At 41.9% G+C, this 276,475-nt stretch overlaps 2 protein-coding genes and 1 non-coding gene across 19 annotated transcripts; 1 reads left to right on the top strand and 2 right to left on the bottom strand.

Moving 5' to 3' along the window:
• Positions 1-44,698: 44,698 nt before the first annotated feature.
• Positions 44,699-176,805, top strand: ELF2 (E74 like ETS transcription factor 2). Of its 17 annotated transcripts, XM_030917143.1 has the most exons (12): positions 44,704-44,957; positions 95,303-95,387; positions 96,965-97,202; positions 109,934-110,099; positions 117,372-117,493; positions 118,508-118,666; positions 160,242-160,355; positions 162,076-162,249; positions 166,363-166,449; positions 172,282-172,474; positions 173,666-174,016; positions 175,057-176,805. In XM_030917143.1, exons 7-12 carry the CDS (start codon positions 160,316-160,318, stop codon positions 175,679-175,681), a joined length of 1,470 nt encoding a protein of 489 aa, XP_030773003.1. In that variant the 5' UTR covers positions 44,704-44,957; positions 95,303-95,387; positions 96,965-97,202; positions 109,934-110,099; positions 117,372-117,493; positions 118,508-118,666; positions 160,242-160,315; the 3' UTR covers positions 175,682-176,805. The 17 variants fall into 17 exon arrangements, with proteins under 17 accessions (XP_030773001.1, XP_010351790.1, XP_010351789.1 ...); XM_030917145.1 differs by lacking the exon at positions 117,372-117,493 and having other exon boundaries at positions 44,703-44,957; positions 162,112-162,249; XM_010353487.2 differs by lacking the exons at positions 117,372-117,493; positions 118,508-118,666 and having other exon boundaries at positions 44,701-44,957; positions 162,112-162,249.
• Positions 176,806-179,134: 2,329 nt separating this feature from the next.
• LOC115896123 lies at positions 179,135-179,239 on the bottom strand. Its single transcript, XR_004056083.1, has one exon. It is a non-coding gene; the product is annotated as a U6 spliceosomal RNA (small nuclear RNA).
• A 9,510-nt stretch (positions 179,240-188,749) lies between these two features.
• Positions 188,750-220,841, bottom strand: NOCT (nocturnin). Its single transcript, XM_010353497.2, has 3 exons — positions 220,374-220,841; positions 192,226-192,495; positions 188,750-190,424 (listed from the first exon to the last, which is right to left on the bottom strand). Exons 1-3 carry the CDS (start codon positions 220,561-220,563, stop codon positions 189,589-189,591), a joined length of 1,296 nt encoding a protein of 431 aa, XP_010351799.1. The 5' UTR covers positions 220,564-220,841; the 3' UTR covers positions 188,750-189,588.
• Between the last annotated feature and the right edge of the window lie 55,634 nt (positions 220,842-276,475).

The following is a 276,475-nucleotide window of genomic DNA, read 5'->3' as shown; positions in this document are numbered from 1 at the left end:
ATTGGAGGCCTTTTATAAAGCAGATTTCTTGGGAGCCACAATTACTCATTCGCTGTGATTCTTCCCACTGCTGAATCTACCACCCTCTCCATATAGAGGGATTTAGAATAGTGGTTAAGAGCTCAAGGTACGTACCAAATTGCCCACATTCAAATCTTAATTATATTACTTGCTAGTTATGGGACCTTACTCAGCAGGTAAGTGTCTTTTTCTTCTTGCTCTTTTTTTTTCTTTTTCTTTTTTCTTTTTTTTTTTCCGAGACAGAGTCTTGCTCTGTTGCCAGGGCTGGAGTACAGTGGACGATCTCGGCTCACTGCAAGCTCTGCCTCCCGGGTTCAAGCAATTCCCCTGCCTCAGCCTCCCAAGTAATTGGGACTACAGGCACCCGCCACCACGTCCAGCTAATTTTTGTATTTTTAGTAGAGATGGCGTTTCACCATACTGGCCAGGCTGGTCTCGAACTCCTAACCTTGTGATTCTCCCACCTCAGCATCCCAAAGTGCTGGGATTATAGGCATGAACCACCGCGCCCGGCCTTAAGTGTCTTCTTCTTTTGTAAGATGAGGATGATAATAATATCTGTTTTATGGGGTTGTTGTGAGCCTTAAATACTTTAAGATACATAGAACTCCTAGAACAGTACCACTGCTACCCCTATAGCATACTGTCCATTCAGCAACCTGAGTATTTAAAAAAAAAAAAAAAAAGTATTTAAAAAACACAAACCAGAATTTGTTTCTGCTTAAAACTAATGTTTTGGTCAGGTGTGGTGACTGACGCCTGTAATCCCAGCACTTTGGGTAGCTGAGGTAGGAGAATCTCTTGAACTCAGGAATTCAAGACCAGCCTGGACATGTAGTGAGATCACCACAATACAAAAAATAAAAAAATTAACCTGACATGGTGGCACACACCTTTAGTCTCAGCTACATGGGAGGCTAAGGTGGAAGGATTTCTTCAGCCTGGGAGGTTGAGGCTACAATGAGCCATGATGGCACCACTGCACTCTAGCCTGGGCAACAGAGCAAGATCCTGTCTCCAAAAACAAAAACAGGCCGGGCGCGGTGGCTCAAGCCTGTAATCCCAGCACTTTGGGAGGCCGAGACGGGCGGATCACGAGGTCAGGAGATCGAGACCACCCTGGCTAACATGGTGAAACCCCGTCTCTACTAAAAAATACAAAAAATGAGACGGGCGAGGTGGCGGGCACCTGTAGTCCCAGCTACTCGGGAGGCTGAGGCAGGAGAATGGCGTGAACCCGGGAGGCGGAGCTTGCAGTGAGTTGAGATCTGGCCACTGCACTCCAGCCTGGGTGACAGAGCAAGACTCCGTCTCAAAAAAAAAAAAACAAAAACAAAAACTAATGTTTTGCCTGAGTGGGTTATTCAGACGCTGTGTGTGATGGGTGCTGAAAGACTTTCTACTGAAAAATAGCTCCTTCCTAGGCAACTATTGAAGCTTGACAGTCTGCTTTTCCAGAGCCAACCCTGTAACCACTGCCTCCCCAATTTTGGAGACAGCCCTCAGCAAGAACCTATTTTTACCCACAGGTAGTGTCTGAGATTAATTCGACTAGGAGCCGTGTACTTCCACTACTTCCACATTCCTGTGCTAGCTTTGGGACCCTAGTACCCACCCTCTAAGTTTCATCCTTCTCATAACGTTCTGTGCTTGCACAGGTTGTATGTCCCTAGACTTTCACTGCTTTGGGCACCAGGATCCTCTACAGGAAGTAGAATCTTTCCTGACTACAAACTTATTGCATGTGGATATTCACTATGTGCTTAAGCTTTGCCACTTTTCTTTCCCTGGGGTTGGACGGAGTCTTCATCCCGTATAATTGATCTGGGTCCTGTTGGAGCTAGACAGACCATCCAATACTACCATTTTCCTAACTCTGAATAACATCTTCCTGCCAGGAGACACCTGCTGATATACCCTGCCTGCCAGACTAAAATTCCTTGGGTATTGTCGGGGCTCATGCCCCCTCACTTTAGACATACGCAATTGGGCAAATTTCATAGTGCAGATTTTATTTTGCCACAAAAACAGGCAATAGGTCTATTTCCTCTCCTAGCCCTGCCCCTCCATAAGTGTTCATACATGGTAAACTGACCAGGAAAAACTCTAATCCTCCATCCCTTACCCCAAGTCAGGTAAGCAGCTCAAGAATTCAAACATGCCAGGTGTGGTGGCTCATGCCTATAATTACAGCACTTTGGGAGGCTGAGGCAGGTGGATAATGAGGTCGGGAGTTCGAGACCAGCCTGACCAACATGGTGAAACCTCGTCTCTACTAAAAATACAAAAAAATTAGCCAGACATGGTGGAGGAGGCCTGTAGTCTCAGTTACTTGGGAGGGTGAGACAGGAGAATCGCTGGAACCCAGGAGCTGGAGGTTGCAGTGAGCCGAGATCACGCCACTGCACTCCAGCCTGGGTGAGAGAACGAGACTCTGTCTCAAAGAAAAAAAAAAAAAAAAGAATTCAAACATACGCCCACATACTATTTATCTACCTATGTGTAAATTATAAACCAAGCTAACAGACTGTTTAATAAAATCTATTCTATCCTCTTTCCATGAAAAATATACCTTCAGAGCAATAAAATTGAAATGTATGTAAAGCTGTGGTTTTTTATGTGAGCACAAATTGGCAATTTTTTTTTTGAGACAGAGTTTTGCTCTTGTTGCCCAGGCTGGAGTGCAATGGCACGATCTCATTTCACTGCAACCTCTGCCTACAGGGTTCAAGCAATGCCCCTGCCTCAGCCTCCTGAGTAGCTGGGATTATAGGCATATGCCACCATGTCAGGCTAATTTTGCAGTTTTAGTAGAGGTGGGGTTTCTCCATGTTTAGTAGAGGTGGGGTCCATGTTTAGTAGAGGTGGGGTTTCTCCAGGCTGGTGTTGAACCCCTGACCTCAGGTGATCTGCCCACCTCAGCCTCCCAAAGTGCTGGGATTATAGGTGTGAGCCACTGCGCCTGGCCAAATTGGCAAATTACTAAAGATGACTGAATTTAGTTACTATTGCACATTTGCCATTTAATTGTTATTGCCTGGGTGTTCTATTGATGAGTGATATAATAAAACAATAATAATTCATACATTTTTATATATTTATTTCATGAGGTTTATTTCAGCAAATCCCCAATTATTTTTTATTATTTTATTTAGAGACAGGGATTACAGGCGTGAGCCACAGCGTTCAGCATGATTACACTTGTGAATAACCACTGCATTCCAGGCTGGGCAATATAGCAAGACCTCATCTCTAAAGAGATTTTTTTTTTTTTTTTTTTTTTTTGAGACGGAGTCTCGCTCTGTAGCCCGGGCTGGAGTGCAGTGGCCGGATCTCAGCTCACTGCAAGCTCCGCCTCCCGGGTTTATGCCATTCTCCTGCCTCAGCCTCCAGAGTAGCTGGGACTACAGGCACCTGCCACCTCGCCCGGCTAGATTTTTGTGTTTTTTAGTAGACGGGGTTTCACCGTGTTAGCCAGGATGGTCTCGATCTCCTGACCTCGTGATCCGCCCGTCTCGGCCTCCCAAAGTGCTGGGATTACAGGCTTGAGCCACCGCGCCCGGCCTTCTAAAGAGATTTTTAAAAAAATTGTATCTAAACCTATGCAGTAGCCAGCTATGATGGTTAATACTGAGTGTCAACTTGATTGGATGGAAGGATGCAGAATATTGTTTCTGGGTGTGTCTGTAAGGGTGTTGCCAAAGGAGATTAACATTGAGTCAGTGGACTGGGAGAGGCGGACCCCCCCTCAATCTGGGTGGGCACCATCTAATCAGCTGCCAGCGCAGCTAGGATAAAGCAGGCAAAAGTTGGAAGGACTTGACTTGCTGAGTCTTCCGGCCTTTATCTTTCTCCCACGCTGGATGCTTCCTGCCCTTGAACATCAGACTCCAAGTTCTTCAGCTTTTGGACTCTTGGACTTACACCAGTGGTTTTCCAGGGTCTCTTGGGCCTTTAGCCGCAGACTGAAGGTTGCATTGTTGGCTTCCTTACTTTTGAGGTTTCGGGACTCTGACTGACTTCCTTGCTGCTCAGCTTGCAGGCAGCTTATTGTGAGACTTCATCTTGTGATAGTGAGTCAATAGTAACTCCTTAAACTCCCCTTCATATATACATCTATCCTATTAGTTCTGTGCCTCTAGAGAACCCTGACTAATACACCAGCTTCTAAGATGGCTTCCAATTGTCCTTGCCTCCTGGTATTCATACCATTGTGTGGTCTACTGCCACATTGAATCAGGGCTGTTCTGTATGACCAATAGAATGTGGTGGAAAAGATGCTGCATTACTTCCAAATCAAGATAATAGAATTCATTGACGCTTCTCTCTTAATATGGGATTGTCTACTTTGGGGAAGCTGGCAAGCATGAAATGAGAACATTCAAGCAGCTCAGGAAGAGAGGCACACATGGAGAAGACTAAGGCTTCCTGCCAACAGCCAGCACCAACTTGCCAGATATGTCAGTGAGTCATTTTGGAAGTAGATTTTCCAGCCTCAGTCAAACTTTCGGATAACTATAGACTTAGTTGACATCTGAATACAACCTCATGAGACATCTAAAACCAGAATAGTGCAGCCAAACCGCTCCTGAATTTCTGATGGTCAGAAATGGTGAGAGATGATAAATGATTATTGATGTTTTAAGACACTAGGTTACAGGATGATTTTGTCATGCAGCATTAGATAATGAACATAACTCACACATATTCATATATAAGAGTAAAATGAATTTTTTTCATTGCAAAATGTTTCTCAGCTGTCATTGCGACTACTGCAAATAAAACACCAATTCATGAATAGCTCCAGAGGCACACATTGAAACATTTTACTCTTTGAAACATGAGTAAAAAAGAGTAAAAGCTCCTGCCCAGGCTGGAGGGCAGGAGCACAATCTTGGCTCACTGCAACCTCCGCCTTTCAGGTTCAAGTGATTCTCCTGTCTCAGCTTTCCAAGCAGCTGGGATTACAGGCACCCACCACCACACCTGGCTAGTTTTTGTATTTTTAGTAGAGGCAGGGTTTCACCATGTTGGCCAGGCTGGTCTTGAACTCCTGGCCTCAAGTGATCTACCTGTCTCAGCCTCCCAAAGTATCGAGATTACAGGCATGAGCCACTGCACCCAGCCCTATGGTTCAGCTTAAAATGCAGTGCGAAAGTACATTTTTCAAAAGTCTGGGCTATGTAATGTTAAATAACATCATGTATGAAAAACCAATTGATAAACAATCCACAGGGAACTATATCAAGCCTCGTCCAGTTCCTTTCTTTTCCTTTCTTTCTGCTTGAAGACTTTAGGCCTAAGTGTGTGTGTATGTGTGTGTGTGTGTGTGTGTTTTTCTGAAACGGAGTCTCACTCTGTCACTCAGGCTGGAGTGCAGTAGCATGATCTCGGCTCACTGCAACCTCCACCACCTGGGTTCAAGCGATTCTCCTGCCTCAGCCTCCCTAGCAGCTGGGATTACAGGTGCCCGCCACCACACCCAGATAATTTTTGTATTTTTAGTAGAGGCAGGGTTTCACCATGTTGGTCAGGCTGGTCTTGAACTCCTGACCTCAGGTGATCTTCCCGCCTCGGCCTCCCAAGGCCTCCTAAGTGGCACGAGCTACTGCACCGAACCCAGCATCGCTCTTAAAATACACACCTAGGCCAAGTGCAGTGGCTCACATCTGTAATCCCAGCACTTTGGGAGGCCAAGGCAGGCAGATCACCTGAGCTCAGGAGTTTGAGACCAGCCTGGCCAACATGGAGAAACCCTGTCTCTACTAAAAACACAAAAATTAGCCGGGCATGGTAGTGGGTTCCTATAGACCCAGCTACTCAGGAGGTTGAGGCACAAAAATCACTTGAACGCAGAAAGCAGAGATGGCAGTGAGTCCAGATACAGCCTGGGCAACAGAATGAAACTCCGACTCAGAACGAAAAAAAGATACACATCTAAGCTGTTGACATCATCTTCAAGGTCCTGAGGATCACTCCCATCTCCCTCTTCAGCCTAAGTTCATTCCCTTCACTCAACTGTGATCAAACACAGTGGTCTTCCTTCTATTCCTAGGAAACGTTACTTGTTTCTCCCGTTCACAGGGTTTTGTACATGCATTTGCTTCGGCCTGGGGGCTTTCTCAAATCCATTCTATGTCTGAGAAGTTCTGCATGACCCAAGTTGGTGTGTGTTTGCTTGTTTTTGCTTATTTAACATAGTCTAAATTTCCATCAATTAATGCAATTCTTCTTTTTAAAAATTAAGCAAAATAGCCAAGTGCAGGGGCTGGGCACGGTGGCTCAAGCCTGTAATCCCAGCACTTTGGGAGGCCGAGACGGGCGGATCACGAGGTCAGGAGATCGAGACCATCCTGGCTAATACGGTGAAATCCTGTCTCTACTTAAAAATACAAAAAACTAGCCGGGCGGCGAGGCAGGCGCCTGTAGTCCCAGCTACTTGGGAGGCTGAGGCAGGAGAATGGCGTAAACCCAGGGGGTGGAGCTTGCACTGAGCTGAGATCCGGCCACTGCACTCCAGCCTGGGTGGCAGAGCAAGACTCCGTCTCAAAAAAAAAAAAAAAAAAAAATAGCCAAGTGCAGTGGTTCATGCCTGTAATTCCAGCACTTTGGGAGACCAAGGCAGGCAGATCACAAGGTCAGGAGTTCGAGACCAGCCTGGCCAACATAGTGAAACCCCATCTTTACTAAAAATACAAAACAATTAGCAAGGTGTGGTGGCAGGCACCTGTAATCCCAGCTATTTGGGAGGTGGAGGCAAGGAGAATCGCTTGAACCTGGGAGGCAGAGGTTAAAGTGAGCTGAGATTGCACCACTGCACTCCAGCCCAGGTGACAGTGTGAGACTCCGTCTCAAAAAAAAAAAAATTAAGCAAAATATAGGTCAGAGAGCAGACCTTTCATTAAAATAAAATTTTAGGCTGGGTGCAGTGGCTCACGCCTGTAATCCCACCACTTTGGGAGGCTGAGGCGGGCAGATCATGAGGTCAGGAGATCTAGACCATCCTGGCCAACATCGTGAAACCCTGTCTCTACTAAAATACAAAAAATTAGCCAGGTGTCTTGGCATGCACCTGTAATCCCAGCTACTCGGGTGGCTGAGTCAGGAGAATCGCTTGAAGCTGGGAGGTGGAGGTGGCAGTAAGCCGAGATCACGCCACTGCACTCCAGCCTGGCGACAGAGAGAGACTCTGTCTCAAAAAAAATAAAAAATAAAAAATAAAATTTAAAAACATATACAAAGTATAAATAGGTATCTAAAATACTGAAGGAAGATATTATCACACAAGTCACATGTAGAAAAATTTGGAGGCTGGGTGCGGTGGCTCACTCCTGTAATACCAATACTTTGGGAGGCCGAGGTGGGTGGATCACTTGAGATCAGGGGTTCAAGACCAGCCTGGCCAATATGGTGAAACTCCGTCTCTACTAAAAATACAAAAATTAGCTGGATGTGGTGGCAGGCGCCTGTAATCCCAGCTGCTCGGGAGGCTGAGGCAGGAGAATTGCTTGAACCTGGGAGGCGGAAGTTTCAGTGAGCCAAGATCGTGCCACTGCACTCCAGCCTGGTTGACAGCAAGATTCTGTCTCGAAAAAAAATTAAAAATAAAAATAGAAATTTGCCTTCTGAGCTTGTTTCATGAAAAAGTTAAAAAAAATCTTTCCTCACAGTTCTAGAGCCTGGAAGTCTGAGACCAGGATGCCAGCATGATGGTCAGGCTCTGGCAAGCACTTCTTCCTGGCTTCCAGTTGGTTGCCTTTTCACTATGTCTTCACATGGCACAGAGCGAGAGAGAGAGAGAGAGAGAGAGAGAGAGAGAGAGAGAGATCTCTTCCTCTTAGAAGGCCATTCTTTTCAGATTAGGAACCTACTGTTATGACCTCATTTACCCTTAATTATCTCCCAAAAACCCTATTTCCAGATACAGTTTCATGAGGATTAAGGCTTCTACATATGAATTTGGGAGGAGACACAAGTCGTTTCATAGCAGGAACCATGAAAAAAACATTAATACATAATATTCTGTGAAAAAAAGCAGAACACAAATTGATAAAGTTGGACTCTCATCTGGCAGTACAACTAACTGGATATCCTGAAAAACTTTTTACTATAAAACATCTAGAAAATATAATAAATGTGGTGGAGTTTTTTGGGTTTGTTTGTTTGCTTGTTTGTTTTTTGAGAAAAGGTCTTGCTCTGTCATCTAGGCTGGAGTGCAGTGGCATGAACATGGCTGACTGCAACCTCAATCTAGTAGGCTCAACTGATCCTCTTTCCTCAGCCTCCTGAGTAGCTGGGACCAGACATGTGCCACCACACCTGACTAACGTTTTTAAATTTTTTGTAGAGATGGGGTTTTGCCATGTTGCCCAGGTTGGTCCTGAACTCCTGGGATCAAGCAATCCTCCCTCCTTGGCCTCCCAAAGTGTTGGGATTACAGAAGCTTGCACCACTGCATTCAGCCAAATGTTCTTTTAAATATATAGCTGAACTTTTGCAAAAGAAAGAAATATCTGTAAGGGAAAGGAGGTGGCAAGAGAAAGAAGAGTGAGAATATTAACAATTGAAAATTGTTATTATTGGCCAGGTGCGGTGGCTCATGCCTGTAATCCCAACATTTTGGGAGGCTGAGGCAGGTGGATCGCCTGAGGTCGTGAGTTCCACTAGCCTGACCAACATGAAGAAACTGTCTCTACTTAGACATACAAAATTAGGCCAGGCGCGGTGGCTCATGCCTGTAATCCTAGCACTTTGGGAGGCCAAGGCAGGCAGATCACCTGAGGTCAGGAGTTCAAGACCAGCCTGACCAACATGGTGAAACCCTGCCTCTACTAAAAAAATACAAAAAATTAGCTGGGTGTGGTGGCGCATGCCTGTAATCCCAGCTACTTGGGAGGCTGAGGCAGGGGAATCCCTTGAACCCAGGAGATGGAGGTTGCAGTGAGCTGAGATCGCGCCACTGCACTCCAGCCTGGTGACACAGCAAGACTCCATCTCAAAAAAAAAAAAAAAAAAAGAAATACAAAGTTAGCCGGGTGTGGTGGTGCATGCCTGTAATCCTAGCTATTTGGGAGGCTGAGGCAGGAGAACCGCTTGAACCTGGGAGGTGGAGGTTGTGGTGAGCCGAGATGGCGCCATTGCACTCCACCCTGGGCCACAAGAGCGAAACTCCGTCTCAAAAAAAGAAAAAGAGAAAGAAAATTGTTATTATTAACAAATTGAGTTGTTAATAATAATTGAAAAATTGCTGGTGCAGTGGCTCACGCCTGTAATACCAGCACTTTGGGAGGCTGAGGTGGGTGGATCACGAGGTCAGGAGATCGAAACCATCATGGCTAACATGGTGAAACCCCATCTCTACTAAAAATACAAAAAACTTAGCCGGGCATGGTGGCGGGCGCCTGAGGTTCCGGCTACTCGGGAGGCTGAGGCAGAGAATGGTGTGAACCCGGGAGGTGGAGCTTGCAGTGAGTTGAGATTGTGCCACTGCACTCCAGCCTGGGCAACAGAGAGAGACTCTGTCTCAAAATAATAATAATAACAATAATAATAGAAAAATTAAATGGCATGTATACAGGTGTTCTTTAAACTATTCTTTCACTTTGCTTGAAAATTTTCAAATAAAAAAATCAAAGTAAAACAGCAACAAAAATGACAATATAAATCTCAAATTCTGAAAACAATATCACGTAAGAGAGGAGAGAGGATGAAGGCGTGGTCAAGTTAATGAATTTCAAGGCCTTATATTCTGCAAAAGGGGTAGTGATAACTATTTTTTGTAGACAGAAATAGAGAAGCTATACATATTTTCTTTTGAAATTTCATGCTTTCGTCTGAGATATTTTCAATTTCTAAGTGCGACTTCATAATTTTTACTTTACCTTTTTTTTTTTTTTTGAGACAGAGTCTCACTCTGTGGCCAGGCTGAAGTGCAGTGGTGCGATCTCGGCTCACTGCAAGCTCCCCCTCCCGGGTTCAAGCAATTCTCCTGCCTCAAGCTCCCGAGTAGTTGGGCCTACAGGCGCGCGCAACCACGCCCCACTAATTTTTGTATTTTTAGTAGAGACGGGGTTTCACCATGTTGGCCAGAATGGTCTCGATCTCCTGACCTTTTGATCCGCCCTCCTCGGCCTCCCAAAGTGCTGGGATTACAGGCATGAGCCACCGTGCCCGGCCGGACTTCATAATTTTTAATATCTTGTTAGTCCCAAAGACGTGAGACATGCTTATATAAATATTTCTAAAAGTGGTAAAAGATATATTCAGAATGATGTTTATCTCAGCATTGCTTATAGTAGCTTCACAAATTGTAAATGACCTAATTGAGAACTAAGTGAATTATGATACATATTTTAGAGTTATTCTATGAAATCATGAATGATGATATTCCTTCATATTTACTGACTTAGAAAAATTTCATGCTTGTGATTGAGTGAAATAGTTATAGAATGCATATATGAGCTCTTTATATACAATCATTTTACTATATCTGTGATTATGACTGTGGTTGTCTCCGGGTAATAATATTCCAGGTGATTTTTACTTTGTACTTTATACTTTTCTGTATTTAGATTGGTTTAAATGGGCATGTTTCATTTAAAAAAAAAAAAAAGTAAAGCTATGCTTAAATATAAATGCTAAAAAAAAGTTCAAGTTTCGTTTGTTCTTTCTGTTTCCCCCGGGCTCTATCCATTAGCAAAGAAGTCTGTGAAATCATTGCACCTGGAAGCAAAGGGCAAGCAAGGAAAGAGCAGAGAGCATGGTTGTACTTTTTCCTCTTTTGTAAGCAGTTGAGCTTCTGCAGTCTGTAGTAGGACTTTAGTATACATGCAAAAAATTCAATTGTTTTCTTCTTGTCTGGTAGTTTGGAAGATGTGGTCTATTCCTACCTGACAAGGAGATACACAGAGAAAGGGGTCATCATTTCCCTGGTTGATTTGAGTAAAAAAAAGGTTCCCTAGGGCTCAGCTACCACTAAGGATTAGAAAAGCAGCTGTGATCAAATAAGTACCCAAAGGCTATGGAACTCAATATCAAAGAATTCTTCTCAATCCCAGTACTCAAGATGACTTCTCCCTTCACATTTTTTCAACATTCCACCCAATTCATCTACCAGAATACTTTTTAGTTTCTTTCTCAGCAACTCATTTTCATTTTCTCTAAACCTTGCACTAGGGCACTGCTTCCATTAGGTTTCAGCAAAGTATGTACGTGCACAGGTAAGCTTTTTCTGAGTTATGAAGCATGGTTACCTCCCAGGCTCAAAGACGAACCAAGGTTCTTAATGTTATGTAACCCACAGGGAGGGAAATGAATCTGAGAGTCTCTGAGGTATTTAATATTGAAATGTTTATCCCGACCCAAGTCACTTAGCTAAGTCTCCTATTTGTACAGTTATGAACATTTGTCCTTGGAGGTCCTCAAAATCCATTTTCAAAATAATCTAGATTTTTAAAATGTTAAAATCTTGAAAGTGCAGGATAGCCACTCTCAAACACTGTTAAAGGCAGTATAAATTTGTCTAATCTTTCTGAAAGACAGTTTGATAAAAGGTATTGCTGTGAACTGAATTGTGTCCCCCTACCACCTCTCACAAATTTGTATGTTGAAGCCCTAATCCCCAGTGTGACTATATTTGGAGACACGGCCTTTAAAGAGGTAAATAAGGCTAGATGAGGTCAGAAGGTGGGGCCCTAATCTGATGGGACTGGTGTCCTTGTGAGAAGAGGAAGAGAAACCTGAGCTCTGCTTCTTCCCGTGCACCCAGAGGCAAGGCCATATGAGGACACACCAAGCAGGCACACATCTAAAAGCCAGCAAGAGAGCCTTCACCAGAACCCGGCTTTTTGGTTAGAGCGTGCTCTGAATGCAGGACCTTGGTCTGTGTTCACAGTAATGAAGCGGATCTCAGAGTGGCCAACAGCAGCCTTTGAGGCAGCCTGACACCCACAGATCCAGGCTCTCTCTAACTCGTAACTGTGAGGACTATTTCTAATGCATTTGTTTCTTCATTTTTTCCACCCCCAAAATAGAAATATCTTGTCAAAAATGATTTTTAAAGTAGTATATATGCACCCTATAAACGATTAAAATAATGCAAAAGTATGTGAACTAAAGAGATTGTCTGCTCCTGTCTACTCTCTGTTTTAGTATTCTTACATAAAAATGATACATCCTGGCTGGGTGCAGTGGCTCACGCCTGTAATCCCAGCACTTTTGGAGGCCGAGGCAGGTGGATCACTTAAGGTCAGGAGTTCGAGATCAGTTCAGCCAACATGGTGAAACCCCGTCTCTACTAAAAACGCAAAAATTAGCCAGGCATGGTGGTGGGTGCCTGTAATCCCAGCTACTCAGGAGGCTGTGGCAGGAGAATTGCTTGAACCCGGGGCATGGTGGTTGCAGTGAGCCGAGATCGCACCACTGCACTCCAGCCTGGGCAACAGAGTGAAACTCCGTCTCAAAAAAAAAAGAACATATAACATATATTGGATGTCTTTCAATGTCAAACGTGTACTGGGTGTCTAAAAAGTTGGGAAATCTGGGATAAATTTATTTTATTTTAAAAATTGTGGTAAAATATTCATAATCTAAAGTTTGCCATTTTAGTCATTTTTGGGTCAAACGTTCATTAAGTACATTCATAATGTTGTGCAACCATCACCACTAAGATAAACTTATTTTTAGACAGCAGGTAATTTACATTTTCAAATAATATTCTCAACGTATTTTTTCAACCTCCATACCATTTCAGGTAAAGAACCTCTACATTTAAAGCAATGGGTCCAAATGTTAATCTGAACAAACCAAAATAAATGTACTATTTTCCTTGTATTTCCAAGCCTTGTGGACACTGTAGTGCTCGAGGCAGTCAGGAGGTGGAGAGAAGTAAACAGGGTTTCTGTAGTCTTAGCTCAAATACATACTGAATATGTAAATTTGGGCAAGTTAACCCTCTGTGTTCTATTATTGCTTGATTCTTCCTTCATCCTACATTACAGTGATCTCCAGAGAGCTTTACTCTTTTCTTTACCCTGGTAAACACAGTTTTATAAGTTGTTTAAACAGAGACTTGCCTATGTGATACAATTTAACAGAGGGCGAAAGAACTACCCATGCAAATCAGCTTTTGTAATGAGCTGCTCTGTTGCATGGCATTCCAACTTGACATCACTCCTCTGCAGAACTGGCCTCTTGGGTGTGCAACCTGTGTGGTTGTACACGTCCCCCTGCTTAGAAGGACCCTGTACTTGGTTTAGTGTTCTGCTATTGCCATCTTAAAGTTCTTTTTTTTTTTTTTTTTTTGAGACAGAGTCTTGCTCCGTCGCCCAGGCTGGAGTACAGTGGCATGATCTCGGCTCACTGCAACCTCCGCCTCCCGGGTTCAAGCCATTCTCCTGCCTCTGCCTCCCAAGTATTTGGGACTACAGGTGCGTGCCACGACGCCCGGGGAATTTTTTTTTTTTTTTTTTGTATTTTTAGTAGAGATGGAGTTTCACTGTGTTATCCAGGATGGTCTCGGTCTCCTGACCTTGTGATCCGCCCGCCTCAGCCTCCCAAAGTGCTGGGATTACAGGCGTGAGCCACTGCGCCCGGCCACCATCTTAAAATTCTTAATAACTTTTGAGTTAGTACACAAGGGGCCCTGTATTTCATTTTGCCTTAGGCACCATAAATTATGTAGCCAGTCTTTTGGGTGAAAGCCTTGTCTTCAGAAGGGACTTTATTTATTTTTTTTGAGAAAGAGTCTCGACTTGTCACCCAGGCTGGAGTGTAATGGTGTGATCTTGGCTCACCACAACCTCCGCCTCCCGGGTTCAAGCGATTCTCCTGCCTCAGCCTCCCAAGTAGCTGGGATTACAGGCGTGAGCCACCACATCAGGCCAATGTTTTTGTATTTTTAGTCGCAACCGAGTTTCACCATGTTGGCCGGGCTGGTCTGAAACTCCTGACCTCAGGTGATCCACCTGCCTTGGCCTCCCAAAGTGCCGAGATGATAGGCCTGAGCCACCGCGCCCGGCCCAGAAGGGTCTTACTTTAAGAGCAAATAATTTACCTGGGAACCATACCGTATTAATAATATACCAATTAACACATTCACATTTTATCACATTAATTAATGTGTTAATTAGTTAATCAAGAAATCAGCACTCTGAAGGACTGAAGCATAGAACCTCTGATTTTTATTTTATTTATTTATTTATTTTCTTTTTTGAGATGGAGTCTTATGCCTCCCAGGCTGGAGTGCATTTCTGGCTCACTGTAACCTCCGCCCCTGGGATTTAAGCAATTCTCCTGCCTCAGCCTCCCGAGCAGTTGGGATTACAGGCACGTGCCACCACGCCCGGCTACTTTTTGTATTTTTGGTAGAGACTGGGTTTCGCCATGTTGGCCAGGCTGGTCTGGAACTCCTGACCTCAGGTGATCCGTCCACCTTGGCCTCCCAAACTGCTGGGATTACAGGCGTGAGCCACAGCGCCCAGCCAAACCTCTGATTTTTGATGTGGAGAAACATCCTGACTAGGTTCACAACAATACTACCTGCCTCCCAGGGTCTCTGAGAGCATGGGTGGGAGCAGGTAAAAGAAGTGCACTGAACACCACAGGACTTGACATATTTTTGTCCAATGTCAGTACAAATAAAATGGGTGAATAAATGAATAAATAAATAAATGTTAGATGCGAAGGAGAAGAATGGAGGAGACACAAGACTCAAATGTATACGTGTGTATGTGTGTATATGTATATATATTCTATAAGGTATAGGCATACAAATTTAGTGCTCCATCCTAAAATAGAGACTAAATGGTTGCTTCCTATCTGAGCTACTTTGGCTTATGGTACGCACTTTAAGAAAAGCCATGGCCTAGGCTAGGCGCGATGGCTCATGCTTGTAATCCCAGCACTTTGGGAGGCTGAGGCAGGCGGATCATGAGGTCAGGAGATCGAGACCATTCTGGCTAACACGGTGAAACCCTGTCTCTACTAAAAATATTAAAAATTAGCCGGGCGTAGTGGCCGACGTCTGCAGTCCCAGCTACTGGGGAGGCTGAGGCAGGAGAATGGCTTGAACCCAGGAGGCGGAGCTTGCAGTGAGCCAAGATCCCGCCACTGCACTCCAGCCTGGGCGAGAGTGAGATCCCTCTCAAAAAAAAAAAAAAAAACTTAGCTGGGCGTGGTGGCACATGCCTATAATTCTAGCTACTTGGGAGGCTGAGGCAGGAGAATTGCTTGAACCCGGGAGGCAGAGGTTGTGGTGAGTGAGATCACACCATTGCACTCCAGCCTGGGCAACAGAGTGAAAGTCTGTCTCAAAAAAAAGAAAAAGAAAAAGAAAAAAAGAAAAACCATCCCCACTCTGCTAGTCATAGCAAATGGGATTAAGGACTGAAGCACAGGCTGAAGGCAGTAGCATAGAGCATGATGAGGGCGAGCTGACTTTGCAGCACTCTGGCTAGCACTCTTGTCCAAGGATGATACTCTGCAATAAATGATGAGGAGTCCACTCAAATGAAACATCTCTTTTGGGAAATATAAATACTAGATATACCAAAAAGAAGATGAATAGTTTTAGATAAGATTGCTGTTATGACTAAAGATCCTGGTTCCTGTAGTAACTTTTGCACAATCTCATGAAATATAATGCAGCTGAATGAGGCAATTTCCAGAGCTGCCTACTTTTCTTGAAACCCCAAATCCTTCTATATCCTTGCAATACACTCTGTCATTGATAATAACTCATATGTGTGTTCCTTCAATCTTAAGCTAGCTAATTCAGAGCATACTAATAATATTGCTATAACAAAAAATTTTACAGCCAGGCAGGCGTGGTACCTCATGCCTGTAATCCCAGCACTTTGGAAAGCCAGAGGTGGGCAGATCGCTTGAGCTCATGAGTTCGAGACAAGTCTGGGCAACATGGTAAAACCCCATCTTTGCAAAAAATACAAAAACTAGCTGGGTGTGGTGGCGCAAGCCTATAGTCCCAGCTACTTGGGGGGCTGAGGCAGAGGGATCACTTGAGCCTGGGAGGTTGAGGCTGCAGTGAACCATGATCATGCCACTGCACTTGAGCCTGGGTGACAGAGCAAGACACTGTCTCAAAAACCAACAACAACAAAAAACAAATCTTACATAGACCAGGTGAAAGCAATGCAAATGTGCATAAATGGATGAATGGATAAATAAAATGTAGTATATACATACAATGGAATATTATTCAGCCTTAGAAAGGAAGAAAATTATGTCATATGTTACAACATGGATAAGTCTTGAGGACACTGTGCTAGGTAAAATAAGCCAGTCATAAAAAGACAATTGCTGTATGATTCCACTTACATGAGGTACCTAGAGTAGTAAAATTCATAGAGGTAGAAAGTAGAGGGTGGCTGTCAGAGGCTAGGGGGAGGAGGGAATGGGGAGTTACTGTTTAATGGGTACAGAGTTTCAGTTTTGTAAGTTAAATAAGTTCTGAATATCTGTTGTACGACAATGTGAATCTACTTAGCCCTACTGAACTGATTAACACTTAAAAGTGGTTAGGATGGTAAATTTTATATTATCTATTTTTTACCACAATTTAAAACATTTAAATTATTTATTTATTTTTTTAAATTATTTTTATTTTTTGAGACTGGGTCTTGCTCTGTTCCCCAGGCTGGAGTGCAGTGGTATGATCATGGCTCACTGCAACCTTGATCTCTTGAGCTCAAGCAATCCTTCCACCTCAGCCTCCCAAGTAGCTGGCACCACAAGTTTAAGCCACTGTGCCAGGCTAATTTTATTTTTTTCAAGACGGAGTTTTGCTCTTGTTGCCCAGGCTGGAGTGCAATGGCGCGATCTCCAGCTCACCGCAACCTCTGCCTCCTGGGTTCAAGCAATTCTCCTGCCTCAGCCTCCCGAGCAGCTAGGATTACAGGCGTGTGCCACCACACCTGGCTAATTTTGTATTTTTAGTAGAGATAGGGTTTCTCCATGTTGGTCAGGGTGGTCTCGAACTCCCGACCTCAGGTGATCTGCCTGCCTCGGCCTCCCGAAGTGCTGGGATTACAGGCATAAGCCACCAAGCCTGGCTTGCCCGGATAATTAAAAAAATTTTTTTTGTAGAGACAGAGTCTCACTGTGTTGCCCAGGCTGGTCTTGAATTACTGGGCTCAAGTGATTTTCCTGCCTCAGCCTCCCCAAAGTGCTGGATTTACAGGTGTGAGCCTCTATGCCTAACTGCTTTCTTATGAAATTGTGGCTTTTACCAAAATATGCACTTTAAGATTGCTAAAATGATGTTAACCAGGATGTACTATATTTATTACTTTCACAGTGGTAAAGCTCTTGACACTTTGGGAGGATGAAGCAAGAAGATTGCTTGAAGACAGGAATTCAAGACAAGCCTGGGCAACATAGTGGGACCTCGTCTCTACCAAAAAAAAAAAAAAAAAAAAAAAAAATTAGCCAAGTATGGTGGTGCACCCCTGTAGTCCCAGCTACTTGGGAGGCTGAGGATGGAGAATTGCCTGAGCCCCGAAGGTGGAAGCCAAGCTGCAGTGAGCCCTGATCATGCTACTGGGTGACAAGGTGAGACTCTGTTTCAAAAAAAAAAAAAAGAAAGCAAACATCTCTTAACCATGAGAATCCTATTGTGAAAACTGTCAGAATCAAAATGGAGTCAGCATCACTTTTGTTAGGAAAAAAAGAAAGAAAGAAAACAACAACCACCAAAAAAAAAAAAAAAAAAAAACCCAAAAACCAAACCCTGACAAATAGGGCTGGGAAGGGCCATGAAGGAAAAATATCATAGTTTATGCTTTTTTTCTACATTGGAAAATTACTTTTCAAATATTGTAGATAAATTATGAATTCATGAATTCATGAAAAAATTCATTATTTTCTCATGAATAAATGCTGGATGACAGAAACTATTACAAAAGACTCTGCAAAAACCACAATCTTGCACAAAGGCCATCATGCAGATGTTCTGTGAGGACATCTGCTCAGCAACTGCCTGTCCAACCTTGGATTGACATCACCCTTGTTATTGATCTTTGTAGCCAAGGATAATTATCTCAAAACAATTATGTAATCCTTCTCATGTTTTCTTTAAAAACCTTTGTCTTTCTTTATGTGATGGTTGATATTAGGTGTCAACTTGACTGGATTGAGAGATGCCTAGATGGCTGGTGAAGCATTATTTCTGTAAGGGTGTTTTCAGAGGAGATTGACATGTGAGTCAGTGGACTGGGAGAGGGTGGTGTACACCCACCCACCCACCCTCAATGTGGGTGGGCACTATCCAATCCGCTGCCAGCGCGGCTAGAGCAAAGCAGGCAGGAGAAGGGATATTCAGCTTGCTCAGGGCTTTCTCTCTCTCTTTGTCTCTCTCTGTCTCTCTGTCTCTCTGTCTCTCTCTCTCTCTCTCTCTCTCGTTCTCCTTTTGCATGCCAGATACTTGCTTCCTTTCCTCCTGCCCTTGGACATCAGACTCCAGGTTCTTTGCCTTTAGACTCTGGGACTTGTACCAGTGGCGTTGCAGGGGCTCTTGGGCCTTTGGCCTCAGACTAAGAGCTGCACTCTTGGCTTCCCTGGTTTTGAGGCTTTCAGACTTGGACTGAGCCACACTACCAGCTTTTCTCTTTCCCCAGCTTACAGAGGGCCTATTGTGGCCTATTGTGGGACTTTGCCTTTTAATTGTGTAAGCCAATTCTCCCTAATAAACTCCTGATTTACATACATATATCCTATTGGTTCTGCCCCTCTGGAGAACCCTAATACACTTTACTTCCATGAATATGCATATTGTTTACTATGGCATGCATATTCCCACTGCAATGTCCTATTCCTGAATAAACATCATTTCCTTTCAGAGAGCCTCTCTCTGTTTATTTAGGTTGACATTATCTATCAGAATTACCACTTTTTGAGTATAAGACATAACCAAGACACCTTGGTTTCACTGTTGACAGCATAGTTAAATTTGGTCAAGTGTCAAGGACACTTTACAAACTGAAACCTGTGAAGTGATGGCTAATTTACCTTCACTTCTCACAGTGCAGATTATCAGTTCTAGGAGTCTGCTTTGTCCATTTGAGTTTGGGTCATGGAGGACAGAAGTGAAGTCAAGGGCACGCTGAGGAAGGAACTCTGAGTGGCCATTCACAGTGTGTCCTTGACAGCAGTTCCGTTCTCTATTTTATGAGTGTCTCTGCCCCACATGTTTCTGAACTACCGTTTTTACCCCTTCCCATCCAGTTATAGTCCGATTAGAAGGAAATATGTTTTCCTCTGTTCCCCTCCACCACTGCAGCACATAAAGAGAGGAGGCAGTGGGATTGTCATCAAAAAGACATGGTACAAATTTAAACAAGCACTCTCTTGTCAGAACAATTTTAAAAAATTTCAACATTGGTGTAACAAGATAGGTAGTATATGCTGTCTCATAAGAAAGCAAGCAAACTTGGTTTTGTTGACCTATAAAAGAGTATTGACAGTCACTAAATCAGAAATATTAGGGATTTAAAAGGTATTGGAAAGGGAAAGGAAAATGAGACAAATCTTTTTTTTTTTTTTGAAATGGAGTCTCATTCTGTCACTTAGGCTGGAGTGCAGTGGCGTGATCTTAGCTCACTGCAACCTCCGCCTCCTGGGTTCAAGCAATTCTCCTGCCTCAGCCTCCCGTGTAGCTGAGACTACAGGTGCACACTGCCATGCCCAGTTAATTATTTGTATTTTAGTAGAGAAAGGGTTTCACTTTGTTGCCCAGGGTGGTCTTGAATTCCTGAGCTCAGGTAATCCTCCCGTCTTGGCCTTCCAAAGTGCTAGGATTACAGGCGTGAGCCACCACGCCTGGCTGAGACAAATCTAATTTTCAGACATGCTGTTGTCAGGGTAATAAAAATGAAGTCCTTTTGAATTCTACTAGGTTTGTTCCCAACAGTTTAAAGCTCTTTCAGGCTGCTTGAGAATAACTTGCCTAGGTGTGTGCTGAAAGATTTAAACAGAAGAGGGCACCAAGTCAGACAGCTTCAAACACCATGCTCACCAGAGGGAGGGAAAAGGGAGAGAGAAGATGGCATGAAGAGGAGGGAGAGGGAGAAAACTGAAGCAGAAGGATAGAAGGACGATTGGTAGATGGGGATTTATAATTAAACCCAATTGCAATTTGTAAAGGAAAACTCCAAGTCAGGAAGGAAGTTAACATTTGCGTGATTTCTCTTTCCATGCTGGAAAGCAACTGGGATTTGCTATATAAGGTAGACTTTGAGAATGATGCTGCAAAGGAGATGTCGACTTGAGAGGACTGAAAGAGGTAGACTGCAGTAAATATACATGCCAAGTGTCAACAAAGGAAACAAGTAATTGAAAAGGTTCTTTTGGTGTTCCTTTTCTTTTATTCATTTTCTTTTTCTTTTTTTTTTTTTTTTTTTTGAGGCTGAGTCTCGCTCTGTCTCCCAGACTGGAGTGCAGTGGCGCAATCTCGGCTCACTGCAAGCTCCGCCTCCCGGGTTCACGCCATTCTCCTGCCTCAGCCTCCCGAGTAGCTGGGACTACAGGCACCCGCCACCTCGCCCAGCTAGTTTTTTGTATTTTTAGTAGAGACGGGGTTTCACCATGTTAGCCAGGATGGTCTCGATCTCATGACCTCGTGATCCGCGCGTCTCGGCCTCCCAAAGTGCTGGGATTACAGGCTTGAGCCACCGCGCCCGGCCTCTTTTTTTTTTTTTTAGATGGAGTCTTGCTCTGTCGCCCAGGCTGGAATGTAGTGGTGCGATCTCCGCTCAATACAACTTCCGCCTCCCAGGTTCAAGCGATTCTCCTGCCTCAGCCTCCTCAGTAGCTGGGATTATAGGCGTGCACTACCACCTCCGGCTAATTTTTGTGTTTTCAGTAGAGACAGGATTTCACCATGTTGGCCAGGCTGGTCTGGAACTCCTGATCTCAAGTGATCCACCTGCCTCGGCCTCCCAAAGTGCTGGGATTACAGGCATGAGCCACTGCACCTAGCTCTGTGTGTCATTTTCTAAATAAATGGACAGAAAGGCTGGACTATGAGGAAGCAAATAATTTTGGTCTTACTGACATTTCCTTCCACTTTAATTTTTTTAACATGAAAGTCTTTTTTTTTTTTTTTTTTTTGAGACGGAGTCTCGCTCTGTCGCCCAGGCTGGAGTGCAGTGGCCGGATCTCAGCTCACTGCAAGCTCCGCCTCCCGGGTTCACGCCATTCTCCTGCCTCAGCCCCCCGAGTAGCTGGGACTACAGGCGCCCGCCAGGTCGCCCGGCTAGTTTTTTTTTTTGTATTTTTAGTAGAGACGGGGTTTCACCATGTTAGCCAGGATGGTCTTGATCTCCTGACCTCGTGATCCGCCCGTCTCGGCCTCCCAAAGTGCTGGGATTACAGGCTTGAGCCACCGCGCCCGGCCGAAAGTCTTTCAATAAATTTTATAAAATTCTATTCTAGAAGGAAAAATATCATAGTTTATGTTTTTTTCTACATTGGAAAATCGCTTTTCAAATATTGTAGGTAAATTATTGGGAGGAGGGTCAGGGAATTTAGTTTTTCCGGTTAAATCCATAAAATAAAACTTCATAACATGATGGAACAAATTTTAGGGTCATACAGTTCAAAACAAATATTTCAATATCCCATTGTAAGAATTTCTTGATTTTTACATCTGAGATTTTCCTTCTCTGAGAGAACTGCCCACACCATTCCCCACTGCAGGACATTTGAACAAGGGCTAAGCTCTTCCTGCTGTAAGAAAGCCTGTTCAAAGCAGCACTGTCCAGCAGAAACGTAGTGCCAACTCTGTGGGTAATTTTTAATGTTTTAGTAGTCACGTTTTTAATAACTATTTTTTAAAATTATTATTATTATTTTTTGAGATAGAGTCTTGCATAGTCACCCAGGCTGGAGTGCAATGGCATGATCTCGGCTCACTGCAACCTCCGCTTCCTGGGTTCAAGCGATTCTCCTGCCTCAGCCTCCCAAGTAGCTGCGATTACAGGTGTGTGCCACCATGCCCAGCTAATTTTTTTCTATTTTTAGTAGAGATGGGGTTTCAATATGTTGGCCAGGCTGGTCTCAATCTCCTGACCTTGTGATCTGCCCACCTTGGCCTCCCAAAGTGCTGGGATTACAAGTGTGAGTCACCGCACCCGGCCTACATTTTTTAAAAAGTAGAAAGAAAGAGATGAAATTAATTTTTAAAATATATTTTACTGGCCGGGCGCGGTGGCTCAAGCCTGTAATCCCAGCACTTTGGGAGGCCGAGACGGGCGGATCACGAGGTCAGGAGATCAAGACCATCCTGGCTAACACGGTGAAACCCCGTCTCTACTAAAAATACAAAAACTAGCCGGGCGAAGTGGCGGGCGCCTGTAGTCCCAGCTACTTGGGAGGCTGAGGCAGGAGAATGGCGTAAACTCGGGAGGCGGAGCTTGCAGTGAGCTGAGATCTGGCCACTGCACTCCAGTCCGGGCGACAGAGCGAGACTCTGCCTCAAAAAAAAAAAAAAAAAAAATATATATATATATATATATGTATATGTATATATATATGTATATATATATATTTTACTTTACTCAGTAATTCAAAATATTACCGGATATCAAGTCATCAATGAATAGTTATTAATAAGCTATTTTACCTTTTTTTTTTTAGTACTAATTCTTTGAAATATGGAGTATTTTACTCTTATAGCACATCTCAGTTTGGACATGCTACATTAAAAGTGCTCAAAAACCACATATGGCTAAGTTGCTAGTGGACATCACAGGTCAAGAACAAATTTTTTGGTCATGGAAAAATATGCAACCAATCAGTTAAGCGACAAATTTAACAATGTGTCTAAGATGCACAGTCATCTAATCTAAATAGCCCCAGTTTTGTGTTAACTTTTAAAATAATGTATTAAGTTACTAAAATTTAAAAATTTTAAATAATCAAAAAAAAAAGTTGCTAAAATTACTGAGTATCCTTTTCACTCCAAATGTTTACAGATTCCTTCCCCCGCCACCCACCTTTGGATATAAGAATAAGAAAGGAAAGCTTCAATGTGAAAGTAATTTTATTTTCATTTTCAACAAAATCATTAAACTACTTTTGATACATGTATTTGGGGATCAGGGAAGTCATTTGCACACTGTCTTTAATAATTGCAAAGACAATATTCAAAAGCAGTAAGGGTAAAACTCTGAGAGGCTGGTGTCTGAGGAATAGCAGTTGTTTTATAGCCTAAAAACAGAAATATAGGAAAAAATTTTAAGTGATTTACATTACTTTAGTAAATATTGAAATTATATTTTATAGTGACAATGTTATTATGCACATTTCTCCATAAGATCAACATAATGTTGCAACTTTTCTTTTAATTGCTACAGTTTCTCTATTCTAGTAACCCAGTAGCATAGCTTCAAAATGCATTTAAAATTGCTTTTTCCTTTCTCTCTAGTCTCAAGATGTAACCTTGAAGCAAACTATGGAAATTTTTTACCTTAGTCTTAAAATATAGCCATGAAGGCTGGGCACAGTGGCTCATGCCTGCAATCCCAGCACTTTGGGAGGCCGAGGTGGGGGGATCACTTGAGGCCAGGACTTGGAGACCAGCCTGGCCAACACGATGAAACCCCGTCTCTGCTAAAAATACAAAAATTAGCCAGGCGTGGTGGTGCACACCTGTAATCCCAGCTACTCCGGAGGCTGAGGCATGAGAATTGCTTGAGCCTAGGAGGCCGAGGTTGCAGTAAGCTGAGATCGCGCCACTGCACTCCAGCCTGGGTGACAGAGCAAGACACTATATCAGAAAAGACGAAAGAAAAAAGCCAGGCGCAGTGGCTCATGCCTGTAATCCCAGCATTTTGGGAGGTCAAGGCAGTAGCATCATTTGAGGTCAGGAGTTCGAGACCAGCCTCGCCAACATGAAACCCCGTCTCTACTAAAAATACAAAAATTAGTCAGGCATGGTGTCACACTCATGGTGTCACCGTCCCAGCCACTCAGAAAGCCGAGACAAGGGAATCATTTGAACACGGGAGGGAGAGGTTGTATTGAGTGGAGATCACAACACTGCATTCCAGCCTGGGTGACAGAACAAGACTCTGTCTCAAAAAATAACTAAATAAAATATATATAGACTTTAAGTGTACTTTGAAGTTCCATGTCTCTCCCTTTGCCAGCATACCCTCCCTTGCACTGTATACACTTCTCTAACTGTATGCTTGTTAAGAAATTCCAGGGGCTACTTTTAAAATGAACCCAGCATGGAGGCCCAGCTGCAGAATTTGCTCCCACTTAAAGACTGCCTCAAGATGGGTAATCTACATCCTGGCCATGTGGAGATGGCACCAGCCCATGCTCCAGGTAGACCACAACTCAGGATAGCCATTAGAACAAGATATGCAGACCTGTATCCCGTGTTACTCTCGAATGTTTCCCATATAAAGGCTTGCCTTTTTAATCCCTTCCTTCAGTCTAACACTTGAAATGGTCATTTGGAGGCATTAGCCCGACCATTTCTCATCTGCTAGCATTTGGATAATAAAGCTGCTTTCCTTTCACTACATCTTACTTCTCATGTATTGACTTACAAGTGGTGAGCAACCAACTTGCATTTGGTTACATTCTTCTCTTCTTAAATAAATAAATACAAATGAGGCTACAATAGTCAGAGTTTTAAAATTTGGCACCAATAATACGGTTAAACTTTTTTTTATAAATCCAATTCTGTTTTTAATTTTAACTACAATTTTATGCTTAGAATTGAATGAATTATTATTATTATTATTATTTTGAGACAGAGTCTTGCTCTGTCACCCAGGCTGGAGTGCAGTGGCACAATCTTGGCTCACCACAAGCTCTGCCTCCTGGGTTCATGCCATTCTCCTGCCTCAGCCTTCCAAGTAGCTGGGACTACAGGTGCCCACCACCACATCCAGCTAATATTTGTGTTTTTAGTAGAGATGGGGTTTTGCCATGTTGGCCAGGCTGGTCTCGAACCCCTGACCTCAGGTGATCTGCCTGCCTCAGCCTCTCACAGCAGTAGGATTACAGGTGTGAGCCAACATGCCTGGCCAAATTGAATGAATTATATGTGAATAATGTAGTATTCAACTTTACTTGAAAAACAACATATTTTCTGAGTTGCATAAAGTTAACTTTCATAAAATTTTAATATTTTTGCATTGTATGTAATAAGTTTTGCCATCTCATGATGCTCTGTGCAGGTTACTATGATTTATGAATCCATTGACCCTAGATGACCTGGGACAGGCCCTAGCAACATGCTCACATGGTCAAGTGTTGCTGTAAAATTGTAAAAGTGGCCGGGCGCGGTGGCTCACTCCTATAATCCCAGCACTTTGGGAGGCCGAGACGGGCGGATCACAAGGTCAGGAGATCGAGACCATGGTGAAACCCCGTCTCTACTAAAAATACAAAAAATTAGCCGGGCGCAGTGGCGGGCGCCTGTAGTCCCAGCTACTCAGGAGGCTGAGGCAGGAGAATGGCGTGAACCCGGGAGGCGGAGCTTGCAGTGAGCCGAGATTGCGCCACTGCACTCCAGCCTGGGCGACAGAGCGAGACTCCGTCTCAAAAAAAAAAAAAAAAAAAATTGTAAAAGTAAGACATTTAACTACAGTTGGTTAAGATGTCTGTTTAGTCACTCATTCCTAGAATTTGTACTAGCCACCCCTGGCTCTTTTTTCTTTTGGCAGAGGGTTGGAGGTTAGGAAAACTGCCTCTACAACACTTGAGGTTGGGAGTAATTTTGCAACAACTACAAATTTTCTTTTCTTTTTTTTTTTTTTTTTTGAGATGGAGTCTTGCTCTGTTGCCCAGCCTGGAGTGCAGTGGCACGATCTCGGCTCACTGCATGCTCCACCTTCCCGATTCACACCGTTCTCCTGCCTCAGCCTCCCGAGTAGCTGGGACTACAGGCGCCCACCACCACACCCAGCTAATTTTGGGATTTTTTAGTACAGATGGGGTTTCACTGTGTTAGCCAGGATGGTCTCGATCTCCTGACCTCGTGATCTGCCCACCTCGGCTTCCCAAAGTGTTGGGATTACAGGCTTGAGCCACCACGTCTAGCCACATATTTTCTTTTCTGACGTTTTAGATGAACAATTTCTAATCCTTAGGTGGAGCATTTAAACATGCATGTCAACTTGGATTTTTCTTTGGGGTTACACATACAAGATGGTCTGTCCATTGTAAAACTGTTCAAGCCTTGCATCAATGGTGCAATAACAATTTGAGGATTCTAAGATACATATTTTTGAAGATTCAGAAGAGAAATTTATATACAAAAGAGATGTGAAACATTTATTCAAAAAGTTGATAAAGCTTGAATGTGCATTTTTTGTGGGTATGTACATGATATAGTTTGAATGGTTGTCCCCACCCAAATTTCATGTTGAATTGTAATCCCCAGTGTTGAAGGTGGGGACTGGTGGGAGCTGGATCATGGGGGCGGATCCCTCATGAATGGCATGGGCCATCGAGATCTCACTCTGAGTTCACACAAGATCTGGTCATTTAAAAGTATGTGGCACTGCACGCCTCCCCCCAACTCTCTCTCTCTCGATCCTGCTCCCACTATATGAGATGGCAGCTCCCCGTTTGCCTTCTGCCATGATTGTAAACTTCCTGAGATCTTCCCAGAAGCAGATGCCTGCATTATGCTTCCTATACAGCCTGCAGAACTGTGAGCCAATTAAGTCCCTTTGTCTTATAAATTACTGAGTCTCAGGTCTTTCTTTCTCTTTCTTGTCGTCCTTCTGGTCTTTTTCTAGTTCTTGTTCTTTCTTTATTCGTTCTTTCTTTTTTCTTTCTTTCTTTCTTCGTGCTTTCTTTCTTTGCATCTCTCTTCTCTCTTTCTTCTCTTCTTCTCCTTTCTTTTTCGTCTCTTTCTCCTTCCTGGCCTTCTCTTCCTTCCTTCTCTTCCTTCCTTCATCTCCATTACTTCCTTCCTTCTTTCCTTCCTTCTCCTTCCTTCCTTCCTTCCTTCCCTCCCTCCCTCCCTGCTTTCGTTCTCTTTCTTTCTTCTCTCTCTCTCTTTCTTTCTTCCTTTCGAGTTGTGCTCTTATTGCCCAGGCTGGAGTGCAAAGGCACAATCTCTTTTTACTGCAACCTCTGCCTCCCAGGTTCAAATGATTCTCCTGCCTCAGCCTCCTGAGTAGCTGGAATTACAGGCATGCACCACCATGCCCAGCTAATTTTTTGTATTTTTACTAGAGATAGGGTTTCTCCATGTTGGTCAGGCTGATCTTGAACTCCCGACCTCAGGTGATCCACCCGCCTCAGCCTCCCAAAGTGCTGGGATTACAGGCGTGAGCCACTGTGCCTCGTCTCAGGTATTTCTTTATAGCAATGCAAAACAGCTTAATACAGTACACATTTAGTTTTATTGTAATAAAGCAACTAGTGCATTTTTAAAGTTTAAAACTGAGCATTATCTTTCCTTTGCAGTGAAACAAAAATAAAATTTAAAATAAACAGGAACAAAATTACAATAGAGAATGACAATTCCAAATAAGATCTGATAGGTTCTGGTGATTCTCACATTGAGTGGCAGGGCTCAAGTCATCATTAGGAGAGAATTAATTTAATTTATTTAGTTATTTGTTTTGAGACGGAGTTTCGCTCTTGTTTCCCAGGCTGGAGTGCAATGGCACAATCTCAGCTCACTGCAACCTCTGCCTCCTGGGTTCAAGAGATTCTCCTGCCTCAGCCTCCTGAGTAGCTGGGATTACAGGCATGTGCCACCATGCCTGGATAATTTTGTATTTTTAGTAGAGACGGGGTTTCTCCATGTTGGTCAGGCTGGTCTCAAACTCCTGACCTCAGGCAATCTGCCTGCCTCGGCCTCCCAAAGTACTGGGATTACAGGCGTGATCCCACACCTGGCCTGAGAATTTATTTTAAAAATGTCATCTTAAACCTCAAACATGTCCGTTAAACATCACAATTAAACTTGAATGTGCATTAAAAAAAAAAAACTGTACAGAAACAGAGATGAGGTCTCGCTTTGTTGCCCAGACTGGTCTCGAACTCCTGACCTCAAACAGTCCTCCCACATTGGCATCCCAAAGTGCTGAGATTACAGGCGTGAGCCACTGTGCTCGGCCTGAATGTGCATTTTAACTGCAAATTGAAAAGATAGCTGGGGACATTTCAAGAAAACAAATAAGAACTAAAGACTCTTGATTTGGCCGGGCGCGGTGGCTCAAGCCTGTAATCCCAGCACTTTGGGAGGCCGAGACGGGCGGATCACGAGGTCAGGAGATCGAGACCATCCTGGCTAACACGGTGAAACCCCGTCTCTACTAAAAATACAAAAATTACTAGCCGGGCGAGGTGGCGGGCGCCTGTAGTCCCAGCTACTAGGAAGGCTGAGGCAGGAGAATGGCGTGAACCCGGGAGGCGGAGCTTGCAGTGAGCTGAGATCTGGCCACTGCACTCGAGCCTGGGCGGCACAGCAAGACTCTGTCTCAAAAAAAAAAAAGAAAAAAAAAAAAAAAAATGGATGGATGTGAAAGGTACCTTTTTGTAATTTTAAAATTTATTTACTAAATTTATTCATTGTTTTGAATATATTTTATTATATATAAATTTTTTATTTATATATGTATTTAGAGATAGGATCTCGCTCTGTTGCCCAGGCTTCAGTGCAGTGGCGAGATTACAGGTACGCACCTGTAGTCCCAGCTTCTTGGGAGGCTGAGGCAGGAGAATCTCTTGAACCCAGGAGGCAGAGGTTGCAGCGAGCTGAGATCACACCACTGCACTCCAGTCTGGGCAACAGAGTGAGACCCCATCTCAAAAAAACAAAAAGAAAAAGAAATGATGGGCTGGATACAGTGGCTCATGCCTGTAATCTGTACTTTGGAAGGCAAAGGCAGGAGGACTGCTTGAGTTAATGAGTTCGAGACCACTCTGGGCAATATGGCGAAACCCTATCTCTGCAAAAAATATGAAACTTAGCTGGGTGTGGTGGTGCGTGCTTGTAGTCCTAGCTTCTTGGGAGGCTGAGGTGGGAGGATCACTTGAGCCCAGCAAGTTGAGGCTGAAGTGAACCATGGCACCACTGCACTCCAGTCTGGGTAACAGAGCGTGACTCTATCTCAAAAAAAAAAAAAAACCAAAAAACCAAAAAACTGTTATTTTTGGTGATTTATTTCCCATTCTAAATAAATATTCTACTTGTACCTAATTTTGTATTCATAATTTTCTATTTATTTAAAAAAGAGGGCCTCCCTCAAATTATATTAAGTTTCAGGCCTTATAAGAGGTGAACTCCCCTAGTCATTAGAATGATCTGGATTCAGAAAGCTGCCAGGAACCTACACACTTCTCTCTGCTCTCTAATGTCTGAGTCTCCTTGGGGCAAAGCCACAGCAGAAGGGCTTTTCCTGCTTCTCAGTTTCCATATGGCAGACTGTGATTCTCTCACGACTACCAGCATACAAAATTCCAGACACATTAAGAGATTGTAGATGGCCTGTTAGCCCCAGTTCTAAATTCTGGAAAGAAGAAGTATGACAGGCCCAGCTTAGATGAGGTACACCTTGCTGATTCAATCATTCAGCTATAGCCAAAGAGAGCAATGTCACATGGCAGAAGTATGGCTGCTGCAGCAGAACCAGGGCCTGGTGGTCAGAGAATGAGGCTGGAATGACAGCGTGTGAGAACCAAAGGAAATGGTAGGGAGCCTCACAACTCATAAGATTAGACTGGGGAGTAAAGCAAGAATGTTACACAGGAGGAGAACCCTTTTATGGCCCAGTATGGGGGTAGAAGTGATAATCAAAGTGAGGGTCACAGTGGTAGTAGGTATATCAGTTACTTGAAATTTGCTTTCTTGGGTTAATCTTGGAGGCTTTGAGTTATATTTATTAAGTGAGGCTATATTCCCTTATAGCATTTCAAGCTCATTTGTTGTCTTTTAAGATGTTTTTAAAGAGATGTTTTACCTCTTTATAGCTGGTTAAGAAGATTTTTCAGACCTGGCATGGTGGCTTATGTCTGTAATCCCAACACTTTGGGAGGCTGAGAAGGGAGAATGGCTTGAGCTCACAAGTTTGAGACCACCATGGGTAACTTAGTGAGATCCCAACATCTCTATAAAAAAAAAATAAATACAATTTTATAAAGGAGATTTTTCATATGTTACCCTTATAATGCTATCATTTCAGACTGATGTTAACTTTGTAATTTCTAAAGCTTAAAATAAATAAAATGTTTGTTTCAGACTGATGTTAACTTTGTAAATTCTAAAGCTTAAAAAAAAATGTTTGTTACCTGGTAGACCAAATGGCCTTAAGCCCTGGTAAACATATGTATGTTTATTGTAATCTGTCTTCTCTTTTTTTCCTCTAATCACATCTTTGCAATGTTTATCCTACAAAAATAAAAACAGGTAGACTACCTGGAATATATAAAAAATCTTGCTTTTTTGTCTTACTTTTTCATCCTTTCACTCCATTTATTTCATCCCAAAAATCTGATTCTGGAAAACAGGATCCCTGTAAAGATGTTGCAGTGGGAAGAGAATTCCACAAAGTCAGTCACTTATATCACAGTCTGTGATACTACTTCTTAATCTCATTTCAAGGTATCTAGACCATTTAGACCAAAACCTTCTGTGTCGTCTGAAAACTCTACACTCAAAAAGCTCAGTGCTGGCTGGGCGTGGTGGCTCATGCCTGTAACCCCAGCACTTTGGGAGGCCGACGCGGGCAGAGCATGAGGTCAAGAGATCGAGACCATCCTGGCCAACATGGTGAAACCTGTCTCTACTACATACAAAAATTAGCTGGGCATGGTGCCACATGCCTGTAGTCCCAACTACTCGGGAGGCTGAGGCACGAGAATCCCTTGAACCTGGGAGGCGGAGGTTGCAGTGAGCAGAGATTATGCTGTAGCAGGAGGAGCCGCAGACAAAACTCCTCAGACACCGAGTTAAAGAAGGAAGGGGTTTATTCGGCCGGGGACATTGGCAAGACTTCTGTCTCAAGAGCCGAGATGCCCGAGTGAGCAATTCCTGTCCTTTTAAGGGCTCACCACTCTAAGGGGGTGAGCGCGAGAGGGTTGTGATCGATTGAGCAAGCAGGGGGTATGTGACTGGGGGCTGCATGCACCGGTAATTAGATCGGAACAAAACAGGATAGGGATTTTCACAGTGCTTTTCTATACAATGGCTGTAATCTATAGATAACATAACCAATTATGTCAGGTGTCCATCTTTAACTACCAGGCCCAGGGTGTGGCGCCGGGCTGTCTGCTTGTGGATTTCATTTCTGCCTTTGAGTTTTTACTTTTTCTTTCTTTGGAGGCAGAAATTGGGCATAAGACAATAATAAGACAATATGAGGGGTGGTCTCCTCCCTTAGTGCCACTGCACTCCAGCCTGGGGATAGAGCGAGACTCCGTCTCAAAAAAAAAAAAAAAAAAGCTCAGTGCTATTCACTTGGTGCTGATAACCACATGTGCATCTTCTGTAAAACTTTTTCCGTTGCTGTTCTCAGCATACTGGCATTTGGGAGTTCAGTATATTAGGGCCTGAGAGGCACTAAATAGTTTATCTAATCTGGGTATTTGGGACTGATGTTATAGGCACACCCTAATATTTAGTTCTTGCCTAATTCAACAAGTATTACATTAATGATTTAAGGGCTCTTTGGGCTAATGATAAAAAATATTAAAGACTGAAATTTTTAATAAACAATATAAAAATAATTAAATTATCTATCACATAAATATTGGAAAAATATCAAAATTGGTTAATAGTGTCAACTACCATATAAAAATACACAAGACATCCTGAGGAAAACCTGAAAAGCAAAATAATTTTGAACATACAAACACAGCTAACCATAGTAAAAATTATAAAGTAGGCTGGGCATGGTGTCTCATGCCTGTAATCCCAGCACTTTGGGAATCCGAGGCAGGAGGATCGTTTGAGTCCAGGAGTTCAAGACCAGTCTGGGCAACATAGTGAGACCCCTATCTCTACAAAAATTAAAAAATTAGCCAGGGATGGTGGCATGCACCTGCAGTTCCAGCTACTTGGAAGGCTGAGGTGGGAGGATTGCTTGAGCACAGGAGATCCAGGCTGCAGTGAGCCATGATTGTACCACTGAACTCCAGCCGGGGTGGCAAAGTGAGACTCTATCAACAAAACCACACCACACCAAACCAAAAAACCCCCAAGTTATAAAGTAGATAACTGTCCACATTCAAGTCCACTGTTGGCTAATGAATTTTAGCTCTTTCCTATTTTCCTTAGCTTCCTAATTTCCCTAATATCTCCCTGCCTCTCTAGATCCAAGCCTGCCTCTGTCAATCTATACTTGACTTCCTCCCTTCCCCTCAGCTTCACTAGTTTGCTTGCCTCCTGCCCTGACTCAGCGAGTTAATTAAAGAGAGCCTGTTATTGCTAAATCCCTTCCTCTAAGCTCAAGGGCATCACCTAAGACCTTCCTCTTTCCCACTTCTCACTTCAGTGACCTCAAAAAGGGAGCCTGTGAAAATAAGAACAACTAGATTCAAATTCCATTTCTGCTCAGTTGTATTAGACAGAGGTATTATCTATCCATAGGAGAGCACACTATAGGGAGAGACTGGCCTGACACCCTGGGGATGATGATGAGGAAGAGGACAAGGAGGCTGAGCAGAGTGTTAAGAACTTGGAGCCTGGAGTCAGCTAGTTTCCCCTGCTCACTTACTGGTGGTTCTGGGAAACGTCAGTTTCTTTTTTCTTTTTTCTTTTCTTTTTTTTTTTTTGAGATGGAGTCTCGCTCTTTTGCCCAGGCTGGAGTACAGTGGTGCAATCTCGGCTCACTACAACCTCCTCCTCACAGGTTGAAGCGATCCTCCTGCCTCAGCATCATGAACAGCTAGGATTACAGGCCTGTGCCATCACACCTGGCAAATTTTTGTATTTTTAGTTAAGACAAGGTTTCACCATGCTGGCCAGGCTGGTCTTGAACCCCTGACCTCAAGTGATCTGCCTACCTCAGCCTCCCAAAGTGCTAGGATTACAGGCAAGAGCCACCGTGCCCAGCCAGGTCAGTTTCATAATCTAAAATATGATAATACTATAATATCTTCCTGATTGGGTGATTGTGAAGATTAAAACAAAGTGCACCGCTGGGCTCAGTGGCTCACACCTGTAATCCCAACACTTTGGGAGGCCAAAGCAGGAGGATCACCTGAGGTTGGCAGTTCAAGACCAGCCTGACCAACGTGGAGAAACCCCGTCTCTACTAAAAATACAAAATTAGCCGGGCGTGGTGCCACATGCCTGTAATCCCAGCGACTTGGGAGGCTGAGACAGGAGCATCGCTTGAACCCGGGAGGCGGAAGTTGCAGTGAGCCGAGATCACACCACTGCACTCCAGCCTGGGCAACAAGAGCAAAACTCTGTCTCAAAAAAAAAAAAAAAAAAAGGAAGTGCACCTATTAAGAAGATGTTACATTTCAAAAGTATTTCATTGATATTTAGGTCTCTGACCACATGTAAGTACAGATATTATCAATTACATTTTATTTTACTTTACTATTTTATTTCATTTCATTTCATTTCATTTCATTTCATTTCATTTCATTTCATCTTTCTGAGACGGAGTTTTTGCTCTGTCGCCCAGGCTGGAGTGCAGTGGCGCGATCTTGGCTCACCACAAACTCCACTTCCCACGTTCACGCCATTCTCCTGCCTCAGCCTCCCGAGTGGCTGGGGCTACAGGCGCCCGCCACCACACCTGGCTAATTTTTTTGTATTTTTAGTAGAGACAGGGTTTCACCATGTTAGCCAGGATGGTCTTGATCTCCTGACCTCATGATCCACCCACCTCAGCCTCCCAAAGTGCTGGGATTACAGGCATGAGCCACCGCGCCCGGCCCATTTTTTATTTTTATTTTATTTATTTTTTTGAGACAGAGTTTTGTTATTTGTTGCCCAGGCTGTAGTGCTATAGCTTGATCTCTGGTCTCACTGCAACCTCCACCTCCCGGGTTCAAGCGATTCTCCTGCCTCGCCCTCCTGAGTAGTTGGGATTACGGGCATGAGATATCATGCCCAGCTAATTTTTGTACTTTTAGTAAAGATGGGATTTCACCATGTTAGTCAGGCTGGTCTCAAACTCCTGACCTCAGGTGATCCACCTGACTCGGCCTCCCAAAGTGCTGGGATTTCAGGTGTGAGCCACCGTGCCCTACCTATACCTATTCATGAGCTCTTAGATATTAAATTTAACCATAAACCTATTTTCATTTCCCATGTTCCCTTCTATTATGGGAGTTTCCAGTCTTTTATGTGGATTCATAGCATTTTTAAACTCTCATCTCCTCTCCTCTTCCCATTTATGCCATCCTTTTCTTTCTTTTTTTGAGATGGAGTTTTGCTCTTGTCACCCAGGCTGGAGTGCATGGTGCAATCTTTGCTCACTGCAGCCTCCACCTCCCAGTTCAAGCAATTCCCCTTCCTCAGCCTCCTGAGTAGCTAGGATTACAGGCGTCCGCCACCATGCCTGGCTAATTTTTTATTTTTATTTTTATTTTTTATTTATTTATTTATTTATTTATTTATTTATTTATTTTTTTTTTTTTGAGACGGAGTCTTGCTCTGCTGCCCAGGCTGGAGTGCAGTGGCCGGCTCTCAGCTCACTGCAAGCTCCGCCTCCCGGGTTCACGCCATTCTCCTGTCTCAGCCTCCCGAGTAGCTGGGACTACAGGCGCCCGCCTCGTCGCCCGGCTAGTTTTTTGTATTTTTTAGTAGAGACGGGGTTTCACCGTATTAGCCAGGATGGTCTCGATCTCCTGACCTCATGATCCGCCCGTCTCGGCCTCCCAAAGTGCTGGGATTACAGGCTTGAGCCACCGCGCCCGGCCTAATTTTTTATTTTTAGTAGAGACGAGGTTTCACCATGTTGGCCAGGCCGATCTCGAACTCCTGACCTCAGGTGATCCACCTTTCTCGGCCTCCCAAAGTGCTGGATTTACAGGCGTGAACCACTGCGCCCAGCCCCTTTCCTTTCTTTCTTTTTTTTCTTTTTGAGACAGGGTCTCACTCTGTCACCTAGACTGAAGTGCAGTGGCGTGATCTTGGCTCACGGCAACTTCCACCTCCCAGGCTCAAACAATTCTCCTGCCTCAGCCTCCCGAGTAGCTGGGATTACAGGTGTGTGCCACTACTGCCTGGCTAATTTTTGTATATATACTATATATATACATATATATATATATTTTTTTTTTGAGATGGAGTCTCACTCTGTCTCCAGGCTGGAGTGCAGTGGTGCAATCTTGGCTCACTGGAACCTCTGCCTCCTGGGTTCAAGTGATTCTGCTGCCTCAGCCTCCCAAGTAGCTGGGATTACAGGCGCCTGCACCACACTCAGCTAATTTTTGTATTTTTAGTAGAGATGGGGTTTCACCATGTTGGCCAGGATGATTTCCATCTCCTGACCTCATGATCCGTCTGCCTTGGCCTCCCAAAGTGCTGGGATTATAGGCGTGAGCCACTGTGCCTGGCCTAATTTTTGTATTTTTAGTAGAGACAGGGTTTCACCATGTTGACCAGGCTGGTCTTGAACTCCTGACATCAAATGATTCATCCACCTCGGCCTCCCAACGTGTTGAGATTACAGGTGTGAGCCACTGCGCCCGGCCTCCTTTTCTATTTTAATTAGAAATTTTTTTTTTGATACAGGGTCTTGCTCTGTTGCCCACACTGGAATGCAGTGGCACGATCACGGCTCACTGCAGCCTCTACTTCTTGGCTCAGGTGATTCTCTCTTCTCAGCCTTCCGAGTAGCTGTGACTACAGGTGCATGCCACCACACTGGCTAATTTTTGCATTTTTCGTAGAGAGGGGTTTCGCCATGTTGCCCAGGCTGGTCTCAAACTTTTGAGCCAAGCGATCTGCCCACCTCAACCTCCCAAAGTACTGGGATTATAGGTGTGAACCACCATGCCCAGCCTTCCATCCTCTACTTTCTGGTGTTCACATTTTAAAATATTTGTTTATGGGAGGCCAGGTGATGTGGCTTACTTCTGTAATTCCAGCACTTTGGGAGGCAGAGGTGGGCAGATCACTTGAGGTCAGGAGTTCGAGACCAACCTGGCCAACATAGCAAAACCCCGCTTCTACTTAAAAAAAAAAAAAAAAAGTTGGGTGTGGTGGCATGAGCCTGTAATCCCAGCTACTCAAGAGGTAGCCTGGGTGACAAAGCGAGACTCTGTCTGAAACAAACAAACAAAAAAATTATTTATGGGGGGTTGTCTCACTATGTTGCCCAGACTGCAGAGCACTTTAACACTGGTCATTCACGGGTGTGATCTCACCACTGATCAGCATGGGAGTTTTGACCTGCTCTGTTTCTGACCTAGATTGGTTCACTCCTCCTTAAGTAACCTGGTGGTCCCCTGCTCCTGGGAGGTCACCATATTGATGCTGAATTTAGTGCAGACACCTGATGGGCATAGCACACTATAGCCCAGAACTCCTGGGCATAAGAGATCCCACTGCCTCAGTCTCCTGAGTAGCTAAGACTACAGGTGGGCCTCCACCGCCTGGCTGGTATTCACATTTTAATCATGGTCCTTCTATGACGCTTTTACCTTCCATATTGATAGGCTTCTTGTCCTGGCTTTAAATTTCTCTCTCTCTCTCTCTTCTGCTTAGTAGTCAGTGTCACCAGCAGATATGGAAAGTCTGCCCAAACTTAATGTGGCAGACAAGAAGGGAAGCAGGGAGAGCAGGATACAGAAGCCACAGGCTGGAGTAGAGAGAATTAGTTGGCATCTAATTCTGAGGGGAATGTCTGGAGAGTAGGATATAAGGAACATGGTCAGAAGCACCCAAGCACTTTGGCAGTGCCTGGCATGTTAGACAGAACATAAAGGCCAAACACACCTGGCATGGTGGCTCATGCCTGTACTTTGGGAGGCCAAAGTGGGAAGATCACTGGGCCCAGGAGTTCAGGACCAGTCTGGGCAACATGACAAAACCCTGTCTTTACAAAAAATACAAAAATTAGCTGGGCATGGTGGCAGGCACCTGTGGTCCCAGCTACTTGGGAGGTTGAAATGAGAGGATCACCTGAAGCCGGGAAGCCGAGGGTGCAGTGAGCTGTGATTGCACCACTGCACTGTAGCCTGGGTGACAGACAGACCCTGTCTCAAGAAAAAACAAACAAACAAAAAGTCGAACAGGTGAGTCAGAATACAAGGCAACAGCAGCCCCCTGTGAATTTGGAGGAATAGGACAAGAGGTGAAATAGAAAGCAATGCTTTTCATTCTCTACGTTTGGACATGAACAGTTGGAGCAGGACTGCCCCACATGTCAAAAAAACATTTTAGTCTGGGTGCCATGCTTCATACCTGTAATCCCAGCACTTTGGGAGGATGAGGCAGGAAGATGTTTTGAAGCCATGAGTTTGACTACAAGCCTGGGCAATGTGGCAAGATCCTGTCTCTAAAACAAATAAATAAATAAATAAAAATTAGCTGGGCATGATGACCTGTAGTCTCAGCCACTCTGGAGAGTGAAGCCAGTGCACTCCAGCATGGGCAACAGAGAGAGGCCCTATCTCAAAAAACAAAAACAAAAACAAAAACAAAATAAAAAAGAAAATAAAATGAAAACAACATTTTAATAATATGCTGTACTAGTGGTTAAGAGTACAGGCTCTGGAGATGGATTCAATATCCAACCCTGCCACCTACCGTATAACTCTGAACAAGTGACTTAACCTCTCTTAGTTTCAGCATCAACTATGAAATGGTGATAATACTCATAAGATGAATAAACACAGAAAACCTAGCAGTATATGAATAGAGGTCAATATTGTTGTTGTTGTCATTATTATTTACTATTATTAAAATTATGCTACCTACAGTAGTTAGCTGACAAACAGGAAAAACCGCCAGAAAAGAAAGCAAATAAATAATGGGAAAGCCTTTCAGTTTTTCTTTTTTTTAGGGTGATCTGAGAGTGAATGGAAAGACACATTTCCAGTAACTCATTTTAACTTAGAAGCATGGGAGAGTCAGGGTTAAATGCCTCTATTTGTTTATTAAAAAAATTTTTTTTTTTTTTTTTTTTTTTTAAGACCAAGTTTCTCTCTGTCGCCCAGGCTGGAGTACAATGGCATGATCTTGGCTCACTACAACCTCTGCCTCCTGGGTTCAAGCGATTCTCTTGCCTCAGCTGCCTGAGTGACTGGGATTACAGGCACTGGCCACCATGCCTGGCTAATTTTTGTATTTTCAGTAGAGACGGGGTTTCATCGCATTGGCCAGGCTGGTCTCAAACTCTTGACCTCAGGTGATCCGCCCGCCTCTGCCTCCCAAAGTGCTGGGATTACAGGTGTGAGTTACTGCACCCGGCCAGTTAAATGCCTTTAAAAATTATGCGGCACAAATACAAAAGTTTGTTTCAAGTAGTTTCCCATGGAAGATATTTATATTTGTACTTTAATTAGCTAATATAGCATTTATACTGAATTTTATTAAGTAAATGATTTTATTCAGAAACTGTAATGATTAATCTGATCAGTCAGGCACGGTGGCTCACACCTGTAATCCCAGCACTTTGGGAGGCCGAGGCAGGTAGATCACGAGGTCAGGAGTTCAAGACTGGCTTGGCCAACATAGTGAAACCCCGTCTCTACTAAAAATACAAAGATTCTCTGGGCATGGAGGCAGGCACCTTAATCCCAGCTAGTTGGGAGGCTGAGGCAGAAGAACTGCTTGAACCCAGGAGGCAGAGGTTGCAGTGAGCCGAGATTGTGCCACTGCACTCCAGCCTGGGTGACAAGAGCGAAACTCCATCTTAAAAAAAAAAAAAAAAAAGAAAGATTAATATGATTTTACATGACTAATAAAATGGCTTGATGTTCATTTAATTTTGACTTTTAAACTTATGATAAAGATATGGAAGTGAAATCTGCTAACAAAAGTTGGTTTCAACATCAAAAACATTAAAAATTCTAACTCGAATAAAGTGTAATTCATCTTAAACATTTCAAATATTTTAATAAAGCAATAAAATATTCTTTAAAATTAATTTGTAGACAGAATTAAGAGAATTCTTCCAACTACAGCACTATTTTAAAGAGAAGGTTGCTTTTAAAATATATCAATAACTGAAATTATGAAATGGTTTTAAGTACTTATTTTACTAGAAAACATTACAGGATGAAGTTATAGATGCAACTCATGAGGATTTAACTTCCTTCTATATTGAAAAGTTTATACTTTCTGCTTATTTATCTGATTGCATTCGATGGTACAAATTTCTATTTATTTTTTGGATGCTTCAAATTTCATCCTCAAAATTACTTCATTGGATTCTGGAAACTTAACCCATGCCCTCCAAATTATTTTGGGTTTGGTTATTCTAAGGCAGCCCTCTTGTAACTTATTTAATATACAATATTTAAAAGATTCTGATTTCTAAAAGGTAAAACAATACCTAAAACAAAAAGTGAGTTTGGGGGACTGGATTACTTTGCAGACCCATAGCGTGGGAGAGGTATGAATAATCTTTGTATGGAGTGTTGGATATAATGCTTCACAAATAAGATAGGTTAACAATAGAATATTGCTGTTCGATAGTTGTCCAGAACTACTCGTTCTTTAAAGAATGGCAAAGAAGAGATTGTTCTGGCTGTTCCTGTAAAGTCTACCTAGTAGTTGGCAACCAAGGAATCTGCTGACCTGTGATGAGGGAATCTGTTTAAAAATAGTGTCAATCACTCAAAATTCACTACTGAGTAAATGCCCTTGTGGCAACCAGCTTCCAACATGGCCCTCAGTGATCCTCATCTCTTGGTACGAATGTCCTTATGTAGCAGGTAGTACTCTTCCACAACGAATTAGGATCAATCTGTGTGACCAAGAGAATACAACAGAAGTGATGGTATGTGACTCCAGAGGTTAGGTCAGAAAAGGCAGCATAGCTTCCACTACATTCTCTTGGACTTGGAATGTCATAAGGGAAAATTACCTCACTTAATCAAATATAACTCAGTACTTCCAAGGATTTGCCTGAGAACGTGAAGTTGAAAGGTTGAGAGAGGGAAACGACTTACTGGCCACTACTCAGAATTTTGTTTTCTCTTCTGTTCCTCATGCTGATTGTCACTGCCACTGCACCCCCATACTGAGCCCTAAAGGGTCCTCCTACCATTTAACATTCTGATATAAAAGCAGGAAAATCTCTTCCTTTGGTTGGTCTATTATACTGAAGGCAGAATGAAATTTTATTTGTTTTATTTTATTTATTTATTTATTTTTGAGACAGGATCTCACTCTGTCACCCAGGCTGCAGTGGGGTGGTGCGAGCACAGCACACTGCAACCTCAAACTCCTGGGCTCAGGTGATCCTTCTGCCTCAGCCTCCCTAGTAGCTGGGACTACAGATGCACACCGCCACACCTGGCTGACTTTATTTTATTTTCTTTGTAGAGATGGGGTCTCGAACCAAGTGATCTTCCTGCCCATGCTGGTCTCCAACTTCTGGGCTCAAGTGATTCTCCCACCTTGGCCTCCCAAAGTGCTGGGATTACAGATGCAGCCACAGCACCCAGCCAAGGATGAAATAATTAAAAAAAAACCCACTTTTCGGCCGGGCGCGGTGGCTCAAGCCTGCAATCCCAGCACTTTGGGAGGCCGAGACGGGCGGATCATGAGGTCAGGAGATCGAGACCATCCTGGCTAATACGGTGAAACCCCGTCTCTACTAAAAAATACAAAAAACTAGCCGGGCGACCAGGCGGGCGCCTGTAGTCCCAGCTACTCGGGAGGCTGAGACAGGAGAATGGCGTGAACCCGGGAGGCGGAGCTTGCAGTGAGCTGAGATCCGGCCACTGCACTCCAGCCTGGGCAGCAGAGCAAGACTCCGTCTCCAAAAAAAAAAAAAAAAAAAAAAAAAAAACCCACTTTTCTATATATTGAAGAAAACAAAGGGAGAAATAACACAGATAAAAGAAGTATAAAAGCATTATACCTAATACGCATATTATATCATCATATTTATATTTAGTATATAAATACATGTATATACACGCACAGAAAAAGGTCTAGAAGCTTAAAGGCTAAGTTTTCATTTATGGTTATCTGTGGAAAACTAGAGGTAGGGGATGGCTGGGTAAGTGTGAAGGGTAAGTGAGGAATGGGAATGGAAATGGAGAGGGAAGGGGAACTTGGGTTTTAAAATGTTTATTTTGAATTATTTGAAAATTGATGATGAAAATGTATTAATGAATCACTTGTATAATTAAAAAATAAACTATATAACATAAAAAACAAAAGCAAATGCAATCCAGTTACAACACAGAGATCTCTTATTCCGTGATCATTAGCTTGTTACTAGGACTACTGGCCACACTAGACTTTTCCTTCTGATACCTGTTCTTTAGAATGCTTTACTGTAAACCAGGGGTGTCCAATCTTTTGGCTTTCCAGGGCCACACTGGAAGAATTATTATCTTGGGCCACACATTAAATATACTAACACTAATGATAGCTGATGAGCTAAAAAAAAAAAAAAAAAAAAAATTGCAAAAAAGTATTTTAAGAAAGTGTTGGGCTGCATTCAAAGCTGTCCAGGGCCACATGCAGCCTGCAGGCACTGAGTTGGACAAGCTTGCTGTAAAATTTCTGGGTTCCTTACTTCGCTGGCTTCTATAAAGGATGTGTCTAAGAACCATAGCCAAAGAGCTGCCTGAAAGACATCAAGTTAGGCACCTTCCAGGCCAATACCAAGGAATCTGATTGCTCTCTCTGCTGTTGTTTCAGTCAGCTATCACAACACTAATTCTGGGAACCAACTACTCCAAAACACTATTACTCCAAAACACGACTTGAAACAACCATCCTTTATTTTTTGGGTTGCTGACCCCAACCTGAGACTGGCTTCAGACCTGCTTCATACTTCTTGGACCAGCAAACTAGGCAGGTATGTTCTTCACATTGTGAAAAACAAGAGTGCCAGACAGGGAAGGCGAAACATGAAATACCTCTTGAGGCCAGGCTCAGAACTGTCACACTGTCACTTCTGCCTATCTTCTTTGGCCAAAAGCAAATGGACTGATCTAAGCCCAACATGAACAGGGTGGAGAAACATCCTATCTCTACTGAGAGGAACTACAAAGCTGTATTTCAAAGGGCATGCATGCATGGAGTAGTGAAAAATTGGGAACAATAATGTTATCTACCACTGTTATCCACCTGGGACTTTCCGGCTTATTGCCAATTGGCAGTGGGAGAGACTTTCTTCTCAACGTGGCTGACAACAGAAATTACATGACTCGGCAGGTGATATCTGTCCCTAACAACAGGAATCAGGCTTTGTCTTTGCCAGCTCCTTAGTATGCTATGTTATGTTATGTTATGAAGATGCAATATTATTATTAATTAATTCCCTACAAATATCATGGTGGGCAATGGTTCCCATAAGTGATAAGTTATTTTACAAGAAGTGAGATAAAGACTCCCTTAGAAAGGGTGCTATGTTTGCAGAATCCTGTTTATTATGTATTAAAGATTTTAATGTTACCAAAGCTTTACAAATTCTTTAGTTCAAAAGGGTGTCGATAGTCCTATGGTTTAGAACTCAGGAATCCAGAAAACTTGAAGAGTTAAGAGGATCTTTGATTAACAATCATGGTCTCCAGGTTTCCACTGTGTTCAAGAGTAAAAAATTCTTAAATAAGAATAGGAGCCCTCAGAGTTGCTGGGACTACAGGCGTGTGCCACCATGCCGGGCTAATTTTTGTATTTTTAGTAGAGACGGGGGTTTCACCATGTTTGCCAGGCTAGTCTCGAACTCGTGACCTCGGGCAATCCACCCTCCGGGGCCTCCCTAAGTGCTGGGATTACTGGCGTGAGCCACTGCGCCCGGCCCAGAGTTGCTTTTTAAGACAGGAAGGGAACACTCACCCCCAAAAAAATAGAGGCAACGACAATATTAACAAAAGAAAGAGATCATTACATTGTTAAGCTCTTCAGGGATTTAAATCTGGAGCCTCCTGCAGCTTTCTGACATTTGAGCCTTACTCTAGGGTGATTTCCAGGGTTCCAACGTCCCTTTCAAGAGAACAGCTATCACTTATATTCCTCGGGGTTCCTTCTTTGCTCCAGACTGGTTGTGAAGCCGTAGAAAGGGTAACGCTGGAGCCCAGAAATGAGCTGGTGAATACCGCGCCAGGTGCCAGGTTCATCGCGGCGAGGTTGCAGAAGCCCGGGAGGGGAGCAAAATCAGCCCCGCGCGCACCGGGACAGGCAGTGCTTTGTTAAAGAAACAAATACAGAAAACGCTGGGGCGGAGAACGGTGGTGGTGAAGGAATAGACTGGGGCGTTTGTATGCATTAACTGTGGCTAAGAAAGCCCATTAAAGAGACGCTCCTACGCAAGGCAACCCAGGGCACCGTGTCATTGGCTTTTGTGCACTTGAAGGCGCGTGAGTGTGCCCCGCTCGAAGGCTCCCCTTTGTGTGAAAGTGTGGAAACCAAAAGCTTGCAGCTACTGCTGGGTTTTCGTTTTCGAATTCGCAGGCACTTGGGCCAAAATACTCCCTCACCAAAACACTCTCTCATTCTCGCACCAACAACACTCAGACTTGAGTTACTTCTCCGTTGCTGACCGAGCAAGGAGTGACAATGGCTCGGTGCGGGTGCCCGCAGCCCCCTGGGTAGCGCCAAGGGGCCGCCCGCCGCGCTCCGCAGCTGCGCGCTGGGCCCCGCCACCCGACCGCCAGCAAACGCCGGCACCAACCGCCTCGCGGCCGGGCTGTTGGGCGGGTGGTAATTTCTGGGAATGGGGCGGGGTCGGGGGTGTACTACGCCGGGCTTTTGCTAGCGGGGAGGAGGAGCTGGCGGCGCCGAGAGGCGCGAGGCTAGCGGGGCGGTGCGCCACGTGCGTCACCGGCCGGGGCGGGGCCGGCGTCGCGCTCCTGGCCGGCGTCGCGCTCTTGCCCGAACCCCCACCTTTCACTTAGCCAAGGCTGAGGAGTGGGGACTGGAAGGACCGGGCTATGAGTTTTTGCAAAACCTCGCCCCCCGTAACTGTCAGACTGCCCGACTCTTGGGCCATCTCCAGAGGAGAAGGGCGGGAGTCCTGAGTTGGGCATGCGGTTACGGCGGGGCCTGCGGGGCCCCTAAGTGGCTAGAGTGTGCGCGTGCGGTCCCGGCCGGCTGGGGGAAGCTGGGGGAAGCCGGCGGGCGCTGCAGGTGCACGCGCGGCCCCGTCGTCCTCACACGCCTGCCCCGTGCGGCAGAGCCCCCTGCACCAATCCGGGGCTGGAGTGGAGAGCGAGATCGGGGAGCCCTGGGCAGGGAGCTGGACAAGTGACGAGCGTCTTTACCTGGGAAGGCGGGTTTGGGAGAAGTTGGGCGAGGAGAGGAGGGCGGGATTCAAGAGAGCAAAGAGGCAGGTTCGGCGTGCTGGTGGGGGCCTGAGGGCGGCGGGGCCCCGCGGGGTATAAATAGCCGGCCCGCGTTTGACAGGCGCTGCGGTGACTGGCGGTGCCGCCCCCGCCCCCCGCCGCGTGGGGAGGGGAGGAGCGCTCTGAGCTGGCTGGGAGGGGGAGGCGGACTCCAGTGTCCTGGTGGCGGCGGCAGGAGGCCGAGGGGGAGGAGCCGAGGCGGGGGTTGGAGGGAGGGGGCCGGGAGCGGGGCGGGGGCCACCATTGCTCCCGGCGCCGAGCTCTGTGTCGCCGCCGTCGCCTAGGCGGTTTGGGGTCGGTGGGGCGGCGCGGGCGGGGGTCGCTGCGCGGGGCGGCGAGCCTCTGTTTTGTCTCCTCCTCTCCCTGTGGAGCGGCTTGGGCTGCTGGGGAGGCCCCGGCTCCCTCCGGACGCTCGGCCAACGGCGGCGGCTGCTAGTCCGCGGCCCTGCTGAGAGGGAAAAGGACGCCGCGGTCTTCCCAGGCGTCGCGGAGAGCAGGTAAGAGCGCGGGCAGCCGAGGCTGGTGAGAGGGAGCGCTAAGGGCGCGGCGATAAAGCCTGGCTGTCCCGAGTGCCGCCGCCTCCCTCCGCGCCCCCGCCCCGCGCTTGTGTTGTTTGCTTCGGGGTATGCGGAGGGGTTTTCCGGCGGCTGTGGCGGTGACACCGGCCGGGGCCTGGGGGAAGGGGGCTGAGTGTCCCCGGGCAACGGTCGCGGAGCGGGACTTGGAGAAAGGAGAAGGCGCGCTGAGCGCCTGCCCGCGGGGAGTGCGGGGCGCGGGGCAGGGCTGAGGCAAGAGGTTACAGACCCCGGCGCGGGGGATGGGCCGAGCGCAGCTGGTCTCGCTGTGTTTACATCTTTGCGCGAGTCACCTCTGCCGAGAAGCGGACTGAAATGACCCGCCTCATCCCGCCAGGAGGCCAGGGCGGGGGTCCGGCTCCGGAGGAAGCGCGTCCTGGGAGGGTTTGTGTAGGGCGGGAGTCTGCGGCCGGCGCCGGGGCTGGGCGCGAGCTCGGGGCGGGACCTGGGAGGCTCTGGCCGCTATGGGTGGCTGGGTTCAGGGGGGGTGCTGGACACCAGTTTCCTTCCCTGTCGTGCCTTATCGCCGCCGCTTACCTTTCCTTCCTGGCGCTGCTAGCTTACACGACAGGTTGTACTCGGCCGTTCTTTTATTCTCGCTCTCCACGCCGGCACCCTGCTGCCATCTCCCCCTGTTCCCCGGGAGGCAGGGAGGCTTGGCTCAGATCGGAATCTGTTTCTTAAACAAAACAAAAACGGGCTCGTAACATGCACGTCCAGCGACCGCCTTCTGGATCCTCGCGAAGCTGGCCCTTAGAGACTGCGCGACGGAATGGTCTAGGGGCGCGGAAGGAGGACGGGGAGGGCTCTGCCAGGGCTGGATGCTGACTCTGCCCCAGGAGCTTTGTGATCAGGGCAGCTGAGCCCTCTCTCTTGCTCCTTTTGGGCATTTTTATTCCATGTCCGTAAAGGACCGAAAAAATACTCCGTAACACCAAGAATAATCCAGATCACACAGTTTCTAATCTTTTCCCTGTGTCAGCATCCTGGATGGACTCTTTCTAGGAGCCAGATTCGCTGTAGACCAGCCTTTAAGTTCTTAGTACTTCATTAAATGAGGAAGAGGGGGACGCGTCATTGTAAAACTGTTAAAAATTCCCCCCTTTCTTATGTTCATGAACGTTTACTTCAGCTTAATGGTTTAAATTTTAATCCGGTGATGAGAGAACAGTAATCGTGTGTTTGATAATCAGATTTGCTTTCCTTTTTATCTGTGACTCTCTATCCAGAAGTAAATTATGCACTTTCTTTCGTGCCAGAATCAGAGAAGGATGTATGCTTTACTAAGAAAGGATTGGATATTTGTGTTTCAGAGTTTCTTCAAAAGATAGAATGACTTATATAGGACTGGAAACCATTAAATTACATTTAAGGGAATTTAGGAATAATAAAACTTTTTATAGAACATTACAGTTTACACAGTACATTCATGTAAATATTATTGAGACGATATCTAGTAGTTAAACACATGAAATGGAAAATTGGAATATCAGGCAGGGCGTGGTGGCTCACGCCTGTAATCCCAGCACTTTGGGAGGCAGAGGTGGGCAGATCACCGGAGGTCAGGAGTTCAAGACCAGCCTGACCAATATGGTGAAACCCCATCTCTACTAAAAATACAAAAATCAGCCGGGCGCGATGGCGGGCGCCTCTAATCCCAGCTACTCAGGAGGCTGAGGCAGGACAGTTGCTTGAACCCAGGAGGTAGAGGTTGCAGTGAGCCCAGATCGGGCCATTGCACTCCAGCCTGGGCGACAAGAGCAAAATCCTGTCTCAAAAAAAAAAAAAAAAAAAGAATATCCTGGGCATTTTAAATTTGAATATTTATGTGAAACCTGTTTTTAAGTTTAGTGATGTAACTCATTGGATTAATCATTGTCTCTTATTTCAGACATAAATACTCATTTACAAAATAGCTTGAGTATGGTTGGAAAGAATTTGTAACTTTGGGATTTTTCTTTTTTTTTTTTTTGTGAGACGGAGTCTGGCTCTGTCGCCCAGGCTGGAGTGCAGTGGCCGGCTCTCAGCTCACTGCAAGCTCCGCCTCCCAGGTTCACGCCATTCTCCTGCCTCCGCCTCCCAAGTAGCTGAGACTACAGGCGCCCGCCTCGTCGCCCGGCTAGTTTTTTGTATTCTTTAGTAGAGACGGGGTTTCACCGTATTAGCCAGGGTGGTCTCGATCTCCTGACCTTGTGATCCGCCCGTCTCGGCCTCCCAAAGTGCTAGGATTACAGGCTTGAGCCACCGCGCCCGGCCAGGGATTTTTCTATTTTAAGTAAACAGATTGGTACCTGTGGGCTGTAGGGTCTTGCTAATGTTAATGGCTTTACCTGCTCATGTTGTATACCAGTTTTGGAGAGGGTAACAACTTCATTGTGATATAATTCACATACTAGTCAGTTCAGTTTAAAGTGTACAGTTTGGTGGGCTTATTAATTTTTTTTTTTTTAAAAATTACTCCATTTTGCAGGTGAACAATTCAGTGGTTTTTAAGTACGGTTGTCCATCGGTATCTGTTGGGGATTGGTTCTAGGGCCTTTCTCAGATACTAGAATCTATGGATGCTCAGGTCCCTAAAATAAAATGGCATAGTTGCTGGATGCGGTGGCCTGTGCCTGTAATCCCAGTTTTTCAGGAGGTTGAGGTGGGAGGATCTCGTGAGACCAGAGTTTGGACACCAGCCTGGGTGACAGAGCAAAATTCTGTCTCAGGAAAAATGAAGAAATAAAAACGACATATTATTTGCATATAAACTATGCATATTCTCTTGTATGCTTTAAATCATCTCCAGATTACTTATACTACCTAATACAATGTGGATGCTATGTAAATAGTTGTTATACTGTGTGTTTTTTAGGGAATAATGAACAGGAAAAAAGTCTCTACATGTTCATTTACAGACAATTGTTTTTGAGTAGTTTCTGTACCTCATTGATTGAATCCATGGATTCAGAACTCATGGATATGGAGGGCCGACTGTATACTCAAAAGTTGTGCAACCATCACTATAATCAATTTTAGAGCATTTTAATCATCCCCCAAAAGATCACCATATCCATTAGCAGTCGCTTTTCATTTTCCCTCAGCACTCCAGTCCTATGCAACCACTGATCGACTTTCTATCTTTATAGATTAGACTATTCCGGACATTTTATATAAATGAAACCATATATGTGGTCTTTTGTGACTGGCTTCTTTCGCTTAGCATAATGCTTTCAAAGTATATCCATGTTGTAATATGTGTCGGTACTTCATTTTTTTTTCTTTTTTAATTTCATCTGTTTTCTTCTTCTTTTTTTTTTTTTTTTTTTTTTTTGAGACGGAGGCTCGCTCTGTCACCCAGGCTGGAGTGCTGTGGCCGGATCTCAGCTCACTGCAAGCTCCGCCTCCCAGGTTCACGCCATTCTCCTGTCTCAGCCTCCCGAGTAGCTGGGACTACAGGCGCCCGCCACCTCGCCCGGCTGATTTTTTGTAGTTTTTAGTAGAGACGGGGTTTCACCGTATTAGCCAGGATGGTCTCGATCTCCTGACCTCGTGATCCGCCCGTCTCGGCCTCCCAAAGTGCTGGGATTACAGGCTTGAGCCACCGCGCCCGGCCCCCTTTTTTTTTTCTTTTTTTGAGACGGAGTCTCGCTCTGTCACCTAGGCTGGAGTGCAGTGGTACGATCTGGCTCACTGTAACCTCTGCTCGTTCAAGTTATTCTCCTGCCTCAGTCTCTTGAGTAACTGGGACCACAGGTGTATGCTACAACACCGGCTAATTTTTTTTTTTTTTTTTTTTTTGTATTTTTAGTAGAGACGGGGTTTCACCGTGTTAGCCAGCATGGTCTTGATCTCCGGACCTCGTGATCCGCCCGCTTTGGCCTCTCAAAGTGCTGGGATTACAGGGTGAGTCACCGTGCCCAGCCAATCCATTTTCTTTTTTATAGAGATGGGGTTTCACTATATTGCCTAGGGTAGTCTTGAACTTCTGGGCTCAAGCAATGCTCCCGCTTTGGCCTCTCAAAGTGCTGGGATTTCAGGCGTGAACCATTGCACCTGGTCCTTTTTAATTAAAAAAATTTTTTATAGTCACTTTTTTTTTTTTTTTTTTTTGAGACGGAGTCTCGCTCTGTTGCCCAGACTGGAGTGCAGTGGCACGATCTCGCCTCACTGCAACCTCCACCTCCTGGGTTCAAGTGATTCTCTTGCTTCAGCCTGCCAGGTAGCTGGGACTACAGGCATGTGCCACTATGCCCAGCTAATTTTTTGTATTTTTAGTAGAGATGGGATTTCACTGTGTTAGCCAGGATGGTCTCCATCTCCTGACCTCGTGATCCACCCGCCTCGGCCTCCCAAAGTGCTGGGATTCCAGGTATGAGCCACTGCACCCAGCCTATAGTCACTTTTTTTTTTATTGCTGAGTAATATTCTATTTAGGATGTATTACATTTTATTTATCTCTGCATCAGTTGACATTTAAGATTCTATTTTTTTGGGCTGTTATGCTGCTATGAATATTCATGTTTTTGTGTAGACGTCATTTCTTTGGGTATGTACACTTTTTAATAAATTAGCATCCCAGCACTTTGGGAGGCCGAGACGGGCGGATCACGAGGTCAGGAGATCGAGACCATCCTGGCTAACACGGTGAAACCCCGTCTCTACTAAAAAATACAAAAAACTAGCCGGGCGAGGTGGCGGGCGCCTGTAGTCCCAGCTACTCGGGAGGCTGAGGCAGGAGAATGGCGTGAACCCGGGAGGCGGAGCTTGCAGCGAGCTGAGATCCGGCCACTGCACTCCAGCCCGGGTGACAGAGCAAGACTCCGTCTCAAAAAAAAAAAAAAAAAATTAGCTTTTGACTTACCTGATACCAAAAAAATTATCCATTTTGAGTATATAATTCAATACTTTTAAGTAGATATATAGAATTGTGAAACTATCACCTTGAGCTAGTTTTCGAACATTTCCATTGCCTCCAAAATTCCCTCCAGCCTGTTTGCAGTTAACCCTTATTCCCAGCCCCAGCCTCAGGCAATCACTGATTGGTTTTGTCTTAATCCATCTGCTTTTTCTGGATATTTTGGAATTTTATAAATGGAATTGTACAATATGTAGTCTTTTGTATCTGGCTTCTTTCACTTAACATAATGTTTTTGGGATTCATTCATATTGTAGCGTTTATCAGTTTTTTGTTCCTTTTTATTTTGGAATAGTATTTCTCTGTATGAGTATATGATAGTCCCCCCCCTTATCTATGTGGGATACATTCCAAGACCCCCAGTGGATGCCTGAAATCTCAGGTAGTATTGAGTCTTATATATTTTTTTCTATATCTGTATAACTAGTTTAATTTGTTAATCAGGCATAATAAGAGATTAAAAACAATGTGATAGAATAGTTACAACAATATGCTATTCACAATTTCATAGATGGAAGATTTCTTACTGTAGATGTTAGCAAACTCAGCATAAAGTTTTCTTTCTTATTGGGAACTTTCACTTTTTCACTTAAAAGAAGTATTTTACAGCTTCTCTTTGGCATATCCAAATTGTCATCCTCATTACTCTTGAGCATTTGAGCCATTATTAAGTAAAATAAGGGTTACTTGAACACTAGCACTACGATACTAGTTGATCTGATAGCTGAGATGGCCACTAAGCAGGTAGTGTAGACAGCGTGAATATGGTGGATAAAGGGATGATTCATGTCCGAGGCAGAGCGGCATGGTATGAGTTTTCATCATGCTACTCAGAATGGCACACAATTTAAAACATAGAGTGTTTATTTCTGAAATTTTCCATTTATCATTTTCAGAACATGTTTGACTGTGGGTCACTGAAACTGGAAAGTAAAGCTGTAGGTTAGGGGAGATTACTGTAACACACTTTAACTGTTGACCAGTATATAGGTGTTTCGATTATTTCCAGTTTTTGACTCTTTTGAATAATACTCAAACATTTGAGTACAAGTCTTTATGTGAACATATGACTTTGTTTCTCTTGGTTAGCTATCTAGGAGCAGAATTACAGCATCATACGTTTAGCTTTTTAGGACACTGCCAAACTGTTTCCCAAAGTGGCCGTAACATCTTATATTGCTAACAGCAATGTTTGAGAGTTCCAGTTTTCTTCATGTCTTTGCCAACACTTATTATTGTCTTTTTAAAAAATTATAGCTGTTCTAATGGATATGAATTTGTTTGCTTGTCTTTGAGTCACTCTATCGCCCAGGCTGGAGTGCAGTGGTGCATTCTCAGCTCACTGCAACCTCTCCCTCCTGGGTTCAAGCAATTCTCATGCCTCAGCCTCCCAAGCTGCTGGAATTACAGCTGAGCAAAACTATGCTTAGCTGATTTTTTGTATTTTTAGTGGAGATGGGGTTTCACCATGTTGCCCAGGCTGGTCTCGAATCCTGAGCTCAGGCAATCCTCTGGCCTTGGCCTCCCAAAGTGCTAGGATTACGGGCGTGAGCCACCGTGCCCAGCATGATTTTGGTGATTCGTTGTGTTTTGTTTTTGTTTTTTCTTTTTTTCTCTGTATACTGTTTTTTTTTTTTTTTTTTTTTTTTTTGAGATGGAGTCGCGCTCTGTCGCCCAGGCTGGAGTGCAGTGGCCGGATCTCAGCTCACTGCAAGCTCCGCCTCCCGGGTTCACGCCATTCTCCTGTCTCAGCCTCCCGAGTAGCTGGGACTACAGGCGCCCGCCTCGTTGCCCGGCTAGTTTTTTGTATTCTTTAGTAGAGACGGGGTTTCACCGTATTAGCCAGGGTGGTCTCGATCTCCTGACCTTGTGATCCGCCCGTCTCGGCCTCCCAAAGTGCTGGGATTACAGGCTTGAGCCACCGCGCCCGGCCTTTCTCTGTATACTGTTTAGTGGAGTCATTGTGATTTTAATTTTAATTTTCCTTATGACTCATAGTATTGAGCATCTTTTCCTGTGTCTTTTTTTCTTGACCCATTTATGTCTAAAGTTGCAATTTTTTTTTTTTTTTTGGTGAAAAATCAGACCTTGGCGATTACCTTGAGCGGTAGGATATTAATAATTCCCACAAGTGTAGCATTCCAGTAATGGAATGCTTGGCATAAATGGGCAAAAGACAGGGTCTCACTCTGTTGCCCAGGCTGGAGTGCAGTGGTTTGACCAGAGCTCCCTGTAGCCTTGACCTCCCGGGCTCAAGCAGTCCCCCTACCTCAGCCTCTTGAGTAGTTGGGAATGGGGAATGCAGGTGCGTACCACTATGCCAGGTTAATTTTTTATTTTTATTTTTTGTAGAGATGGGGGTCTCACTGCATTGCCCAGGCTACTCTTGAACCCCTGGGCTCAAGCGATCCTCCTCCGTTGACCTACCAAAGTGGTGGGATTATAAGCATGAGCCACTGTGTCTGACCCATTTTTTTTTTTATGACATCGCTATTCAGGTCTTTTGCTCCTTTTAAAATTGGGTTGTTTGGGCTGGGTGTGGTGGCTCATGCCTATAACTCCAGCACTTTGGGAGGCCGAGGTGGGTGGATCACCTGAGGTCAGGAGTTCAAGACCAGCCTGGCCAACATGGCAAAACCCTGTTTCTACTAAAAATACAAAAATTAGCTGGAGGTGGTGGCGCATGCCTATAATCTCAGCTACTCAGAAGGCTGAGGTAGGATAATTGCATAAACCTGGGAGGCAGAGGTTGCAGCGAGCTGAGATTGCAACACTGCACTCCAGCCTAGGTGACAGAGCAAGGCTCTGTCTCAAAAAAATAAAATAAAATATAATATAATAAAATTGGGTTGTTTGACTTATTGAGTTGTAAGAAGGTTTTTTTTTTTTTTTTTTTTTAAATATATTCTGGATGTAAGTTCTTTAATAGATATATGATCTGCAAATATTTCTTCACAGTCTGTTGCTGGTCTTTTCATTGCTTAAAAAATTGGTGGCTGGGCGTGGTGGCTCACACCTGTAATCCCAGCACTTTAGGAGGCCGAGATGGGCAGATCACTAGGTCAGGCATTCGAGACCAGCCTGGCCAACATGGTGAAACCCCATCTCTACTGAAAATACAAAAATTAGCTGGTGTGGTAGTGTGCACCTGTAGTCCCAACTACTTAGGAGGATGAGGCAGGAGAATCGCTTGAACCCAGGAGGCGGAGGTTGCAGTGAGCTGAGATCGCTCCACTGCACTCCAGTCTAGGCAACAGAGCGAGACTCCGTCTCAAAAAAAAAAAAAAAAAAAAAAAAAATTGGTGATTGACATCTTTTAAAGCGTAATTAGTTTAAATTTTAATGAAGTGTGGTTTCTGAATTTTTTCTTTTATAGATCATGCTTTTGTTGTCTTATGTAAGAACTCTCTGCCTAATCCCAGATCTTGAGATTTTTCTGTTTTCTAGAAGTTTTATAGTTTTAACTCTTAACAGTTAGATTTTATCATCTATTTTGAATTAACTTCTGTGTATGGTGAGAAATCAAGTTCTAAATTCATCTTTTACATACAGATTGTTCTGTCAACCTAAATAAAAGACAGTCCCTCTGAAAGAAAACAGTATTTATTCAGGAATGGGCATTATAATGGAAATATGCATACCATAGTAAACTATGTGCATATTCAGGGAGGTAAAGGAAGACATAGATTTTTAAAGGAAAAATGAGGAGGATTATATCATCGTTTTAAATCAGTTTTCTTTGGCTATAAAGATCAATGACAAGAGTGGTGCCAGTCTGAGGTTGGACATGAAGTTACTGGGCGGATGTCCTTGCAGAAGTATTATTTGTGTGTGTAAGGTTGCGATTGCCTTTGTGCAAGGTTGTGGCCTTTATGGGTTTTTTTGTGACAGTTTTTTTTTTTGAGATGTAATCTCGCTCTGTTGCCCAGGTTGGAGTGCAGAGGTGCAATCTCGGCTTGCTGCAACATCTGCCTCCCGGGTTCAAGCGATTCTCCTGCCTCAGCTTTCCACTTAGCTGGGACTACAGGCCTGCGCCACCACGCCTGGCTAATTTTTGTATTTTTAGTAGGAATGGGGTTTCACCATGTTGGCCAGGCTGGTCTCAAACTCCTGAACTCAAGTGATCCACCCAGCTCTGCCTCCCAAAGTGCTGGGATTACAAGTGTGGTCTGCCCGTCTCTGCCTCCCAAAGTGCTGGGATTACAGGCGTGAGCCACTATGCCCAGGCAATAGTTATTTTTTTTTAATCAGGTATTTGTGCATGCGAACCCTCCTTTCATGGCCTTCTCTGGCTCCATTTGTCAGGGCTTTTATCACAAATGACTCAATTTTAATTCTAACAACTTTCACTTTTCTCTCTTTTGATCAAAATCTTTCTTTGGACCCAGGCACAGTAGCTCATGCCTGTAATCCTAGCACTTTGGGAGGCAGAGGCAGGAGGATTGCTTGAGCCCAGGAGTTTGAGACCCACCTGGGCAACATGGTGAGACCCTGTCTCTAAAAAAACAAACAAAACAAAACAAAAAGGATCTTTCTTTGGAAGCATCACTGATTAGTCATCTTGTAGTTAGGTTTTAATTATCTTTAGGTGCCAGGATGGACCTGTCCTGGGTTGTTGGTATGGTCCCATGTTGGAGGGAGTGCTTGGCAAACTAGGAGTCAGTGTCAGGACCCCTTCAGTCACATTTGAGCAACAAGGGAAGTTTGGAGGGAATGATTCTCAGGCTAAGTCTGCCAGAAATCTATTATTAAGATCAGTTTTTGTCTGTTCCTTAAATGTAGGCTATCATCTCAGGGTGTAGGGCCAGCCCGGTATAATTCTGTTGGGAGTAGTACTTCCGCAGAAATGTAACAAATAACATGTACAAAGTTTAAAAAGGAAAATACAAAGTAAACTTAATAGTAATATGATAATACCAGTTTACATAATGGTTTTGAGCCATGAAGCTAGACCTAAGGGCAGTCAGCTGAATAAACCAAGTGACCATGGAGAACTAGATCAGACCTGTTATAACCATGTGGTCTGTTTTCTTATTTTGCGTATGAGTGTCAACTTCCTCAAAGGAATTTATCCAGGTAAATTGTGTAGTATTAGTAATAGCACAGGCATTTCTTTACTTAACCAATAGCTAATGCAGAGCAGTGTTATCATTTGGTATTCCATAACTGGGTTGAATTAAAGCAGAGTATGAACAATTTTTTTAGGGATGTTGCCAGAGTCACCCACTAGTTGGACTGAAGGATCTCTTAGGTCAAGTTCTGTCAAGTTACCAGTAGAAGCTGCTGATTGTGAAATTTCAATTACAACATTATCTTGCCAAGTGAAAAAGCTGCGCCTTAAGAAGGGTAAGAGTCTCCCCTTGTTCAGTTATCTTGGGAAAAGCTGTCTATAGTGCGGAACATCGACTTCTTGTCCTGGCTTGCAGTTTGAATATCTCTGGTTAAAGCATTGGGCAGTTTGGTGAATTTTTCTGTGTGGCTCAGACTTCGAGTACCAGACTTGTCCCTTAAAATTCATCGAGTTTCAGCTTATAGGGCTTCCGGAACAGAGCAATTTCTGTTTTAATAATTCTGTGGAAGAAAGTTGGATTGGAGGAAGCTAGAAGAATTTAGGATCTAGGCCAGTTTGCAGGTAGATAATAAAAACTCAAATACAGTGTACAGGGCTACAATCTAATAACAGATACAGTATAGCTTTTCTTTAGAAACGTTAACTTTTCTCTTTATAGCCATCCCAGTTTCTACCAGAGATAATCAGAATAAGACAAATTTGTTTATAAAATAGTTTTAACAGTTTTTTTGTCTGATTATTTACTTAAGGGCAGCAAGAATAGCTGTTGGCCACAAAGAAATCTCAGATTTATGAACCTTTCAAGACTAGGAAGCCAAACCAAGGCAGGCATTAGATTTCACCTACAGCCGTAAGGTTCCTGGGCCAGCCAAGAAGTGACAGATTGTATTCTCTCACTGTAAGGATGGGAACACCTGAACCCAGACATTTTGTGCACATTCTTAAATATGATATTCCAGTCAAAGCCTTGGCAATATAACTAATGTTTCCAACTGTATCCTGTTATAAAGAGAGCAGATTTTTGTGAACTTAGAGTAACAACCCTATATTATCAGAAAAATAAGAAGACTCATGAATAGTTTCTGAATTTTACTTAACCAATACCTAATGCAGAGGGATCAAGTAGGGAGAAAAAGTAAATGCTTTCACTTTTGTTGAGAGAAGTATTATCTTACCAAATTACTGTAAATGATTGATACTTTAAGAGAAAAAGTTTTCTTAAATCTGGAAAACGGAACATTTAAGTAAAGAACCAACAATATTTCAAATAAAAGTCATAAAAATATCGTTGATTATTTAATCTCATATTTTGTGTTGCTTAATCTTAATTAGCAGTTTTTCTTTTTCTTTTTTTTTTTTTGAGACGGAGTCTGGCTCTGTCTCCCAGGCTGGATGGAGTGCAGTGGCCAGATCTCAGCTCACTGCAAGCTCCGCCTCCCGGGTTTACGCCATTCTCCTGCCTCAGCCTCCAGAGTAGCTGGGACTACAGGCGTCCGCCACCTCGCCTGGCTAGTTTTTTGTATTTTTAGTAGAGACGGGGTTTCACCGTGTTAGCCAGGATGGTCTTGATCTCCTGACCTCGTGATCCACCCGTCTCGGCCTCCCAAAGTGCTGGGATTACAGGCTTGAGCCACCGCGCCCCAATTAGCAGTTTTTCTAACTAATCAGTTTCTTCATTAGAATTCTGGAAAATTTTTAGTTCATTGAGCTTAAAGTTATTAGAAATGTATATTTAATAGTACAAGTCTTTTCCATGAATCTGATTGCAGATATTTTTATTTTTATTTTTAAATTTTATTTATTTTTTGAGATGGAGTTTCACTCTGTTGCCCAGGCTGGAGTGCAGTGGCCTGATGTCGGCTCACTGCAACCTCTGCCTCCCGGGTTCAAGCGACTCTTGTGTCTCAGCTTCCCAAGCAGCTGGGATTACAGGTGCACACCACTACCTTGGCTAATTTTTGTATTTTTAGTAGACACTAAAGACTAAAATTAGTAGAGACCAAAGACTACAATTAGTAGAGACCAGAGATTAAAGACGAAAATTTTGTATTTTTAGTAGCCATGTTGACCAGGCTGGTCTCGAACTCCTGACCTCAGGTGATCCGCCCGACTCGGCCTCCCACAGTGCTGGGATTACAGATGTGAGCCACCATGCCCAGCCTGTTTTTAGAGAAGAATCAAAACTGTGAATGATGAAGATTTAGAATAGCCATGGTTAAAAATCTGATGAAGTTCATTATAATCAGCAGTTGACAAATTCAGTTATTTTTGTGGCATGTAACATATACTAGAATTATGACTGATGACATATTAGATTTCTAAGAGTTTTATGTACTTTTGGAATATTCATATTAATATATCAATAAATGTAACGAAAAGAAGATCTAGAATCACTTATTTGTCAATGCTTTCCATATAATTCATCATATCAAATAATCCTGATTTAGTTCAGTGTCTCTGTTTCAGAAATCTTTGAGAAGGTCCAGTGCCCTGTGGAACATCCTAAAGTTAGTTGGAGGCCAAGAAAGACTTACTTATTTTTTATTCTTTTGAGACTGGAGTGCAGTAGTGCGATCTCAACTCTCTGCAACCTCTGCCTCCGGGGTTCAAGCAGTTCTCCTGCCTCAGCCTCCCGAGTAGCTGGGATTACAGGCATGAGCCACTGCGCCTGGCCTAATTTTGTATTTTTAGTAGAAACGGGGTTTCTCCATGTTGGTTCGGCTGGTCTTGAACTCTGACCTCAGGTGATCCACCCACCTCGGCCTCCCAAAGTGCTGGGATTACAGGTATGAGCCACCGCGCCAAACTGAAAGACTTAATTTAGAACTTGATCCTGGGGAAGTCTACCAAAGATATCAAAAGGTTTAAAACACCTGATCAAAACATAATCATAGGTCACTGTGAAATAATAGTCATTAATTTAACCACAGTAGTAATAAAAAGATTTCAAAAGCAATACAGAAAGTTACATGGATGGGAAAAAAACAACAAAAACAACAACAACAAAAAACAAATCCAAAACCCTTAACCCTTCCAAAGCCAAGTTTTCCTAAGTAACCAAAAACCCCAATAAAGACAGCATGAAATACAGGGATTATCTTCATAAGATGCAAAATCTTTGTTTCTTGGGCCAATTAACAAAAAGGCAAAGAAAACTTCCTGCAATGGGATTGCTTCTCCTAATGGGAATCCCATTTAGATAACTTGGAAGTTGGACCTGATGAAAAATTACTTGAATTTAGGCTGACACAGGAAGAATGTGTGTCCAAGGTTATGAGTGTACACCATATTATAGAGAAATGTAAACAAGAAAACTAGTACCTTGAGCAGGAAATACATGGCTCTTTGTAAAATCATGGGAAATTCTGGGTTAAATGGAGCAATTCAGACACATCAGGAAAAGCCAAGAATACAGAATTGCTCTAAACTGTAAAGCTGCAGTTCAGAAGATGTGTGAAAATTTAAAGAAACATTTCTGAAGTAAACATAAAAACTTCTGCAATTTTTACTAAGAACAGATCAAGACTTCAAGAAAAGCTTGTTCTAACACAGGGGACCAAAATTTTAGGTATTTGTTGTTGTTTTTGAAACAGGGTCTCATTCTGTCACCTAGGCTGGAGTGCAGTGGCACAGTCTTGGCTCACTGCAATCTCCACTTTCCAGATTCGAGTGATTCTCCTGACTCAGCCTCCAGAGTAGCTGGGACTACAGGCACATGCCACCATGTCTAGCTAATTTTTGTATTTTTTTAGTAGAGATGGTGTTTCTCCACGTTGTCCAGGCTGGTCTTGAACTCCTGACCTCAGGTGATCCACCTCTGCCTCCCAAAGTGCTGGGACTACAGGCGTGAGCCACTGTGCCTGACCACAGTTAAACTTTTAGAAAGCTTGTAACTAATTTTCTTTTATTTGTAGCCAACTTAATCGTATGAAAAATCCCTTCCTTCCTTCCTTCCTTCCTTCCTTCCTTCCTTCCTTCCTTCCTTCCTTCCTTCCTCCCTTCCTCCTTCCCTCCCTCCCTCGCCTTCCTGCCTGCCTTCCTTCTCTCCCTCCCCCGCTTGCTTGCTTGCTTTCTTTCTTTCTTTCCTTCCTTCCTTCCTTCCTTCCTTCCTTCCTTCCTTCCTTCCTTTTCTTTCTTTCTTTCTTTCTTTCTTTTCTTTCTCCTTCCTTCCTTCCTTCCTTCCTTCCTTCCTTCCTTCCTTCCTTCCTTCCTTCCTTCCTTCCTTCCTTCCTTCCTCTCTTTCTCTCTATTTCTTTCTTTCGCTTTCTCTCTCTCGTTCTCTCTCTTTCCCTCCCTCCCTCCCTCCCTCCCTCCCTCCCTCCCTCCCTCCCTCCCTCCCTTCCTTCCTTCCTTCCTTCCTTCCTTCCTTCCTTCCTTCCTTCCTTCCTCTTTCCTTTCCCTTTTCCCTTCCCCTTCCCCTTTCCTCTTCTCTTTTCTTCTTTCTCTTTTTCTTTCTCTTTCTCAACTCCCCTCCTCTCTCCTTCCCTCCTTCTTTCCTACTTCCTTTTTTTTTTTTTTTTTTTTTTTGAGACGGAGTCTCGCTCTGTCGCCCAGGTTGGAGTGCAGTGGCCGGATCTCAGCTCACTGCAAGCTCCGCCTCCCGGGTTTACGCCATTCTCCTGCCTCAGCCTCCCGAGTAGCGGGACTACAGGCGCCCGCCACCACACCTGGCTAATTTTTTGTATTTTTAGTAGAGACAGGGTTTCACCTGTTAGCCAGGATGGCCTACTTCCTTTTTTTGATAGAGGGACTCTGTCTCCACTGCGATCACGCCTCACTTTGCGGGCTCAAGTGATCCTCCCACCTCAGACTCCTGAGTAGCTGAGACTACAGGCACATGCCAGTATGTCTGACTAATTTTTGTATTTTTTGGAGAGGCGGGGTTTCACCATGTTGTACAGGCTGGTCTTGAACTCCTGGGCTGAAGTGATCTGGCTGCTTCGGCCTCCCAAAGTGCTGGGATTACAGTCATGAGCCACTGTGTCTGGCCCACACACAAAATTTCTTTAATAAATTCATCCTTCACAAACCTTCCACAGCTTAATCAGATCTTCCACAACATTCTTGGGCCTTTAGCTTTGTCCTATACCTTCTTTTTCTTAAATAATCAGTCATTTTACTTTTCTTTTTTCCTTATCATTTTAAAAAGTTATTCTCCTTTCAACCCTCCTTGCCAAAATTACATCCTTATAACTTTTTTTATATTTCTCTATCCTGCTTACTGAGTCTTTTTTATCTTTCTTTCCTAAATGTTACTTTTTGAAATAACCTCAACCTCTGAATTTACAGTTATTCTTTTTTCTCAATGAATAATACATTCTTATGCTTTTCTCATAATTTCTCTCATCAAAGCCACATGTTTTTTGTTACACTTCATATACAGAATTATATACACTAGTTAGAATTTCTAACTTAGTAATCTTGATTTTTAGTGAAACCTAGGAAGCAAGAAATTTTGAACTGTCATATATCAGTATTTTATAGATGAGAATCATCTTTTTTTTTATTTTATTTTTTGAGTTAGGGTCTCTCACTATTGCCCAGCCTAGAGTGCAGTGGCATGATGATAGTGTACACGAGGTCAGGAGTTTGAGACCAGCCTGACCAACATGGTGAAACCCCGTCTCTCCTAAAAATACAAACATAAGCTGGACATGGTGGCGTGCACCTGTAATCCCAGCTACTCGGGAGGCTGAGGCAGGAGAATTACTTGAACCCAGGAGGTGGAGGTTGCAGTGAGCTACCGCACTCTAGCCTGGTGACAGAACGAGAGTCAGTCTCAAAAAAAAAAAATTAAGCCTTGTTTTTCTTTTTTTTTTTGAGAGGAGTCTCGCTCTTATCCCCCAGGTTTGAGTGCAATGGCTTGATCTCGGCTCACTGCAACCTCTGCCTCCTGGGTTCAAACGATTCTCCTGCCTCTGCCTCCCAAGTAACTGGGATTAAGTCGCCTGCCACCATGCCTGGCTAATTTTTGTATATTTTAGTAAAGACGGGGTTTCACCATGTTGGTCAGGCTGGTTTTGAACTCCTGACTGCAAGTGATCCACCCGCTTTGGCCTCCCAAAGTGCTGGGATTATAGGCGCGAGCCACTGCGCCTGGCCTACAGGCTATGCTATAGTATCTTCCACATCTATCATTGAGGCTACCGCTTTGCCCCCCTCCACTACCTCTCAGTAAGCCAAACTCATTGCCTTAACTTGGGCCCTCACTCTTGCAAAGGGACTATGCGTCAATATTTATACTGACTCTAAATATGCCTTCCATATCCTGCACCACCATGCTGTTATATGGGCAGAAAGAGGTTTCCTCACTACACAAGGTTCCTCTATCATTAATGTTTAATAAAAACGCTTCTCAAGGCTGCTTTATTTCCAAAGGAAGCTGGAGTCATTCACTGCAAGGGCCATCAAAAGGCATCAGATCCCATTGCTCAGGACAACGCTTATGCTGATAAGGTAGCTAAAAAAGCAGCCATCAAAAGGCATCAGATCCCAACTCTCAGGACAATGCTTAATGCTGGTAAGGTAGCTAAAAAAGCAGCTAGTGTTCCAACTTCTATCCCTCAGGGCAGTTTTTCTCCTTCTCATCTGGCCACTCCCGCTTACTCCCCCACTGAAACTTCCACCTATTAATCTTTTCCCAAACAAGGCAAATGGTTCTTGGACCAAGGATCTCCTTCCAGCCTCGCAGGCCCTTTCTATTCTGTTGTCATTTCATAACCTCTTCCATGTAGGTTACAAGTTGCTAGCCCATCTCTTAAAACCTCTCATTTCCTTTTTGTCGTGGAAATCTATCTTCAAGGAAATGACTTCTCAGTGTTCCATCTGCTATTCTACTACTACTCCTCAGGAAATTTCTCAGGCCCCCTCCCTTCACTACACATCAAGGTCAGGGATTTGCCCTCACCCAGGACTGGCAAATTGACTTTACTCACATGCCTTGAGTTGAGAAACTAAAATACCTCTTGATCTAGGTAGACACTTTGACTGGATGGATAGAAGCCTTTCCCACAGGGTCTGAGAAGGCCACCGCGGTCATTTCTTCCCTTCTGTCAGACGTAATTCCTTGGTTTGGCCTTCCTGCCTCTATACAGTCCGATAATGGACCAGCCTTTATTAGTCAAATCACCCAAGCAGTTTCTCAGGCTCTTGGTATTCAGTGAAACCTTCATACCCCTTACGGTCTTCAATCTTCAGGAAAGGTAAAACGGACTAATGGTCTTTTAAAAACACACCTCACCAAACTCTGCCTCCAACTTAAAAAAAAGGACTCTGTCAAGAATAGAGCCTAAAAACTTGCCAGCCAAGCAAGTAATTATGCTAGACCCCGTTGGACCCCCTTGGAAATGCTCTAATTAGATGTTCTGAGTCCTCCCAATTCTTAGTCCTTTAATACCTGTTTTTCTCCTTCTCTTACTCCGTTTAGTTTTTCAATTCATACAAAACCGTATCCAGGCCATCACAATTCTATACGACAAATGTTTCCATCACCAATCATTCTGTATGACAAATGCTCCTTTAAACAACCCCACAATATCACCCCTTACCACAAAATCTTCCTTCAGCTTAATTTCTCCCACTCTAGGTTCCCACGTCGCCCCTAATCCTGCTTGAAGCAGCCCTGAGAAACATCGCCCATTATCTCTCCATACCACCTCCAAAAATTTTCGTCGCCCCAACACTTTACCACTATTTTGTTTTATGTTATTTTTCTTATTAATATAAGAAGACAGAAATGTCAGGCCTCTGAGCCCAAGCTAAGCCATCATATCCCCTGTGATCTACACGTATACATCCAGATGGCCTGAAGTAACTGAAGAATCACAAAATAAGTGAAAATGGCCTGTTCCAACCTTAACTGATGATATCACCTTGTGAAATTCCTTCTCCTGGCTCATCCTGGCTCAAAAGCTCCCCCAGTGAGCACCTTGTGACCCCCCCCACCCCTGCCCGCCAGAGAACTACCCCCTTTGACTGTAATTTTCCATTACCTACCCAAATCCTATAAAACGGCCCCACCCCATCTCCCTTAGCTGACTCTCTTTTCGGACTCAGCCCGACTGCACCCAGGTGAAATAAACAGCCTTGTTGCTCACACAAAGCCTGTTTGGTGGTCTCTTCACATGGACGCGAGTTAAAGTTTTAACTTGTATTCAGAGTATACTTAGATGATACTTTGCTGTTCAGTTTTCACCATCATAAAACAGGTTGAACAATCGTCGTTGATTAGGTTATGCCTGGGAACTTGACTAGTCTAGTTCTTTGGTTGAAGATTTCTAGAAATGTCAAAACGTGCCTGATAAGGAAAGCATCAAAATATCTTCAAAGGGCTGGGCACTGGCTCATGCCTGTTGGGAGGCTGAGATGGGAGGATTGCTTGAAGCTAGGAGTTTCAGACCAGCCTGGGCAACATAATGAGATTCCATCTCTGCAAAAAATGAAAAAACTTTAACGGGGTATGGTGGCATGTGCCTATAGTCCTAGCTACTCAGGAGCCTGAGGCAGGAGGATTGCTTGAGTGCAGGAGGTTGAGGCTGCAGCGAGCTGTAATATGTTGTCATTGCACTCCAGCCTGGTTGACAGAGTGAGACCTAGTATCAAAAAATTATGCAGAATTTTGATGATGTTACAAATTATCTAACTTCATTTCTTACCTCTGTGTGTGTGTATGAGAGAAAGAGAGATTGATATTTTAGTCAATGATGGATCAGATAAACAACAGTAGTCCTGTAAGATTATAATACCTTAGTTTTACTGTACCTTTTCTATGTTTAGATATGTTTAGATACACAAATACTTTCCATTGTGTTAGAGTTGTCTGTAGTATTCAGTATAGTAACATGCCGTATAAGTTTGGAGACTGGGAGCAATAAGCCATATCGTGTAACCTAGGGGTGTAGGCAGGCTACACCATCTGTGTCTGTGTAAGTACACTCATAAGGTTTGCACAGTGACAAAATCCTTAGGTCCGAAATTGCCTAGGGACCTAAGGATGCATTTCTCGGGATATATTTCTGTCATTAAGCAATGCATCACTGTATGTGTATAGCACATAAGAATATATGTATAAGATTAAGGCTGGGTGCGGTGGCTGACGCCTGAAATCCCAGCACTTTGGGAGGCTGAAGAGAGTGGATCATTTGAGGTCAGGAGTTCGAAACCAGTCTGGCCAACGTGGTGAAACCCCGTCTCTACTAAAAATATAAAAATTAGCTGGGCATGGTATGTGCCTGTAATCCCAGCTACTTGGGAAGCTGAGGCAGGAGAGTTGCTTGAACCCATGAGGCAGAGGTTGCAGTGAGCTGAGATCACACCACTGCACTCTAGCCTGGGTGGTGAAGTGAGACTGTGTCTTTAAAAAAAAAAAAAAAAAATATATATATATATATATATATATGAATGAACATATATGTTAATTGGATTACTCAGTGTCAAGGCTGTGAATATTTAAGATATTATTAGTCATGGTATGAGACCATGTGTATACCACACAAGAATATATGTATAAGATTGGCCAGGCACGGTGGCTCATGCCTGTAATCCCAGCACTTTGGGAGGCTGAGGCGGGTGGATCACGAGGTCAGGAGATTGAGACCACCCTGGCTAACACAGTGAAACCCCGTCTCTACTAAAAATACAAAAACAAAATTAGCCGGGCGTGGTGGCGGGCACCTGTAGTACCAGCTACTTGGGAGGTGGAGGCAGGAGAATGGCGTGAACCTGGGAGGCGGAGCTGGCAGTGAGCTGAGATGGCACCACTGCACTCCAGCCTGGGCGACAGAGTGAGACTCTCAAAAAAAAGAAGAAAACAACACGAATATATGTATAAGATTAATAACATGTTGACTGGATAACTTGGTGTCAAGGCCATGAGTAAATAAGGATTTGAGATATTGTTAGTTATGGTATGAGACTCTTGAAATGAAAGGTTATTTTTACGATTGGCAAGTTATATCACTTTCCAATTAGCCTTTTCAATCAATTTTTTCTTGTAAAATGAGCTGTAAGTTCTCTTCCAGATTAAAGAGCTTTCCTGCAACTTTTCTTATCCTGTTAATTTCTAGCATCATTTTTAAATATCTGGATTAATTATTGATTCCTAAAGTAAGTCTCATGGTATGAGTGCTTGTTGCCAAAATTAACCTCAGTTCTGGCTTATGAGCCTAAATCGTTAAAAGCTATATAGTCCTTACACTTGGTTTTCCTCAAAAATGACCTCATTCTCAATTTCAAAAGGGAATTCTTTCTTTAAACAATTCATTAGTTTACTTTCTATCCTTGTAAAATGCTGTGTTAATGTTTGTCTTAACAAATAAGAATGACATCTAAATTTTTCATGAGTTGTAATTAGATTATATTGCTTTTATCTTTTTCATTTTTTTTTAAAATTATTTGTAGAGATGCAGTCTCACTATGTTGTCCAGGTTAGTCTTGAACTCCTGGACTCAAGCGATCCTCTTGGTTTGGCCTCCCCAAAGTCTTGACCCTACAGGTGTGATACACCATGCTGGCCTTTTTAATTATTGTTTTCCGAGATGGGGTCTTGCTGAATTGCTCAGGCTGGAGTGCAATGGCTGTTCTGAGGCATGGTCCCACTACTGATCAGCATAAGAGTTTTGACCTGCTCAGTTTCTGAACTGAGCTGGTTTACCTCTTCTTAGCCAACCTGGTGATCCCCCTCTCCTGGGAGTTCACCATACTGATGGTGAACTTTGTGTTGATACATGATTGGCATAGTGGACTACAGCCTAGAACTCCTGGCCTCAAGCAATCCTCCTGCTTCAGTATCTGTAGTAGCTGAGACTGCATGGGTGTGCCACCACGTCTGGTACTATATTCTCATCTGAAGCTTTAGCAATGTAATACAGCTCTGATGCTGCCCCTATGCCATGTGAACCAAGACTGAGACAGGTCTCAGTCAATTTAGAAAGTGTATTTTGCCAAGATGAAGGATGCACACATCTTTGTGCCTTTCTCCAAAGATGATTTTGAGGGCTTCAATATTTAAAGGGGAAAGAGGAAGACATTTTTAAAAGGTGTGGGTAGATAAGAGACAAGCAGTTGCATTCTTTGAGTCTTTGATCAGCCTTTCACTGAATAAACAATTTACCTGTGAGAGGGGAGTAGAGGAATAGCCACTTATGCCTCGTCTAGCTCAGCGAATCTGCATTTTTACAGCAGAGGAAGAGTCACATATACATTGGTGTCAGGTTAGCAGAGGAATGACTTAGAGCTCTTTTGTCCTGCACTCATGAAGATAAGCTATCAAAATATATTATCAGGGTAAAATTCAACATAACCATTTTAGGGTAAAGATTTTGAGGCCTACAAGGAATTTTCTAGTTGGCAAATTGTGAGGGAAGTATGTAGCTTTTTTTTTTTTTTTTTTTTTTTTTAAATGGTTGTAGCTATCTTATTTAGGAATAAAATGGGAGGCAAGTTTGCCTGACACAGTTCCCAGCTTAATTTTTCCTTTTGTCTTAGTGATTTGGGGGTCCTGAGATTTATTTTCCCTTTCACAACTAATATCTTAGACTCTTGTATTAAAAAGATAATAACAGATTAAATGGCATTCATTTAATGCTTATAGTGTGCCAGGTAGTTTTTGTAAAGAATGAAAAGAACTAGATACATCATCTTCTCAGAGTTGTTTTATACTATCTTATGGATGAGAAAATTTAAGTTAAAGGAGATTAAGTAACTGCCCAACATGAGGAATTACTCAGCATTAAAGCCAAAACATAAAAAGTATTTATTGAGCACCTATTGTGTTCTGAAGATACATTGGCCAATAGGCTTTTAACTATTAAATCATACTAGCTCTTCAGTATTGTAACACAAAGAAAATGACTGAGGCAAGTTTGAATTTAGAGGTTTATTTTGCCAAGGTTGAGGATGTGCCCAGGCAAAAGGAACACAAAATCACAGAACAGCTGGGACCTGTGCTTTTTCCAAAGAGGATTTTGAGGGCTTCAACCTTTAAAGGGGAAAAGGGGGAAAAGGGGGCAGTAGGAAAAGGGGAAAGAAAAAAATAAAGACGGGGAGAGTATGGTCACATTCTTGTGAGCTCACTAAATCCACTTGTTGCATGTGAAAAGGAACGGGTAGAGGTAAAGTCAACTATGCATTCTTCTGGCACTCAGTGAATTGACATTTTACATAAGATAAAGTAAACAGAGGAAGCAGTCAAATATGCCTTTGTCTCAGGTGAGTGGAGGGATGACTTCTAGTCCTGTATTTGTCCTGTACCTATGAAGATAAGCTTTTAATTTATATTGTCAGGGTGAAATTAAATAGAATTCTGTTTTAGGGTAAGGATCTTGGGCCAAGAAGGAATTTGTTTGTGAGTAAATTGTGAAAGAGGCTCCCTGGGGAGGTATGTGGCCTTTTATCTTTGCAGCTATCTATTTAGGAACAAAGTGGGAGGCAGTTTTGCGTGACACAGTTCCCAAGCTTAACTTTTCCCTTTGGGATAGTGAGTTTGGAGGTCCCAAGATTTTTTTTTCCCTTTCTTTATTTTTCTTTTTTCTTTTTTTTCTTTTTTTTTTTGAGACAGGGTCTCCTTCTGTTACTCAGGCTGGAGTGCAGTGGCACAATCTCAGCTCACAGCAACCTCTGCCTTCCAGGCTCAAGCGATCCTCCCACCTCAGCCTCCTTAGTAGCTGGGACTACAGACGTATGCCACCGTATCTGACTAATTTTTGTATTTTTAGTAGAGATGGGGTCTCCCCATGTTGCCCAGACTGGCCTCGAATTCTTGGGATCAAGCATTCCGCCTTCCTTGGCCTCCCAAAGTGCTGGGATTATAGGCATGAGCCACTGTGCCTGGCCTTTTCTTTTCATTTTATTATCCTTTCGTGGTATATAGAATACTGTCAAAATAGTCTTTATGTAATAAAGGGGACAATTATGGCTATTTTACAGGGCTGTTGTAAGGATGGAAAGAATGCATAAAACTGTTTCAATAACTACAAAAATGTATGAGATTGTTTTTGATGTATTTATATTAATATTACAACTATATATATAAAAAATTCCTGTCAGAGTTGATAATTTCAAAAGGGAATCAAACAGGACAATTAAAATGTGAATTAGAAGTATTTAAAGCATTGATTTCATTATTAAAAATATGTAGTTTCATCAGTTAAATGACTAAGGGTAATGAAGCTTTTTCACTGATCCTGTAGGCAGGAACCAGCTGTAAATTAAACTATACATAAGTGTAAATTACAAGGCTCTGCCTGGTAACTCACACCTGTAATCCCAGCATTTTGACTGGCTGAGGTAGGAGAATTGCTTGGGCCCAGGAGTTCAAGACCAACCTGGGCAAAATAGGGAGACCCCGTCTCTATAAAATAAAAAAAAATAGCTTGGCATGGTAGTGCATGCCTGTGGTCCCAGCTACTTGGGCTGAGGTGGGAGGATCACTTGAGCCTGGGAGGTTAAGGCTGCAGTGAGCCATGATTGAGCCATTGCATTCCAGCCTGGGCAACAGAGTGAGATCCCGTTTAAAAAAAAAAAGATGGTGTAGACTACAAATTACAATTCTTCTCATCCAGTGTCACGATAATACTGTTAATATTTGAATACAATGTCTCCTTAATTCTAATTTTGTACATTGTCCTTTTTAAAGTCGAGTTTACTGAAGTTTAATTTACATGTAGTAAAATTCACTCTTATATTTTCATGACTGGCAAATTTATACCATTTTGCAGTCACCACCACAGTGAAGATAACACAATATTTCTTTCACCCCAGAGAGTTTCCTTGTACCCTTTTGAGATTAAATCCTTCCAACTGATCTATTTTCTATTTCTATAATTTTATCTTTTCTTGAATGTCATATAAAATAGAGTCACCCTTTTTCTTTCTGATCTGTTAGGTGTTTCAGATATGACTGGTGCAATAGCAAGTAAGATAATTGACCCTCATGCTGATACAGCTTGCTCACAAATTAGGACTTGTATTAAGAAGCAGTTAAATCAGAAAAAAGTACAACCTGTTGGAAAATTATAAAAAGAATTTGTCAAAGGGTTAGTAAATAGTATTCAGTTTTCATGACAAATTTTCAAGAACCAATTCACATGATCAGTTTTCACATATTGGGTGGGAAATTAATAAAATCAGTACCCTTTTTAACCTCCTCTTTGGACCCTAGTTATATAAAATTAGGTAATTTGTAATCCTTGATTCATGACACACTTAAATAATAGCTCAAGCATGGCAGTTGCCTATTTTTAATAATATTACAAGCACACAGGAATCCATCATTCCCCATGAGAACTAGAAGCTTAACAAGAACTCAACATCAACATCAGATTTACCCATGTGGTCCTTTAATATAAAATGGAATTTGCGTTGCCTATGTTTCTTTCTTTTTTTCTTTCTTTTTTTTTTTTTTGAGACGGAGCCTTGCTCTGTCGCCCGGGTTAGAGTGCAGTGGCCAGATCTCAGCTCACTGCAAGCTCCTCCTCCGGGTTTACGCCATTCTCCTGCCTCAGCCTCCGGAGTAGCTGGGACTACAGGCGCCCGCCACCTCGCCCGGCTAGTTTTTTTTGTGTTTTTAGTAGAGACGGGGTTTCACCATGTTAGGCAGGATGGTCTCGATCTCCTGACCTCGTGATCCGCCCGTCTCGGCCTCCCAAAGTGCTGGGATTACAGGTTTGAGCCACCACGCCCGGCCGCCTATGTTTCTTATTAATTAGTAGGAATCCCCCACTCCCCACCTTTTTGGGGGTGGGAGAAGCGAGTAACTTTTGCCAGTCTCTTGCTTTTCAGCCTTGTTTTGGTTTATACTGTTACAAACCAAACAATAAAATTTAAACAATTTTCGTATAGTCAAAACTAATTCTTTGCTTTTTGCATTCAGTGTCTCATCTAATACTTTTTTCTTAACTGTGAGTTCATGAAGATATTCTATATTTTCTTCTAACTTTTAGGAACATTTCATATATTTAGGTCTTTACTATATCTGTAATTTATTTTGTGATTGATGAGAGGTAGTAATTTAAAATTTTAAATCTTGTATGACTGATGATTTGTACCAGCACAATTTATTAAATAGCTCTCTTCTCTTCTCTTCTCTTCTCTTCTCTTCTCTTCTCTTCTCTTCTCTTCTCTTCTCTTCTCTTCTCTTCTCTTCTCTTCTCTTCTCTTCTCTTCTCTTCTCTTCTCTTCTCTCTCTTCTCTTCTCTTCCTTTTCTTTCTTGATGGAGTCTCGCTGTGTTGCCTAGGCTGGAGTGCAGTGGCGCTATCTCGGCTCACTGTAAGCTCGCCTCCCGGGTTCACGCCATTCTCCTGCCTCAGTCTCCTGAGTAGCTGGGACTACAGGCGCCCGCCGCCACGCCTGGCTAATTTTTTTGTATTTTATTTAGTAAAGACGGGGTTTCACCGTGTTAGCCAGAATGGTCTTGATCTCCTGACCTTGTGATCCACCCACCTCAGTCTTCCAAAGTGCTGCGATTATAGGCATGAGCCACCGCGCCCAGCCAGCTCACTTTTTTATTGATTTTAATTTACCTCTTTCCTGTATTAAGGTTTCAATATGCATGGGTCTTTTTCTGGCCTCTATATTGTGTTCCATTGGTGTATTTGAGTATATTTACACCATTACCTTATTGCCTAGTTAGTATAGAGTAGAGCAGTTCTTGAGGAGGGTTTTGGCTGACTTTTGCCCTTTGCTCATTCACATACTTTTTTTTTTTTTTTGAGACAGTCTCGCTCTGTCGCCCAGGGAGGAGTGCACTGGTGTGATCACGGCTTACTGCAACCTCAGTCTCCTGGGCTCACGTGATTCTCCCACCTCAGCCTCCACAGTAACTGGGACTACAGGTGTGCACCACCACGCCTAGCTAATTTTTTTTTTTTTGAGGTGCAGTTTGGCTGTTGTTGCCCAGGCTGGAATTCAATGGTGTGATCTCGACTCACAGCAACTTCCGCCTCCTGGATTCAAGCAATTCTCCTGCCTCAGCCTTCTGGGTAGCTGGGATTACAGGAACCTGCCACCATGCTGGGCTAATTTTTTGTATTTTTAGGAGAGACATTTTGTATTTTTATTAGTATTTTTAGGGGTTTCACCATGTTGGCCAGGCTGGTCTCAAATGCCTGACCTCAGGTGATCCACCTGCTTCGGCCTCCCAAAGTATTGGGATTACAGGCGTTAGCCACTGTGTCTGGCCACGCCCAGCTAATTTTTATATTTTTTATAGAGATGGGGTTTCACCATGTTGTCCAGGCTGGTCTCAAGCTCCTGGCCTGAAATGATCCATCCACCTCGGCCTTCCTAAGGGCTGTGACGAGAGGTGTGAGCTACTGTGCCTGACCCACATACATTTTTTACTATCTTTGTCAAGATTTCTGTAGAACCTTCTTGGGATTTTTAACTGGAAATACATCGAATTTTTTAGTAGATTAATATGGTGAGAATTGACTTCCTTAAGATACTGAGTATACCTACCTATGAACATGGTATTTGCCCATGTAGAATTATTTTCAAGGAATTTTATGATTTTCTTTATAATAATCATATACACCCTTTTGCTTAGATTTATTCTTACGTTTGTAGTTTTTATGGTTATGTTAAATGATACTGTTTGGTTTTTTATTTTTATTTGTATTTTTTTGAGGTGGAGTCTCGCTCTGTCGCCCAGGCTGGAGTGCAGTGGCACGATCTTGGCTCACTGCAACCTCTGCCTCCTGGATTCAAGTGATTCACCTGCCTTAGCCTCACAAGTAGTTGGGACCACAGGTGCGTGCCACCACGCCTAGCTAATTTTTGTATTTTTAGTGGAGGTGGGTTTTCACCATGTTGGCCAGGCTGGTCTCCAATTCCTGACCTCGCAATCCGCCTGCCTCGGCATCCCAAAGTGCTGGGATTACAGGCATGAGCCACTATGCCCAGCAGTAAATGATGTTCTTTTAAAAAATTATACTTTGTTGCTGGCCTATAGAAAAACACCTGATTTTCACATATTGATTTATGTCCAGAGACTTAGCAAACCTTTTTATTTCCTCTAATATCTGAAGACTATTTTAAATTTCCTATGTAGATAGTCTTATTTACGTGATATATGATTTCTTCCTTTCCAATTCATATGCCATTTATTTGCTTTTCTTACTGAATTGGTTAGGCTTGTCAATACAAGTGTTGAATTAAAGTGGTAATTGTAGGTAAATGTGTTTATTCTCAATACTGGGAGAAAGTTTAAAATATCTTGTCTTTGAGTCTTTGTTGAATTTTTTTCTTAAATTTTAAAAGGATGTTGAATTTTATGAAGACATTTGTACCGCATCTACCAAAATGATGTATTAGCTATCTATTGCTGCATAACAAATTACCTAAAACATTTTGCTGGTGAGGATATGGAGAACAGGGTATCTTCAAATGCTGCCGGTGGGAATGTGAAATGGTGTAGCCACTTTGGAAAAGCTTGTCATTTCCTCAAAATGTTAAACATACAGTTACTATGTTCTAACACTTCTCCTGGCTATATATGCAAAAGAAATGAAAACATTCACACAGAACATATGTCTTGTACATGAATTTTCAGAATAGTATTCACAATGGTAAAAAAAGTAGAAACATCTCAAATGTGCATCGGTGGATGAATAGAGAAATGTGATTTATTTATACAATGGGATATTTCTCAGCAATAAAAAGAAATTAAATACAGATGTTACATGTAAATGAACCTTGAAAACTTTATTGTAAGTGAAAGAAGCCAGTCACAAAAGACCACATATTAGGCTGGGTATGGTGGCTCAGGCCTGCAATCCCAGCACTTCGGGAGGCCAAGGCAGGAGAAGCCCAGGTGTTCAGTTGAGCCCAGGAGTTTGAGATCAGCCTGGGCAACATGATGAAACCCTGTCTCTACAAAAAAAAAAAAAAAAAAAAAAAATTAGCCAGGTATGACTACATGTGTCTGTAGTCCCAGCTACTGTAGAGCCCAGGAGGTCAAGGCTGCAATGAGCAGCCTTGTCTCCCCCCACACAAAAAAACCACATATTATATAATTCTATTCATAAGAAATGGCCAGAACAGACAACTCTCAGGAGATAGAAAGTATGTTAAATTTTTTTTTTTTTTAAAGGGACAGGGTCTTGGCTGGGCACGGTGGCTTATGCCTGTAATCCCTGTACTTTGGGAGACTGAGGCGGGTGGATCACCTGAAGTCAAGAGTTTGCGACCAGCCTGATCAACATGGAGAAACCCCCCGTCTCCACTAAAAATACAAAATTAGCTGGGCCTGGTGGCGCATGCCTGTAATCCCAGCTTCTCGGGAGGCTGAAGGCAGGAGAATCACTTGAACCTGGGAGGCGGAGGTTGCAGTGAGCTGAGATTGCACCGTTGTACTCCAGCCTGGGCAACAAGAATGAAACTCTGTCTCAGAAAAAAAAAAAAAAGAGAGAGACAGGGTCTTGCTCTGTCATCCAGGCTGGAGTCCAGTGGTACAATCATAGTTAACTTGCAGCCTCAAACTCTTGGACTCAAGTAACCTCCTACCTTAGCCTCCTGAGAGCTAAGACCACAGTTGTTTGCCACCATGCCCAATTAATTAAAAAACAATTTTTTTTTTTTTGTAGAGATGGGAGTCTTGCTATGTTTCCCAGGCTGGTCTCAAACTCCTGGGCTCTAGGGATCCTCCCACCTCAGATTCCCAAAGCACTGGGATTACGGGTGTGAACACCATGCCTGACCAGAAAGAAGATTAACGGTGGCCAGGGATTGGGGTTTGGGGAATGATGGGGAGTGACTGCCAGTGGACATGTGATTTTTTTTTTTGTGGGGGGGGAAGGTGCTGCAGATGTCCTAAAAGTAGACTGTGGTGAAGATTGCCCAACTTTGTCAATATAGTAAAAACCATTCAATTTTATACTTGAAGTGGGTGAACTGTATGGTATAGGTTATATTGCAATAAAGCTGTGAAAAGAAAAAAGGTATTTGTGTATGTAGTTTGGTTAGTGTCACATTTTCCTCTTAAAGGGTGTAACAGTTTGCATTCCCACCAACAATGTATAAACATTTCCGTTTATTCACAATTTTACCAACAGAGTATGTTGTCCTATGTTTAAATTTGCACCAGTCTGATGATAAATGGTATCCTATTTTTTTTTATTTTTTTTATTTTTTTGAGACAAAATCTTGCTCTGTTGGTTGCTCAGGATGTAGTGCAGTGGCACAATCTCCTCTCACTGCAACCTCTGCCTCCTGGGTTCAAAGGATTCTCCTGCCTCAGCCTCCCGAGTAGCTGGAACCACAGGCATGCACCACTGCGCCTGGCTAATTTTTGTATTTTTAGTAGAGATGGGGTTTCACTGTGTTGCCCAGGCTGGTCTCAAAACTCCTGACTTCAGGGGATCCACCCGCCTCAGTCTCCCAAAGTGGTGGGAGTTACAGGCGTGAGCCTCGGTGCCGGCCTCCTATTTTGTTTTAATTTGTATTTCTGTGAGTGCATTTGAACATTTTAAAAAAATGTTTAAATCACCATTTTTATATCTTTTTTAAATTGTGTATTTTATCAGTTCTTCTTTTGGTTTTTTTTGGTCTTTATTCCTCTATTTTATACTTTCTTTTTTTTTTTTAAATATTATTTGAATTTTATTTTCATCTAGTAAGCTGAAAAGTTTTCATTATACCAGATAATTGTCAAGTAACATTAAGTTTAAAAGTGTTCCTAAGAAAAGGCAACACATTTATCACTTCCCAGTATCTCAAAGAAACAGCAGCAAAATATTTCGTAGAGTGTAATATAAGTTAGAACTGGAGGGGCAGGTGGAGGACAAAGCTTTCAGAGCCTTAAGTAATGTTAACAGCTTTTATCTCCAAGATCTATAAGGTCATGTAGTTTTCTCCTGTGATGTCTTAATAGATACATTTATATTAATATACTTTCTTTATATAATAGTGATGTTAGCCATTTGTGATATAGTACCTATTTCTAACATTATAGATTGAATTTTCCTTTGCTTTATATAAATAAAATTATATACATATACTGTTTTGATGAGAGTATGATCTGTGCTCTAAGTAATTAAATTATAGTCTGAGCAGAATTTACTTCTGGGTGATACTCAGGTTTGCTATCATTTGGTTCAAGAGTTTTCCTTTGCTCTGATAATTCACTTAGTGTTCATTATTCAAAGTCCTTTCACTTCTTATTGCCATGTCAATTTCCACCCTTTCTCATCTGAGACCAAATGGTAGTTCCTTTCTGAAATCTCTGTAGACTCCTAGAGGTCAACTTGGGTATTCAATTTTTCCCTTTTCCTTTTTTCTTTTTTGAGACGGAGTCTTGCTCTGTTGCTCATACTGGAGTGCAATGGTGTGATCTGGCTCACTACAACCTCTGCCTCCCGAGTTCAAGCTGTTCTTCTGCCTCAGCTTCCCAAGTAGGTGGGACTACAGCTGTGCGCCACCATGCCCGGCTAATTTTTGTATTTTTAGTAGAGATAGGGTTTTGCCATGTTGGTCAGGCTGGAACTCCTGATCTCAGGTGATCTTCCTGCCTTGGCCTCCCAAAGTACTGGGATTGCAGGTGTGAGTCGCTGCACCTGGCAGTATTCATTTTTTAATGTTCCCTTTATACTTTGTAATTTCCTCGATAGCATTTATGTTTTTGTCATTATTTCTGTTTCCTGTTTACTGGATTCTAAGCTGTTCAAGTGCTGTTCCTGACTTATTTTTGTGTTCTGGCATATTCCTATGTTTGGCATAAAGGGAAATGCTCAATAAATATTATTCAAAGACTAATTAATAAGAACTAGGAAAATAGTAATGTATTTTTTTTTTTTGAGACAGGGTCTCACTCTTATTGCCCAGGCTGGAGTGCAGTGGTGTGATCATTGCTAACTGCAGCCCCAACCTCCTGGGCTCAGGTAATCCTCCCACCTCAGCTTCCTGAGTAGCTGGGACCACAGGCGGATGCCACTACTCCTGGTTAATTTTTGTATTTTTTGTAGAGAGGGGGTTTCACTGTGTTGCGCAGGCTGGTCTCAAACTTCTGAGTTCAAGCAATCATCTCGCCTTGGCCTCCAAAAGTGCTGGGATTACAGGAGTGACCCACAGTGCCTGGCCACAGGTAATGTCATTGTAGGGGAAAAGTTGTACTTGAGGGACAGGTAAAATTTGATTAACTAAAGAAGAGGGTATTCCTGGTGAGAGAAGAGGACCAGCAAAGGGATAGGGATGGGAATAAGTGTGGTATGTGTAGTGAACAGTGAAGATACTTGTCTTATTAGAGCATGTATTTTTTTGCATTCATCCCATTCTCTGTATCTACTGTATGAAAGGAACTGGTTTAGGTTGTATTAGCCACAGATTTTGAAAACCTAGATACACAGATTTTAAAAATCAAGTGCTTTGGGAGAGTAGTAGGAAAGATTAAGAAGGTAATGAGAAGCAGGATTTTAGAGTATTTAAAGAAAGGCATAGGTGTTGGGCTTGATATGGTTGATAGGAGGTGGCAAATGAATGATCGGCTGGAAGGTGTTACTTTCCTAATGTTTTGAGGGAGGTACATAATGTGGATTGGGGGAAGAGAATTATAGAAAGTATTGAGTCCTGCGTGTATGAGGTTGTATAGGGACTGACCCATATAGGACAGCTGGGAATTGCCCAAATGGGCAAGCAGGGGAAGGATGTTCAAGACGACAGAGATAAGAGAATAGAGAACTACAAATAACTAGAATAATGTTATGTGTAGGGACTAAAAGAAGATGTGGCTAGACAAATGAACATGGGTTAAATTGGTGATTTCTAGACCTGAATATGTCCAAATGAACATTTCATGCTGAAAAATAGACCCAGACCCCTAGCTGGTGACTAGTAAATCAGAATGCATGCGATTTCATTTTGCAGATAATGAGGAACTATTAAAGAATTTTGAAAGTGTCCTTTTTTTTTTTTTTTTTTTTTTGGAGACAAGAGTTTTGCTCTTGTTGCCCAGGCTGGAGTGCAATGGCTCGATCTTAGCTCACCGCAACCTCTGCCTCCCGGGTTCAAGCGATTCTCCTACTTCATCCTCCTGAGTAGCTGGAATTAGAGGCATGTGCCACCACACCTGGGTTATTTTGTATTTTTAGTAGAGATGGGGTTTCTCCATGTTGGTCAGGCTGGTCTCGAACTCCACCTCAGGTGATCTTGCCCGCGTCAGCCTCCCAAAGTGCTGGGATTACAGATGTTAGCCACCGTGCCCGGCAGGGGCCGATGCTATTATACCATCTTGGATCACCTTGGTATTGCAGTAGATGGACTGAAAGAGAAGGGAAAATTAAAGGTGAAGAGGCAAATTCTTAGGCTAGTACAATTACCATGTAGAGAAATGATAATAAGGATCTAAATAAGGGCAGAGGAAATACGATTATAGAGGAGTCAGAAGTGAGAGAGTGTGATGTATTGATGGATCAAGGAGTCTTTTTATCTCCTTACTTTGGGGAGGTCACAGAGAAAATGAAGACTTTAGGACATATTGGGCTTTTCCCACAGTTTTCTTCAACTCATTTAATGTCTATTCCAGATGCCTAGACCAATATCTTTGGATTCATTCATTTTTTTTGCTATTTTTATTGTGGCATAATAGACATAAAATTTATAATCTTAGTCATTTTCAGGTATGCAGTCCAGAGGTATTAAGTATATTCATAATGTTATCAAATCATCGCACCATCCATCTCCAGAAGGGTTTTCATTGTGTAAAACTGAAACTCTATACTCATTAAATAACTCCCCAATCTTCCCTGCCCCTAGCCCTGGCAACCACCATTATACTTTATGTCTCTCATATTGACCATTCTAAATACCTCTTATAAATGGACCCATAACAGTAATTATCTTTTTGTGACTGACTTATTTAATTTAGCATAATATCATTAAGGTTTATCCATGTTAGAGCATATTGTAGAATTTCCTTCCTTTTATTGACTGAATAATATTCCCCTGTATAGATATACCACAATTTGGTTATCCATTCATCTGTCAATGAAGAGTTGGGTTGCTTTCATGTTTTAGCTATTGTAAGTGATGCTACTATGAACAAATAGCTCCTAGAGACACTTCTTTTAATTCTTTTGAGTATTTACCCAGAAGTAGAATTGCTGGATCATATGGTAATTCTAGTTTTTTTTTTTTTTTTTTGAGATGGAGTTTGCTCTTGCTGCCCAGGCTGGAGTGCAATGGCACAATCTCGGCTCACCAGAACCTCTGCCTCCCCGGTTCAAGCGATTCTCCTGCCTCAGCCTCCCAAGTAGCTGGGATTACAGGCATGCACCACCATGCCTGACTAATTTTGTATTTTTAGTAGAAACAGGGTTTTTCCATGTTGGTCAGGCTGGTCTCGAACTCCCAACCTCAGGTGATCCACCTGCCTCAGCCTCCTAAAGTGCTGGGATTACAAGTGTGAGCCACCGTGCCCAGCTGGTAATTCTATTTTTAACTTATTGAGAAACTGTCATACTGTTTTCCCTAGTGGATGTACAATTTTACATTCTCACTATCAATGCACAAAGGATTCAGTTTCTCCTTATACTTGTCATCACTTATTATTGTCTGTGTTTTTTTGATAGCAGCCATCCTAATGGGTATGAGGTGATATTGTAGTTTTGATTTGCCTTTCCTTAATGATGCTTGGTGATGTTGAGCACCTTTTTTTCTGTGAGTTTTCTTTTTACTATTGTGATAGTGTCTTTTGATGCACAAAATTTGTTAATTGGAATGAAATCCAATTTGTCTATTTTTTTTTGTTGTTTTTGCCCGTGCCTTTAGTTTCACATCCAAGAAATTATTGCCAAATCTAGTGTTGTGAAGCTTTCCCTGTGTTTTCTTTTAGGAGTTTTATTGTTTTAGGTCTTTTTTTTTTTTTTTTTTTGAGACGGAGTCTCGCTCTGTTGCCCAGGCTGGAGTACAGTGGCCGGATCTCAGCTCACTGCAAGCTCTGCCTCCCGGGTTTACGCCATTCTCCCGCCTCAGCCTCCCGAGTAGCTGGGACTACAGGCGCCCGCCACCTCGCCCGGCTAGTTTTTTGTATTTTTTAGTAGAAACGGGGTTTCACCATGTTAGCCAGGATGGTCTCGATCTCCTGACCTTGTGATCCGCCCGTCTCGGCCTCCCAAAGTGCTGGGATTACAGGCTTGAGCCACCACGCCCGGCCTGTTTTAGGTCTTAAATATAGGTCCTTGATCTATTTTGAGTTAATTTTTGTATAATGGGGTTAGGTAAAGGCCCAACTTCATTTTTCTGTGTGTGTATATATCCAGTTTTCCCAGCACCATTTATTGAAAAGACTGTCCTTTGCACATTGAATACTTTTGGCATCCTTGTCAAAAATCATTTTTTGATTTTTTTTGAAGGTTTATTTCTGAGCACTCTCTTCTATCACATTGGTCTTTATGCCTGTCTTTATGCCAGTGTCATACTGTTTTAATTACTATAGCTTTGTAAGAAGGTTTGAATCAAGAATTGTGAGTCCTTCAGCTTTATTCCTTTTTTTTTCTTTTTTTCTTTTTTCTTTTGACATGGAGTCTTGCTCTGTTGCCCAGGCTGGAGTGCAGTGGCATGATCTTGGCTCACTGCAACTGCTACCTCCTGGGTTCAATCAAATTCTCCTGCCTCAGCCTCCTGAGTAGCCGGGATTACAGGCATCCACCACCACAGCTAATTTTTTTTGTATTTTTAATAGAGACAGGATTTCACAATATTGGTCAGGCTGGTCTTGAACTCCTGACGTCAGGTGATCTGCAACATCAGGTGATCTGCGACCTCAGGTGATCTGCCCACCTTGGACTCCCAAAGTAGTGGGATTACAGGCATGAGCCACCACGCCCAGCCTGTTCTGTTTTTCTCCCCCTCAGACTAATCTGGCTGTTTGGGATCCCTTGAGAGTCCATATGAATTATAGTATGGGTTTTGCATTTCTACAAAAAAAAGTCATTGGGATTTTGATAGGGATTGTATTGAATTGTGGATTATATAGGGAAATATTGATATTTTAATAATCTTAAGTGTTTTACCCATGAATATGGGATGTGTCTCTACTTGCTTGTGTCTTCCTTAATTTTTTTAAGCAGTATTTTATAGTTTTCATTGTACAAGTCTTTCACATTTTTGGTTAATTCCTAAGTATATTATTCTTTTTGTTGCTATTGTAAGTGGAATTGTCTTGTAATTTCCTTTCAAATTGTTCCTTGCTCATGTATAGAAATGCAACTGATTTTTTGTATGTTGACTTTGTAGCTTGCTACTTTGTTGAATTTATTTACTGGTTTTAATAGTTTTTTTGTGGAATCTTTAGGATTTTCTGCCTATAAAATCATATCACTTGCAAACATAATTTTATTTCTTTATTTCGTTTGGGTGACTTTTATTTCTTTCTCTTTTTTCTTTTATTTATTTATGTTTTTGAGATGGAGTCTCACTCCGTTGCCCAGGCTGGAGTGCAGTGGTGTGATTTTGGCTCACTGCAACCTCCGCCTCCCAGGTTCAAGTGATTCTCCTGCCTCAGCCTTCTGAGTAGCTGGGATTACAGGTGCCTGCCACCACACCCAGCTAATTTTTGTATTTTGGTAGAGAGGGTTTCACTATGTTGGTCAGGCTGATCTCAAACTCCTGACCTTGTGATCCACCCGCCTCAGTCTCCCAAAGTGCTGGGATTACAGGTGTGAGCCACTGCACCTGGCCTATATCTTTTTCTTACCTAATTCCTTTGGCTAGAGCTCCTAGTACTATGTTGAATGAAAGTGGTGAAAGTGAGGCCAGGTGCAGTGGTGAAAGTGAGGCCGTGAGGCCAGGCGCGGTGGCTCACGCCTGTAATCCCAGCACTTCGGGAGGCCAAGGCAGGCAGACCATCTGAGGTCAGGAGTTTGAGACCAGGCTGAGCAACATGGTGAAACCCCGTCTCTACTAAACATACAAAACTTAGGCCGGGCGCGGTGGCTCAGGCCTGTAATCCCAGTACTTTTGGCAGGCCGAGGCGGGCGAATCACGAGGTCAGGAGATGGAGACCATCCTGGCTAACATGGTGAAACCTCGTCTCTACTAAAAAATACAAAAAATTAGCCGGACGTGGATGTGGTGGCGGGCGCCTGTAGTCCCAGCTACCCGGGAGGCTGAGACGGAAGAATGGCGTGAACCCGGGAGGTGGAGGTTGCAGTGAACCGAGATCGCGTCACTGCACTCCAGCCTGGGCGAGAAGAGCGAAACTCCGTCTCTGGAAACAAACAGAAAGAAAGTGGTGAAAGTGGTCATCCTTGCTTATTCCTGATTTTAGATGAAAAGCTTTCAGTTTTTCAAGATTGAATGTGGTTTTTGCTGTGGGTTTTTCACATATGGCTTTTATTTTGTTGAGGTAGATTCCTTTTGTTCTTTGTTGAGTGTTTTTACCATGAAAGGGGTTGAATTTTGTCTAGTGCTTTTTCTACATGGATTGAGATGATCACGTGGTTTTTTTCTCTCATTCTGTTGATGTGGTGTATTACATTGATACTTTTTTTTTTTTTGAAATGGAGTCTCACTGTGTCACCCAGGCTGGAATGTAGTGGTGTGATCTCGGCTCATTGCAACATCTGCCTCCCGGGTTCAAAGGATTCTCCTGCCTCAGCCTCCTGAGTAGCTGGGACTACAGGCATGTGTCACCATGCCTGGCTAAATTTTGTATTTTTAGTAGAGAATGGGGGTTTCACCATGTTGGCCAGGCTGGTCTCGAACTCTTGAACTCAGGTGATCCACCCACCTCTGCCTCCTGAAGTGCTGGGATTACAGGTGTGAGCCACCACGCCCAGCCATTGATCCATTTTTATATGTCAAACCATCCTTACATTTCAGGAATAAATCCTGCTTGGTCATTGGTTATAATCTTTTGGTTGTTTAAGAATGCATTGTTGGCCGGGCGCGGTGGCTCAAGCCTGTAATCCCAGCACTTTGGGAGGCCGAGACGGGCGGATCACGAGGTCAGGAGATTGAGACCATCCTGGCTAACACGGTGAAACCCCGTCTCTACTAAAAATACAAAAACTAGCCGGGCGAGGTGGCGGGCGCCTGTAGTCCCAGCTACTCTGGAGGCTGAGGCAGGAGAATGGCGTAAACCCGGGAGGCGGAGCTTGCAGTGAGCTGAGATCCGGCCACTGCACTCCAGCCTGGGCGACAGAGCCAGACTCCGTCTCAAAAAAAAAAAAAAAAAAAAAGAATGTATTGTTTTGTGAATTTTTCAGTTTTCTAACTTCATCCCGTGATGATCAGAGAAGATAGTTAATATGATATCTGTCTTTTAAAATTTATCGAGACTTAATCTGTGACCTAACATATGGTCTGTCATAGAAGATGTCCCTCGTACCCTGAGAAGAATGTGTATTCTGTTGTTGTTGGAGTATATGAGTTCTGTATATGTCTGTTAGGTCTGGTTGGTGTTGTTTAAGACCTCTCTTTTCTTAGCTTTTTTCTCTCTGGTGTTGTGTTCATTATTGAAAGGAGGAGTATTGAAGTCTCCAACTATTGTTGTAGAACTATTTCTCTTTTCAGTTCTTAGTTTTTGTTTCATATTTTGATTGTCATTAGGCATATAAATGTTTATAGTCATTATATTTTGTTGCTTTATTGTACCTTTTATTAATATATAATGTCTTTTGTTTCTTTAAACTTTTTTCATTTTAAGTCTATTTTGTTTAATATTGGTATAGCTGCTCCTTCTGTCTTTTGCTTATTATTTGTGTGGAATGTCTTTTTCCATTCTTTCATTTCCAATCTGTTTGTTTCTTCTTCTTCTTCTTCTTTTTTTTTTTAACTTTTAAGTTCAGGATACAAGTGCAAGTTTGTTACATAGGTAAACTTGTGTCATGGGGGTTTGTTTTACAGATTGTTTCATCACCCAGGTACTAAGCCTAGTGCCCATTAGTTGTTTTTCCTGGTTCTCTGTCTCCTCCTACCTTCCAACCACAAAACATCCCCAATGTTTGTTATTCCCCTCTATGTGTCCGTATGTTCTCATCATTTAGCTCCCACTTATAAGTGAGAACATGTGGTATTTGGTTTTCTCTAACTGTTAGTTTTCTAAGTATAATGGCCTTCAGATCCATCCATGTTCCTGCAGAGGCCCTGATCTCATTCTTTTCTACGGCTGGATAGTATTCCATGGTGTATATGTACCACGTTTTCTTTGTCTAGCCTATCACTGATGGACATTTAGGTTGATTCCATGTCTCTGCTGTTGTGAATAGTGGTGCAGTGAACATACATATGCATGTGTCTTTATAATAGAATGATTTCTATTCCTTTGGGTATATACCCAGTAATGGGATTGCTTGGTTGAATGGTCTTTCTGTCATTAGGTCTTTGAGGAATCACACTGTCTTCCACAATGGCTGAAGTAATTTACACTCCTACCAACAGTGTATAAGCATTCCTTTTTTCTCCACAACCTCACCATTATCTGTTATTTTGTGAGTTTTTAACAGTAGCCATTCTGACTGGTGTTAGATCATATCTTATTGTGGTTTTGATTTGCATTTCTTTAATGATCCGCGATGTTGAACTTTTTTTCATATGATTGCTGGCAGCATGTATGTCTTCTTTTCAGAAGTGTCTGTTCATGTCCTTTGCCCACTTTTTTTTTTCTTTGAGACAGTCTCACTCTGTTGCCCAGGCTGGAGTGCAGTGGCATGATCTGGACCGCAACCTCCACCTCCTGGGTTAAAGTGATTCCCATGCCTCAGGTACCCAAGTAGCTGGAACTACAGGTGTGTGCCACCACAGCTGGCTAATTTTTATATTATATTTTTAGTAGGGATGAGATTTCTCCATATTGACCAGGCTAATCTTGAATTCCTGGTCTTAAGTAATCCACCTGCCTTGGCCTCCCAATCCTGCTGCTTTGGGAGTGCCTGGCCTGCCCACTTTTTTATCAGGTTGTTTTTTTCTTGTATATTTAAGTTCCTTGTAAATGCTGGATATTAGATCTTTGTTGGATGCATAGTTTGCAGAATTTTTCTCCATTCTGTAGGTTACCTGTTTGTTGACCGTTTGTTTTGCCATGCAGAAGCTCTTTAGTTTAATTAGATCCTATTTGTCAATTTTTGCTTTTGTTGCAGTTGCTTTTGGTGTCTTTGTCATGAAATCCTTGCCCTTACATATGTCCTGAATGGTACTGTCTGGGTTGTCTTTCAGGTTTTTTAGTTTTGGGTTTTACATTTAAGTCTTTTTTCTCACTTTGAAAGGATGGTTTTGTTGGATATAGGATCCTTTGTGGGCAGATTTTTTCTTTTTTCTTTCTTTCTTTTTTTATTCCCCCCCCCCCTTTTTTTTTTGAGATGGAGTCTCATTCTGTCACCCAGGCTGGAGTGCAGTGGCACAGTCTTGGCTCTCTGCAACCTCCGCCTCCTGGGTTCAAGAGATTCTCCTGCCTCAGCCGCCCAAGTAGTTGGGACTACAGGCACACGCCACCAAGCCCAGCTAATTTTTTTGTATTTGTGGTAGAGATGGGGTTTCATCATGTTGGCCAGGCTGGTCTTGAACTCCTAACCTCAGGTGATCTTGCCCACCTTGGCCTCCCAAAGTGTTGGGATTACAGGCATGAGCCACTGCACTCGGCCATATTTTTTATTCATTTTTTGAAGACAGGGTTTCGCTATGTTGCACAGGCTGGGCTTGAATTCCTGGGCTTGAGTAATCCTCTCAATTCAGCCTTCTGAGTAACTGGGACAGCAGGTGCCCACTGTCTCTATTGGCTGCAGTTCTTTTCTTTTAGCAATTTGAATATATTGGCCTACTGCCTTATGGCCTCTAAAGTTTCTGATGAGATATCTGCTGATAATCTTATTGTGTAATCCTTGCATGTGATAAATCTTTTCTCTCTTGCTACTTTCAAGCATCTCTGTGTTCAGTTTTTGAAAATTTGATTATATCATGTGTTGGTGTGGGTCTCTTCGAATTTATCTTACTTGGAGTTCGTTGAGCTTCTTGGATGTTTTTATTAGGGTCTTTCATCAAATTTTGGAGGTTTTCAGCTAATATTTCTTCAGATATTTTCTCTACCTCTGTTTTTTTTCTCCCTCTGAGACCCTCAAAATTCATATGTTGGTCAGCTTGATGGCATCGCACAGATCCTCTAGGTCTTTTCAGTTTTTTTTAGTCTTTCTTTGTTTCTGTTCCTTACACTCAGTAACTTTTAGTATCTGTCTTCAAGTTTACTGATTCTCTTCTGCTTGCTCAAATCTGCCTTTGAATTTCTGTAGTAAATTTTTCGTTTCAATTATACTTTTCAGCTCCAGAATTTCCTTTTGGTTTCTTTTCAGATTTTGTTTCTTTATTGGTGTTTTAATTTTGTTCATATATTGTTTTGTTGACTTTCTCCACATCTTCCTTTAGTTCTTGGAGCATATTTAAGATAGTTGTTTTAAAGTCTTTGTGTAGTAGATTAGCCATCAGATGTTTTTCAGGAACAGTTTATTTATTTATTTTTTCCTTTGACTGGCCCATCCTTTCCTGGTTTTTTGTTTGCCTTACGAGTTTTTGGAGAAAACCGGACATTTGAATCTCATGTGTTACTCTGGAAATAGAGTCTTCTTCTTCCCCAGGATTTGCTGTTGTTTGTGTTTTTTTTTTATTGTCTTTGGTTCTTTAAAAAAATTTCAATCACTTTTGGGGTACAAGTGATTATTGGTTACATGAATGAATGGTATAGTGGTGAAATCTGAGATTTTAGTGCACCTGTCACCCAAGTAGTGTACATTGTGCCCCATGTGTAGTCTTTTTATCTCTCACCCTCACTCCTACCCTCCCCCTTCTGAGTCTCCATAGTCCATTATATCACTCTGTATGCCTTTGTGTACTCATAGCTTAGCTCCCACTTACAAGTGAGAGCATACGGTATTTGGTTTTTCTTTCCTGAGTTACTTCACTTAGAATCATGGCCTCCAACTCCATCCAAGTTGCTGCAAAATACATGATTTTGTTCTTTTTTTATGGCTGAATAGTATTCCATGGTGCATATATACCACATGTTCTTTACTCATTGATCGACAGGCACATGGTTAGTTATAAATCTTTGCAACTGTGAATTGTGCTATAATAAACATACATGTACAGATGTCTTTTTGATATGATGACTTTTTTTCCTTTGGGTAGATACCCAGTAGTAGAATTGCTGGATCAAATGGTAGATCTACTTTTAGTTCTTTAAGAAATCTCTGGCTGGGCGTGGTGGCTCACGCCTGTAGTCCCAGCACTTTGGGAGGCCGAGGCAGGTGAATCATGAGGTCAGGAGTTCAAGACCAGCCTGGCCAAGATGGTGAAACCCCGTCTCTACTAAAAATACAAAAAAAAATTAGCCGGGTGCAGTGGCAGATGCCTGTAATCCCAGCTACTTGGGAGGCTGAGGCAAGAGAATCACTTGAACCCGGGAGAAGGATGTTGCAGTGAGCCAAGATCGCGCCACTGCACTCCAGCCTGGGCAACAGAGTGAGACTCTGTCTCAACAAAAAACAATCTCCATACTGTTTTTCATAGAGGTTGTACTAATTTACATTTCCATTAGCAGTGTATCAGTGTTCCCTTTTCACCAAATCCATGCCAATATCTATTGGCTTTTGACTTTTTTTTTTTTTTGAGACGGAGTCTCACTCTGTCCCCCTGGCTGGAGTGCAGTGGCGCGATCTCGGCTCACTGCAAGCCCCGCCTCCCGGGTTCCTGCCATTCTCCTGCCTCAGCCTCCCAAGTAGCTGGGACTACAGGCACCCGCCACCGTACTCGGCTAATTTTTTTTGTATTTTTAGTAGAGACGGGGTTTCACCGTGGTCTCGATCTCCTGACCTTGTGATCCGCCCGCCTCAGCCTCCCAAAGTGCTGGGATTACAGGCGTGAGCCACCGCACCCGGCCTGGCTTTTGACTTTTTAATAATGGCCATTCTTGCCAGGAGTAAGATGGTGTGTCATTTTGGGTTTAATTTGCATTTCCCTGAATGACTAGTGATGTTGAGCACTTTATCATTTGTGTGTTGGCCAGTTGTATATCTTCTTTTGAGAAATATTTGTTCATGTCATTTTCCCACTTTTTCATGGGATTATTTTTTTTTTCTTGCTGATTTGTTTGAGTTCCCTGTGGATTCTGGACATTGGTCCTTTGTTGGATGCAGAGTTTGCAAATATTTTCTCCCATTCTGTGGGTTGTCTGTTTACTCTGATGATGATGCTGATTATTATTTTTTGCTGTACAGAAGCCTTTTAAGTTTAATTAGGTCCCATTTATTTATTTTTGTTTTAGTTGCATTTGCTTTTGGGGTCTTAGTCATGAATTCTTTGCCTAGGCCAGTGTCCAGAAGAGTTTTTTCTAGGTTATCTTCTAGGATTTTTATGGTTTTAGGTCTTAGATTTAAATCTTTGATCCATCTTGAGTTGATGTTTGTATGAGGTGAGAGATAGGGATCCAATTTCATTTTTCTACTTGTGGCTAGCCAGTTTTCTCAGCAGCATTTATTAAATAGGGTGTCCTTTCTCCAATTTATGTTTTTCTTGCTTTGTTGAAGAGAGTTGGTTGTGGATATTTGGTTTTATTTCTGGATTCTTTAATCTGTTCCATTGGTCCACATGCCTGCTTTTATACCAGTACCATGCTATTTTGTTAACTATAGCCTGGTATAATTTGAAGTCCGATAATGTGATGCCTTCAGATTTGTTCTTTTTGCTTAGGATTGCTTTGGCTATTCAGCCTCTTTTTTGGTTTCATATGAGTTTTATGATTTTCTTTCTCTAAATCTGTGAAAAATAATGTTGCTGTTTTGATTGGATTTGTATTGAATCTGTAGATTGCTTTAGACAGTATGGTCATTTTCATGATAGAAGCATGGGATGTGTTTCTATTTGTTTGTGTTATCTATGATTTCTTTCATCAGTGTTTGTAGTTCTTCTTGTAGAGATCTTTCACCTCCTTGGTTAAGTACATTCCTAGGTATTTTATATAGTTTTTGCAGCTGTTATAAAACGGACTGAGTTCGTAATTTGATTCTCAGCTTGGTCATTGTTGTTGTCTAGCAGTGCTACTGATTTGTGTTCACTGACTTTGTAACCTAAGATTTTACTAAATTCACTTATCAAATCTAGTAGTCTTTGGAGGAATATTCAGCGTTTTTTAGGTATACGATCATATCATCAGTAAACAGCGATAGTTTGACTTCCTCTTTTCCAATTTGGATGCCCTTTATTTCTTTCTCACGCCTGGCTGCTCTGGCCAGGACTTAAAGTACTATGTTGAAAAGAAGTGATTAAAGTGAGCATCCTTGTCTTATTCTAGTTCTCGGGGGGAATGCTTGCAACTTTTTCCCATTCAGTATGATGTTGGCTATGGCTTTGTCATATATGACTTTTATTATTTTGAGATAATTCCCTTCTGTGGCTTGTTTGTTAGGTGTTTTTATCATAAAGCGATGCTTGATTTTATTGAATGTTTTTTCTGCATCTATTGGAACAATCATGTGGTTTTTGTTTTTAATTGTTTATGTGATATATCACATTGATTGACTTGCATATGTTAAACCATCCCTGCATTCTTGGGATTAAACCCACTTGATGACGGTGTGTTATCTTTTTGATGTGCCATTTGATTTGGTTAGCTAGTATTTTGTTTAGGATTTTTGCATCTGTGTTCATCAGGTTTATTGGTCTGTAGTTTTCTTTTCTTTTTGTTATATCTTTTCCTGGTTTTGGTATCAGGGTGATACTGACTTCATAGAATGAAGAACAGGTTGATTCCTTGATATGGTGCTGTCCCCCTTCCGCTAGGAGTAGAAGTCCCTGAGAGCCAGACGACTGTGAGTACTGCTGCTCCTCTGGGTCTAGCTGCCCAGTGGGGCTGCCACATTCCAGGCTGATTCTGGGGAATGTCTGCAAGGGATCCAGTGATATTATCTGTCCTCAGGTCTCCCAGCAATGTGTGCCAGCATGAGCTCTCATAGAGGTAACAGGGGAATGACATACATTGTGAGATTCCTTGGTTGTAAATAGCCATAGTATGTTGTCTTTCTTAAATGCTGGTTGTAGTATTAATAAACTGGTCATGTGGACAGACTCCGGACATCCTGGTTAGCCAGGGTACTGCTGACAGTGCTGATAGCTGAGGTTGTTCATAAGTTTTCTTCTTCCTGGGTGCAATGTTATTTTACCTGTAGATGCTGTAATAAACTGTGTCTGTTGGCCTCCAGCCAGGAGGTGGTGCGTGCAAAAGAGTGCCAGCTGTGGTTGAAGTGGTGGGATTTGTGCTTGTCCTTTGTTACCCATGGGAAGTATTTTGGTTTATCAGATGATGGGTGAGGCCATAGGGCTCCCAAAAGTTTCTGTCTTTTGTGTTAACCTACCAGGGCAGGTGGAGGGGCAAAGCCAGGTGGGGGCTTGGTCAGGCAGGCCTGCTCTTTGGCTCTGCATGTGTGGTGTAAGCACAGACCCATGTTGGGCTTTTGGAGCCATACCCTAGCCACTGGGGTAATGTTTCAGGAAAGAGCTTAGCTACCTCGACTTCACAGAAGAGTTCATGCAGGGAGTGGGGAGTAGCAGGTGGGAGTAAGTCTCATTCAGCTCCTACACACTTGTCAGGGCAGGTCTCTCACTCACAGTGTTCACTAGCAGCAGCTAACTAAATTCCAAGCTGTTTATATACAGGAACCTCAGCTTTCAGGCCATGCCCCTTTTCATCCACTGGCAATGCCAGAGCACCCAGCTCCTGTGCCTGTGGTTACAGCACACTTCCCATTCGTCCACCCAGTTCAGGCCAAGGCAGTTCATCCCCACTGGAGATTATATTTTGAATTTCAAATTGGGAGCTTCTTTCAACCTGCAGCCACTGCCTGAGTTAGTTGGCAGAACTTTGAACTCCCCTGTGACAGAATCAGGAATAGCTTCCCTTGGTTTGGAGACTGGGAATACACAAAAGGCTCTTCCTGCTCCTGGTCCTACTTGTATATTCTCCACCGCTCCCTATATCAGTTTGAGCACTGGGTGGGGTTAAGGCCTTCCCCTGTGGGCTGGTTTTCCAGTTTTCATAATGGGGGTGTATACTCTGGAGGTAATCTCTCTCTCTCTCATACTCTGGGGACTTACAGTTTTTTACCTGGCTCATGGTGTAGACTGCAGCCCGCCCCTTCTTTCAAAGGATCTGTGATTTCTTTCCATTTTTCTGTTAAGTTCCTGTATTGCTTCTTTGAAAAAAGTTCACAGTTCGAGTCTCTGCCCACTATTTTTTCTTTCCAAGTGGGAGAGGCATGCCAACACTACCTCCAATCTGCCATTTTCGGGAGGGCGGGATTTTTTTTTTTTTAATTAAAATTTAAATTTTTGTAGGCTGACTCTGTGGCAAGGATCAGCCTAAGGTGTATTTAAGGTCTTCTCAGGTCTTTTCTGAGCCTGGGCTTGTGTGGCCACTTTCTACATTTTTCCATATATATAGTTTTTGAATGTCCTAGTCTTTATTTTATTTTATTTTTTATTTTGAGACAGAGTCTTGCTCTGTTGCCCGGGCTGGAATGCAGTGGCTCAATCTTGGCTCACTGCAACCTCTGCCTCCTGGGCTCAAGCTCCCGCCTCAGCCTCCCGAGTAACTGGGATTGCAGGCGCCCACCACCACGCCCGGCTAATTTTTGTATTTTTAGTAGAGATGAGGTTTCACTATGTTGGCCAGGCTAGCCTTGAACTCCTGACCTCAAGTGATCTGTCCACCTTGGCCTCCCAAGGTGCAGGGATTACAGATGTGAGCCACCGCGCCAAGCCAAATGTCTTAGTCTTTAATGTGTGGCTCTCAAAAGGGAAAAAAGAGTAAAATGGGGTTTGCTGGCCTTTTAAGTCCCCTAGAAGTGACTTCAGCCAGAGGGGGAAGAGGCTTAACAATAATATCTACTCATTTCTTTGTGTGCTCCTCTGTGATCAGAAGCAATAATCAGTGATCAGAGCACAGATCCCTGATATTTGGAAAATAGTCCTTTTTGCTTACCATGGCCCTCACAAGTTGCATGCACACTATTCCAGGAACACATGCACAGCTGTCTACCCTCGAGTTGGGGGATGGGTAGCTGATTCTGTGCTGAGAGCTAGAATGACCGAAATTAACCACAATTTATTGTCCAAGCCTTCCCTTGGAGGTTGCAAGCCTTTAGTATTTTCCAGAGTTCCAAAATAATTACATTAGGTAGAGTCTGCCAGTGCAATTGTTGTCTAGATAGGGATACAGATTCCTGGTATATCCTATTCCATCATCTTCTGAGAATCCTCCAGCCTGGATTCGTTCTTGGTTTCTTTCTTTCTCTCAGACTAATCAATCCACATCAATTTTGCTTGTAAATGTCATCCTTTTATCTGCAAAATATATCTAAAGATTGACTACTTTTTTTTTTTTTTTTTTTTTGAGACAGGGTCTCACTCTGTCGCCCAAGCTGGAGTGCAGTGGTGAGATTTTGGATCACTGCAGCTTCAACCTGCCCAGCATCCCGAGTAGCTGGGACAAAGGGGTGTGCCATCATGCTTGGCTATGATCACTTTTCACTACCTCCAGAATTACCACTCTGGTCCCAGCCAGTATCACTTCTCATCTTAATTATAGGTTGGTGCAAAAGTAGTTTGCATTACATTAAAAGTAATGGCAAAACTGCAATTACTTTTGCACAACATATATTATTGTAGCCTGCTAACTGACACCTGTTTCTGCTCTTGTCCCCTTGTCTGTTCTCAACCCAGCATCTGAATGATCCTTATAATAATCAGATCATCTTTTTGTGTAAAACCTTCCTTCCCTCTGAAGTCAAAGTCCTCACAGGGCACCTACTTGGCTCCCTTCCCTTTCTGTCCTCTTCAACTATTCTTTCTTCCTTTTGCTCACTTCACTTCAGCTGTATTGGGTTCCCTTGCTGATCCTTTAACTAGTCAGGCATACATCCTCTTGAGGGTGTTGAATTTCTTTTGACTAGAAGGCTCTTCCCCCAGGCATTGCCACAACTCACTTCTACTTTTGGGTTTTTACTCTTATGTCACTTTTTTAGTGAGTCCTTATCTGACCACTCAATCTGAATTGGCAACTCTCCTGCCGTATAATCCCTGTCTCTGGTTAATTTAACTCCTTAGCCTTCAGCATCATCTACACGTATGGTATACTATTTTATTTTTTTCTCTCTTCTCTGCAGTATAAGATCCATAAAAACAGGGACTTTGTCTTTATTCACTACTGGACCCAGGCACCTAAAATTGTGCTGTCGTATAATAGTGCTCATTTAGTATTTGTTGTGTGATTGAATTAATGAGTGGAGTGCTTGGGTTATCCTGGCATCAATGCTTAGTATTTATGTATACCTTATCTAATTTCAGTGAAGTAGAGTAGCAAATCTGGAAGAGAGATTTGAGTGAAGCTGTAGGAGTTTTCATACCTTAGAAAGAGTGTAAACAATCTGAAGAGAAAAGGACTAGGGATGGGATCTTGGAAACAACCACCTGTAAGGGTTGACCAGAGAGCAGCACTGTCCTAAGACTTCGCCAACTGGGAACAAAAGACCTATGCTTTAAAGGTCCTCATATGGTCTTCCTCCAGAAGCTACACCCGTGCCCATAGAGTGAAGACTTTGTGGGGGCCAAGGTGACTAGTCTACCTGGTCTCTTTCTAGATTAATCCTTGAATATTTGATCCTAGAATTTCCTGCCTATGTGTCCCTTCACAACTCTCTCCTCTGATTCTCTCCTCTCTTGACTGTACAACACATATGGGATCCCCTGTGTTTAAGGGATGGCCAAGGAGCAGCTATTTGCAGTCATGTGACCAGAGCTTGGACCTGTAGGCTTTATATATGTGTGCATATGAAGTCCTTCGTAGTATAAAGTAGAGCTAAAGGTGGGAAGAGAAAAGGAGTTGACTGCAGACAAGGGGAAGGGGTATGGACTTTCCTTCCTATGTCCCTACATAACATTAAGGGAGCCTGAGAACTCAAAAATAGAACTTGGCCTTTCAGGTTGTTATTAGTCAAGGTAGGAGGAGGGAATAATAATTTAACAGCTTGATTTAGAACTTTTAAAAATATTTAGACACATGGTATGTAGGCTTCCATTTGTACTCTTGTTCCAGTCTCCTTGAAAATGAGGGTTGAGCCTGCAAGGGGGAATTGAAAGGGAGTAGCCAGAGAGGGAAAAGATAAATTCAAGGTAGAGTTTCAAGAAGGGAGTGATTAACAGTGTCAGATGCTTCAGAGGCATCAAGTCCTATGAAGAGAGAAATGTATCCATTGGATTCTGCAAGCGGAATTTAGTAAAAGTTTCAGTTGAGTGGGGATGGATGCCAAACTTTGATAGAAGGAGGAGTACTTGAGAAATTAGAAAGGGGAGACAGAGTATAAAAGATTTCTTATCTAGAAACTTACCTGAGAAAGAAAGGAGCTGGAGCAGTAGCTGGAAGGGTATGCAGGATTATGGAAGAGGACTTTTCCTTTGTTTTGTTTTTGTTTTTGAGACAGGATCTTGCCCTGTCACCCAGGCTTGAGTGCAGTGGCAGGATCATGGCTCACTGTAACCTCAACCTCCTGGGCTCAAGCGGTCCTCCCACCTCAGCCTCCCAAATAGCTGGGACTACAGGTTTGCACTACCAGGCCCGGCTAAGTTTTTTATTTTTTGTATTTTTACTTTTATTTTTTTTTGAGGCAGAGTCTCGCTCTGTCGCCCAGGCTGGAGTGCAGTGATGCAATCTCGGCTCACTGCAAGCTCCACCTCCCGGGTTCACGGCCATTCTCCTGCCTCAGCCTCCTGAGTAGCTGGGACTACAGGCGCCCGCCACCACGCCCGGCTACTTTTTTGTATTTTTAATAGAGACGGGGTTTCACTGTGGTCTCGATCTCCTGACCTTGTGATTCGCCCGCCTCGACCTCCCAAAGTGCTGGGATTACAGGCGTGAGCCACCGCGCTTTTGTAGAGACAGGGATTTCCCTATGTTGGCCAGGCTGGTGTGGAGCTCCTGGGCTCAAGTGATCCTTCTGCTTCCCTCTCCCAAAGTGTTGGGATTACAGGCCTGAGCCACCTTGCCCAGTCAACTTTTCTACTTTTAAGATGAGAGGATCTTGCAAATGCTTGTATGTTGAGGGAAAGGAGCCCAATGGTAGTAAGAGAAGGTTAAGGAAAAAGGGAATAATTGATGGAACAAGACCTACGATCAAGTGCTTAAGTCAAGTGCTTAAGTCTTTAAGCCTTTGAAAGAAGGAGGACTATTTGAGGAGGCTTGGGAGTTAGAAGTAGGGCTTGGGATGTTTGGATGGGTGCTGATGCTAAGTCGGTGGGGTGAGATAGCAGGAACATGTCTAATAGTGACTCAGGAGGCTGAGGTGGGAGAATCACCTGAGGCCAGGAGTTCAAGATCAGACTGGGTAACACAGCAATATCTTATCTTTAAAAATAAAAGTTAAAAATAAATACTGACTTGAGCGTGGTGGCATATGCCTGTAGTCCCAGCTCCTCAGGAGGCTGAGGCAGAAGGATAGCTTGAGCCCAGGAATTTGAGGCTGCAGTGAGCTGTGATCTCACCTCTGTGATCCAGCCTTGGTGACAAGAGTGAGACCCCAACTCTAAAAATTTTTATAGTAGTTTTTTGGGCTAGTCTTACTTTTCAAACTTGATTTTATATTCCTGGGGAGCAGAGGTTATACCTGTAACCACTTAGTAAGAACCTGTTATTAGAACTTGCCTAATGGAGGAAAAAAAAAACAAGAACCTGTTTGAAATGCAGCCCATAATATGGAGCATAGGCTTCATACGTTGGTTCTGTCCTCACTCAATAGTTGTTTTGTAGTGGTGAGTTAAAATTTAAAGTTTGAGGCCGGGCGCGGTGGCTCAAGCCTGTAATCCCAGCACTTTGGGAGGCCGAGACGGGCGGATCACAAGGTCAGGAGATCGAGACCATCCTGGCTAACACAGTGAAGCCCCGTCTCTACTAAAAATACAAAAACTAGCCGGGCGAGGTGGCGGGCTCCTGTAGTCCCAGGTACTCGGGAGGCTGAGGCAGGAGAATGGCGTAAACCCGAGAGGCGGAGCTTGCAGTGAGCTGAGATCCGGCCACTGCACTCCAGTCCGGGTGACAGAGCGAGACTCCGCCTCAAAAAAAAAAAAAAAAAAAAAAAAATTTAAAGTTTGAGAAAAGCTCTGATTTCTCAAAAACCTGGAAATAATTTATTGTATTCCTTATATGAATGTGTGATATATGGCTTTGGAAGTGATTTGTTTTATTAAGTATTTTCTATCTCAGACACATCTATTTGAGCATAGTGCTTTTTAATATAATTATATTAATACTGTCTTTTTTCCCCTCCCGCTGGTAGTTCCAAAGAACTACTGGTTCAGATTTTACCTCTTCCGAAGTTGTGAAAACAGTGAAGGATGCTTAGACTACTTAACATACAAACTGTAAGTAACATTTATTTCTGCTATTATTATATATATTGGGAATAGTTATTTATATTACCTTATATGGTGATAGTATGATGGGACTGTGGAATTTTATCAATTTTTCTTCTTAAGATACAAAGACTTTCTATTCCATTTTATGTTTGTAAGATCAAAAAGGAGGCTAATAGTACTGATCAGTAGGATGAAATTTCTGCTTTTTTTTAGGTATTTCATTTTTCTAGAAGTTTCTGGAAATTCTTTATTGTTTTATTTCCATATCTGTATGATGCCAGCAGGCAAACATAATACAAGGGCATAATATTAATGGAATGATTTATGGGAACTGTATACTTTCTCTTCAAATATGCTCGATTTTTCTGCATTCTTTTTGACATGAAAAATTCTGTTAGTAATAAATCTCCATACTTCCTCTGTATGAAAATTTTCGCATAAATGAAAACAAATAAAAAGTAACTTTTTAGGAATAATTTAATGCATAAATCCAGATGATTTAGGAAGGGGAAAAAATGTAAGAGGTTAAGAAATTACTTGAAACCATTTGCTAAATTGCATCTTGAACTAATATCAAAATAATTGAGGAAAAGTATGACAGAACTAATATCAAAACAATTGAGGAAAGTATGATAAAATAATATCAAAGGCATTCCAAGTGGTAACTACTTTAATTTTAAACTACTTTATTTGAAAATATAAGCAATTCAAATTAATGTCTTACATACAGTTCCTGTATTCATAGTGTATTCAAAGTGTGAATACAAAATGAGATTGCTGCCATAAGCAAAAAGACAGTTCTGATTGTTCAAACAAACAAACCAGATGCGGCAAAGAAGAAGAATGAAATATTTAAGAATCAGTAATCTTTTAATTTGTTAAATAGGCAAATCGGTTTCAACGTTTTCTCAGTCTGGCACATTTTATATATTAAATGAATAAGAGATCTTTAACATTTCTAGAAACTAACATATTTCAGGAATAAAACAACATCTTTATAAAGGGAGAAAGTTATAACTTTTTTTTTTTTTTGAGATGGAATCTCGCTCTGTCGCCAGGCTGGAGTGCAGTGATGCGATCTTGGCTCACTGCAACCTCCGCCTCCTGGGTTCAAGCGATTCTCCTGCCTCAGTCTCCTGAGTAGCTGGGACTACAGGCACACTCCACCACGCCCAGCTAATTTTTGTATTTTTAGTAGAGATGGGGTTTCACCATGTTGGCCAGGATGGTCTCGATCTCTTGACCTCATGATCTGCCTGCCTCGGCCTCCCAAAGTGCTGGAATTACAGGTGTGAGCCACCGTGCCTGGCACAGTTATAACATTTTATTTCCTAGAATATGAATATCGTAATACTACCTATGTACAATTGCTTGTTAAGAACTTACTCAGTATGTTCATGAACTTGATTACTAACTCTTAAGAGGCAGAATGTTCATTACTGCCCTCTTTTGGCACAGGGATATAGAAGCCTATCTTCTTTTTCTTAGTTCAGGGTTAAAATTAGATTGCAAAATAAGTTACACTTTATTTATGTCCTTCCTGTAATTTTTAAAATAACCTTTCAAATTCTTCCTCTTTTTAGGGTCTCTGGTTAATCATCTTTAGAAGACTGGATTTCTGGATATCTACTGCACTCCATCTCTATTGACTTTTAAAACATGATAATGCAAACCTGTAACACTGGCAACCATCAATGAACCTTTAATTTCATTGATTAATAGCGTTTGAAGCTTCCTCAGGGAATAACAATGACATCAGCAGTGGTTGACAGTGGAGGTACTATTTTGGAGCTTTCCAGCAATGGAGTAGAAAATCAAGAGGTTAGGCATTCAATGAATTACGTTTCTATTTTCTTCATAGAAATTTGTGCATGAACTAATTTTGAAATTAATAGGAAACAGATATTTGAGAGTAGAAATGTACAAAGCATGAAATTATACATGTACATGTCATGTATCCTTATAATTTAGGTAATAGAAGGTTAAGGAAGGTACTGCAGAGCTCACGTGAATTGTTGGAACATACATATATTAGAATGAACTTGGAGGGAGAAAACAAATGGAAAGAACACTATAGTATTAGTTGAGAGTTAAATTTAAATCCCTGATAAAACCCATTGTCTTGGATTATGATGTTGGTATATACTATGCCCAAATACCTAAATTAGATTCATTCTAAGTTAGAATTTTGTATGTGCTTTACTTATTATCTTTGTTTCTTGATTATTGTGTATCTTAATCAGTGTGAAGATCCATTGTATTTTAATCTCATATCAACACTTACAAATTTAGATAATTAGAAAATGAATTCACGTTTTGAAATTTTATGCATGTAGAATTTTGAATCATTAGCATATTTGGTTATTTTGTTATTGATAACATTGAAGAATTAGATGAGAATAAAAAATAACAGTACTAGAAATATAGGGGCTTCCAGGTCCTGGCTTCTATTCTCAGCATTCAGTAAAGAGTGAATATTGGGGCCGGAGGTGGTGGCTCACGCCTGTAATCCCAGCACTTTGGGAGGCCGAGGTGGGCGGATCACCAGGTCAAGCATTTGAGACCATCCTGGCTAACACTGCGAAATCCTGTCTCTACTTAAAATATAAAAACTTAGCCGGGCGTGGTGGTGGCCACCTATAGTCCCAGCTACTCGGGAGGCTGAGGTAGGAGAATGGCATGAACCCGGGGGGCAGAGCTTGCAGTGAGCTGAGATCGCGCCACTGCATTCCAGCCTGGGTGACAGAGCGAGACTTTGTCTCAAAAAAAAAAAGGGAATATTGGAAGGGATCTAAATTATAATTCAACAGTGTTGTCATAATAACCGATAATATTTGTTCAGAGCTGAGGTGGGGAAATGGAGAGTTTTCTATATTTAAAAAAAAAAAATCTGTTTTCTCTATTTTCTGTGAAAGATGCTGCGTTACTCGTGCTTGCTAACAGTATAACGGTATAATGGCATGCTTGAGAAACAAGTTAGGACATCAGTCTGTGTGTTCTGTAGTCTGGAATCTTTTTTTTTTTTTTTTTTTTTTGCCTCCTTGATGTCTGCTCATTTTTCTAAGATCTAGATCAGCTGTGGGCAAATTCGTTGGGAATAGGATAGTGAAGGTCTTCCTTTTCTTTTCTCAGTGGACTCAAAAACTCTTGTGTTTCTTTTGTATTCAGATCCAAAACTGGTGCAAAGTCCATTAAGAGAAGCCACAGCTACAGAACATACTTTCTTCCCATAGTCAATGTCTTATTTCTTCCCTCGAGATTCACTTTCTGTATGATCACCTCCAGGAATGACTCACCGAAGACATTATGGATTGGGGAACTGCCATCTCCTCCTAGATTACCCAGACTAAATATTGCTTTTTCCTCAAATGCTTTCTCCTGCCATATAGTTTTGCTCTGTTTTAACCCTATGAGGGGAGCCACCAAAAACAATAGGCAGAATATCTTTACCTTGTGTTGATTAAAAGGTATCATTAATATGGGGGAAATGAGGACAAACAGTTTGTTTCTGGAATACTTCTTGTATTTTTCTTCTTTACGTGGAACTTCAGTGTTCACAGCCAGGAGAACTTATTATTGTGGAAGAAAGAATCTCATAAATTAAATGACTATCAAGTTATTATTGACTAGTGATTTATGTGGTAGTTTTATAGGGTGATCACATTTTATAAAGTAAGTCAGAAGAAGACTATATCCTTAATGAGCATGTCAGGTAGTATGGCCCCAGAATAGGGCAAACTATTCTGGGGAGTTTTTTGTTTATGCTACGTAAGTGGCCACTTATTTTCATTCGTGTTTTCCTTTGACAAATATTAATTCACCACTTAACTGTCTTATCAAGTGCTTTTCTAGGCACTGGGGATAAATATTTCATAAATGTTATGAAAAATAATTCAGGACTAGAGTTGGATAGAGAAGTTGGTAGGGAGTACTTTAATTAGGGCAGCCAAGGAAGGCTTCACCAAAATGGTGACGTGACGTTTAGAGCTAAATGAAGTGAGGGGTGGGGCAATAGAAATATCTAGGGGAAGAGAATTGCAGGAAGAGAGAAAAGCCACTAATACTGGAAACATGGTTTGATTTTACAAAGGGAGATTTGAGGATGGTGGTATTCGAAAGATAGATTTTTGTCTTAGGAGAAGCTTTTCAGGAATGTTTCATTCATATATATATATAATAGTATATGTATAATAGTATATATATTCTAAGATGTAGAATGGGATGAAAACTGACCTGTCAAAATTTTGTAATCATAGTCCCAGAACCTGAAGAAAAAATAAATATTTAAAAAGTGGTAGGTATCTGGAGTTTTATTATCACTATTTTTAGGCTTTCTTTGTAACTTTTCCCCTTATTGTAAAAGTAATACATTTAATACAATTAGGATTATTCTATTTCTGAAAATGTCACAAAATAGTAAACCATAATGAGTATAGTTGCAAAAATTATTTTTCAGAATAATATATAAAATGTAGTCATGTATTTAAAAATGCAAACTACCAAATATGACTTAAATATATTCTGATAATTTAATAATTTAATATTAAGAGAAGTATTGGGCCTGGTGTGGTAGCTCATACCTGTAACCCCTACACTTTGAGAGGCCAAGGCGGGATGATCACTTGAGGACAGGAGTTCAAGACCAGCCTCAGACACACAGGGCACCCCCATTTCTATACTGGGGAGACTAAGGCAGGTGGATTTCTTGAGCTCAGGGCTTCAAGACCAGCCTGGGCACTGTGGCAAAACCCTGTCTCTACAAAAAAAAATACAAAAAACTAGCCAGGCATGGTGGCATGTACCTGTAGTCCCAGGTACTTGGGAGGCTGAAGTGGGAGGATTGCTTGAGCCTGGGAGGTAGAGGTTGCAGTGAGCCGTAATGGTGCCACTGCACTCCAGCCTGGGTGACAAACCAACAAACAAAAACAATGAAAAAGCAAAAAAGCAAAACCAAAAAACTAGCAGTCAAATCTAGCAGTGTATAAACGGTAGAATGCCATAACCAATTTTTTTTTAATCCCATGAAGGTAAGTTTAATGAATCAAGTAATTCACCATATCAACAGAGTGAAAGAGAAAAATTAGGTGATTATATCAGCAGTTAAAGAAAACCCATTTGCCAAAATTTAACACCTATTAATTATACAAACTCTCTAAACAAGGAATAAAAGGCAATTTTCTTAGCCTGGTGAAGTCAATCGGTGAAAAACCCACAGCCAACATCATACTTAATGGTTGAGAGCAAGGCAAGGATGTCTGTCCTAACCATCTTTATTCAACATTGCACTGGCAACATTACTACAAGGCAGTAAGAAAAATAAAAGACTCACAGCTTTGAGAAGTAGTAGTAAAACTGTCTTTATTTCTAGATGATATAACTGTGTACCTAGAAATTCCTAAGAAATCGACACAACTATTAGAACTAATAAATTTAGAATAGCCAGAGGATATGAGGTGAGTGTATAAGAATCAATTATTTATATATACTAGCAATATACAATCGGAAACTGAAGCAGTGCTATTTAATGGAGCATCAAAAAGCAGCCGGGTTCCCTGGCATGTGCATATAGTCCCAGCTACTCTAAAGGCCGAGGTGGGAGGCTTACTTGAGCCCAGGAGTTCAGGTGCAGCTCAAGCAAGATAGTGAACCCCCTGTCTTAAAAAAAAAATAGGGAAAAGTTTAATGAAATATATAAAAGACCTCTGTACAGTGAACTATAAATACTGTTGAGACATATTAAAGACCTGAATAGACAGATGTACCAAGTTTATGGATTGGAAGACATACTGTGGTTAAGAACAAAGTTGAAGGGCTTACACATCTGATTTAAAGACTTTCTATAAAGCAGCAGTAATTGAGGCAGTGTGGTATTGGTGTGCCAACAGACGTGTAGATCAATGGAACATTAAATACATGTAAAAATGCTCAATGTTATTAACCATCAGGGAAATGTAAATTAAAACCACAAGACGATCCTACTAAACACACAGAACGAGGAAAATTGATGAGAATAATACCACATGTTGGAAAGGATAAGGAGCAGCTAGACCTCTCATACATTGCTTATAAGAATGTAGGCCGGGCACGGTGGCTCACGCCTGTAACCCCAGCACTTTGGGAAGCCAAGGCGATCACGAGGTATCACGAGGGATCACGAGGTCAGGAGATTGAGACCATCCTGGCTAACGCAGAGAAACCTTCTGCCTCTACTACAAATAAAAAAATTAGCCGGGCGTGGTGGTGGGCACCTGTAGTCCCAGCTACTCGGAAGGCTGAGGCAGGAGAATGGCGTGAACAGGGAAGACGGAGCTTGCAGTGAGCCGAGATTGCGCCACTGTACTCCAGCCTGGGCGACAGAGCAAGACTTCATCCCCCCCCCCGAAAAAAAAGTAAAGTAATATAATCACTTTGGAAAATTATTTGAGTACTTTCAAAATTAAATGTACAATTGCCATATGATCTGGTAATTTGACTCTTAGGTAAATATGGAATGGAATGGAAAGGAAGGGAAGCCAAGACCAGGGATGTTCATAGGAGCATTATAGCCATATGAAGACAGGCAAATGGATAAGCAATTGATATATCTACAATAGAATTTTCAACAATAAAGGGAAATGAACTATTGATACATGCAGCAATGTGTATAAATATCAGCAGTAAAGAAGTTGGACACAAAAGAGAACTGTTGATTTCAATATAAAATTTGAGAAAAGGCAGATCTATAGGGATAGAAATCTATAGGGATAGATCAGTGGTTGCCTAGGTCTGGGTGTATGTGTGTGTGTGCACGCACATGTGGTGGGGATTGACGGGTAAAGTAGGTATGAGGGAACTTTCTGGAGTGATGGAAATGTTCTATTTCTTGACTGTGATGGTAGTTACAGGGATGTTTACATTTGTGAAAATTCATTAGAAAAATAAAAAGATTTTCATCTGGTGAGGCAGATTCTCCAACAAGTTTTATATTTTGCGAATGGATTCCTTTTTAAAGTTGTCAAATTACCGGTTATTGGCTTTATGTTTTTTTTGTTTTGTTTTGGTTTGGTTTTTGTACCAATTGTTATTTTTAAATGAAAAAAAGTATTTTGATGTTTCTTAGTTATCAGGATCATTGTAAAAAACAATAAACTCAGACATACTGAGAAAATGAAAGTCCATCTTTTGTCTGCTCACCTCTCTCACCAGGTTAATAATTTGAGGTGTATTTTTTCCAGACTTTTAAATGTATATGTAAAATAAATATATAAGTGGAATCAGACAACAGTACTATTCTATGGCTGATTTTCCTCTTCCTTCCACCCCCACTTGTTTGTATCATGGATATTTTTCCAAGCTAGTATATAGCTCTAACTGCCTTAATTGTTTAATTGATGCTGAATAGTTTCTCATTGTATGGATGTTTGTTAGTATGGGTGTATGTTTTCTATCTATCTCTTTTTTTTCTTGGCATTATGAACATCTAGCTTAGGGGACTTGTCTTAAAACTGGGTTTGCATAGCAAGTGCATCATTATTTATTCTAGTGATGTGTTTATTTGGAGTGGTTTCTGGGGTTAAACCATGGAGAGGTAGGGGAGATGAGTCCTTTCTAAAGCCTGCCAAGTGGTATTTTTCAGTTTTGATAAGATTTTTGAAGGTGATCTTACTCTACCGCAAAAGAGAAAATGTGGAACAAATTTATGTACTTTTAACATACTCCTGAATTTTATTATCTTTCTGTATATTCCTAAAGTACATTGAGAAAAGGATTACAATACCACTGCTTTCAGTCATTTCATTGTACTTGTCTTTGGAAACTTCTGATACCTGGAGAGCAATGACTGAGTGCATATAAAAGCACTTTCTAGGTAAACACTGCAGCATTGCACTTGTCTTGCCTCTTTAAACTAAGAATCTCTCTCCTTAAATGGAAGTTTTTGAGATCACTGTTAGTACTTAGAGTAGGGTTGCCAGATAAAATACAGGATGTCCAGTTAAATTTGAATTTCAGATAAACAACAAATGACTTTTTACTTTAAATATGTCCCAAATATTGCATGGGACATTCTTACAGTTATTATTCAGTGTTTCTCTGAAATTCAAATTTAACTGTGTTTCCTGTATTTTTTTTTATTTGTACCCTAGCTTGTAGGGAATTAGACGGCTTGTGCCAAGATCCATGGTGACTTGAGCAAAGTAATGCTAAGTAAAATAACCTTTTACATGTGTTATTTTTACTATTTTATTTTTAAGCAAAGACTCCTGGTTTCTTCTCTTCTATCGCCTTTTCTCCCATAAAAATAGCTACTCTTCTACATAGTACAAGGCAATAATTATCTGAATAGCTGCATGCAGTGTCCTCTGGTCTCTATCATTTGGCAGAAAAAAGGCTCATGAGGTTACTTGCCTCCATAGATGAGCAAATGTTGAACTTATATATACCTGTTAATATTAAGATTTGTTGACTTTATTATTCTTTGAGTCAAGCTACAAATATCGGTATTTAAATGCCACTTTAGTTTATATGAAGCATGTGTTATTGAGGAGGATATAAAAATTGACTACGATATAACTCTTGCTCTCAAATATCCTAATAGCCAGTCTAGGAGTTGTATATGTAAATACATAATTATAATGTAGGACAATAAACAGTGGTAATATTATGCAAACAACTTGTTCTATAAATATGTAGGATAGAAAAATTAATTCAGATTGGAGGATTATAGAAGATTCCCTGGCACTTGATGAAAAGCCTTTAGTAGATGAAAAGGATTTGGACAGATGTGAAGGCTACAAAGTAACATGAACAAAAGTCTTGGAAATGTTCACATTTAGGAATTAGAAGCAATGCCACTAATCAATTTATGTTAAGTAATGTAGGGAAATAAGGTAGGAAGGTGGTATATTAGTTTTCTGGGGTTGCTGTAACAAAGTACTGTAAACTAGGTTGCTTAAACAACAGAAATTTATTGTGTTACAGTTCTGGAGGCCAGAATTTAGGAATCAAGGTGTTGATAGAGTTTTTTTTTGTTGTTGTTGTTGCTTTTTTTTTTTTAGGGCTACGAGGGAGAATCTCTTTAATGCCTCTCTCCTAGCTTCTGGTAGCCTCAGGCATTCCTTGCCTTGTAGATGGTGTTCTCCCTGGGTCTTTCCATCCTTTTCCTTCCCATTTGTGTCTCTCAGAGTCCAAATTTCCCTTTTTTGTAAGGACATAGTCAAATTGGGTTAGGGCTCACCTTAATTATCTTGTCTTAACTGGATCATCTGCAAAGACCTTATTTCCAGTAAGGTCACATTCACAGAAACTAGGGGTTAAAACTTCATCTTTTTGGGGGACACAATTTAGCGCATGACAGGTGTTGGGGTTATATTTCAAAGAGTGTTAAAGCATATGTCAAAGTTTCCTTTTAGACAAATGGGGAGTCATTAAAACTTTTTTTTTTTTTTTTTTTTTTTTTGAGGCGGAGTCTCGCTCTGTCGCCCGGACTGGAGTGCAGTGGCCAGATCTCAGCTCACTGCAAGCTCCGCCTCCTGGGTTTACGCCATTCTCCTGCCTCAGCCTCCTGAGTAGCTGGGACTACAGGCGCCTGCCACCTCGCCCGGCTAGTTTTTGTATTTTTAGTAGAGACGGGGTTTCACCGTGTTAGCCAGGATGGTCTCGATCTCCTGACCTCGTGATCTGCCCGTCTCGGCCTCCCAAAGTGCTGGGATTACAGGCTTGAGCCACCGCACCCGGCCTCATTAAAGCTTTTTATGCAAGGAAGTAACACAAACAGTTCTGATTGTGATGTGAAAAGGTGCCCTCTAAAGTTGAGGGCAAATAGTAGATTTGAAAACGATTTCTATTGTTAAAATATAATATCAGCTATCACTAATTGAATAACTTACTCGGTGCTGTGTACTTATACTATGCTAAGAACTTTGTGCATGTAAAGTCATGGGACTTTAAAGGATAGAAATATTATAATCTCTTTTCTAAATATGAAGAAACCAAGATTTAAAGAGCACAGAGTGGGGAAACAGAGAGATGTAGATAATTTGTGCCATTTAGATATGTTAAGCTTGAAGTGTTGGCTGAGTATTCCTGTAGTGATGTTAAAGTTGGTAGTTTAAAATTTGGTTTTGGAATTCAGAAGATGAGTCAGAGTAGAGGACAAATACTTAGTCATTATCAGCATAGAGGTGCTATTTGAAACCATAAGAATGGGTGGGCTTACTTGAGAAGGTAGTATAGAGACACTGAAGATAGAACCTCACTAAGTTGGCTAGACTTGAGTCTATGGAGATGAAAGAAGAGTCAGAGGACACTCTTGAAAATACAGTGGTGGGCCAGGTGCGGTGGCTTACGCCTGTTATCCCAGCACTTTGGGAGGCTGAGGAGGGTGGATCACCTGAGGTCGGGAGTTTGAGACTAGCCTGACCAACATGGAGAAACCCTGTCTCTACTGAAAATACAAAATTAGCTGGGCATGGTGACACATGCCTGTAATCCCAGCTACTCGGGAGGCTGAAGCAGGAGAATCACTTGAAACCGGGAGATGGAGGTTGCAGTGAGTCGAGATCGTGCCATTGCACTCCAGCCTGGGCAACAAGAGTGAAACTCCATCTCAAAAAAAAAAAAGAAAGTAGAGTGATAGAGAACGTTGGAAGAATGAATTTTTTAAATGCGGGTGATAATAAATGTATGAGTCTGCGGCGAGGCAACAGAGATTGAAAACTGAAATGGAATTTGGTTGTTATTAACATTTTGAGGCTGGGTGTGGTAGCCCATGCTTGTAATACCAGCGCTTTGGGAGGCTGAGGTGGGCAGATTGCTCGAGTCCAGGAGTTTGAGACCAGCCTGGGCAACATGGTGAAACCCTGTCTCTGGCAAAAATAAAAAAATTAGCCGGGCGTGGTGGCACACGCCTGTAGTCCCAGCTACTCAGGAGGCTGAGGTGGGAGGATGGTTTGAGCCTGGGAGGCAGACGTTGCAGTGAGCCATGATTGTGCCACTGTGCTCCAGCCTGGGCGACAGAGCTAGACCCTGTCTCAAAAAGAAAAAGCAAAAAAAAATATTTTTAGAGAATAGCTTCAGTGAGGTGGTGGAACATAGATTACAAGGTATATATAGATGAGTCAAGGAGTTAGACTTTTTGAGAAATGTATACAAGTATGTGTCTCAATCGATCAGTTAAAGTTCAGTTAAAGAATTTCTTTAATTGGACTTGTTGCCTTTTAACTTCAATTAAAGATCAGTTAAAAGTTCAGTTAAAATAAATGAGAGTTTAATTTTTTTCTTCTTTTTAAAATTATTGAGACTTGTTCTCAGTTGCTGGGCTGGAGTGCAAAGGCATGATCATGGCTTACTGCAGTCTCGACCTCCTGGGTTCAAGCAATCCTCTTGCCTCAGCCTCCCAAGTAGCTAGGACTATGAGCAAGAGCCACAACGCCCGGCTATTAATTTATTTTTTATTTTTTGTAGAGACAGTCTCCCTATGTTGCCCAGGCTGCTCTTGAACTCCTGGGCTCAAGCAGCTTTCCAAAGTTTTGGGATTACAGGTGTGAGCCACTGAACCCGGCCTGATTTTTTTTTTTTTTTTTTTGAGACTGAGTCTCATTCTGTCAGCCAGGCTGGAATGCAGGGGCGTGATCCTGTCTCACTGCAACCCCTGTCTCCCGGGTTCAAGCAATTCTCATGCCTCAGCCTCCTCAGTAGCTGGGATTACAGGCGCATGCAACTATGCCTGGCTGATTTTTGTATTTTTAGTAGAGACAGGGTTTTACCGTGTTGGCCAGGCTGGTCTCGAACACCTGATCTCAGGTGACCTGCCCACCTCGGCCTCCCAAAGTGCTGGGATTACAGGCGTGAGCCCTGAATTTTTTAATGCAAAATGATTTTAGCTTTTTTATGGTCAAAGAGAAGGAACCATTGAAATATTAAAACCCGGCTGGGCGCTGTTTCCAGAGGTGCTATTGTTTGGACTTATGTATTATAATTTCTTTACTTCTCTTTATAGTTTTGCCACCTATGAAAATAGTCCTAGGCCGGGCGCGGTGGTTCAAGCCTGTAATCCCAGCACTTTGGGAGGCCGAGGCGGGCGGATCACGAGGTCAGGAGATCGAGACCATCCTGGCTAACACTGTGAAACCCCGTCTCTACTAAAAAATACAAAAAACTAGCCGGGCGAGGTGGCGGGCGCCTGTAGTCCCAGCTACTGGGAGGCTGAGGCAGGAGAATGGCGGTAACCCCGGGAGGCGGAGCTTGCAGTGAGCTGAGATCCGGCCACTGCACTCCAGCCCGGGCGACAGAGCGAGACTCCGTCTCAAAAAAAAAAAAAAAAAAAGAAAATAGTCCTAAACAATATTTTATTTTGAAAAAATAGTTTACCAAGCTAATTGAGTTAGGAAAGGACAATATTATCATGAATAGATGAAGGCTTCCAGGAGAAGATAGCTGAATAGTCTAGTGTCAGGTTCACTGAGTGTCATGAGCTTGTCTTCAGGTAATCAGTGAGCAATGCCATGAGTTTTTAGAAATGTAAGGCACATCCTGCTCTGGTGTCTGGCAGTGCTACAGTATGGTATGGACTGGGTATTGCATATTTGTTAAGCAGGTGTATGGTTACATGAAGGGTGCTGTTTTGTATCTTTTATTTCTAAGCCCATGGTAATCTTCCTCCAGCACATTGTAGATCAAAGCAGAACACATCTGCGGGGTGAAATGTGTTCTTAGCTGATCCAGGCAGCAGGGCGGGTGGAGTGAGTGGGTACATCAGGGCAAGCCAAATATCAACAAAAATCTAGAACGGACATCTGGGCATTCTGTCCTTAAGAACAATGTCAATGGTTATCTTAGTGATGACAGTTCATCATGCTGTCTCAGGAGTCACGCTGCTACATTCTGGACTGGTTGCCCTTTAAATCTGGTGCATAGCTAGCATCATGGAATCTCTCTTCACAGTCTTCCTGAAGGTTCCAATTGTTTATCTCCTATGTTGATCTCTTGTGTCCTGTATTTGCAATAGTTATCTTTTTTAAAAAATTCACGCTCTTATTGATGGGATACATTTTCCAGTATCTTCTTGAGAAAGGATGCATGAAAGGTAAATGTTTGAGATCTTCCATGTCTGAGAAGATATCTTTATTCTACTTCTATAAGATGATTTGACTGGGTGAAGAATCCTAGATTGGAAATAATTTTTCTTCATAATTTTGAAGAAATTGCTCAACTGTCATCTTCCTTCTAGTATGACTGTTGAGAAAACTGAAGTCGTCCTGATTCTTTATAGTAATCTGTGTTTTTTTTTTTTCTAGAAGCTTGTAGAATCTTTTCTGTTCCCAATATGAAGGTGTTTCACAGTGATATGCCTCAGTGTATGTGTTCCTTAATTTTTTTGCATAGACACTTTGGTGGGTCCTTTCAGATGGGTAGCTTATATCCTTCAGTCTTAGAAAATTTTATTGATTTACTTCTTTCTTGTTGATTTCTTTCCAAACCTTTTTTTCCCCCTTTTTATTTCTTGTTTTTTCCTTATGATTTATTTTTTTGGAACTCTGTTATTCAGATAGTGGACCTTCTGGAATGGTTGGTCATCTAATATTGCTATCTTTTCTCTCGTGTTTTCTATTGCTTTATCTTTTTTTCTCTGGTTCCTGGAGATTGCCTTAATTTTATCTTCCAATCCTTTATTCATTTTAGCTATTATATCTTTAATTTCCAAGAATTATTTTATCTGTATTTTAAAATGTTCTTTACTGAATTGTGATCTGTTCTTACTTTATAGTATCTTCTCTCTGTGGAATATGAATATGTATATGTACATTCTGTGTTAGAGGCTTTTCCTTGGATGCTCAGTAATATTTGGCTGTTTGCTCATGATTAAAAGTGATGGATTAAAAAGCTAGTTGGAAACTCCATTTTGGGTAGAGTATGATGCTAGCAGCTGTACCTATTATGCCTCAAAGATGCTGTTGTTGTTCCCTCTCTGGAAAGTAGCCCGTCTTCTGCCGAGGTGGAGGAGGTCTGGTTGCTTAGCATCATGAAGGAGAGAGAAGGTTGAGGAATCAAAGTGCGTGTAATTGGTGTTGCTTTCTGTAGATTCTCCACTGTACAGTGTGTTGTTTCTCAGATTTTTTTTTTTTTTTCTGCCAGACTGATTTGGCTTTGCTGGGTCTGCTAACCTGCTCAATACTCATCCAGACACTTTGTCTTACAACATTTTGTTGTTCTTATCTCTTCTTGTTTGTTGCTCTCACCTCTTGTCCTTGTGGGTTTAGGTATAAAATAGTCTTTTACTGTTGTTTTAGTCGGCTTTCATGATTAAGTGAAATTATATGCATGTTTTTAATCTGTCAACTTAATCCTAAAGCACAGATTATTTAAAATGTTTAATCTATGTCTTACCTCTTGAAACTTGAAAGGATTATTAAAGTTAGCCCTTTCCATCTCTTGTTTTGGTTTTTACATTCATATTTATAATATTTGAAACTCATTATGTGGACTGCTTGAGACTGTATTAGTTCAAGGATTTATAAGTGAATCCAGAATCTGTAAATACAAAGGTTGATTGTTTTTTAAATTTGCTCTTATAGGAAAGTGAAAAGGTTTCTGAATATCCAGCAGTGATTGTGGAGCCAGTTCCAAGTGCCAGATTAGAGCAGGGCTATGCAGCCCAGGTTCTGGTTTATGATGATGAGACTTATATGATGCAAGATGTGGCAGAAGAACAAGAAGTTGAGACCGAGAATGTGGAAACAGGTAGACATCTCATAAAATGTTCATTATTTATAACTTTCTCATTTTGTAAGCTTCAACAATAATATTGCCAGATGAAAAATATACTGAAAAACCTTTTTAATGCTATTTAGTATAGCTTGGAAACCAATGAAACATCTATGTTTGAGGGAATGTGTATAGATATAAAAGTTGTACAGTATAATTCTGTGAGGTGTAACAGTCTTATATCATGGACCCTATGCACAAAATTACAGCTTCACATAATGATAAAGTTATTTTATTATTTTTTTCCTGAGAGTGTAAATACTAGCTGTTATTTATACAAGTCAATAGGCTAGTATTATGAGGACTTTTTAAATTAAAAAAATAAATATGGTATTTTATCATTCTCTAATTGATAAGTTTCTTTGAGTTAATATTGATGGAGCAATATGATTTCTTTTCATTAATATCAGAAGCATTTTGTAGTGTTCTGTCAGTTTCCTCTTTGCTTTTTGTCTTCTTAGAGATCTTAGTATTTCAGTCTATTTCTGGTGAGATAGCTTATGTTTAATTGGAGATTAGTATCTATAATTCTTGGAGGAATCTTTTAGTTTTTGCCATTGATTATGAAGAAAAGAGAGTATTTTATCAGAAGGACTGTAGTCACTCTTATATAATAATAAACATGCAAATGTATCCTTAGCTGTTAATGGAGAAAAAGAATCATTATACTTGTTGTTTAATCCTAGTAAAAATTCTTTACTATTTAGATACATTTTTATAAATGTAGGAAACTTTCATGATGAAAATTTTGAGTATGTGATGTATTTCTGCTTATGAGGTCCAGTGGTACCCCTTAGGGCTGCTAGCCTCTTCCAGCTTAAAACTGTTCTGCCTCTAATTGTAGTTTTTGTGGAGCTAAGGGATTGAAAGTTACCTTGCTTTTCAGAGCACTGATGATTGCAGTGCCAGCAAACAAACCCCAGGTGTAGTGGAAACTTCATTTATCAAAATAGGTAGCCAAGCTGGGTGTGGTGGTGTGCACCTGTACTCTCAGCTACTTGGGAGACGGAGGCAGGTGGCTCACTCCAGGTCAGGAGCTCAAGTTCATCCTGCAACATAGCAAGACCCCATTTCTAAACAAATAAACAAAGGACCAGGCATCCAAGCACTTCATATGGGCTTCGTGACTGTAGTCTGGAGTGGTATCTGATTTACAGTACATAATACCTATCTTTTTATGAGAATTTGGAGAATTTTCCAGTCTGAAGCTAGACGTATAGTGGCAGAGATGAATTTTTTTCTTGAGGAAAAGGATAGGTAGAACAGTTAAAAGTATTTTGTAGGATGATGTTTTGGATTATATATTGTAACTGATTTTATTACAAGAGCATAACTAAACAGAACACTAATAGCAGAAGAAAAAAAGTATGGTAGCTTAAGTTAAATGGGAAAAAAGTAGAACCTGTTAGAAATTTCTGGATGATGTTTTGGTCAAAAAATAAGGAAAACTATGATTTTGGTAGCAAATTGGAAACTTTAAAAAAGATCAAAACTATAGCACCAAATTTGCATAAGTTATAAATTAAGATGTTAATCATATTAAAATACCAAAGCAGATTGGCTGAATCTTATTATTGGTATAATTGACTGTAAATGTTTTATTAATTTAGATTAATTCAGGTAAAACCAATTCAGAATAGGAAGCGAATGTAATCTACTTAAGGGATTTTATTTTCTCAGTCTTCTTGAGCTCTCAGGGTAATGATGTCATTGGCTGGGTAGAGATAATAGTGATTATGAAAAGGAGGATATGGGAAGTATAGATAAAATAACAGTTACTTTTGTGATTTTTTTTTTGTAAGTGGTTTTTGAATATTTGATAATAATTTTAAAATTTACTTCAACACAAAAAGAAAATGTAAGCAGATTACTGATATCATTCTAAAATGGTATAAAAGCACCTCAAAAGTTCATTGTGCAAGTTCCATCCTGGCTCATGGATTTTTTTATTTTTTAAATTTTTTTTTGAGACGTAGTCTTGCTGTGTCACCAGGCTGGAGTGCAGTGGCGCAATCTCGGCTCACTTTAACCCCCGCCTGCCGGGTTCAAATGATTCTCCTGCCTCAGCCTCCCCAGTAGTTGGGACTACAGGCACACGCCACCATGCCCAGCTAATTTTTGTTTTTTTAGTAGAGATGGGGTTTCACCATGTTGGCCAGGATGGTCTCGATCTCTTGACTTCGTGATCTGCCCACCTCGGCCTCCCAAAGTGCTGGGATTATAGGCACAAGCCACTGTGCCCAGCCTGGCTCATGAATTTTAATGTAACTTTATAAAGATTGTTAATATTCATAGATTAGTTTTCAAATCAACTAATCTAAGCTTAACACTCTTTCTAATAAGAATCAGGCTAAGCGTGGTGGCTCACGCCTGTAATCCCACCACTTTGGGAGGCTGAGGCGGGTGGATCACAAAGTCAGGAGATCGAGACCATCCTGCTAACATGGCGAAACCCCATCTCCACTAAAAATACAAAAAATTAGCTGGGCGTGGTGGCATGCACCTGTAGTCCCAGATACTTGGGAGGCTAAGGCAGGAGACTCGCTTGAACCCAGGAGGTGGAGGTTGTGGTGAACCAAGATAGTGCCACTGCACTCCAGCCTGGGCGACACAGCGAGACTTTGTCTCAAAAAACAAACAAACAAGAAAACTAAAAAAAGAATCAAATGCATTTTTAAATGAGTTAAAATCTGATAAAGTTTTCATTCTTCTGACATCTAGGGCGTATACAAATGAATAAAGGTTGGTATGCATATTTCCTTTTAGGTAGTGAATTAGGATTAGGTTCATTTCTTATAATATAAAATTGAAACTCAGATTACAGATACATGTAGGTTTTAAAGAAGAAGCTGACTGGGAAGAAAAGGAATACTTATAAGATGGCAGATTTTATTTGGTGAATTGGGGGAATTGAGATCTGTATAGAATACTTCCCTGTGTACGTCTAGGAAAACGTCATGGAATGCTCCTACATTATAATTTAGATTATGTCAGTGTAAAAAATGTTATAATTATATTTATTGGCTTGTTCTGACAGTTCTCTGCATGTTCTCATTGAAGTGTTTTTTCCCTTTTATTCCTAAATACCCATATGTATGTGTCCATATCATAAACAGTGTTCTATTGTCATTTGGGTTGGCGTATAAAATCATATTATGATTTTCATGTAGCCATCTTTATTATTTTGTATATAAAAGAATTTCTCATTTTGTTAGTAGTGATTATGGGCTGTTTGTTTCTCCTTTTTGTAGACTAACAGTCTACGTTTCCCTCACAGAGCTTATGTGTAATACTAATGTTCTCTTAAATTGTATAGGAGAGGCTGGGCGCTGTGGCTCACGCCTGTAATCCCAGCACTTTGGGAGGCCGAGGCGGGCAGATCATGAGGTCAGGAGATCGAGACCATCCTAGCTAACATGGTGAAACCCCGTCTCTACTAAAAATACAAAAAATTAGCCAGGCGTGGTGGTAGTCCCCGCCACTCAGGAGGCTGAGGCAGGAGAATTGCTTGAACCTGGGAGACAGAGGTTGCAGTGAGACGAGATCACACCACTGCACTACAGCTTGGGTGACACAGCGAGACTCCATCTCAAAAAAAAAAAAAAAATAAAAGACTGGACTAAGGTGACTGAGCTGTTTAGGATTTACTCCTTCATTTTTCACCTTAACAAATACTTGTTACTCTATTTATCCCCTTAACTTTCCAGTTTAATTTGTGAGAGCAGGTTATGTCTGCATTTGTTATGTGCAAGGTACTGTTTTCAACATGTTTCTTTTCAGGGGTGATTTAGTTGTGGAGATAAAAATCTATGTTATATTTAAAATACAAAACAGTTAAGAGTCAAATGAGCGTTGTTTACAAATTCAAAGGAATTTTCAGAAGAGGAAAGTTCAATTTACAGGATTAGGTAATTTTTTTAGAGAAAGTAAAGGATACATGATAGGATTTAAGTGGACAAATAGGAGGTAGGTGAAATGCACTGTAAACTGAGGGAAATATAATTAATAAATGAGTAGACTATTGAAATTAAGTGCTTGTTCAGAAGATCTTGAGTAATTAAGACATTGGCACGAGATTTCATTAAGAGCTATGACTAGATTGTGAATTAAATCTCAAGAGTTCGTAATTAGGTATATAAGGAAGCAGAAAGACTTGGAAGGTTTTAAGTAGGAAATACTAGGGGGCCAGTACTTTGGGAGGCAGAGGTAGAGGTGGGAGGATCTTTTGAGGCCAGGAATTCAAGACGAGCCTGGACAACACAGTGAGACTCCATCTCTTAAAAAACATTTAAAAAGCGGCCAGGTATGGTGGCGTGCACCTGTAGTCCTGGCTACTTGAGAGACTGAGGCCAGAGAATCCTTTGAGGTTAGGTGTTTGAGGTTACAGTGAGCTATGATCGTAGTACCACTGTGCTCCAGCCTGAGTGGCAGAGTGAGCCATGTCTCTAAAAAGAAAGTACCATGCAATTTTAGTATTTCAGTTGGATATAGGATTAATTGTAGGGGGAAAGATGAGACAGGAAGACTAGCTGTTGTAGTATGAGTTGAAGGATGACCTGAGAAATATTAAAACGAGGTAGTAGCAACAGGAACAGAAAGGGCTTGTATAAACTATACTACTATATATGATCTTACATGACATATAAGGGGGAGAGACACAGTTAGGTAAAATATTCTGCTTTTTGACCCTTGGTGATGGTGATAGTAGCACATATGATTTGAGGAAGGTAAGATTGTTTGGTGAAGCAGATAAGTTTGGTAATAGTTATGATGATTTTGAGTTGAAGCAGAACATTTAAGGATGAATATTTAGGTATTTAAAGATGCACAAATGTGGCCGAGTGCAGTGGCTCATGCCTGTAATCCCAGCACTTTGGGAGGCCAAGGCAGGCAGATCACTTAAAGTCAGAAGTTCAAGAGCAGCCTGGCCAACATGGTGAAACCCCATCTCTACTAAAAATACAAAAATTAGCTGGGTGTGGTGGTGCACACCTGTAATCCCAGCTACTTAGGAGGCTGAGGCAAGAGAATTGCCTGAACTGGGAGGCGGAGGTTGCAATGAGCTGAGATCATGTCACTGCACTCGAGCCTGGGCGATAGAAACTCCATCTCAAAAACAATCAAACAAAAACGCACAAATGTGTAGTCAAAGTCCCATCACAAAAGAGATGGCATGCTCAAATTAGGATAATTTAAGGAATGTTTTAATAAAGGACTAGTTACAAACAGGCAAATATAAGGTAACCATAAGAGACAGTGCAGTACTGCAGACCAAGCAATAACTGCTGTTTCTGTCCTTTGGCTCATGGGCCAAGGGGAAGGAAGGGTTACCAGAATCCTGAAGAATAGAGCCCTGAACAGGGAGTCACCTTGGGAGATTCTGGAACCTTTGATCAAAGGACACAGCTAGCTGGAGGGCAATGCCTCTTCCAAATAATATCCTGCTAAGGTGCTCCATTGACCAAACCCAGTCTGAAGCCATGAGAGTCCCACTGATGAAGTCAGTCTCCAGGGACAGAGAGCAAGGTGAAGAAGGGTGGAGAATAAATCTAGAGGAGCAAATGGAAGATATCTAGTACAACTAAAGCTTAGTAAAGAAAGGTCAGGGAGAAACTGATTTGGGAATCATCTTCATTTAAAGCCGCGGAAATAAATTAAATTTCCAAGAGGAAACGTATTTCAGAGATTTTTCCCAAGGAAGAAGATATGTAAATTCTATGTTTGTCTCTCTGTGATAGAGAACAAAGGACGTAGAATTAATGAATTAACCTTAGAGAATGTTTGCATTTTAAAGAGTGCAGAAGAATCAGAGTAGTCAAATATGATAGAAAATCCTGGCCGGGCGCGGTGGCTCAAGCCTGTAATCCCAGCACTTTGGGAGGCCGAGACGGGCGGATCACGAGGTCAGGAGATCGAGACCATCCTGGCTAACACGGTGAAACCCCGTCTCTACTAAAAAATACAAAAAACTAGCCAGGCGAGGTGGCGGGCGTCTGTGGTCCCAGCTACTCGGGAGGCTGAGGCAGGAGAATGGCGTGAACCCGGGAGGCGGAGCTTGCAGTGAGCTGAGATCCGGCCACTGCACCCCAGCCTGGGCAACAGAGTGAGACTCCATCTCAAAAAAAGAGAAAATCCTGGGTGGACTATTTCTGAGTTAGTTTGTTTTTTCCCTGTAAGTAACTTTCTTTAGTAGGAAAGGGAAGAGTATTGACTTGGGTTAGTTAGTTCTGATTTCAAATTTCCCCTTTATCACTTACTTGGCAGTATTTAACCTTTTCAGAGTGTTTCACTGTCAGAAAATAGGAATTCAGGGTTGTGAAGATTACATAAAATAAATACATAAAGCACAGTGCTTGTGACAGAGTTTCTTTAATTTCATTAGCACCTTCCTTGTGACTTCAAGTATGGACAGGACTTTTATACATTAGAATGGAATATTTGTTTAACTTTGTTTATGTCTCTTGTGTTTTTCTCCTTCCTTTTGCTTCCACTTTAAAAAAAACAAAAACAAATGCTTTATACTTTCAATTTATACTTTTTCCTTGTCATTCCTTCCTTGATTATTGTGCTCTGGCATCTCCATTTATCATTCTACTGAAGCTCTTTATCAGATTTCAGTGACCACTCTTCTGTCAAATTCAGTGACCCATAGAATCATCCAGAAGTAATCCTTCATAATCTTGCCTTCTTATCTGCTGAAACACTGTATTCTCCTAGTTATTTTTCTTACTGACCTTTGCATGGATTGTACTATTTATGCTTCTGAGCGTTTGCTCAAAGACAGTTTCCTCCTATCTATAATGTGCTCAGGTAGGTATTAGCCGTCCTTTAAGGCCCAACGACATGAAGATTTCCACAATGATTGTGGTCTACATTAAACATTCCCTTACCTGATCTGTTATACCATCTGGATTTAGGTACTTTCTTGTATTCTTTTATTATTTTTATCTATTATTGCTTATATTATTTTTGTTGTATATACTATACTCCTGTTGTTTTCCCAGTGAGTGTGTAAGCACCTTGAAGACGGAGACCATACTTTTTCCTTTTGTTGAATATACTGTTGAACATATAATAACTAGCTGGAAAATACAAATGGAAACAGATTGAGTTCTGAGTTAGTATTGTAGTATAATCAAGAACCATCTATGTAAAGTCAGACTTAAATTTCATTTTAAAAATCACAGTTGGTGTTCATCATTCTTGCTTATATCTAATAATTTGGATTTTTTTTTTTTTTTTTTTGAGGTGGAGTCTCACTGTGTCACCCAGGCTGGAGTGCAGTGGTGTGATCTCGGCTCACTGTAACCTCTGCTTCCTGGGTTCAAGCGATTCTCCTGCCTCAGCCTCCCAAGTGGCTGGGACTACAGGTGTGTGCCACTATGCCCAGATAATGTTTTTATTTTTAGTAGAGACGGGGTTTTACCATGTTGGTTGGCCAGGATGGTCTTGATCTCTTGACCTTGTGATCCGCCCGCCTCGGCCTCCCAAAGTGCTGGGATTACAGCCACTGTGCCCGGCCTTTGATTTTTTTTTTTTTTTTTTTTTTTTTTTTTGAGACAGTCTCACTCTCTCGCCCAAGCTGGAGTGCAGTGGCGCGATCTCTGCTCACTGCAACCTCTGCCTCTTGGGTTCAAGCAATTCTCGTGCCTCAGTCTCCTCAGTTGCTAGAATTACAGGCACTCACCACCATGTCTGGCTAATTTTTGTATTTTTGGTAGAGACGGGGTTTCTCCTTGTTGTACAGGCTGATCTCGAACTCCTGACCTCATGCGATCTGCCCGCCTCAGCCTCCCAAAGTGCTGGGATTACAGACCTGATTTTTTTCTTAAAAGCAATACATGCTTAATGGAAAAAATTGGAAAGTATTGCAAAGAATAAACAAACTGAAAATCATCACCCCTAATCTTACCAACAAGGAGATGATGATTGTTGCTTTTTTTAAAAACATTTTCTTTTAGTCTTTTTTAAAAATATGCATTTTAATCATAATTAATATTATATAATACAAGCTTCCTGCTTCTGTCTTCTGACCACTTGGTGCAGGACTTTGCTCCTTAACCATGTATCAAGACATTAACATTTAGTCTTATTAGTTAATTATCAAGAAAACTTAAACCATTTTTAGTGATCAACAAAATTGTGTTTACACATTAGTTGAAAAGATAGATCATGATGAGAATTTTTACATAATTCAACAGGAAAGCAGTGCTTTTTAAAAGTAAAAATGAAAGTTTAGGTTTTTAAAATGCAGTTTAAAAAATAAAACCAGATTTCCTTCATGAAAAATAAGATAAGGAGCCAAATTTCTTTCTTGAAGAATCTCAGGACTAATTTGACTTCATGATGAGCTGTCATAACTTTTGTATTTGTTATACCATCAGAAATCCTCCCTGTGGCACAAAAGGACTCCTTTAATTAGAAAATATTGTTGCCACAGGGAGGTAGAAGATCGACATGAAAAACTGGGGATCTGAAAAGGAGCCCCTATCCTAGGATTACCTGAAGGTGAAACAGATTGAGCCAGAAGGAAGACAATGCTGGTAGGTTGGTTTTTAATTTATTAAAAATGTTTATACTTTTATATTTCATTAAAATTATTTCATCTACCTTTACCATATTTTTGTTTAAAGGGTGACAATGATTCCTCCTTAAGGAAGGAGAAGTAATACGATAATATTTTTCCTCCAAGATAGTTTGCTGAGTTATCCCTTGCCATGTTCTTAATATTTGTTTCTTTTTATAGATGAAGCTCTGGGGCTATTTCATGCCTCTACTTCCTTGGAAGCTACTATTCACTGAATGTCTTTAAGTCATTTTTTTTGGTCATTTCTGTTATTTTTGCTTCTAATCTACATCTTTTCCTAAATTTTTAAAAAGTGTTTTTTCCCGCAATTATTTATTTTCTTGAGGTTAGCCTAGCCCTAAGTTTTCTAAAATGGTAAAATGTGAGTCTTAAGTTCATTTAGTTTTTACTCTAGAATTGTTTGAATTGTAATTGTACTGTGATTTAGATCAGGCAGTATTATTAGATAAATTTTTTAAATACTTTAATAATAACTATCAGCCAGGTATAGTGGCTCAAGCCTGTTATCCCATCACTTTGGAAGGCCTAGGTCAGGAGTTCAAGATCAGCCTGGCCAACTTGGTGAAACCCCATCTCTACTAAAAAATACAAGAGATTAGCCGGGTGTGGTGGTTGGACGCCTGTAATCCCAGCAACTGGGGAGGCTGAGGCAAGAGAATTGCTTGAACCCAGGAGGCGGAGGTTGCAGTGAACTGAGATGGCACCACTGCACTCCAGCCTGGACAACAGAGACAGACTCCGTCTCAAAAAACAAAACAAAACAAAAACAACAACAAAACTATTTCATTTAGCCTGAGATGCTATCAATTGTAATAAACATTTTTATACCACTAAAGGAAAAAATGCCGCCAAATATAAACTTTCTAAGGGACTATCAACTTTAAGATAGGTACTGATTTCAGAGATGTCAAATGTGAAAAATGTGTATCTTAGGATTAATGAAATACGATTTGCAATTATGAATCTTTCCTGAAACTCTCATTTACTGGGAATTAAACATTAAAATATGAGGCCTATGAAAAATGGGGGTGAGTTGTGGTATGGAAATCCATATGAGTGCTGACTTTGCTCTCTAAACTTTTTTTTTTTTTTGAGACCGAAGTCTCGCTCTGTTGCCAGACTGGAGTGCAGTGGCGTGATCTCAGCTCACTGCAGCCTCCTGGGTTCAAGCAATTCTCCTGCCTCAACCTCCTGAGTAGCAGAGATTGCAGGCGTGCACCAACATACCCAGCTAATTTTTGTATTTTTAGTAGAGACAGGGTTTCACCATGTTGGCCAGGATGGTCTCGATCTCCTTATCGCATGATCTGCCTGCGTTGGCCTCCCAAAATGCTGGGATTACAGGCGTGAGCAACCATGCCCAGCCTCTAAATTCTTTAATGTCTTTTAAGAGAGGATATTTAAATAAAAAAATCATATAACCATATTGTTTAAAATTATACAAAATAACCATAATTGTCAGATTATGGAGTATATAGAAAAAGAAAATCTTTTTTTTTTTTTTTTTTTTTTTTTTTTTTGAGACGGAGTCTCGCTCTGTCGCCCAGGCTGGAGTGCAGTGGCCGGATCTCAGCTCACTGCAAGCTCCGCCTCCCAGGTTTACGCCATTCTCCTGCCTCAGCCTCCCGAGTAGCTGGGACTACAGGCGCCCGCCACCTCGCCCGGCTAGTTTTTTGTATTTTTTAGTAGAGACGGGGTTTCACCGTGTTAGCCAGGATGGTCTCGATCTCCTGACCTCGTGATCCGCCCGTCTCGGCCTCCCAAAGTGCTGGGATTACAGGCTTGAGCCACCGCGCCCGGCCAGAAAATCTTTTTTTAATATGACATATTTACTTCAATAGATTGTTATCCTAATTGAATATCACTTAATTAGTAGAACTTTGAGATCTAAAAAGAAAATGAAATGAAGCTTCTGCTTTTTATTTATTTATTTATTTATTTATTTATTTATTTATTTATTTATTTATTTTTTTGAGGTGGAGTCTGGCTCTGTCGCCCAGGCTGGAGTGCAGTGGCGCAATCTCGGCTCACTGCAAGCTCCGCCTCCCGGGTTCACGCCATTCTCCTGCCTCAGCCTCCCGAGTAGCTGGGACTACAGGCGCCCACCACCTCGCCCGGCTAGTTTTTTGTATTTTTAGTAGAGACGGGGTTTCACCGTGCTAGCCAGGATGGTCTCGATCTCCTGACCTCGTGATCCGCCCATCTCGGCCTCCCAAAGTGCTGGGATTACAGGCTTGAGCCACCGCGCCCGGCCGCTTCTGCTTTTTAAACTGTCATTTAAAAACAGGATCCTTTAAGGGCTCGTTAAAATAGCACAATTTTTAGTACACTTGAATGTATGTTTTACAGATTATTAATTATGTGAAGGAGAAAATAGTGGCCAAAAGCAAAGACCTACTTGTCAATTAATAAAGCAGAAATGAAAAGGAATTATTTTATTTACTTTTACTTTTTTTTTTTTTTTTTTGGTTTTGAGACATGGTCTTTCTCTGTTACCCAGGCTGGAGTGTAGTGGGGCAATCTTGGCTCACTGCAACCTCTGCCTCCCGGGTTCAAGTGATTCTCCTGCCTCAGCCTCCTAAGTAGCTGGGATTACAGGTGTCCACCACCACGCCCGTCTGATTTTGGTATTTTTAGTAGAGACGGGGTTTCACCATGTTGGCCAGGCTGGTCTCAAACTCCTGACGTCAAGTGATCCGATCTGTCCTCCTTGGTCTCCCAAGGTACTGGGATTATAGGCATGAGCCATTGCGCTCCTCCATTTTTTTTTTTTTTTTTTTTTTGAGACAGGGTCTCTGTCACCAAGACTGGAGTGCAGTGGCACGATCTTGGTTCATTGCAAACTCTGCTTCCCAGGTTCAAGTGATTCTCCTGCCTCAGCCTCCTGAGTAGCTGGGATTACAGGCACCCACCACCATGCCCTCCTAGAGTGCTGGGATTATAGGCGTGAGCCACTGCACCCAGCCAATTTTTTTTTTTTTTTTTTTTTTTTTTTTTTTTTTTTTTTTTGAGACAGGGTCTCTCTTTGTCACCCATGGAGTGCAATGGTATGATCATGGCTCACTGGAGCCTTGACTGTCCCAGCTCTAGTGCTTCTCCCACCTTAGCCTCCCTAGTAGCTGGGACTACAGGCAAACGCCACGACACTCAGCTAACTTTTTTATTATTTGCAGAGACAAGATCTCAGTATGTTGCCCAGGCTGGTCTCATACTACTGGGCTCAAGCAATTCTCCCCTCTTGACCTCCCACAATGCTGGGATTATAGGCATGAGCCACCCTGCCTGGATGAAAAGAAATGATTTTAAATGATGTTTGTATACCAAAAAACATCTGTTTTATATAAAAGGAAAGAAAAGTATATCTAGACGATAGATCATTCAAAGATATTTGTTTGATTTTTGGAAACTAGTAGCCATTCATTCCTTTGTATTCAGAGAGACTTTAAAATTTTTTTTAATTTATCTGTTTTGAGACGGAGTCTTGTTGTGTCACTCAGGCTGGAGTGCAGTGGTGCGATTCCGACTCCCTGAAACCTCCACCTCCTGGTTCAAGCAATTCAGAGAGACTTTTTAAAGAAACACTAGTTAACTTTTAACTTTGCTATACAATAGTGTATCTAAATAATACAATTTTATTAATTCAGACTGAGGAGAAGGCTAAATCTGGATTACATAGAATTTTAAATGAGTAGCAAACAAGGTTACAAGTGTTGCCAAGCAGAGATAGTTTTTAAGATTTTCTTAGATGTACAAATAGGAATGCTTTAACACATATCTCTAGGCAAATCCATACATCCATTCAGCCATCTGTCAGTGCTTACTGAGGACCTGCAGTGTCCCAGCCTCAGAGCTGAATATCTTGTGGTAAACAAGACCCTCTCTTTGCCCTCACCAGGCTTTCAGCTATGTGTAGAAGATGAACAATTTATTAAACATGTTATTATGCTAAAATGTGATGAGAATTATGATAGGATTAATTCAAAGTTTATGGGAGTAAACAGCAGGAGAATGCCTTCCTGAGGATGTGACATCTGAAGTAATTATCCAGGCGGAGAATAGTGAGGTTGAAAGTCTGGAGGAAGAAAAACAAGGCTTATTTGAGTTGCTGAAAGAGATTCAATAGGGTTAGTGTATGAATTATGAGAAGGAAAGGGGATTAAAATAAAGTATAAGAGGCAAAAAAGAAAAAATCTTATTGCTGAGGGCTTTTAAAGCTTTTTATCTGTTTCTTGGATCATATAAATCTAAAGGGCAGTGAGGAGCCTTTTAAAAGTTTTGAGCAGTTTTGAAAAATACAAATTTAGTTTTTTTCAAAATAGTAAGTGCTGTAAATGGAAAAAGGAATAGGACAGTCAGAGAATTACTTGAAGTCTGAACTCGTTGATTTCTCATTCATAGCTCCCTGATATCTAGCTAACTGTTCTTATTCATCTTCTACTAAGTTGGCTACCTCTCCAGATTTGGGGTATAAGTATGTTCATTGCCTACACTAAGCTAAAAGTAGTGGAGATTAAGATAGTTGCTCAGCCAGCCTTTCTTTTTGGAGTTAACAAGGTAGATGCTTTGTACGGTGCTGTTTCAGGAGGAGGAATCATTGTCCCTTATCCATTGTCCATGCCCATTTGTGTAAACTTGTGGGTTTTTCCAGGACCTGGGCGAGACTCAAAACAGCAAGTCCTGATTGAATGCCATGCCTATTTGTTGAATTTGTTAGGTATTTATCTAGGTGGTCTTTAAGTCAATTGTGTAATAGGAATATTATTTTATATTGAGACCTCGTCTGTACGGGGGGAAAAAAAAAAAAAGGCTGGTATGGTGGCATGGACCTGTAGTCCCAGCTACTCCTTGCAGTCCCAGGAGTTCAAGGCTGCATTGAGCTGTGATGGCTCCACTGCTCCAGCCTGGGCAAACAAGCAAGACCCTGTCTCAAAAAAAAAAAAAAAACTGTATCATTTTGATCATTTGTACTAAACAGCATAAGTTAATATATTTCTTTTGGTCTTGATGTCTTTGAGGACTAACTTATAAGTAAAAGTTATCTTGAAACTCTTTGTGTATTTTCAGCACCACATACAAACTGCTGGTTTTTATTTCGACTGGCATCATTGACAGTGTTCTAGGCTTCAGGTGTCGTAATAGATACCATAAAGAGAATTATATATAGAAGAGCTACGATTTGAGCCTTTACAACTAAATATATATAAAAGGGCTTTATAATGGATTTTTTCTTTTTAAAAAATGTAATACACAATATTTAGAATATTAAACTGAAAAATTCAACTAATATGTATGTACTACTAAAATTAATAAAATATTGGCAGCAGTGTTAATTTAAATGCATCTTATTTTCCCCAATTTAATTTTCCCCTTTCCTTCTTCCTTAAGATATTTACTATCCTGTTAATTAATGATATAATGGAATATTTACAATAGAAGTATGGAATATTCCAGATATGTGTGCTTTTTAATTGCCAAAAAGAAGTGACCTTTTAGTTTACCAACAATTTATTTTGGAGTAGGTTGGCCTATTAATGACAAGTTCTCATTTTTATGGGGATTTAGATAAAGATTCAAATCATAGCTCCTAAGCAGTGCAGTTATTTAAGATGGAATGAGAGGTTGTGAGTATCTTTACAACTGGAGATTTTAAAGCATGAACTAGAATGCCACTTAGGGATGTTGTAAAGGGAATTCAAGTGTCAGGTAGGTATTCAAACTAGGTTTCTTTTATAATTTTCAATTGTGAGATGCTGTTTATAACTTCATTCTGTAAAAGCATGAAAAAACATGATTGTCTATGATATGGTTATCAGTTCAGTCTCCTGATTAGAAAGGTGTCCCATGAAACAAAGATGAGTTTTTTTTAGTACTCAGGTTTTATCTTTAGTTAGTTTTATTCCATAGCCATTCTCAAACATTTTGTCCCTGGATAGCTGCCTTATAGATGTCTGTCTTTGGTCACAACAGGAATTGGGCAAGAAAATGTAACATAAGCCCATCATGTTGTTTTGGGGGAAGGACAAGGACCCCAGAGCATGTACTCTGCTTATGGTCAGCAGCTTTATCTTATTTTGCCACTTAAAGAGCCTTAATCTTATTATTGTGATTAGGTAGTTTTTTCTTTTTTTATACCAATAGCACAGACATAGCTTTGAGTGTAAATTGCTTAGAAGTTTTTCTGATTAGTTGATATGGCTAGTACTTAGAAGATGCTTACATCAAAAAATAGCATTCTTTTTCAAAGCGATTTCTAATATACAATATTAATTATTAGACAAAAATATTTTTTAATGTTTCTTTTATTTTAGATTCGGGGGTACGTGTGCAGGTTTGTTACGAGAGTATACTGCATGATGCTGAGGTTTGGGCTTCTATTGATCCCATCACCTAGATAGTGAACACAGTACACGTGGGAAGTTTGAAAAACATCCTTGCTTGTTTCTCCCTCTCTCCCTTCCTCCCTCCCTTCTTTTGGAATCCCCAGTGACTGTTATTCCCATCTTTATGTCTTATATGAACCCAAAATTTAGCTCCCACTTATAAGTGTGATATGTGGGTTTTTGTCTGTGCGTTAGCCTCTGGCTGCATCCATGTTGCTACAAAGGACACAATTTCATTTTTTATGACTACGAAAAATGGGGTTTTGATTAAATTTAGAAAATGCTGGGTGAAGGAAAATTAAACAGATTTATTTACAGGAAGGCTTCTCAGATATTTTAATATGCAAATGTGAATTATGATTCTAAAGAAGAGGTATCTCTTTTAAGAGATTGTCTCTTAAGACTAAATGTCTTATAGAACAGCCTTATACCTTTACAGTAGGACCACCTGGCTTGTTAGTACTACTTTGGCACAGTCATAAATAGCCAAGGGACTAAAATTCTCATTTAATAAACTGTATTATATTTCGCTGTTTACCTCATTAAGTCTGCTACTTCATAATGCTGCTTGTCTCATGCCATGGTAGTGCATTTTTCCCAACTAGGTTTTAATTTTTAAATTTTGTAAATCAGACAGTTAAATACTGTGGATTAGGAGTACTGGCCAGACCGCAAGTTGTCTTACATTAGTGACCAGAAATAATTGTTGGACCAAGAAACTAAAATGTTGTTAGCTTTACTTTTTGAAGTTATTGAAGCATCTTCCTGCAAAAAAAAAATAAAGTTAGATTTATACCAGCAGGTTATTTTTGGCAATGATGCTTGTTTACTATGCTCTCCTTAAGGTATATGAGGGCTTTTTCAGGGAGATAACATAGTATCTTTGGCAGAAGGTATTTTCCATGATGTTTTTCTTTAAATAAAGAAGAGTTACTATGATGCCTCCTCATTCAATCATTGCATCAGAGTTACTCTAACAGTTCTGGACACAGGGCAGCAAGCATACTTACTTATTTGGGCCCACCATCTTAAAATGTTCAGATGTGTGAGTTTGAAGGTTGTTCTCTTCCCCTCATTTGAGAGTTTTCTGTGACCTTCCTTAACAACCAGTTCCTCAATTATTTGATCTTTTCTTATTTTCTACCCACGGACATTTACCTGTTTAATAAAGACAAGTCTGTTCTCAGAGCAGGGTATATTTTGTTGCCTTTCTATCCATTAACCACCTCCCCACAACCCTACTCTGCTATTTTGAGTGTGCTTTTTAGTCATTCTATGGCATTTTTAGAAAGCACAGATTTTTTTTTTTTTAAAGAATATGAATGGATTTTAGGGTAATCTAGTCCACCTCTTCAAAAGAGCTAGTTAGCAATGGAGCAGGTCCAGAAACCCTGGTCTCCTGATTCCTAGGACAGGATTGTTTCTGTCCTAGAGTGCTGCTTTGGGGCCTGAGAGATTCTGTAGTTTTTGTTTTTTAATAAGCTTCCATAACATAATTATTAATAAAATGTTCTGAATTTCTATTTCACTACCAGAAATCAAAAGAGAATTGTGTCTCCCTTCTATCGTTAATTTAATTTGTATAACCTTGAGGAAGCCATTTACTTTCTGTTAGTACGAGTTTCCTCATCTACAAAATGAAGAATACAGTAATTGTCTCTCACTGTTCTGAAAACTAATAATAAGGTATTCACAGTGTTAAGCGTGGTGCCTGGCATGAAGAAAGCTCAATACATTCTTCATACTGCTGCTAGTATAAGTTTCCTAAAATGTACTTTGATTGTCATTTTCTTTTTAAAAAAATTTAATGACAGCCTATCATCGACAAATTGATTGTCATTTTCTTTCATAAAGCCCTTGTACTATCATGACAGTCTGGATAAAATCAAATGCCTTAAAAGATACACAAGACCTTTATATATTATCATTCTCACCTTTTCAGTTATAGTTCTTACCATGCCTTTTTTTTTTTTCTTCTCTTCTCCTGGCTCTTTGGCTTCCACAACTTGGTAAGGTTTACACTTTGCCTAAAAAGCCAGCCCCTCTGTTTTTATCTGTGATCAGACGTTTCTTTAGGAAGGATTTCTTGATCTTTCCAGTATTTATCAGTTTTTTTTTTTTTGAGACGGAGTCTTGCTCTGTCGCCCAGGCTGGAGTGCAGTGGCGCGATCTCGGCTCACTGCAAGCTCCGCCTCCCGGGTTCACGCCATTCTCCTGCCTCAGCCTCCTGAGTAGCTGGGATTACAGGCGCCCGCCACCTCGCCCGGCTAGTTTTTTGTATTTTTTAGTAGAGACGGGGGTTTCACCATGTTAGCCAGGATGGTCTCGATCTCCTGACCTCGTGATCCGCCCGTCTCAGCCTCCCAAAGTGCTGGGATTACAGGCTTGAGCCACCGCGCCCGGCTAGTATTTATAAGTTTTATCATGTGGTGCTGTCCCGTACTTGTGAGAGTTGTTATGTTGTATTTGGTATGTGTATCATATTACCTTTCCACCATTCACACATTTCTAAATCTAGAATACCCAAATTTTACTACAAGAAGATTAAGGGACTTACTAATAGAAGTCTGTTTAGCTATTGAGAGGCGCTTTTATTTAATTCCCCTAAAATGTGAAAATTCCCTGTGTGGTAAAGATGCCTCTCTGTCTCTTTTAACTATAGTTATTAACTGTTGATTGTTATTACCCTTAGTGTTGTTTTATTTTGATTTTTTTTTTTGTATTTTAAAAATTGGTTTATAATCGTTGTACATATTTTGGGGGTAGGTATGATATTTTGATACATACATATATATATATAATGTGTAATGATAAAGTCGGAGTAATTGGGATATCCATCACCTCACACATTTGTTGTTTTGTTTTAACAAGAGGTTTTTAACACAAATAATGTTTCAAGGAGGTGGTGGTGGTGGTGGTGAAGAGGGTAGTTGTCTGTGAATGTCTTTATTTATAAAGAGGCCTGTCACTCAGAGGGGGTAAATAGAACTTTTAATAGCTCTTACCTGTTAAATTTTGTAAGGTTTTCCTTTTTTTTTTTTTTTTTAATTCAGTGGTCAGTTCTTAGATTGTAAGGTTTTTCAGCCTTTTTGTGTCATGAACCTTTTTGGCCACAGGGTGAATCCCATGAACTTTCTCTCAGAGCATTGTTTTAAAATATAAAGTAAAATATCTAGGATTAAAAAGAAACCATATATATTGAAATGTAGTTATCAAGACTGGGCATGGTGGCACACGCCTGTAATCCCAGCACTTTGGGGGGCCGAGGCAGGTGGAACACCTGAGGTCAGGAATTCGCAACCAGCCTGAGTAACATGGTAAAACCCTTTCTCTACTAAAAAAAAAAAAAAAAAAAAAAAAAAAAAGCCAGTTATTGTGGCGCATGTCTGAGCTGCTTGGGAGGCTGAGACAGGAGAATCACTTGCACCTGGGAAGCGGAGGTTGCAGTGAACCGAGATTGTGCCATTGCACCCCAGCCTGGGCAACAAGAGCAAAACTCTGTCTCAAAAAAAAAGAAACATAGTTATCAAACTATTTTAAATTGTGATATATATCAATGCATGTGCTTCTGTATTAATATATTAAATAATGAAATCTAGTGGCAGATACAATTTACTGCTATAATTTCAAAGTAGTGACAACCATAAATTATATAGAGTGAGACCCTGTCTCAAAAAAAAAAAACCAAACTGTAATAAGATATGAAAATATATATGATTTATATTGGTCATGAAATCACAGATACTACTAAAACAACTGTGGTTTGTGCTTTTATTTAAAATTAATGAGCTAAATTTCAGTTGGAAGCTAAAAATCTATTGTTCCCAAGTCTCATCCATGTATTATTTTAACTGTCATCTACCTTTTTCATCATCCTTTCTTCCTCTATGTTCTGCCCTACTTCCATTCTCTTTTCCCTAATAGTCCATAGTAGGGATCTGAAAGTCAGTTTAAATATGTCACATTTTAAGTATAGTTTTATGATCCCTGCTCTATTCTTTTTTTAAAAGGAAGAAAAGCCTCTCAAATATGTAGTGGTAGTTTTTCATATTCATTAATGGAGTGACAATTTAATTTCTTTGGCTGAGCATTTAATATATCTCTTCAAATGTTTATTAAATATTTTAATGACTTCTTTGTTTGTTTGAGATCCCTTCTATCTCCATGACAAAAATTTCCATGGCCAGTGGTTCTTAAACTTAAGCATGCATAAGAATCATCAGAAGGGCTTGTTAAAATACAGAGTGTTGGACCTATCCCTAGGATTTCTGATTCAGTGGATCTGTGGTAGAACTGGAGAATTTGCATTTCTAACAAGTCCCCAGGTGATAGGGCTGCTGCTGGCAAGGGATCGTTATTATTAAAAGATATTGTTAGTGAGTAGAAAAACAAACTGTTTGTCTCACTATACTCTCAACAGTTAACACACAAGACCTCTGGAACTTCTGATTACCATGAAGTGTGTGGGATTTCTCCCAACCAATAAACTGGTCAGTCAGTTCTGTAGTAGACACCAGCTGGGTGTCCTCTAATTCCGTTCAGTTCTGACACTGTCTGCCTGGAGTTAGCATCAGATCCTCTGAGAAACACATTTACCAGTTTATCATAAAGGATATTTAAAGGATACAAATGAAGGAATGCATAGGGCGTGAAGTATGGGGGAAGGGTCATGGAGGTCCCATGCCCTCGCTGGGCATGCCACGCTTCAGGAACCTCCACATGTTCAGCTATCTGGAAAGTCTCTGAACTTATTCCTTTTGGGTTTTTATGGAAGCTTCATGAAGTAGGCATGATAGATTAAGTCATTGGCTGTTGGTGGTTGACTTAAACCTTCAGCCCTGTTTCCTGAGGCCCAGAGGCTGGGAGTGGGGCTGAAAGTCCCAACCCTATAATCCTGCCTTGGTCTTTCTAGTGATCAGCCCCCATCCTGAAGATACCTAGGGGCTGGCAGCCATTAGTCAATCTTTGGCACACAAAAGGACACTTACTACTTTGGAGATTCCAAGGATTTTAGGACTTGTATGCTAGGAAATGGGGAGCAAGACTAAATAAATATATTTCACACATATTTCACAATATCACAGCTAGAACTTGGGAGATTTTCTTATCAATAGATGAGCTTGCAAAAGATCACGAGAAAGTTTTATATCAGAAAGAAAAGATTAGCCTGGGCAATATGACAAAACCCCATCTCTACAAAAAAATACAAAAATTAGTCTGTCATAGTGGCAGATGCCTGCAGTCCCAGCTACTTGGAGGCTGAGGTGGGCAGATTGCTTGCACTTGGCAGGTCAAGACTTCAGTGAGCTGTGATTGTGACACTGCATTGTGACAGAGCAAGACCCTGTCTCGGGAGGAAAAAAACAAAACAAAACAAAACAAAACAAAAAACATTTATGTCTCTGATCTAGTTAGCAAAAAGATACTTCTTTTTTTTTTGGAGAAGGAGTCTCGCTCTGTCACCTAGGCTGGAGTGTAGTGGCACGATCTCAGCTCACTGCAACCTCTGCCTCCTGGGTTCAAGCAGTTCTGCCTCAGCCTCCTGAGTAGCTGGGATTACAGGTGCCCGCCACCATGCCCAGCTAATTTTTGTGTTTTTTGTAGAGATGGGGTTTCACCATCTCGGCCAGGCTGGTCTCAAACTCCTGACCTCAGGTGATCCGCCCACCTCGGCCTCCCAAAGTGCTGGGAATACTGACGTGAGCCACTATGCCCGGCTGATACTTCTTATATATGGTGTTTGACAAGTCTTACAGGAAAATCTGAATTTTTTTCCCCATATCACCTTTATTCTGATATGTAATAGTTGGAAAATAAAGGCAGGATTTAGAATAATTACTGAGAATGAAAAAATTCTTTTGAAGAGGAAACCAAGAACTTGGTTCAAGAGGTGAAAGAAATTAAAAGGTGGTAATTTCTTTTTGAGACATTTACTTTCTTGAATAAACTTGGCATCCTTTTTTTTTTTTTTTTAAATTTTTTTTCTAGGGACATTGGTCTACAGTTAGTATCTCGGTTTACAACATTAAGCTTCTTTCATTTTGTTTGGAAAAATAAGGCTGGCAGAATTACATTTGTTTTTAATTCCATTGCTAATATTACAGACTTAGGAGGCTATCAGATGCAAGTTATTTACTTGAGACGAGAAGCACTGATTATTTTGGCTAGGCTTCATCTGAAGGCCTATGTTCTGGGAAGAGAGGCCTCCATAAAAAAGGAAGAACTTTTAGTGACCTTTATCCTGGGGAATAAAAGTAAAGATCAGAAGCCAGTGCATTCAGTTTACCATCTTACAAAAGGAGTCAAGTATTGTATAGGTCAGAGACCACTATTGTAAGATCATATAAGTCCTATGTCTAATTTTGTTATCCTCTGTTTCTCCATAATAATTAGTACCAAGTGCTTTACAGAAAGAATCCCTATATACTTGTTTTTGGAGGCCACAAGAAATGAGGAGGCTCATGAGAGACTCCAGTTAATTCTGCAACTAGTCTTAGGGGAAACAGAACTCCAAAAAATAGAATAGCTGAAAGGAGAAGAAAGCAGACTGAATTCTTGTGCTTATCAGAGGAAGAACAAAAGAATGAGTTGTCCTGGATCTGAGACCATTAGTGGGGTTACCTGAGATGACCTGTGATGTGTGTGGCACTGTGTTCTTTTTATGTGAACTAGAACAAGAAATTAGATATGGCCCCTCCTGTAAAGAATCTCACTCGTTTATGGGGAAAATATATAAGGAAACAATTCTTTATAACCTAAGGTTTAATAATATTAGTGTTATAAGAGTGAAGGAGAGAGATCTTAGCTATTCTGATGGGAAGTTTACTTTTTTTTTTTTTTTTTTGAGACGGAGTCTCGCTCTGTCGCCCGGGCTGGAGTGCAGTGGCCGGATCTCAGCTCACTGCAAGCTCCGCCTCCCGGGTTTACCGCCATTCTCCTACCTCAGCCTCCCAGTAGCTGGGACTACAGGCGCCCGCCACCTCTCCCGGCTAGTTTTTTGTATTTTTTAGTAGAGACGGGGTTTCACAGTGTTAGCCAGGATGGTCTCGATCTCCTGACCTCGTGATCCGCCCGCCTCGGCCTCCCAAAGTGCTGGGATTACAGGCTTGAGCCACCGCGCCCGGCCATGGAAGTTTACATTTTAGTTGAGTTTGGGAGGATAAATAAAATTTCATTTCGAAGAAAAGAATTTTCTAGTTGAGAAGTCATTCATTTATACCTTTTCCTACCTTCTCCCAGTCCATTACCAAATCATGTTAATTTTGCCTCCAAAGTATACCTTGAGTCTTCCCATCTTCGTTGCTACTAGGCTAGTTCACTCTGTAGTTTTTTTTACATGAGCTATATTGATGTCCTTTGGCCTTCTAATCAGCCTTTCTGTTTTCATTATTGCCTCTTCTTCCTACCTCCAGCAATCTATGCCTCACCATAGTAGCCAAAGTGATTTAAAATATAAATTTGTAAGTGGAATAGTGATACTCCCTCCCTAAAATCTTTCAGTGGATTCTGATTGCACTTAAGATAAAATTCAGGAGTATTTTAAAGTTGTTTTCACTTAATTTTTATTTTTTTCTGTATTTCAATGGATGCAGTTAAAAAAATTTTTTTTAAAAGAGATATGGTCTTGTTATGATGCCCAAGCTGGAACATAGTGGTTATGCACAGGTGCAGTCCTACTACTCATCAGGACAGGAGTTTTGACTTGCTCTGTTTCTATCCTGGTCTGGTTCACCTCTCCATAGGCAACCTTGTGGTCCCTCACATTTATGCCAAACTTAGTGCAGATACCCAATTGACTTAGTGAACTATATCCCAGAATTTCTGGACTCAGGCAATCCTCTTGTCTCAGCCTCCCAACTAGCTGGGACCACAGGCATGTGCTGCTGCACCTGGCAGGAGTTTTTAACATGGTCTTTAAGACACTGAATAATTTGGTTTCATCTAGAAACAATAATAAAAGCAACCCCCCCCCCCAAAAAAAAAAGACAGCTCTAACATTTAAAGTTTCTTTACTATATTGCCAGGAATTGTTTTTAGGGTTTTACATATTAACATACATATTTCACACTCTCAACAACCCTAGGCCGAATAACTTTTCCAAGGCTAGATAGCGATTTAAGTGGTAGAAGCAAGGATTTAACCCAGAGCCCAAGCTCAAGCATTGTACTGTGATGAATTATATAATATCCCTTCCCCTCACAATACAAATTATTGTAATCAGTGCTCCTTTCATCCTTCCATTAATCCAAACTCTTGATCTCCACAGGGTGTTCATGCATGCCATTTTCTGTCTGGAGTAGATTACTTTCTAGTTTTCAATTTCTAACTCCTGGTTGTCCTTTAGATTATAGTTTAAATGTCACTTTCTCACAGAAAAAGAGGCCTTGGCTGATATTCTTAAATCTCAATTAGGACTGTTCTGTTATTTTTTATCATAGCCCTCCATTCTTTAATGTGTTTTGTTGTTAGCACTACAACTTGTGATGCATTCAATTCCCACCATTAGGTAGTAAATACCTTCCAAGAAATTCAAATCACATAAAACCTGGCATTAATGTGAGGTTAATGAAATGGCCCGGGTCAGTCTGGGTATAGGAGGAAGAGGTGTGTGTATGAAATGGGTTCCAGAATTCAGACTAAAGTATCCAAAATCAGTCTAAGGTCCAGCTGTGGTTTGGTGCCACCTGGTGGTAGTTGTATACTCCTGTGACTGCTTTTTGAGGATAGGATGGAAGATGGGAGCCAATCATCAGTTGCGTTACCTGAATTCATGTATTCAGGAAGTTTTACTCGACTATATTTATATTTGTGCTCGTTTGCTTAATGTTTCCACACTGTGCTCCATAAAGTCAGAGACTATATCCATTGTGTTTACTGGAATTGCTTAGGGCCAGGAACCCAGTAGGTTTTCAATAAAATATTTGTTTATTGAATAAGAACACATCATGAACCAAAATGGATTGCCAAGAACTTTGTATTTTATTTAGAGCCTGCCCGTCAGTGTAGTTTAACTAGAGTGTAGGCTACATAGACAGGTATGGTTGAGAGATAATGCTAGACAGGTAAAGGTGCAGTAGGACCGGATTGTGATGGCCCTTGAATAAAATAGGAACTGTATGAAACATTATTTGGAAAAGATGAGAAGTGAAAAGAGGGACATTTATTTTAAGCATCCAGAACATAGAAGATGTAGCTTTCAAAATAATAACTTTGGGATAGGTTAGGGAATAAACTAAACTTTACCAATTTAACAAAAGGCAACAAAGGAGAATAAAATGATGGAATAGAAATAATAGATCAAGATAGTAGAAGTAAGTACAAAATGTATCAGAAATTATATTAAAATTATTGCAATCACAAGACAATAACCTGTGTTATTTATAATAGATGCATAGAGCAAAATTAAATGAGTGGAAACAGCTGATATATAACAGATAAACCAAAATTAAGTTTTTTTTTTTGGAGATGGAGTCTCGCTATGTTGCCCAGGCTAGAGTGCAGTGGCGCGATCTTGGCTCACTACAAGCTCCGCCTCCCGGGTTCACGCCATTCTCCTGCCTCAGCCTCCCGAGTAGCTGGGACTACAGGCGCCCGCCACCACGCCCGGCTAATTTTTTGTATTTTTTTTTTTCAGTAGAGACGAGGTTTCACTGTGTTAGCCAGGATGGTCTCGATCTCCTGACCTCCTGATCCGCCCGCCTCAGCCTCCCAAAGTGCTGGGATTACAGGCATGAGCCACTGCGCCCAGCCCAAAATTAAGTTTTAAAGATAGAAAAATATGTTTACCAGAAAAATACTAATCAAAGGGAGCAGGTATAATAAAATACAATTTAGGTTGAACATTTTTAATTGGGACACAGAGATACTCTTTATATTGCTAAAAGGAACAATCTAGAAAACAAAATCATCATAAACTTATATACATCTAGCAACACAGCCTTGAAATACCACTTAAAACAAAAATTTTTAGGAAAACTAGGCATGTCTACAAAATAGTGGGACGTCTTTGTCAAAGTGGAAAAAATCAAGCATATACAAAATTAAAAATGGTATCAAAGAATTTAACTACAAAGGGCTTAACAAACTTTGTAAATTGGAGATATATAGGACATTGTACGTAACCTAATAGAAACTTAAACATTTTTTAGTTATATGTAAGTCAGTTTTTAAACATGTACTATTCTATAGAGGAATATTAACAATGTCTAGAAAATCAGTGTCATACAAAATATGTTATTTCAGCCAGGCATGGTGGCTCATGCCCATAATCCTAGTGCTTTGGGAGGCTGAAGTGGGAGGATCACTTGAGGCCAGGAGTTTGAGGCCAGACAAGACAATATAATGAGACTCTGTCTGTGTAAAAAATAAATTAGCTGGGCATGGTGGCACTCACCTATAGGCCACATTACACTCCAGCCTGAGTGACAGCTAGACCTTCTCTCTAAAAAGAAAATCAAACAAAATATTTGGTCATGATGCAAGAATATTAGAAAACAATGAAAAGACAATCAAAGTACTTAATAATATTGGAAACTAAAAATTAGTGGACCAAAGAAGAAATGAAAATGTTAAAATACTCATGGCTAAATAACATTGAAAGCATTGCATATTGTTTTTCTTTTCTTTTTCTGTTTTTTTTTTTTTGTTTGTTTTTTGTTTTTGGAGACAGAGTCTTGCTGTGTCGACCAGGCTGGAGTGCAGTGGCGTGATCTTGGCTCATTGCAACTTCTGCATCCTGGGTTCAAGCGATTCTCCTGCTTCAGCCTCCCGAGTAGCTGGGATTATGGGCACACATGCCACCACACCTGGCTAATTTTTGTATTTTTAGTAGAGATGGGGTTTCACCCATATTGGCCAGGCTGGTCTTGAACTCCTGACCTCAAGTGATCTGCCTGCCTCAGCCTCCCAAAGTGCCACTGCATCTGGCCGAAAATATTGCATATTAAAACTTGGAATGTAGCTAGGTGTGGGTGCACACCTGTAATACCAGTTGGGAGGCCGAGATGGGAGAACCACCTGAGCCTGGGAGTTCAAGGCTGCAGTGAGCCATGATTGTGCCACTGTACTGTCTCTCACTGTACTCTCCTCCACGACAGAGTGAGACCCTGTCTCAAACAAACAAGAAAACTTGGAATTTCGTTTAAGCAGAACTCACTACGAAATATAATAGCTTTGAATGTATTTACTGGAGAATAAGAACGATTGATATAATGAGCATATATCCAAATCTACATGTCAATATAGGACCAACAGAATAAATCCACGTAAAGTAGAAGTAAGTTAAAAATAAAGATGAAAGTCAATATTAATAAATAGAAAATAAAACAGTACTAGATTATTAATAAAACCAGAAACTAATAAAATGGAAGAACCTCTGTAAAGACAGATTAAAGAAAAACGAGCACTCTGAAGAACAAATATAGGGCCAAAAGAATAAAAAGTTGAAAAACCATGAAAGAACACTGTGAAAAAACTGCTGCCAAGGAATTTAAAAACCTGTGAAATGGATAATGTTAAAATTTTATAGTTTAGGCCAAGCACTGTGGCTTACGCTTGTAATCCTAGCACTTTGGGAGGCCGAGGTGGGCAGATTGCTTGAGTCCAGGAGTTCGAGACCAGCCTGCAGTATGGTGAGACCTCCTAACTACAAAGAATAATAATAATAATAAAAATTAGCTAGGTAGGGTGGTGCACACCTGTAGTCCCAGCTACTCAGGAAGCTGAGGCAGGAGAATCACTTGAACCTGGGAGGTGGAGGTTGTAGTGAGTTGAGATCACACCACTACACTAGAGCCTAGGCAGAGTGAGACACTGTCTCAAAAAAAACAAAACAAAACTGTAATTTACAAGTGACTCAAGAAGAAATAGCTCAAATTAACAACCATTCAATTTCTTTATTCTTACATATGCATCTTCCTTATATACACATTTAAATAAAGTCCATTATAACGTGGAAAAAGTAAAAAAAAAAAAAGTCCATCAGACCCAGGTTTATTACTAAAATTTCAGAGGATACATAATACTTGTCATATATAAACTATCCCAGAAGAATAGTAAAAGAGGGAAAGCTTTCCAACTCATTGTATGAAGTTAGTATAACCTTAACCTTAAAACTTATCCAATAAAAAACAGATTTTTTTTTTTGGGTCAAACTCATATATGCTCATAGCTATAAATGTTCTTTTTTTGTGTGTATGACAGTTTTGTTCTGTCGCCCAGGCTGGAGTGCAGTGGCGTGATCTCGGCTCACTGCAGCCTCCTCCTCCCGGGTTCAAGCGATTCTCCTGCCTCAGCCTCCTGAGAAGCTGGGATTACAGGCATGTGCTACCATGCCCAGCTAATTTTTGCACTTTAGTAGAGGTGGGGTTTCACTGTTTTGGCCAGGCTGATCTTGAACTCCTGACCTCAAGTGATCCGCCAGCCTTGGCCTCCCAAAATGCTGGGATTGCAGGCGTGAGCCACCGTGCCCGGCCAATCATAGCTGCAAATATTCTAAATAAAGAATAGCAAATGAAATCCATCATTGATTTAAAAATACATAATGACTAAATTCATAATAGGAAGGCAAAGGTGGCTGTATATTAAAAAGTTAATTATTGTAGTAGCCATATGACTAGATTAAAGGAGAAAACTGTAATTATCTCTATAGATTCAAAAAAAATTTGTTAAAATTTAAAATCCGGGCCAGGTGTGGTGGCTCAAGCTTGTAATCCCAGCACTTTGGGAGGCCGAGGAGGGCAGATCACAAGATCAGAAGATCGAGACCATCCTGGCTAACATGGTGAAACTCCTTCTCTACTAAAAATGCAAAAAGTTAGCCAGGCGTGGTGGTGGGCACCTGTAGTCCTAGCTACTCGGGAGGCTGAGGCCGGAGAATGGCGTGAACCCGGGAGGTGGAGCTTGCAGTGAGCCGAGATCGTGCCATTGCGCTCCAGCCTGGGTGGCAGAGCGAGACTCCGTCTAAAAAAAAAAAAATTAAAATCTGCTGAGGATAAAAGACTCTTAATCTGTATAGGCACCTGATAAAGAGTACATACTAAAAATCTATACCAGGCTGGCATAGTGGCTCACGCCTGTAATTCCAGCACTTTGGGAGGCCGAGGTGAGCAGATCACTTGAGGTCAGGAGTTTGAGACCAACCTGGCCAACATGGTGAAACTCTGTCTCTGCTGAAAATACAAAAATTAGCTGGGGGTGGTGTTGCATACCTGTAATCCCAGCTACTTGGGAGGCTGAGGTGCGAGAATTGCTTGAATCTGGGAGGTGGAGGTTGCAGTGAGCTGAGACCGTGCCACTGCACTCCAGCCTGGGCAACAGAACAAGACTCTGTCTCCAAAAAAAAAAAAAAAAAAAATCTATAGCAAAATCATGCTTAATGGAGAAAGAAGATGCCAGCTATCAACTTTACTAACTAGAATTATTAGTGGATGTCCTAGCCAATGCAATGAGACAGGGGGAAAAAAAGACATAAAAATCAGAATAGGAGAAACAAAATTGTTATTATTTACAGATGACTTAATTAACACATAAAATTTAAGAGATGATCCAGATAAACTGTTAACATTGCTAAGAAGTTTTATCGGGTTTGCCATAGGCAGGAGCAATAATCAATAAGAAATGAAACAAAAATCCCATTGATAATAGTAAAAAAAAAAAAAAAAACAAAAAACCCTTTACTAGGGAGCTAAGAATAACTCTAAGATATATAAAGATAAATAAAGAAATCTAAAATTAGATCCCTATTTCACATCCCCTCATTTTATTCATTTTTAAAAATGGCATTACTTTAATCTTTTTTTTACACAACAGTCTCATCTTCCTCCCTCCCAAATAAGCATCAAATTTAGATTGATTAATGTATATTTTCTTAGTGTGTTGAGGTTGTATGTCCTTTGTATATAATTAAAATTTATATAAATAGTGTTATGTATCTTATTTTGTTTCCTACTTTTTAAAGTAAGCACTGTTCCTAATATCCTTGCGTGTTGCTTTGCGTTTATCTTATTTGTTGCTCAAACTGCTGCAGAGTATTCCCTGTTAAACATCCACCACATTTTACCTTTCTACTTACCTTTCTACTTACTCGATAGTAAATAACCTTCAGTCCCTACTTTTATCCTCATGCTGCATAACAAGCCACTCCAAAATTTATTGACTTGAAACAAGAACCAGTTATTGTTTTCGTCAGACTTATGGGCTAGTTATGTGGCTCTGCTGTGATGGCTTTGGTCCTGTATCTAGGATCATCTGTGGATCAGCTGGGAACTAACTGGTCTAGGAGGGCCTTAGCTAGGACAACTCAGCCCTCCTTTTGTCTTTCCTGTTATCTTATTTCTTTTTCGTTTCTTAAGATGTTAGTTGCCAGGCGTGGTGGCTCACGCCTGTAATCCCAGCACTTTGGGAGGTTGAGGCGGTGGATCACCTGAGGTCGGGAGGTGGAGACCAGCCTGACCAACCTGGGGAAACCCCGTCTACTAAAAATACAAAAAATTAGCTGGGCATGGTGGCACATGCCTGTAATCCCAGCTACTCAGGAGGCTGAGGCAGAAGAATCCCTTGAACCTGAGAGGTAGAGGTTGCAGTGAGCCTGGGCAATGAGTGAAACTCCGTCCCCCCCCCCCCAAAAAAAAAAAAGAAAAAAGTCAAGAACTCCAGTATTATGTTAAAGTGATATTTTAAAAGATTAATAATATTAATGGCCATCCCTGTTTTGTTCCTAATCTCGAAGGGAATGTATCTGAAGTTTAAACTTGAAATTGTTATAGTCTTTAGTATGTAATGTATATACCAACTTAAGGAATTCTCTTCTATTCCTTTTGTTTTGTAACTATGAGTCCTATCGCGTGCTTTTTTGGTATTTGATAAGTCATTTTTCTCTTTTACTCTATTAATATGGTCAGTTGATGGATTCCCAGATGTTGAACTCTTGTAGTTTGAGGATAAATGTTACTCATCATTTTGCTTTGCGTTGCTTTAAGTTAAGGAGTCTTGGAATCTATTCATAAGTGAAGTGGAACCATAATTTTCTTTTCTTGTCTTTATCTGCTTTTGAAATCAAGATTACACTGGCTCTTAAATAATCCAGGTAGCTTTCACTTATTTTTATATTTTCTGCAAACAGCTTGTGTAAGTTAAGAATTAATTTAAAATTTGCTAAAATTTGCATTAAAAATATTCAAGCCTGGGTTTTTTTTTTTTTTTTTTTTTTTTTTCCGTGGAGGGAAGGTTTTGTATTGTGTTTTAATTTCTTTACTATTTACTATTCTATTCAATTTTGTGTGTGTGTGCCTACTGGGAATTTTATATACTTCTAGTAGTTTATATGTTTCATCCAGATGTCAACTTTAGTAGCATATAATTGTTCATAATACTATTTTATTATTATTATTATTTATAATTTTTTTTTTGAGACCGAGTCTCTGTTGCCCAGGCTGGAGTGCAGTGGTGCGATCTGGGCTCACTGCAAGCTCCGCCTCCCGGGTTCACGCCATTCTCCGGCCTCAGCCTCCTGAGTAGCTGGGACTACAGGCACCCGCTGCCCGGTCTGGCTAAGATTTTGTATTTTTTAGTAGAGACGGGGTTTCACCGTGTTAGCCAGGATGGTCTTGATCTCCTGACCTCTTGATCTGCTCGCCTCGGCCTCGTAAAGTGCTGGGATTACAGGCGTGAGCCAGTGCGCCCAGCCTATCATTATTATTATTATTATTATTATTATTATTATTAAGACGGAGTCTGGCTCTATCGCCCAGGCTGGAGTGCAGTGTCACAATCTCGGCTCACTGCAAGCTCTGCCTCCCGGGTTCACGCCATTCTCCTGCCTCAGCCTCCCGAGTAGCTGGGACTTCAGACGCCCGCCACCACCCCCACCTTGTTTTTGTATTGTTCTTAGTAGAGACGGGGTTTCACCACGTTGCTCAGGCAGGCTGGTCTCAAACTCCTGACCTCAGGTGATCCACCCACCTCGGCCTCCCAAAGTGCTGGGATTAGAGGTGTGAGCCACCACGCCCGGCTCTATTTTTTTTTTTTTCTTTTTTTAGCATTTTACTTTATTTTATTTCTGAGATGGAATGTCGCTCTGTTGCCCAGGCTGGAGTGCAGTGGCACGATCTCAGCTCACTGCAACCTCTGCCTCCCAGGTTCAAGCAATTCTTCTGCCCCAGCCTCTGGAGTAGCTGGGATTACAGGCGTGCACCACCACGCCCAGCTAATTTTTTTATTTTTAGTAGAGACGGGGTTTCACCATGTTTGCCAGGCTGGTCTTGAGCTCTTGACCTCAGGTGATCCAATCGCCTCACTCTCCCAAAGTGCTGGGATTACAGGAGTGAGCCACCACATCCGGTCTATTTTATTATTTTTAGATATCAATTGTATCTGTGGTTATTTCCCCCTTTTTTTCCATATTATATATATACATATATATATATATTCTCTCTATTCTATTTTCTTGACAATCTTTGCCAAAATCTGTTTATTTTATTAATCTTTTCAAAGTAATCTTCTGGTTTTGTGAATCTTCTTTATTTTTGAAAAGTATTATTTTCTGGCTAGGTACAATGGCTCATGCCTGTAATCCCAACACTGTGGGAAGCCAAGATGGGAGGATTGCTTGCATCCAGCAATTCGAGACCAGTCTGGGCAAGTGATCCTCCCATCTCTACAAAAAATAAAAAATTAGCCAGGTGCGATGGTACACATTTGGAGTCCCAGCTACTTGGGAGGTTGAAGTGAGAGGTTCACTTGAACCCAGGAGGTTGAGGCTGCACTGAGTTGTGATAGCAGCACTGCACTCAGCCTGGGCAACAGAGGGAGACACTGTCTCAAAAACAAATTACTATATTCTATTTCATGCCTTTATAGAAAAATGGCCAAGGACATGAATAGTCAATTCACAGGGGAAATGTTAATGGTCAGTAAGTATATGAAAAATATTTATCCTTAATACTTAAATACATGCATATTAATACGACAATGAAAAATTTCTTGTTACTCAACACATGGCAGAAATTTAAAAATTCAGCTTATATCTTGGATTGACAAGCATGTGAGAAAAATGGTAACTCTACCAAACCACTGGACTTGCATAGCCACTTTGGACAGAATTACGTCAAATTAAAATTGTACTTACAAGCTGAGTGTGGTGGTGTGTGTCTTAGCTACTCAGGAGACCAGTGGGAGGCTATCTTGAGACCAGGAGTTCAAGACTATTGTGGGCAACATGGCCAGACCCTCTAAAATTATTTTAAAAAATTAGCCAGGCATGGAATATGACTGTAGTCCTAGCTAAGTTAAGAGGCTGAGGTGGAGGGTCACTTGAGCCCAGAAGTTCAAGGCTGCAGTGAATTATGGTCATGCCACTATTCTCTAGCCTCAGTGACAGAGTGAGACCCATACCAAAAAAGAAAAAAAGAAAATGCTTATTTTATGACCTAGAAACTTTGTTTGTTGGTATATGATGTGGAGAGACTCTAGCATACATGTTTAAGAAAACATAATTTTTTTTTGCAGAATTATTTATAAAAGTGAGAAATGGAAACTCTTTGCTAATGTGATGAATAACTTTATTAGATAATGTGATGAATAACTTAGATAAGTGATGAATAAAATGGGGTAAATGCATACATTGGAATACTTTGTAGCATTTAAAAAGCATAGCTATATTTACTTATACTGACATGGATAGAATGTAAATATTGAATGTTAAAAAATACATTTTAGAATGGCATATGTAGTTTAATGTCATTTATATACCCAGAGCATGTAAAATAATACTATATGTCATTCAGGGATACATACACAAACACATATGTACATATGTAAATATACATGCATGTAAAAGTATAAAATAGAATGGAAGAATATACACTAAACTCATGATAGCAATTTCTCTGGAGAGATGGAAGGGGGTCTGGGGGTCGTATTCAAAAATGCCATCTTCATCTTTTATATGTTATTTCTTAGGGGGAAAACAATCTTACAGCATAAATGAGTAGTTGTAGGTTCTGGTTGCGAAGGGGATATGACTATGTTACATTATTTTTGGTAATTTCCTATATGGTTTAAATCCCCCTAAAAATGTATAAGAGATGAGTTCTTAAACTAGGAACATAGATGACTAAGTTTTCTAACCTGGTAAGATGATGGTTACTGATAGAGTAAATGAAATCTGTAGATAAAGGATCTTTAGTTATCTGTTGGTTATTCAAGTAGAGATGTTTATTATACAATTGGAAATTAGTACCTATATTTTTTTTAAAAAGTAAATCAAGACTTGATATGCTGATTTTTGAATCAGTATAGTAATAGTATTGAAAGTCCTTGGCCAGGCGCGGTGGCTCACGCCTGTAATACCAGCACTTTGGGAGGCCGAGGTGGGCGGATCACCGGAGGTCAGGAGTTAGAGACCAGCCGACTAACATGGAGAAACCCCGTCTCTACTAAAACTACAAAATTAGCTGGGTGTGGTGGTGCATTCCTGTAATCCCAGCTACTCTGGAGGCTGAGGTAGGAGAATTGCTTGAACCTGGGAGGCGGAGGTTGCGGTGAGCAAAGATCGCGTCATTGCACTCCAACCTGGGCAACGAGCGAAACTCCGTCTCAGAAAAAAAAAAAAAAAAGAGAGAGAGAAAAAAAGTCCTCGGTGGGGGTGGATAATACCACTCTAGAGGGAGAGAGTGGAGAATGAGGAGACAAGGTGGCTAAGGATCACACTTTGGGCGAAACAGTCATGTTTAACGGTGGTGTAGAGGTGGGTGAAGACAACTGAAAAGAAATAGGAAGAAACAAAGTTTACTATCATGAAAATCAAACGAAGGGAAGGATTTCAATAAAGGGGTAGTCAACAATATTTGGAGAAGCAGTAAGATGGAGACTGAGAAGAGGTCACTGGATTTGGCAATTAAAAACTCAGTATTGACATTTGAAGAATTTTTCAGTGGGTAGAGCAGAAAGTATTGTAAGAGAAGAAAAAATTAGTTAATCTAAATATTCCTTTTGGAATTAAATGAGATTTGACTAGTATATTTTCAGTTAAAATTTTTATTGTAAAAAAAAATTTTTTTTTTTTAAAGAGAGTCTTGCTCTGTCTCCCAGGCTGGAGTGCAGTGGCATGATCTCGGCTCACTGCAACCTTCCTCTCCTGGGTTCAAATGATTCTCCTGCCCGAGTAGCTGAGACTACAGGCATGTGCCACCACATCCAGCTAATTATTTTATTTTTAGTAGAGACGGGGTGTCACCACATTGGCCAGGCTGGTCTCAAATTCCCACCCTCAGGTGATCCACCTGCCTCGGCCCCCCAAAGTGCTGGGATTACAGGCGTGAGCCACCGTGCCCAGCCTGTAATTTTTCATAAACATGCTAAACAAGAATTATATATGGGCCCTTGTAAAGTTTCACAAGAATTGCAAATTTTTTTCCAGTGGATTCAAGATACTACGTATTCTTCGATGATAATAAAGAACTCAAACCCTTGAAATCAGTTGTCATAAATGTTGTTTATAGAGATAATTATTTTAACTCATGTACATTTGGTGCTTAATAGATGCTATTTTAAAAAGTTGCTTGTGCCCAGGCGCGGTGGCTCACGCCTGTAATTCCAGCACTTTGGGAGGCCAAGGCGGGCAGATCACGAGGTCAGGAGATAGAGACCATCCTGGCTAACACGGTGAAACCCTGTCTCTACTAAAAATACAAAAAATTAGCTGGGCGTGGTGGGGGGTGCCTGTAGTCCCAGCACTTGGGAGGCTGAGGCAGGAGAATGGCGTGAACCCGGGAGGCGGAGCTTGCAGTGAGCTGAGATCACGCCACTGCACTCCAGCCTGGGCGGCAGAGCGAGACTCCGTCTCAAAAAGAAAAGAAAAAACGTTGTCTGTCTACCACCCATAGAGGAGACTAGCTGCAGGGCTGGGCACAAATCCTGCCTGTAATCCCAACACTTTGGGAGGTCAAGGCAGGAGGATTGCTTGAGGCAAGGAGTTGCCGACCAGCCTTGATAGACCCTGTTTCTATAAATAAATGAATGAATTAATGACTAGCTGCAATACTTAGCTGACAGTCTTCTAAGAGTGGCTGCTAAGAATTGAACGGAATGGTTTGTCTAGTATAAATCATAAAGCGAAGAATCAACAAGTCTCAAGGAGAGCCTGGCCCAGGGATAAGTTAAAATGCAAAAAACATGAACCTAAGTCAGATCACACCTAAGCTAAGTACGTATCAAAAACAGTACATACTGGACTCTTACTCATCAGAGGATTTTCATGGTTGTACATATGACAGACTTACAATAAAATTACTTTTAGGAGTTATGATCCTCTGAGAATCTAAAATTAGCCATAGTCCTTTTCCTCAGAAAAAATACACATTTCATTAACAAAAATTTGCCTCTTTAAACCCCTATATAAAATGTATGCCTTATGAAGGCTTTTATAATTATAAACAATTTAACATCCTTGGGTGGTAATTATACCCACTGTATATACACCCTATTATTTAATTTCATATATAAGCAGTCTTGTGTATCATACTGTCTCTAAGACTTTCACCCTTGGTGGGTGGGGAATTTTGTATGAATTGAGAAGGCTTAATTTCTTCCTTTTGTTACATAATTTAGTGCTACCAGCTTAATAAACACCTACAACAGAAACTTGCTTAAAGTAAGTACTGGATAATAATTTGTTGAATAAATGAATTAGTTTATGACTATGGGTTCGAACATCTTCATTTTAATAATACTTTATAAAACCTGACTATTAAATAAATCAGTATCATAAAAAGCTCAAATAGACATTTAAACAGTAGTATAAAATATATGAAATAATTCATCTTTTTTCTTTGTACATCTGTAGACTGCACTTCTGTAACTATTGTCTATTTTCTTTTTTTTTTTTTTTTTTTTTTTGAGACGGAGTCTCGCTCTGCCGCCCAGGCTGGAGTGCTGTCGTCGGATCTCAGCTCACTGCAAGCTCCGCCTCCCAGGTTCACGCCATTCTCCTGCCTCAGCCTCCCGAGTAGCTAGGACTACAGGCGCCCACCACCTCGCCCGGCTAATTTTTTTGTATGTTTTAGTAGAGACGGGGTTTCACCGTGTTAGCCAGGATGGTCTCGATCTCCTGACCTCATGATCCGCCCGTCTTGGCCTCCCAAAGTACTGGGATTACAGGCTTGAGCCACCGCGCCCGGCCTATTGTCTATTTTCTGATGTTGACAGACCAGACTTTACTTGGTGCTCTTAAATTACGTGATTCCAACTTGTCCTTCACAGACATATTTTTCTTATGGTTTTCTTGACCCTGTTTTTTCCCTAAACATGCTCAAGATACCAACTTTGAATTTCATTGTTGTATGAGAAAAAGTTAAGATAGCTTGGCCTCTTCCTATTCTCGCATTATTCACTTCTCAAAACTTTTTTCTTCCATTTTTCTCTCTTAACTTCCCATTGCTTTACCTTTGGCATTAAAAAAAAATCAACCATTTTGCAGTTTATAATACTATAAATATAATAGTAGTAACATGGATTTAACTTTTATCTTTTTATAACTTCTAAATTTTATAGAAGACTTCAAGAGTTTTGACCTTGAAGTAATAAGATACTTTGTAAACTTTGTTAAGTAACTTCTTGGGCCTCAGTTTCCCAATGTGTAAAGTGAAGAAGTGGACTAACTCTGTGGTTCTCAAATAACTAGCTGTAGTGCAGTGGTGCGATCATAGCTCACTGCAACCCGAAACTCCTGGGCTCAAGAAAACGGCTGGCTTCAGACTTGAGTCCCTAGGTGCACAGGCCCATCACAATGCCCAGCTAAGGATGATGCTTACTTTAAACTGATTGGCAATAAAATACAAAAGCTACCATGTAGTTCATTTTGTCCCATACATGGCAGGTTTACCTAATTCAAGAAAGAGATCCTTATTTAAAGAGGAGTTGTTTTTTGGAAATAGCATGTAGGTTCTTTTTTGGGAGAGTGAGGATCATGGTGATGGGGTAGGGTAAAAGGACCAAGAGAATAAATGAATATTAGGATAAATGAGAAAAAAGTCATGGGTTATGTAAATCCATTCTGATGCTGCACTCAGGTTGGGCAAGATTTTATGAAATGATACCGCTTTAATGTTACCACTGAAAACTTTTTTTCTCTACACAGTTAATTCGGATCATAAAAATTGTCACCTTGGTATTTTAAATTTGTAACTGCCAGATCTTTTTGTTTATTCAGCAAATACTGAGCACTTACTCTGTAGGAGGCACTGTTCCTTTATGTAAGTTTTGTGTGCCAGCAACTTTAGGATAACCCTTTGTTTCAAACAATTTATGTATTATGAAATTCTGAAACCAGGGAAGCATTTTAATGAAGCGTCATTCGTCATTATATTGGTTTGATTTCTTGTGTTCAGTAAATTTAGTCATTAAATTGGCGATTTATCTCCCTCGTCCATTGTATTTTAATATGTATTTGTAATAAGGTTTTCAGCAAGAATTTTTTTTTTTTGAAGTAAATGACAACATAAATTTGTTTCCAAATGAACCAAACAGAAATGAAAGGGTACATGAATTTCATGATTAGCATATTGGGGGAGTCTAATCTCCAGAGGTTGGTGTGTTCTACTAAGTACCCGTTTAATGTGCTCTTTGACACTTCTGTTAAGGGAAAAGGACGAAGTTGGTCTTGGAAAGTTGGGAACTCCTTACTTTCCAAGTAAAGGTTTCAGAATATGTTCTAGGTATGACTTTTTTGTTGGTGTTCCTGTGTTAAAGTGCCGATGTTTCAAGTGAACTGGTTACATGTTGCATAAGGTTTGAAAAAGCCAAAAGAAGTTAAATAGCCACCTTTATTTACAGCTGCAGGACTAGGTATTAGATTGCTTCCAGGAAGAAAATATGATTAATGGCTCTTTTCCAGAGGGGGGACAATTGCAGACTTTTCTTCCGCAGAGCGTGAAATGTGCCTCTTCCTGCCGAGGGGCTGTGTCCTCGCGCGGCTCCCGGAGCCGTTTCCCAGCCTCAGGTGTCTCTCGCCGCAGGCTGCTGCCGCTCTCCGGAGCGAGCGTCCGGGACTTCCTGTCTGGGCGCGGGGCGGAAGGATCGCGTTGCCAGCTGGGGCGGCCGCCACAGCCGCCGCCGCCGCCACCGCCCCTGCCCCTGCCGTTAGGTGGTGGGGTTTCTCAGCCCGGCGGCGGGAGGCGGGCCGGCCTCGGCTTCCTGTCGGAGGACGCGCAAGGATCCGGGCGTCGGAGTGTGTGCGAGTGCGTGAGTGTGTGTCGGTCGCACGGCGTGTGTCTCCGGCCGCGGGTTCCGCCTCCTCCCCTGCCGCCGCTGCTCACGGTGTAAGTCAATGTGAAGCAGCAGCTCCAGCCCCGGGATAAACATGGCGACGTCTCTGCATGAGGGACCCACGAACCAGCTGGATCTGCTCATCCGGGCCGGTAAGGACAGGGGAACTTTTCTCCCGTGCATCGGTGCAGCAGGAGAGGGGGTGCACAGAAGGCGGGTGACTCCCCTGTAGCAGTCTGTGCTGGGGGTACAGTGTCCACCTCACAGTCACTGGGGCGGCTGGGGGAAAGGGGGGAGTGAATGAAGTAATGGAGGCGACGAATCAGGAAGTGATCACCTTGGAGAGTAACCTGCCTCGAATCCGGCGCTGTCGCTTCAGGGTGGGTTCGGCGAGCAGCAGCAGCAGCTGCCGGGCGGAGCGCTGGCAGCGGGTGCTGGAGAACGGAGCCGCGGTTAAGTTGGGGACTCGGGGGCGGACGAGTTGTGCGCTTCACCCCAGTTGCTGAGGAACCAGGAAGTGAGTGAGGCTGTTGTCTCTCGGCTGCGCCTGCCACGCTGTCTGGCCGGAGAGGCCGCTACTGGCCGCGGTCGGGGGCGGCGGGCTTCTCCAGGGAACGCTCGCCACCCCCTTTCGGTTCTCCCTTCAGACTTCGTCCACAATTCTATGACTTCCGCATGGACCAGGCAGCCAGGGGCGATGTCCGGTGGACCGATACCCGCCAAAAAAAAAATGCTCTGACCCTCCCTCCTCCGCACATTCCCACCTTATGCAGTCTCGGGAGTAACGGTCCTGGACAGGGTCACTTAATAATGTTGAGTAACCGGGATGATGTTTCAGGGGCCCGCCTCCCTTTGCTCATTTAATGGGTGGCTGTAAAGAAACTAGGTTTATGCCCCTTCCCTCGTGGGTTTTTTTTTAGGGGGAGAATGGGGAGAACACAGAATATATTTGTACCCCTGACCTGCAGGGTTCGACGTCAGAGAAGAACGTTTATTTTTGTAAACAGTGGGTGAATGTTAAGGAGCGAGGCGGGAGGGAGGGAGTCTTGGCCCTAGGGAAGTCTCAGCACGGAATTGCCCCCTTCCCCCCTCCCCCCCAAACCTCCCACCACAGCGGAAGCGCCTCAGAAAGGACAGAACGGACGGGATTGACAGGCCTCTGGTTCCAATCTGCTCTCTGAGGTGTTCCAAATTAGAACGTTGATTTCTGGGGGCGGGACTACGGGCCCGCGCTGGGCCAATGAAGATTGGGCGGGAGTGAAGCTGACAATGTACGCATGGAATTGGAGGGAAGAGGAGTGTAAACACGGAAGTGGCCGCAGGAGTGGGGGATGTGCGGCGCCACTGCTGCAGCGGAAGGGCACGGACTTAAGTTACATAGAAAAAGAAGCTTTGCTTAATAGCAGACAGCGCAGTGAGGGTTCTGAATCGATGTAGCACTGCTTGAATACTGTTTACTTACTGTAATAGTAAGCATACATGTTCCTTTTCCCGGTTCCTATTTCATATTGCCATGGATGGGAAGTGGACGATGAGAAATATTCAGGGAACACAGTAATTCTGTAAAAGATCTTGACAGTTTTCCATCCATTGTTTTTAGGTAAGGGACTTGAAATTAGTAGTTTGCCTGGCAAAACTCTGTGACTCAGTTCTTTTGGGGGAAATCATGAACACACGTGTATCCCAAGTTAACGGAAGCGTTCTAGGTTCAAAGTCTGAAATAATATATAGGTATTGAATACCACGCAGTGGTGACCAGTCTTTTATTCTATAAAATGTAATAATATGTATTTCAGAGGTTCCAAAGGAAAATACAGTTTACTGGGTAGTGATTAAAACATCTGTTTGACAGTTGCTTTCTGGTCAGAACAAGAACTTAAGTTTTAGTAAGAGAGCACAATGAGAACTTGATTCCTTTGTATATATTGTCCATTACTACAATATGAATTAAGGGATGGAATTTTTGGCTTTATATTATTGGTACTAATGATACATGAAGTTGTGGGGTCAATGATATTTCTGTGATTATTGAATATGTACAGTTCAAGACATGTTGTTTCCAGTAGCTGCGAACGCTCAGAAAGAACCTTAGAATGCCCTTGCATCAAAACTTTGAAAGATACTATAAAGGTAGGAGGGCTTAACTTTGTCATTGGAAAGTCTTTTTTCATAAGCTTTTGGAATTACCAGCGAAACTGAATATGGCCTGTAGATATTTTCCTTGGAGTGTGTATGTGTGTGTATAAAAGACTGTCTTTGGTTTGAAAAGACAAAAGTTTTGTCTTCCTTTGATAAAGGGGTTTCAAAAAGTTAAGTGCTGTTTTCCAGCTCTACTGCATTTCTGTACTATATGGGAATCTTAAAGTTTAAGATAATAATGTTTTGTAAATAATATGTTTTACATACAATTATTTTCAAGTTATCTCCCCAATTAAGTTCATGTAATCTGAAGCTCCCTTACAAGCCTTATTTTAGAAGGAAACTTGAGAGAGGTTTGCTCATTTACCCAAGGTTTATTCAGTGTGTTAAAAGTTTGGGAGGAATAGCACATATAATAAACATAATAAGTGAAAAAAAAAAAAAAAGAAAAGAAAAAAAGAGTTTGGGAGGAAAGATGGCCCAGAAGATTAGGAATCATGATTCTAAATTTTTATTGCTGCCAATTTTCAGTAGCATTGGTAGGATAATGTTTCTAAAGTTTGTGTTTGTGTAATGGACAGAATACCTTTTTATCTCCTTGATAAAACCTTGATAAAAACCTATTATTAAAGTTGATTATGAAATTGAAATCATTTCTGATTTACTGTAAATTGGAATATGTAGTCTCAATCTTGAAAAGATCAAATTGAAAAAAATTTAGCAGTATGAAAAAAAGTTAAAAGCAGTATGTGAATAGATGCAAGTGTGAGAGAGAATTCGTCCTCACAAAGATTTTACAGTCTGGGGAGACAGGTGAAAATCTATATAATGTATAAATGTAAAAAATAGCTCCAGTGATTGCTGTAATGGGTTGATGATTAGTGTAGAATGATATTTATACAACTTCTAGAGGAGATAAGCTTTAGGTTAATAATTTCAGCGTAACTTGTTCCTTTTTTTTTTTTGAGACGGAGTCTCGCTCTGTCGCCCAGGCTGGAGTGCAGTGGCGTGATCTCAGCTCACTGCAAGCTCCGCCTCCCGGGTTTACGCCATTCTCCTGCCTCAGTCTCCCGAGTAGCTGGGACCATAGGCGCCCGCCACCTCGCCCGGCTAGTTTTTTGTATTTTTTTAGTAGAGACAGGGTTTCACCATGTTAGCCAGGATGGTCTCGATCTCCTGACCTCGTGATCCGCCCGTCTCGGCCTCCCAAAGTGCTGGGATTACAGGCTTGAGCCACCGCGCCCGGCCAAGCATAACTTATTTCTAAGCAAGTATATAACACTTAATATTATCACTGTTGCTACACATGTTAAGGTAGCTGTTAAGCTCTAATATACTTTTGATTTTATTTTCTTCCTTTAGAGGCATTATCATGTATGCATTCCTTTAGCTATAAACATGCTGCCAGAGGAGTCTGAGTAAAGGATGAAATAAATAAGGTTATTTATTAAAACTCACTGTCATTTTACAAAGTATGTTTGTAGTAAAGTCTCGAAATACTTTAGAAAACTTTCATGGACAATATGATATATGAGAATGAGCCTTGACCCTGAAGAGTTGAGGATCTATATCTAGCTGTCACTAAACTAGCTAGTGACTTAACCTCTTTAGGGCTTCATTTTCTCTTGGAGGACAGGGTTGACTAGATGATTCCTAATGACTTTTAAAGCTCTAAAATAAGTGGCTTGGAAGTACTTAATGGAAAGGTAAGGCTTCTCCTTGGGGGTTTTTAATATTACACCATGTGAGTGAATATGTCTATATGTTCGTTATGTAATTGGGAGGTTAACTTTTTTTATCCAGTCTTTGAAAATAAAAATGTGTGCCAAATTGTAACTTGAGGCTCTTCATATGTTTAAGTCTGTAATATAGTTTATTTAATAATTTAGGCTTATTTCTAGTGTATATAGCTTAATATAGGAAAAAACAAATGTCTAGCATTGTTACTTTCCTAGTATTTATGTGAAAGTATTGTATATGTACAGTCTGGATTTTCTGGAAGATTTCTGCCTTTTTCTCTAGTATACCTTCCTTGACTTTTTTCTTTATTTGTCTTTTCTTATTTTATTTTTTTTTCACATTTGCGAAAAAAGGTAACCAGAAGTTTTGGTGAACAATGCAGTTATTAAATGAAGGTGAAATTTTTCTGGAAAGTTAGCCTAAATATTTTCACTGACAAAACCTATTATTAAAGTTGATTATGAAATTGAAATCATTTCTGATTTACTGTAAATTGGAATATGTAGTCTCAATCTTGAAAAGATCAAATTGAAAAAAATTTAGCAGTATGAAAAAAAGTTAAAAGCAGTATGTGAATAGATGCATTAAAATGAAACTCAAGGAATGACACTGGTTTTCTTTTGAAAAAGCTCATTTGGGCCAGGTGCAGTGGCTCACGCCTGTAATCCCAGCACTTTGGGAGGCTGAGGCTGGCGGATCACAAGGTCAGCAGATCGAGACCATCTTGACTAACACGGTGAAACCCCGTCTCTACTAAAAATACAAAAAATTAGCTGGGCGTGGTGGCAGGCGCCTGTAGTCCCAGCTACTCGGGAGGCTGAGGCAGGAGAATGGTGTGAACCCGGGAGGCGGAGCTTGCGGTGAGCAGCGATCGTGTCACTGCATTCCAGCCCCGGGACAGAGCGAGCCTCCGTCTCAAAAAAAAAAAAAATAAGCTCATTTGCAAAGGAATTTAAGAAATTATCCTTCACAAATCATTGCAGCATTGGTACTAAAATTCATGTAAAAACTGAGTTACATGGTCACATCAGTCCATGTGTAAATAGCCAGTCAGAATCATTCAACATAAAACTATTTTAGAAACAAATTTGGTTGGTGGAGAAGGGCAGGCAGCAGAATGTTTTTGGTAACTATTTAAAATGATTCCTCGTGTTTGGTAATTGTGTAAAATGATTGATTCCTTGTGACATCTATAGCAAAATGTTCAAAAAAATGCAAAGAAATGCTTAAGAAAAGCTTTTTAAAAACTATATGTGAGTAGACAAATACTGTTTAACTTATAGAATCGTAATTTTTCTTTCTTATTATTATTTATTTTATTTTTCGAGATGGAGCCTTGCTCTGTCGCCCAGCCTGGAGTGCAGTGGCACAATCTTGGCTCACCTCTGCCTTCCAGGTTCAAGTGATTCTCCCACTTCAGCCTCCCAAGTAGCTGGGATTACAGGCGTGAGCCACTACGCCCGGCTAATTTTTGTATTTTTAGTAGAAACGGGGTTTTACCGTGTTGGCCAGGCTGATCTTGAAATCCTGACCTCAGGTGATCCACCCACCTTGGCCTCCCAAAGTGCTGGGATTACAGGCGTGAGCCACAGCTCCCAGCCTCGAATCATAATTTGTCATCTACACACTGATGTTTATGTTTAGAAGCTAAAACTTATATAAGCTTGGGGATAGAATTTGGTTGTTATTAATTACAGTCGATGATGAAGTACAGCTGCGCTTCTCAAAAACCAAACGCTCTGACCTGGATTCCGGGAGTCCCAAGAGCCTTTCACAGGATCTGTAAAGACAAAATTGTTTTGAAAATAATACTAAGACATTATTTACCTTTTCACTTTCAAAAGTGTACAGAGGAGTTAGGAGCTATGTATAGATGGGTTATTCCAATAGATTGAAAGAGGAAGGAGAATCCACCTGCCTTCTATTAAATCAAGTATAGTAGGATTTGCAAAAATATATAAAACAAAGTTACTCACTTTTTGTTTTTTTAAAGTTATTTTTGGCCAGGCATGGTGATTCATGCCTGTAATCCCAGCACTTTGGGAAGCCAAGGCAAGAGGATCTCTTGAGCCTGGGAGTTTGAGACCAGCCTGACGACATACTGAGACCTCCGTTACTTAAAAAAAATAAAAATAGCTGGTTGTGCTGGTGCATGCCTGTGGTCCCAGCTACCTGAGAGGCTGAAGTGGGAGGATCACAGCCAGGAAGTCTAAGCTACAGTGAACCATGATCATGCCACTGCATTCCAGCCTAAGCAACAGAGCGAGACCTTGTCTCAAGTTATTTTTCATAAAAAATATTACTTGTGTTTGCAGTAATGGATGAATTATTTTAAATGAATTAATAATTTTGAAGTTTTCTTTGTAATTTCAAATATGATAAATACAGATAAAATCTCTTTGAGGTCTTCAGTATTTTGAGTGTAAAAGTGTCCTCTGATAAAAAAGGTTGGAGGATAGCTGAATTACAGTGTTCTTTAGGTCTGTACTATAAGGAAGCCACTAGCCACATGTATCTGAGTACTTAAAATGTAGCTAAGAAACTCACTTTTAGGCCGGGCGCGGTGGCTCAAGCCTGTAATCCCAGCACTTTGGGAGGCCAAGACGGGCGGATCACGAGGTCAGGAGATCGAGACCATCCTGGCGAACACGGTGAAACCCCTTCTCTACTAAAAAATACAAAAAACTAGCCGGGCGAGGTGGCGGGCGCCTGTAGTCCAAGCTACTTGGGAGGCTGAGGCAGGAGAATGGTGGGAACCCGGGAGGTGGAGCTTGCAGTGAGCTGAGATCGCGCCACTGCACTCCAGCCTGGGCGACAAAGCGAGACTCCGTCTCAAAAAAAAAAAGAAACTCACTTTTAAATTTTAATTAATTTAAACTCAAAAACAAGCAGTGGGAAACTTCCTTATATTGATTACACATTGAAATAAAATATTCAATGTCCTGGGTTAAATGAAGGTATTAATTTCTCCTTTGCTTTTACAAATGTAGCTACTGGAAAATTTAAAATTATATGTGGCTTTTATTTTTATCAGACAGCTCTGGTTTAGAAAATAATTTCTGGTTGATTTCATCTTGCAGAGGGCAGTTTGCTCTCCCCCTCCGAGAGTGTTGAAAAAAAGAAAAGCCATTCTTTTTTTCTTTTTATACTTTATAATGCAAGTATATTGATTAAAAAGTCAAGGGGGAAAAGGTAAAGATGGAGTGTTCCAGACCTTTAATTACCTTTTCCATCTTTTCATTGCATTCTTCATTTACCTATTACTGGTATTGCTTTGGGGCTTTAGAGGATAAGTAGTGGTAAATCAGTACTGTAGTTGAGTGAAGACCTTGTACTGTTAGTTTATAGTGTTGCTTATAGGGGAATACCACTATCACCTAATGAAGTGTTTTCTAGTTTTTTTTCACTGCTCTCAAACTAAATTGCTACTAAATTTTATTTTTGACTTGAGAACATTTTTATGAACTAGATCCATTGCCAGCATTCTGTTATGCAAAGCTGAGAGGTATGCCTCTTGTCAGACTTAATTACCAAGTTTGGTATTTTGTAACAGCTGTTGAGTGAGTCTGGAATAGTCTGCAGTACCATACAAACACCAGTTGATTAGAAAGATAGAAATGGAACAAGAAGATATTTACCAATATTAAATGAAGGTATGAGCAAATATTATTTTTGGTACTGTAATAAAAAGTAAAACAATTCTTGAAATTTATTTCAAGGGGGATTGACCAACAATATCCACTACCAGTGGTAACTAGAAAATGATACCTGTCAGACTACTTTTAGCTCCATTGTTTCTATTTTTAAAATGAGTTATTTATTTTTTCCTTCCATAAATTTCGTAGATATAGAAAGATACCAGTAAGTCAAGTTTTAAGTAAGATAAGGAATTCTACTTTTCAGCTCTTGCTTGTAGCTTTCTTACTTTGATTGCACAACACTGTTAAATTCATGCTTATTCTTAAGAAATGTGCAAAATTATAGCTGAAATTTTATTTGAATTATTGATCTGAACAAAAGAGCATTTTTTTGAATTATAGAAACAAGTAGAAATATTTCTTAAATTTCTGTTGTAAAAAGTTACTTATGTAAACAAAAATAAAAAGATAGTGCTCACTTTTACAAAATGTGTTAAGTTTTGGAAACTGGCATTAGTACATTATTATAAATTGATCTGAGAATAGGCTCTTAGATTTTTGTGTTTCACATTATTTTAGTTAGTAAATAAAAATGATGAGATAAAATTAGTAAGCAGCAAAAAAGTAATCAGTGTTCCTCTTAACATGCTTTTAACTTACAAAGTAAGTTTATTTGACATTTTTATTTAGTTTTGAAGTATCTTCCATTTATGTTTTTGGTGCTCTCTGAACTATAGATGGAGCGTTCTAAAATCCAAAACTTTGAGCACTGATGTGACACTCAAAGGAAATGCTCATTAAAGCATTTTGGATTTTTAGATTTGGAATATTCAACTGGAAATATATAGTGCAGATACATTGTTTTTAAATTCAAAATCTGAAACACTTCTGGTCCTAAGGGCATGCCCAACCTATAGTAATATAAGCTTCATGAGGCCGGAGATCTGTTCACACTTGTGTCAGGTTTATAGCACAGGGTCTGGGCACATGGTAAATGTCAGCAACCATTTGTCAGTTGTACATAGAGTATTAGATCTTCTGGCTGATAACTTCATAGGTAATTTATGTTTATTTTATGTTCTCATCCTAAATTTAAAGTATGAATGAGTAAATTTTCTAAGTAAGTGTATGTATTTTACTCTAAATATAAAATATTTCTGAGATATATTATGTTGAATTTTAGGGGGGAAGGGGAAATCGAGGTCAGAAATATGTGCAAAAATTACACCTTGAAGAAGAAACTTCCATTGACATAACAATTTTAATAACACAAAGTCATGGTTTTGAAAATGTGCCTCAAACTACCTAAGAATTCAGGGCACGTAGTATGTAAGTAACTGTTAGGCAAATTTCATTTTGTTTATAAGCTGAAACATTAAAAAATCTGGTAAAATTCTCTTGCTGTATTATTATTGAATACTTGAAGCTCTGATTTTAATATGGTAAAGTTTTAGGGTGTGTCTTAATATAATTACATAAGGAATTAGTTTACCCAGGATAGTTTATTAATAGCACCTAAGACAAGAGCTAAACTGCAACATAAGCAGACTTTAAAGAGAATGCTTGCTAGAATAAATTTTAAAAACTGGAGAATTTGCTTTTCAAGGTTTTTTTTTTCTTAGTGTATGTGAGTATTGTAGGGAGGCATTTTGAAAAAAATAATTGAGAATAATAATGTATCTTATACTTAATAATGCTAAGTTTTCTTAAAGTTGAACTACACAGGCTGATTGAATCCTTCGCTTCAGTGAAGCTGCAGATAAGAGTAAGCAGGGTCACCTAAAGATAGATTTACTTAGAGGTTTGGCTGCCTCTCTGGAACCATTTAGCTTTGAACAGATTTCCATAAATGGAAAGAGCAACTGGAGAGACCCAGTACCTTGTGGATGATGTGCAACAGGTGGTAAAACAGTCATTGGGTTTTTGAAATAAATGCTTTCCAAATGACTGTTGTTTAAGACTGAGGCTTTAGCATTTAGGGAACTTTGAGACTAACTGGATTTTTTTCCCCCAATTAAAAGTTTCCTGGAAACAGTTTTAAAAGATTCATATCGTTAGTGTGTATTGCTTATGAATTTGTAATATGACTTTATGAAATTTGTATAAACATTTACTTTTAGTTCCTTTAGGGGACAGCTTAGAAAAATCTGTCAAGTTAGAAACTCTTAAATATTCATGTTTCAGAACCTCTTACAAAAATAACTATTCAATATTTTAAATCAGGGTGTGAAATTAATATATTATTAAGATAATAACATTTGTTCTTGAATTGCTGATTTTCCTGTAAGGTCAGTGGGTTGTCCTTAATTCAGTACATAAAAGAAATATCTGCCTGGCATGATGGCTCATGCCTGTAATCCCAGCACTTTGAGAGGCCGAGGCTGTTGTATCACCTGAGGCCAGGAGTTCGAAACCAGCCTGGCCAACATGGTGAAGCCCCGTCTCTACTAAAAATACAAAAATTAGCCGGGCGTGGTGGCATGTGCCTGTAATCTCAGCTACTCAGGAGGCTGAGGCAGGAGAATCCCTTGAACCTGAGAGGTGGAGGTTGCAGTGAGCCGAGATCATGCCACTGCACTCCAGCCTGGGCAACAGAGCGAGGCTCTGTCTAAAAAAAAAAAAAAAATCTGCATGTCTGCTCCATGAAAAGTCTATGTTGGGAACCATGGCATATGTAAGGATTGGTTAAGCTAGCCCCCCAGACCTCAAGAAGTTTACAGTCTTATAGGAATGATAAGAAATTATCATATTCTTGCCCTATGAAAGAGGAAATTGAAGTTTGGTAGAGATTAAGTTGCTTACCTCAGGTAACAGAAATAAGTGGCAGAGACTGGAACCCAAGCTGTTGGACCTGAAAGCCCAAACCACTGCTGTACACATTGTTTACAAGTAACATAATCAGCAAAGCATAAAGGAAGTGCTAGAAGAAGAGAAATACAAAGGGTGGTAGAATTTGAAGGCTTCGTGGGAAGAGTAAACTCTAAGGAAAAAGTCTTAGGTTAAAACCCACTGAGGCTCTGAAGAGAGCAAGGTTAATTTTAAAGAAAGTTCCCAAGTACTCTGGCGGTAAATCTAATGCATGTTGTTATCCATCTTTAGGCAGCCGTGCCTGGAGAGTACAGTCGTCCCTCAGTATACCTGGGGTATTGGTTCCAGGATGCCTCCTCCACCTGGCAGATACTGAAATCCTAGAATGCTCAATCAAGTCCCTTATACAAAATGCTGTAGTGTTTACATTGTATTTTTAATTGTTGTATTTTTTTATTGCCTCTCCCTCCCCCGCAATATATATATATATATTTTTTTTTTTTTTTTTTTTTTTTTTTGAGGCGGAGTCTCGCTCTGTCGCCCGGACTGGAGTGCAGTGGCCAGATCTCAGCTCACTGCAAGCTCCGCCTCCCGGGTTTACGCCATTCTCCTGCCTCAGGAGATCCAGACCATCCTGGCTAACACGGTGAAACCCCGTCTCTACTAAAAATATTTTCAATCTGAGGTTGGTTGAATCTGCTGATGCAGAACCCTTGGATATGGAGGGCTTACTCAGTCATTCAAGAGAGTCTGTAAGAATTGAATTAATTGATTAAATTAATTTATTAATTGATTAAATTAAATTAACTTGGCATGATACATCAAAATACGTAATTGCCCTCACAGAGTTGTTAATCTACAACCAGCCTCTCCCTGCCCCTTCTTCCCTTCCTACAAGTTAGTATTGGCCTAAAATTGATGCAGGGTTCAAATTTCAAGGATCTTTCTTTGTTTTCCTTTGAGTAAGATTCAGAAATTTCTCAGTAATTTCTTGTGTTGTTGTTTTGAGAGTCTCACTCCGTCGCCCAGGCTGGAGTGCAGTGGTGCGATCTCGACTCACTGCAACCTCTACCTCCTGGGTTCAAGCAATTCTCCAGCCTCAGCCTCTCGAGTAGCTGGGAATTAACAGGTGTGTGCCACCACACTTAGCTAATTTTTGTATTTTTTAGTAGAGACGGGGTTTCACCATGTCGGTCAGGCTGGTCTTCAACTCCTGACCTCAGGTGATCTACCCTCTTTGGCCTCCCAGAGTGCTGGGATTACAGGCGTGAGCCACCGTACCTGGCCAACTTCTCAGTAATTTCTAATCAATGTCATTGGTTACTTTATAATCAACATTCATTTTATATCAGTATTCATTTTATAAAATGTAGATACTAGCTTTTTAAAAATTATTTCTGTAATTTATATAGACAAATATCAATGGCTTAGAGTTACTCGTGTTATTTTATATTTATTTAGTTTTCATTTCTCTTTCAGGAGTGAATATGTTTTTTTCTTAGTAATATGTTTTAGTCTTGTGTTTAGTGTATTTTTAATTGAGTAGAACTTATTTTTCCTCCAGTGGAAGCATCAGTTCATAGCAGTAATGCACACTGTACAGATAAGACAATTGAAGCTGCTGAAGCCCTGCTTCATATGGAATCTCCTACCTGCTTGAGGGATTCAAGAAGTCCTGGTATGTGAACTGTTCATTCTTACGTTAAACGTGTCATATTACTTCATATGTCTAAAATAAAGTTTTGTTTTTTTAATCCAAGGGGATTGTTGGGAATTCTCAAAGATACCTTACACATGAATATATGACAGCAGTAATTGAACTTTATTTGTCAAGGCCTCCAAGTCTTAAATACTTAATTTTCATAACAAAGGATACAGAAAATACCCACTATAGGTAGACAAATATTTATTTATTTATTTATTTATTTATTTATTTATTTATTTATTTGAGACGGAGTCTCGCTCTGTCACCCAGGCTGGAGTGCAGTGGCCAGATCTCAGCTCACTGCAAGCTCCGCCTCCCAGGTTTATGCCATTCTCCTGCCTCAGTCTCCCGAGTAGCTGGAACTACAGGCGCCCGCCACCTCGCCCGGCTAGTTTTTTGTATTTTTTAGTAGAGACGGGGCTTCACCGTGTTAGCCAGGATGGTCTCGATCTCCTGACCTCGTGATCCGCCCGTCTCGGCCTCCCAAAGTGCTGGGATTACAGGCTTGAGCCACCGCGCCCGGCCGACAAATATTTATTAAATAGCTATTTATACTGTAATGTCTATTTCCTTAACTCTAGGCGAGTTATAAGCCTTCATAGTCTTTCATAGTATAATAGATGGGAGCAGTTGCCTGTTAGGACCACTTTCAATCCTTTATTCAATGATAAACAGGCAGTAACTCCAGAGAACCACACATGGTAGAGAGAGAAGGGAACTTTTGCCATATTTTTCACACATCCTTCAGATTGTGAGTTTTTATTTTTTTGTGGTCCCTCTTAATCTTTAAGAACAACTTTGATAGTCATTTTGTACAATTCTGATTTGTCCTAAATTTAATGCCTAAATGTTAATTTGACTTGATACAAAAAGACTGGCTCACCTTCTCGTTGGGATTTACCATAAGAGCAACCATACTTCTTAATTTGAATAGAATCCTGTGTATTACTCAGAGATATGAGAATAAATTTGCAGCATTTTTGGTCAATCTATTAATCTAAGATAGTATGTATTAAGTGTATCTCTTAATTGAAATAGAAATGTCTTGTCTTGGTTATTTGTGCATATTCGAAGGAAGCCAGAGCAACATTATTGTATGTGCTAGAATACAAGATAACAATCTGTACCTACTGTTTTGGTGACTAAAACATCAGGACGCTTACATTAAATAAAACTTTAAATACTGAAAGGTAATATTTCTTGTCTGTAATGAGCAAGTTTTCCTTTTCATATTCTAAAATGAACTATAGGTGCTTATGTTTTACTGAGTACATATTTACAAATCTTTGAAATTTTGAGCCACATATTACCTGTTAAAAAATAATGATGGCTAAGTGGATAGAAAGTAATTATTAACTAACTCACTATTATACTATTATTTTCAAATGCTTTCACAACTGTTAGAATAATTTAGAATTTTTCTACATTGAGTTTGAAAGTATAAGTGTGAAAGAGCGGGGTGACTACTCATGGTCCTTGCTTTACCCAGAGAATTAACATTTTTCCTTTAAGTTGATTTTCCTTGCATTTATTTTCCTTGTATAGTTTAAATCATATTGACTGTTCAGCAAATTAGCTCTTATCCTGCTTTGATTAATTCTTAATAAATCTCATCTCTTCTAAATATTGAACTATCCACATAAGAAACATTGATGGGGGTGGGAAATTTTAATTTTTCAACTTTTTTTTATAGTGGAAGTGTTTGTTCCTCCTTGTGTATCAACTCCAGAATTTATCCATGCTGCTATGAGGCCAGATGTCATTACAGAAACTGTAGTGGAGGTGTCAACTGAAGAGTCTGAACCAATGGATACCTCTCCTATTCCAACATCACCAGATAGCCATGAACCAATGAAAAAGAAAAAAGGTAGAGTATATTTATACATTTCTGAAAAGGCAGGTGAAAATTTTTTTCTTACCTTTTTCCTCATCAAGGGACATAGAAAATAGTATATGCTGTAGATTTAAGATTGATGTTATCTTAACTAGATATTCTCAAATAATCAACATTGAGATTTTAATTTAGTGTTTTAACATACTCATACTGTTTAAAGGAGTTAGTATGTAAGGCTTGAGGATAATTGTCTGACAATGATATCTAACAGGTGTTCGACACACAGAAGGCAGATCAGAGATTCCCTGCACCTTGTCTTACTCCATCTTCTCCTTATTGATCCTTTTATGGGTACTTGGTTACTTAAAAAGAAAACCACACACACACCATTTTATTCTTTATTTTACAAAGTCTTGTCTTCTCTTGCTTTCATGGATATTTTTTAAAAAGACAGACACACCTTTAGTCCCAACTGCTCAGGAGGTGAGAGGATTGCGTGAACCCAGGAGTTGGAGGCCAACCTGGGCAACATAGCAAGACCCTATCTCAAAAAACTAAATAAACTGAGAGAGAGAGAGAGAGAGAGAGATCATACTGTATATATTATATATGTCATTTATATACTATATACAATATGATACATAGTATGATATATAATATACTATATATATCATTTATTATATATCATGCTATTTTTACCTTAATACCTTCTGCTTTGAAACACTAAGATTGCTGATAGAGACTTCTGATTAGCATAAACTCACAAGTGGGTAAAGAGCATTTCCACTTACTATTTGACTCCTGCTGAAATTTCTGCTCCCCTCATCCCAATAGCACATTTTCAACATCTTGAGGACATGGGCAGTAAGTGAGTCTTTTTCTGTTGAAATCAAGGGTAAAATTGGAAAGAAATGACATTCTAAGTAATTGAGTACTCATCTAATTCTCCTTTCTTCTCTAACTCTTCACATTTTAGAGTAAAATAAAGGTAAAAATAAAGGTGCATTTGAAATAATGGTATTTCCTTTTATTCATTAAATACAGTGTTTCAGATTGCCACAGTGTGTACCATTCTGTGGTCATTGTTGTAAGGGAGATGAGAATAAGACAGTGTCTTCCCACTTGCAATACATATAGATTATATGCATCTCAAGAGAGGTATACATGAGAGAATTTAGGAGGAAGAATTACTTCCTGATGTAATCATTTAAAAACAAAAGGCATACATAGAAATAGCCTTATTTACCCACTGCCTGCTATAGCACTTGGCTGGTTGCATCCAATGAGAGCTGTCACAAAATACTTAAGAAATGTTTGTTTAGATTTAATGCTGGGCACGATGGCTCATGCCTGTAATCCCAGCACTTTGGGGGTCTCAGGTGGGCAGATCACTTGAGGTCAGGAGTTTAAGACCAGCCTGGTCAACATGATGAAACCCTGTCTCTACTAAAAATGCAAAAATTAGCCGACCGTGGTGTTGCATGCCTATAGTCCTAGCTATTCAGGAGGCTGAGGCAGAAGAATCGCTTGAACCTGAGAGGTGGAGGTTGTAGTGAGCTGAGATTACACCAGTGTACTGCAGCCTGGGTGACAGAGTAAGACTCTGTTTCAAAAAAAAAACACAAAAACCCCACACACATTTAAAGGAAGATGGAAAAGACCATGAAAAACGGGCCATGTAGGGAGCCAGGATGTGATATTCTATAAACTAGGAATGCCAATTGAATACAATTTTATTTATTTCTGTGAAAGCTCTTAATGACCATTTAAAAATTACAAGCCTGGGTGTGGTGGCTCACGCCTGTAATTCCAGCACTTTGGGAGGCTGAGGCAGGAGAATTGTTTGAGCTCAGGAGTTTAAGACCAGCCTGAGCAACATAGTGAGACTTCATCTCGAGGAATTAAAAAAAATCAGTGAGGTATGGTGGCACATGCTTATAGTCCTAGCTACTCGGGAGGCTGAGGCAGGAGGATCGCTTAAGCCTGGGAGGCTACAGTGAGCCATAATTGTGCCACTGCATTCCAGCCTGGGTGACAGAGTGAGACCCTGTCTCAAAGAAAAAAAAAAATACATGTAACCATTCTGTCTGTACTTATTACCGTAAGGGAGACAATGAAGAGTAAGAGCATCATTATCTATATTTTTGTGGTTAAGTACATTTGGGATATGCAAACTTAGATAGGTTATTTTTTAATAGCAGTCCCTCTTTTTTTTTGAGATCCTTTAATATACTAATGTACATTGTGTCTTGCTGTCTTCCAAGAGAAGATAGCATATGGTGTTCTAAAAGTTAATATGAATATAGAACCCATTTTCCTACGGAGGAAATTTATCAAGGAACATGACTTTGGACATGCCACTTTATGAGAAAATAAATTAAACCTTTTTGCACTAACTTGTCTACTAAATTGGGCTTTTGTGCTAGAATTTAGGAGATGCTGAAGATGTTAGTTTTATTACTGTCGGATTCATATGTATAAATATTATTTAAATTGAGTGATTAAGCTATATTCTAACAGAGACCAGTGAACTTTATTTTTTGTTACAAACAGACTTCTTGATTAGAATTACCAGAATTCTAAAGTATATCTGTGCATTTTGAAATACAGATGTTCAAATGCTTTAATTAGCTCTTTATATAATTAATTATATAGATTAATATAATTAATCTAATGTTTCCTAATGAAGAATAGAGTGACATCAGAAATCTCAGATGTAGAACAATCACCAAATCAGTAATAATATATTTGATCGGGTCTGTAATCCCAGCACTTTGGGAGGCTGAGGCGGGCAGATTGCCTGAGCTCAGGAGTTCAAGACCAGCCTGGGCAACATGGTAAAACCCGTCTCTACAAAAAATATAAAAATTAGCTGGGCATGGTGGTGCATGCCTTAGTCCCAGCTACTTAGGGGGCTGAGGCGGGAGGATTGCTTGAACCCAGGCTGTAGTGAGCCATGTTCGCACCACTGCACTCCAGTCTGGGTGACAGAGTGAGACTCCATCTCTTAAAAAGAAAAGTATATGTATGTGTGTGTGTGTGTGTATATTTGATTTTAAAATACAGCATACTTAAGTATTTCCAGTTTATTTCTTGAGTCTGCCTCTCACTTGCCAGTGTTCATCCATCTGTGCTCAGGATTGAATGTAGCTCATTCAGGCTTAATCCTCTTTCATGTAGAAAAGTACATAGCCCTTACTTTTTCTATTCATTGTGGATGCTAGTCTATCTGAGAGAGCCTTATGGCAAAAATGAGGAGGAACAAAAGGGAAGGACACAAACCTTTATTAGACATAAAAAATCACTTGGAAGTTTTTTTACCCTTGTAATGTATCTGCATGTGGAAGTGGGGAAATTGAAACACTTAGGCTTACATTCTGGTGAATTAACTGATCCAGAGCAGTAGAGAGTGATATTTTTTACTTTTCCTCATTTGAGTTCAAAGGGCTTTGCAAATTATCAGATCTTCTGCAATAAGTTGCTAAAGCTGTTTCTCCCAATCCTATAGAACAGAAAACAAATTAAGTTTTTACTAGGATTTGTTTCTATTGCTATACTAATATAAAAGGTTGGCAAGGCCATGTACGGTGGCTCATGCCTGTAATCCCAGCACTTTGGGAGGCCAAGGCGGACGGATCACGACGTCAGGAGATCGAGACCATCTGGCTAATATGGTGAAACCCCGTCTCTACTAAAAATACAAAAAATTGGCTGGGCGTGGTAGCGGGCGCCTGTAGTCCCAGCTACTTGGGAGACTGAGGCAGGAGAATTGCTTGAACCTGGGAGGCAGAGGTTGCAGTGAGCCGAGATCGTGCCACTGCACTCCAGCCTGGGCGACAGAGCAAGACTCCATCTCAAAAAAAAAAAAAAGAGAAAAAAAAAGATTGGCAAATCAAGGCTCTGACCAATGTATATGGCAATCGAGGTTCTGCCGATGTGTATGACAGAGATTACTACTTACTGCTATAATCTAAAATACAGAAGTGTTTTTAATACTCCTTTTAGAAGCAGCTTTTCATACAGAGTATATTTATCTACAAATTAGTGTCCATTTAAATGAATAATGTGTAATCAGAAAGTCTGCTAATCGTGCCTCTCATATTTTTCTTGTTTTCAATGTATGGTTTCAATATCTTATTTTTTCAGTTGGCCGTAAACCAAAAACCCAGCAATCACCAATTTCCAATGGGTCTCCTGAGTTAGGTATAAAGAAGAAACCAAGAGAAGGAAAAGGTAATGTGGGGAGGGTTGCTTTGGAAGTGAGATGATTTTTTTTCAGTTAGGTGACATTTTTGCATTTGTAAGAAAATTATTTCTAGTACATGCACATATGAGAATACTGTCGTTGGTAATAGTTCTTAATAAGGGATGTATCAGCATCATGGGGGGAGCTTTTTCAAAATACCTTTACCTAGTTCCTACACCACAGAGATTCTGTAGCCATAGTTGTATCATGGGGGATATAGGGACTTTTGGAAAAAGTCCTAAGGATGTCTGATACATATTCTCCTTAAGAACCCTTGACTTAGGGGATATGTGTATGTATAATAGCACCCATCCTCATATATAGCTACCCATAGTTCAAAGGGGTTTACAACTAAGCCTTGTTTCTAATAGATAATTTCTTTCTTTTATTATTTTTGTGAGACAGTGTCTTGCTCAGTTGCCCAGGCTGGTGTGTGGTGGTGTGATCATGGCTTACTGCAGCCTTGACCTCCTGGGCTTAAGCAATCTTCCTGCCTCGCCTTCTGAGTTGCTGGGACCACAGGCGCATGCCACCATCCCTGGCTAATTTTTTTTTCTTTTTTTTTTAAGTTTTTTGTAGAGATGAGGTCTTACTATGTCACCCAGGCAGGTCTTAAACTCCTAGGCTCAAGTGATCCTTCCGCCTCAGCCTCTGAAAGTGCTGGGACTACAGGCATGAGCCACTGCACCTAGCCTGATACATAACTTCTTAACTGTTTAGAAGCAATGCAAGAATTCAAGGCAAGCTAAATTTTAATTTTCCAGTCAACAAATTTCAGTCACATCAGTCACAATTCAGAACAAAACCATGTTTTTGCTTATTTATTGACTGACTTTTATAGACAGGGCTGGAATGCAGTGGCGTGACCATAGCTCACTGCAGCCTTGTACTACTCTGCTGATAGCCTCCCAAGTAGCTGGGACTACATGCACACACCACCGCACCCAGCTAATTTTTTTTGTTTTTTTTTTAAGAGATGGGGTCTCATGCTGTGTTGCCCAGGCAGGTCTCGAACTCCTGGCTTCAAGAGATCCTCCGGCCTCACACTCCCAGAGTGGTGAGATTATAAGCATGAGCCACTGCCCCTTGCCTATTTTTGCTTTAGAATTCGTGTATCCTGATTAAAGATAAAAACAGCACCGGCCGGGCGCGGTGGCTCAAGCCTGTATTCCCAGCACTTTGGGAGGCCGAGACGGGCGGATCACGAGGTCAGGAGATCGAGACCATCCCGGCTAATATGGTGAAACCCCGTCTCTACTAAAAAATACAAAAAACTAGCCGGGCGAGGTGGCGGGTACCTGTAGTCCCAGCTACTCGGGAGGCTGAGGCAGGAGAATGGCGTAAACCCGGGGGGCGGAGCTTGCAGTGAGCTGAGATCTGGCCACTGCACTCCAGCCTGGGCGACAGAGCAAGACTCCGTCTCAAAAAAAAAAAAAAAAAAACAGCACCAAACCTCCCCCATTCTGTGCTTTCTTAATTTGTCGAGTAAGATGATTTCAAGTAACACTTCTTTTTAATATTATTTTTATTACTTTTTTAAAATTTTATTTTAAAATCTTCTGTAGAAACAGGATGTCCCTATTTTGCCCTGGCCTCAAGTGATCCTCCCATATTGGCCTCCCAGAATGTGGGGATTATAGGCATGAGCCACCATACCTGGCCTTTAATTTTCTTGTCACTCAGATTCTGACAGATAAAGTATCATTTCAGTAGTGGTTTTAGATGTGTTCTGTCTGCCAGTCTGATAACCAAAAATTTATCACTTTCATGAATAAGTGTTTTCAGACCAATATGCAATAGTTGGATAAATTTTACATTAATATATTTAAATTTATTCTGTCCTTATTAGGTGGTTTGAGTTAATAATTTTAAATAATTAAAACAGAAATTAAGTCTAGTTAAAAAGAAAATTGTCTCCAGTAAGCCTTCCAAGAAATTTGGTATTTTGATAGGCCAAAAAAAAAAAAAAAGTGACATTGAACACTTATTCAGGAACTGGTGACCCAATTTGGGAGAGGCTTAGGATACTTTTCTTATTTCCTTGTTTGTTTTTGGTTGTTGTACACTTCTAACATCTTAGGTTTCCTCTTCTAATTTATATTGAAAACTTTAAAAGTTAACATAGCAGTAAGTATTAGAAAACTAAACTATAAATATACAGTTACTACTGTTGTCTTTTAAATAATTCTTATCCTCAGTGGTGTCACTTATACTTGAACATCTTTTACTTAACACTGGAGAAAAACTCTGACCAGTTTTTACCAATTTAAATCATATCTCATTACAATTTCAGTCTTGTATTAAATTTGAGGCCATGTGTTATAATGTAATTAATTAAAGCTATTACAGTCAAACCTATATTCAAAATCCAGCCAGTGTTTTTTCTTCTGTAAAATTGTGATGATAATATTTGTCATAGGCAAATTCCTTGTTACCTGGTAAAGAAAGCGTCTCTTTCTGAATCCTGTTTTCCCTAAAATCAGAAATAGAATTTTTAATAATTTTTTTCTTTAGAGACAGGGTCTCACTCTTGTCACCCAGGCTGGAATACAGTGACATGATCATGACTCAACCTCCCAGGCTAAAGTATTCTTCTGCCTCAGCCTCCCAAGTAGCTAGGGAGGACCACAGGCACATACCACCTTGTCTGGCTAATTTTAAAATTTTTTGTAGAGACGAGTCCCCCTATGTTGCCTAGGCTATTCTCATACTCCTAGGCTCAAGTGATCCTTCAGCCTTGGCCTCCTTAGAATTGTTCATTTTAACTTGGGGATGGCAACATGGGTGCAGTGAGTATTTAAAGATAATCTGAGGGCTTTTGATGAGTTTAATTCAAAACATGGAAACATTCAGATATCTTATGTGCAAGGCATTGTCTATGTTATACAAAACTTTCTTCCAGAATAAAAGCTTTACTCACACTTACTACTATGTGAACAAAATAAAAATGCCCCAGCTACACATTTTTATGTAACTGAAGTTTATACATGGTTTGTTTTAATAGTTTTTAGGTAGTGATGCTGATGTAATAGAGTCCTAGAGATACAACTATAACATTGTGAAGTTGAAAGTCAGCTTTTTTTTTTTTTTTTTGAGATGGATTTTAGCTCTTGTTGCCCAGTCTGGAGTGCAATGGCGCGATCTCAGTTCACCGCAACCTCTGCCTCCTGGGGTCAAGCGATTCTCCTGCCTCAGCCTCCCGAGTAGCTAGGATTACAGGCATGTGGCACCACGCCAGCTAATTTTTATATTTTTAGTAGAGATGGGGTTTCTCCATGTTGGTCAGGCTGGTCTCAAACTCCTGACCTCAGGTGATCCGCCCACCTTGGCCTCCCAAAGTGCTGAATTACAGGTGTGAGCCACCACGCCCAGCCAAAGGTCAGCTTTTTTAGGTCAACAGATGTATAATGGGCTCAATTCTGCGTTATTAATGAATTTACTGGATTTTCAGGGAAAGCCACAGTGAAAGTGAAATGCTAGAGAAAAAACATCAGTATTTTGATTGAAGGTGTTGGGGTAGTGGTGGCCGTTTCAGGACTCTTTTCTCTTCTTTTTTTCTTGAGACAGAGTCTCGTTCTGTTGCTCAGGCTGGAGTGCAGTGGTGTGATCTCTGCTCACTGCAACATCCGCCTCCCGTGTTCAAGTGATTTTCCTGCCTTTGCCTCACAAGTAGCTGGGATTACAGGCACCTGCCATCATGTCTGGCTAATTTTTATATTTTTGTAGAGATAGGGTTTCACCATGTTGGCAAGGCTGGTCATGAACTCCTGACCTCAGGTGATCTGCCCACCTTGGCCTCCCAAAGTGCTGGGATTACAGGCGTGAGCCACCATGCCCAGCCTTCTGTTCTTCTATTAATAAGAACTTGGCATCTAGAGGTTATGGAGGGAATAAAATACAAACAACCTGAAAAGCCTCTTCTCATGACCGCTGCCCACTACTCTCCACTCCTTAATAAGGGAAAAAAGAGTGTGATACTTTCTTCCTTTTGGGATTAATTTTTAAATTTTACTTACCCAGATTGCTTTTTGTTCTTTTATGCACATCCTAGCCATCTTCCCAGACTTCATGATGGCCTCTCAGTCCACTTTATTTTCACTCCTGGAATCCCACAGACATTATTTTCTATGATTATTTGGGATATAGTTAATTATGCATTGCTTTGTGATAGACCTTATATTGTTTCAAATTGTTATTTATTTCTTGCATTGTTGTTTAACTTGTCATCTGCTTTCTTTTCCCTTCTCAACTAAATTATAAATTCCTTGAGGCAGGGACCAAGTTTTAAATTCATCTCCTTAAGCATGATATGTGATGAATAAGCATTTTGTTCTGCAGAAATATTCTAATATTTCCTCATTTTAAAATTTTTCTAGCAGTGTGATCCAGAGCTAATGTTATAGTTAACATTTGATGAATACTTGACTAGTTTTAAGGAATTACCATATTTTTCCATTTTAGGACCTCAGATTTTAAGATATAAGTATAGACAATGAAATCCTTTAAATATTATCTTCCGTCTACTGGGTGTAATCAGTAGAAAGCGATTAGAAATTTTTTTTTCAATCTGTTTTTAGAGGCAATAATGTTCTTTTTTTTTTTTTTCTTTTTCCTGAGACAGGATTTCACTCTGTCACCCAGGCTGGAGTACAGTGGTGCGATCTCGGCTCACTGTAACCTCTGCTTCCTGGGTTCAAGCAAATCTCGTGCCTCAGCCTCCCAAGTAACTGGGATTACAGGTGCACGCCACCATGCTCAGCTAATTTTTATACTTTTAATAGAGATGGGGTTTCACCATGTTGGCCAGGCTGGTCTCGAACTCCTGACCTCAGGTGATACGCCCGCCTCCCAGCCTCCCAAAGTGCTGGGATTACAGGCGTGAGCCACCACACCCAGCCAACAGTAATGTTCTTTGCTATCAAGTCTTAATTGACTGGTAGTACAGAGGAAAATGATAAGAAAATGCTTAAAGGGTTGAGGGTAGTTTGCACTTATAATATATATACCTCAGAGTTCATGCCTGTAGGTGAATCAAAGAAAAGTTTCTTACAAAAAGATCCTAGGTCTGATGCCTAAAAGTTTTACACATTTCATTGCATTTTGCTTGCCTGTCCAACAAAATTACTAAGTACCTTTTGATGAATTTTGATCATGGAATTTAGGGTTATCATATGATAAACAAAGGTATAAACAAATTTATTTTATTCAGAGTTTAAATCTGTATAAACTAATAAATTTGATTCTGTTTAATTCAGGTTAACTTTGCCTAAGCAATTATGCCTTTGCCTTTACTGAACTCAGAATCGAGGATAGGGTGATATGTAATAGTACAAATGCCAGAATCTGTATTTTAGCATCGTAACTGTAAGCATACGTAGGGGATACCATTTTTTAAAAGTAGAAACAGGCTGGACACAGTGGCTCACACCTGTAATCCCAGAATTTGGGGAGCCTAGGCGGGCGGATCACCTGAGGTCAGGAGTTCAAGACCAGCCTGGCAAACATGGTGAAACCCTGTCTCTACTAAAAATACAAAAATTAGCCCGGTGTGGTGGAATGTGTCTGTAATCCCAGCCACTCGGGAGGCTGAAGCAGGAGAATTGCTTGAACCTGGGAGGTGGAGGTTGCAGCGAGCCAATATTGTGCCACTGCACTCCAGCCTAGATGACAGAGCAAGTCTCCATCTCCAAAAAAAAAAAAAAAATGTAGAAACAAGTATATTCAGGATTTTTAAGTTACGATGAAGGACACTTTATTTGCTTTTAATTATGTATTTATGTTAATGAATTTGTAATCAATGTCTGTCATTGTTTTTAAAGGAAACACAACCTATTTGTGGGAGTTTCTTTTAGATCTACTTCAAGATAAAAATACTTGTCCCAGGTATATTAAATGGACTCAGAGAGAAAAAGGCATATTCAAGCTGGTGGATTCAAAGGCTGTGTCTAAGCTTTGGGGAAAGCATAAGAACAAACCAGACATGAACTATGAAACCATGGGACGAGCTTTGAGGTAAAAACGCAAATGAGCTAGTATTCACACAAAATTTATGTATTTCTTTATATTGTCTATTAGCTGTTTAAAGAGAAGCTGAAAATCCTTTACAACTTTTAACTTTGGGGGATATTCTAGAGGAGCATCTTAGATTTGGAAGTAGATGGGGAGATAGGAGTTTGGTCTACATGCTTATAATTTTAACATAATTGGAAAATTCATTTTTGCAGAAAATATGCTTTTGTACTTAGGACTATTTCTTAATAGAAATTGTGAAGTTGTAGGCTTAAAAAAAGTTAAGCCTAAACAAATTATGGTTTCTAAAGTTAATTTGTATTTTAGTTTTTAGGAGTTTGTTATAAATGGATTTATGTTGACAGGAAAATTTAAGTTTTATCAGTTTGGCCGGGCATGGTGGCTCATGCCTATAATCCCAGCACTTTGGGAGGCTGAGGCGGGCTGATCACTTGAGGTCAGGAATTCAAGACCAGCCTGGCCAACGTGGGGAAACCCCATCTCTACTAAAAATACAAAAATTAGCCGGGTGTGGTGGTGCTCACCTGTAATCCCAGCTATTCAGGAGGCTGAGATAAGAGAATCGCTTGAACCCAGGAAGCAGAGGTTGCAGTGAGCCAAGACTATGCCATTGCACTCCAGCCTGGGCGACAGAACAAGACTCCGTCTCAAAAAAAAAAAAAAGAATTATATCAGTTTGATAAACCCACAAAATTCTTTCATTGGAAAGTACATGGCTTCTTCTAATTAAAGGTGTTTTTAAGTGAACACATGGTTTATGTGACAGTATTCGCAAATCTCTACTAAGTTTAAGTGTGGCTTAGATAATTTTTCCAGTAATATCAGTTTGTTTTTATAACCTGTGTAAATCAGAAAAGAATTTCTACCAGTGTCAGTATAGTAAAATACTCAATGGTAAGGTAAATTATTTCTTTCAAGAAAAAGAATGAACTTTCAGCTGCTTTATAGATCTTAAGTTTGTAGGACGTTGGCGCCAGGTTCCAACCTGATTCCTACTCTAAATTTGTAACCTTTTGAGCAGTCTAGGCAGTAAGAGTTTGTTTTTTTCTCATCTGTTATTAGGGATAAGGGAATGTTTCTGTTAGTATGCACTGTACATAGTCTTTTTGGTGGAGGTAGAGTGGGGTGGAGAAATAATATACTTGATTCATTTGGTACATTTTCCCCTTACAGATATTACTACCAAAGGGGAATTCTTGCAAAGGTTGAAGGACAGAGGCTTGTATATCAGTTCAAGGATATGCCCAAAAACATAGTGGTCATAGATGATGACAAAAGTGAAACCTGTAATGAAGATTTAGCAGGAGCTACTGATGAAAAATCATTAGAACGAGTGTCACTGTCTGCAGAAAGTCTCCTGAAAGCAGCATCGTCTGTTCGCAGTGGAAAAAATTCATCCCCTATAAACTGCTCCAGAGCAGAGAAAGGTGTCGCTAGAGTTGTGAATATCACTTCCCCTGGGCACGATGCTTCATCCAGGTCTCCTACTACCAATGCATCTGTATCAGCAACAGCAGCTCCAAGGTAAGTGAGGCAAACCATTAGTTATAATGTATTTACTTTTTTGAAAAGTCTCCTTGGTGAAAGCAAAATGTCCCTTTGCTTAATATTAGTGTTCTAAGAACCCAGTGTTGTCAGGACTTTGAAAAGTGCTTGATATTTTAATTATATTTTTTATTGTTGTTAAAGTAGATGTCTTGCTGGGTTCAGTGACTCACGCCTATAATCCTAGCACTTTGGGAGGCCAAGGCAGGAGGATTGCTTGAGGACAGGAGGTCAACACAAGCTTTGGCAACATAGACCTCCTCTCTATAAAATAAAAATAAAAAATTGCTGAGCATGGTGGCACATACCTGTAGTCCTAACTACCCAGGAAGCTAAGGCAGAAGAATCACTTGAGCTTAGGAGTTGGAGGTTGTAGTGAGCTAAGATTGCACCACTGTACTCCAGCCTAGGCGACAGACCCTTTGGAGACCTTATCTCCAAAAAAAAAATAAAAAAAGTAGATGTCTTAAATTACCTGAATTGGTTTTTATGGTTTTATAGATGGAGTTTAATGTAGGCTTTAGTTTTTTTTTTTTTTTTTTTTTTTTTTTTTGAGACGGAGTCTCGCTCTGTCACCCAGGCTGGAGTGCAGTGGCCGGATCTCAGCTCACTGCAAGCTCCGCCTCCCGGATTTACGCCATTCTCCTGCCTCAAGCCTCCCGAGTAGCTGGGACTACTGGCGCCCGCCACCTCGCCCAGCTAGTTTTTTGTATTTTTTTTAGTAGAGACGGGGTTTCACCGTGTTAGCCAGGATGGTTTCGATCTCCTGACCTCGTGATCCGCCCGTCTTGGCCTCCCAAAGTGCTGGCATTACAGGCTTGAGCCACCGTGCCCGGCCTAGTTTTTAAAATATATTTGTGTCATGGTATGTTTGTGTCAGACATCAGGAATTGCCAGTACCTCTGTAAAATTTGGGAGCACTAGTTTTACACATTTTGGATTTGTATTCTTTTACTCAGGAGACCTATTTTCTCATTTGGCATTAAATATAATCAGCTTTTTTCTTTCTAATGTACTAGGACAGTTCGTGTGGCAATGCAGGTACCTGTTGTAATGACATCATTGGGTCAGAAAATTTCAACTGTGGCAGTTCAGTCAGTTAATGCAGGTGCACCATTAATAACCAGCACTAGTCCAACAACAGCGACCTCTCCAAAGGTAGTCATTCAGACAATCCCTACTGTGATGCCAGCTTCTACTGAAAATGGAGACAAAATCACCATGCAGCCTGCCAAAATTATTACCATCCCAGCTACACAGCTTGCACAGTGTCAACTGCAAACAAAGTCAAATCTGACTGGATCAGGAAGCATTAACATTGTTGGAACTCCATTGGCTGTGAGAGCACTTACCCCTGTTTCAATAGCTCATGGTACACCTGTAATGAGACTATCAATGCCTACTCAGCAGGCATCTGGCCAGACCCCTCCTCGAGTTATCAGTGCAGTCATAAAGGGGCCAGAGGTTAAATCGGAAGCAGTGGCAAAAAAGCAAGAACATGATGTGAAAACTTTGCAGCTAGTAGAAGAAAAACCGGCAGATGGAAATAAGACAGTGACCCACGTAGTGGTTGTCAGTGCGCCTTCAGCTATTGCCCTTCCTGTAACTATGAAAACAGAAGGACTAGTGACATGTGAGAAATAAAATAGCAGCTCCACCATGGACTTCAGGCTGTTAGTGGCAGTACTGACATAAACATTTGCAAGGGAAGTCATCAAGAAAAGTCAAAGAAGAGTTTAAAACATTTTTAATGCATATACGAAAACAATCAGACTTACTGGAAATAAATTACCTATCCCATGTTTCAGTGGGAAATGAACTACATATTGAGATGCTGACAGAAAACTGCCTCTTACAGTAGGAAACAACTGAACCCATCAATAAGAAAAAGGATTGAAAGGGACCAAGCAGCTCACTACGATATCAAGTTACACTAAGACTTGGAACACTAACATTCTGTAAGAGGTTATATAGTTTTCAGTGGGAGGGGTTGGGATGGGTGATCTTATTGTTACATATAGCAATTTTTGATGCATTTTATATGCATACCAGCAATTATTACTGTGTTCGCACAGTTCTCACTTAACTGGTGCTATGTGAAGACTCTGCTAATATAGGTATTTTAGAATGTGAATTGAAGAATGGATCCCAAAAACTTCAGAAAGAGGACAGCAAAAAAAGATCTAGTGCGATTTTTTATATATATATATATATATATACACACACACATATATATATATCATATAGCTTAAGCTGATTTAAAACAAAGGCCTTAGACTAATTTTCGGTTTTCTTTCTTGAAATAAGCTAATGGCTTGTTTGTGTAAAGCTTTTTTATTAAAAGAAAAATTTTAAAAATCTTGTACCTAGCACAGTATTGTTATAGAATTTACATGTAACATTTTATATGGTAGTTTAAGTCTGTCAGTTTCTTAATTGTGGACAGATTAACAGTTGGCTCTGGCCTTTTGCTGTAACATGCCTGTGTCACTCAGCCCTGGCATTTGTGCAGACATATCATTTTCAGTTCTGCTGTCACTTGGAAGTTCAGGCTCAGCATGAATTTTTGTCAGGTAGCTCTAATACCTGGAGTTTTCTTTCTTTCTTTCTTTTTTTCAGTTGAAGTTTATGAGGGAAATACCAGTGTTCAGATTTGAACTATAATAGTTTGTATATTCAACATTTGAAGTATATTCTATTTTGTTGTACTCTTGTTTCAAAGTGTATTCAAGTAGGTTTTCTGAAATATAGAAATGAAATTTATCTTCTGTTTTGGTCTCTGGTGATATTTTTAACAATATTTAAAAGCCAGCATAGACGTGTTGTAGTTAAGAAGTGATAAAACATCTCTATTTCTCCTTCCCAACTACTGCATGAAGAAATTCTACTTCTGTTTTGTTCCATTATATTAATATTTGGCAAATATCTGCATGTTGCCAGTTTCTTTCTAGTTGTAATAATGAACTATAATGTTCTGCTTGACATAATGAATTTAGTATTTTAGTTGGCTGCACTTAAAGAATTTATATTTATAAAACACTTCAAACCATTTGTTTCACAATCAGACCTTTTGTGGATAAAAAGAACAATTATTCTTCTAGCCCTTTTGCAGATTAGGAAGTTAAGGTATCTGAAGGATTACATAAACTATGTAATTTCACTACTATCTGTCACTACATATCTTAATGCTCTTTTCTACTACAAAGAAAAGGTGTCTATTTTTATATCTTTTAGAAATTTAGATGAAATCATACTTAATATTTTTTGTCTTTTATTCGTGCATTTGATCACATACTACTTAGGTCAGAGATTGTTTATAACAGTTCCCTTTGTAATCTGTTAAACTTTTCCATAAATGTGTTGATGATACTTTTATACAAAAGCTCAAAGAAAAACTCACTTGATTCTTTTCCCATTTGGGAGTTACTTTCAAATTCTACCTCCTTTTAAAACATTTCCAAAATATTTCAGGTTTGAAAATTGATATTAAGTGCTTTGGCACTTAAGTGTATTATCTTGTTTATTGCACTGTGACTTCATTTGTTTAGTCATGTCTTCCATAATAGTCATTTAGAGCAACAATTATTTTATGCTATACCTACCCCTCTCCCCAAGTGCTAAGCATATTAGACACTCGGGTCAGACATTTATTGATTTTGGGAACATTTGCTGAGAATGTAAGTCACATGCTTAAAGACTTTCCTTCTATGCTGGATTCTTAATCAGTTCTAACAGGGTTAAACCAGGGCTATTTAGCTACCTCTGCTACTCTATTGGAATTTTTTTTCTCTTTGATAATAAGCACATCTAAAGTCTAGGCCTGGGGCCAGGTGCAGTGGCTCACACCTGTAATCCCAGCACTTTGGGAGCCGAGGCGGGTGGATTGCTTGAGGCCAAGAGTTTGAGACCAGCCTTGCCAACATGGTGAAACCCCGTCTCTACTAAAAATAGAAAAATTATCTAGGAGTGGTGGCGCATGTCTGTAATCCCAGCTCCTCAGGAGTCTGAGGCACAAGAATCTCTTGAATCTGGGAGGTGGAGGTTGCAGTGAGCCAAGATGATGCCACTGCATTCCCTCCAGCCTGGGTGACAGCGATATTCTGTCTCAAAGAAAAAAAAAGTCTAGACTTGGAAACATACATATTGACAGTATATACTGATCAGAATGTTGCAGATTGAAATTATCAATGATATGCCTCACCCCTGAAATTATCAATGACGTGCCTCACCCCCATCCTTCCTGCCCTTTTAATGTTTGGCTTTTAATCTCAGACCTTTCAAACTATAAATCAACATAATTTATAGTTGCTTTTTTGTGTCCAGTCTATTAGAGGGAAAAAAGCCCACATAACCTTGGCTTGATGCTACTACATTTTCCAGCCTTACTAGATCTTTAAATTATGATCAGTAGTCTATCAGTTTATTCTTTAGGTCACTTTCCAGCAACAATTCCAGCCTTCACTACCTTTCTCACCAGATAACCAGTATAGCTCTATACAGAGAACTTGGTCATGAGCTGTGAATTCCCTCCATTCCTGGACCCCTTGCTACAGATGATTTACTTACTCCAACATCCATCCTTACCACCTGTCTCAGGAAGGAGGTGCCCTTCCTCCTGTACTCAGCATCTCCCTTTTACACCTACTTGGTCTCCTTGCTGCAACAATTAATAGCCTATCATTCTGTCCCTTCTTTTTCTTCAAATAGCCTGCAGTCTGAATTCTTGCTTAGAAACAGTTCTCCGTGAGATCTCCAATAACAAGTTGTCAAATTAAACAGACACTTTGGTTCACTTAATCTCATGCCTACTTCTCAAAACTCATTTGGTTTCCCATGTTTACTTCCTGCCTAACCAACTTAATTTTTCTTTGTTCTTTCTGCCTATGGGCTTCTTTTCCTCATAGAATTGTTTTAAGGATTAAATGAGTTAATATATTAAGGATTTGTAACTAGTGTCTGGCACATAGAAAACACTCTTATTGGACGTTTACTGTTATTATTTCACTAACATAATTGTTAGATAATCTCACCCATGCCTGTGGTTTTTACTACCAAATCTATTGTTAAAGCCTAGACTTTGACGCTGTCGATTTTTTTTTTCCATTGGAATGCTTCATGGAATTGTGTGTCCTCCTTGCGCGGGGGCTGTGTTTCATCTCTGTATTGGTCTAGTATTAGGATATGTGCTGCTGAAGCAGGCACTACTCTGTCTTAGGTGGGTTTATCTAATTGCCACTGGCTATTTCTTCCGGAGTATCCAATTGAGCTCTCTTCCCTCCAAAATCTGTTTCTCAGCCGGGCGTGGTGGCTCAAGCCTGTAATCCTAGCACTTTGGGAGGCCGAGACGGGCGGATCACGAGGTCAGGAGATCGAGACCATCCTGGCTAACACGGTGAAACCCCGTCTCTACTAAAAAAATACAAAAAAAAAAACTAGCCGGGCGAGGTGGCGGGCGCCTGTAGTCCCAGCTACTCTGGAGGCTGAGGCAGGAGAATGGCGTAAACCCGGGAGGCGGAGCTTGCAGTGAGCTGCGATCCGGCCACTGCACTCCAGCCTGGGCGACAGAGTGAGACTCCGTCTCAAAAAAAAAAAAAAAAAAAAAAAAATCTGTTTCTCTTAGCCCAGTAAATAATACCAGCAACCCATTACTCATGCTAGAAGCAACCTGGGGGCCATCCTAGATACTTTACCTCCTCTAATCATTAACCACATTTCTACTCATGGTACCTTCTAAATACCTTCTCTTCCATCCTCCCTGTCTTTCTTTGTCTCACCAAGTTTCCTTCTAATCCATTCTCCAGTCTACCAGTTGAAAGCTTTCTAAATGCAGCTTTCATCAGTCACGAACCTTTGTGATTGCTTCAGATTCTTCAGTGGCATCTCTTGCTAAAAAGATATGCCTAAGCATAGCAATTAAAGTCCTTTGATCTGGGCTCTGCCTATCTCCCCAAGCTTCATTCTCTTGCTACTTCTCTGTTAGACTTACCTGGGCTATAATATTTTATTTTTTTCCAAATATTCTAGGCATTCATACCTCATGAGCCATCCATTGATGGCTTCTTTCTGAACAACCCATTCCTCCTTCACCTATGTTGGAGTTCAGTTTTATTTGCTGAGATACGAGGTGACAGACATCAAAATAAAAGTTTCTGAAATAGGCGTGGAAACCATTCAGGTTGGGGAGTGATCTGTGAGTGAGCTCAGAACTTAAAGACTAGAAAGAGTAAAGTATATAAAGATAGGTTGGGGGAGAAAAAAAAGAATCAGCAACGGAAGTCAAGGACTATTCATAGAGAATAAACAGGACAGATAAGGTAACATTTCAGGATATGGCGCCAACATCAAGTGCAAAAAGAAAGGCAAATCAGGCTAAAGAAAAAGCCGGCCGGGCGCGGTGGCTCAAGCCTGTAATCCCAGCACTTTGGAAAGCCGAGACGGGCGGATCACGAGGTCAGGAGATCGAGACCATCCTGGCTAACATGGTGAAACCCCGTCTCTACTAAAAATACAAAAAACTAGCTGGGCGACCTGGCGGGCGCCTGTAGTCCCAGCTACTGGGGAGGCTGAGGCAGGAGAATGGCGTGAACCCGGGAGGCGGAGCTTGCAGTGAGCTGAGATCCGGCCACTGCACTCCAGCCTGGGCGACAGAGCGAGACTCCGTCTCAAAAAAAAAAAAGAAAAAAAAAAAAAAAAGAAAAAGCCACTGAGATTCCACTGACAATGAGAGGGCAGTTCCAGTGAGGTGTGGTGGTGAAGCCAGAATGTAAGGGGTGGGGCACTTGGTACATTGGTGTGTCTGACACAGCATACACTCGGGAGTGTACATTTCTGATCACATTAACAAGTCATGTCTAATTTCTAATAAGACAAACTAAAGACAAAATTTTGGCCTTGGGGTTATTTATAAGGTCTCCTATGATGCTTTTGCTTTAAGTCTCCTATCCTACTTTTATGAGGGTACTACAGAGCACTTTGTTTTTGGGAGGCAAGAGTAACCCTTTAGTTCCACAGCTATCAAAGCAACTTTTCCTTTTATTGTAGCTTTTAACCATTCACAGTACTGCAAGTCTTCAGTGGTTGTGATTCATCTAGTCTTCAACCCCTTTGTTACAGTCACCGTCCCCCATAATTAAAACATATTCTGTAGGAACTCAGTACACTGTGATGCCAGCCCTAATGGTAGAATAAGATACTGCTAACCCTTTACAAGGGCACTGATTTGCTTCCTATCTGCGTCACACCTCCAAACCTTTGAAACACTCACATGCAGCAGGGAGACTTATTTGAGCACCCACAACTGTCTTTCTTAACACTGCAACTCAGTAGTAATGCTTTGGGTTCAAGACTAAAAAACAGTACATCACAGCTTCCAAAGTGAAAATACAAGTAAAACAGAATTGCTTGGCCGGATGTGTGGCTCGTGCCTGTAATCCCAGCACTTTGGCAGGCCGAGGCAGGTGGATCACGAAGTTAGGAGATCGAGACCATCCTAGCTAACACGGTGAAAGCCTCTCTCTACTAAAAATACAAAAAATTAGCAGGGTGTGGTGGCAGGCGCCTGTAATCCCAGCTACTCAGGAGGCTGAGGCAGGAGAATCACTTGAACCTGAGAGGCGGAGGTTGCAGTAAGCCGAATCACATCACTGCACTCCAGCCTGGGCGACAAAGCGAGACTCCATCTAAAAAAAAAAAAAAAAAAACAAAAAAACCCCCCATAATTGCTTAATGCAAAATACTGCATATCAAAGACAACAAAGCTGTGAATTATAAATAGGCTGTAAACTAGCAGCAGAGTTACTTTCTCCCACGATAATTGTTCACATCCATTGCACTGTAGAATCTTTATTTTTTGAGTCAGTCTTGTTCTGTCGCCCAGGCTGGAGTGTACTGGTGCCATCTTGGCTCACTGCAACCTCCGCCTCCTGGGTTCAAATGAGTCTCCTGCTTCAGCCTCCTGAGTAGCTGGGATTACAGGCATGCACAACCATGCCCGGCTAATTTTTTACATTTTCAGTAGAGAGGGGGTTTCACCATGTTGGCCAGGCTGGTCTCAAACTCCTGACCTCAGGTGATCCACCTGCCTCGGCTTCCCAAAGTACTGGCATTATAGGCATGAGCCATCACACCCGGCCTGCACTGTTGTATCTTAACTTTGAGAAACTTGTCTATTTCAGGTAAGTGATACTGTCACTGCCCAAAAAGGAAAAATACGAATCTATATAATCTCCAAATTACTTCTGAGTTGTAGGACACTAATTCACTTGAATCCAGTGTTTACTTTGCCTCACATTAGAAATACCTGGAAAGCTTTTCGTAAGCCTGTGTCTTAGCTTCTACTTGATACCAATTACATCAGTGTTTGGGAAAGGGAGCCAGGCATCTTTGTTTTTAAAATATCTCTAAGTGATTTCATTGTGCAGCAACATTTTAGAACCACTGCCTTATAGTTACAATAAGGAAAGCTTTAACATTTAGGGTTCTGTGTTCCAAGTGTTCCAAAAATGGAAAAAGGTAGTCTGAGATATATTATTACAAATGGCTTTTGAAAAACCTACATACTGTGTATTTTATCAACTCTAAAGCCTTTTTCTTACATTTGACATGTCTTTAATTGGGATGACTCTATAAGAGTCTTATGAAACAGTACATCAAGTTAATGTGCCTTGTCTCTTCAGAGAAATTACTCTGGAAAGCTATATGCTAATTCTAATAATGTTACCATTCAAAATACTTTTAAATGGCTTTTTAGAGGAGGATCTAAATTTTACATATATTTAATAGAGACAAATTTCCTGTTGAAGATTTTAGTTTTAAAAAGAACTGTGTCATTTGAAGTTAATGTGATGTGAATCAAGCTAGGTAATGTCATATTTGGTTCAAATGGAGATGTGGCTATGAGATTGACACAAATTTTTTAAGAGCTTCATAAAACATATGGAAGCCGTTCCAGAAAGTTTCCCACTGGCCACGGTGGCTCACGCCTGTAATCCCAGCACTTTGGGAGGCCGAGGTGGGCAGATCACGAGGTCAGGAGATCCAGACCATCTGGCTAACATGATGAAACCCCATCTCTACTAAAAATACAAACAGCCGGCCGTGGTGGTGGGCGCCTGTAGTCCCAGCTCCTTGGGAGGCTGAGGCAGGAGAATGGCATGAACCCAGGAGGAGGAGCTTGCAGTGAGCTGAGATCGCACCACTGCACTCCAGCCTGGGCGACAGAGCGAGACTCCGTCTCAAAAAAAACAAAAAAACAAAAAAAAAAACAAAAAAAACTTTCCCAAATATTTTTGGGCAGTGGCAGCAGTAATTCTGATTTGAATTTAAAATTCAAATCAGAATTTTAAGAAAACTTAGAGATTATTCCTTTATTACAAATGAAGGAAAACTTTTGACTCATCGGTTCAGATAGTCAGTGGCAGACCTGCAAAGAATTCACCCTCTGACTCCCAGTTGAGTTTTAGCCTGAAACCCCACTCACTCCCATCCAAAAAAAAGTGGGGGTGGGGGTTGCAGGGAGGGAAACAAGCTTAGCTTCTGATTAAGTGTGTTCTATCATGTAATAATCCTTTCCCACAAACTGACTTTTTAAATATTGCAGAACTTTGCTGGGTGTTCTCAGCAGGCTTACCACCCACTCTGTGGAAACCAGAATCAGATGTCAGACATGTTCCTTATGTCCAGTCTTATGCCTTCTTCCTTTTTTTTTTTTTTTTTTTTTTTTTTTGGAGACAGTCTAGCTCTAGCTTTGTCACCCAGGCTGGAGTGTAGTGACTTGATCTCAGCTCACTGCAACCTCTGCCTTCCAGGTTCAAGCAATACTCCCATCTCACATCCTGGAATAGGTAGGATTAGGCACCTGCAACATGCCCGGCTAATTTTTGTATTTTTAGTAGAGACAGGGTTTTGCCATATTGGCCAGGCTGGTCTCGAACTCCTCATCTCAGGTGATCCACCCACCTCAACCTCCCAAAGTGCTGAGACTGCAGGCATGAGCCACCACACCCAGCCCATTTCCACGTGTATGCAAGTTTCTATTCTTGTGTGCAAGTTGTCTGGATCTTGAAGCCTGACCCTGTTTAATGTGGCAAGATATTTAATCAGTGTCCTGCTTTATTGCTACAAGAGTTTCAGATAGTTTACATATAGAACAAATGAAAGTCAACAAAAATAAACAGGTACAAGAAATTTCAGTGAAAAAGAATTTCAAATAAATTACAAAAGAAAACTAATACACAGAATATATGCTGTAAAGTGTTACAGTCATTAAAATCCAGCTATATACTGGCTTTGAATATATTGGCAGCCAATAAAGATAAGTTAACCAGTTGAGATTCATACAGTCCAAGTTTACCAGATGCTTAGGAGACGCAAGGCTTTGCCTAGCATTCTGTCAAGAAGGGTTTTGCTGTCTGCGTGACTAATCTTACATGAATGTTTTCCCAGAATTGAGTTTTCCAAAGAAATATGGGGACAAGGGGCTGCAGTTGTGGGTATTCTGTTTTGTCATTCAAAGGCAGATCTTTCTACATTACAAATGAAAGTACAACTGACAACCTCTCGAAATTGAAGAACCTAAGCAGTAGCCCACAACCTCACATCTGCCTAGAGGAACAACTGGGTAGAAAAGACCAACCAACCAATCTTTCGCCATTCAGTCAGCCCTTCTGCCTATTTTGGGCTTAAATTTCTATAAACAGTATTAGTTCTGCCCTTTCAAATTGAAGGGTTATTCTCTTTGGTGAAAATATTAGGAGTGGGTTGTTATGACATGAAATACAGAGGGCCCTTCCCTTTTTTGTTTTGAAACTTAGCCATTATTATTCTGACTTACAATGTGTATTTAAAATTTATATTATTTTACAGATCTCACAAATCCATGAGGTTGAGAGGGCAGATACAATAATATACTCTATGGAGAAAACTTAGACTCTAGAGATGGAGCAGCTCATTCAGGGTCACACTGGTGACAGCTAAGTCTTTTCAGTTACAGCCTGTGCCCTTTGACATGTTGCTTTTCCCTCCTCTTATTTTACATGCCCTAGTTTCAGGCCTTTGCCGTTCTGGTGTTTGACCATGGCTCAGAAATCTCTTCCTAGTATCTATGCACTCCAGGTAAAAAGTCTGCCTGTCCTATATTTTTATACATGTCATTTTAAAGAAAGAGTTGATGAGAGCTTCTTACGTATGCACATTCATTTCTTGGATGCCTTTTCTAAAACTGAAATCATGTTTTAGTTTTACCTCTTTTTTAGCATTTAATTCTTGGGAATCTTTCCTCAAGTCTAACACATATGATAAGTAATGAGTAATGCATATATATGTAACTATATGCAACATTCCCTTCATTATAAATCTTGGCTGTTTTAAAAATGGTTTGAATACAGAATATTTGCATCAATTTTTGCCTTTAATTTGAAATACCAGAGTAGCTGTTCTTACTGCTTCCTTTATTATTTATTAATTAATTTATTTTTTTGAGACGGAGTCTCGCTCTGTTGCCCAGGCTGGAGTGCAGTGGCCGGATCTCAGCTCACTGCCAGCTCTGCCTCCCGGGTTTACGCCATTCTCCTGCCTCAGCCTCCCAAGTAGCTGGGACTACAGGCGCCCGCCACCTCGCCCGGCTAGTTTTTTGTGTTTTTTTAGTAGAGATGGGGTTTCACCGTGTTCACCAGGATGGTCTCGATCTCCTGACCTCGTGATCCACCCGTCTCGGCCTCCCAAAGTGCTGGGATTACAGGTTTGAGCCACAGCGCCCGGCCTACTGCTTCCTTTAAAAACTACCATTGAAGTATGCAAACAGTATCAAATGTTCTACTTTGGACAAAACTAGACTTTACTGTATCAGAATACTGGAAATCCGGGCCAGGCGTGGTGGCTCACGCCTGTAATCCCAGCACTGTAGGAGGCCGAGGCGGGTGGGTCAGTTGAGGTCAGGAGTTCGAGACCAGCCTGGCCAACGTGGTAAAATCCCGTCTCTACTAAAAATACAAAAATTAGTTGGGCATGGTGGTAATCCCAGCTACTAGGGAGGCTAAGGCAGGACAATCACTTGAACCTGGGAGGCAGAGGTCGCAGTGAGCTGAGATTGCACCTCTGCACTCCAGCCCGGGCAACAGAGTGAGACTCCATCTTAAAAACAAAACAAAACAACAAAACACTGGAAATCCATTATATTCCAGTATTCAGCCACCAATCTTTCTTGTAGTCTAATACTGTATGTATGATACTGCATGTGTATTTGACTTACACGTTTGACCATTTGACCATGTTTAACAAATCTCTTGCTACACTGCAACGTCTGTTCTCCATTTGTGTTCACTCAAAGCCAGAGAAACGGTGGTGGGGAAGAAGCAAGTACTGTGGAGTCAAGATAGACCTGGGTTTGAATCTTGACTCAGCTACTATTTATTAGCTATCACTTTGCTCAAACTATTTTGACCTTTTGAGCCCGTCTATAGTTTTAAGACCCTATATAAAGCTCTTAGTCAAAGGAACTCAAATGTTAATTTCATCATATGTATACACCATAATGCCTTATTTAAATTAACAATTCAGTCAGTCATTACTACCACCATGTACTACATACGGTACCTACTGAAATGTGGCGTGAAGGAAACCAAAACTCATGCCGCTCCTACTCCCTCTTCAAATTTGCAATTTACCTTGAGACTCAGTAACAAAACAGTAAATGGGAAAATAGAAAAATAAAAACCAGAAACAAAATAGTACATAGGGTATAATAGGAAAAGCAGAATGAACGGTACATATGGATGGAATAAGGGATCTATGCATGGAACATGCAACTTGGGGTGGGGCACAGTGGCTCATGCCTGTAATCCCAGCCCTTTGGGAGGTGGAGGTAGGAGGGATCACTTGAGCCCAGGAGTTTGAGACCAGCCTGGGCAACATGGTGAAACCCTATCTCTACAAAAAATAAAAAAATTTAGCCGGGCATGGTTTCATGTACCTGTGGTCCCAGCAGCTCGGGAGGCTGAGGTGGGAGGATCACTGCAGCCCATGAGGTAGAGTCTACAGTGAGCCATGATCACACCACTGCACTGCAGCCTGGATGACAGAGCAACACCCTGTCTCAAAAGACAAAAGCAACCTAGGAAGATTTATACACTACTAAAAAATCCTTACATAGAAGGCTCACATATGACTGTTTTTCTTTTTCAGTTCCTGGTAACTCACAGAACATAAATACTTTAGGCAAATGCATCAGTGAAGTAAGGATTCAATCTCCTGCAGTGATAACTAGCAAGGATAACTCAGTTTCACTATGGATTTTTTCCAATCCCCTTAACTCATAATAACATACCAATCATATGTTGGTGTTTCCAAAACCGATTTTGTCCAGTGGCATGCCCATGCACCCATATGCCTGCTCTCAACTCATACCCTGTTAATTTTGTTGGCAGACAACACTTAAAACTCAAACATTGACTTTCATTCTCCTCCAGATTTATTTACTTAAGGCTGCCATGGTTTCTCTTCAGGTTGAAATATTTGGGGGTAGGTATACAATGTATCTGCACTAATGAGTATTCAAATCAGTATTGTTCTCAACAACAGATGACTAGCAATTAGTCATGCTAAAATCTGAACCAATTCTACATTTGGTAGATGTTCTCATGCTTGTCATTGTTTCCAGTAGCCCCAAAATTGTGTGCATACTATGTTACTTCTGAAAACCTCATTTGTTTTAAAAGTGGTTCTATTACAGAATGAAGGATCCATTTCAGTGGATGTTGTTGCAGCTACCATATACACAGAGAGCGTAAGTGCCGTCAACTTGCAGCTACAGATCTATCTTCGTTCACTTTTACAGTGAAGGCTCTGTGTGTGAATGGATATATGTGGGTCATTACGATAAAACAGTATTAAAGGAGAAAATCTACTCCCAGATTCTTTTTGGACTACAAAGACATTAAAAGCACTAGCTTTAAAAGACCATTTATTAATCTTATGTATTTACAACTCACAAATTAAAATATCTATTACCAGTAAGTTATTTTGTTTGGAAGAGGCTTTACCTGTAATTTGTACTTTTATTTCTGATGGAAGAGAATTCCAGGTTGTTTGTTTGTTTTTTATTTTTGAGACAGTTTCACTCTTGTTGCCCAGGCTAGAGTGCAATGGTGCGGTCTCGGCTCACTGCAACCTCCACCTCGCAGGTTCAAGCGATTCTCCTGCTTCAGCCTCCCAAGTAGCTGGATTACAGGCACCCGCTACCAAGCCCAGCTAATTTTTGTATTTTTAGTAGAGATGAGGTTTCACCATGTTGGCCAGGCTGGTCTCGAACTCCTGACCCCATAGCTGATCCACCCACCCTGGCCTCCCAAAGTGCTGGGATTACAAGCGTAAGCCACCACACCCGACCCAGGTTTTTTTTACATTCTTTTTTCTAGATATTTTGAATCATAGTATCTGGCTATCTTAGGAAATTTCAATGAAAGCCCATTAACAGGCTTTCTAGAAAGTTTCCTATCTCTGAAAAGAAGGTCCTACTGACTCTCTTGGCCACTGCAACATACGGCTTCTAAATAACCTATTGTGAATAGCATATTCCAATACAAATAATGATGACATCGAGTGACTAATATCAAATGTATACCAATATTATTCCAATGGCAAAGTTTAAATATGTAACAGCAATACAATAATGAAAACTAATTGATTAAATAATTGAAAACTAATTGGAATCTCTTCAAGAAACACAGTAACAGGGAACGTAGAGGCAGCACAAGGATTATTTTTGAAGAATGTATCAAAGAAATCTGACATTTAAATAACAAAAGCCCCTCCAGGCTAAATAGTTCCTTTGCACTCATTTTGTTACAGCCCAAATGAAAATATTTTAAAGCTTTATGAAAATTACCATAAATTACTTTCTCTATAACTTCTCCTGCATGGTTCTAAAATGTTCATAATGCTATAATTTATTTACTTAATTTTATATGAAGATATAAAAAATAAATATTGCCATGCATATTGTTGACATTTTAAAAACCCACAAATAACTTAAAATGCTGTTTAGAGAAATTGCTCCTACATACTATTATGGAAGATTCAAGCAAGTCTGAGTTTTTATAGCATCCTCAAACTGAAAAAGCTTCAAAATAACCAAATTTATTATTTTAGAAATAGAGATGGGGTCTCATGCCATGTTGCCCAGGCTGGACTTGAACTCCTGGGTTCTAGTGATTCTCCCACCTTAGCCTCCCAATGTGCTGGTATTACAGGCATGAGCAATCACTGCACCTGACCAAAACAAACCAATTTAATGCCCTTAAATGATCAAAATGTAATATCAAGGAAAAGAAAACAATACAAGCCAAAATTGGAGTGCAAACACCTTTTTTGCTATAGGTTTTAATTGAAAAGATCTGTGAACTAAAGGGAGTATTTTCCAAGGGCATGCTGGAAACAGAAAATGAAACGATAGAAACTTCCCATGTTTCTATCCTTCCTCTGGCATTGTCTTATCCTATTTGTTTCCTGAAACATCCCGTTAAGACTCTTGTGATTAAAAAGACAAAAGCAAGTATTTATAAAAGTCCATCAGTTTCCTCAGTAAAGCTGAAGTCACATACTAGAGACAGGTGGTCTGAAGGATAATTGAAGGAAGGTAGCCTGTTGGGTCCAATCTGTTCTTCAGTGAGCAGATCGAGAGCTGACCTTACATTTAGAGCATGTTTAGAATACCAGATGTAATCCAGGGTGTGCCTGCACTCCCCTGAGGTCCGGATCTTCCAGGTAGTGTATGGGGGTTCTGACTGCCCATCAGCACTCAGCAGCTTGTAGGCGCTGTTCAGGTTGAGGCTGGAGGAAGCAAAGTGTTTGTAGACCTCTTCTGTTGGCTCTGCGTTGAAGTCCCCACACACAATAAGGGGAATCTTGGCTCCTTGGGTGATGTTTTGCAGGTTCTGAAGGAGGTCACAGCCTTGAGCTGATCGAAACCGCTCCCAGCCAGTGCGTGCTTTTAGATGGGTGACAGCAATGCAGAACTGTCGGCCTGACTCCTTGCACTCCAGGGTCTGTGCAATGGCCACCTGGTTGGTTTTCAGTGTCATGGCTGTCAGCCTAATATTGGCACTGTTGACTAGCTTGAATCGGTTTTGAAGAAAAAATAAGGCACAGCCGTCTGGTCCATTGTTGTGTTCTACATCTAGACAAGGTGACCAGGGTTTGGGGAAAAACGTGCCTTGATAACCTAGTCTACTGAGGAGTGGTTGGAAGGTGTCAAAATAGTGGTCCACCTCTTGGAGGCACAATATATCAGGCTGGTAGGCCAGGATTTCTTCTAGGATGAGACATTTCCTTTCTTCCCATTTGAGTGCTTCAACAGGGCATTGTACAAAGTTGTCTTTGCCTTCTCCAAGAGCTGAAAAGAAAAAGCTAGTCAGTTGTCAGCTCTTACAGAACCATATACTTCAAAGTACCCAAGAGGTTTGGCATCACTCAAGACCCTCAGAATGCTTCCTCTGCTTCAGATGCTTGGAGTGGTTCTCTGTCCAAACTGTACTACCCCATCCAAACTAAATCACCTCTCACTATGTGGATGAAGCACACAACAGATCTTTTGTTTCAGAACTATTTCATGTAACTATATTCCAGGATATCAAGATCTTACTTAAGGAAACTGCTTTGCAGTCCCAGGGATCTAAGCTATGTCAAATGAAATAAATGTCAATTAAAAAAAATTTTTTTTTTTGCTTTTCTTAAACACCAAATATTTAACGCCAAGTATTAGTTTTAACCCTGACTATTATAGACACTACTCAGAATGAATGGGACTTATTTTATGGAAAAAGAATCTAATATTGGTAAGTCACGGAATCTCCTCTTGTTTTCCAGGAAAAAAAAAAAAAAAATCAGGCCCTTGTTTTTCTTAAAATCTCAACTGCTATATAAAGTTGATTGACACATCTGTTTTTTAATTTGGCAGACCCAGGAAAGAAATCCTTTCTACCATAACAAAGTAACACACATATACACATACACACACACACGTATATACACGTGTATATATATATATATATATTTTTTTTTGAGACGCAGTCTCGCTCTGTCCCCCTGGCTGGAGTATAGTGGCTCAATCTCAGCTCATTACAACCTCCATCTCCCAGGTTCAAGTGATTCTCCTGCCTTAGCCTCCTGAGTACCTGGGATTACAGGCACGCACCACCACACCCAGCTAGTTCTTTTTGTATATTTAGGAGATGGGGTTTCACCATGTTGGTCAGACTGGTCTTGAACTCCTGACCTTAGGTGATCTGCCAACCTCAGCCTGCCAAAGTGCTGGGATTACAGGCGTGAGCCACCGCGCCTGGCCACAAAGTAATAGAGAACTGAAGCAACATCATTTTGTTCTCAAGTTACATAAATAAGTATGAATAATATGGCCACAAAAATACCTAGACTCCCCACCACCCACACAGAGCTGCCATTTTCTGCATAAAGTTCTGTTACCCAATTTCTTCCCTGCAAATGGTATTGTGGTGCTATGGACTGAAAGCTGGGGGCAACAGAAAGTTTGAGGCTGTTATATTCAACTGTCTAATAAAAGGTAGGGTCCTTCAAATTTGGATCTGCTGGGAAGTAGACAGACTTTCATTGTTCTTGGATAGTCCACAAACATGGAAGGTGTAAAGAATAAACCGTGAGTTACTTGCTTTAATTGTAAAAACCAGGTCAGGTGCAGTGGCTCACACCTGTAATCCCAGCACTTTGGGAGGCCGAGGTGGGTAGATCACCTGAGGTCAGGAGTTCGCAACCGGCCTGACCAACATGGAGAAACCCCATTTCTACTAAAAATACAACATTAGCTGGGTGTGGTGGCGCATGCCTGTAATCCCAGCTACTCAGGAGGCTGAGGCAGGAGAATCACTTGAATCCGGGAGGCGGTGGTTGCAGTGAGTTGAGATTGCGCCATTGCACTCCAGCCTGGGCAACAAGAGTCAAACTCCGTCTCAAAAAACAGCAGCAACAACAAAAAACCCAGATGACTCCCTGTCTTAACCTCTTCTAGGAGCTCTCCATGCTGTTCTAGTCACCCTATCCTTCTACACCTCCATCTGCCCACACCTCTTCCTTCCACATACATCAGTGACCTGAGGATGTGCAGAAGCAGAAAGGCAGTCACAGCAAACTTGACTGCACAGGCACAGAAGCATCGGGCATACCTTGGGCGAGGATGTTCCACTGCATAACCCTGATAGGCGGGTGGGTACTAGGGCAATCTGTCCTCAGATCCACAAAATCCCTCTGGAACCGGGGAGGTCGGGTGTGCAGGACGGCCCTGCATTCCTCAAGAAGCTCTTTAGGATCAATGGGCTCCAGATGTTCTGGGTCAGGTGACACCAAATACTCTGGGTGCTGGGAGGCAGCGCTGCTGTTCAGTGTCTTGGCGAGAGCACTATAGAGTCTGCTTGTACCGGTTCCCATGGAACACGCTACGGAAAAAGAAATCACAATTACACATTCAGCTCCTTTTCCTGACTTCTCGCCCAGCACAACTGTAAGATAAACATTTACTGTCCACAGAAACCAGGAGCTCAACTGTTGCCATATTCATGTATAAAGTCATTTCTTTTTTTTTCTCTTTTTGAGACGGAGTTCCGCTCTTGTTGCCCAGGCTGGAGTGCAATGACGCCATCTCGGCTCACTGCAACCTCTGCCTCCCAGGTTCAAGCAATTCTCCTGCCTCAGCCTCCCAAGTAGCTGGGATTACAGGCATGCACCTTTACCCCCTGCTAATTTTGTATTTTTAGTAGAGATGGGGTTTCTCCATGTTGGTCAGGCTAGTCTGGAACTCCCAACCTCAGGTGATCCGCCTGCCTTGGCCTCCCGAAGTGCTGGGATTACAGGTGTGAACCACCACGCCTGGCATATAAAGCCATTTCTACAGAGGCAGAATAAAGGAGTTTCCAGGTTCCAGCTTTCTACTAGGACAGTTAATTTAAGTACTACCATTAAAACTAGCCTCTGATTAACAATGAAAACTCATCCTTTTAAGGAAGAAATACCTTGATCTTGATGGCCTCTTCTAACCTAGGATTTGTCTTTGTAATTTATAAACCCAGTCTTAAAAAAAGAGCATGGCTTAACAAAATCTACATTCCTTTTTCTATGTATCTTAATAAGAACTTAGAAGACTAGGCTGGGCATGGTGGCTCACACCTGTAATCCCAGTTCTTTGGGAGGCTGAGTTGGGTGGATCACTTGAGATCAGAAGTTTGAGACCAGCCTGGCCAACATGACGAAACCCCGTCTCTACCAAAAATACAAAAAATTAGTCGGGTGTGGTGGTGTGTGCCTGTAATCCTATCTACTCAGGAGGCTGAGGCAGGAGAGTCGCTTGAACCAGGGGATGGTGGTTGCAGTGAGCTGAGATCACTCTACTGCGCTCCAGCCTGGGTGACATAGCAAGACAAAAAAAAAAAGACTATTTGTGGCCGGGCGTGGTGGCTCACGCCTGTAATTCCAGTACTTTGGGAGGCCAAGGCGGGCGGATCACGAGGTCAGGAGACTGAGACCATCCTGGCTAACACGGTGAAACCCCAACTCTACTAAAAATACAAAAAATTAGCCAGGCTTGGTGGCAGGTGCCTGTAGTCCCAGCTACTCAGGAGGCTGAGGCAGGAGAATGGCGTGAACCCGGGAGGCGGAGCTTGTAGTGAGCTGAGATCTGCCACTGCACACTCCAGCCTGGGCGACAGAGTGAGATTCCGTCTCAAAAAAAAAAAAAAAAAAAAATGGCCGGGCGCGGTGGCTCAAGCCTGTAATCCCAGCACTTTGGGAGGCCGAGGCGGGTGGATCACGAGGTCAGGAGATCGAGACCCTCCTGGCTAACACGGTGAAACCCCGTCTCTACTAAAAATACAAAAAACTAGCCGGGCGAGGTGGCGGGCGCCTGTAGTCCCAGCTACTGGGAGGCTGAGGCGGGAGAATGGCGGGAACCCGGGAGGCGGAGCTTGCAATGAGCCGCGATCGCGCCACTGCACTCCAGCCTGGGCGACACAGCGAAACTCCGTCTCAAAAAAAAAAAAAAAAGACTAGTTTGTAAGAAGTGAAATGTTAGAAAGCCCATGTTAATGTTAATCCTGGGTGAGAAATTAGGTAATAGCAGGCTGCTTGCTACCCTGGTCATTTCATCTATACAGATCCCTCTGTTGGGGAAAGTAATGGCTGGATTCTTTCCCATTTCTCTTAGATGTTAAGTGTAAATCAAGGCTTGGGCTTTCTGTAGAACTCTGAACTTCATTGAGTGGTATAGTCTATAATCTAGTATCAATTGCTGGATTTCTTAAAATCCAGAAAAGGGGCTGAGGCCAGAAGGGGTTAAGAGTAAGCTGAGTTTGGTCAGCTAACTTCCATCCAGGGCACTACCTTCTCATGAGTTGCCCACATTTCCTGGGATCCTAGAAAGACAAAGAGCAAGGAAAAATGTAGGAAGCACCAGTTACTTTATCTTCCCGAGTAATTTTTAGTGTTTTGCTTTTTATAATTCATTAAGGAGAATAGAGCATAATCTTCAACTAATTAGCATTATGTGACAGTTCACTTGAAAGCAGTTGATTGCTTTTAGAGGTCAACTATGTTTTATTTTCATTATAGTATAAATCAGGGGCACGTTTTACTGGGAGTAACGTCCAAGATTCTGTGTATGATAAATGTGGGTACCAGGCAATCTGGATTTCCCTCTCTTGAAAGATACAAAGTTTTCTTTATAAAATATAAACATTTTATAAATGTAAATATTATATAAAGTTTTCGTTATAAAATTTGGCAGGTTCATCAACCACATCTCAAACTAGCAGTCAATCAAATTAACTGTGGCAGGTTACAAAGGAAATTCAAATATTTACCACCAAATGTCCTAGAACATTAAGGTCAATGAGGATGCAAGCATGCTTTTTCTGTTCCTTCCTGTCTACTCAAAGTAGTTTTTCCCTCCAGTAAGAAAGCTAGACTTCAGCAAATAAACACATACTAATTTTCCCAACAAACATGGCAGGTGTGTGTGCATCCGCAAGCAAGCATGCGCTCCCACAAACACACACACACAACTGCTTCCAAACTGTTTGATTTCAATAATTTCATTTTAATTGATCTCCGCCTGAGTACATGGGTCCAAAGGAAGAAACTGTCTTCATGCCTGGCAGTACAAGTTTTGAAAGTCTTTCTTCTTGTACTTTTTTTTTTTTTTTAACCTCCTGTAGGTTTTCTGGGGAAAACAAACAAAAACAGCCAAACATCCAAGTGTGGTCTCCTGATTAGCAATATCGGCATCACTTGAGATTGTGATCCCGAAACTGTGAGCTAACACGTCCCAGGGAACCACAGCAAACTCCCAGGGACACCATGGGTATATTTTATATTTTACATGTGAAATAAACAGTGATGTTTGACACATATCAGGCTCCGGGCAGACTACTAGCTTGATGTAGAACTCACTTTCAATAGGACTGCCCTACAGTCCTTTGCCTTTATCTTTGCCAAGCTGAGTTTTAGGGTGGTTATATGAAAAAACTACCATTTACAAAAGTGAATGTGGAGAAAGAAGGATGATAGTGTCCAATGGGAGTCAAACATTTGAGAAGTATGTGAAATCAGAAAAGCAATCCTGAACCACACTCCTTCTAAAAATTTAGAAAAACCAATTTCACATGAAGAGAATAAAGAATAGAACAGTATCAGACAGTGAAAGCATGCCAGAAACATGTGCCCAGGAAGCAAATCAAACTGCATCCTATTGCAGAGTGAGCTAAGTCTTTAAGAATATGATACAAGGCTGGGCATGGTGGCTCATGCCTGTAATCCCAGCACTTTTTGGGAGGCTGAAGCGGGTGTATCACCTGAGGTCAGGAGTTCGAGATCAGCCTGGCCAACACAGCAAAACCCTATCTCTACTAAAAAGGCAAAAATCAGCCAGACATGGTGTTGGGCACCTGTAATCCCAGCTACTCGGGAGGCTGAGGCAGGAGAAACGCTTGAACTCGGGAGGAGGAGGTTCCAGTGAGCCGAGATGGCACCATTCCACTCCAGCCTGGGCAATAGAGCAAGGCTCCGTCAAAAAAAAAAAAAAGAAGAAGACATGAAAGAATAACCTAAATCAGAATTAGAAAACTCAGAAATGAGACACCAAAAAGAATTAGCAATAAAAATTAAAAAGAAATGAGAAAAAGATCAGAGTCAAACTAAGGGTTGCATTTGTTTTAAATAAAAGGGAGAAAGTGACAAATACTAAAAATGAGCAAAGACCCAAAATATGAGTAATAGCAGTTCTTATAGATGAAGACCAACGAAAGGGAGCAAAATAAACCAAGAAAACTTCTAAAAACAAGACAATACTTAAAAAGTAGATATTGAAAAAAACACATTGCAAACTTGAGTATCAACCCAGAATGACCAACACCAAGTGGACTATTAAAAAAAAATCAGATTATCATCAGACTTCAACTGCAATGTTTTATGTGAGAAGAAAATGAAGTAACATATTTAACATATATAAAGTGTAAGCCAAGGATTTTATATCCAGCAAAACTAGAATATTGTCTCCAAGAGCCCCCTATGAGGAATCTACTAGTGCAAGGATTGGTGCTTTTGTACAGTCCTCAAGCTAAGAATGGCTTTTTTTTTTTTTTTTTTAAATGGAGTCTCACTATGTTGCCCAGGCTGGTCTCAAACTCCTGAGCTCAAGCCATCCTCCCATCTCAGCCCTGCAAAGTACTGGGATTATAGGCATGAGCCACCACACCCGACAAGCTAAGAATGACTTACATTTAAAAAATGTGTTAAGTACACACACACTCACGAATACATTAACAGGACCATTTTTGGCCCACAGAGCCTAAATATTTACTATGCAGCCTTCTTCAAAAGAAATTTGCCATACCTAGAACTAGGGAACAAGCTTCAGACCAAAATGACCAGAAACACTGGTATAAGAACTGGTACAGAGCACTAAACATAGAGCTACTTAGCAAATCAATTCTAAAGGAGACTGTCAGGGAGAATTCAGTATGTAACGGCTATAGGGCCCAACAATGAACACGAAGATTTAATACCCCAAAAAAGGAGGTGGCAGAATGAGAAAAGCATCTTCAATTTAAAAATGTTAAACTTTTTCCATAAGTTTCATTGTAGCGATAATTAGCAATTATGACTAAGTGATCATAATTAGTAGTGGTGATATTGGCACTGCCATTCTGAGACTGCTGTGCATATATGAGATGAATCAAATGGGATAGTCTGTCATTCCCTGTTGTCTTTTGGGGGATCTAGTTTTTGAAATGCATTTAATAGGCTGTTAGATACAATTCTCAAGGAAAACATTCTTGTTAAAGCCAGCTCATTTTGAACCAATAGCAGATTATCAAATCTGGTCATCTACCTTATTTGGCCTCAGAACCTCTTGGTGGTTTTCAACAGAAGACTAAGCTTTTGTGAGATGCAGGATATACTGCAGCATGGCCAAATTCTAAGGCCTCAAAAGAGCAATTCTAGTCCCAGTTCTATGACTATTTAGCTGTGCCACAACTCTCTAGACCTGCTTACCTAACTTTTTTTTTTTTTTTTTTTGAGACAGAGTCTCGCTCTGTCGCCCAGGCTGGAGTGCAGTGGCCGGATCTCAGCTCACTGCAAGCCCCGCCCCCCGGGTTCACGCCATTCTCCTGCCTCAGCCTCCCGAGTAGCTGCGACTACAGGCGCCCGCCACCTCGCCCGGCTAATTTTTTGTATTTTTAGTAGAGATGGGGTTTCACCGTGTTAGCCAGGATGGTCTCGATCTCCTGACCTCGTGATCTGCCCATCTCAGCCTCCCAAAGTGCTGGGATTACAGGCTTGAGCCACTGCGCCTGGCCTTATCTAACTTTTTAAATTTTTATTTATTTATTTATTTGAGATAGAGTCTTGCTCCATCACTAGGCTGGAGTGCAGTGGTGTGATCTTGGCTCACTGCAACCTCCATCTCCCAGGCTCAAGTGATTCTCCTGACTCAGCCTCCCGAGTAGTTGGGACTACAGGCGTGTTCCACCACGCCCCACTAATTTTTGTATTTTTAGTAGAGACAGAGTTTCACCATGTTGGCCAGGCTGGTCACAAACTCCTGACCTCAAGTGATCCACCCACCTTGGCCTCCCAAAGTGCTGAGATTACAGGCGTGAGCCACCGCACCCAGCCTTTTTTTTTTTTTTTCCAAAGGGCCTGTTTTTTGTAAGGGCCTCACTCTGTTACCCAGGCTGGAATGCCACTGCAGCCGCAACTCCTGGGCTCAAGCCATCCTCCCACCTCAGCCTCCTGAGTAGCTGAGACTGCAGGTGCACACCACCATACCCAGCCAAGATCTGCTTACTTCTCTTTAAAATGAGGGCTTACGTGATCTTAATTTTCCAAGATCAGGTGGAAAAGGCATCTGGGTTAGAACAGGGAAAACTTTTCAAATCTATGTTCCTATGTTCCTCATCCCTACTGTTTGCACTAGAGACACATATCTTCCTATTAATAAAAGTTGGGCCAGGCGGGGTGGCTCACACCTGTAATCCTTGCACTTTCAGAGGCTGAGGCGGGAGGTTCCCTGGAGTCCAGGAGTTCGAGGCCAGCCTGGACAACACAGTGAGAGGGACCCTGTCTCTACAAAAATAAAACAATAATTATTATTATTAAAAAAGATATTTCATTCAGAATTTCTATTCTTGTATTTCACAAACAATGAATAATTCTTGTCAGGTGTGATAACACTACTCATATATGGAATAATACACTGCAATTTGCCTTTCAAGTTGTATTGACATAGCCCTTTTGCCCTTGTTTTGCGGTAGACGAATTCATCTGAGAAAGGTATTATTAGGCGACATTTTGAATAAGAGCCTGGGTAGAGAGGAATCATTAGGAAGTGTTTACTACAGTCTTGTCTCTGCCCCCTTAGACCTTACAGGAAACCCGAAGATATTCCCCAAGGTGGACTGATGCAACACTGCCTGCCAGAGTACTTAACCACAACATGACACAGGACAAGCCCTCTAATACTAAAGTACCTGGGAAACATTAGTCTGTTGCATAATGATCATGAAGTTAGGAGAGAGAGATACAGATGGTCCTGAAAGACATTTCCACTCATCCACCCTTGTTCTAGACAGCTTACTGAGGGACTCCCCTGCGCCAGGCTGTTCTATGCTCCCTGCAATTTGAGTTATGCCAATAAAATATGTGCTGATATTTTCCCTCAAAAAATTAGCAAGTATTTGGGGAAAGATTAATACTCATGAATTCATGAGAGAAAAACTGAGTGCTAACTATGCAGAATCACTAGGGTATAGTAAGAGTTAAAACAATCAGGATGGATAAGAGTAACTAGAAAAGGACTTCAAAAAAATAGGATTTAGATATGAAGCTCTGATTTGTGACAAGTATACCACTTGGCCCACCATGGGTAGCCACTCTCATCTTCTGCCCCACTCAAACCACAGACACAAATGGCTGTTCGTTCATTTTTTTGTCAAATCTTTGAGTTGGAACCAGGCACAGTGGCTCACACTTATAATTCCAGCTACTCAGGAGGCTGAGGCAGGAGGCTCACTTTAGGCCAGGAGTTTGAGGCCAGCCTGGGCAACACAGCAAGACTCTGTCTCTCTAGAGAAAAAAAATTAAGTATCTCTCTACAAAAAAAAAAAAAAAAGTTTGAGTGCCTATTGTGTACCAGACACTACCCTGGAGATATATCACTGAGCAAAACAGATGAGTATCTCTGCCCTCATGGAGCTTCTGTTCTTTGTAGTGGGGACAGACAAACAAGATCCTGTATACAAACATATATATATATATATATATATATCTGTGTGTAGTCTGTCATATAATGAAAAGTGCTTTGGAGAAAAATAAAGGGAAAAGGTGGAATAGGGAATGCTTGTGGGCAGGGAGCTGTTATTGGATATGTGACGCTTACGGAGGCCTCGCCAAAAGATGGAATTTGAGCAGACACTGGGAAGGGGTAAGGAAATAGCCTCACTGGAGGCCTGATAGTACAGTACATTCCAAGCAGAGGGAACAGCAAGTGCAAAACCCCTGAGGAACATGTGTAGCAAGCTTGATAAACAGAGGGGATTACGGTGGTGTGAACAGTCTGAATAAAAGGAGATGAGGTCAGAGAAAAAGCAGTGAGAGGGAGCAGATCGGGTAGGGCCTTGCTGGTCTGTCTAAAGACTTTGGCCTTTATCAGAGATGGAAACAGCTGGAGAATTCTACTCAAGAGGAGAATCTGATTGACATTTTTAAAATATCACTGGTTGATATATTTAAAATACACTACACTACAGGAACATAGGGCAGACAGGAGGAAACTCATTTGAGGAAATGTACAATAATCTAGGCAAGAGATAGCAGGGGTGAACTGGGCGGGCAGCAGTGAAAGTGGTTGGATTCTCAATAAATCTAAAGTTGGATCCAACAAGTTTTGATAACTTGGATGTGATTTGTGACAAAGAGCAGTCAAAAAGGAGCCTGAAGGCTGGGTGTGCTGGCTCATGCCTGTAATCAAAACACTGCCTTGGGAGGCCAAGGCAGGAGGATCGCTTGGGTCAGGAGTTCGAGACCAGACTGGGCAACATTGGCAGCCCCCGTCTCTACAACAAAACAAAACAGAACAAAAACAAATTAACCAGGTGTAGTTGTGTGCATCGGTAGTCCCAGCTATTCGGGAGGCTGAACTGGGTTGCTTGAGCCCAGGAGATCGAGGCTGCAGTGAGCTATGATCATGCCACTCACTGTACTCCAGCCTGGGTGACAGAGCGAGACCCTGTGTATCTCTTAAAAAAAAAAAAAAAAGTGTCCACCATTTCCAGCTGAGTGACCAGAAGGATAGAATTGCTAACTACAGTGGTTAGGAAGACTTGACAGGGTTTACAGAAAATAGGAGTTCAACAATTAGATGACTGGCATTCAGGAGAGAGTTACAAACTGGAAACAAACATTTAGAGATATTAATGTACAGAAAAGACTGAATTGAGTTAGAAAGGAGATCAAAGGATTGAGATCTGGGAAATCTGCAAAAGCAACATGAAATGACATGGCCAGAGAAGTAGGAGAACATGAGCTGGGCACAGTGGCTCACGCCTGTAATCCCAGCACTCTGGGAGGCTAAGGTGGGCAGATCACTTGAGCCGAGGAGTTTGAGACCAGCCTAGGCAACATGATGAACATGCTTTTTGTGTCTCTACAAAAAACACAAAAATAAGCTGGGTGTGGTGGCATGTGCCTGTAGTCCCAGCTTCTTGAGGGGCTGAGGAGGGAGGATCACTTGAGCCCAGGTGTTTGAAGCTGTAGTGAACTGTGACTGTGAACACGCCACTGCACTCCAGCCTGGGTGACACAGCAAGACCCTGTCCCAACAACAACACAGCAAACAAACCAGGACTAGGGAATTAATAACAAAGTAAATACTAGATAAGACTTTACGCATTATTTTTATACTTACGGCACAGTGCCAAGGCTTACTAAGAACTACCTAGGGACTATAATATAGTAAGTCTACGTATTTAAATTTGTAAACTAAAGAATACTGAAGATTGAGGGGCACCTTTCTCTTCTCCTCACTTTATTATGGTTTGAATGCATGTCCCCCAAAGGTCATGTATTAGAAACTTGATCCCCAAAGCAGCAGTGTTGGGAGCTGGGCAATGGGAGGTGTCTGGGTCATGAGGGCACGGCTCTCATCAATGGCTTAATACCAATATGGTGGTGGGGGAGACACAGTGCTGTTGCAGGGGTGGGGGGTTTCTTATAAAAGGGCGAGTTCAGCCCTCTCTTGCCCTTCTACCTTCAGCCATGGCATGACACAGCAACAAGGCCCTTACCAGATGCCAGCCCTTTGACTGAACTTCCCAGCCTCCTGAACTTTAACTATATTTTCAGTTCTCATCACAATCCTAGGAAGCAGATACTCTTATTATGCCAATTTCAAATGAGGGAATAGCCTGTAATCCTAGCACTTTGGGAGGCTGAGGTGGGTGGATCATTTAAATCCAGGAGTTTGAGAGTAGCCTGGGCAACATAGAGAGATCCTTTTCTAGACGTAATTAAAAAAAGAAAAAATTAGCTGGGCATGGTGGCATGTGCCTGTGGCTAGGGCAGAAGGATCACCTGAGCCCGGGAGGTGGAGGTTGCAGTGAACCATGATTGCACCACTGCACTCCAGCTCTCAAACAAACAAACAAACAAAAAACAAAATGAGAGAATAACTGAGTAAAAAGTCTCATTGTTTCTCACCTACTTTAAGAAACAACTTAACATTCCCCTTGTTTTTTTGGAGACAGGGTCTCACTCCATTGCCCAGGCTGGAGCTGCAGCGCAGTGGTGCCATCATAGCTCTCTGCATCCTCTAACTTCTGGGCTCAGGCAATCCTCCCGCCTCAGCCTAAGCAGCTGGGATTAGAGGTATATGCCACCAACCCCGGGTAATTGAATTTTTTTTTTTTTTTGTAGAGACAGGGGTATCACTTTGTTTCCAGGCTAGTCTTGAACTCTTGGCTTCAAGCAATCCTCTCAGCTCAACCTCTCAAAGTGTTGGGATTACAGGCATTAGCTACCATACCCGGCCTAACATTCAACATTTTGAGGATGGAGTCTCACTCTGTCGCCCAGGCTGGAGTGCAATGGCGCAGTCTCAGCTCACTGCAACCTCTGCCCCTCACCTGTTCAAGCGATTCTCCTGCCTCAGTCTCCTGAGTAGCTGGGATTACAGTGGCACGCCACCACACCTGGCTAATTTTTATATATTTAGTAGAGATGGGGTTTTACCATGTTGGCTAAGCTGGTCTTGAACTCCTGACCTCAAGTGATCCACCCACCTTGGCCTCCCAAAGTGCTGGAATTACAGGTGTGAGCCACCACACCTCACCACATTCACTTTTTTTTTGTTTTGGAGACGGAGTCTCGCTCTGTTGTCCTAGCTGGAGTGCAGTGGCACGATCTTGGCTCACTGCAACCTCCGCCTCCCAGGTTCAAGCAATTCTCCAGCCTCAGCCTCCCAAGTAGCTGGGACTACAGGTGCACACCACCACACTCAGCTAATTCACATTCACTTTTTAATTTTTGAGTATCAAGCATTAAAAAAAAAAATTCCTTTCATACATAAATACATGTTGATTTCCAGGATTTCAAACCATCTACTTAAGTTTTATGCCTTAATAGGAGTTGCTATTCAGGACTTTAAAAAGATTTTCAAACATTCGTAATAGCTCAATATTCAAAGCTTATTTCCTAAGGCTAGACAGCACAAATAATTCACCCACGTGGCAAGTAAGACACTGAAAAGGGCCAAATCTTGACAAAACCTCTGCTGAACTCTCTTTGGCACTCAAATTGGCTTCGGGTCTAATTTTATGTGTTTCGAAATTTTGGATTTGATTCCACACATATTTGGCTTCTGCTCACAATTCACTTTTCACAGACACAGTAATTCTCCTTTCATTTTTTTTATTAAAAAAGAAGTTTAAAAAATAGGGACGAGATCTCACCAAGTTGCCCAGGCTGGCTTCAAACTCCTGGCCTTCAGTGATCTTTCCACCTCAGCCTCCCAAGGTGTTGGGATTGGGCGTGAGCCACTGCAATGGGCCAGCCATCATTCTCAATGCAACACACAAATTACAGAATTCATACAGTTAACAGGCACATCAAAATAGCTTTATCTCTTCTGCCTAGTGTTCATTTAGCAACATCACCCCATCCCCTGCCACCGACTAATTCTTTAAGCACATTTTTACATACATTTAGAACTGGATGTCTTAATTTCTTGTACCACTATTATTAAGACCTCACTGCTATTTTACTGTATAAGAATATAACTCTTCTTACCTTTATAAACAGCCTTTAAAGAACTGCCAGAGAATTCAGATTATTTAGATTTCTGAAATACAGTAGTAGTATGTGAACTCCCATTTGGTAATACCTTTACTTTCCTAAAAAACACAAGTGGGAGGCTGGGCGTGGTAGCTCACACCTGTAATCCCAGCACTTTGGGAGCCCAAGGTGGGTGGATCACCTGAAGTCAGGAGTTCGAGGTGAAACCCCATCTCTACTGAAAATACAAAAATTAGCCAGGCGTGATGGCAGGTGCCTGTACTCCTAGCTACTTGGGAGGCTGAGGCAGGAGAATCGCTTGAACCTGGAAGGTGGAGGTTGCAGAGAGCCAAGATCGCACCACTGCACTCCAGCCTGGGCGACAAGAGCGAGACTTCCTCTAAAAAAAAAAAAAAGAAAAAAAAAAAACCCACAAGTGGGCTAATCACAAATATATTTGAATATATGTACACCCTTAATACTACCAATTACTACACACTTCTAAAGCAATCAGGCAGATCACAATTCAAGTTCCTAAGAGTGGTGACCATAAGGAAAACGGTCGGGCTGCAATTAAACACCTTCACATTAATAATTAGAATGCTGGATGACGACCCCAATAGTCGAGACCCAAAATGACTGGGCCCACCGTTCCAAGCACTCCTAACAGCACTCAGGAATCACTCAGGGCCGACTGCCCTCCACAGCTCCACACAGGGTTCCTTCCTCGGGCTGCCCAGCAACTGCCTGTTCTAGGCTTTGCCCAAACCATTCAGCATCTAATTACTTCTCTTACAGTTTACGTTTAGTATCTTGAAACGGTGGCCTGGCAAAAACGCTGATTAAAAACCAAGCAAAAGCCAGGATTATCTTGAGTACGCACCTGGGAAGCTATGGAAGTTGATCAACCTCCGCCCGAGGAAACCTCGAAGCACACACAACACAAAAACTGTAAGCCATCAACGGCACAGGAAGGCATCCCTGAAACAGCAATCCAATGCTGCCATCTACTGGCCATGCGTGTTGAACACAAAACTAAGCTAATTTAGCAGCTGATTTTCATTAGCCTTCTTAGAGTAGGTTCCAGAATACCTGGCCATCTTCAATACAAACGAGAATTCACACAAGATAACCACCAACTTTAAAGCAGCCTGGATGTTGGATATACAATATATTTATTTAATATATACTGAAGGAATCAATAAAGATTCACAGCAACCAGGCCTAGCTCTATGGACCAACCAATGGCTCTCCTTTTCTTATACCTGGCCCATTTTTCCTACTTAGGGTACCCTTGGATATTTGAACTACAACCTCTGTCCTTTACTCATGAGACTTTAAGCCTCCCAAGGGCAGGGGCTGTTTCCCTTATTTACCATTTCCCCCAGGATCCAGTCCAGTGATTTAAACAATTAATAAAAGATGGCAAGTGACAGCAAAGTACCAAGAAATTCTGTCACACACTGATGGAGGACCACCTTTTATTGGTGGAGCATTTTATGGTATACCAAGCATTTTTTTTTTTTTTTTTTTTTTTGAGACGGAGTCTTGCTCTGTCGCCCGGGCTGGAGTGCAGTGGCCGGATCTCAGCTCACTGCAAGCTCTGCCTCCCAGGTTTATGCCATTCTTCTGCCTCAGCCTCCCGAGTAGCTGGGACTACAGGCGCCCACCACCTCGCCCAGCTAGATTTTTGTATTTTTTAGTAGAGACGGGGTTTCACTGTGTTAGCCAGGATGGTCTCGATCTCCTGACCTCGTGATCCACCCGTCTCGGCCTCCCAAAGTGCTGGGATTACAGGCTTGAGCCACCGTGCCCGGCCAACCAAGCATTTTTAATTGCTGTAACCAGTTACCTGCTCAGGAACCCATTGGTCATTATTTACACCACTTTATAGATAAGAACACTAAAGTTCAGAAATGTAAATGAGGTCCTAAATTACCATTAAACGTAACTCTAGGCCAGGCGTAGTGGCTCACGCCTATAATCTCAGCACTGTGGAAGGGCAAGGCAGGTGGATCACCTGAGGTCAGGAGACCAGCCTGGCCAACATGGCCAACAACCCTGTCTCTACTAAAAATACAAAAAAAATTAGCTGGGCTTGGTGGCAGGTACCTGTAATCCCAGCTACTCAGGAGGCTGAGGTTCATAAGAATCGCTTGAACCTGGGAGGCAGAGGTTGCAGTGAGCAAATATTGCGCCACTGCACTCCAGCCTGGGCGACACAAGCAAGATTGTCTCAAAAAAAAAAAAAAAAAAGTATCTTTCTAAATTTTTGTGAAACTTTGGTGTGCACCCATCAGCAAGAAAAGCAAAACTCAAACAGTGTGACATGTTCCCTGAAGGTCCACCTGGCAAATGAATGCAGTTACCTTCAAATTTTACACGATGTGGGCTTGTATGACATGAATTTCCAGATCCTAGAGACTGGATTTTAAGTGCCAATTTAGGCAGAAGGATCACTTGAGCCCAAGAACTTGAGACCAGCCTGGGCAATGCAGTGAGACCCCATCGCTATTAAATTTAAAATAAAAATAAACTAAGTGCCAAGTTAAGAAGATATTACTGTGTGGTAGAAATCAAATATTTTAGTTAGTGACCAACCAGGCTCCAAGTCTGTTACTGAGTGCCACTGACTAAATGTGACAGGCCTGCCTCAAGTACTGAGCCTTACAGCTGAGCCTCAGCTCTCCCCAAGAAGTTCGGCCTGTGGTTCAGCAGAGGCAAGTCTTAAAGCAAGGACTCAAGTTAGGCTGTCTGAATTCAAATCGGGGCTCCACTTGTTACTAATAGGATCCTGGATAACTTATTGACCTCTCTGCTTCTTCATTATCTTCTTCATATGGATAAGTGTAACCTACTTTATTTGGTTAGTGTGAGGATTAACTGAGTTAAACTAGAGGTACTTGGCACATCCTAAGTGATTAGCTAAATGTTAGCTATTCTGTTTCATTCTGGAAAACTCACTTTTTTCCTAGGCATAAAGAGAAGGCTATTACTCAGCTGGGCGTGGTGGCTCATGCCTGTAATCCCAGCACTTTGGGAGGCCAAGGTGGGTGGATCACTTGAGGTCAGGAGTTTGAGACCAGCCTGACCAACACGGTGAAACCCCGTCTCTATCAAAAATACAAAAATTAGCTGGGCATGGTGGTGGGTGCCTGTAATCTCAGCTACTCGGGAGGCTGAGACAGGAGAATTGCTTGAACCCGGGAGGAGGTTGCAGTGAGCCAAGATCGCACCACTGCACTCCAGCCTGGGTGACAAAGCAAAACTCTGTCTCAAAAAAAAAAAGAGAAGGCTATTATTAACATTGGAGATAATGTGCCAGACTGCTTCCAACTCTTTTCATTATTCTGTCTCAAATCTGCTGAAGTGGGTATCATATTCACCACTTTCCAGGCATGGATCAGGTAACTGCACAGCTTTCTCCAGACTGCACAACTAGTAAGGGGGCTGGCCCTGGAGAAAGTTACCTGCACCTTGGACTGCTGCTTGTCAGCATCTCCAGCCATGCTGATACCGCGTCAGGGTAACTGCGATGCAGCTGTCCTGCCTGGCCCCGGACAGACACAGCAGCCCATTCTTCACACCAGGAAGACACAGAGGTCAAGTTCCACCTCCTCCATCTGTCGACGTCACAGTCATCACAGCACACATACTGGCACAGCACAGAGTGTACAAAGCAGTGTCACGACCCGCGTGGCATTACCAGAGATATCAAGTGAAGGTCAGAACTCTCAACCTAACGTGTCTAAAAATACAAGCACCTAGACTGAGCGTGACAATTCAAACAAGCTCTCTTTGCCAGGAGGCAGTCACAGACCAGACAAGAAAGCTGAAGCGTCATCCAGACAAGACTGAGCCATACCTTCAGCCATGACAGACTCATATGGAAAAGCTCTCTAAGGAGAAGGAAATCCCTCCATGATAAATGCTTAGTTTAACATGTTCGATTGGTGCTCAATTGTCTATTGGCTGACAAATCTCTTCCACAAGCTGGGCTTTTCTAGCACATTCCTCTGAAATACAAACGTGAAAAGGCAAAACCTAAAAAATCTGGTGATCCCCCATCACTAACATTTCTGGGACACTTGGAAAAATGATGTGTTTTTACAGTTGTGAGTGGAAATACGAAACTATGAGGAGCCTTCTGCTGACTGTACAGAGCCCTCTCTAGATCAGGATCTACCGACTGTGACCCATGAGCTAACTCTGGCAGCATCCTGTCTTTGTGCTGCCTGCAAGCTAGGAAAGGCTTTTGTATTTTTAAATGGTTGGGGAGGGGGGAACCCCTTAAGAACAGTAATATTTCGTGACATGTGAAAATGATATGAAATTCAAATTTTAGTATCATAAATAAAGTTTACATATTGTATTCTCTACAGCTGCTTTCACGCTATAACAGCAGAGCTTAGTAGCTGCGACAGATACATGGCCCAGACAGCCTAAAATATTTACTAGCTGGCTCTTTACGGAAAAAGTTTGCCAACCTCTGCTCTGCATTATATTAAAATGAGGCTTTGGCCAGGCATGGTGGCATGCGCCTGTGGTCCCAGCTACTTGGGAGGCTGAGGCAGGAGGACTGCGTGAGCCCAGGAGGTTGAGCCTGCAGTGAGCTGTCTCTGCCCCACTGCACTCCAGTCTGGGTGACAGAGGAAGGCTCTGTCTCATAAAAAAAAAAAAAAGGTCAGGCGTGGTGGCTCCCACCTGTGATTCCAACACTTTGGGAGGCTGAGGTGGGCAGATCACCTGAGGTCAGGAATTCAAGACCAGCCTGGCCAACAGGGCAAAAACCCCATCTCTACTAAAAATACAAAATTTAGTCAGGTGTGGTGGTGGGCACCTGTAATCCCAGATACTTGGGAGGCTGAGGCAGGAGAATAACTTGAACCCAGGAGGTGGAGTTTGCAGTGAGCCAAGATTGTGCCACTGCACTCCAACCTGGGTGACAAGAGTGAAACTCCGTCTCAAAAAAATAAATAAATAAAATAAAGAAGTATAAAAATTTTTAAACAATGAGCCAAACATGGTGACACATGCCTATTGTCTCAGCTACTCGGGAGGCTGAGGCAGGAAGATCCCTTAAACCCAGGGGTTTGAGTTCAGCCTGGGCTACATAGAGAGACCCCATCCCTAAAAGAATTGGCCAGGCACGATGGCTCATGCCTGTAATCCCAGCACTTTGGGAGGCTCGGATGGGTGGATCACCAGAGGTCAGAAGTTCATGACCTGCCTGACCAACATGGTGAAACCCCATCTCTACTAAAAATACAAAATCAGCTGGGCGTGGTAGCGCATGCCTGTAATCCCAGCTACTTAGGAGGCTAAGGCAGGAGAATCACTTGAACCTGGGAGGCGGAGGTTGCAATGAGCAGAGATTGTGCCACTGTACTCCAGCCTGGGGGACAGAGCAAGACTCCATCAAAAAAAAATAATAATAATAAAATTGTATAGTCCATTTGGAAGGCAGCTATGCTCACCACTAGTCCATTTGTATATGTACCATAAAACCAATAAAAGATTTTTAGTCACTTAAAAAGGAGGGGAAACAATTTTCATATACAAATTCCCAGAGCACTGCTTGAATAATTAAGGCATATATATATAAAAAAGAATATGTTGCATATCATTGGGCAGGTTGGTTCTAGGCCAAGAGGGCAAAAGTAGAAAATACATTTACTTTCTCTCCTTCCTAAGATCTTGAAGAAATAAAGTACCTATACTTAATTTTTTTTTTTTTTTTGAGACAGAGTCTCGCTCTGTTGCCCAGGCTGGAGTGCAATGGCACCATCTCGGCTCACTGAAACCCCTGCCTCCTGGGTTCAAGCAATTCTCCTCCCTCGGCCTCATGAGTAGCTGCTGGGATTACAGGCACCTGCCACCACGCCCGGCTAATTTTTGTATTTTTAGTAGAGACAGGGTTTCACCATGCTGGCCAGGCTGGTCTAGAACTCCCAACCTCAGGCGATCTGCCCACCTCAGCCTCCCAAAGTGCTGGGATTACAGGCGTGAGCCACTGTGCCCAGCCTATTTAAAATTTTTTAAAGAATGCATCAGTAACACTGGAAAACAAGAAGGGATGCATGACATCAATGGAGCAAAAACCTGGAGGAATTCCAAGAAGACAGAATCAAGTTTGACTTAACAGAGAAACCAGAGTGAAGGAAGGGGCAGTACAAGTTACCAAAGGTAACTGTGGTTTTCCCAAGAGCACCGTGAAGAAACTCCAAGCTGAATCAACAAATAGAAAGGGCAGGAGAGGCTGAGGGGGTAACTGTTAGGGCAATTCAAGAATGAAAGTGAACAGTGGCACTAGTTACACGCATCCCCTCTCTCACAGACAAAGCTGGGAAGGGTGGCTTTCGCATGCTCCATAGAACCAAAGAATACTCCAAAGAAAATGAGTGATAGCTTTAGAATGGCTTGCAAGGGTGAATGGACCTGAAAGAGAAGCAAACCAGATCAGGAGCTAACTCTGAACCTCTAGGATAGTGTTAAAAAGCGGGGGAGAGGTTAAAAAGCGGGGGAGAGGTTGGACTGAAGAACACAGAAGGAAACCCTCCTTTCTTTGGCAAAGGCAGTAGTTGCCAGCCTGCTCCCTCTCATGCATTCAACAAGGAAGCCTGGCTGCCCACTCTCCAGATTACCTTTCCATTCAGAACATGCGAACTGGCTGGGCACGGTGGCTCACACCTGTAATCCCAGTATTTTGGGATGCTGAGATGGGTGGATAACTTGAGCTCAGCACGTGAGACCAGCCTGGCCAACACGGGGAAAACCTGTCTTTACTAAAAATACAGTAACTGTTGTATTATCGGGCCAGGTATGGTGGTGCATGCCTGTGGTGCCAGCTACTTGGGAGGCTGAGGTGGGAGGAGTGCTTGAACCGGGCTGGTGGAGGCTGCAGTGAGCTGAGATCACGGCACAGCACTCCAGCCTGAGTGACAAAGAAAGACCCCATCTCAAAAACAAACAAACAAAACAACATGCAAACTCCCCTCCTCTCCAGGAAAGAGGCCTAAAGGAGAAACAGGCACACACATCTTGATATATTTAAAGTACAAGAGACATTATAGACACAAAACAGGCTTCTATGAAAAAAAGGAGCAATTAAACAACTAGAAATGTCTAGGACTTTAAAATGACTGCAGAACAAAAATTTTCAGGAAATCTCATGAAACAGAGAAGAGATAAAAACACTAAAATATGAATGGAGGCCTGGCTTGGTGCCTCATGCTTGTAATCCAGTACGCTGGGAGGCAGAGGCAGATGGACTGCTTGAGCCCAGGAGTTTGAGACCAGTCTGAGCCGAGACCCCTGTCTCTAACAAAAAAATAAAAGTAGGTAGACGTGGTGCAGCACACCTACAGTCCCAGCTACTCCAGAGGCTGAGGTGGGAGGATCACTTGAGCCCAGGAGTTAGAGGTTACAGTGAGCTATGATCACACCAGTGCACTCCAGCCTGGGTGACAAAGTGGAGACTGTCTCTAAAATAATTAAAAAAAAAAAAAAAAAAAAAAAAGGATGAATAGACACGGAGAATACATCCATATGGCCAGCAATCTAACAGGAGTTCAAGAACATGAGAACAAAAGACAATACAGTGGACAAAATAACCCGAGAAATGATACTAACTTTACATGTGCTAAGGCATGCCTTTAGATTGCATGGGCGCATCAGATGCTGAGACATTTATCCTGATGGAACTTTTGAATACCAAAGATAAGGAAATCTTGTAAGCCTCTACAGATAATCAGTACTCACAATGGTTTTTTTTTTTTTTTTGAGACGGAGTCTTGCTCTGTCGCCCGGGCTGGAGTGCAGTGGCCGGATCTTAGCTCACTACAAGCTCCGCCTCCCGGGTTTACACCATTCTCCTGCCTCAGCCTCCCGAGTAGCTGGGACTACAGGCGCCAGCCACCACGCGCGGCTAGTTTTTTTGTATTTTTTTTTTAGTAGAGACGGGGTTTTACCGTGTTAGCCAGGATGGTCTCAATCTCCTGACCTCGTGATCCGCCCGTCTTGGCCTCCCAAAGTGCTGGGATTACAGGCTTGAGCCACCGCGCCCGGCCCACAATGGTTTTTAAAAGTTCAGAGGCAAGGCCGAGCGTGGTTGCTCACGCCTGTAATCCCAGCACTTTGGGAGGCCGAGGTAGGCAGATCACCTGAGGTCAGGAGTTCGAGACCAGCCTGACCAACATGGCAAAACCTTAAGGCTCTACTAAAAATACAAAAAATTAGCTGGGCGTGGTGGTGGGTGCCTGTAGTCCCCAGCTACTCAGGAGGCTGAGGCAGGAGAATAGCTTGAACCCAGGAGAGGGAGGTTGCAGTGAACAGAGGTTGCGCCATTGCACTCCAGCTTGGGCAACACAGCAAGACTCCATCTCAAAAAATAAAATAATATTAAATTAAAATTTAAAAATCAGATTAAATACACTGTCATAAAACTATTTACAAACATAATTTCAGAACCACCTGAAAGAGAAACTAATTCTAGAAATAAGTCTCAATGAGTCTATTTGACCTACAAGATTTGAAAGATAAACATTTTCCTTCAGCAGACCTTCAATGATAGTTAGCATCCATAAAAGCAAAACACACAAGAGGAAATAGAAAAGTATTATATCCCAGGTATTATTAGAATCTGCAGTGTAACTTACTTTGCACCCTGTACTAGACAAGATATTTGGAGTTAACAAGCATATTTGCAGACCGGCAAACTGAGCTGTTTAGGTACTGGAACCTCAAGAGTTGGAGGAAAGATAGAAAAGGGAAAGGAAGACAGCTAGAGAGGATGCAACAAGACCAAGGAACTTCCCAGATATCCTTCCAGAACAATTCTTATTGTCACTCTGGATGCATCAGAACTTTTTTTTTTTTTTTTTTTTTTTGAGATGGAGTCTTGCAGCTGCCCAGGCTGGAGTGTAGTGGTGCAATCTCAGCTCGCTGCAACCTCCACCTCCCGGGTTCAAGCAATTCTCCTGCCTCAGCCTCCCGAGTAGCTGGGATTACAGGCACACACCACTAACATCTGGCTAATTTTTACATTTTTAGTAAAGATGGGGTTTTGCCATGTTGCCCAGGCTGGTCTCGAACTCCTAACCTCAAGTGATCCCCCCTCTCCTTGGCCTCCCAAAGTACTGACGTGAGCCACCGTACCCGGCCAGCATCATAACTTCTAAGCACTTATTTTCATGGACTTGCCAAGAGCTCAAGAGCAGCCTGGGCAACACAGTGAGACCCCGTCTCTACAATAAATAAAATAAAAATTTTCCTTTCTGCACAACTCTCCACAATCCAACAGTGGTCTCTAACTTTTGAAGACAGGAGAATCACATCATTGCATTGAGAAACTTAGAACAGGCTTCTAAGCATTTAGTAAAACGAGCCTTCTCAGGTGTCCGCCTGTGTTTTCAGTGTATGGCTGGTGTCTACCTGGGGCCTGTGTCAGAATCAGCAGATGCTCAGGCCCCACTTGGAGATATTAAAATCCAGAAGATCTGAATGGGACCCATGCATTTTTTGTATATACTGGAAGGAGAAAAAAATGGTTATAGGGACATTCAAATTGGATGGTACCAATTTTGTTTAGCCTTCTTTCCCCTGGGCACTGTTGCCCACATCGCTGACACGGAATTCTTGCTAAGTATTAATATATGATTCAAATGTTGCTTTGAGGCCACATAGAGCCAGAGGACAGCTAAGGTTTTCACTTGAGGTCTCACTCCCTCCGTGGGAAGACTGATTTTCTCCCATTCTAAGAATAACGATAGGCCGGGCGCGGTGGCTCAAGCCTGTAATCCCAGCACTTTGGGAGGCCGAGACGGGTGGATCACAAGGTCAGGAGATCGAGACCATCCTGGCTAATCTGGTGAAACCCTGTCTCTACTAAAAAATAAAAAAAACTAGCCGGGCGAGGTGCCGGGCGCCTATAGTCCCAGCTACTCGGGAGGCTGAGGCAGGAGAATGGCGTGAACCCGAAAGGCGGAGCTTGCAGTGAGCTGAGATCCAGCCACTGCACTCCAGTTTGGGTGACAGAGCGAGACTCCATCTCAAAAAAAAAAAAAAAAAAAAAAAGAAAGAATAACGATAAATAAAAAGTATCTTAGCTGCTTTCCACAAAAGTCCAAACAGGTTTACTATGAGGCTAAACACCCCTGCACACTGTCCTTCTAATTTCTAAGTATTTACTGAAGTATAACCACCACTTAAGTGACTATCAAAGCCCTATAAACTCTGATTAGTCACCAGTGACTCCTGACAGCAAATACAGATGCTGTATCTCCCTTCCTAACTCCAAGAAGCCAGAACACAATTGCCTCACTTTTAGTAAACATCAGAGAAACCTCCTTGATTATTTATCCCACTCTATAAGTTATACGACTACATGGATACACTCCCATTATAATGTCAGTCTCAAGTTTCCTCTCACTGAACTTTTCATTAATATGCAAATTTCTTCCCTTTTCTTTTCTTTTTTTTTTTGAGATGGAGTTTCACGCTTGTGGCCCAAGCTGGAGTGCAGCGGCGTGATCTCGGCTCACCACAACCTCCACCGGGTTCAAGCAATTCTCCTGTCTCAGCCTCCTGAGGAGCTGGGATTACAGGCATGCGCCACCACGCTCGGCTTATTTTGTATTTTTAGTAGAGATAGGGTTTCTCCATGTTGGTCAGGCTGGTCTCTATCTCCCGACCTCAGGTGATCCGCCTGCCTTGGCCTCCCAGAGTGCTGGGATTACGGGCGTGAGCCACTGTGCCCTGCCCTGGAATTTCTTCCCTTTCTTAAAAGCTGCTTTTGGCAGGGCGTGATGACTCATGCCTGTAATCCCAGTACTTTTGGGAGGCTGAGGTGGGAGGATTGCTTGAGCCCAGGATTGAGACCAGCTGGAGCAACATGGCAAAACCGTGTGGACAAAATATACAAACTTATTTTAAAGCCGCTTTTGTTGGGGTCAATGTTCTTGCTCAGGCGTCTCTTGAATTGCCTTAGGCCCCAAGCTCAAAGATTGTTTTTTTTAGAGACAGAGTATTGCTCCTACTCTATCACCCAGGCTGGAGTGCAATGGTGCAATCTCGGCTCACTGACACCTCCGCCTCCCGGGTTCAAGTGATTCTCCTGCCTCAGCTTCCCAAGCAGATGGGAGGTACAGGTGTGCACCACCACACTTGGCTTTTTTTTTTTTTTTTTAATTTTAGTAGAGACAGGGTTTCACCATGTTGCCCAGGCTGGTCTTGAACGCCTGAGTTCAAGTGATCCGTGCCTCGGCCTCCCAAAGTGCTGGGATTACAGGCATGAACCACTGTGCCCGGCCAAAGGTCTTCAGGCTCTTCCAGAATCCTCTCCAGAGCTTCTCAAGCTTTCCAGGAATAAGTACCTTTGGGGAAAGGAGGGGCAGAGCTCATGAATACTCCCTAATCTTTTTGGAAGAATCCCCTGGGGCACTTGTTAAATATGCACTCCACCAGACTTCTCCACAGGAAACTGATTCAAGATGGGTGAAAGACCAGAAATCTGCATTTTAACAAGTGTCCCAAAGGATTCTGATTATACCTCTTTTCCTAAGATGCTTGCTACAGCTCCTGCATGCTCCACCTTCTTCCAGGCAGTGTGTAGTCTTCTCTGCCTAGCCCCCTCACCCTGTCCCCTTCCAAAGCACCCTCCTTTTTCACCTATTCAAAGCAAAGCGTTTCTTGACAAATTCAGCCATACCGATTTCTCTTCCAACTCCCGCTGCAATTAGTCATGTCGCATTTTACATGTACTGTTCAATAAAGCTTGTGGATAAATTGCTATCAATTCATCTTATTTGTTCTAGGTAAGGTCTAGTGTTGAGACAGCAAGCAAGGTTAAATGACTTGCAAATGTTAACTGTGTGGAATGTGAATCTGCAGCCATGGTTATTAATCCCAAAGAACCCCAGTTCACCATATTTAAACTGTTGCCACTGAATCCTAACAGAAAATTCATACATTAGTTTTCCCACAAGGAAAGCAATTTATTCCATAGCAGCTTGATAATTACAAGCTTTCTGATTTCTTCTCTCATCAGCAGTTTACTCACATAGTTAAAGGACATATTAAATAAAGCTGCCTTCTCAAATGAGTTGGTGGCATTTGCCTTTAAAATTGTACCATGAAAAAAAAAGCAAATGTTCTAATGGTAGAGAACAGTAGTTCAGCCAACTCTTCATTCTCTGAGGAGGGATGTGGAAGATAGCATTTATAAACCCACGGATGACTTCCAACTGCGTTTGTTTCATCCAGTACAGTAACTGTGGCAACTGCTACTTCTTATGGGGGCTGCTATCCTTGCGAAAAGAAAGCCAAATACCGAGATCATCCCCAAGGTCACCTTTTAATTCTAAAAACCTGGAATCTCATAACTCCAAAGGGACTGTACTTATCTTCCCAATAACCACCAATTGCCAAGGGGCATTAAGTTATGCAGGAACTGGGCCGGGTGCGGTGGCTCAAGCCTGTAATCCCAACACTTTGGGAGGCCGAGACGGGCGGCTCACGAGGTCAGGAGATCAAGACCATCCTGGCTAATACGGTGAAACCCCGTCTCTACTAAAAAATACAAAAAACTAGCCGGGCGAGGTGGCGGGCGCCTGTAGTCCCAGCTACTCGGGAGGCTGAGGCAGGAGAATGGCGTGAACCCGGAGGCGGAGCTTGCAGTGAGCTGGGATCCGGCCACTGCACTCCAGCCTGGGCGACAGTGCGAGACTCCGTCTCAAAAAAAAAAAAAAAGTTATGCAGGAACTGATTAGCAAATGTGGACAGGTGTTGGGACTCACCACTCCCCATCAAAAGGCTCAGGAGTGGAGAGGAGTTTTCGGCCCCTTAAATGTCTGTCTCACATATGGGTGCCAGATGTCCAAATTTGAGGGCATAGAATAACAATCTGGAGTTATTCTTTTTGTCATTTCATTTGGTTATGTGGAATCCAGGGCCCATCATGAATGACTCAGACTTAATAGGTCTATAGTAGGATCTAAGAATCTGCATTTTAAAAATGCACTTAATAGGCTGGGCGCAGTGGCTCATGCCTGTCATCCCAGCACTTTGGGAGGCAAAGGCAGGTGGATCACCAGAGCTGATGAGACGAGCCTAGGCAACGTGTTGAAATCCCGTTCCTACTAAAAATACAAAAATTAGCCCCGCACAGTGGTGTGCCTGTAGTCACAGCTACTCCGGAGGCTGAGATAGGAGAATTGCTTGAGCCTGGGAGGTGGAGTTTGCAGTGAGCAGAGGTGGTGCCACTACACTCCAGCCTGGGCAACAGTGCGAGACCTTGTCTCAAAAAAAATTAAAATTAAAAAGCACTTAGTGCTGGCTCTGAGGCTCTTTGGAAAACAATGTCCATTTTGCAAAGTGCCTCTTCTCTCACCCTTCCTCATCTGTGTCTCATGCCTTTCTGCATTTATGCCTGCTTTTTCCAAACAAAATGCTTTATAGTAATCTCTTCCAATACTAACCATGCTTCAAAAGCCAGCTGAAATGCCATCCACTTCTAGAAGCCTAAAAGGGACTTCCTGCTTTCCTGCACCCTTGTGCCATTTCCAAGTCCAGAGAATAAACGGTGTTTCATTTCATTAAACAGCCATTTCTTTGTGCAAATCTCATCTCTTACTGGGCAGTAAACTCCTTAGGGACTGACTAAAAAGCTCATGTTCTTTTTTAGCTCCTATAATAAAGCACCTACATTGTGTGAGACATTCTGTAAAGATCTGGAATGAGCTAACAAGCAATGAATGAATCAATGCATGCACGTGTTTCTTCCAACAAGCCGAAGCTAAAACTGAATGAAACAGGAAAAATGTCTAGACTTTATAGTAACTGCCTACAAAAGTTTAAGTACCATAAAGTCCTTCAATTTCCTTATCTGTAAAACTAGCAGGTTTCAGGAGATTTCTTAAAAGAAGTTCATTAAACACTTTCTTGGGTCAAAAGCCCAACATTCCAATCTGACCTGATATTTATTACTCAGATAACAGTAATTGCTCAGATAACACAGCCATCTCTATCTGTTTTACACAAGCTAACTGTATTCCCACGAGGAGGTACCTACTAACCCTGCCCTCTGAGACTGAGGGAATTTAAGATAAAAGCTGGTACAAAAGACATCATCTCGTTTTCTTTTACTTTTCCTACCTCAAACCTAACAATGTGGTTCTTAAAATTTCCAGCAAGAAAAAAGTTATCAGGTGGTATACCCATTCTGGCAGTTATTTCACAATGTGCCACATTCCTACGAAATTGGGGGTGGGGGTGGAGAATCTACCTGTCAAGTTCATGCTAAGGAATAATATAGTTCAGAGTCTCCAGCAACCAATTCAACATCCTAATTTTACAACTAAGTTGGGCGTGGTTGGCTTCCACCTGCAAACCTCGACTACTCCAGAGTCTGAGGATATCCTGAGGCCAGGAGTTTGATACTAGTTTGGGAAATACCTAAACATCCGCCAGCAATGCAAATAGAGTTTAAAGTACTGGCTTCAATCACATTCCAGATAATCTTTTTAAATATATATATATATATGCATTTAAAAATTTTTATTAATTTTATTTTGAGACGGAGTTTCACTCTTGTCGCCAAGGCTGGAGTGCAATGGTGCGATCTCGGCTCACTGCAACCTCCGCCTCCCGCGTTTAAGCGATTCTCCTGCCTCAGCCTCGCAAGTAGCTGGGATATTACAGGCGAGTGCCACCACGCCCACGACCGTTGGCCAGGATGGTCAGGAACCTCAGGTGATCCAGCCGCCTCGGCCTCCCACGGTGCTGGATCACAGGCGTGAGCCACCGCGCCTGGCCTATTTTTAAAATTTTATAGGCCGGGCGCGGTGGCTCACGCTTGTAATCCCAGCACTTTGTAAGGCGGAAGAGGGCGGATCACCTGGGTTCGGGAGTTCGAGGCCAGCCTGACCAACATGGAGAAACCCCACCTCTACTAAAAATAGCAAAATTAGCCGGGCATGGTGGCGCATGCCTGTAATCCCAGTTACTCGGGAGGCTGAGGCAGGAGAATTGCTTGAACCCGGAGACGGAGGTTGCGGTGAGCCCATATCGCGCCATTTCACTCCAGCCTGGGCAACAAGAGCAAAATTCCCTCTCGAAAAAAAAAAAAAAAAAAGCTATGTATTGCCTAGTTTTGAAAGAAAAAATTTATCAATGTTAAAAGTATAATTAATTTGTATGTAATTTGTGGCCACGGTAATGTGTGCCCAGGCAGAAACAGAGGTGGCTAAAAAGGAAAACTCAGGGTAGTTACTATGATGTATAAAAACAGCTGTTGGTGAAACTAAGGCCTCATTTTTACAAGATCTTAGGTACACAGGACACAAAATTATGTTAAGTATCAAGAGTTGAAGGCTCCAAAAAAGAAAAAAAAAATCCAAAGAAACGTAAAATGGCCGGGTGCGATGGCTCGTGCCTGTAATCCCAGCACTTTGGGAGGCTGAGGTGAGTGGATCACGAGGTCAGGAGTTCAAGACCAGCCTGGCCAAAATGGTGAAACCCCGTCTCTACTAAATATACAAAAATTAGCTAGGCGTGGTGGCGGGCGCCTGTAATCCCAGCTACTCGGGAGGCTGAGGCAGGAGAATCGCTTGAACCCGGCAGGCGGAGGTTGCGGTGAGCCGGTATCCCCAGCCTGGGTGACAGAGTGAGGCTCTGTCTCAAAAAAAAAAAAAAAAAAGAAAAAGAAAAAGAAACGTTAAATGAATCAATGTGTTACCACGACTTAAAAAACTTAATATCGGCCGGGCGCGGTGGCTCAAGCCTGTAATCCCAGCACTTTGGGAGGCCGAGACGGGCGGATCACAAGGTCAGGAGATCGAGACCATCCTGGCTAACACGGTGAAACCCCGTCTCTACTAAAAACTACAAAAAACTAGCCGGGCGAGGTGGCGGCGTCTGTAGTCCTAGCTACCCGGGAGGCTGAGGCAGGAGAATAGCGTGAACCCGGGAGGCGGAGCTTGCAGTGAGCTGAGATCCGGCCACAGCACTCCAGCCTGGGTGACAGAGCGAGACTCCGTCTCAAAAAAAAAAAAAAAAAAAAAAAAAAAAAAAAAAACCAACTTAATATCTAGACCATGAAAGCCATATGAACAAATAAGCATCATTTAGATTTTTTTCCATAAAAATTTCCGTTAATTTCCGTGCAATAAAAAGTGTAACCAAAATAGTAACTCGTGGCCTCGGAAGGGGGAAATTTAACGTAGGTCAAGAGCAAGAAATTCTGAAAGCACGGCCTCCAAGGGTCAAGCGAGAACCTGAATACAGTCTCCCATTTCTTACCAGCTTTGATGCAAGCCCCAGGCAAGTCGGGGAACAGGGAAAGAGGAAAAAGGAAACAGAGAAGGTTGCTCCGGGAAGGTTTCAGGCCAGACCCCACGAACTGCAGCCCCGGGCTTCCCATTCATTCCGCGCTGTCTCCAGGTGGCGGCCGAGAGTTGGCGGCCGTGGCGTTCTCCGCCCAGAACTGGGGTGCACTCACCTGTTCGGGAACACGACCTCGCGGCGCCCGAGGCCGCTGAGACCGCCGCCAGCAGCCTAGGGGATGCGGGCCTGGGAGCAGACGCCGGCGGGGACAACGGGCGGCGCAGCCCTGGGGCTGGCAGGCGGCGCAGGCCGGGCGCGTCCCTCTGCAGCAGGGCCGAGCAGAGCCGCCGCGGACTATGAAACATGCCGGGCGCCGCCGCCACCAACGCGGAGCCCGGCTGGGGCCGAGGGCAGCGAGTCGAGCCGACTGTCCGGGCAGTCTGGGCGGATGCTCCCAGGCTCCTTCTCGCGCGGCGCAGGTCCTGGGGAAATCCCGGGGAGCAGAGCCCGAGAGCAAGGCGCCAGAGCGCTGCGTCGGCACCGTCTGCTGTGAGACCTGGCGAGAGCTGCAGGGCGCTCGGCTAGCGCTGCGCGCTGACAAAGCGGGCGCTACCAAGTGGGAGCTGGAGGGGGATCCGCAGGACCTGACCACTGCGCGGCCACGCCGGGCTCCCTCTACCCGGCGTAATCCTGTTTTAAAAGGAAGCAGAACTTAGGCTGATTTATAGGATAGAATCCGTAGGCGGTCTAAAATAAGAGGTATCCGTTGAAGCAGTTCTGAAGCAAAAAGCGTCCCCTTCCGCTGGCCAGCATGGAAACACCCACAGGCTGGGAATCCCGAGACAGTTCCAGGGCTGTGGCTCAGGGGACACGTGTCTGTCAGAGTTGCAGACGGCGTCCGTGTGTGCATGCGCGGGTCTGTGTGGATACAGCAAAAGTCGTCCACCTCCGACCCCCTCGGCAGGATGTGTTGCGTTAAACGATGTTAAGCACAATAAAGCACCGACTGTGTGCGAGGCGATGGTGATTAAAACAGCGTCCCTTTCCCCAGAGGTGTTATACTTAGGCAAAGGGAGCAGAAGGTGGCAAGGGAAATCAGACCAGAAAGCTCTACAAGGTAGACTGAGATTAGTGCCACAAGATGCCAAAGATTGGCGATAGAGATGACAACAGGCCCGGGATCTCTAGAAGGTACATTAGAAGGATTGGCATTTGAGTTGGCCTATGACGTGAAGGTCTAGAATTTACCCACGTGAAACTTTGGTGGGGGCGGTGGTGAGTTATAAATGAAAAAAGTAAATAAGGGTGTATTTGGGGAAACAACTCTTAGTCATTCATGTAAGATGGAAGCTAAGGAGTAAGAGGACAGATGCGTGGATAGGTTGTAGTGTAGGAGGGGGATTATAGTAGGCTTAACTCGGTAGATAGCTTCGAGCCGTTGACGTTTTGTAAGCTGGGCAAGGATATGGTCAGGGCTGTGCTTTAATTGGAAATCACATGTCTCTGGTTCATGAAAAGGCAGAAAGGAAATCAGCTGAGATAACAGATACTGTAGACCTGCATCAGGTTACTGTTACTGGAAAAGAAAGGATGGAAGAAACATCTCAGATAGGCTGGGCAGGAAATGATGACTAATCAGGAATAAAAATGGGATGAGGGGGAGGGAAAACCCGACTGGATTCTTCTCTGAATGATTCATGAGTTAGAAATGTATTCTATTGGTTTTCCCATGATTTTGCTGATTCCCCCGTGTTGTGGAATTGCAAAATTTTCATCACAGGAATATTCTAAATATTTTTCAGACCTAGAGGTGTCTAACACCTAGAGGGTGTGGACAGATCAACTGGCACAAGTTGATTACAACTTCTGGCAGACAAGCTCCTTGGAAGTCATTAAAGCCTCAATTTCAGTTTCCTTATCTATAAAACATAGAATCATACCTTAGTCATTAGGTGAAGCAAAAGGTGATAATAAGCTACTCTGGGCACACTGCCTACGGGGTAGCCCTGCTCCACAAGGAGTAGTACTTGTAAAAAGAAAATGTTTTTAAAGGTGATAATAAAATTAGCCTATGAAAAGTGTTTTGCAAATATAGCAAAATGTTGATTTTCAATCTAGGTAGTGGGTACATATGGGTATAGGGACTATGGGAAAAATGTTCCCTTTGCCCTCTGAAGTTCGCTGAAAAATCATCTCACAAAAGGCAGATTAATGGAAGAGAAGGCATATGCATTTATTAACGTGTGCACAGGGAGAAACACATGCGCGACGGGGTTCAGAAGCTTGTCTACCATCCTGGCAAACAGACTTGGGGAGAGAGGAGCAGAGGCATTGTGTTAAGGGGATGACTAGGGCAAGTGAATGGATCAGGGCACAGGGATGAACTTGCACATTATCTTGTGAAAGGGTCTTTTCGGGTGGTTGCATTTTTGGTCTTACAGAGAGGGGAAGAAAAAACAATTGTTCCTTTTGGTGGGTCTGGATCGTAGCCAGATAAAGGAACTTCAACTTCATCCTGTGCTTTGGGAGAGATGGTGCAGGGCAGTGAGGTCAGAGAGACCTTGAGGCTTCCATTGAACATGTCAAAGCCCCACATTTTGGGGTATCAGTTTCTGAGTCCCGACACGAGTGTTCACTTACAATTATTTTTCCTCCATATATTTGGAGATTTTCATAATAAAATGTTGGGGAAAAGTGCTTTGAAAAATGGAAGATACTGTTCAAATATAAACTGTCACTATTTAAAGAGATTCAAAGAGCATGCTATCCTGAAAGTGCATCATAGTTTTTATTTTTATTTGTTTATTTATTTGAGACGGAGTCTCTCTCTGTTGCCCAGGCTGGAGTGCAGTGGCGTGATCACGGCTCACTGCAACTTCCGCCTCCCGGGTTCCAGCCATTCTCCTCCCTCAGCCTCCCAAGTAGCTCTGGCTACAGGCACATGCCACCATGCCCGGCTAATTTTTGTATTTATTAGTAGAGACAGGGTTTCATCATATTGGCCAGGCTGGTCTCAAACTCCTGACCTCAGGTGATCCCCTTGCCTCGGTCTCCCAATGTGCTGGGATTACAGGCATAAGCCACCATGCTCGGCCTGAATAATGTTTTTTATAATATATTAAACACTAAGCAATCAGAAAGATAGAAATTAAAACTTATTCCCTTGAAAATGTATTCAGTTAACATTTGTTGAATATACATTATGTATATTCAGGCTCTATATTAGAGCATATAAAAATAAATTGAGGCTCTATATTAGAGCATATAAAAATAAATTGAACAAAATCTATTGACAGTTTAGGGGGTAAGACATTGTATAAACAAAAATACTTGTAATTATCTACTAATAAATACAGAATCACTATATGGACAAAGTATTGTGGGAACAGAGAAGAGGAAATGTTACTGGAAAGGGTCACAATCCAGACCCCAGAAGAAGATTCTTGGATCTTGCACAAGAAAGAATTCAGGACGAGCCCATAAAGTGAAACCAAGTTTATTAGAGAAGTAAATAAATAAAAGAATGGTTACTCCATAGGCAGAGCAGCACTGAGGGCTGCTGATGGCTTTTTCTTTCTCTTTTTCTTTTTCTTTTTTTTTTTTTAATTGAAATGAAGTCTCGCTGTCACCCAGGCTGGAGTGCAATGGCATGATCTCGGCTCACTGCAACCTCCACCTCCCGGGTTCAAGCGATTCTCCTCCCTCTGCCCACAGAGTAGCTGGGATTACAGACGCGTGGCACCGCACCCAGTTAATTTTTTAATTTTTATTTTTAGTAGAGATGGTGTTTCGCCATGTAGGCCAGGCTGGTCTCAAACTCATGATCTCAAGTGATCCATCTACCTCCCTAAGTGCTGGGATTGCAGGCGTGAGCCACTGCGCCCAGCCTTGTTGGCTATTTTTATGGCTATTTCTTGATTACATGCTAACTATGGAGAGGGTTATTCGAAAATTTTCCAGGAAAGGGGCAAGGATTTCCCAGGACTGAGGATTTCTCCACCTTTTAGACTACATAGGATAACTCCTGGATGTTGCTGTGACATTTGTAAACTGTCATGGCACTGGTGGGAGTGTCTTTTATCATGCTAATGCATTATAATTAGTGTACAATAAACAGTGAGAACAACTAGAGGTCACCTTCATCACCATCTTGGTTGTTGTGGGTTTTGGCTGGTTTCTTTTTTTTTTTTCTTTTGAGATGGAGTCTCGCTTTGTCACCCAGGCTGAAGTGCAATGGCACAGTCTTGACTCACTGCAACCTCTGCCTCCCGGGTTCCAGCGTTTCTCCTGCCTCAGCCTCCCGAGTAGTTAGGACTATAGGTGCATGCCACCACACCCGGCTAAATTTGTTTTTTTTTTTTCTTATTTTTTTTTTTTTTTTTTTTTTTTTGAGACGGAGTCTTGCTCTGTCGCCCAGGCTGGAGTGCAGTGGCCGGATCTCAGCTCACTGCAAGCTCCGCCTCCCGGGTTTACGCCATTCTCCTGCCTCAGCCTCCCGAGTAGCTAGGACCACAGGCGCCCGCCACCTCGCCCGGCTAGTTTTTGTATTTTTAGTAGAGACGGGGTTTCACCGTGTTAGCCAGGATGGTCTCGATGTCCTGACCTCGTGATCCGCCCGTCTCGGCCTCCCAAAGTGCTGGGATTACAGGCTTGAGCCACCGCGCCCGGCATCTTTTCTGAGACGGAGTCTCGTTGTGTCGCTGGAGTGCGGTGGGGAGATCTCGGCTCACTGCAACCTCCGCCTCGCGGGTTCAAGCAATTATCTGCCACAGTCTCCTGAGTAGCTGGCATTACAAGCGCCCATCACCACGCTCGGCTAATTTTTTTATATTTTTGGTAGAGGTGGGGTTTCAGCATCTTGGCCAGGCTGGTCTTGAACTCCTGACCTCGTGATCCACCCACCTCAGTCTCCCAAAGTGCTGGGATTACAGGAGTGAGCGACCATGCCCAGCCGGTATATTTTTTAGTGGAGAGTGAGTTTCTCCATGTTGGCCAGGATGGTCTCGAACTCCTGACTTTGTGATCTGTCCGCTGAGCCACCATGTCTGGCTAGCTGGTTTCTTTATCACATCCTGTTTCATCAGCTGAGTCTTTATGATCTATATCTTGTGCTGACCTCCTAACTCATCCTGTGACTAGGAATACCTAACCTGGCAATACAGCCCAATAGGTCTCAGCCTCTATTCAAAATGGAGTTGCTCTGGCTCCAACACCTGTGACGGAAATAACTAATTGCCTAGAGAAGTCAGGAGAGGCGTTTTGAACAAAGTGACTATCAAGTGGAAAGATATTACAGAGGATATCCACAGAGAAGAGAACACTAAGGTGAGGAAAGAAGGCGTGTTCCAGGAACAGCAAGTACTACCATTTGATAAGGATTGAGTGTGGGATATCCATAGGGAGTGGCAGCAGATGAGGTGGAAGCTGTGGGCAAGAACCTAAGGTGATGGGTTTGAGAGGAGTTTGGACTTTCATCCTAAAGACCCACTGAAAGGCTAAACAGAGAGGTTGCATTTTTAAAGGATCATTGGATCATTCTGCCAGCAGTGTTGAAAATGGGTTAAGGACAGTGAAGATGAGGAAGAGTGTACACAGGTTCAGAATCTCTGGAGATGGGGCAGCGTATGTAATGGTTGTTTGTTTATTATTTAACTTTTTGAGAGGCCTCACTTTGTAATCTAGGCTGGAGTGCAGTGGTGCAATGATAGCTCACTGTAACCTCAAACCCCTAGGCTCAACCGATTCTCCTGCCTCAGCTTCCCAAGCAGCTGGGACTACAGGCATATACCATCATGCCCAAATGATTTTTTAAATTTTCTGTAGAGATGGGGTCTTGCTGTGTTGCCCAGGCTGGTCTCAAACTCCTGGCCTCCAGCGATCATCCTGCCTTCACCTCCCAAAGCATTAGGATTACAGGTGTGAGCCACCATGCTGGGCTTGTATTTTTCCTTAAGAACATTACACAGGTGGTTCTGATGCACATCCCTCTTCCTCCCTCAATGCCACCCCCCAAATAGATAAACTGGGGCAGGATGGTGGAAAGGAGATGGATTTAAGAACTGCGAAGGAGACAGAAACCGTAGGGTTGAGTGACTTTGAATCTCGGGGCTGAGGCAGGAGATAATGGAATCTAGTGATGACTTTGGTAACTGATGGATAATGGAACCAAATGGGGATAACAGGTGGAGATGCTACTCTCAGGGGAAGATAGTGAGTTGATATGTAAACATATAATTGTGATGTGTCAATGGAACATACGGGTGGAGTCACTTTGTAAACAGTTGAAACTATGGGCCAGGCATGGTAGCTTATGCCTGTAATCCCAGCACTTTGGGAGATGAGGCTCAAGGATTACTTGAGGCCTGGAGTTTGAGACTAGCATGGGCAACATCGTGAGACCCTGTCTCAAATAAATAAATAAATAAATAAATAAATAAATAAATAAATAAATAAATAAATAATTAGCCTAGTGTGGTGATGTGCGCCTGTAGTCCCAGCTACTCAGGAGGCTGGGGCAAGAAGCTCCTTTGAGCCCAGGAGTTCCAGGCTGCAGTGAGCTACAATCATGCCATTGCACTCCAACTTGGGTGACAGTGCCAGAACCAGTCTCAATAAATAAATAAATAGACAAATACATAAATAAATAAGAATAAACCATTGCCCTAAAGTTCATAGCAGGGTGAGAGCCAAATTCTGTTGGGAGTTCAGTAATTGAAGCCATGACTAATGAGTTGACCCAGAAAAAGGTCTTTTAAGTGAAATAGAAAAGACGTTAGGGTTGAAAATCCTGTGAAACTTGTACCTTTAAGGAGTTGGCAGAAAGGGAAAGAGACTTGAGACTTGGCCAGAGGAGAACAAGGAGAGATTGGTGTCTTGAGAGTACAAAAGGAAAATAAACTTGGGACCCCAGTTTACTCTGCCAAAAGAAAAAAATTAAGCTGAAAGCAAGAAACTGGCTTGCTTTTGTTCCTAAGCAGATAGCCTTATCTTTTTTTTTTTTTTTTTTTGAGACAGAATCTTGCTCTGTCACCCAGGCTGGAGTACAGTGGCGCCATCTCAGTTCACCACAACTTCCACCTCCCAGATTCAAGTGATTCTCCTCCCTCAGCCTCCCGAGTAACTGGGTTTACAGGAACCTGCCACCACACCTGGCTAATTTTGTATTTTTAGTAGAGACGGGGTTTCTTCATGTGGGTCAGTCTGGTCTCGAACTCCTGATCTCAGGTGATCCGCCCACCTCGTCCTCCCAAAGTGCTGGGATTACAGGAATGAGCTGCTGCGCCCAGCCTCATTTTATCTTATGTAAAGTGCCCATTGACTGAGCATGAGATTAATACATAATTGACCATTCCCCTCCCTGCTCCTTTTCTTTGAAACATATGGATTACTGTACCCTCCCTCTGTTCCCTGCAGCCCACATTTCCCCTTTAAATATTGAAGCCTTCAAAATCATCTTTGGAGAAAGGCACAGGCCACCGACTGTTTCTTTGATTCTGTTTTTAGGTCTTTTGGGATGTCCTTAACCTTGATAAAATAAACTAGATTGATTGTGACCTGTCTCAGATACTTTTTGGTTTATAGGAGTAAGGAAACAGCTTCCAGATGGATAAATTACCCCAAGAGGTCAAGATGGGGACTGAATCCCTTGGATTTGGTCATTTATTTATTTATTGAGACAGAATCCACTCTGTCACCCAGGCTAGAGTGCAGAGGCTCACTGCAGCCTCTGCCTCCCAGGCTCAAGCAATTCTCATACCTCAGCTTCCTGAGTAGCTGAGAGTACAGGCATATGCCACCATGCCCAGTTAATTTTTTAATTTTTTTAATTTTTTTAAAATTTTTAGTAGAGACAGAATTTCACCATGTTGGCCAGTCTGGTCTCAAACTCCCAGCTTCAGGTGATCCATCCACCTTGTCTCTCAAAGTGCTGGGATTACAGGTATGAGCCACCATGCCTGGCCGGAAGTCTATTTTTTTTTTTTTTTTTTTGAGACAGAGTTTCGCTCTTGTTGCCCAGACTGGAGTGCAATGGTGCCATCTCGGTTTACCACAACCTCCACCTCCCAGATTCAAGCGATTCTCCCGCCTCAGGCTCCTGAATAACTGGGATTACAGGCATGCGCCACCATGCCTGGCTAATTTTGTATTTTTAGTAGAGCCAGGGTTTCTCCATGTTGGTCAGGCTGGTCTCGAGCTCCTGACTTCAGGTGATCCTCCTACCTCGGCCTCCCAAAGTGCTGGGATTGCAGGCATGAGCCACCATGCCCAGCCCTGAAGGCCATTTTAACCTCAGTATGAATAGTTGCGGGTAGGGGCCCTGGTGGTAGAAATCAGAGTGCATTGGTTAATGAGGTGGGAAGGAAGGACACCAATCAAAGAACAATGACAGAAAGAACTAGGTAATTTTTTTTTTCTCTTAAGACTGAAGCAACCTTATAATCGTCAGAAGGGTTTGTCCTGCCTGCTGCACAGACAAAACCAATTTACTGGGCAGCATTGTAGTAGATGTTTACTTGACACAAAGCCAGCCCAAGAGACTCAGCTAAAGCTAACACTCAAATCAGTTTCCCTGAAGGCTCAGAGGTTCGGGTTTTTATGGACAATTTGTTGGGCAGGGGCTAGGGAATGACTGCTACTGATTCATTGAGGATGAGATCATAGGGATGTGGAAAACAATCCTCCTGCACTGAGTACAGCTCTCATGGGGCCAAAGGATCAGCTGAGTCATGAGTCATGAGTCCAGGTGGGGTCAGTCTGAAAAAAATATTTAAAAACCAATCTTAGGCTCTACAATAGTGATGTTATCTATGGAAGTCACAAATCTTGTGATCTCTGGCCACATGATTCCTGGGCAGTAAGAGATTATAGAAACTACTCCTACATTTTAGCAGAACTCAGGTCCCTCCCATAATCCTATTTTTGTGGCCTTCACAACAGTAATCCTAGCATTTTGTGAGCTGAGGTGGGTGGATCACCTGAGGTCAGGAGTTCAAGACCAGCCTAGCCAATATGGTGAAACCCCATCTCTACTAAAAATACAAAAATTAGCTGGGGGTGGTGGCACTCACCTGTAATCCCAGCTACTTGGGAGGCTAAGGCAGAAGAATTGTATGAACCCAGGAGGTAGAGGCTGCAGTGAGCTGAGATTGTGCCACTGCACTCCAGCCTGGGCAACAGAGGAAGACTCTGTGTAAAAGGAAAAAAAAGAAAAAAAAAAAAAAGTCTTGCAAAGGCTGCTTTTGGTCCCTAAGCAAGGAGGGTGTTAGTTTTAGAGAGGGACTGTTATCATCCTTTCTTTCAAGTTAAATTATAAACTAAATTATTCCCAAGGTTAGCTAGGCCTATGGACAGAAATGACCAAGGACAGCTTGGAGGTCTGAAGCAAGACGGACGGAGTCAACTATGTCAGATTTCTCTTATTGTCATAATTTTGCAAAGGCAATTTCAACCTCAAAATATTTATAAGTTGAGGAAAAGGAGCCAATAAACAGAAAAGGTACAGTTATTCTACTAATATTACAATTTTCAGCTTGTTGCAGTGAGCTATTATCAGCTACTGCACTCCAACCTGGGCGACAGAGTGAGATCTTGCCTCAAAAAAAAGGAGGAGGATGAGGGGGGTGGGGGTATAGAAAAAAGTGAAAATTATAAACAGACACTATATGGATTTTTTTTCTTCTCTTTTAATCTCAGCCCCTGGATTGTGATTTAATAGCTTTATCAGCCATACAACTCACCCATTTAGAGTTTACAATTTAATAGTGCTTAATATATTGGAAGAGTTCATAAGGACAGTTTTAAAATATTTTCATCACCCTAAAAAGAAACCCCATAGACATTAGGAGCCACTCTTTATTTCTTATAGACTTACCTTTTTTTTTTTTTTTTTTTTTTTGAGACGGAGTCTCGCTCTGTTGCCCAGGCTGGAGTGCAGTGGCCGGATTTCAGCTCACTGCAAGCTCCGCCTCCCGGGTTTACGCCATTCTCCTGCCTCAGCCTCCCAAGTAGCTGGGACTACAGGCGCCCGCCACCTCGCCCGGCTAGTTTTTTTTTGTATTTTTTAGTAGAGACGGGGTTTCACCGTGTTAGCCAGGATGGTCTCGATCTCCTGACCTTGTGATCCACCCGTCTCGGCCTCCCTAAGTGCTGGGATTACAGGCTTGAGCCACCGCACCCGGCCAGACTTACCTTTTTTTTTTTTGAGGCATGGTCTTGCTCTGTTACCAGGCTGGAGTTCAGTGGCATGATCTCGGCTCACTGCAACCTCCACCTCCTGGGTTCAAGTGATTATCCTGCCTCAGCCTCCTGAGTAACTGGGACTACAGGTGTGCACCACCATGCCCAGCTAATTTTTGTATTTTTAGTAGAGATGGGGTTTCACCATGTTAGCCAGGATGGTCTCAATCTCTTGACCTAGTGATCCACCTGTCTTGGTCTCCCAAAGTGCTGGGATGACAGGCATGAGTCACCACGCCTGGCCTAGATTTACCTATTATGGGGATTTCATATAAGTAGAGTTATGCAATACATACTCTTTTGTGTCTGCCTTCTTCCACGTAGCATAATGTTTTCAAGATTCACCCATATTGTAGCATGAATCAGTACTTTGTTCCTTTTTATGACCAAATCATATTCTAATGTATGAATATACTACGTGTTTTTTTTTTTTTTTTTTTTTTTTTTTTTTTAGATGGAATCTTGCTCTGTTGCCCACTGTGGCTGGAGTACAGTGGCGTGATCTTGGCTTACTGCAAGCTCTGCCTCCTGGGTTCACGCCATTCTCCTGCCTCAGCCTCCCGAGTAGCTGGGACTACAGGTGCCCACCACCACGCCTGGCTAATTTTTTGTATTTTTAGTAGAGACGGGATTTCACCGTGTTAGCCAGGGTGGTCTCGATCTCCTGACCTCATGATCTGCCCACCTCAGCCTCCCAAAGTGCTGGGATTACAGGTGTGAACCACCGCACCCGGCCACTATGTGGTCTTTATCCATTAATCATTTGATGAACATCTGAACATCTGAATTATTTCTATTTTTTGGCTATTATGAATAATGCTGCCATAAGCATTTTCATACTTTTTTTTTTTTTTTTTGAGCCAGAGCCTCGCTCTGTCACCCAGACTGGCATGCGGTGGTGCGGTCTTGGCTCACTGCCACCTCTGCCTCCCTGGTTCAGGTGGTTCACCCACTTCAGCCTCCTGAGCAGCTGGGACTACAGGTGCCAGCCACCATGCCTGACTAATTTTTGCATTTTTCGTAAAGATGGGGTTTCACCAGGTTGGCCAGGCTGGTCTCAAACTCCTGGCCTCAAGTGATTCACCTGCCTCAGCCTCCAAAGTGCTGGGATTACAAGCATGAGGCACTACGACTGCCCACATACAATTTTTTTTGTAGAAATATGTTTTCATTTCTCCTGGGAGTACATAGGAGTGGAATTGCTGGGTCATATAGGAACTTTTTGTTTTGCTTTCTGAAAAACTGTTTTCCAATAGAGCTATACCATTTTACATTCCTATTAACAGTGTAGGAGGGTTCCCATTTCTCCCCTGCTCATCAGCACTTGTTATTATCAGTCTATTTGTTTATAGTCATCTTAGTTAGTGGATGTGAAGTGGTATCTCGTTGTGCTTTTGATTTGCATTTCTCTAATGACTAGAGATGCCATCTTAAAAAAATATTTTTCTTGGCCGGGCTCAGTGGCTCACGCCTGTAATGCCAGCACTTTGGGAGGCCAATGTGGGCGGATCACGAGGTCAGCAGTTCAAGACCAGCATGGCCAACATGGTGAAACCCCATCTCTACTAAAAATACAAAAATTAGCCAGGCATGGTGGCAGGCCCCTGTAATCCCAGCTACTCTGGAGGCTGAGGCAGGAGAATCGCTTGAACCCGAGAGGCGGAGGTTGCAGTGAGCCAAGACCACGCCATTGCACTCCAGCCTGGGTGACAGAGTGAGACTCTGTCTCAAACAAAAAAAAGTTTCCTTTTGTAGAGGTGAGGTCTTCCTACATTGACAAAACTGGTCTTGAACTCCTGGCCTGAAGCAATCCTCGGCCTCGGCCTCCCAAAGTGCTGGGATTACAGGCGTGAGCCACCACGCCCGGCCTTTGTTTGTTTGTTTGTTTGTTTTCTTTGAGATGGAGTTTTGCTCTGTCACCCAGGCTGGAGTGCAGTGGCTCGATCTCAGCTCACTGCAACCTTCACCTCACAGGTTCAAGCTATTCTGCCTCAGCCTCCCGAGTAGCTGGGATTACAGGCGTGCACCACCATACCCAGTTAATTTTTGTATTTTTAGTAGAGACAGGGTTTCACCATGTTTGCCAGGCTAGTCCCAAACTCCTGACCTCAGGTGATCCACCTGCCTCGGCCTCTCAAAGTGCTGGGATTACAGGCATGAGCCACTGTGCCCCCAGCAGCCAGTAATTATGTTTTTACATGCATTTGTCTTTTCTTTCCAGGTTAAAGAAATGTGTTCCTCATTCCAGCCCTTATCTACCAAGCTGCCTGTCGTTAGTTCTAAGACTCATGTTTGCTGTTTTCACATTTTAACATCTTGTAAATTAAAATGGTCTCTTCAATTCAACAAAATTTTAGAATTACATTCATCAAAGGTACAAATTACAGCTAGTCATTTTCTAATTCTTTTTCAAGATCTGCTTTTCTTGACCTAATAATGACTAGGGAGTTTGTGATTTCCCTGCTCTATGCTGAATCCTGGTTGGGTGAGTTAGGGCCAACTAGCCCAGGCTGTGTTAGTAACAGGCTTATCATAGAACCTGTTCTATGACAGTTCTTTAACTTTCAGGATATTCTCACAGGTTTTTAACCTAGTGTCTAAATATTCTGTCCTCCAGTGTAGCAAGTGTGGCGGCCCCAGTCTTACTTTTTTGTTTGGATTAAGCATCATCAGGGCTGGCGCAGTGGCTCACTCCTGTAATCCCAGCACTTTGGGAGGCCGAGATGGATGCATCACCTGAGGTCAGGAGTTTGAGACCAGCCTGACTAACATGGTGAAACCCCATCTCTACAAAAAATACAAAAATTAGCCGGGAGTGGTGGCAGGCAACTGTAATCCCAGCTACTGGGAGGCTGAGGCAGGAGAATCACTTGAACCCGGGAGGCAGAGGTTGCAGTGAGCCAGGATCACGCCACTGCACTCCAGCCTGGGTGACACACAGAGACCCTGTCTCAAAAAAAAAAAAAAAAAAAAAATCATCAGTTTTATTAAGAGACCACGCTGTTAGAAAATGAAGTTCCCTGTATCTAAGATTTCAGATCCCCGTTCCCCTCCTTTTTGCTGTTCAGTCACCTAGCAAACCGTGTTAGTGCTAGGGCAAACCAACCACCCTGATTTTTGTTGATATTAGAGAGTCAGGCTCTGACCTACTTGCCCATGTAAATAATAACCAATGTATCATGTATCTCATTATAATCAAATGTTGATATACCTTGATGATACCATATACATATGTATGTCTGTGAAAAAAGGAAATATGAGCTGGGTGCGGTGGCTTATGTCTATAATCCCAGCACTTTGGGAGGCTGAGGCGGGCGGATCACCTGAGGTCAGGAGTTCAAGACCAGCCTGACCAACATGGAGAAACCCGTCTTTACTAAAAATACAAAAATTAGCCAGGCATGGTGGCGCATGACTGTAATCCCGGCTACTTGGGAGGTTGAGGCAGGAGAATGGCTTGAACTTAGGAGGTGAGCTGAGATCACGTCATTGCACTCCAGCCTGGGCAACAAGAGCAAAACTCAGTTAAGAGATCGCGACCATCCTGGCCAACATGGCGAAAACCCATCTCTACTAAAAATACGAAAATTAGCTGGGCATGATCACGCGCACCTGTAGTCCCAGCTACTCAGGAGGCTGAGGCAGGAGAATTGCTTAAACCAGGAAGTCGGAGGTTACAGTGAGCTGAAATTGCGCCACTGCCCACTCCAGCCTGGTGACAGAGTGAGACTCTGTCTCAAAAAAAAAAGGAAATACGGGCCGGGCGCGGTGGCTCAAGCCTGTAATCCCAGCACTTTGGGAGGCCGAGACGAGCGGATCACGAGGTCAGGACATTGAGACCATCCTGGCTAACACGGTGAAACCCCGTCTCTACTAAAAATACAAAAACTAGCCGGGCGAGGTGGCGGGCGCCTGTGGTCCTAGCTACTCGGGAGGCTGAGGCAGGAGAATGGCGTAAACCCGGGAGGCGGAGCTTGCAGTGAGCTGAGATCTGGCCACTGCACTCCAGTCCGGGCGACAGAGCGAGACTCCGCCTCAAAAAAAAAAAAAAAGGAAATATGTTTTTCATGTATATGTCTAAATCTGCTCATTTGCATACCCATCTATCAGATGTCTGGAACTATTTTGATAGTCCTCCAAATTGTGTTCTTAAAGTTTTCATTAGATGGTAAAATAATTGTAGGGAGCAAACACTGAAATTGCTAGTAATTCTATTAAGGTTTTATTTAAAGTTGAACCACGACCTTCAAGCAGACACCATAATAGGAACACATCAGTGACATGAAGCTGCATAATTAAGAGGTTCACCCTTGAATGATCTAGCTCAGAGAACTTTGTCTGGAAGGTTAGCATCAAAGGAACTGCTAGGCTGTACATGTAGCCATGAGTTAAAACTGTGTGGCTTCAGGGCCACATAAAATTATTTACATTGGAATTGAGACCCTTTCTTGCAAATCAGCAAATATTCTTAAACCTGTATGAATGGACTGGAAAGTTAAATTTTCTAGTAGTAATAATATTATTACATAGCAGCTCCATCCCAATGGGATCATTGACCATTTTCACACTTTTTTTTTTTTTTTTTTGAGACGGAGTCTCGCTCTGTCGCCCGGGCTGGAGTGCAGTGGCCGGATCTCAGCTCACTGCAAGCTCCGCCTCCCGGGTTTACGCCATTCTCCTGCCTCAGCCTCCCGAGTAGCTAGGACCACAGGCGCCCGCCACCTCGCCCGGCTAGTTTTTGTATTTTTAGTAGAGACGGGGTTTCACCGTGTTAGCCAGGATGGTCTCAATGTCCTGACCTCGTGATCCGCTCGTCTCGGCCTCCCAAAGTGCTGGGATTACAGGCTTGAGCCACCGCGCCCGGCCCATTTTCACACTTTAAAAGAATCAGGGCCGGGCACTGTGGCTCACGCCTGTAATCCCACCACTTTGGGAGGCTGAAGCAGGGGATCACCTGAGGTCAGGAGTTCGAAACCAGCCTGACGAATATGGTGAAACCCCATCTCTACTAAAATTACAAAAATTAGCTGGCCGTGGTGCCATGTGCCTGTAGTCCCAACTACTCAGGAGGCTGAGGCAGGAGAATCACTTGCACCCAGGAGGCAGAGGTTGCAGTGAGCCGAGATCGTGTCACTGGACTCCAGCCTGGCGACAGAGAGAGAATCCGTCTGGAAAAAAAAAAAAAAAAAAAGCATCAGAGCTGGGCACGATGGCTCAGGCTTGTAATTCCAGCACTTTGGGAGACTGAGGTGGGTGAATCACCTGAGGTCAAAGTTCGATACCAGCCTGGCCAACATGGCAAAGCCCCATCTGTAATAAAAATACAAAAATTAGCCGGGCGTGGTGTCAGGTGCCTGTAATCCTGGCTACTTGGGAGGCTGAGGCAGGAAAATTGCTTGAACCCAGGAGGTAGAGGTTGCATCGAGCTGAGATTGTGCCATCGTACTCCAGCTTAGGCCACAAGAGTGAAACTGTCTCAAAAAAAAAAAAAAAAACAAAAAAAAAAAACCCAGAATATTTCTGTTTAAAATATGTTTTTAAAAAAATCAATTGGAGGCCTCTAAAATCAATACTAAGTCAGAAATAAATACAATTGGAGGCTTAGAAGTCTATAGGTTCCAAATACAGTAAACTCCACAGTTGATAATAAGGCCAGAGAATACACTGGAGACAGTGCAGGCCATGAGGGGCTTCTCAAGCTGGGTTAGTCCACAGGAACTGACACATTGTAAAATTTCTTTCAAGTTTCCTATTTCATCATAAAAATTAGTACAACTTTTTTTTTTTTTCATGGAGTCTAGCTCTGCCACCCAGGCTGGAGTGCAATGGTGTAATCACCTAGGCTGGAGTGCAATGGCGCAATCTTGGCTCACTGCAACCTCCATCTCCCGGGTTTAAGTGATTCTCCTGCCTCAACCTCTGGAGTAGCTGGGATTACAGGCATGCGCCACCATGCCTGGCTAATTTTTATATTTTTAGTAGAGATGGGGCTTCACCATGTTGGCCAGGCTGGTCTCGAACTCCTGACCTCAGGTGATCTGCCTGCCTCAGCCTCTGAAAGTACTGGGATTACAGGCATAAGCCACCATGCACAGCCTCCTTTTTTTTTTTTTTTTGAGACAGAGTCTCGCTATGTTGCCTAGGCTAGAGTGCAGTGGCGTGATCTCGGCTCACCACAATGTCTGCCTCCTGAGTTCAAGAGAGTCTCCTGCCTCAGCCTCCTGTGTAGCTGGGACTACAGGCACCCGCCACCATGGCTGGCTAATTTTTGTATTTTTAGTAGAGGCAGAGTTTCACCGTATTGGCCAGGCTGGTCTCGAACTCATTACCTCAAATGATCCACCCACCTCAGCCTCCCAAAGTGCTGGGATTACAGGCATGAGCCACTATGGCCAGCCAAATTGGTACAATTTTGGCCTTCTACATCATGAAATATCTATGTTCATTTTTAATAAAATTATTTTATTCCTAATTCTTGGAGTAAAATGTGTATTTATTGTGTAGCTTCAAAGCATCTCCTGCCATATTACTTTGTTTTTTTCTTAAGAGAGAGGGAATGTCTTTTTCACTTAGGCTGGAGTTTGGTGGCATGATCATGGCTCACTGCAGCTTCGAGCCCCTGGGTTCAAGTGATTCTCCTGCCTCAGCCTTCTGAGCCACTGGGACTATGGGCCCATGCTGCCACACCTGGCTAATTTTATTATTATTGTTATTTTTTGTAAAGATGGGGATCTCCCTATGTTGCCCAGCCTGATTTCCAACTCCTGGCCTCCAGTGATCCTCCTACCTTGGCTCCCCAAAGAGCTGGGATTACAGGCATAAGCCACTGTGCCCGGCCAATTTTTAAAAACATTTCACCCCATCTCCCTGCTGCTCCATCTCCACCTCATCCTCAAGGCTCAAGCGATGATCTTGCCTCAGCCTCTGGAGTAGCTGGGATTACAGGCGTGAGCCACTACCGTCGGGTTAATTTTTGTACTCCTGACTTCAAATGGTTCACCCACCTCAGCCTCCCAAAGTGTGAGGATTACAGATGTGAGCCATCATGTCTGGCATCACTTTCTTAATAGATCTTGCTGAATGGCCCTAACAGTGAGTTACATCTACAATTTCATCTCGTGGTTCCCAAAGATTGCCTAGCTCCGGTACAGATTCTTCCGATAGCCATTTGAGCCATCGACGTCACCTCTATGGAGTCATGTGGGGACTAGTCCGTTAGGGGTCCAAAGTAGTCCTGGAAAGTTGTAAGGGAGGAGGAGCTGGGCTTCCTGTGAATTCTGCAGGGCAGGGCTGGCTGGGATTATTGCCATGATGATTGCCTGGGCTCTTGATCACCAAGTTCAAGATGATCTGCCCTCTCAGATGTTCGAAAGTTTCTTAGTAACCATGGAGTGTCAGTTCCCTGCTGTGGGCAAAAAGCTCTGAAAGTTTTACTTTAGGAAGCCAGGAGGAAACCTTGTGATGCAGCTTTCCCAAAGAGCGAAGTGCATAAATGGGTTCCATGAGTACGAGGCCACAGCATCTTCTACAAAGGACTCACAATTTTCAACAGCACCACTGGGTCTTCTTCCAGCTGGCCACCTTGCAAAGACGACATGACCTGAACTCCTGGTTTGGTGCTTTGGAAGCTCTGCTAGCCACTGCCTTCTCTGTAAGGCAGGCTCTCAGCCCTTCAGCCTTAGGAGTGTTTTGCTGTCACCTGAAGAGCTCCGTCCTCCCATCTTCAACAGTTATCTCCAAAGGGAAGCAACAGTGATTCCCAAAACCAGGAGCACGTGAACATCACTGGGGATATCATCCAAGATGGAGGTCCCTGGTCCATCTCGTTGAGGTGAGAGAGGTTTTCGGTAGAGCCCAGGAACCTGCATTTTAACAGGCAGCCTCCATGATCGTGGCCCAGCACTGCAAGTCTCACACTCCAAGGATCACTGTCATGAAGACGCCACTTATCTGCTCACAGACGTCCTTGGAAGCTAATGTACAGGCTGAAATGGAGTGAAACTAACAGGAATAGCTAAGCAGCACATAGAATATTAAATGTCTGTCTTTCTACTATCACACTTGTAACTAATGCTTCTTCAGGAGTCTCTTAAAATAATACCAGATCTAGCTGGGCACAGTGGCTCACACCTATAATCCCAGCACTTTGGGAGGCCGAGGCAGGCAGATCACCTGAGGTCAGGAGTTTGAGACCAGCCTGACCAACATGGTGAAACCCCATCTCTACTAAAACTACAAAAATTAGCTGCCTGTAATCTCAGCTACTTGGGAAGCTGAGGCAGGAGAATCGCTTGAACCCGGGAGGCGGAAGTTGCAGTGAGCTGAGATTGCACCATTGCACTCCAGCCTGGGTGACAGAATGAAACTCTGTCTCAAAACAAACAAACAAACAAAAAACAGATCTAGTAAATTGGCAACAAAAGGCTGCCAATTTGTTATGCCGTAAGCCAGTTTATTTGAACCACATATCTACTCCAATATCCTCTATTTCAATTTCAGGTATGCTTTCCCCATTTACAAACATTAATTTAAAAAACCTTAAGGCTGGGCGCAGTGACTCATGCCTGTAATCCTAGCACTTTGGGAGGCCAAGGTGGATAGACGCTTGAGCCCAGGTGTTTGAGACCAGTCTGGACAACATGGCGAAACCTCATTTCTACAAAAAAATACAATAATTAGCCGGGTGTGGTGGCACACACCTGTAGTCCCAGGTACTGGGGAGGCTGAGGTGGGAGGATCACATGGGTCTCGGAGGTCGAGGCTACAGTGAGCCATAAATGGCACCACTGTACTCCAGCCTGGGCAACAGAGTGAGTGTCTCAAAAACAAACAAAACAAAACAACAACAATCCCAAAAAACCTCAAGGCAAGAATTTCTGTTTGAAACAATCGGCCCAATTCACCAGGATGCTGCCCTTCCAAGATTAAGGCTCAGATTCCAGTTAAAGTCTTCCTTTAGAGGATCCTCAACATCAGTAAGGCAGTATCTTAACTAGAGAGGTGATCATGGACTGCCCAATCAGATCAATTAAATAGAAGACCTAACAGGGAGCAAGGGGAGGGCCGGAGAGTGGAAAGTTTTATTTCTACATACATTGAAAATGACAACAAGTCTTGATGGGAAAGCCCAATTACCAAAGCCAAATTTTCAAGAGTATATGTCTGCAATCCAGGAAGACCCTTGATTCCTGATCATTTCAAGTTGCCAAAATGAGCAGCCTTAAACTGACATACCTTCAATTCAGTGATCTCAAAATTTGCCTCCATTTGTAAGTGCACAGTTCTCTGAGTTTTCACAAATATATATGCTTATGCAATCACCACAATACAGATGAAAACATTTCCATCACCATAAAAAGTTCCCTCCCAGCCGGGTGTGGTGGCTTACGCCTGTAATCCCAGCACTTTGGGAGGCTGAGGTGGGAGGATCACTTGAGGTCAGGAGTTTGAGACAAGCCTGACCAATGTGGTGAAACCCCACCTCTACTAAAAATACAAAAATTAGCCGGGGATGATGGTGCATGCTTGTAATCCCAGCTACTTGGGAGGCTGAGGCAGGAGAATCACTTGAACCTGGGAGGCAGAGGTTGCAGTGAAGAGAGATCGTGCCACTGCACTCCATTCTGGGAGACAGAGCAAGAACCTGTCCACAATATATATATATATATACATAAAGAAAAAAAAAAAACTTACCAAATTGTTTTTCAAGTGGTTGTCAACCGGGAAGACAGAGAGTCTCATTCTGAGAAGGCAAGCTAAAGCTTTGTTTTTTAAGTAAAATTATGTTCTCTTTTTATTATTTTAAAAAATCGATCTAAATAATAGATGAGTACAGTCTCACTTTAAGACATTCAATCATTCAAACAAGAGGGGAAAAAACATCCTCACTTCCAGCACCCCACCTCCTGAGAAACTTACAGCTTCCTTGGAAGGAGCTTGCCTAGAGCGCCTGGGGAGAAACTACCACTGGCTGTAGGGCCTGGGTCAGCAGGACAGAAGGGAGAGCAGGAGGGGACTGTACCGGAACCAGCTGGGCGTGTCACAGTTTCTGTTGGTGTGCTTGCTATGAAAGGATTTCTTTTTGGCATTTGGGAATAATTATGTTTAAAGAAGGCTATTTAAAAATAGATATTCTTTCCCCTAGAGTATACAGTGTTTGATACACACTGGTGGATTCTTGCTTCTCGTGTGCATTTTCCTAGACTCCATTCAAACCACATCCCTTTCAGTACAACTCAAAAGAGGTTTATGCTTTACATCTCTACATTCCAGTTACATCTTCCGGAGGATACAGCCTACATAGAAGTTCAGCAAATACCTCGTCTTTTCCACACCTGGAAGATGCAGGTATAGGCCACTATGTGTTTTCCTTTCAAAATGGTAAATTCATCTCGATTTTATCTGTTTTGGACACTCTTCTAGCACGTTGACTGTTTGCCTTTTTCTTTAAAAATGAACCTTAGATTATAAATTCTAGGATTGCAAGGTACTGGTTTTTCCACAAGATGGTATGTATTGGGGAGCTCAATTTTATGGACAATTATACTGATTTGGGGTGGAGAGTATAGGGATCATTCCACAAACACTCATGTTGCACACTTAGCATATTCCAGGCATAGTGCTAGATGCTGGGGATGCAATACACAAGACAGACTAGGGTGTCTGCATGGAACTTACATTCTAATTGAGGGAGGAGAGACAGACAATAACCCAAAAAAATATACATGATAAATATAGAGTGTGGTCAGTACTATGAAGGAAGTAAGTAAGACAATGTGATAGAGAGCGAGTGATATTTGAATTGGAACTGGAGGGTGAGAATGAGCCTACCTTTAGGAAGAGCTGGAGCTGGGTAAGCATTTGGTGACACTGAAGGACAGAAAGGGGAGTCAGTGTGGCAGGAGCCAGGTCACAACTGTCATAGGAGTTTGGATTTCATTCTAAAAGCAATGGAAAGCCATTGGAGGGTGAGCAACACAGGAATGACTACACCTGATTTACGTTTTTAAATATAAAGTAAATCAAGAAACATAAAATATGAAACATAAAACATTTGGCGTGTGGGTGGAAAATGGGTTGTAAGGGGAGGTGGTCAGAATGGAATTGGACTCTGCTATCTCCTCAATGACCTCTTACCTGAAGACTGTGGGTACCAGGCAAATAGCAGGAGCAGAAGACTCTCCACCTCCAACGCCCTTTCCATACCCCTAAGAATCCTTTCTTCCTGGGTCCCAGCACTGTAAGGAAGGTTCTGTGTATGTGCGAAGAGAGCAGAGGTGCCACAAGAGAACCTGGGCATCAGAGCCCCCAAAGCAAAGACAAGGTCTTCTCTTAGGTCCTTTTCCAGACTTTTCCACAATTCGACTGTGGTTCCCTAGACTATTGGAAGGTTTTAGCTGCATGTGAGCTGACTACAGGACCTGTGTTACCAAGCCATGTAGTCAGTCTCTAACAGGAGCCGAAGAAATATTAGTAGATGTTAATGAAAATGATAGTCAATAATGAAATGTGAGCAAATTACTGAATAATGTTACCAAAAACGTCAGCAAGTGGCAGGAAGAGGACCTCTAAGCCTTTTGAGCTAGAACCGAAGGATAAAAGGGACTTTAAAAGCCATCAATCCCAGCACTTGGGAGGCCGAGGCAGGCAGATCACCTGAGGCCAGGAGTTCGATACCAGCCTAACCACCATGGAGAAACCCTGTCTCTACTAAAAATACAAAATTAGCCGGGCATGGTGGTGCATGCCTGTAATCCCAGATACTCGGGATGCTGAAGCAGGAGAATCACTTGAACCTGGGAGACGGAGGTTACAGTGAGCTGAGATCGTGCCATTGCACTACAACCTGGGCAACAAAGAGTAAAACTCCGTCTCCAAAAAAAAAAAAAGCCATCATCCCAGAAGATTTGATAAATTATTTTGTCTCAAACATAGTTTGATATATAAATGAACTTACATATCATTATTCTTGGAGGTAAATTTGTGGCATATAAGCAAAGTATTTAGGATGAGGATATCATTTATGTATGTTTCTGTAAAGTACCCTTTATTTACTATTGTTTATTGATTATATGATTTATTATTTTATACATCTCAAAATAAAACAAGGGTAGATTTAAATTTTTAAGAAACTCATATTTCTTAGCATATGGAACATGAAAGTGGAATATTAGCCATACTTTCTTTAATCTCATTTCTTTTTCTTTTAAAGAGAGTAGACTGAGAGTCAATTCTTCTGTCATAAACTAATGAAGTCAAAGTTCTTGTCTGTATGCAAAAAAATCTATATCTATATCTATCTTCCCCAACTGGGTTTAAAAAAAACTATGGTAAAATATATATAACATAAAATTTACCTTTTTAACAACTTTTAAGTGTACACTTCAGTGACATTAAATATATTCACACTGTCATACAATCATCATCACCCATCCATCCCCAACTAGGTTTTTATTTTATTCTTTTATATCGAGAATATGAGAATGCTTTTCAGTAAAATTAGAAAACATGAGGGCTGGGCTTAGTGGCTCATGCCTGTAATCCTAGTTCTTTGGGAGGCCAAGGCAGGAGGATCGCTTCAGCCCAGGAGTTCAAGACCAGCCTGGGCAACATAGTGAGACCTTGTCTCTACAAAAACAAACAAACAAAAAAATTAGAAACACATGAAACTACTTAAGCTGCTGTGTTTTTTGGAAAAGGTATTAAGGCTGGATCTTCTTTTCCAATAAAAGGGTTTCTTTAAGAGGGTTTCTTTTTTTTGAGATGAAGTCTCCCTCTGTTGCCCAGGCTGGAATGCAGTGGCGTGATCTCAGCTCAATGCAACCTCCGCCTCCCAGGTTCAAACAATTCTCCTGCCTCAGCCTGCCAAGTAACTGGGACGACAGGTGAGCACCACCATGCCTGGCTAATTTTTGTGTTTTTAGTAGAGATAGAGTTTCACTATATTGGCCAGGCTGGTCTTGAACTCCTGACCTCATGATCCACCCTCCTCAGCCTCTCAAAGTGCTAGAATTACAGGTGTGAGCCACTGTGCCTGGCCAAGAGGGCTTCAACCCTCTGTAGCAGTGATCCCCAATCTTTTTAGCACCAGGGACTGATTTAATGGAAGACATTGTTTTCCATGGACGGGGTAGGGGAACGGTTTGGGGATGAGACTGTTCCAACTCAGATCATCAGGCATTAGATTCTCATAAGGAGTATGCAACCTAGATCACTTACACGTGCAGTTCACAATAGGGTTTGTGCTCCTATGAGAATCTAATGCTGCCACTGACCTGACAGGAGGCAGAGATCAGGTGGTAATGCTTAGTCGCCCATGCTTATCTCCTGCTGTGCCGCCTGGTTCCTGACAGGCCACAGACTATATGAGTCTGCAGCCTGGGAGTTGGGAACATCCGTTCTAGAGCGCCTAATGAAATCTACTGCTTCTAGGTAGTGTTTGAAGAGGAAACACAAATTACAAGACAAAAGAAAACAAAAAAAACCCCAGAAATACATCAATCTCATAAGTACTCAAAGAAAAGCAAAACAACTACAGTACTACCAAAAATCCTGATTTTTTTCACAAATTATTTTGGCAAGGAGGGGAAAAAAAAGTACAGTGTTTGCAAGGTGATGATAGGGTAATATATTTTTGTGCAATGTAGTTTGATCGTATGTATCAGAATTTCTCTTCTCCTCCTCCTCCTCCTTCTCCTCCTTCCTCCTTCTCCTCTTCTTCTCCTTCATCTCCTCCTCCTCCCCTTCTTCCCCTTCTTCCCCTTCTTCTTTTCTTCTTCTTCTTTTTCCTACATAATATATCTATGTAACATGGATCAGAATTTTCAATGAATGTACCAGTAATTCTTCTCTTAGGAAATAATTCTAAAGAGTTAGCTACACATCTGTAGCTAAATGAACAAGGGTATTCACCCACAGTGTTGCTTATATAAAAGACTAGAAACAACTTAGGCTTTTGACAATCAACATCAGATAGGGTAAAGTAAATTATAATATATTCACACAATGGAATAGCTTGTGGTCATCATAAATGATGGTGTAGATCTATGCTGACATAGATTTGTTGAATGAAAGGAATGGTTACAGATGAGCACGTATAATATGATCCTATTTATACGTATCCATATATACATTCATGTATTTGTGTGGGTGGATAGATGGATGTCTGAAAGGTTCTTCACTAGAATGTTAACATCTTTGATTGGTTAGATTTACTTCCTTTCCTGGGAAATATTCTATATTATATTTTTTTTTTACTATGGGTATGTTCTATTTTTTACTGTAATGAAAACAATAAAGCGCTTTTCCATCTGGGAACAAAAATTAAATGGATCAGTGTATTTAAAAATGAGTAGGATAAATAGAGAATACAAGGCACAACTCCACACACACAAATTTTACAACTTAGATGAAATGACCATTTCTCAAAAACACAACTATCACAGTTCAGATAATTTGAATACTCCTATAATAATAATTATTATTTATTTTGTTTTTATTTATTTATTTTAAAATTGTATTTATTTATTTATTCATTTTTTGAGAGGGAGTCTCACTCTGTCACCCAGGCTGGAGTGCAGTGGTGTGATCTCAGCCCACTGCAACCTCCACCTCCCGGGTTCAAGTAAGTCTCTGACTCAGGCTCCCGAGTAACTGGGATTGCAGGCACTTGCCATCACATCCGGCTAATTTTTGTATTTTTAGTAGAGATGGGGTTTCCATCTTGGCCAGGCTGGTGTTGAACTCCTGAGCTCATGATCCTCCTGCCTCGGCCTCCCAAAGGGCTGGATTACAGGCGTGAACCACTGCTTGCAGCCTAGAATCATAATTTGAGACGGAGTTTCGCTCTTTCGCCCAGGCTGGAGTGAATTGGCATGATCTTGGCTCATTGCAACCTCTACTCCCTGGGCTCAAGCGATTCTCCTACCTCAGCCTCCTGAGTAGCTGAGATTATAGGTGTCTGCCACCATGTCTGGCTAATTTTTTGTATTTTTAGTAGAGATGGGGTTTTGTCATGTTGGCCAGGCTGATCTTAATCTCCTGACCTCAGGTAATCCACCGGCCTAGGCCTCCTAAAGTGCTAGGATTACAGGCGTGAGCCACCACTCCTGGCTCTTTAATTATTAAAGCAACCGAGCCACAATTTTAAAACCAAAATTAAATTAAAAACTTCTTACAAAGAAATTTCTAAGTCTGGCCAACTTCATTGGGAAATTCTACCAAACATTTAAAGAAGTAACACTAATTTTATGCAATTTCTGTCAGAAAATAGAAGAGGAAACACTTCTCACACCTCACACCAAAATCAAAGACAATACCCAAAAGAAAACCACAGACTGACATCCCCCATGAATACAGATGCAAAATTTCTTAACAAAATATTAGCAAACAGAATTAGGCAATTTATGAAAATAATTACATGCCATGACCAAATGAGATTTATTCCAGAGATGCAAGGCTAGCTCAGTATTTCAAATTAATCAAATATAATCTATTATGTTAACATCCTAAAGAAGAAAAATCACATAATTTTTTTTTTTTTTTTGAGATGGAGTCTCGCTCTGTTGCCCAGCCTGGAGTGCAGTGGTACAATCTAGGCTCACTGCAACCTCCACCTCTTTGGTTCAAGTGATTCTCTTGCGTCAGCCTCCTGAGTAGCTGGGATTACAGGTGTGCACCACCACGCCCTGGCTAATTTTTATATTTTTAGTAGAGACAGGGTTTCACCATGTTGGTAAGGCTGGTCTCGAACTCCTGACCTCATGATCCACCCACCTCGGCCTCCCAAAGTGCTGCGATTACAGGTGTTAACCACTGTGCCCTGCAATCTCACACACACACACACACACACACACACACACACATATATTTTTTTTTCTTTTTTTTTTGAGACAGGGTCATGCTCTGTCACCCAGGCTGGAGTGCAGTGGCATGATCTTGGCTCACTGCAATCTCTGCCTCCCAGGTTCAGGTGATTCTCCTGCCTCAGCCTCTCAAGTAGCTGGGACTACAGGCGCATGGCACCATGCCTGGCTAATATTTGTATTTTTAGTAGAGACGGAGTTTCCCCATGTTGGCCAGGCTGGTCTTGAACTCCTAACCTCAAGTGATCAGCCCGCTTTGGCCTCAGAAAGTGCAGGGATTACAGGCGTGAGCCTGTAATCTGGCCACATAAGTATATTGATGGAGAAAGAGCATTTGACAAAATTTAGCACCCATTTGTGATAAAAATGCTCAGAAAAATAGGAATAGAGAAGGACTTCTTCAATTTGATAAAGAATATTTACAAAAAGTCTACAGCTGGCTGGGCATGGTGGCTCACGCCTATAACCTCAGCACTTTGGAGCTCAGGAGTTCAAGACCAGCCTGGCCAACTTGGTGAAATCCTGCCTTTACTAAAAATACAAAAATTAGCCAGGCGTAGTGGTGCATGCCTGTAGGCCCAGCTCCTTGGGAGGTTGAGGCAGGAGAATCACTTGAATCTGGGAGGCAGAGGTTACAGTGAGCTGAGATTGTGCCGCACTCCAGCCTGGGTGATAGGGCGAGACTCTCTCAAAAAAAAACAAAAAACAAAAAAACTACAGCCAACATATTTAATGGTGAAAACTGCATGCTTTACACCTTTAGTTTGCTGGGGTTGCTATAACGAAGTACCACAGACTGGTTGGCTTAAGCAACAGAAAATTATTTTCTCACAATTCTGGAGGCTATAAGGCCAAGATCAAGGTGTCAGCAGGGTTGGTGTCCTCTGAGGCCTCTCTCCTTGACTTGTAGATGGCTGCCTTCTCCGTGTCTTCAGGTGGTCTTCCCTTTATGAGTCCGTGTGCTAATGTCTTTTTATAAGGACCCCAGCCATATTAAATTAGGGCCCACCTTAGTGACCTTATCTTAATTTGATTACCTTTTAAAGACCCCATGTATTAGTCTGTTTTCACACTGTTATAAAGAAATATCTGAGACTGGGTAATTTATAAAGAAAAGAGTTTTTTTTTTGTTGTTGTTTTTTCTCTTTTTAAAAAAAGCCAGTCAAATTTAGTAGTGGAAGGGATTGTATACCTACTTTAGTGACACTAATGCAGAAAAGAGGTTTAATTGGCTCACAGTTCTGTAGGCTGTATAGGAAGCATGGCAGCTTCTGCTTCTGGGGAGACCTCAGTAGGCTTCCAATCATGGTGGAAGGCAAAGCAGGAGCAGGCATCTTACGTGGCCTGAGCAGGAGGGAGACAGACAGGAGTGAGGTGCCACACACTTTTAAACAACCAGATCTCACGACAATTCACTCACTCACTCACTATCATGAGAGTGATAGCACCGAGGGGACGGTGCTAACCCATTCATGAGAACCCCACCCACATGATCCAATCATTTCCCACCAGGCCCCACTGCCAACAATGGGGATTACAATTCGACACGAGATTTGGAGGGGACACAGATTCAAATCATATCACCCTATCTCCAGATACAGTCATATTTTGAGGTAAAGGGGATTAGAGCTTTAACATAGGAATTTGGGCAGAGGGGTAGGAGGGAAATAATTTTAGCCCATAATACCCTCTAAGATCAGGAATGAAGCAAAGATACCCACTCTTACTCACTCTTGATTCAGTTACAATTTTGGAAGTTCTAGCCAAGGCAATAAGGCAAGTAAAGGAAATAAAAGGCATACAGATGCAAAGGAGGAAATGAAACTGTTCCTATTTGCAGATAATATGATATTCTTGGTAGAAAATCCCAAGGAATCTACAAAAAGAAATCCTAGAACTAGTAAGTGAGTTCAGCAAGGTCTCAAGATACAAAATAAGCATACAGAATCAATTGGATTTCTGTATACCAGCAATGAACATGTAGATGCTGGAATTAAAAATATAATACCAGGCTGGGCATGGAAATCCTAGCACTTTTGGAGGCCGAGATAGGCCGCTATGAGCTCAGGAGTTTAATACAAAAATTAGCCGGGTGTGGTGGCACACTCCTGTAGACCCAGCTACTAGGCGGGAGTGGGGGAGGAGGCTGAGATGGATGGATTGTTTGAGCCCACATGGTTGAGGCTGCAGTGAGCTGTGATCATGCCCTTGCACTCCAGCCTGGGCGGCAATACCAATTTTTAAAATTTTTTATTTTTTATTTTTTAACGGAGTCTCGCTCTGTCGCCCAGGCTGGAGTGTAGTGGCACGATCTTGGCTCACCGCAACCTCCGCCTCCTGGGTTCAAGTGATTCTCTCACCTCAGCCTCCTGAGTAGCTGGGATTACAGTCATGTGCCACCATGCCCGGCTAATTTTTGTATTTTTAGTAGATACGGGGTTTCACCATATTGACCAGGCTGGTCTCAAACTCCTGATCTCGTGATCTGCACGCCTTGGCCTCCCAAAGTGCTGAGATTACAGGTGTGAGCCACTGTGCCCGGCAGATAATACCATTTAGAGTCACTAAAAGCAGAAAAGACTGGACGCAGTGTCTCATATCTCTAATCCCAGCACTTTGGGAGGCCAAGGTGGGAGGATCACTTGAGGTCAGGAGTTCAAGACCAGCCTGGCCAAAAGGCAAAAACCCTGTCTCTACTGAAAAAAAAAAAAATTAGCCAGGCGTGGTGGCTCATGCCTGTAATTGCAGCTACTCGGGAGGCTGAGGCAGGAGAATCACTTGAACCCGGGAGGCAGGGGTTGCAGTGAGCTGAGATTGTGCCACTGCACTCCAGCATGGGTGATGGAGTAAGAGTCTGTCTCAAACAAACAAGCAACCCAGAAAAAAAATAAAAATAAAAAAACCAGGCCGGGCGCGGTGGCTCAAGCCTGTAATTCCAGCACTTTGGGAGGCCGAGACGGGCGGATCACAAGGTCAGGAGATCGAGACCATCCTGGCGAACATGGTGAAACCCCGTTTCTACTAAAAAATACAAAAAACTAGCCGGACGAGGTGGTGGGCGCCTGTAGTCCCAGCCACTCGGGAGGCTGAGGCAGGAGAATGGCGTGAACCCTGGAGGCGGAGATTGCAGTGAGCCGAGATCCCGCCACTGCACTCCAGTCTGGGCGACAGAGCGAGACTCCGTCTCAAAAAAATAAAAATAAAAATAAAAATAAAAAAACCAAACTGTAAATCTAACAAAACATGTACAAGACTTGTATGCTGAAAACCACACCATGCTAAAGAAAGAAATCAGCGGCCGGGCGCAGTGGCTCAGGCCTGTAATCCCAGCACTTTGGGAGGCCGAGACGGGCGGATCATGAGGTCAGGAGATTGAGACCATCCTGGCTAACACGGTGAAACCCCGTCTCTACTAAAAATACAACAACAACAACAACAACAACAACAACAACAACAACAACAAAAATTAACCAAGCGCGGTGGCGGGCGCCTGTAGTCCCAGCTACTCAGGAGGCTGAGGCAGGAGAATGGCGTGAACCCAGGAATCGGAGCTTGCAGTGAGTGGAGATTGCGCCACTGCACTCCAGCCTGGGCAACAGAGTGGGACTCCGTCTCAAAAAAAAAAAAAAAAAAAAGAAAGAAAGAAAGAAAGAAATCAAAGCAGATCTAAATAAATGGAAAGGCATACAGCATTCACGGATTGAAAGACTCAACATAACAAAAATGATAATTCTTCCCAAATTGATATGTAGGTTTAATGCAATTCCTGTAAAAATTCCAACAATTCCTTGTAGTTACAGACAAGTTTATTTAAAAATTTATCAGTAATGGCAAAAGAACTAGAAGAGGTAAAACATTTTTGCAAAAGAAGAATAAAGTAGGAGAAATCAGTCTACCCTATTTCAAGACTTAAATAGCTATAGTAATCACAACTGTGTGGTATTAGCAGAGGGATAGAAAATAGATTAACGGAACAGAACAAAGAACTCAAAAACAGACCAATGTTAATACACCCAACTGATTAAAAAAATTATTTTTAATAGAGATAGGGTCTTGTGGCTGGGTGTGGTGGCTCACACCTGTAATTCCAGTACTTTGGGAGGCCGAGGTGTGTGGATGACCTGAGGTCAGGAGTTCAAGACAAGCCTGACCAAATGGTGAAACCCTGTCTCCACTAAAAATACAAAAATTAGCTGGGGGTGGTGGTGGGTGCCTGTAATTCCAGTTACTTGGGAGGTTGAGGCAGGGGAATTGCTTGAACCCAGGAGGCAGAGATTGCAGTGAGCTGAGATTACGCCATTGCACTCAGCCTGGGCGACAAGACCAAAACTCTGTGTCAATAAAAAATAAAATAAAATAGATAGGGTCTCGCTATGTTGCCCAGGCTGGTCTTAAACTACTGGGCTCAAGAGATCCTCCTGCTTTGGCCTCCTAAAGTTCTGGGATCACAGGCATGAGCCAACTGATTTTTGACAAAGATACAAAAGCAACTCAATGGAGGATAGGTAGCCTTTTCAACAAAGGGTGCTAGAGCAAGTAGACATGCATTGGCCGAAAAAAACTACCATGATGTAATGACCTAATTCTTTTTTTTTTTTTTTTTGAGACATCTTGGTCTGCTGCCCAGGCCAGAGTGCAATAGCACCATCATAGCTCACTGCAGCCTCATACTCCTGGGTTCAAGAGATCCTCCCACCTCAGCCTCCCAAGCTGGAACTATAGGTGTGTGCCACAATGCCTGGCTAATCCTGGCTAATTAAAAAAATTGTTTTTCTAGTGACGAGGTCTCACTATGTTGCCCAGGCTCTAATTATCCTTTTTTTTTTTTTTGAGATGGAGTTTCACTCTTGTTGCCCAGGCTGGAGTGCAATGATACAATCTTGGCTCACTGCAACCTTTGCCTCCCGGGTTCAAGTGATTCTCCTGCCTCAGCCTCCCGAGTAGCTGGGATTATAGGCATGTGCCACCTTGCCTGGCTAGTTTTGTATTTTTTGTAGAGATGAGGTTTCTCCATGTTGGTCAGGTTGGTCTTGAACTCCCAACCTCAGGTGATCCACCCACCTTGGCTCCCAAAGTGCTGGGATTACAGGCATGGGTCACTGCTCCTGGCCCAGGCTCTAATTCTTATACCTTATATAAAAATAAACTCAAAATGGATCACAGACTTAAATATAAAATGTAAAACTGTAATACTTTTAGAAAAAAATAAGAGAAAATCTTTAGAATCTAGGGCTAGGCAAGGAATTCTTAGATTTGACACTAAAAGCACATTTTTGGGAGGAAAATTGATAAATTGGACTTCATCTAAATTAAAACTATTGTTCTGCCAATGACATTAAGAAGATAAAAAGACAAGCTCAGAGTGGGAGAAAATATTCTACAAAGGACTAGCATCTAGACTATAAAAAGAACTCTGAAAACTCAATACTCAAAAAGAACAATTCACTTAAAACATGGAGCTGGGCACAATGGCTCATGCCTATAATCCTAGCACTTTGGGAGGCTGAGGCAGGAGGATTGCTTGAGGCCAGGAGTTTAAGAGCAGCTTGGACAACAAAGTAAGACCCTGTCCCTACAAAAATAAAAAAATTAGCCAGGCGTGGTGGTGCTCACCTGTAGTCCTAGCTACTTGGGAAGGATATGCTTCTTGAGCCCAGGAGGTCAAGGCTGCAGTGAGCCATGATCATACCACAGCACTTCCGCCTGAACAGCAGAGCAAGACTCTGTCTCAAAAAAAAAAAAAAAGAACATGGGCAAAAGACATGAAGAGACATTTTACCAAAAAAGACGTACAGGTGGAAAATAAGCACAGGAAAAGATGCTCAACAGCATTAACTATTAGTGAAATGCAAACTAAAATCAAAATCAGAATGGCTAAAATTAATATTGGCAACAACAAATGTTGGCAAGGATGGGGACAAACTGGATCCACTCATTCATTGTTGGTGAAATTTAAAATGTTACAGCTGGCCGGGCACGGTGGCTCAAGCCTATAATCCCAGCACTTTAAGAGGCCAAGACGGGCGGATCACGAGGTCAGGAGATCGAGACCATCCTGGCTAACACGGTGAAACCCCGTCTCTACTAAAAAATACAAAAAACTAGCTGGGCAAGGTGGCGGGCGCCTGTAGTCCCAGCTACTCGGGAGGCTGAGGCAGGAGAATGGCGTAAACCCCGGAGGCGGAGCTTGCAGTGAGCTGAGATCCGGCCACTGCACTCCAGCCTGGGCGATAGAGCGAGACTCCGTCTCAAAAAAAAAAAATAAATAAAATGCTACTTAAGCAAGGTCCCTAAGCCACTGCCCTGAGAGAGAAATGCTTTTTTTTTTTTTTTTTTTTTTTTTTGAGACAGAGTTTCACTCTTGTTCCCCAGGCTGGAGTACAGCCTTGTGATCTTGGCTCACTGCAACCTCCGCCTCCTGGGTTCAAGCGATTATCCTGCCTCAGCCTCCCGAGTAGCTGGGACTACAGATGCCCACTACCACACCTGGCTAATTTTTGTATTTTTAGTAGAGGCGGGGTTTTACCATGTTGCCCAGGCTGGTCTCAAACTCCCAACTTCATTTGATCCACCCACCTCGGTCTCCCAAAGTGCTGAGATTATAGGTATGAGCCACCACACCCGGCCCAGAGAGAGAAATACTTTTGAACAGAGGCCTTTCCCTCATGATGGGTAGATACAGCACACATTGAAATTCTGCTTTTCTGTTCTTTTTTTTTTTGTTGTTCTTTTCTTTTGAGATGGAGTTTCACTCTTGTTACCCAGGCTGGAGTGCAAATGGCGTGATCTCAGCTCACTGCAACCTCTGCCTCCTGGGTTCAAGTGATTCTCTCACCTCCGCCTCCTGAGTAGCTGGGATTACAGTCATGCGCCACCATGCCCGGCTAATTTTTGTATTTTTAGTAGAGACGGGGTTTCACCATGTTGACCAGACTGGTCTTGAACTCCTGACCTCAGGTAATCCACCCGCTTCAGCTTCCCAAAGTGTTAGGATTACAGGCTTGAGCCACCGCACCCCACCTTCTGTTCTTTTTTTTTTTTTTCTTTTTTGAGACAAGGATTGATTGATCCTTGTCTTCGATTGATCAGGCTAGAGTGCAGTGGCACAATTTCTTTCTTTTTTTTTTTTTTTTTTTGAGACGGAGTCTCACTCTGTCGCCCAGGCTGGAGTGCAGTGACGCTATCTCGGCTCACTGCAAGCGCCGCCTCCCGGGTTCACTCCATTCTCCTGCCTCAGCCTCTGGAGTAGCTGGGACTACAGGCGCCCGCCACTACGCCTGGCTAATTTTGTTTTTGTATTTTTAGTAGAGACGGGGTTTCACCGTGTGAGCCAGGATGGTCTCGATCCCCTGACCTTGTGATCCGCCCACCTCGGCCTCCCAAAGTGCTGGGATTACAGGCGTGAGCCACCACGCCCGGCCTCGGTGGCACGATTTCAACTCACTGCAGTCTTGACCTCCCAGGTTCAGGTGATTCTCAGCCCCCCTGGGAGCTGGGACTACAGGCGCACACCACCAAGCCCAACTAAGTTTTGTATTTTTAGTAGAGATGGGGCTTTGCCATGTTGGCCCCAGCCTGGTCTGGAACTCCTGGCCTCAAGCAATCTGCCTGCCTCTGGCCTCCCAACTTGCTGGGATTACAGGTGTGAGCCACCGCACCCGGCCTGTTTTTCTTCTGTGAATCTGATTTTTATTTTTAGGAGAGTGTCTCAACTATGAACCTATAAAGGGAAAGAAAAGAAATTATATTTTCTTACCTACAATTGCTAGAGGTTAAGGAGAGGGAGAAGGTGGGAGGGAAGAAGACGATGCTATAAAGGACCACCGTTAGGGATCCTTGTAGTGATGGAGCTGTTCTGTGTCTTGACTGTTCATTGTCAGTGAATTCTGGTTGTGATATTGTACTATTATTCTGCAAGATGTTACCATTGTGGAAGCTGTGCAAAGGATATAGGAAATCTCTTTGTAGTATTTCTTACAACTCCATATAAATCTATAATAATGTCAAAGGAAAAAGTTCAATTAAAAAAGACAAAATCTGCTTGTTTTGTTCTCAGGCTCCCTTTCTTGGTGTCTGTCTTGGCCTCTTAGAGGGACCTGTTTCTTCTTCTGAGCCCCAGGAACTGTGTCAGTTTACCAGAAAATGTCTCTGGCAACTTTTCTCAATATGTCAAAGGGGCCTGCCCCTTGCCAGGCTGGATGGGAAATAGCACAAACATTTCCTTAGCAGATTTCTGTGATATTAAATGGCTAAAGTTGGCAACAGGGACATTTGTCAATTACATCATGATTTCCCATGGGAGTGTCTATGAGAAGAAAACTAGAATTTAGAACTCTCAGTTATGTTCTCCAAAGACTGGGAGGAAGCAAGTGGGGAAGAGGTCAGTAAACAACTCTAAGTGGATTGGCAGCATTTTGCAACCCTACTGTGACTTCATCCTCTCCTGCTCCTGCCCCTACTAGCAGACACATTTGAATTCAGATGGTGGCCTCTAAGAAATCCTTCTTTTAAATTCACTTTTGGTTTGTTCTCTGTAATCCTTGTCATTTTTTCCCATCAGTCCTTGAGTTTTTGAAGTTGACAAATGTATGTATATTTGTTAACTAAAAAATATGTATATTTATTATATATGCTGAACTGTCACTTTCACTTGGATGGCATGTAAATTCTCAGTTAATATATTTATGTGTCACCTGTGCCTGAGGAGGTCAAATACATATATGTAATTACAATCTATAATGTAATTGTTAACTTAAAAAATCCAAAAGTGAGGGCTGGGCGTAGTGGCTCAAGCCTGTAATCCCAGCACTTTAGGAGGCCCAGACGGGCGGATCACGAGGTCAGGAGATTGAGACCATCCTGGCTAACACGGTGAAACCCCGTTTCTACTAAAAAATACAAAAATCTAGCCGGGCGAGGTGGCGGGCGCCTGTAGTCCCAGCTACCCCGGAGGCTGAGGCAGGAGAATGGCATAAACCCGGGAGGCGGAGCTTGCAGTGAGCTGAGATCCGGCCACTGCACTCCAGCCTGGGCGATAGAGCGAGACTCCGTCTCAAAAAAAAAAAAAAAAAAAAAAAAAAAAAAAAATCCAGAAGTGAGACAACAAAAAAAATCTACTTTTTTTTTTTTTTTTGAGACGGAGGCTCACACTGATGCCCAGCCTGGAATGCAGTGGCGCAATCTCGGCTCACTGCAACCTCCGCCTCCCAGATTCAAGCGATTCTCCTGCCTCAGCCTCCCAAGTAGCTGGAATTACAGGCTCCTGTCACCATGGCCAGCTATTTTTTTTTTTTTTTTTAGTAGAGACGGGGTTTCACTATTTTGGCCGGCTGGTCTCAAACGCCTGATCTTGTGATCCACCTGCCTTGGCCTCCTGAAGTGCTGGGATTACGGGCATGAGCCACTGTGCCTGGCAAAATCTACATGTTATATATGCTGAACTGTCACTTTCACTTGGATGGCAGGTGAATTCTCAATTAACATATTTATGTATTAAAGACCAGGTATAGTGGCTCATGCCTGTAATCCTAGCAACTTTGGGAGGCTAAGGGAGGAGGATCACTGGAGCCCAGGAATTCAAGGGTACAGTGAACCATGATCATTCCACTGCATTCCAGCCTGGGTCACAGAGCAAGACTCTGTTTTGAAAATTTCTGGCCGGGCGCGGTGGCTCAAGCCTGTAATCCCAGCACTTTGGGAGGTCGAGACGGGTGGATCGCGAGGTCAGGAGATCGAGACCAACCTAAATAACACGGCGAAACCCCGTCTCTACTAAAAAATACAAAAAACTAGCCGGGCGAGTTGGCGGGTGCCTGTAGTCCCAGCTACTTGGGAGGCTGAGGCAGGAGAATGGCGTAAACCCGGGAGGCGGAGCTTGCAGTGAGCTGAGATCCGGCCACTGCACTCCAGCCTGGGCGACAGAGCGAGACTCCGTCTCAAAAAAAAAAAAAAAGAAAATTTCTATCTCTATCTGTATCTCTTATCTATCTATCTATCTATCTATCTATCTATCTATCTATCTATCTGTCTGTCTATCTATCTGGTTATCATCTATCTATGTGTGTTTATATATCAATAAGTAAATAAAAATTTTAAATGGAAAAAATTAATATATTAATTGCGTTCTCTAGAATGGTAAAATATGAGTTTTAAAGTAAATTTCGGCCAGGGGTGGTGGCTCACACCTGTAATCCCAGCACTTTGGGAGGCCAAGACAGGTGGATCACAAGGTCAGGAGTTCGAGACCATCCTGGCCAACATGGTGAAACCCTGTCTCTACTAAAAATGCAAAAATTAGCCAGCTGTGGTGGTGCCAGCCTGTAATCTCAGCTACTTAGGAGGCTGAGGCAGAAGAATGGCTTGAACCCGGAAGGCGGAGGTTGCAGTGAGCTGAGATCACACCACTGCACTCCAGCCTGAGTGACAGAGCAAGACTCCGTCTCAAAAAACAAATAAACAAATGAAAAAAATTAAGTTTCTAGCTTAGGGAAATGTTAACAAACTGTCTTAGAGTTTTAAATGGTCTCTTTGATGAGAAAGAGTGGCTATGGCCAAATTTTCTCTACTGATTTGCTTATGTTAGTTATTCTGGTATCATGTAAATCATAGAATTTTAACATCAAGATCAACCTATGTTAGTTGGTGTTAGTTTGCAAATAAGGAAAGTGAATTCTCCAGTGATGAATTTCGTTTACAAATAAGGAAGGTGAGTCCTAGAGTGATTAATTTGCTCAAAAATGCACAGTCAAAACATCAGGATTAGAATCCAGGATCAATCGAACCTAGTCCAGTGCTCTTTCTACCTTGGCATGTTGCTGTGGGAAGAACACATGGACAGTAGTCCAGGTTCATACCTCTGTAAATGGGGAGACAGCCTAGCCTAGCATTTAAGATCACACACTCTGAAGTTACCTGGCTGCACCTCCAGGATATGTGACTTGCAATAAATTATTAAGTCCTCAATGCCTGTTTCCTCTTTGTAAACTGGGGATAATAATAATTTCCTCATCTAAAAAATTGGGGGCAAGGCATGGTGGCTCATACCTGTAATCCCAGATACTTGAGAGGCTGGGGCAGGAGGATCACTTGAACCCAGGAGGTCGAGGCTGCAGTGAGCTATGATTATGCCACTGCACTTGAGTTTGCGCAACAGAGTGAAGCCCTGTCTCTAAATTAAAAAAAAAAAAAAAAAAAAAAAAATTGGGAGAAGAGTACCCATCTTGTGGAGGGAATTAAATAACAACTTAAGTTATTAAATAACTTATGTACTTAGCACAAAATATTGGCACTCAGAAAACATAGATTCCTTTTCTTCTTTTGCTTATTGAAACAGCTATGTAGCTTTTGGTTTGAAAGGCTGTCTTCTGGCTGCCAGGTAGTTTCAGGGTTCAGCTACCATGAATCTGGCCATAATTTAATCTGGAACAAAAGTAGCTCTAAAATTCATTTGTCTAACATAGAATTAGACAATTATAGGGGAATAAGTTTAAGTCAACGTTGCTTCAGAATGTATCTGGTGGCCATTTCATAACTAATATTTTATTTATTATTTTACTAGCTCAAGAGAACTAGTTCTAGCCTCCTGGAAAGTGTCAAGCTGTGGAGGAAAGTTCAGGGCTTTGGGCTCCTAAGACCCTGGGCAGGATGTGAGGCTGCTGGGAGCTGGCTATGGGTTCTGGGGCAGGTTTGCCAAGCTCGGTTTTCTCATTCAGGGGACATTAGAGAGAAACACAGCCCTTGAAGGGTTGCTGTGAGGATCAAGCTATGTATAACAAGGGGAAATAATAATAGCTAATAAGTATTGAGTATTCATTATGTGCCAAGCATTGTTCCAATTAACTCACTTAGTTGTCTTCACCATACTATGAGGTAGGTATAATCAGCATCATTTTATGGATGAAAAACTTAGGCACCAAAAATTTATGCTACCTTCCCAAGATTACACAGCTAGTTAAGTGGTGGAGTCTGGATCCCATGCATGCAATTAGTCACCTAGGCACATAGATCATAAAGAAATATTGATTCTGCCCCCTTTTTTTTTAACCTAAGATAAGCTTGTTGAATTGGAATTTATTTGCAAAGTGGGGGATATAATGTCCTTCTACATCAGAAGGAATAAACTCAGGAAATAGCTAATTAATAATGAGCACAACTTCTTAGATTTAATGATGCAATAATAAATTATGTACTAGCAGAATTTTCTAGCTAGTGCTAATGAATAGATGTTTTAAAATTTTTTATGTAAAAATCTTTGACCAAAGTAACTGGAGAATAAATGATTATAAAATCAGAACAGGTAAAATATTGCAGAAAAGGGAATTCCCATTAATTTGTGTGTGTGTGTGTGTGTGTGTGAATTCCTGTTTATTGAACATCTGTTATGGTTGGATATAACAGATGATTTATCTGATTTATGAACCTGGTTTTGTTTAATTTCCCTAACATTTCTGAGACATAGAGATTATACTGGTGTGTGGATGAGGAAACTGTTTCATTGAGACTAAGAAATCTGTTTAACGAGTGACGGAGCCAACATTCAAACAAGTATCAGACTCCTAAGGTGATACCTTCTACTTCATCTCTGCCTCTGTTCCAGGAATCACCTGGGCATATTCCCGAAGACTCTGTCAAGATTTGCAAGTCATGAAGTGACTTTGGCTGGGATTTTCAGTGCCTGTGCATAGGCCATTTCCAGAAAACCTTGCTCTTAAGTATAGCTGTTGAATGAATGGGTGCAAGAGGAGGTTCTCTTCCCCTCTGAGCCAGGATAAAGGCTTGACCTTGCTATTCCTCTATTACTATAGGCACTGACATTCTGCTGTTTTCTCTGAATTTAGCAATGGTCCAAACTTCAGACTGAATTCTGTTCCCCTTCATATTTTATTTTTATTATTTTTATTTTTAAACTTTTCAGAGACAGGGTCTTGCTGTCACCCAGTCTGAAGTGTGGTGGCACCCATTGTTACCAGAAAGGGGTCCCGATCCAGACCCCAAGAGAGGATTCTTGGATCTCATGCAAGAAATAACTCAAGGCACATCTGCAGTGCAAAGAAGCAAGTTTACTAAGAAAGTAAAGCGGTGAGAGAACAGCTACTCCATAGGCAGAGTAGGGTGTTCCTGAAAGTAAGGGGAGGAACACATCCGCCCTAGGTACAATACTCATATATATATATATATATGCTCATATAGACATGTATATATATACGAGTATATATATATGAGATAAAAAAAGGTCATGGGGAGACGTGCTCTGCTATGAGGGTTTGTGATAAAGAATTAATTTTCTTAATCATGATATTTTGCAAGAATCAATATTATTATCTTTAAAACAAAATTTGGGCCAGGCACGGTGGCTCACGCCTGTAATCCCAGCACTTTGGGAGGCTGAGGCAGGGGATCATGAGGTCAGAAGATCAAGACCATCCTGGCTGACACGGTGAAACCCCGTCACTACTAAAAATACAAAAAATTAGCCGGGCGTGGTGGCAAGCGCCTGTAGTCCCAGCTACTCGGGAGGCTGAGGCAGGAATATCGCTTGAACTCAGGAGCGGAGCTTGCAATGAGCCACTGCACTCCAGCCTGGGAGACAGAATGAGACTCTATCTCAAAAAAAAAATAATAATAATAAATAAATAAGTAAATAAATAAAGTAAAATTCGGAATGCCTTTGTTCTGAAGATATCAAGATATCAGGACACAAGTCTGGGTCTGTTTAGTAAGCTATCTATCTGTTCCCTTAACTGTAAATACCTAGAGGCTAGGAATGCCTAACTTTCTGGGAATGCAGCCCAGCAAGTCCTAGCTTCATTTTCCTAGTCCTCACTCAAGATGGAGTTGCTCTGGTTTGAACACCTCTGACACCATCATAGCAAACCTGAACTCCTGGGCTCAAGTGATACTTCTGCCTCAGCCTCCTGAGTAGCTGGGAATACAGGCTCATGTGACCACATCCAGCTAACTTGATAACATTTTCTTTCATAGAGATGGGGGTCTCACTATAATGCCCTGGCTTCTGTTTCACTTTAATGCACACAGGCCTGGGGTCACTGGAAGACTCATTTGGTAGGCTGTACTGGGGATTATTTAGATGAGCCACCACAAAGGCTTCTGGAAAAGAATTTGTCTCAAGGTTAAAGGGCGTCAAGGCACCCAAGCATCCTGAAGCAAAGGCACCTGAAGCCTTTGCTTGGGGATCGGATGGGGAATACTTTTTTTTCTTTTTGCCAACCCCAGTCTTGAGCTCTAGGAAGCAGGGACTGGGAGTAAAAACCAAAAGAACTAATTGATTACAATCTCTGTGATCAGAACCAAAATATCATATCTGACAACACATAGATGGCTTTGAGGCGCACATAGGCCTCAGCAGCTCATTGCTGGAGGGAGCTGCACCCCAGAGGGAGGAAATATGAGTTGTCTTAGAGGGCTGAGAGGGCTCAGGTTTGCCCATGGGAGGCATACGCTGGGACTCCTAGAACCCTGGATAGGTGGGGGTCTGGAACTGAGTTTGAAGGACCCACAACAGCAGGTGGAGCAGATTCAAAGGGATAGTTCTGATATTAACACACCAATCCCATTTGTACCCCCAAGTCAGTATGATGTGCTTTTAGAATACCCCTTATTGCTAGAGATGTAATTTATGACCTCTTAATCTAATGGAGGATACATTAGACAGATGTTAATTAAACAATCTCACAAATATGTTACTTCAAGCCGTGACAAATCCCATGAAGGAGAAATACAGGGTGTCCTGCTGGTATATAGAGGGGAATCTGATCTGGCCTGGGGTGTGTGTGAGAGAGAATAATAAGGAAAGGGCTTCCTGGGGATGTGATGTTTGCACTGGGGAGGGGAGGATGGAAACGTTGTGAAGCGGATGTGACCAGGTCACATAAATGACAAACTGAGGGAGGGGAAGCAGAACTCATGAGATGTTTCTTCTCTGATTTCCATTTTTAAATGGAGAGTTGCATTTGTGGAAGCAGAAGTTAGTGCTTGAAGGGTCTGTCTTGCACAGTTGGTCAGCTCTGTTTTTCAACGCATGTGGAGTGGGAGGGGCGCAGTATCCAATAACTAGGACTCTAATTATGCCTCAGTCACCAACCACGTGTAGGATTTTAAGCAGATTTCTTTTTTTTTTTTTCTTTTTGAGATTGAGTCTCGCTCTGCCACTCAGGCTGGAGTACAGTGGCATGATCTCAGCTCACTGCAACCTCCACCTCCCGGGTTCAAGTGATTCTCCTGCCTCAGGCTCCCAAGTAGCTGGGATTATAGGTGCCCACCATCACGCCAGGCTAGTTTTTTGTATTTTTAGTAGAGACAGGGTTTCACCATGTTTGCCAGGCTGGTTTTGAACTCCTGACCTCAAGTGATCTGCCTGCCTTGGCCTCCCAATGTGCTGGGATTACAGGTGTGAGCCACCATGCCCGGATGAGATTTTATTTTTATTTTATTTATTTTATTTATTTTTTTGAGACAGAGTTTTGCTCTTGTTGCCCAGGCTGGAGCGCTATGACGTGATCTCGGCTCACTGCAACCTCTGCCTTCTGGGTTCAAGCAATTCTCCTGCCTCAGCCTCCCGAGTAGCTGGGATTACAGGCATGCACCACCACACCCAGCTAATATTATATTTTCAGTAGAGACGAGGTTTCACCTTATTGGTTAGGCTGGTCTCGAACTCCTGACTTCACATAATCCACCCGCCTCAGCCTCCCAAAGTGCTGGGATTACAGGCATGAGCCACCTGCCCTGCCAGCTGAGATTTTATAACCTCCATTCTTCTACCTGTAGAAAAGGGCAGAGGATTGGGTGGAGTCCGCCAGATGATCTCTACCATTCCTTCCGGTGCTTAAAAAAAAAAAAAAAAATCTAAGAGTAGTTTTTAAAGAACCCTCTGTTATTTCATTGTTAGAGAATGTGCTTGTTAACTTTTTAACTCCTCGCAAGTGCCTGATCTTTCCTGTTCACTCAGAGTAGGCCTTAGGAGAATAGAGTTTATTTTTTTATTATGTGAGGTCTTATTATTTTATTTGACATATTGACACATACTGTCTTCCATTTACTCAACACCTGGGCCAGGTGCTGAGCAGTCAAAGGAGAAACGGATCCGTTGGTGCTTCCCTCCCTCTGAGTCCACTGTCAATTTGGAAGATACACATGGAATTGGATTATTGCAATAGAAAGTAATAAATGCTTTGCTAAAGATATATAGACAGTGTTAAGAGAGGATATAGGAAGGCCACATAATCCATATATGAGTAGTATAATGGGTTAAACTTGAGATATAAAAAAGCGGGCAGGAGGCCTCAATTCCAGCACTTTGGGAGACCGAGGTGGGCAGATCACCTGAGGTCAGGAACTCAAGACCAGCCTGGCCAACATCGTGAAACTCCATCTCTACAAAAAATACAAAAATAAAAAATACAAAAATCAGCTGGGGAGGGGTGGGGGGTGGTGGCGGGCACCTGTAATCCCAGCTACTGAGGTGTCTGAGGCAGGAGAATCGCTTGAACCTGGGAGGTGGAGGTTGTAGTGAGCCAAGATCGTGCCCCTGCACTCCAGCCTGGGTGACAGGGTGAGACATCATCTTAAAAAAAAAAAAAAGTAAGCAGGTAAAACATGGTAGATACTTAGTAAATGGATGTGACTGAATGAATAAATTGTTGGCCAAAAAAAAAAAAAAAAAAAAAAAGCCAAATTCTGTAAAATATTTGAAGAGATTTATTCTGAGGTAAAGGTGAGGACCATGACCTGTGACAGTCCCAGGAGGTCATGAGAACATGTGCCCAGAGTGGTTGGGTTACAGTGTAATTCTATACATTTTAGGGAGACAGATGTTACAGCCAAAGACATAAATCAATACATGTAAGGTTTACATTGGTTCAGCCCAGAAAGGTTAGACATCTTGGGGCGGGGGTGGGGGCGGGCGTAGGGGTGGGGGTGGGGGGCCAGGCGTGCCTTCCAGGTTATAGGTAGATTCAAAGATTTCCTGATTGACAATTGGTTGAAAGAGTTAAGTTTTGCCTAAAGAGTTGAAATCAACAGAGATAAATGTTTGGAGTTAAGATAAGAGAGGTTGTGGAAGCCAAGGTTCTTTTTTTTTTTTTGATAGAGACAGAGTCTCGCTATGTTGCCTAAACTGGTTTCTAGCCCCTGGGCTCTAGTGATCCTCCCGCCTCAGCCTCCCAAAGTGCTGGGATTACAGATGTCAGCCACCAGGTGGCCAACATTCTTGTTATGTAGGTGAAGCCTCCAGGTAGCAGGCTACAGAGAGAACAGATGGTAAATGTCTCTCATCATACCTTAAAAGGTGCCAGACTCTTAGTTGAACCTCTCTTGGATCAGGAGAAGACCTGGAAAGGGAAGGGAATTCTCTACCGAATATACATTTTCCCCACAAGAGAGGGCTGTGCACGGCTATTTCAAAATATGTCAAATAAATGTATTTTGGGGCAAAATACTTTGATTTCTCTCAGGGCCTAGTATCTGTCATGCGATGCTATACGAGAGGCACATTGGAATTTGGTATCTTATTGCTACAGAGTCTGTTTTTCAGTGGCAGAGTTTTAACATTTTTTTATTTATTTCTAACTTTTATTTTAGGTTTGGGGGTACATATGCAGATTATATGAGTGAATTGTGTCCGGCTTAAGATATCTTCTGTTTTTTGTTTGTTTGTTTTGTTTTTTTGAGACAGAGTCTCACTCTGTTGCCAGGCTGGAGTGCAGTGGCATAATCTCAGCTCACTGCAACCTCTGCCTCCTGAGTTCAAGTGATTCTCCTGCCTCAGCCTCCTGAGTAGCTGGGACTGCAGGCACGTGCCACCACACCCAGCTAATTTTTGTATTTTTAGGAGAGACAGGGTTTCATTATGTTGGCCAGGATGGTCTTGATCTCTTGACCTCGTAATCTGCCTGCCTTGGCCTCCCAAAGTGCTGGGATTACAGGCATGAGCCACTGTGCCCAGCCTAAAATCTCTGTTTTAATGTTAATGCTGGTCAGTTGTGCCTGAATTCCAAAGGCAGGAGAGTATAATGAGGTATATCCGGTTCCCCCTTCCCACCATAGCCTGAATTAGTTTTTCAGCTTTCTGTAGAATCCCTTTGGCTGAGAGAAAGGGTCTATTCAGCCAGCTGGGGGGCTTAGAATTTTATTAGTGGTTTACAAAATGAATCATATTGCTGTTATTCTAACTTTGAATTGCTAGATGGCTGATGCCAGACTCTTATTATTATTCTTTCATGTCATAGAAGAAGAAAATTAATAATGGTTGCAATTGTTATGATTCTAAGGAACAACGAGGCACTGTATACATTCACATGGGTAATGTTTACTTGCAGTACATTTTTTCCCCTTAACTTTTCATTAGGTGTTTGTGTCTACCATTAATCTTAACTCCCAGAGACTAGAAGGACTGCCCTTAGCCATTTTCATCTTATTGTATTAAATCTTAGAAAGAATGAGTTCCTTGTATATAACATAAGAGACAGATAGGAGACTAAAACCTGAGGTAGAGAAATTCAATAAAAGTTTCCTCCCGGAGGATGGGAACCCTAGAGGGAGGTGATATGAATCTGTGAAATGATGCAGTCATTACTGAGCTATGGAGATAGCAAGGTTGAAGGCTTGGAGTTTTTCTATCTTTCTTTAATTTGCACTGAACACTTGCTATAGTAAAAAATGGGATTGGAAGCTCTAAGTGCAAATCATCAACCTCAGAAGAAAAATGTTACTTTTATGCTGTCCATTAAAACATTTACCTGCTCCATATGCTCCAGCACTTACCCGAGAAAGAGGAATTTGCCCAATGAAAATTGAGAGCACATTTCTGAAAAATTGTTTTCCATAAATCTTGCAAATTGCTGTGCTCAAATATGCTAGGTTGTAGCCAGACTGACCTCTGGGGAGCGATTATCAGGGAAATAACCATGAACAGCAATAAGATCATGCACCGATCTGACTAGCAACACCAGGATGTGACCTTTTTGTGCAGGACGCATTCATGTGGGCCTGCCTGAATTGCCAGGAGCACGGTAATTAATGGGGCACCAGAGAACAGCTTCTTCTCTACGAGCTGCTAATTAGTCCTCCTGGAGACACATATCCCGAATCACATCCAGGGTGTCATGTTCCAGCTACTGCTTGCTGAGCTGAATTAGATAAGTTTGTGGGGGGCCATGAGGACTAAAATCTCAATATCACACAGCTGCAGTCCTTTCATTTTCTCCCAAAGTGGCCCCACCTAAGGGAAACTATGGTGATTGGGAAATACCTACAATTTCTACTTCCTTTTTGGAAGCATTCATGATTTCATTCGCAATCTCACGAGTATCAAATATACTAAATTTTAAACTCACAGATTGCTTTGCTTCCTTTTTACCTGTATGATGTTTTGATCAGTTGGCATGGCATGGAGAACAATAACTACCACCCATAGTCAGGAGAGGCGGAAACCTACCTGTGGGGCTGCCATGCAGGGCCGTGAAAGTTGTGCCCTGCTCAAGGATGCAAGCTATGGGAAAATGGGGCCTGAAATCCAGCTCACTGTTGCCCAGCATGTGTCTTTGTGCACATCAGAACCCAGCCAGTCTGACTGTAGAATTCTTAACTACACACCATATGGACTTTAAAACTAATAGCTGACTGAGCTTTTATATCCTGGAAACCAGCTTTATCATCTACCAGCTCGCAGTCACTGAAGCCTTAGGAAATGAAGGTTGAAGCAAACTTTTTAAAACCAAAAATTGATGTACATATTAGGATATTGTCTGTGATTGGTATTTGCTGAAGAAAGAATTGTTCACCCCAGTACACCATTCAATATGAAGGTCAATCAGTAATAGATGTGGTTATTTATTCACAATCTCAGCATTAAAGTTAACTTTTGGTTAAAGGCACAGAGTTTGACTGCTAGTTGGCAAATTATAAAAGTCAGTACTGTAAGCAACCATATTTGGTAGACCAGAAATGGAGGCCAGGTGTGGTGGCTCATGCCTGTAATCCCAGTACTTTGGCAGGCTGAGGTGGGAGGATTGTTTGAGGCCAGGAGTTTGAGATCAGCCTGGGCTGCATAGCAAGACCCTGTCTCTACAAAAAATAAAAAAAAAAAAATTAACTAGGCATGGTAGCACATAACTGTAGTCACTGTTACTTGAGATGTTGAGGCAGGAGAATCTCTTGAGACCAGGAGTTTGGGGCTGCAATGAGCTATGATCGTGCCACTGCACCTCAGCCTGGGTGACAAAACAAGACCCTGTCTCTTAAAAAAAAAAAACAAATTGGTTTCAGGGAAACAGTGAAGGTCTGGCTCACCTGCTTAAAGGTTGTGTGGTAACTGATGCTTAACATCATTATACACAATTCTGCTGAATCAGTCTTCTCAAACTAATGCTGTGCCCTTGGAAACATTGTTGGCTTTAGAAGCAAAGCCATGCCTCAGCTTTTTCCAGCTGAGGGAACATCAGCATATCAACTTTATTATTTTTTTTGAGACAAGGTCTTGCTCTGCGGTCTTGCTCTGTGGCACCATCATAGCTTACTGAAGCCTCCAACTCTTGGGCTCAAGTGACCCTCCTGCCCTAGGTTCCCAAGTATCTGGGATTACAGGCACACACCACCATGCCTGGCCAATTTTTATTTTTATTTTTTTGTAGATACAGGGTGTTGCTATACTGCCCAGGCTCATCTTGAAGTCCTAACCTCAAGCGTTTCTCCTGCTTTGGCCTCCCCAACAACATATCAACTTCCAACCTTCAATTTTTTCATCTGTAAAATGCTTTCTTCTCATGATTATTGGAATTAAATAAAATAGGTAAAGCAACTAGCAAAGAGCCTGGAACATCATAGGTTCCCAGTGTCATGCACGTCCGTGTGAAGAGACCACCAAACAGGCTTTGTGTGAGCAACATGGCTGTTTATTTCACCTGGGTGCAGTCGGGCTGAGTCCGAAAAGAGAGTCAGCGAAGGGAGATAAGGGTGAGGCCATTTTATGGGATTTGGGTAGGTAATGGAAAATTACAGTCAAAAGGGGGCTGTTCTCTGGCGGGCAGGAGCGGGGGGGTCACAAGGTGCTCAGTGGGGGAGCTTTTTGAGCCAGGATGAGCCAGGAAAAGGAATTTCACAAGATAATATCATCGCTTAAGGCAAGGACCGGCCATTTTCACTTCTTTGGTGGTGGAATGTCATCAGTTAAGGCGGGGCAGGGCATTTGCACTTCTTTTGTGATTCTTCAGTTACTTCAGGCCATCTGGGCGTATATATACGTTCAAGTCACAGGGGATGCGATGACTTGGCTTGGGCTCAGAGGCCTAACACCCAGCAAATGTTAGTCCCCTCACCCCCAATCTTAAAAATCTTCAACTATTTCTATATTAGTTTCCTAGGGCTGCCATGACAAAATCCCACACATTGGGTGGCTTTAAACAGCAAAGTTATTCTCTTATAGTTCTAGAGGCTGGAAGCCCAAAATCAAGGTGTTGACAAAGCCATGCTTCCTCCGAAGTCGCTTAGGGAGAATCTTTCCCTGCCTCTTTCACCTCTTTCGCCTCTTCAGTGTCAGGTGATGCTTGGCTTGTGGCAGCAAACCACCTTCACACCTCAGCTTTCCCTTTGTATGTGTGTATTCACCTAGTGTTCTTCTCCCTGAGTGTCTCTCTGTCCAAGTTACTCTCTTCTTACAATGACACCAGTTAGGTCAGGCGCAGTGGCTCACACCTGTGATCCCAGCACTTTTGGAGGCTGAGGCGGCTGGATCACAAGGTCAGGAGTTCAAGACCAGCCTGGTCAAGATAGTGAAACCCTGTCTCTACTACAACTACAAAAATTAGCCAGAAGAAGTGGAAGGTGTTTGTAGTCCCAGCTACTCAGGAGGCTGTGGCAGGAGAATTGCTTGAACCCGGGTGGCGGCAGAGGTTGTAGTGAGCTGAGATTGCGCCACTGTACTCCAGCCTGGGCAACAGAGTGAGACTCTGTCTCAAAAAAAAAAAAAAAAAAAAAATTAAAAAAAAAGACACCAGTTATATTGGATTAAAGCCCATTTTAATGGTCTCATGTTAACTTGATTACATCTGCAAAGATCTAATTTCCAAATAAGGTCACATTCACAGAGTGTCAACATATTTTTTGGGGTGTCAAACATCGTTTTTGAGGGACGCTAGTCAAACCCTTAACACTTTCCATTGTCTGTAGGAAAACAATAATTAATGGTTGTATAGTGACTTTAGAGTTTACAGAGGGCTTTTATTATCTCTGCCCAGGGAGAGAGGACTTCATTTTTTTTTTTTTTTTTTGTTAATGGGGGAATTACCATTTAAACTAGCTGTTTTTTGTTTTTTTTTTTTAAATAGAAACTGAAGATATCAATTTAGGTTTGGTGCAAAATTATCTTGTTTTGGAAAAAAAATCACCAGAAGATACCTTTTTTTTTTCACTTAAGATTTTACCACAATTACTTTTCCATGTTGCAACATAGTTTTCATACTTTTCAGTCAGTAGATGACCTAGTCATGTGCCACTATTTATTTCCTGGTTGTTGAATAGTCAGAAATCCCTGATGAAGAATGTCTTGATTGAATCAAGAATTCAACAGATGTGTAACTGTACAATACCCAACTGGTCTTCCCAAATTGACGTGGCGTTTTTGTGTACTGGAAACAAAGTAAGTTCTAGAATCGGATAGACTGGGAGTCACATCTGAGTACCAGGTCTTTCTAGCTGTGTCAATTTGGCATATTAAAAAGAGTTGTAGGCTAGGCGCGGTGGCTTATGCCTGTAATCCCAGCACATTGGGAAGCCAAGGTGAGCAGATCACAAGGTCAGGAGTTCGGGACCAGCCTGGCCAATATGGTGAAACCCCATCTCTACTAAAAATACAAACATTAGCTGGGCGTGGTGGTGGGCGCCTGTAGTCCCAGCTACTCAGGAGGCCAAAGCAGGAGAACTGCTTGAACCCAGGAGGCAGAGGTTGCAGTCAACTGACATCGTGCCATTGCACTCCAGCCTGGGCAACAGAGCGAGACTCCATCTCAAGAAAAAAAAAAAAAAAAAAGAGTTGCAGAACAATATATAAAATAAACCTATGTTTATAGTCACAGTATTTGTATCTGCTCAGGAAAGGATCTGGAAGGATCCTTAACACAAAAACTGTTAAGCTGAGTAAGAATTCGTCTGGAAACTGACACGGGTGAGAGAAGGACATTCATATTTTATTACAGGTACATTTGTATTAAAATTTTATTTCAACAAGTGTGTATTTTTTCTAGTTTTTAAAGAACCAATTTAGGTCAGGCGCGGTGGCTCACACCTGCAATCCCAACATTTTGGATCATTTGAGGCAGATGGATCATTTGAGATCAGGAGTTTGAGATGAGCCTGGCCAACATGGTGAAACTCTGTCTCTACTAAAAATATAAAAATTAGCCAGGTGTGGTGGCACACGCCTGTAGTCCCAGCTACTTGGGAGGCTGAGGCAGGAGAATTGTTTGAATCCAGGAGGTGGAGGTTGCAGACAGCTGAGATTGTGCCACTGCATTATGGCCTGGGCAACAGAGCAAGACTTTGCCTCAGGAAAAAAAAAAAAAAAGAACCAATTCGAAACAAATCAAAAGCTTCTGCAATTATATAGGCAGTAGGGGGAAGAAAGGCACCTATTTTATTTTATTTTATATTTTATTTTATTTTACTTTGAGATGGAGTCTTGCTCTGTCGCCCAGGCTGGAGTGCAGTGGCGAGATCTCAGCTCACTGCAACCTCTGCCTCCTGGGTTCAAGCAATTCTCTTGCCTCAGCTTCCCAAGTAGCTGGAACTACAGTTGCCTGCCACGGTGCCTGGCTAATTTTTGTACTTTTAGTAGAGATGGGGTTTTACCATGTTGGCCAAGATAGTCTTGAACTCCTGACCTCAAATGATCCTCCTACTTTGGCCTCCCAATGTGTTGGGATTACAGGCGTGAGCCACCACTCCTGGCCAGCACCCATTTTAAAGGCAGGTACTTTGGAAAGTTGGGAATTTAAAAAATTTACCTATACTATTTTCTCTCTATCATTTGCTAATTGGAAAAGATAATCATGGAGAAAAGATTACTTGAAAAGATAAGTAAAAATGAGGAACTTTTTTTTTTTTTTGAGACAGAGTCTCGCTCTGTCGCCCGAGCTGGAGTGCAGTGGCCAGATCTCAGCTCACTGCAAGCTCCACCTCCCGGGTTTACGCCATTCTCCTGCCTCAGCCTCCTGAGTAGCTGGGACTACAGGCGCCAGCCACCTCGCCCGGCTAGCTTTTTGTATTTTTTAGTAGAGACAGGGTTTCACCGTGTTAGCCAGGATGGTCTTGAACTCCTGACCTCGTGATCCGCCCATCTTGGCCTCCCAAAGTGCTGGGATTACAGGCTTGAGCCACCGCGCCCGGCCAAAATGAGGAACTTTTGTTCTTATTGTCTCTAGTTATAATTTTTTTGGAAACCCATTAATATCTTATTCAGATAGCTGAGACTCCTTCTTCGTCTTCCTTTTTAAGGAAAGAAAACTGCAGAAGAAACTTTGAAAAGATGCATACTTTAATTAGAATTGCTGAAAAAAATATTTGAGATTTTTGCTGTTGTGGTTAATGTTTTTAACAGGCTTTTCAGCTGAAACCTGATTTTGCATTGCAAGCAAATGTTCTTATTTTTTTAGACAAAAGTTGCCTTTAGTAATGATTCCTCAATTATTTTCTTTCTTTTTTTTCTCAATGATTTTTTTCTACAGTTTGGTTTTGAACTTATTTCAAAATCTCTCAACAACTGGTTTCACAGGCTCTGTAAAAAAATTACAGAAAGTAAAAATATCTTTCAACTCATTTTGTTTTTTCAGAGAATGCATAGCTCAGCATCACATACCATGTCTTAACTTTAATGTCTGCTTTTGAAAAAAGAGTGTATGCTGGCTTTCAAAGATGCAGATTCTTCCATTTTACTCATCACCATTCTAACAAATACTTATTAAAGAACTAGCTTCCTACCAGCAAAGGTGTTAAAAGAGACAAATAAAATAAAAAACAGAAAAACAAAAGAAAAACTAGGAAGTTAGTAATATACCTTGGAAATGAAATAACTTAAAACAAATGTAATTCCCTATTTCATTTACTTCAACACCATTTTATTTTATTAAAAAAACTCTCTAAAAACAATTTTATTTTTTACATTTAAATAATTTCAACTTTTATTTTAGATTCAGGGGGTACATGTGCAGATTTGTTACCTGGGTATGTTGTGTGATGCCGAGGTTTGGGGTAGGACTGATTCTGTCACTCAGGTACTAAGCATAGTACCCAATAGTTATTCAGCCCTTGCCCCTGCCTCCATCCTCCCTCTAGTAGTCCCCAGTGTCTATGGTTGCCATCTTTATGTCCATTAGTACCCATTGTTTAGCTCCCACTTGTGAGAACATGTGGTTTAATACCATTTTAATATTATTGTTCATTTAATTTCCAGTTGGCTTGTAGGGGGTCTGGGTGTGGTGGTTCATGACTGTAATCTTAGCACTTCAGGAGGCTGAGGCAGGAGGATCACTTGAGGCCAGGCGTTCAAGACCAATTGGCTTATAGAAAAGGTCTTTATGAGAGACTATTCTTTTTTGATTTATATTTCTTGAAAGGTTACAAAAAGTTTTCATAAATAATTAGACCTGAAAAAATGGTTTGTTTAATAAATTATGTATTAATACAAATTATTAGGATATATTTTCAGCAAATATAAGAAGTTTCATAATCAGTTACTGACAGATTGAAACATATCAGTTCATGTTATTTGAATACTTGAAGAAAAAAACCTGATGTGATCCTGATGAGTTAAAACAAGGACTAAGTTCAGGTTCAAAAGTCACTGGGACTATTTTGAAACAATTCCTACGTCACTAGTGAGAATACAAAGATGGTTTAAATGACCTTATGTACATATACAGTCATACATTAATTTGTGTAATGCTTCTTGTGGCTGCCAGTTCTTGTTATTCTTTAACACTTTCTTCACCATCAGCATTATTTGAAAATAACTTATTAATCACACAACTCTACATGGTAGTACACACGGAAGATACAAAGATGACTCCATACTCATGAACACAAATTGTGGCTGCTGTTAAAACATTTGACGCTGTGCCTTCTGTGAATGAGGTTAGCACAAACATGGCATCTTTCTGCTTATAGATAGAAATATGAGACCCTGATGATTTTCTGTTGCTTCAGTGGACTGAGGACTGATTGGTTGTAACAAATTTTGTGACTCTTGCTAAGCAAGCCCAGAACCTGGCTCATTGAGAGCCACTTAAGAAATGTGTTCTGCATTACAAGATAACCTACAACTGAATGCAAATGAAAGCATCAAGGAAACGAGTCTTAAAAAAAGTAAATTTGATGCGGGGGCCATACACTACAATACCAATTTGAGTACTTAGTTTCTAGAAAGAAACAAAACAAAAACGTATTCTTCTGTGTAACTTACATAGCTTTGGATATTGAAAAAGCAGAATAATTAGATTTTCATTTTTATTTTTATTTATTTTTATTTTTATTTTTTTTGAGACAGAGTCTTGCTCAGTTGCCCAGTCTGGAGTGCAGTGGCGCGATCTCGGCTCACTGCAAGCTCCGCCTCCCGGGTTCCCGCCATTCTCCTGCCTCAGCCTCCCAAGTAGATGGGACGACCACCACGCCCGGCTAATTTTTTGCATTTTTAGTAGAGATGGGGTTTCACCGTGTTAGCCAGGATGGTCTCGATCTCATGATCTCGTGATCCGCCCGCCTCGGCCTCCCAAAGTGCTGGGATTACAGGCGTGAGCCACCGCGCCCGGCCTAGATTTTCATTTTTAAATCTTCTTAAATAATGTGGAATAAAAATGTCATTTTGTTTTTGCTTTTTAGAAGATGGTTCATACTGAAAAATATCATTTCTTTCATATCAGAAAGTTGAGACACATTGAAAAACTGAGAAATATAACTTTTAGAGAAAGAATAAAATTTGAACATTAGGAAATCCAATAATGCAATTCACATGTTAATAAATTGAAAGAGCTCAAATGATGATCTCATTAGATGTTGAAAAAGCACTCAGAATTCAATGTGCATTCTTTATTTGAAAATAAACTATTAACAAGCTTTGATAAGGGCAGAAACCACTGCAGATATAATGATGAAACATCTGAAGATTTCTATTGAGATGGGAGTGGGTCAGGAATTCCACCATCACCATGTTAGGGATTTTTGTTTCATATTGTTTTCAGAAGCATATTCCAAATGAATTAAAAATCAAATATTCTGTAATTCCAGTACTTTGGGAGGCCCAGACGGGCGGATCATCTGAGGTTAGGAGTTCAAGACCAGACTGGCCAATATGGTGAAACCCCATCTCTACTAAAAATACAAAAAAATTAGCCCCAGCTACTCGGGAGGCTGAGGCAGGAGAATCACTTGAACCCGGGAGGTGGAGGTTGCGGTGAGCTGAGATCACACCACCACACTCCAGCGTGGGTGACAGAACAAGACTCTGTCTAAAAAAAATAAAAATAAAATTAAAAAAATAAAAATTCGAATGTTAAAAACTTTCCATAAAGGCACTAGAAGGTAGTATAGGACAAGCGTCTTCTCTTTTTTTGCGACAGAGTTTTGCTCTTGTTGCCCAGGCTGGAGTGCAATGGCATGATCTTGGCTCACTGCAACCTCTGTCTCCCAGGTTCAAGCGATTCTCCTTCCTCAGTCTCCCGAGTAGCTGAGCTGGGATTAAAGGCATGTGCCACCATGCCTGGCTAATTTTGTATTTTTGGTAGAGCCAGTTTTCTCCATGTTGGTCAGGCTGGTCTCGAACTCCTGACCTCAGGTGATCCGCCTGCCTTCGCCTCCCAAAGTGCTGGGATTACAGGCGTGAGCCACCGTGCCCAGCCTGTTTTTGTTTTTTTCTTTTTTAAACAACTTGGGGGTAAAGATGGCCTTTCAAAGAAGTCTCAAACCACAAAAACCGTAAAGAAAAGATGGACAGATCTGTCCTCATAACTATTTTAAAAACTTCCATTTAATGAATGGTGCATAATTAAAGCTAAGTGTCAAATAGCAGAGAGAGGAAGTGTTTTCATGAATCATATGAGAACCGTAATATTTAAAGGGCTCCTTCAAATTACACGAAAAAGTAAGTCAAAAGAAAAGGGCAAATTTAAGGCAATTTACAGAAAAAGAAATACAAATGGCTGAGAAACACCTGAAGATTATTTAATCTCACAACTAGGGAAATACGAATAAATACAACAATAATATGCTACCTTCATTCCCCAAAATAAAGTAAAAATATAATCTCACATTCAGCTGATGGAAGTGTTCATTGTTGTAACTGTTTGTGGAGAGCACTTTGGGAATATCTCTCAAAACCGTAATGCTCAGGCTGGATGTGGTTGCTAACGCCTGTAATCCCAGTGCTTTGGGAGGCCATGGTGGGAGGATTGCTTGAGGCCAGGAGTTTAAGGTCACCCTGGGCAACATAGCAAGACCTCATCTCTACAAAAAGTAGAAAAAATTAGACTGGCATGGTAGTGCATCTCTCTTCAGGTCCCAGTTATTTGGAAGGCTGAGGTGGGAGGATCACTTCAGCTTAGGAGGTCAAGGCTACAGTAGGCTGTGTTTGTGGCACTGCACTCTAGCCTGGGTGACAGAGTAAGATGCTGTTTAAATAAAATAAAAGTAAAAATAAAAATAAAATACAACAGTAATGCTCACATGCATTGATTCAGCAACATATGTATAATGTACATGAATATTTATTACAGCATAGTTGGCATTAAAGAAAATCTGAAAATAGCCAAACTGGGAAAACTAAAAACAGCTACCAAACACTTATGGTACAGTGATAACTCTACATCTGCAAAGGAGAGTCAAGCAGTGCTGAATGTATTGACACAGAAGATGTTTCTGACTTAACATTAAGCAAGTTTCAGAACAATATGTTTAATACAATCCAATATACGTAATAAAAGCATAAAAGATTCATAGCACGTATATGTGTAAATAGATACACATACATAGAAAAAGTCTGGAAGGGTCCACTGTGAACAGCTAATCATTGCTTCCCATAAAAAGTATGATGTGCTTATGAACATGACATGTTTTCAGAAAAAAAAAGTATGTTGTGGTGTGTCTCAACCCTATGGGGCCTGAGGAGAGATGAATGGAGATTTTGACTTTTGTACCCTGTATACCTCTGTACTGTTAGGATTTTTAGACAATAAATGTACATTTGTAGTATAAAAAATTAATTATAAAAAGAGAAATGTAATTCACATAATGTATGGAGCATTGTTGTTTTTCATAAGCAGACATTAGAATGCTGCCAAGGTATATGAAATGATTTAGAATTTTTATCCATCAGGCTGAAAAAAATAGTTTTCATCATAGGTGGGAGAATTATTTTTTCATTGATAAAATATTTACTTTCATTAATGACAGTTAACTTCATTTGCTATTTCTCTCCTTGGAAAATTTGCCTGCTGGGCCTTCAACCCTGGCTCCTGAGAAAGGAATCTGAGTATAGGCAGAACTCAATTAAATGCAAGGTTCTCTTATCGGAAACTTAGTGTTAAAAGAAAAACTTGTAGAGATATTGCTAGCTGGTTGAAGTCTGTTGTAGAGTATGATGGGTTATTACGAAGTTTCAAACACCAGAGGTAGATTTCTCCCTCCCATCTGTCATTTCCTCCCTCCTGATGTGATTCTGATGAATAAAAACAAGAACTAAGTTCAGGTTGAAAGGTCATTAGGAATATTTAGACAATTCCTACGTCACTAGTGACCCCTTCCCTTCCCTTCCCTTCCCTTCCCTTCCCTTCCCTTCCCTTCCAATCCTTTCCCTCTCCCCTCCCCTCCCCTCCCCCCTCCCCTTCCCTCCCCTCCCCCCTTCCTTCCCCTCCGCTCCCCCCCTTCCTTCCCCTCCCCTCCCCTCCCTTTCCCTCCTCTCCCCTCCCCTTCCCGTCACTTCCTTCTTGTGATCGTTAATTTTATGTGTCAACTTGACTGGGCTCGGGCATGCTCATATAGCTGTTTAATGTTATTTCTGGGTATTTCTGTGATAGTGCTTCTGGAAGAGATTAGAATTTGAATCAGGAGACACAGTAAAAAAGATCACCGTCATCAGTGTGGGTGGGCATCATCCAATCTGTTGAGAACCCAAATAGAACAA

This window comes from Rhinopithecus roxellana, chromosome 2, assembly GCF_007565055.1.
Source record: "Rhinopithecus roxellana isolate Shanxi Qingling chromosome 2, ASM756505v1, whole genome shotgun sequence".
In the NCBI taxonomy this organism is placed as follows: domain Eukaryota; kingdom Metazoa; phylum Chordata; class Mammalia; order Primates; family Cercopithecidae; genus Rhinopithecus; species Rhinopithecus roxellana.
The sequence above is the reverse complement of the archived record's forward strand: the minus strand, read 5'-3'. Positions and strand labels throughout refer to the sequence as shown.

What these genes read in the sequence shown, in the direction of transcription:
- ELF2 (XM_010353485.2), top strand. Translation starts at nt 97,131, where the DNA reads ATGACATCAGCAGTGGTTGACAGTGGAGGTACTATTTTGGAGCTTTCC. An exon ending in ACCATGGGACGAGCTTTGAG is followed by an intron (nt 172,475 to 173,665) that starts GTAAAAACGCAA and finishes TTCCCCTTACAG; the next exon opens with ATATTACTACCAAAGGGGAA. An exon ending in TCAGCAACAGCAGCTCCAAG is followed by an intron (nt 174,017 to 175,056) that starts GTAAGTGAGGCA and finishes CTAATGTACTAG; the next exon opens with GACAGTTCGTGTGGCAATGC.
- NOCT (XM_010353497.2), bottom strand. Translation starts at nt 220,563, where the DNA reads ATGTTTCATAGTCCGCGGCGGCTCTGCTCGGCCCTGCTGCAGAGGGAC. An exon ending in GAGGTCGTGTTCCCGAACAG is followed by an intron (nt 192,496 to 220,373) that starts GTGAGTGCACCC and finishes CTTTTTCCGTAG; the next exon opens with CGTGTTCCATGGGAACCGGT. An exon ending in GTGGAACATCCTCGCCCAAG is followed by an intron (nt 190,425 to 192,225) that starts GTATGCCCGATG and finishes TTTTCTTTTCAG; the next exon opens with CTCTTGGAGAAGGCAAAGAC.